We start from the raw sequence: 247,889 nt of genomic DNA, 5'->3' as shown, positions 1-247,889 counted from the left end.
AGAATTTTATAGCTTTTGTCTTTGTATGTTTCTATGCTCATAGTAGCTTTTAGTTTTTAAGAGATGCTAGACTTATAAAACTTTATAATAGGAAAAAAATCCACAACTGATACCTAACTTGTAATAAATGTATTTTGAAACTGAAGGACAAAGTAAAACTGATAGACACTTTGCAAGTCTAAATGCTAAGCAATCCTGATATGACTTTAATAAAGATAATGCTTTCTAATTTCTCTCTGCCTGCAGCGAACCTCAAGAACTTAAAGGGAAATGCTCTTTCCCTCCACTTTCCTGGCTCTCAGTGTCTATTGTAATAAAGCCATCTGAACAAGCACATGTCACCTCTGACTTGTTCTCCTGTTTTCACTTAGACTAGTGCAGGAAAGATTACACCCTTGAAATTATACGAATTACAATTTTTCCCAAATTAAAAGCTTATCTGATTTTTCCCCAACAAAAATTCAACATAAAGAAATACAGAAGGACACCCCCCCCGCTTACTTCCACATCACATTAGTGATTATAACACCAGTAGGCAGGCTCTTTCTTCTCTGCTCAGCAGTGGGACGGATGGAAGCGCTGCTAAAGAAATATTTCAGAGCTTGTCTTTGAACATGGTCTTCCCTGGTCATGTTTGAAATAGCGGACCACTCAAAAGTCTTAGTTTTATAACATTTTCAGATTAGTTTTACTTGAAAAGACTGTGTTTATTAATCTGAAATATCAAAGTCACACGCAAAGGTTTACTTTGTTCATGAATTGCAGCTTTAATATCCCCGTGAAGTTTTTTTTTTTTTTTAGAAAGGAGTGCTGTCCGGGGTGCTGAAGTTAGCATACTCTGGGACTCTGGGGTGCTTGTGCTAATAACCCAGCTAATAAAGACTCTTCAGAAAGGGTCTACGTTTCGGAGCTTCAGAGAGGTGAGCTCCCTAACACAGGAGTCCCCTTATGAGCCCCGTTGATAGCCCGGTGCTGGCGAGTTTGAGCAGGAATCTACTCTAGTATGCTTCACCCTCCCACGCAGAGCCTCAGGCTTCAGGGTCTCGGCCCCCACTCACCTCGTTCCGCGCCTCAGCTGTGGGTCTGTAGGGCGCCGCTCTGCGCTCACCTGCGCTTCCCGCAATCCCTCGAGTGCGCAGAGAGGACACTCTCAGGCTGCTCCTTAAGCAGGTGTCTGTGCCCAGCTTCCGCGTCCTGGATGCCAAGGAGCCTCTTCTTAAGCAGTGGGAGTGTTTCACTACGTCAAAGGACCTGCGAACTGCGCTGCCTCTCGCCCCCAAGTCCCGGTCTCAGTCTGAAGAACCCTTCTTGCTCCTCCCCCGCAGAGGTTTGAAGTTCTAAACCAGGGGGTTGACTGCAAGTCCCCTCCTTAACCCGGGCCCACGCCCACCTTTTTTTGTGTCCAGGCTCCCAGGAGCTACCTAACTGGTGAGTCAGTGTCGCAAAGTTGGGACTCATCTTGATTCCCATCTGGGAGATAGTGGAACCCTGCTTCTCACTATGCCTCGTCTGAATTTCGAGGGGTGTGAGGGGAGGACTACGTGAGATCTTGGGATCAGAAGACCCCAAGTGCAAATTCATGCTAGACTATGCATTTCTTCTGCCGCACTGAGGTCCCGAAGTGGGTGAATGGGAGGCTATTAACTTCTCATCTTTGATCCAAGCTAGAGAGTCCTTGTTGTTTTCAGTCTGGACTGCTAGGGGCGTCCTTATTTTTTCCCCTCTGATTTCTTTCCAGAATTCCTGCTCTCCAAAAAGATGAAGCAGCTTGAATGGATTTCCTTCTGCTTTGCCTTCAGCCAATCAGGACCTTAGTCCCAAGATTAAGCCCATCACTTCTCAAGGGCTTTGCTGGGCATTGGCACCCACCTTAACTGAAACATTTCCAGCTAAGGGCTCTCAAGCAGAAGGGTCTTCTTCCTTCCCTGTCTTTCCTAGAAGTTCCCTATCATTCTAAAAACAAAACAAAGCAAAAAAACTCTTGTACTGTCTATTAACTGAAGGCTTTTGTGCCAACTTGACAGTATCCGTGATTACCTAGGGGCCTTCTGGTGAGGCTTATTGAAGCCTCAGAAAACCAACCTCCTACAGTGGTAACACTAGGAAGGGCTCTGAACAAGTCCAAGGGAGCTCTGAGTTTTTCCTTCTTCTTTCAGTTGGACTGAGTTTGCTTCAGTTTCTGTCTTTAAACTGGGCAGATAAGACCTGTTTCTGTTTGCCCCCAAGTGGGTGTGGAGATGAAAGTGTGGTCTTATTTTCTGGATTTCAAGAAGCCCACTGCCTTTTACACATCCTTATCAAAAAAAAAAGTGATCATTTTAGCGTATCCGGTGAACATAGACACAGAGAGTTCCTATGGAACCTAGCAAAGGAATCAAACCCCTGCTATTTTTATTGTACTAGGCACAAGATGTTTTGATGGACTGGATAGAGAAAGCAAGTAAAAAACAGAGGTTAAAGTTAACACCAAACTGAGGACTAAATAATTGGGGGTTTGGAATTACCTTTGGCTTAGAGAAAGCAATTTGAAGAGCAGATTTGGGAAAGTGTGGAGTGGGGTTTTGCACATATTAAGGGAGAGATGAATGGCGTCCAATGGAGCTCCTGTGTAGACAGAGACTTGGCAACTACAGGAAAACATGTGAGAAGACTAAGAAGGATGGATTTTGGATTCCATCAAATAGAGGCCATCGTTTAAACCGTCAAAATTATGGAAAGTAGGTGAAAAACCTTGGGTAATGTCAATGGTTAAGTAAGTGAGGAACAAAGAGCTCAGAAGAAAGGGCAGTGTGTGGAACACTTGGGAGATGATGGAAGATTTTCACCAAGCAGGAAGAAGCCAATTGAATCGCACGGAACCAGTAAAGGATTCCAACAGAATGGAGGAAAAGAAGCTTGAATCTAAGAAAATAGAAGGTCAGTGATAAGAATATTAAGAGTGATTTAATCTCAGTGTTAGTGGAATTGTGGTGGGCAAAGACAGGACTGGAAAGTTAGAAAATGATGACAGTACCTGAGCCTTTCCCTATAGAATTTTGATACACAGAGAGAATGAGGGAATGGATCTTGGTCATATTGACAGCTGAGGCAGAGAACCCAATAGAGGAGAAGGGTTGAGCATCAGGAAAGGGTAGTTCAAAATGTCAGCAGTGAGAAACAGAAGAAAGAAGAGGAGACAACACCTATGAGAAAGGTAGACAGCGTGCCTTCTGAGGCAGGAAAGGAAGGGTGCCTATGGACAGGGGTGTCATGGGTAATATGAGGGACAGGGAAGAAGCAGCTGAGGGGAATGATAACTGACGGTCTCAATTTTCCTGATGAAGGTCAAAAGTAAAGGAGCAAAGTTTTGGAGCAACCGTTGTAGGCAGGAACAGAAGGGAGTGGGAAAAAAAGACAGATTAAAAATCAAAAGTAAAGACTCAGATAACATATGAGGCCATGAATTTAAAGCATGCTACATTGTATGCCTGAATAGTTTTATGAGGAGGAATAACATAATTATGGCAATTATTCTCTGGATTCCAATTGCCTGGGTTTCATCTGTGTGTCTTTCGCTTGTCATAGCTCACTGATTCTCAAAAAAAAACTTTTTGTACCCTTACCATGCCTGCAATCAGAATGTGTCTGTCAACTGACAGCCTCTGGCAGTGAGATTTGCAGCATTTTCTTTCACTTTTAAAAATAACAAGGTGTCTATAATTGATGGTATCTTTGAACGCCTTAAGAAATGGGATTCCCTATGAGACCATCTCTTACTTACAAAACGGACAAAAGTCTCCTTCACAGTTTCCAGAAGATAGAATGAAATTATATACAGAAAACAGTTGGGAAAATGTTACATGCGTTAAAACATGACAAATAGTAGAGTTTCTCTTGTGCTCCTGAGGTGTCTGACTGACTGGAACAAAAAAGAATGGTCACTATGCCATGAGAGTCTGAAAATTGCAGGTAAGACCCTGGTGAATATCAAAGACACAAGGTCTCAGGGCCAGAGGAAGGTTAGAAAAAAGAAGCAGTTTAAAGAGAAAAATGTGCGGAAATGAAGGAATCTGGGGGTTTTACTGAAGTGAGGCAAGAGGGTATCAAAAAAGTAGAGATGTTGATAATGAGGGACTTTGTGGTCAGGAACAGAGAGATTAGAGACTCCAGTTGAAAGATGGAATGACCATTTTGACTTTACTGAAATGAAGGCCAATGAGGGAGTGAAGGAAAGGCTGTTACTGTTGCATTCCACTTGTGTGTAAGTATGAAGACACTCAGAAGCCAATCCTGCTTCAACACACTAGAACATGAGACATTGCCCTCCCAGCAGCTGGCCCAAGCAGCTCTTGCTAATGGAAGTAAAGATTTTTGAAAGTAAAAATTTGAAGACCTAATGGTGATTGCTCAGATACTTTTTTTCCAATACTATTACTTCACACTAAAACTTTTGAGTCTCAGTAAAACTTTTATACATTTGTCCTAAAATAGAATCCCTAATTAAACATTTCTCATAAACACGACTAAACAATTTGTACTTAAGAAAAATCAAGCAATTATTGTTTGAATGTTTTTATTTAGACAAAGATCCTATCTATCACATACTCTATTATGATAAATACTTTTTGACTGTGTGGTTCTTTGTTTTTGTTTGTTTGTTTTGTTTTTAGAGATATGGCTTCTCTGTGTAGCCCTGGTTGTCCTGGAACTCACTCTGCAGACCAGGCTGGCCTCGAACTCAGAGCTCTGACTACCCCTGACTTCTAAGTACTGGGATTAAAGGTATAAGCCACCACCACCCAATCTATAATTAATATTTTTTATTTCCCAATTTATCAGAATAATTTGGAGAAATTTTTTTGGATGGGAAAGTATATGACTCTTTAATCCCAAATGTGTCTTTCATCATCATAATTGCAAGATAAAAATGGTATCTCAATTCATGTAGTTAGATGGGGGAAACTGTCACCAAACCATGTGAGTAAACACGTTATCCTCCATTGAACACATGAGTTGTCATTTCATGATATCTCATCACGGTAAACGTGGCTTCCTGTTTACATACTAGAATCTCTGTGCTCACACATAGTTGGCACTTACCGTCACAAAGTATCATTTTCTATATGTGGCCCCACATCATCCTAAGAAAAACATCATTTTGATCTTGCTTCTTTCCTCTCTTATTATGTTACAGTTTCTCTGGGGTTATTTACCTGGTAAATGTTAGGGTAAGGCTCTGCTTACCTTTATTCCCTGTGGTTTGCTGTCCTGACTAAGTGATGTGCACATACGGACACATGTCCTGCCACTCTCTCTTCTTCTTGTGGTCTTTATCCTTATTTCCTTGTTAGTTCCCCAGTGCCAACCAGGAGGGGACACAAAGAAGATCAATATACAGAGAAACATACATCTGAGTTCATCACCACAACACCACTGTGGATTGTTAGGAAATACTGAAGAGGGGCTAGAGAGATGGGTCTTCATTTAAAAACACTGGGTGCTCTTCCAGAAGACTTAGATTCAATTCCTAGAACCCTCATAGAGGCTCATGGTCTGTAACTCCAATTCTGGGAGTCATGATGCCCTCTTCTGGCTTCCATGAGTATCACACATGCAAGTGATATGTAATATATACATACAGGCAAAATACTCATACACATTTATTTAAAGAAGGAAATGCTGAAGAAATAAAGGGTCATTTGAAATCCTTTGCACTTAGGTGAATGACTGGTTTGTCTAGCTCTCGATACCCGGGGTTGTTTAAGTTTTATGAAGCTGCAGCATAGAGCTGAAGAATGACTAGTTGGGAAGCAAATTGCAATTAGCTGAATGTGCCCCATGGGTAGATTTTCTGATTTTTGCCACTTGAAGCAATTTTCAAAGACATTAAAAGGGACTTCCGATTAATTTTAATGAAATTCAAGAGCAGTTATGTGGACAGTTTGCATCTTCAGCAGTGCATTAAATTTGCAAATGATGGGGCAGCCTCTAAGAATGGGATGCTTCTTTAACACTTGGGATCAGATAGTAAAAAAAATTATTTCTCTCTCATTATCTTGTGCTTCTTCATCATTTGAAAATAGCAACAAACAGGAACAATTTCCTGGAAGGCCCGTTGGGTTAAGTGGATGAGTCAGGACCTTAAGTGCTATCCAATTCACAAGGACAAGGCGCAGTGCAGTTGACGGTGGACATCGATTCCAAAAGGTGTGAAAAAAAGAAGTTAGCCAGGGTAAAAGTTCATTCATGACTTCCTGACTGACTAGGGGAAGACGCCTCAGTGGTCCATGAAGCTCTGAAGCCACAAGGGTGGCAATGGGTGCTTTAGTGATTTCTTTTCTGTGTACTTCCACGAGAACTTAAATTTCTGTTCTTTCTTTCCAGAAGCTCACAAAGCCCACTGGACACTCTGGTAGCTTTGTCCAGCCTTGATTTTATCTGTTACAATAAGTTCAGCAATTCAAGAGTAGTTATGACAGGTATTGACTTTTGAATTGGTCCTGTCATTTGGCCTTCTCATTTTCAAAAAAGACAATAATTTAAGTGCTTTCATTGTTTAGACAAGGTCTCACTATGTAGCTCTGGATGGCCTGGAACTCTACGTGTAGAAGCTGTTGACCTTGAACTCACAAAGATCTACCTGTCTGCCTCCCGAATGCTGTGATTGAAGGGGTACACCTCCACATCTATCCCTTAAGTGGCTTTTCTCTTTTGGAATTTTGGGTTACATAACAGGACAACATGACAATGAACTAAGGTTTCATCAACAATATAATTCTTCTTCCCAACAGTAACTTAATACAAGACATAATATAAAATCTCTACCTCCACACCATGTAGGATTCACAGCCTCAAAAAAGTCAGGGACCAAGAATAATGAAAAGCACCTGTGGATGGACAAAAGAGGGCACATCTCTGGGATGCTGTAGGAGACATCTTAGGCTCAGCAGAGCCCCTAGGCTGAGGATCTCTTGCTTAATGAACTCCTGTGTCTACGGAACTTAGTTCTGCTCAGCTCAAGATTCTATGCAGTTTTATTCCTACCTGTTCTAGCTATGCAAGTATGTTTGCCACCCCAACCCCACCTTCCCATTCCTTCCAGAATGTGAAGGCCTTTGGATGGGGATCCTGCCTATTTGCTGTTAGTCTTGGTGCCAAACACTCAGATAATAATGGTATACATGTGTCCATGAGTATACACGTTTCTATACACGCATGTGCGTGTTGGGGGGAGTATGCTGAATGTGAGTGCGCATGTGTTTCTACATGTACACACACATGTGGAGTCCATGTACAGTATTTCCGTTAATCACTCCCCACCTTATTTTTTTTTTTTAGCAATATCTCTCATTGACTCTGGAGCTCACTGATTCAGCTAAACTGGCTTTCCAGCAAGCTTGGGTGATCCACCTGTGTCTACCTCTCCTGCACTGAGATTATGGGTAGGTACATCTGAACCAGCTTTTTATGTGGATGTTGGTTGAACCAAAGTCCTCAAGTTTACATGGTAAGTACTTCACCAACTGAGCCTTCCTCTCTCTGCACAGATAATTTTTAAAATAATGTTGATTGACTTCGGTTATGCAAATTGGCACGTTTTGAAACTGAGCCTGGAATAGGGAAAGTAGTGGGTTAGCTTTGATGAGTTTTCTTTCATGTGTCTTGACAAAGCAATCAAAGCGCCAGTCGCTTTTGTTTTGGTGTGTTTTTCTCTTCATTCAATACTCTATTTTAATTATCCTTTTTCTGAATGGGGATATTCCTTTGGTGTGGTTACAGGCATATGTTCTGAAATGGAGCAGAACTGAAATATCGCAGTGCTAAAAGTAGATGACAGATATGAACACACAAAATTATTTTCCCCATGCTAAAACCATTTTAAATCCAATAGCAAGATTTTAACGTTGCCACTGAAACCCAAGAAACAGTTTACATCTAGTTTAAGATAACTTTTGTGACAGACCATTGAGCCAAGAATGTCAGTCAGTCTGTCTGTCTGTCTGTCTGTCTGTCTCTCTTTCTCTCTTCTTTCCTTTCTTTCTTTATTTTTAAAAGAAATCTATCTTTTCCCATTTTACATACCAATCCCAGTTCCCATTCCCTCCCCTACTCCTGTTCCTTTCCCCTACTCCTCAGAGAGGATAAGGCTTCGGCTTCCCATGGAGAGTCAACAAAGCCTAGCAGATTGCTTTGAGACAGAACCAAGGCCAGGAATGTCTTAAATCGTGGAAAATCTGCACTTTGCTTCTCTTACTAAGCCCAGAAGCACGTGACTGCAGCTGTCCATACAGAGGCCCAAGGACGCCAGGCTCTGCATTTCTGTGACTCTCCTCACTTTCCTATCCCACTGAAAGCAGTTGAGTAAAAGCATTTTCGTAACTTCATCATTGGACTTAGGCTTCTAATCCATGTGCTACAGCTATATCACATGGCCATTTATAAACATAAGTATGTCAGGGGGAAACAAGATCCAAGTGGGGGGGAGGGGTAAAGCACAGTGTTGAGGGACTTGTGAATGACCGTTCTCAATCCACAAGGTTAACCTCATAAGACAGTGTGAGCTAACTAGGAATTATGCGACCAACAAGCTCAAGCTTAAATCAGTTAGGACAATTCTTCTGTTACTTATCCACTTCTCAGACCACAATTTCCCTGATCCTAAAGATGAAACTTTTCTTATTCTTGAAATCCTCCTGCCTTGACCCCATGAGTTTTAGGATTATAGGCACAGACCATCATTTAAATTTCAAGTAATAATAAGTAAATGAAGAGGAGGAGGAGAAAGGTAATACCATTACAGGAGGAGGAGAAAGGCAATACCATTCCAGAAGGTCCTTAGATCATGGTCTTTATTCCCCACATAAATAAGATCATGAAAAACTCACTCATTTGGAAATAGAATGTGTTATTTAGGACAGTCTCTATTAGAATATATAGCCATCTGACTAGTGTTAATAAAACAGGGTTGGGAACAGAAACGCATCACACAGTGCCCTGAAGGCCCCCTCCCCCTTGAGATAACAGAGGTCATGGCTGCCTCCTGGAGTGGTTAGGACAGTGAGTGATGTTGTCCACACGCCTTTGTAAGTAAGAGGCTATTGACGTGACTCAATACCCACTCACTGCTTCCAAATTTGTCCTCTGCTGAGCGTCAACAAACGGCATCCAGATAAGTCTTAAATTACTGCTAAATCCACAAGCTAGTGGAGAAGTCAGTTAAAAAAAAACACCAAAAAAACAAAGAACAAGGCCACAAAATGGAGTGATACATACACATACCAAAGTAATTTATTTGTTCAATATTTTCTCTGCATGCGCACAGACATAAGAGGATGCATCAATAGTGGAGAGAGGCAGAGTCTTTGTTCTTGTGGAGGAAGCTACCTTTACTTAAGTAAACAATCAATAAGAACATGTAAAAGGGAAAGAAAGAGAAATGAAGGCAGTAAAATCATGGCCAGCATTATGATGGAGATCAAGGAGGAAAATGTAGCTGTGAAAGCAAAACCAACTTTAGTCTTTCCAACTTTTTTAGATCTTCAAGCTTTGAAACTGCACCAAGATTCATTTGAACACAATCACAGGCCCTTGTTCTTAGCAAATTGACTGTGTCAGCCAGGTTTCAAGTGTCGTTAGACATACATATCTGAAACAACATAAATGTACCAATGTATGTAAAGAACATGGGTCTCTTTAGCATCTGCCTCTTTGCAGCCAAGCCCCTGCCACCTCCCCCCCCCCAAACATTCATGAAAAACTGGTGGAGCTCACATTATACAGTAAATGTACAGCTGACAGACCAATCCACATGGAATAACCCATTTTGCAGAGCTACGGGATCACTTGTCTTTTGAAAAAGTCGCTGTGATATCTGAAAAATCCTAGTGAGGCCAAGATTCTCCCTTCAAAATGGGATTCATTCCCAAAACACCTCAGCAGTGTAATTTCCCCTGCACTAGCAACGGAATGGCCTTTTCATTCTCCCACACCAGGAGGCCTTAAAGTGATAACATTCACTCTTTGTTCTAACAGTCAAATTTACATAGAGTCAGTCTCACAAAATTACATACTACAGACCACATAGAAATTTCTAAAGAAGACAGGCACTGAGCAGAAAGGTAGTGTGCCCCACCCTTACCAGACAGACAGGTCAGAGTGTGGGTGAGGTCCAGCCAGGTTCAGGGCTGTTCAGTAACTTTGCCTAACTTGGAATGTGAGGTATTTCCCCCTCGCTGGCTCAGGTTCCTGAGCACCGCTTTGTCAGGTTTTCCTGCCCCTTTTGTGATTTTGTCTTTTTTTTTTTTTTTTTTTTTTTTTTTTTTTTTTTTCGAGACAGGGTTTCTCTGTGGTTTTGGAGCCTGTCCTGGAACTAACTCTTGTAGACCAGGCTGGTCTCGAACTCACAGAGATCCGCCTGCCTCTGCCTCCCGAGTGCTGGGATTAAAGGCGTGCGCCACCACCGCCCGGCTAGATATGCACATTATCATTTTCTTTGCCTATGGAATTTTCCAACTACGTCTGTAAAACTAGAAACCTGAAGATCATGTCTTAGGCCTCTGCTTCTTCTTCTCCTTGCTGCTTCTTCGCGCAAAGGAATAGAGAACAACAGTGGTAACGTGCCCGGGTTGATTTATTCCATCTACCCTCAGATCCAGCTAGTCAGTTTTCACCTGCCATAGGAAATCTTTCTGGTGAGAGGTTTAATGGGCTTAACCCCAAAATAAACCTCAATAAAAAACTCAACTACACATCACGTGACCCACCTCACCTGAAAGCCAGACACTCCTAAGAAAGAGTTCATTTCTCCTTTTAGGCTCTTGCTTCTCCTATATCTGCACTTCGCGTATCTCTTAGTTTCTCTACATTGACAGAAGCAAGAAGGAAAGGGATTATTTTGGTTTACAGTTGAAGGTTACAGTCTCTCACAGTGGGGATCTCACAGCAGAAGGACCTTGATGGAGCTGATCACAATTTATCCATGATTAGGAGACGAAGGCAATGGCAAAAGCTTGCCTTACCCATATTACCCAGTATTCCCTGTTCAGAGTGAGTAGGACAATTAGCGTACAACTAATGAAAGACCCCCAGTGAGAGAAGACTCTCACTCAAGTCTCGGGATAACACGACCCCCCCCCACCCCCCGTAACTCACGAGAGACCATCCTTGCTGCAATCACACGAGGTTTATTCAACAAGACAGGAACCAGTACACTGGGGCCCGAGACTCATAACCCATGTAGGGGAGGAGTTCGACCCTGAGTAACTGGGAGAAGGGATTTTTAAGGGAAGAAACCACAGCCCAGTAATCCGAAGGGGGTAGGGAGGGCGGCATAGAAAATTCTGAAAATACCAGTGATGATCACAAGGGGGCAACTCCCTGTTTCTCAAGATTATTCTCAAGATTACAATCTAACTTTATAATCAGCTAGTTCCTAAAACAGAGTATTCCAAAAATACCAATGATAATCACAAGGTGGCAACTCCCTGTTTCTCAGGATTACTCTCAAGATTACAATCTAACTTTATCTTCAGCTAGTTCCTGAAACAGAGTCACTGAACAGGCTAATCCTAGATTTTTTAAAAAAATATTTATTCATTTATTATGCATACAATGTTCTGTTGGTGTGTATGCCTGAAGGCCAGAAGAGGGCACCAGACCTCACTACAGATGGTTGTGAGCCACCATATGGTTGCTGGGAATTGAACTCAGGACCTTTGGAAGAGCAGGCAATGCTCTTAACCACTGAGCCATCGCTCCAGCCCCCTAATCCTCGGTTTCTGATTCTTCCCTCCCTGCTTAGATTTTTGGCTCTATTTTTTCCCCCGCTAGGGGGGGTCTGGATTTATTCAGGTCTTTCACTAACATGGGTCTTTCCATGTCAAAATAACCCCCTACAGGCATGCCCAAAGACCATTTCCCATATGATTCTAGATTCTGTTAACACTAACCATCATGATAGCCTAAATCAAATTACTTACTCAAATTTATACATGATAAGTACAATATGATAAATAATACATTATTTATAAAACGCTAGTTCTTCTAGTCCACGAGGAGGTCTCATATTCAAACTAGGAGTCATGACTGGTTTAATATAGCTTCATTCACCCATGGCTTTGATTAAACAGCAATGCAAAAGGCTTCTAGACAAAGAGTTGTTACATCAGCCAACATGGCAATTAAATGTGAATGAAAATTTACTATTTCCTACATCGGAGGTGTGTGAGGTTTTGCTGTTCTTGTTTTTTGGTTTTTATAGTTTACAAACACGATCCAATGTTTTGAGAAAAAAAATTGATTCCCTCTGGGAACACTAGCTATATTACCAGCAAGGAGAAAACAAGTGGTTTTAGAATGCTTCTTATGTTTCTGACTTGATATCTGTTCCTCATTAGTTGACTGCCACAAGTGAAGAGTGTAGGGTGTTCTACTCTCTTATAGATCACTGCATTGACATTCTTCAGGATCAGAAAGACACCAGGCAAACACCCATCAAGACACATTCATGTTAGACATTTTATCAAATGCCCAGAAGGGTTAGATAAGTTAATGATTGGGAAATAATATAGAATTTCTTCCTTAACTTTCCCAATTGAAAGATCTTATGCCTGAAACTCTAGGAGAGCGAATCAGAAGAGCAGAAATAAAGTTAAAGGCATGTCCATCTGCTAGCAGACCCAAGCCCACTTGGCCTGGCTACCTTAAATTAAATGTTTATCTACTTGTTTGTTTATTTCTCCACTCATTCAGCCCTTGAACTCAGCTTTATAGCAGAGGATGACTTTGAACTTTTGATCCTCCTGCCTCTGCTTCCTGAATGCTGGGATTAAAGGTGTACACCAGACAGAGTTTTATGCAGTGCTAAGGGTGGAGCCCAGGTTTCAAACAAGCTAACCAAACATTGTTGGCCTTGAACATATTTTTGTTGTTGTTGTTGTTAAATCACAGTTCCAAGTCTGACTTACTTATAAATTTTCTAATGAACTGTGGTTCAAACACTGCATAGAACTTTCCAGACTTTGCAATTTCCTCTAACTCTAAAATGGTCCCAGGACAAGGAGTAGGCCATCAAAGGCTCTCTCCATCCAGCAGCCTCCCCCCTGCACACTGCATAGGGAGGAGCTAACAGCTAAGGAAAGGCTCAATTCCTGAGGCAAGAAGAGTCATGCAGGGATGGAATCCTACTACCTGGGGTTCTTCCAGGATTTCACTTTTTTCTGTGGCGGGGAAGGGATCACACTCCTTTCTTTTCTTTTCTTTTAAAATTTATTTAATATGCATTGGTGTGAAGGTTTCAGAGCCCCTAGAACTGGAGTAAGAGACAGTTGTGAGCTGCCATATAGGTGCTGGGAATTGAACTTGAGTCCTCTGGAAGAGCAGCTTAACTGCTAAGCCATCTCTCTAGCCCCACACCCACCTTTCAAAAGCAAAATCTCACTAATATTTTTAGCTGTCAGTCACTTTTTGCATGAGGAGTTCAGTCCTAGATGCTGTCAGGGTTTGAATATGAAGTGTTTTCCACAGCCTCATGTTGGAAACACTTGGTCCCCAGTTGGTGATGCTGTTTTGGAAGATTGAGGAAGTTTTTGTAGGTGACATCTCACCACAAGAAGTAAACTGGAGGGTGGGTCTTGAAGTTTGATAGTTTTATGGTTTAAGTAAAAATGCTCCAGGTCCCCGAGTGGCTGCGGCAGGCAGTGGGCCATGAGACCATGCTGAAGGTCCCTGAAGTGGCAGCAGGCAGCTGGCAGCAGGTCCCGAGATCAGCGGTCCCAGGCAGAGACAGTGCAGTTCCCCAAGTGGCTGCTATGGGCCACAAGTCCCAGGCAGGAAGCCAAAGCCCCCAGCGGGTGAGAGACAGAGATGGGTAGGCACTCCATGCAGAGTGAGGTTGAATATTTATTTAGTGGGTTATGGAGGGGGAAGGGGGAAGGGGAGAAGAGCAGAGGGGAGAAGAGAGAGACAGAGACAGAGAGACAGAGAGACTCAGGTTGCAAGCAGTAAAAAAAGATCTGCCTGCCTCAGTGTAGGGTGGGAGAGTGGATGAGGTTTGTCTCTCAAAGGGACAGGAGAGTGGATGAGGTTTGTCTCTCAAAGGGACAGGAGAGCCAAAGCTGGGGGCTTTGGCTTCCTGCCTGGGACTTGTGGCCCATAGCAGCCACTTGGGGAACTGCACCATCTCTGCCTGGGACTGCTGATCTCGGGACCTGCTGCCAGCTGCCTGCTGCCACTTCAGGGACCTTCATACTAGTCATACTCCTGCCTGAGCTCCCCTTTCTGACTGAGGAAGCAGTATGATTGGTTACTTCTCATTCCTGTTAACATGGTGGTCTGCAACCCTTCTTAAGTTGTGAACTAAAATAATCCTTCCTACCTTTAAGTTGCTTTGTATCAGGTAGTTGATTTCAGCATTGAGAAAATATAAGTAATACAATGAACATGCTTTCTAAAATGAATTAAACATATTTGTTTAAGTGAAAGACTGCAACAAAAATATATACATACACACATATGTATGTGTGTATGTATGTATGTTTGAATGTGTGTTAACCAAATTGTAAAGGCACTTGGTAAACTGTTTTCATACTGCAGGAGGACTGGACATGTAGTGCAAAGGTAGAGTACCTGCCTGACAAGGACAAAGCCTATTTTCTTTACCCAGCATTGGAAAAGAACATAATTTATTGCAGGGCAAGTCAGCCAGAAAGATAACCCACACTGCAAATATTTGTGATACTCCACTAATAAAAATTATGTGCAATTGATTGATGCACCAGTTGTTTGGTTTTCTGGGGAATGAAATTGTATAGACAAAGGAAGCCTAAGTACTTCCAGGGACATTTGTCCACAATTCATTCATCTGTAAAAAGCTGGAGGCTTTTTACTCTATATGGGTGCAGTCCACTCAGTAGAGACCCAGAGAACAAAGCCCAAATGAACTGAATTGATTATATGTCCTTCCTTTCATCTGAGTGTATGGTCTCATATATACAAGGCTTGCTCTTATTTTCCAACTTCAATGAACAAAAAAATAATTTCTTCATCTCTAACCAAGGCAAATTGAATATGGCTTATTTTATGGCTTGCCACAAAGCACTGAAGAGAAAGGCTGTGGAACTTTCTGAGAACTCAATGCCATTCAATCAGAGCCATGACCTTGTGTGAACTACTTTCTACATTTTCCTTTTCTTTCTTATTTTCAATTCACATCTCTCAAAATACTAAGTGCCCAAAGAGGTATCTCAAGCATCTCACCTCTTCTGTGAATGGTTCCAAGGATGCAGTTTGAAGACTTGAGCTTGATAACAACTATCTTTGCATCTTTTGCCCTCTTCTCCCTTCAGGTCATAGTGACCCAGAATAATATTTTTCTGCTAAGGGCCATTGTAATTTTATTGATAAACAACCAGACTGCTGATAGATCAAAATTGGTTTCTAATAAGCACTGGAGTGTCAGTGCATTGCATTTTAGAATGTCAAAATGCTGTCATTTCAGCTTTGGGCCCAAGAAAATTCAATTATAGGCATAGTAGTAGAAATAAATGCTTCTTTTAGAAAAATTTGTCTTGCTATGCTGAGATATTATCAAAAGTTCTTTCATTCTAAATTTTTCTTTTTTCATATATTCCATTTTCCTTGGTAACGGTTTTGTGTTGTCCTCTATAAAAACCCACTTTTCATTCTGTAGCATATTCAGAAGGAAGATCTAATTCATTCTCTCTGAATAAATTTTGTTCTCGTGAACAATAGCATCCAACTCTTTCAGCACACAGAAAGCACCTCCTCGAATTAATGACTTCTTGCTGTATATTGTTCCTTATTTTAACCCAGATACTTTAGACTCCTCTCTCCATTTCCATTTTGATGATATCCCTCCTTAGAAACTGCCTCATGCTTTTATGGCTTAAGTTGTATCTTGAATTGACTCAAATGCTAATGTCTATACATAGTTTTCAAGCAAGTACTTCCAACTGAATCTCACTGGAGAATACCATAACTCCATTGCAGCAGCCTGTAGATGTCTTTACCTAGATTCCTTCACCTGGATCCCCTCCACCTCAACAGTCCCCAACTGTAACAGATCTTTGTTTTCTGGGCCAAGTTCTCTCTCAGTCCGTCTCTGTCGTCCTAAACCCTTAGGTATCAAACCCAACCTTCATCTTTTACTCTTCTCCCCACTTGCTTCACACAATCAGAGGCTCAACTTGCTGATTCTGAAAGATTCTTCCCTGTCTCTCCATTTTGCAACAGCAGAACTCCATGTCAGTTGTCCAGGTCAGTGACTCCTCATCTTAGATCTCCTACTGTTGGTCCCGATAGCCTAACCGGTTTGTCCATGATCTGCATCTTCCTCCACAGTCCATCGGGGAGGTTATTTTCAACAGCGTCCATTACTCTAATCCATAGAGATCTGCTCACAATTGCTGTAAGAATCAATTCTACTTGGGACAGCTCAGGACATCTCTCACCTCCCCCCAAGCTAATATCACTCTTATTTGCTCCCTTTCCAAGGAGTTGGTTCAGTGATCATCCCAGATGAGACCTTTCAGAAACAGTCTCTGGGAGTGGCTTACAGATCAGAAGCGTTTTAGACATGAATTTTCCATAGCAGTAGAAAGGGAGGGGAGAAAATAGGATTGATTATACAGGGAGGAGGATGAGCTCCCCCTCAGAATAACTTTTTGAAACTGGGATGGCTTTTCAGAGCTGTCCTGAGCTATGGGAGAGAGAACAATCTGACTGGCCCCACTTTGATATATCATCAGATACAGTTACTTGAGGAGGGCAGTTTCCTTTAGCAGAGACAGCTATCAACATGGCCCTGCAACTGATTTCTATCTTCCCAGGACATTCCCGGAAGATGAATAAACAAACAAGCCCCAGAAGCAAATCGGGAGCAAAGTATTTCATGATGTCAGTTTACTGGTCACACTTCTACAGTTTTGTGGGGGCAGTATTTTTTTAAGTTCTGAAGCAGGCTGCTCCACAGCTTGAGTGTGGCCCCCAAAAGTCCACGTATTGGGAATTTTGGTTTTCAGCATGTTCTTGCTGGGAGGCGGGGACTAGTGAGGGTTTCCTTGGGCATGGAGAGTGTGTGCTCAGGCATGGATTTCTTTGGAGGGTGACCAGTACTGGATTAGTTGGCGACAGGGAGGATTGTGATGAAGCACGTCCCACCCTCATGTCTTCCCTGTGCCACACACACCTCCTTCCCCCACTCTCTGCTATGTGTGGCAGTACCATGAGCAGATGTGGTCACCTGACCTTTGACTTCCCAGCCTCCAAAACCACACAAAAAATAAACACCTCTTTATTACAATTTAGTTGTGCGTATTTTGTTACAGCCTTAGAAAATGGGCTAAGGCACATTGATGCCTCTCTCTTGGTGATCCTTTCTAACCTTTTGTAGGATTAGCTCCATATTGCATTTTTAGGCTTTCTTGGTGAGGAATTAAAAGTGACGTGTGTCACTGTCACGTTGGTATGCTAGAGGCCTGTCTTTCCCATCTGTGTCTTTCTCTCTTGCATCCTGGAAGACCATGAGTGGTAGGACCTTGGACATCTAGCTAGTTCATGACTGGTAGCTGGTGTTCATGACTGAACAGCAAGAAAATGGATGAACCAAAGGTCCCACTTCTAGACTACTAAACAAGAGAGGAAACATCTACTGTGCTTAGTCCCTGGTACCTTGGTAATGGTTGCTTCAGCTGGACTTAGGCATGTCTGAGCATCCAGATGGAGACGCAGCACCCTGAGTGTCTATCCCCAATCCTACATGTCCACGGTTCCACCAGTCGTTCAGATGCAGTTGAAATGCGCTCTTCTCATGACAGTGTGCTAATGAGCCCCCAGGTTTCCTCCAGCAGTAAGCTGCATGCTTCTCGGCTGAGTAGCACAGCCACTTATATGTATTTTCCTCACTGAGCAGAATATTTTCATTATGAATGAAATTCTTTCCACACTTCTTAACTTTTCTACCATACTATAATATCCTGCAGGGGTGAGTCTGAGTCTGAGCCTAGTTCTGACCCAGCATGTCTAGCTGGAATTCCTCTAGTGAGTAGAAAAATAACCTATATTTGCATTATAGGTTAGCTCAGTGACATTCCTAATGATAATTGGTGTTCTTATAATTTTCCTTCATAAGGTTTGCACCAGGAAACTGTTTAATCGTCACACACAATCAAAAAGTGCCATTTCTTCTCACCTCCTTTCTGAAAGCATCCATTCTTTTCAAGTGAGTCCTCCAGGAATCTGCCTGCAACCTTCCCTCAGAAAAGGCTTGCTAGCTGCCATGGCTCCACACCCGCTGGGTTCAGTCTTCTGAAAGGGTTGGAAGTCCTATCTGGAGAGTGAAGTATTTTAAAAGCAGATCCTCTCCATGTGGATGCTTTCCCCTTGTCCTCATGGCTGGCAATGGCACCAGCTGCACCCAGGAAAGCTGCAAGTGATTCTAACTGGGGTCTTCTATCTCAGAGGGCTCCTGCCACCCTGCATGTCCATGTCTTTGGGTCAAATGTGCTATGGTCTGTAGTCTCCTGTGCACAAGAAGGGACTTAGAATGGAGATCCCTATATCATGATTCTGGCCCCGGGGCTTGCTAGAACATTTATTTCAAGGAAGATGCTTCAAATCTGTGACTTTGAGCTTTATTTATGGCACAGAGCAATCTGAGTATGGACTCTGAGGCATGAAATGCCTGGGCTCTCATCCTAGACCTGCTACTGACTTAAGCCCCTGCATTCTCTGTGTATATAAGAAGTTCTGGAAGGATCAAGAGTGAGGTCATGATGTTTGATGAAGTGACTCAGGGTGTGTGACCCTTTGATGATGTGTCGGATAGTTGGAGTACAGGAAGGCTGTCTGCCCCCAAGATACTGATCTATCCTTTTCTGGATCTACTGGCATGTGGAACATGCACATAGAAGCAAGCACACACACACATACACACACACACACACACACACACACTCACACGCACACACACTCACACGCACACATGCACACACACACACGTGCATACAGATAGAATGTCAGCCCCTCTCCCAAGGGCATCTTTGTACAATGCTCCTGGGATTGGGGGAGAGGGGACAATGACAAGAAAATAAAAGATCCGAGGGAAACACTAAAGCGATTACAGATTGATTAGAGTACAGTGACCTTCACCTTCTTCTTTAAGATTTTATTTGTTTCTCAAATCTAAAAATCTCTACATGTAGGTTTTTATAATTAGTAAGGAAATAATTGCTTTACACAACTAACAGCTGTCCTTTCCTGCTGTGTTTGGAGATTTTGCATCTCTTAGGCTAAGAATCCTAATTTCACTGACACAGAAAACATGAGGATGCTGGGACTAACTCTATAGATAAACAGGCCTTGAAAATCAACAATAGAAAGAAAGGCCTTATAAAGGTGGATCCAGTAGGATACTGGAGGATGCTGCACAACAGACATTTGTAATCAACCACAGCACTCTCTGATAGTAGCTGTGACTCTGGGCTCACTGGGTAGCCTGTCACCCAGACTGGAAGCAAGGCCACATTTGCATTCTCATAGGGAAACTAACATATTTAATATGTCCTGTTAGTTTAAGCTTACTTGCTTTGGAAGGACCATCAGGCTATGAGAAGATTGTTTCCATTTCTACTGTCTTGATCCGTATAGACGTTTTTATGACATGAATGAGCTTTGATACTAGAGAAATGGATTATGTAAAAGGCAGTTTCTGACTGTTCTAGGCATATAAATGGAATGAGCACTGGCAGGCCCACTTTCCATCCAGAGACAATTGGCTGGATCTGAGCAGAAACTGCTTCCTTCAGGACAAGATGTGTGCTACCCAGCTCAGCTTGACCATCCTCAGCCTTTGGGCTCTCCTCTGTTCAGCTTGGTAACCAACTCTCCTGCAGAAATTTTGCTTTGTGATCCTTGCATTGTAACCATTTTGCCTACACAGGAAAAGTGCATGAAGCTGTCACGTGCGATGGCCACACTATTCACCGCCTCTTTGTGAGTTACAGTGATATTAGAAGAGTGTGGTCCCTAGGGAAACAGAGGCCTCTCCGCTGTAACCTACAATCCTTGTCACTTTTTTCTGTCTCGCTCCAAAGACCAGGAGCTGAAGGGGCAGCTCTGCTTCAGGCTCATTTACCCCCTACAGGCTAGCGGCTATTTAAAGCTCCAGAGAGCCCTGAAGGACTCTTGATGCACTTGTGACCATTTAAGATGCAGAAATTTTTGTTTTGTTTTGCCATTTTTGAAGGACTTCATTAACATGCCTATTGGGCTTTCAGTGATCACACTTAAGATATTCCTCTATGGAGTGGACTCTGGTGTCATGACCATCATAACAGCCACACCAGGGCACATATGTGCGCATGCAATCAGCTGGCAAAGGAATATCCCCAGATCCCGGGAGGACAGCTATTCCATATAACAAGGGCCATGGCATTTCCTTTGTGTGGCTACAGACTTGTTATAGGCAAGGAGCCAGACCTGCTAATGCATTTCTTACAAGGTTGAAGAAGAGAAATCTTCCCTCCAAGGTAAAACAGAGAGGCAAACCCTAATTTTGGTTGGCTGGGAAATATGGTTGCCCTTAAGAAATAATGCTGATGCTTCATTTATACAAAGACTCACTAAATGATGCTTTTCCCGTTTATGATTCTTCTCCATTCTCTCATTCCTGATTGAGCTTAGCCAGTATCTTAATGCTCAGAAAAAAACTACTACAAGGTTCACAGTTCAAGTGCAGAAATTCTTTGTCATTACTGATCATCCCAAGCATAGAAGACAGATTCATAATGAACACCTTAGTGAGAAAATATCCCAAAATATAAAGTTCTAACAGACATATTAACCTTGACACAAGCAAGATAACCCCAAATCTGGATTTGACAATTAGATCTGAACCTTACTAGATATTCTACCTCCAAGCATTTATGAGCAAACTTTGCCACCAATATAAGTTAGCTATTGCTGAATAGAACTTGGCATTAGATCCTTTGGCACAATCTTTTGCTTGAATACCTCCTCCTTTTTGAAATCATCCTAATCCCAAGTGTAGGAAAAGCCTCCCTCCTCTCCAGAACCTCTGGTGTGTATCGAGAGTGAATGATGTCATTTTTAAAGGGTGCACTTTGCTCACAACATTGAGATGGTATCACTGTGTTTAGGATATGGAAGAGGACTAGACTCATATTCAACCAGCGTTTGTCAAAGGTGAGAAGGCGGATGACGGCAGAATAGGAAATTCAAACTGGACACATGAGACACTTGGGTCTACTTACCTTAAAGGTCCGGCTCCTTCTACGAGGTCTGTGTGTACATTGCCTCTGTGACTTGAGTATGATTTTCATTTTATTAGTGAGGAAGTCTAAATATCTTTTCAAATGTATCAAAACTCACTTTTGTCAGGAAGCCCCTATACTTGTCTCTTCTTTTCCCTCTTATATATGCTCTCTAATAATTAATTTCTACTTAATGTTTGTCTCTCGGTGATTAACTGAGCAACTAGAAGGTGAGAGTTTTCTCGTGTTTTTTTCATCTTCTAAATTCTTCTCACAAAGCACAGACTTTGGGTGGATGAACGGATAAGAAATCTCTGGCCTTTCATGTTAATCTCAAGATACCTACCTTAAATTTTGAGTTATTCAGAAATTCTATCTTGAGCAAATAGATCATCTACTTAATTGAGCTCTTGTTTAGGAAGTTTTCCGAGTTCCATTTCTGGGTTACTTTTTTTTTTCAGTGCTGCTATCAAGGGAGAATGAACAACTCATTTCAATGTCAGCCCCCAAAACAGGATAACCTAAAGGGCAGTGTATCACAGATTCGGATCATTCCTTTAAAGTCTACTATACATGGCACCATGCGTACCTTCTTAAGCATGTCATCTGTGCTGTTTAACTGTTTCTGCATTTCCTTCATTACATGAAGTTACACAGAAACCAAAGAATAAGAGACAATGGACACAAAATCTTGAGACAATCATTCCGACTTGGTAGACGGGGAAACTTTAAGATGACTAAGGGGAAGAGGAGAGTCAGTTAGACTCAAAAAGCCAATGGGTGAGGTCATGAGGTCAGCAGCATGCAGGCTCACTACTGAGTCTATAAAGTATCCTTCAGAAATAAAGAAGGCTTCTAGACTCTGGTGAGGAAAGGAGGGAAACCAGCAGCTGTGTGTGCCTGTGCTATATCACACAGATAAACAAGGCACAGCTGGACACAGGGAAGAGCTATTGAAGATGTTCACCAGGAAGGATGTAAGTTGGTCGCTAATTTTATATGAGCTGTCAAGGTAACTTACTTTAAGTATGTCTGATAATGTAATGTACATAACCTTTTCCTCCTTCGTCCTCCTTTAATCTCCTCCCACCTCCTCCTCTCTCTCCTGCTCTCCCCCTCACCCCCGTGTGTGTGTACACATACGCACCTTCATTGTTAATTTGGTACCAAATCAAATTGTGGATGTTACTGTTAGCCATCAACTCTTTAAACTCAGATGACAAGACACTAAAAACACAAAATAAAATCAATAGTGGTATGAGTCTCACTATTTTCTTCTTGCTTTCTGATCATATGAGGCAAAAAACTTCTAGTGACCCCCCAAAAGTTCTAATCCATTAACCAGAGATTTTATTTTGCTCCATTGACTGCCTTGATTTTCATTGAGCCTTTGATTGAGACTGCTAAATCCCAGATGATATCAGGCAGGTGGCCACTTAGCCAATTATGCAAGAAAACACAAAGACAAGAGTTAAGAAAAACCAAACAAGGCACAAAACTACAACATTCTACATTAATAAAAGTTTTAATGTACACTCAACTAAAAGATGCATATAAGGATGACGGAATCTCCGTTCACAGGCAGCTAACAAGATTAGAATTTATCAAACAAAAGTCCAGGTTGTGCATTTAAAGATTACAAACTATTAAAATTGAAGGGGAAAAAAATAAAGTTAACAATGGAAGCATTAATGACCTTAAAATGGGATGGGATGATTAAAGAAAGAATTCAAGTATTGTTGTAAAGTTTTTCAGACATCATCTCTGAAAAGCTGTGCATTTCCCATCTTTGCATAGTGAAAACAAAAGACAGCACGTCACTTGGCAAAATGCCACAGCTCTATGGGATTCGTGTTTCAAACATGCACCTATGTGTACTGCTCACTTAGCCGGGAGGAGTAGCTCTAATTCAGTGGGCTCATGCACTACCCCAAGTGAGCAATGACGTTAGCGTACACCTCCTCGTCCAGGTGTCATTCATTACCGCAGCAAAAGAATAGCAAGTGAAATGGGAACTCGGTCTTCACTGAACAGTCTTGTTGGGTAACATTACACAGTGGCCAGCTTGTGGTCTGAATTCGAATGGATAAGAAGGAGTATTCACACCACGAGTAAATGGCATGGGCGAGAGAAAAGGTAGCGAAGGGTTTGAAACTTCATAACCTAACACCACTGAACATGACGCCAACCCACTGCGTACAGTATGACTGCACTCCCCTTCACGTCCGTGCACACGTAGCCTAACACTTGTGCAGTTTACACACACAAATAATTTAACATTGGAGCACAGGTTTGCCTACCTAGGAAACTGTCAGTGTGACCAAAAGGTACACTGACATTTGTCATATGTACATAATATTTGGGGACCACTGTGGTCTGATTTAAAACACAGTAACATCGCACATTTACAATGTTGTTTGTGAAGTGCTCAGAAGTTAGCAATAGAGCTCTGTTTTCTAACTGGCATGGTTTCGTGTCCAATAAAGTCACACGGTGCCTCGGAAATCGTGAAATGAGGAGTGTGCGTGTCAGCTGCTTGGAGTAAGTGGACCCCTTGACAATGCAACAACAGGGAGCGACGCCAAGTTACCTGAATTGTCTCCAACCTTCCTCCAAGCTGAGCCACTGCCTTTCCATAAAGGGGTACAACCTGTGTCTTATAAAACCAGGAATAAGGCCAATAAACCTTATAGATAGCCCTGTTGTTGCTTTATGAGCAAACAGCAAGTTCAAGCAAGAGACTGCATACCTGCATAGCACCTGATTCCCAGAAAGCCACCCGAGGGTTCAGATGTTAGGTTATGGTCTGGGGTAGTATACAGCAATCAAGATGTCTGCGCTGCGAGTGTGAAACTTCAATAACTAAAGATATCTGTGAGGGAGGAGGGGAAACTCCAGCTCTAAGCAGCCCGTTTTCAGGAAATCCTCCCTTCTAGTCAAGAAAAAAGTAAAACTCGCTGCATGAGTTTTGTTGGAAAGGGGTTTAGAGCTAAGTGCAGATCTTGGGGGTTTAAATTTTAGATGGGGTTCACTGAGGCCATCCTGTACAAGTCTGAAGATCTAAAACAAAGATGGCAGAGAATTTCGTCAGTAACTTGTTGCCCTAACACTTCAATGGAAGCTATCCTGGCTCTACGTTAAAGAAGGAATGGGTGAAGAAGGAAAGGTGAGGCAAATCCAGAGTCTCAGGATGCCAAGATTCTTTCTCCCAGCTACTGGAGGGAAAAAAGATTGTGGGTTCATATGTGCTGGAACCCCATTACAGTCCTCCAGAGTCCACAGGCCAGATAAACAGAGGGCCAAGCGAGCTCCTGAGATCACCAAGCCGAGTGACCAGAAGGCTACCCGCTACTCTGCCCCTTCGCACTGGCGTTCTGAGGCAGGAAGATGAAGCATAAATGAAATTTGACAAAAATATATAGGAACAGAATGGAAAGCTTAACTTTTCTCCAAGCTTTCAACATTTAAAAATTATTAATTTTTATTTAAGGCTTTAAGTTTCTCCTCCTTTCACATTTAAGACAGGGAAAGAGAACTGGCTAAACCAAAAACTAAAATCATGAGCTTGGCACTTTTGTGATTCATTTGAGAAGGGTCTCTGTTTTCTTACATTATATACATGTGCTTATGATGACATCAAAAATTTTAGACTAATCAGAACATATATACTCACATTTACATAATTTTTGTGTTCTGGATATGGGTTGTTTTGTGTCCTCTGCTTTTTTTTTCTTAATTTTGGTTTCAAGCATAATTGCTTTGTTTTGTGCCCAAACTCCCTGTATCTGGGGCTACGTCTGTTTTGTTAAGCAAGCCCAACAATCATTGGACATGTTATAAGAGAGGACAGAGAAAAATGAAGGAAAGAAAATGAGAGAAAAGAAAGAAAAAGAGGACGCGGAGCAAGCAACAACTCATGTAGGGAGAATCTTCGCAAGGAAAACATTCCAATATCGACAAGAGAAAATGGCATGTCAAAATCTCCTATTTCCATATTTACATTTACAAAAGAACTATACAACAGCATTGTTCAAATTCCAGATCCTATTTCCAGCGGATGCTTGGTCTAGCGGAGAAAATGATGGGGAAAGGGAATTCAGCAAGAGTGTAGTCTGGCTCAGTGCTGCCGTGGGTTGGTCTGGAGTAGGAGGAACATGGAGGTGAGGGGAAGGGATGGGGCGGGGGCGGGTGGAGAGGATATGGAAGGGGGATAGGGGGAGGAGGTGTTATCCAGGCCTAGGCAACTTGCGTGTGTTCATCTGTCATCTTCCCCTTAGGACTTCCACTGTAGGTTTTGCTGAAGATCGGCTTGCTAGCTTGGTGTGATAAATGCCATGCAGTTTTTTTATCCTTTCCAAAATTGGATCTTCATGCCACTGGAGTTTGTCTTGGATAGTAAAGGGGAAAATCATGCCAAATCACTTAGAAGATATTAAGTGTCAGCAGGCTAAAGGGGAAATCATTTGCTTTGTGTTCTTTATTGCACTTTGCTGTTCTTCCTTTCTCCTTTAGTTAGAAAGAAAAAAATAGAGGATTCTAAACAGTTTTTTTTAGTGACATGGTCTTTAGCCCCCTCCCCTTTATTGACAGGTGACAGGAGGGTTTACTTGAAGTTATTTCAAAAAGGGACAGTTGTCTTGTACCCCATCCCCATTTCCACATTTAAGTTCTGTAGTTATTACCACCCAATGGTCTTGTTTCCAGACTTCAGAGTTCCGGCAGCATGGCTGAAAACCCATCACACCCAGAACCCAACAGTACAAGGTGGCCTTCCTCCAGTGTGGCTGACTCAGATGGGGCCTTGCTGAGTAGGATCGAACCTCCTCTTCTTGACGTTTCTTCCAGAGTACATTAAAAGAAGATTCGGGAAAAGGGAAAGAAAGGCCACAATATTAATCAGATGAGGTTGAGGGGTAACGGATGGCAACAACAATGGTGCTAGTTCCAGCGCAGAGTAACCAGCTCACAAGGAGGCAGTCTCCAAAGTAACCCAGAACATGGAAGAGCTAATGTGCTGGAATGGTTTCCTGCTTCCCCACAAGATGACAAACTTCAGGGAGGAGTAAGAGAAACTTCAGATTATTCATTTTCAATCACAAATCGGACTGATTCCAGAAGTAAATGCCATTGCTAATTGATCAGAAGAAAAGCACTACAGGACAGCCCCTTCAGGGCTTCCTCCCGAGGGAACTAAGAACAACCCAGAAGGTCCTGGAGTTCTGTAGCAATGGAAGGCTCTTACATAGGCGGCAAAAACAAAAACAAAAGCCTTGCTGTGCCTGGTTATTTCTGCCTTGGGTGTGTGAGGTGGTACTCCACTATGGAACAAGCACTTTTAATGGCAGACAGAGTGCACGGGGAGGTGGTACACTCAGGAGAATGAACACAGGCTGGGTTAGCCAAGCAAATGCAGCAGCTAAGCTCTGCCGAGAGGAGCAAGTTCAAATGCCTTGCTCACAGTGTCCAGTCTCCTAGAAAGTAACTCCTGTGCAGAAAGAGAGAGAGAGAGAGAGAGAGAGAGAGAGAGAGAGAGAGAACCAGCAAGACACAACAAGGCAACAACATGAGTTGACTATAACCTCCCCATGGTCTGGCTTCATGTGGGGCATCAAGCAAGGGGCTCATGCATTAGTCTGCAGACTGGCGGGTGCGACACTGCCACCACCAAGGCACCATGCAAAACTGGAGACTGAGGAGCCCTCTGCTGCCTCATTCCCACGCCCACATACTCGGGGCCAGCTGGATGCCTTCACAGGCCCTAAGCACCAAAACAATGCAGCAGACTCCTCCTCACCCACGTCCTTCCAAACAAAACACAACCAAAGCTTGAAGCAGGCAGAAAAGTGCCTGCGAAGTTCCTGTCTTTCCCAGAAGATCCACCTGGCTGCTTCTCTTCCAAAATATCAAGCATTGCCATCTGCGACAAAAATATCCCTTTTCTTTTTTCTGAAACTGCCATTGAAAAGTTTTTCATGAAAGCTTGGGCATGTTGTACTCTGGCTTAAGGACTTAATTCACTGCTGTAAACACTGTTTGCATTAGGGTTGCTGACTTTTCTTACCACCCAGTCCTCTGTGAAGTCAACTATCTTGATTGAGCACAGGCATTGCTGACTGCACTGGAAGCATAGGTAAGAATGCAGGGGGCATCTCTAAAGTGTGTCTGCCACCAAAGGAACTCTGTGGAGCTCGGGACCTGCATCTGCCATCGAGGCTCGAGGCTCATGCTCTCTGAGAAGATGTTTAAGAGAGGTAATTCCTACTAAAGACTCAGGGAAGAGAAACACCAACTGCCTGACCTTGAGAAATTCCCCCAGAGGACCAGAGACCCTACCCAAGTCAGCTGTCCGTTGATGGAACTCAGAAGAACCATCAAATGTCAACCCAGAGGAGAGAACAAACCCAGCTAGCACTGAACAGGACGTGACCTCACTACCCAACTCAGAATTCTTTCATTCAAATGCAGCTACCGTTCAAGGTCAGAACAACTAGGCAGCCTGTTTTTAAGGAAAGATCTAAAATTCTCGTTCAGCCTATCACCCAGGAAACTTTAGTGTCCAAAAGTGTGTGTTCCTCTTAAATGTCAGTTTTTGAAGCTTAGATTGCACTCTTCCCATAGAACAACAGTCTACAGGGTTACCAGGATCTTGGGCCAGACTAAGGAGTCGTTACCCTATAGAGCCCTATGTTCCCACTGAGCAGTAATAACAGCAGACTGGAGAAGTCCCAACAGTGGAGAAAGCAAGCTGCAGCCCAGGGGAGCGGGAAACCAGAGATGAGGAGAGAAAGAACCCTGTAAGCCCTCTGTGAGGTTCCTTCACAGTTAAGCCATACATCCACTAGGGGCCACTGTACATTCAACACTGCCTGTCCTGGACTTTATACATGTTCAGAAGGCGCTTTCTGTTGAGCTTTAGTGTGAAAGTGAATACTATAATACATGGGTCCTTGCTGGCTCCCTTTCCAAATTGTTTTGTCTGAATGCCCTCTGCTCACTGAATTTCGAAGGTAATTTTGCTATTACAAGCAGAAAGGTATTTCTGGACCATCATAAAATATCAACACCATTCCTTAGGATTACCATAACAACATTTTTACCATTTTTTTGTACTTGTGGTAAATCTAAGTTTTTGCCTAAATGCATGTAATTATATACATCCACATGACATTAAAACCTCTAGGTAACAAAAGATGGGTCCTCTGACAAGAATGGAGAGTTATCTACTACTACAACCTTTAACAGAATGATGTGGGAATGTTGTGCCTGAACGCATGTAAGTGCGTTCATTCATACCCAATGCCCTGGGATTGAGGAAGCGAGCACCAGCTCTGCCGGAACTGGAGTTTTAGACAGTTGCAAGCTACCATGTGGGAACCAAACCCCAGTCCTCTGCAAGAACACCTAGTGTTCTTCACTGCCAACCCATCTCTAGCCACTTATTGTCACATTCTTTATCTGAGTCCCCATGCCCATCAACAAAGACCCACTAACACACACTTAACCTCTAGGCCACCTTGCATTGAGCTCATTTCCTTGGGAGTTTGAGTCAGGAAAGTCATGCATGTTCCTGGTTGGCCTGGCATCATGGTGACGGATGAAGAATAAAGGGTCTAATCCAAGGGCTTGGACAACAAAACAATGTGGCTATGCACTTGAGTATGACATGGAATTTAGAAATGAAAGCAACAATTTAGTTATTCTGCTCATAGGGAAACTGGATAAAATTTATTCCACTTCCTAACTTCAAGAAAATTAAAATAATTCCCTTCCCCATTGAGATTCAGTTATTTTTCTGGCTATAGCCTTTCAACTGTCATTTTAGAAGAGGACCAATTATGACAATCTTTTATTTGGATAAGAAATGAAATACAATGGAGCCCAGGCTAACAAAAAAAAAATGGTTTCGAGCTAAGAGAGAGTGCTAATGCAAATGCTTTCTCAGAGAGAGAGAGAGACAGAGAGACAGAGAGACAGAGAGCGAGAGAGAGAGGAGAGCCACCTGCAATAATCACAGGCTGATAAAGGAACATCTCAGCAAGAACTGCCCTAAGAGGGCATATAACTGCCCACACAGTCTCTGCTGGCAATGGCGGAAACCCGTTTGCCATTGGGACCTATGGAGATCAGGTGGGATAGTGGGGCAAGTGATACTTTTCCAATATGAAGACACTATAACATGGTGGAACAGCCCACTCTCACTCTGGCATCAACGCCAGCAAATTACTTCACTGTCAGCTTCATGTCCTTCTCTTGCCCTGCCAAGAACTTTGTTTTCCCCATAGCTATTACTTGAAATATTGGTAAATATTGTGCGCATGGGCTCACATCTACATCCTTGGGTTCAAACTTTGGGTGCCGTGCTGACTAGGCGACAACAGCCAACTCGACATAGCTCAAGTCACGGAGAGGGATGAGCTGCAACTGAGGCACGCCTGTAGGCCATCTTAATTAGTGCTCGATGGGGGAGGGGCCAGCCCATTGTAGGTGGGGCATCCCCTGGCTGGTGGACCTGGGTTCTATAAGAAGGCAGGCTGAGAAGCAAGCCAGTAAGCAGGACTCCTCCTCCATGGCCTCGGTATTAGCTCCTGCCTCCAGGTTCCTTCCCTGTTTTAATTCCTGTTCTGGCTTCCTTCGGTGATAGACTATAATACAGAAGTGTAAGACTAACAAACCCTCTCCTCCCCAAGTTATTTTCTGGTCATGGTGTTTCATTGCAGCAGTAGTAACCCTAACTAAAACAGGGGGGTTGCATAAGTAGTTTTCTTCAATGTAATAATAGCAGCACAGATTACTTTTTAATGCATGTGCAAAATCTAGTTCCATTTTCCCTAAGCTTTGGGGAAGATGATACTAAAACAATCTATCATCTATTTTATCTGTTCAAATGTCCAGTAGAAGCCAGTTACTCTAGTAGTTTGGGTATCATTATTATTCAGTATGAATTAGGGTCCAGGGGCCCGAGAGTCAACCAGGTCAGAGGTGGTGACTCCCTCACCACAGCTCACAACCTCATTCTGTAGACGAAGAGGAAAAGGATGGAGCCAGGAAAAAGAAGTGCAGATGCAGGAAGAAGCAGGCAGGTTGGTGTGTCAAAGCCTACATTTGTTTTCCACAAAATGCCTCAGAATTAACCACAAGATTCTCAACACCTGGAAACTTAGCCAGTCAGTCATGCCTTAGTACCCTCCAGACCTCAAAACGGAGTCTGAATTTACCCAACATTACCGCATGCCTATTTGACATTACAAATATATCTGAATTCATAAATGTCATAACAAGAACCCCAACAAAGAGTACTCTTTTCTTTTTTGGGGAATTCTACAACTTTGCATGTGGAAGGCCTGTGGACATTAACCAAAGGTTTCAGACTCTATGATCTAAAAAGAAGCAACCTAAATTTGTGCTAATTTCAGATCACAATACATCTGATATATTTGCATAACGTTAAGAACATAAAGTGCACCCCCTCATCCACATCCTCCCAAAGTCCTGTGGTTCTCCCAAAGTCTAACTCACAGGTGTGCTGTGAGGAAAGAATCAGTGAGACAATGGTGAGGGGAAGCGAAGTTGTGTCTCTTGCCTGTCTCCATATGCCTGTGCAGGTAAAGGGTGGTTGTGACTCTCCTCCACATCTAACCTACTCAGCAAATCACACCTAAGCGGAGGTGACAGCAGGGAAAAGTGCTATCTCCTGATCAATCACACCTGTTTACCCACCCTCAAAGGTTTCCGGCAGCTTTGCTCTCTCCTCTCCCAGGAATAATGCCCCCATTTCAGGAAGGATTTCCAACAGCGCTATCTAGAACAATCTTCTTTACCAGCCATTTCCAATTTCTGCTTCTAAAGGAAACTTTTTATTTACACTGAACTCAGTGACACTCTGAAAGGCTTCCAACTCAGTACTTCAAATTATCTCTAATCGTCTTCAAAACTGTCCAAGTGGTGGGAAAACTTGAGCATGATTGCTAAGCACAGACAGCCTTCCAATGTGAGGTAGGAATAACAACTCCCAGCTCGATACAAACTACCAGGCCTTGGTAAGATCTAAAGTAAACAGCGTGGCAACTCGTAGCACGGAGTACAAGAGCGTCTCCAAATTCCAGTTCCAGAAGTTAAACAAAGGAGAAGTTAAAGCTTTGAGAAACATTCTTGGCCTGCTGTCCCCAAGGCATCAAAGTATTTAGAGCACATTTTGTGCAGGATTGTGCCTTTCTACACTTTATCAGAAGTGACAGCAGAAATCAGAAGGGGCTTTAACGGGGCTCCCCCTGAAGTGTCCCTGTACCACAGTCCCCACACAAAGTTGGCCGAGCCGGGTTTGAGCCTTGCTTGGTTGACAGTGACAACCCCTCACCCTGTGTCCTGCTCTTCCAGTGACTGCACAGCTCTCTTAGACAGGAATCGTTCGCACAGAGCCCAACCCACAAATCCACACAGTGATAAAGGCTTCTCCCCAGGACATGCGGTTCAAGCTGAGAGCCAGCCAGGCTGCTGTTTGAGGTCCTGCTACAGAACAATGCGCTCTCCTCAAGAACAGAAACTGCATCTGGCAACGCATGGCTTTGGGTGGCCATGAAGCGCAGGAGACAGTTTCTTGGGCCTTTGAAATGAATGCTTCTTAAAGCCAAGGAGGTGCACACCACAGAATGAGCCGACTTTCTTTTCTGGAGGCGTATGTAATTTTTTAAAAGGAACCATTATAAATAGAATGCACAATTTCTATAATATATAGTGACGTTTTCCCAGTAGTGGGGCACTAAGAAAAGTTTTCCCCTGCAATGGGGAAAATCCAAAGAAAAACACACCACTTCTGAGATTCCCCTTATGTGATCCAGGATGGACAATGGTCTAAAATGAGAAGAAATCCAAATATGAGGGGCCTGTTCAGTTGGCGTGTTTCTGCCAGCATGCTGATGAGAAACGTGCTATTTCACTAAGTGCAACTTTCTAGACAGCTGTGTAGAAACCAAGCTCCATTCGATAAACATTCCAAGTAGAAGCCCCTCAAATGCTATGGACTTATTCATTAAATCTTAACACCATAACAAATTAGCAGAAAAGGTTCATTTATTTTGATTATATCTTGGTATCTTCTCTTTCATAATCAACTTCTAATAATAATATTTTAACTGTTTTAATTAGGCCACTACACGTTCCTTCCAAACAAAGCTTCTTCCATTGAGTGGTTGGATGGAAGCAAAATAGGGGCTTTGGTTTGACTGCAGGTTTTATTTCCCACTTAAACTCATCCCGAACAATCTGGATGAAACTTAATTTATGAAGGAGGCTATACGGCAGAGGAAGGCTTACCTACAAATAATAAAACCAAGTCACCAGAGATCAAAACGTATGCAAGTGATTCTCTGTTAAATCTGAGATTCAAAATATCCAGAATAGATAAATCATAAATAGGTTTAAAAACGTTAAACACAATAGGGTTTGTCTGTGATTATCCAGTATGGTCTACTTTAATAATCTTGCTTATCAATATGCAATCCAAATTAAAAGTTATTATGAAAGCATAGCAGGGCACTCAGCCATGTAAATGTTACAGTAAAGGCCACAAAGCCATTGCTTTCAAATTCTGTTGGTTAGAGAAATAATAAAAGTATTTTTCAAGTATTTGTAAGTAAATAATGAAGGTCTTCAAATTACAAAGTTGCATATGAGGTGATGGCCAAGGTTGTAGCTAACCCCCGTGGACTAGAATCAGTGTCCAGCAGAAACAATTAGGAATTTATGTGTATTTATGTCCAATATGTCTCCCTGGTTACCTAACTGTACCCAAAAGCACTCCCAGAGACTTGCTCCCACAAGCAAGAATGTCTCCTACTTAAGTGCTCTGGCTTCACATTCAAGTGACCACCGTCCATTGCCTATGCTTCCCTGTCTGCCTGCGGATGGCATTTGAAGCTCATGTCCTTCCTTTCCAACCCACTGCTGGGTAGAAGCACATTCTTTTTGTGGTTGTGCTCTTAACAACAAAGTCTCGTAGCAGGAACTCAAAACCAGGTTATGTAAGCAGAAAAGAGAGGTGCCCGAGCCACGGAGAAAAAGACATGCGGCATTGCTTACTTAAATCCCCAGCCTGTGCCCCCAAGGACAATAGCTGCTACCAGGATGGCACCAGCGATGGAGCCTATTATGAGATTGGTGGCACTAGGACCTGTGACAAAGGATCATGGGAAGAAAGTCATGTGAGCCAACTACTTTTATTACCACAAGGGAAAGGCAGGTGAGCAGCTTCAGGAACTAAAACCCTGCTGTGCAAGGCCCCTAAATGTGCTTGTTCATTGCTTTCTTGTGTTAGCTTTAGTCCCATGCCGGATGCCTCCATCAGTGATTGGTTGGCCTTTGAATCTACCCTTTCCTTGCCATTAATGGTAAATTCATGTTCCTGAAAACCTGAAACAGAGCAGCCCCATCTGCTTTCAGGGCACATGTGTTGTCTTTTCCTCCTCTTCCCCCATATCATAAATCAAACAGGTTTGTGCAAATAAAGAACACGGCTCCATTAGCACGGGCTCCAGCTGATTGTCAAATACAGGAGATAAATGATCCTGTGACCATGCTTCTCCAACCAAGAAGACAACCAACACAGCACATTCTTGATGTTTTTTTTTTTGTTGTTCTATACTAGGAGACAGGGAGAATTTAGTCAGAAAAGGTCAACCAATAAAGAATTGGCTTTGAAATTTTGTCCTCAGATATTTCTTTCTGGTTCTTCAGTGTTAAATCCCCCAAATAGGCTTGCGGTTACAGGAGACCTAAAATTTATAAAAGTAATCTCTAGGAAACAGAGGAGGGGAAAGACTTCGTTATATTCCATTTGAGAATATCTTTTAAATTTTCATTTCTCACTGAGAAATCTGAAATGTGGCAACATATTTAAAAAGTGGAGAAGATGTCAAAGACAACAACATAGTGAAGAGACCACCATTGATAGTTGGTAGAAATTACAGTAACTCCACTCTTCTCCTACATCCATCCCTTAAAGATCGAAACAAAGTTATACATAGTTTACATGTTTAAACTAAGAATGAAATTTCACATCCTCCAGGATCTACTATGCAAACACACAGCAGTGCCCCCAATATTCAAATACCTTCAAGTGCTAGCAACATATACCTGCCCGCAAGTCACAAACTAGCCAATTTTGCTGGTTTTCCTAAAACCCTTAGGTTTATTACAGACATTCATCGCCAGACAGAAGAATCTTTTTTTCTCCTCACAGTAGTGGACACCGTTGGTGACGTCATCACAGCTGTGATGGCTCTGCCCAGAAACCACGCAGAACTAGAGGTGGGATTGGCTGTGTAGAGGGTGGTACAACAGAGGTGCAAGATGAGGTCTTCTTTGGCTCCTGGGTTCTGACATGCTCTTAAATCACAGAGGGTCTATAAATCCTGAATCTCAGTGGCCTTTGGAAACAGACTGAGGATAATGAATAACAGCAATGAGAATGATAAATGCCTTTGAGAGACTGTATAGTGAGCACCAACTCCACTCATATTTGACATATCTCACTGATTCCTCACCAAGGAACATGTGAGGCAGGGATGCGGGACATCCTGACTTCAAGACTTGTGTTAGAAATCAAGGGTCAGCAGACCGGAGCCCGCAGATCAAATTTGTCCTCACTATCTGTTAGGGCAAAGACATTTTGCTGTAGCAAAGCCATGCTTTTTTTAAACCTATATACTGACTATGGCTGCTTTTAGCAGCAACGTTGAATGGTTGTGATGGATACCTTGCAGCTAGGAAGACAAAACTATGGACACCTGGCCCATCACAGAAAGCTGGTGAATTACAGCTCTGATGAAACTTCACTCTACTTCCCACATTTCCTTCCACTTCTCCACGGTGCAATCTGCAGAAATCGCTTTTTCAAAAGTTGTCATAGTACCATGGATGCACCTACACTTAAGTCAGCTTGCATTCTGTTGGCTCAGAAAACAGGTTGAAATCAAATTCAATACAGAATCCACGAGAAGTGATTCCTGGTGTACAGCTCTAAACTAAGGAGTAGAAATTTAGAAGTTAAATCTGCCCCTGGAAGCCTTATTGATTAAGTGAACATTGCACTATCAACTAATCCAGGAAGTATTAAAACTATGTTGTACTATATGGTTCTATTTCTTAAAAAAATATTACTTATCAATTACAAATAAATGGAACTTGAAGGGGGAAAGTCAGTAAGCCACTAGAGAAAACGTTCATGAAACAAGAACAACATAATTTGTTTTTATGGAAAACAGCGTACACTTACACACTTACCTGTCACAAGCATGAATAGCAACAAATTAGCCACACTGGAAAGGATGGATGGGAACAATGCTGGCCACAGGGCTGTTTACAACAGAGGTTTGTTTTTTGGTGTGTGTGTGGTCCGGGGTTCCTATCCATCTCTAAGGCTTGAAGCATGACCAGAATTTACTGCTTTGGCTGTATCGGAAGGCACTGAAACTGTAGCCATTAAGCATCAATTGAGAGGATCTTTTGAAAACTACCTTTCTTCTTAGAAGAATTTCACATAAATTTCCGTGCCTAGAATTTGGCCTTGGGATAGGAACATTTAGCCAACAGTCACAAGGTGCATCTTGCAGGAACAAGATCTTGTAGTCAAACATATTAGCACTGCCAAATGCTTCATTTTCTCACAGATAAAAGGAAGTACAAGCCCCTTTCAAGTGTTCCTACCTCTCTTCTGATCTAACTAGCTTCACAGACTATATTGATGGAACATGAGTTAAAGGGCATAGGGCTAAGCTGGGCATAAGGGATCATATCTGCAATCCCAGCACTTAGGAATTCTGAGGCAGAAGGATTGCTGCAAAGTCAAGGCTAGCCTTGGCTACACAGTAAGTTCCAGATGAGTAAAGCAGTTGAGACAAGACTCTGTCTCAATATCATTTTGGGAAGACCCAAGGCTGGCCATGCCTCCAACTACAGTAGAACAGCTTTGTGTGTAGCCTACACACCTGCTCCCCTCCTATTGCTATCTTGTGCCCAAATTGCCTGATGTAAGGAGAGCTGATGTGTCCCCAACTAGTGCAACTGAGGGCTGTGCTGACAGTGGCCATGCACACTCTTTGGGCTAAGTCAAGGATAGCCGGTGTCTCTTTGAGACTCTGATAATTCATTCTTTGGCCACTAGAAAGTCCTAGCAGAACCCCAGTACACAGAAACACAATGTTTGAAGGGTGACTCCTGCGGTGTGTGTGTAAATGTTCTCTGGGTAATGAAGAGAAACAGGCTTCCTGACAAGCTAGCCAGCACCTAGCAACCTCAGGCATCCGGAGGGTATGGATCAAGGGCAGCGAGAGAGCTAAACTCAAGCCTCAGGAGCATTTAATGGATAAGTGACACATGACACACTGGGTAGACACCGCGTATTTGAAAGACAAACCAAGCAGATGATTTGCAGCTGTTCCCTAAGGTTGTGTTGGTTTGAAATCAATATATTTTCCTTTTTCGTGTTCCTTGCTCCGGTGTTTATGAAAACTTCAAAGTTGAACTATGAACCAACGATATAACAACAAAAAAGAATAAGAAAGCAGTGTCTTTAATATCTTCTTTTGAAAACCTGAGTTGAAGCCCTTTCTATCATTCTAAACAAATAGAAAAGCAGCCAGTGGCTGTCGTTATCACCATCTTTAAAAACTGTGATAGCTGTTGGTATTTCTAACTGTGTGTGTGTATATATATATATATATATATATATTAATTTGAGTGGTAAAGTTAAATTTATTATAATGCTTCTATAAAACTCTCACAGAAAATCATTTTGCCAATTAATAGAAAAAAATAAGATCTGTACAAGTAAGAGAGCAAAGGAAGTTTTAGGCTCTTGCCTTAATTGTGAAAATTGTGAATAAGTACCCCAACATTGTTTTATGCCCCACATTGTTCCAGACAGGAGAAGGTTCTAAAGTGCATGAGAAAATCACAAGACACAAAGACATCCACATCACACCACAGATCACACCAGCACAGGAAATGACCAACAAGACAAAACATGGAAGGGCCAGGGTTCAAGCGTCACCTCATATACCAAGCACCAAAGAAAGACACACGGAAACTCACGAGGGTATGCTTACTCTATGCCCCACCCTGTGCCTCCAAAAATCACCCCCAGGGCCAGAATGGTGCCAGCCACAGCCCCTATGAGCCTGCTTGTGGCCATGTTCACTGTGTGGAGGGAAAACGGAAATTTTTTTTTTAACAGAGGAAATCACACACTGATTTCACTATCATACAAAATAATCTCTCCAGGAAATGCTATGGAAGTTAGCTAAATGTGGACATCTTTGCTTTTCAAGTTTGAAACGGAGACGGACATACACTGGAGAATATATGAAATAATTTTTATCTTCAAACTCTATATACCCTGCTTTAAAGCACAATCCCTTTGAATATTTTTAAGTTCATAAGTAGCCCAATTTGAGTTATAGTTCTTAGCAGTATGAAGTAAAAATTTAATTATATTACAGAAAATCTGTATTTTAATTATAAACTAAACATTAATGCATAATTTTTTCAAACTGCAAAATATGCTTAACATCATCTAAATGAAGAACACATTATCCAATTTTTTGAAAAGACATTTAAAAAAGTAGCTTTGAAATTCTGTGCAATTTTCCTGTGAAATTATTAAAAGGTATATTCAGAATAACAACAAAGTTTGGATTTCAGTCATAGGAAATGGACATTTGGTTCTTTGGCCATAGAGTCTAGCATCTATCTGTGTGCTGAGAGGAAGCCAGCATCTCTGAAAACTGTAGAGGCTGCTGTAGGACCAGCAGACAGTTATCGGTGCACAGCAGAAACACCGTGCACCACCACTTCTGTTCAAAGCTTTCAAGTGTTGGAAAACAGCCCTGGAACAGGTAAACACCCAACACTTTCTCTACAAGACTACTCACATGAAATCAGATAATTGAAATAGGAAGGAATATTATTTAAGGTTGGTTATGTCTGTAAGGGAACTGGTTCACAGACACTCAGCTTTTTGTTTCCACATAAATGAAAGGCAGTGAACGCCGATGACCTTACCAACGGCAACAGTTCCCGTCAACAGGACTGTATTACACAGACTGAATGAACACAGGGGAGCAGAACCAGGAGCGGAGAGTCACAGCCGCACTGTAATGGCTCCTAGTGCTCATGGACCTTTTGGTAAGATATTCTCAACGGAAGAGACCCCTGGATCTCCTCTAAGTTCCCTAAGCCTGTCTAGCATTTCACACTTTTATCACAAGGCAAATAATATAAATAAGAACCTAAGGGTTATTATCTAAACACAACCAGGTATCCTTTAAAAAGTAAAGAGATAGAAGGACAACGAAGAACAGAGAAAATCTAGTGAGAGCTAAGGGGAGGAGAAGGATGCATTAGGTGGTGATCCATGACATGACCACACGAGCCCAAACGAAATGATCCCACTATAGTTCAGAGTTCCAAACTGTGTAGACGGACTTGGAAGGAAAGGTGGTCCAGGTATAAAACTTGTATTTTTTTTTTAAAAAAAGAAAATCATTGATTTCAGAATAATAAATAAACCAATGTGTTAGTTTATAACTTTTTAGGGGAGGATGGTGTGTTTAAATTTTAAGTACTGGCTCTCAGAGCTGAAACACACCAGTCAATCCTGCTTCCCCTCAACTCTTCTATAAGGTAGCTACAATAAATGACAGAAAAAACATTTCCTTCCTCTCCCATAGAATGTGATGCTAAATTAGTACTTGTTAATTTTTAAAATTATAACTACCGCATGAAAGAGGAATAATAATTTTGCAAACTCTCCCATGTTTGCTGTGGTGTAATTCCTCCTTGGAGAAGGGAGAGGATTAGGTGATCCAGTGTGCACGTATTAGAAACCTTATCAGGGAAACAAAAAGAGAAAAAAATGCTGCAGATACTTCAAGCACGTATTCCAGGCCGGCAGATAATAGGCCTTAATCAGTGCTGAGGAAGAACAATTATCCTCAGATTCGTAACAGACAAGTACTCTTAACAAAAGCAAATGAGAAGAGGCCAGGGAAGAGGCTTTCTCGGAGCCCATCTCTTACGTGCTTTTGACGCTCTCAGCCCCTGCACACCGGAAAGATAGAAAGATGCACCAGGTCCCTTGTTATGCTCCCGAACGGGGTTTTACCTCTTTAAATTCAGACTCAATCTGTTTTAAGATCTGTGTGGCAGGGACTGATTGCGTGACCGTCAGGTGGGCAGCATTTCACAGGGTCAAGTTTGAGAACAAACTGCAGCTGTTGTTAACAGCTACAGCGGAAAATTGCAAATATTTTTCCTTGAGCCTTTGGAAGCTCACACGACGTCGCTTTTCTCCATACTCATTAGTTTATTGTGTTTTTGTTCATTATTCCGCTCATTCCTCTTCATCCATTATCCACAAATGCCTGTTTTCCTCCTAGGCTCTATGCTGTATGCACAAAGACACGCTTTTGTTTTCTCCTATGCTCTGACCATGGCACTCTCAAGGCTCACGGCTGATAACATGTTACTGGTTGAGGGAAGCTTGATTTTGTCCCCTCACTGTCTGACACACTTGCTTTTCTTTACAGCGTGCGGGTCGATCACGCTCATTACCTCAATATCTTTGCACGTGTGTGTGCCGTCTGTGGGTTTATTATTTTCAGTCCTGCTTCCTGTTCTCTAGGTTGACTGGTCCTTAAAAAATACAACTTTTAGTAACTGTGTAATATTAAAATGCAAACTATAAATTGTCTCCTTCTATTGAAAAAAAAAAGATTCTTTATTTTGCATGTAGAATTTTTGCACAGAGAAGCAGACTTCACATATTTAAAGGATGCTGCTCACTTAGAAGCTGCGTGTTCCTTTCTTAGAGTTTCCAAAGTAGGAAGGTGCGGAGTTTCACCTATGTGATTCCAGGGGCCAACAGGGGCTAAGAGCTTCCACCCCATGGCAGTACAAAGGCCGTCTGCAGCGAAGCCAGCGGCAGCGAAGCTTTCGGCAGCGAAGCCGGCGGCGGCAGCGAAGCCAGCCGCAGTGAAGCTGAAGCCGGCGGCAGCGAAGCCAACACTGCTGGTCTCTAGACCACAGTTCCTCCGCCAGGATTTACTTTGCTAAACTGAAGGTTAGAATTAAACACTAAATGCACCCTTTCATTTTGCAGCATAATATTGATATTATAAAAATATTTTATCTTGTTAAAAATTTCAGTTTGTTAGACATAAAATCATATCTCCTTCTCTTTTCCATGAAATACAAAATAAGTTCAATTTTAGTCTCCTGGAAGACATGTCTGGAGGGACAAGGAATAACTTATTTAATGACAAATATTATTTCAACTGACTATAAAGGCACATATTTATAATTCCAGCAGCAGGGGTCTGTGGGTTTTCGGGCAGCCAGAGAACTACATAGCAAAATACCATCTCAAAAGACAAAACAACAACAATAACACCTGAAACACTGCAATTTATGCTATCAACAAAAATACAGAGGCTTTTCTGTATCTATACATAGCCACTAAAATATTTAAAATACAGTAAATCCTTAAGCTTTGGTGAGTGTGTAGTTAATAAGAAAGTGCCTGACATATAATTATACATAATACATCATACTCACATGTGAGAATCGTTTAATGATGTGAGCTACAAAAATCAAAGGCTGGTCATTTGGAAGCCACCTAAAGGCTCCATGCTAAAGCTACAATAAATAATATCTGGTGAATTATAAACATTTAGAAGTCACTGTTTTCAAAATTCTAAACTCTAATAATAGACTGTTTCTTCGGAGCCATAATAAGCACTGCTGGCGAATAATGGATCCTCTAATGGGCTTAATTGCTGCTGGGCTATCGTCATGGCTTCTTCTATTGTGCACAAAGAACAAGCAGAAGGGCTTAGCGTTCTGCCTTAAATGAGGCAGAGGCAGAATAGGCACCAAGGTTAAGCTCATGTGATCACATTTTATTTAATTATCTGTTAACGCTGATAATTAGTTTTCTCATTTGTGATGCAGTGGGTCTGGATGAATTGCCTTTAAGGTCCTTTCTATCTCAATTTGATGACTATGGTCTTCATTAAAGAGTCTGGCCCAAGCTTCTTTCCTAGGAATCCTATCCAGGCCCACAGCAGTGAAAGTGACATAACCCACTTTCTCCTCTTTCTCTTATCACCGTGATGACAGCCATCAAGTGAGAAGAACGCATCATAGCCACAATATGCACTGAGCAAAGTGAACGCAAACTAATAAGAATGAATGGGTACGACTCACCTTCCAGAAGGTAAAATCTCTCTCTCTCTCTCTCTCTCTCTCTCTCTCTCTCTCTCTCTCTCTCTCTCTCTCTCTCTCTGTGTGTGTGTGTGTGTGTGTGTGTGTTTATGGGCACATGGAAATCTGGCTGCACGTTAAGAGTGAGGACATATGTGTGGAGGCCTGAAGTTTGTGTTAGGGGTCTTTCCTAGTCACGTCTCTACCTTAATTTTTGAGGCAGGGTCTCTCACTGAACCTGGAATTTACCATAAAGGTTCTGAACCAGGTCTTCAGGCCAACACTATTCTCAGAGAGCCATCTCCTCAGTCCCTAGAAAGTCCTTTAAACACAATTGTAGGGCATTCTATCCTTGCATAATAAAGGGCAATAATTCCTCTCAGTTATTTCAACACAAACAAGTTGATGTAAGAGTAACTCAAAGGCTTTCTCACATATAATCAATGGCAACATAGGTATGGATGATATGTAATAGTAAATAGTTTTCTGAAAATCCTTTCATAGTATAGATGATGTGTAATAGTAAATAGTTTTCTGAAAATCCTTTCCCAGAGGACTGGAAATATAGCTCAGTGGTAGAACTTGCCAAGTAAGCATGAGACCCTGAGTTCCACTGAAAAGAGAGAAAGGAGGCAGGAAAAAGGACAGCAGGGAGGGAGGAAGGAAATCCTCATCCATATGCCTTGTAGGTCTAGAGATCTTTCTCAACTGTCTGTGGTTTGGGGTCTGGCAGGAATAACCTAACCATGGCACTATGGGTCCTCTGCAGACAGCCTTGGCCAGTTCATGTTTAGATTCTACCCAGTTCGATATGATCTGACTGGAATTGAATTTCAAAATCTCCTATATAAGGAAGTCCATTTCCGACATTCTCAAGTCAGTGGAAAGGGAGCTGAAGAATTTGCCTATTCTAATGTGCTGCAGTTGGGTTCTGTTTATCTCTTATGCCAAGTTCATGATAAAAAGGCAATATTTTCATTATGCTTCTTAGATTTTTCTCCAGGGGAATACAATTACATAGAGATAGGTAGGTTTGTTTTATGCTCTTTGGGTTTAGAGATAATCTCACTAACTAGCCTGGCCTGGAATGCTTACGCATTCCAAGCTGACCTTAAAGTTAAGATCCTTCTGCTTCAGCCTCCCAAGTGTTGAGATTGCAGGCACACATGGTAACAATATTACAGGGAGATTACCCTATGTCTGCCTCTAACACATAGTATTCTGGTATGTTCTTGCTACATCTACCCAGGAGACTTAATTTGTAGATGTGAATGGCTAAGACCGTGTGGATGCTACTCACTATGTATGGCAAGCATCTAGAGAAGGCAGAACAAGTGCAGCCAAACCAATAGGGTGCTGGAAAAGATGACGCAGTAAGTCACCATCAAGGGAAGCCTGGCACCCATGCAGAACTGATAGTTGAATAAGTCTGGTTTATTGCACGGATACACTGACTTTGTACAAAGGAGCATGTGTAAACGAAAGATCAACACTAAATTCCACATTCCTTTTTGTTGTTGTTTTTGTGTTTTGTTTTGTTTTGTTGTTTCCTGGCTGCCCTGGAACTCACTATGTAGTAGAGCAGGACAGTTGCAAACTTGAGCCTCTGTGGCCTCGGCTTCCTGACTGTTGGGATTATGTGGCCATTCTACTTCTTCTGGGAGGGATGGAATATTTACTAAACACCCACTAGGTGCAGAGCACATGGGCCCCTAAAATACAAGAAAGACAAAATATATCTGCCAAACGGGTGAATACCACAGTCAAGGGTACAGCTATACTCTCTTTCAGTATGTTTTAACAGGGATTATAAACACTAAAATTATAAAAATTGACAACAACATTGTAGAATGTTTGATTTCTGTTGTTTCTCATTTTATTAGTGTATTCATTAGCCCCATATTCATATAGAATATGAAAAGATACAAATAGTTAATGGAGCTATTATTTAAATGTTTCTAGATTTATTTTATGTGTGTGTGTTTTGCTTATGTGCACATATGTATATCACATGCTGCCATGGGGTGTTGGGAACTGAACCCAGGTTTTCTGCAAGAACAACAAGTGTTCTTAACCACTGAACTATCTCTCCAGCCCCCAAATAGAGCTATTATTTAATTGTACTAAAATTGTTTGATTTACCTGGACATTTGTTTACAAAATAATTGATTTACATTTACGTTAAATAATGACATTTTTGTCTAATCAAAATTGTTAGAAATTCACACTGACTTCAACCGTTTTATAACCAACTTGCCCCTGTTACTTGCTGCCATCAGTAAAAGGAGAAAAAGGAAACCGTGTGACCAGAGAGTGATCAGTCTGAACGTGCATGCTAATTACCTCTGAGCTGTGGAGCTACAGATAATTTTTACTGTCTTTCATTCCTTTCTTGTATTTTCTAAAATAAATACTTATTTTCTATAATAAACATGCATGATTTGAATTACAAAAAAGGCAGAATATTTTCTTAAACATAGTAAAGATTGCCATCACACAGCGGCAAACATTCTCCCCTCTAGAGAGAGACGTTTGCCTTGTGGCTCCAAGTTTGGCTTTTCTTGGTGAACGAGCAGGTGAAGAGATGGCAAACAGAAACAGTTAATAAAGTCCCACTGCATCTAACACGTGGGCAGGGTCTACAAGAGCTCTGTCGGCACACAAATATGCCTACATGTCAGGGAAGGAAGGAGCACAGGGCGTCTCTGATAGTCACGGCCGCACTCCACAGAGGGGTTGGAGACAGAAGCTCGGTTCTCTATTCAGGGCCTAAGTCTCTGAGGCTAATTTCTGAAGGAGGAGCTAGGAATGCTTTGTTCTAGTTTTAAAGTAACAAAGGACTGCGAAAGTGGAGTAGCTTCGCTGTTAGAAACAGAGGGGAAACAGAAATAGACTGTGCGGGTGTGATAATTATTCTTATAGAATTTCCATATCCTGGGCATGTTAAGCCGAGGAAGGAAGGGTATTTGGATTTGAACACACTCACTGTTATGGGACTCACACACATCCAGCCCCAGCTACGTCTCTTCCGGAGCTTTTGTCTGCGTTGAGGGGCATGTTTTCCTACATGCAGAGTTTAAATGAGCTTTGACAAAAGGAAGGTGATCAACTCAGTGCTAGTCCTGTGTGCATTTTCCTGCTTGTAGGGAGAAAAAGGCATGGCAGATGATTTATAGGATACCATAAGCAGCCGCATCGAGAGAAGCTGCTGTACAACGCCGTGGTCAAATGTCAAAACTGCTACAAGCAATTGTTTGCTTTCTTGGGTACCAGAGGCTTAGATGCCACGTGAAACTTATCATAACTGGCAGCTTTTCAAGATCGAACTGAGGGGGGAAGGGGAAATAATGAGAAAATGACTGTCATATTCATTTTTACATAGGCAATACTATACAATAATGTAATCGAAGCAAGCACACTCCCAGGTTGGCCTCTGGTTGCCTGGGTAACGGGTATGTCACCTGACCTCAGGGCCTGAGCATTCTCATCTTCAGATCACGTGGTGACTATGAACTGCCACAGACTCATTATGCTAAATTCTAATCTCGCTCTTCTCCTAGTGCCTCCTTAGAACAAAGCTGCGGCCTTTTTTTTTACGTCTCCTTTGAAAAACCGAAGCTATCTGAAGAACTGATTCTTTTGCCGAATCAAAAGAATTTGTTAGAATGGGGCATAAAGGGCTACAACTTTCCTCGGCAGAGAATGCGATATTGAGGAAAGATAAAAAAAGTCTCATGTCAGCTCCCAAACTGCAGCTATTTGAAAATGGAACGGCTTGTAAAATGATTAGCCTTTGTGGAAGCAGGGGAAGTAGAAGCCTAAAGGACAGAGAAGAAACCAGCATTAAAGGACGTCAGTATATTTGTCTCTTCCTAATTCAGTTCTAGGTTAAGAGGTAATTTAAATATGCCCCAGAAAATAGGACACACAGAGAACTGTGCGTCTTTACGGCAAAGCGATGTGTTCTGCCGTGCCTCCTTCCACAGCCGCGGCAGCATGAACCTGGTGCAGTGGGGGAAGTGCAGGCGAACGCAGCCTGCAGTGAGATAAAAACCGAAATCACACAAACCCTTAGGTCCTTCGTCCTTCGGGGGGTTGGGGTTCCGAACCGGATCCCGGATGCTACAGTCTGTGCCTGCCCAAGTGAAGTCACAGATGCAGGTGGCTTCGTTACTACACACCTGGGGAGGAAAGAGAAGAGATGCAGTAGTGTGCATCACCGAAGCGGCAGGGTGCTAAAGGGATCTCTCAAAGTCATTTAGAAGGCTTTGAGGCCTGGGTTCATGGCTCAAATTACTTATTTTTTTCCTGATAATTATAGAAAAAAATAATGATTAAGATGAAGAAAGCTTTTTAAACTTGTATTAGTCGTGATGACTTACATACACAAATGTCTAATAAAGGAGACTTTTTCCCAAAGCAAACATTTCTAGAAACATCCGTGAAAAACATACATGTTTAATTCACTAAGTTAACAGTCCCGGGGTTCAAAAGACACTTCCAAGGGGCTATCCTTGAGATAAAAGGCCGAGAGGCACAGTGATAGCACACTGCGTGACCTCACCACGCCTAGCTCATTTGGTGGCACTTTGCTTGCTGGATAAGCACTGTCCCCCTCCATCTGTGGAGCCACTCTTTCCTAGCAGAAGCCTCCATCAAGCCGCAAATGGCATGGACTTCCAATTTACATGAATCAAATAAAACCCTCTGCAAACTAGAAAGAAAGGTGCTTAGACCCTTTTATCATTAGAAATGATCAAATCAAATGCCAAAGCTTTTAAATCTCAGGTACTGTGGTATATGATTATGATTATTAAGACTGAACTTTGCTTTTTAAAAGATGGCAAAAATGAGAGAGAAAAAAAAAGCAAAAAGGAGCTTTTATGTCTCATTTTTTTTAGAGCAATAACTAAAATGCTTAAAAAGTCTGCCTGGTGATTTTATTTTCCATAGCAATTTTGCTGAACACTCATTATGTGTCAGGTTCTTATGCTAAGAACTTTATAAAAAACTTCTCATTTCTCCTCACACCAGCACCTAAGGGTCGGGAAAGGGTAAGTACCACACCTACCCAGACCTCTAAGATGCCAAGAAGTAGAGCCAGGATTTAAATCCACAACCCTCCCTAACCCCTGAATCCATGTTCTTAAGTCACCAGATGAGATGGCTGACTTCAGTGTCATGACGGGCATGAGGAGGGCACACCTTTGGGGGCATCTCTGAGTGCGTGTCCAGAAGGATTAGCTGTAGGGTAAAGGCCCAGCCTGAGCGTGGGCCACTGTGTCACCCCATGGAATGGGGTCCTGGACTGAATAAAAATGGGGGACCTGTGTTCTCCGTTCTTGCTTTCTGACTTGACGAGAGTGCAGAATAAGCTTTGGGTGTCTGCCCTTCATATAACGCTGGACCGTGGCCTTTAAACCATGACCCAAGCCACCCTCTGCTCTCTGAAATCGTTTATGTCAGGTATTCAGTCACATCAGCCAGCTGCTACACGGCCTCCCTGTGAGCGTGCTCAGCCAAGCATCACCACAAGAGGGGCTTCGTGAGCCTGTCCACCTGACTCTGCCTCTGCTCAGCCTCACCTGCCTATCTCTCAACGTTGGGTTTTTCTGACCTTCATTCCAGACCCCCCCTTTTTTTATTATTGCTCTATTTCTTTGCCCCCATTTTTCTGATTTCTGAAGTCTATATAAATTTTGAAACGCTTTAATTTCACTAAGTCCAATATAAATCACTGTTATAATTTAAGTACTATTATTATCATTATTAAACTTCGGTTTTTCCAGGAAAGGCAACATTCTCAAACACTTTAGACACAGAATTAAAGCTATGCACAGGTTTCAATATGGACAGCGTCATTTTCCAGGGGTGGGGGTTGGGGGGGATGAGGACAGCCCAAGCATAACTGGACATCTTTAGAAGTCTGGAACCATCTGTGACAGGTTCTCCTGTCAGTGTGACCCGAGATGAAAGTCAATCACTAATATGACTTATCTTGTTTTGTGCTATTAAAAAATACGGACACAGAGCCTCCAGTCCCTTAGCAACCACATTGATTTTCTCCCAACTTCTAAGATGTCATGATGGCTAATTTCGTGTGCTAAGTTAACTGGGCTGTGGGGTGCCCAATTGAGCATCGTTTCTGGATGTGTCCATGAAAGCATTTCCAGACGAGAGCAACATCTGAATGGGTGAAATCCGCGGAGCTGATTGCACTACCAACAGGCACTGAGCAGAGCTCACAAAGAGGAGGAAATGGAGTTCAACCTCTTTCCTTCCTTCATCTTCTCCAGCCCTAAACCTCGGGTGTGCACCCTCGGCTCATGTCAGCAGACTCAGAATGAATCATACCAAGAATGGACAAGATCTCCATTTGATAAGCAGCAACAGTGGGACATCACAGCCTCCATAATCATGTGATAATATTCATAATAAATCTTCTTAGACAGATAGAGGATAGATACATAAATAGGTGAGCAGATAGAAGATTTATGGCATTTTTCTACAGACTATTGACTAACATAGATGTCCAGTTACATTTGGGGAACATGGTCAAAACAAATAATCAATAATGATATGAGAAATAACAAAATAAAATCAAATTAATTTATAAATAATGACTTTAGCAGATAAAGCTACTGAGAAAATGACGACAGTTGGGGAATAGAATTTGTCCACTGCCTCAGTAAGAAATGACTGTCCTGAGCCGGGCGATGGTGGCACACGCCTTTAATCCCAGCACTCGGGAGGCAGAGGCAGGCGGATCTCTGTGAGTTCGAGACCAGCCTGGTCTACAGAGCTAGTTCCAGGACCTGTCACTGTGAGCTGAGGAAGAGTCAAACTGTGACACGGATGTCTACTTACCCCATGGCCTGAACAGACTTTGCCCTTGGAGTCAAGTGGGCAGCTGCTCATATTCAGGGCTTGAATCTGTAGGCACTTCCGGTCTAAGCACATCATGGATGGACCACATGGAGTCCCATCTTCTACGTAGCCCACATCTGTATTGTCATCTAAAACCACATGAGCACCACTGGAAGCAGAGAGAGACCCACATGAACATAGACACCACACCCACAGTCCTGTGCCAGCGCCTACAAGACTCGCCATTCACGAAACAGAGGAGACTGTTACAACTCACAGCGTTGTTCAAGACTATCTCTGCTTCCCACCTAAGAAGAGCGCCAGAAAGAAGCTACCTTTTATCATCAATAAATAGCAGACATCCCCAGGAAAAACTATTATTGGCAGGAAGCCTTCTGACTCTTCCATTGTTTCCAATATTAAGGCTAAATGAAGGCATTCGTGTAAAAAGAGAAGAAGAAATGCTTGGTTCTCCAAGGCGTTGTAGGGAAAGGCAGGATGGGAGGGAAATAAGGGCAAGCAGAAACGGCAAAATAAGGCATTTGAAAATTGTTATTACCCCCAAGGGATTTAGCTATCACAATTAAAAAGATAAAGCTGGACAAAGTCTTCTTTACTAATGTATCCTTCTTATGTTTCAAAGTGAGGGGCAGTTAGAGTTTGAATGATAATTAATGGCACAATTACTACCAGAGAGTCTTGCTGAATAGTCTACAAATATGGCAGCTTGCAATATAACCATCTAATTTAAGAAGGTTATTAAAAAACATGTGAGAATGTATACATAGAAAGAGGGCTTGTGTACGTGGAGGGTACTAAATATAATACCACAGATTATTCCATGGACGAGCTTACTGTCTAAGGCCTCATTAGAATTACCTCAGAGTCATTTAGCAAGATGGAAAAATAGCAGTTATCTGATCAAGACATTATCCAATTGTGCATAATTACTCTTCGATAATTTCCAATAATCATTCACTCCTAGAAAAAAAAAATGGTTTCGGAGTCTCAGGAAAGTGAAGGGGTAGATGCTATGTAGGAGGTGTGGGGGGTATTTTTTCTAACATCAATAAACTATATTTTAATAACTATTTTCTTTATGTGATTTGGTGCCTGTTAGGTCGTCATCTAAACCAGACACACGCAACATAAAATACAGAGTAAAAAATAAAACACACAGTGTTCAAAGAGTGTTACACTCCTGTGCTCCAAAGATTTATCCAGAGGTAAAATGAGCCCAGGTTGAGTGTTCCTAACCCAAAACTCTCTGAAATGTTCCAAAATCTGAGTACTGGCAGGATGCCATGATTGGAAAAGTCCAGCTAAAACACAGCCGCACTTAAAATGCAGGGACAGCGAAGGTACTGGGTAAAAACCACTGCTCAAAATAAGAAATCTAAATGGCCAATAATTACAAGAAAGCCCAACATGATTCAGGGAAGTGCGATTCAAAGTGCAGTAAGATGCCATCTCAATTTACTTAATGCAGCCTCCATAAAAAAATTACAAACACCGGCTAGAGTAAAGAGAAAAAAGAAATTGATTATAGTAAGAGTGGGTGTACAGCCTTCAACAAAACAGAATGGGGGTTCTTTAAAATACTAGGTAGCTCGACCTTGTGTTTACCGCGGCATTATCACAAACGCCAGGCGGCAGAATCAACCAACCTATCAGCAGAAATGGACGTAGGAGATACGGTGCATACAGAGCAGACTCCCACTTAGCCATGGAGAAGAATGGCTGTCATTTTTAGAATGTATGGGAACTACATTGCACACTGAAAGACAGGTGCGACACGCCGTCTCACACATGGATGAACTTGTAAATGTTCTCTGAGCAGTGGAGCAGTGAAGAGTAGGGTCAGAGACTATGCAGTGTGGGGTAGACATAGTGGATCCATCCTGTAGCCCTGTGTGGAGGGATTCAGTAAGCTCTGTTAACATACACGGTTACTATGCTAATAAAACAGATGCAGAACCATAAAAATTTCCTTCAGTCTGTAGTGTAAGGTACAAATGAAACATAAGTAAACTCCATCCTTAGTCCTGGGTTTCATCCTTGGGATAAAACGTTAGATTGTTGATGTTTCCAAATTTTGCTTGTTTGAAACTGTGATCAGTTCGCCCGACATGTTACCTGCAGTCAATCACTCTGCCTTGATGGTAGAAGGACGTCGGGATGATCTCTCCTTGAAGCTGACCAATCCTCGGCGCTCGGGTAAGATTGGTGCAGAGTAAAAATCCACAGAACACGTCACTGCATGGGTTTCAGAAGGCAGAAGACAGGAAGAGTCTGGCTCAAAACCCACAGGCCTCACTGCATGTCCATTAGCCCTCTCATTGTGTGGCTCTGGGAAGCAAACCCCACAGCCTTGCAGATGCCAGGCAGGCAGTTACTGTTGAGCCCGATCATCTCCACTCCTGAAATCTCTCGGCACTCTCTCCACTGCGGAATAAAAGCCCTCGGGCCCTCTAACTTAGCTAGGACCCTCCTTGAGCAGGGGACAGCTTCACTCATGAAGTGCGCACCCTTGAAAAGAAAGGCCGAGGATGTTCTCAGCCAGAAGCAGCACTCCTGTCCCTACATCCACGGTCCTACACACCCCTCCTCTCCACTCCAAACTGACGACAGCACAGCCAGATCGGAGGGCTCGAAGGATGGCACTTGCAGACAACAGGAGACAGATGATCAACCTGTGAATGTGTGCTTTCTACATCTTGCAACCATGGGTTCACGAGTGCAAGAATTTAAAAGTCAACATAATAAAGATGGCACAGCGGAAGGGAAGACATCCTCCAGATCTTTGGTGGCGTTATTAAATGACTCACCTGCTGCTGTGAGGACACTTCCACCTCCAGCCTAAGCTGCTCATAAACAATGACTCATACAGGATGACGGCACGCAGTGAAGTGCCACATCACCAGAAAGGAAACCTGTGTGGAAATGAGCTACATTCCACTCATAACGCGAGAAAGGCAAACTAAAGCCGTGCCAAGATAGCTGTCCACAGACACAAGAACTGATACAGTTTAAAAAAAAATCTGATAAGATGAAGTATTGGCGAAAGCAGCATATATTCTGGAGGGGTTTCCTAGAGCACAAACGTTTTTAGGAAACAACTGATATCATCTGCTGACAATGAAAACATGCATCCGTGACCTAGCAACCGGCTCGCTAGGTACATGCCCTAGAGAGACGGACGTGATTTACACGGGGCTGTATGGACAAGAATGTCCACAGCTGTATAGTTCATGTTTTCCTCTTCTTTTCACATTTATCTACTTAAAAAATACGGGAGTGGTGGATGCAATGTATAATTCATCTTCTGTCAGTTTCATACAGGTACGTTGCAACCATTGCATCCACAGCTCCCTATTTTCTGTCCACTTTGTGCTTGCCTCAGCCTGGGAGTGCGGTTGCTATGCTCCAGCGGTTGCTATGCCCCAGGGTGCTCACTCACTGTTTGCTGCATTGGATCCACCGGTCTCCATCTTTGCCACAGTTGCCCTTCTCAGTGCCTTCCGTGTTCAGCTTCTCATAGCAGAACTTGTCTGACCCTGCAGCCTCTACCAGAGATGGGTGAGAGAAGAAAACACATTTTACTTCTCTGGGCTACTCACACTCAGTGGGCTGCCACAAAGTGTCCGTCAACTAACTGCCTCTCGGAAACAGGCAGAGAAGGGACTCTTGATTGCCAGCTCCTACGGTGAAAACATTCAAGGGCTGACTTCAAGCCGTGGATGTGCCGTTCCCTGGCTTATCAAAACCTCCAAAATTCAGCTGCTTTTGTGGGCTAGCGCAAAACTGCTCCAGCACGGCACTGTCTGGGGTATGAGAACTCTCTGGCCAGATCTCGCTGGCGAGTTTAAAGGTGACCAGTGAGGAAAATCACTAACAGCAACAAGAACACCACCACACACAGTAAACGAATATGTATTCTTAATCCTGTTTCATTTTAGCATGTGTGTGGGGGGGTGTCTATGGGTGTCATGCTTAAATGTACAGTTGTATACCATGTGCATACAGTGTCAGATGAGGCCAGAAGAGGGCATCAGATCCCCTGGAAATGGAGTTAGTGACAGCTGTTAGACACCATGTTAGTGCTGGGACATGTGGAAGAGCAACCAGTGCTCTTAACCACCGAGCCATCTCTCCAACCTTCTTAATCCTATTTTATGTTAATATTCGGAGATGCATTTAAAAGCCTCAGCCGCTGAGGTTGTTTAGGCTAACAGCCTCGCTCTTTAACCAAGCTGGCCTTGAGCTACTAGTCACTGTCCTGACTCAACATCCCAAACGCTAAGATTGCAGTGTGAGCCATTGTGCCTGGCTCTGCTGATTGATTTTTATATCAACTCTTGAATTTTGATATTTAAATTTTAGGAAGACGTTATGTCCTTATTATCTACGTGAAGCACCGAGTACAAACCTTACGTGTGAATGACACCTGCCAAACACTGAAATCACTCACAGGACCTCTTTTGTGCACTTTCTTCCAGATGGAAGATCCAGCCTCAGCCAGCTGGGGAGTCTCAGTTCTCGTCCTTCCAATCCTGATCAGTTTTTATCAACTTGACACAAACTAGAGGCAGCTCCAAAGAGGAGAGTTCAATTGAAAAACTGCCCCCATCAGACTGGCCTGTAAGCAAGTGGAGGGGCATTTTCTTGCTCAATGCTGGGCAGGTGCTTTTGGGTTTGTAAGGAAGCAGGCTGAGCCAGTCTTAAGGAGCAAGCCTGTAAGCAGCGCTCCTCTATGGTATCTGCTTTAGTTCCTTCCTCCAGCTTCCTGCCTTGAGTCCCAGATCAAACTTCACTCAGTATGACTGGGACACACAAGCCAAATAAATCTTTTCCTCCCCAAGATGATTCTTCTCAGTGTTTTTTTTTTTTTTATCAGAAAGCAAAGTAAGGCAATTCTTATACAGCTCTCCTGAACTGAACAGTTCTGAGTCACTGCCAATGTCAGCCAGAGACCTGTGTATTCACATTCAGGTAAGGTGTCAGAGATTTGTCACCATGGTCCTGTCTGCTCCTAGGGAAATTCCTGCATGTCATCACTTTAACCGGGACAGTGAATGACAACAAATCAACATCAACAAGAAACAAAACCAAGTCCGCTCCTCTCCCCAGGCAAACCAGCAGGGCACACAGTAAGCCATGCGATTGTGTGAGTGGTCAGATAACGGCTGGGTTACGCACTGTGGCATGCAGCCTTGCGGCCACAGGTAGCTGTAACATCCCATAACGGCCAAGGCCAACGAAAGACACTTTGGTTCGCATGGCAAGATCTCACTTGGGTATCTGTTTGCCATAGTTTTTGCTGTGTCATCATCATTCTTTGAGGTTGACTGGGAACTGAACCAAAAGCCTCTCATGAATTCTTCCACAGCACTCCGTGCTGGGAGTCTCTGTCCCAGGCTGGAAGACAGAGCTGTGAAGAGGACACTGTATGGCCACCAGGCAGGAGGATGCCACCTACTTGTTCCCCAGATGTACTGACACTGGTTGTCCCTTGTCTTGCACTCCCCATTGTAGCAGCGACCCTGAGAGAAAAAGCAGGTATGTTGTGAGTCACAGGTCACAGGGCCATTTCCCCCAAAACTCTGAGTACAAGGTCCCTCTCTGGGGGAGTCACACAAAGTTCTCTTCATTCCATCCTCAAGTATTTTCACAGTGGCCAATAAGAAACACAAACATTTTAAAGAAGTGTAAGATACACTATATTAATTTTTTTTGTTTTTCGAGACAGGGTTTCTCTGTGGTTTTGGAGCCTATCCTGGAACTATATTAAAATTTAAGAGCTCAGGGTACATTTAATAGAACAGCTCTTTAAATGTAAAATAATTCTTGTAACTTAAATTTTTATGGGGAACAAAAACTTGTACCATTCTGCAAATGATACCAAAATGACTTTTAGCCACTCTTCTATGTGAATGGTTGGGGATATAGTACTGACTTGAGAAAAGTCTCATAGAAGATTGTCGTCTTTTTGCTAAATAGGCTGAAATTATTTAAGGATGGTCACAACCCAGCAAATTGGAGCCCCAGTTTCTGCAGCCATGACATTTCTTTCTCTTTTCCTTCAAGCTGGACAATTTGTCACTGATCAAACATATGTGATATTTAGACGAAATAAAGCTAATATAAAGCAGCACCCCACTTCCCTCTAAAGTTACACTTATCAAAAAGGGGGAAGAAATAGCACTAATCCTTTTGAAATTACACTGAAATCTTACTTAGAGCCTAGCATACCTGATTTTGATTGCAGGCATAGCCATCTTGTTTATGGAGATTTGGTGGGCACTGAAAAAAATATTATCATTTTAGTTGATGTACAGCATATAAAATACTTTCAGAAAAATATGTTTAATATAATAATGAGAGGAAAAGTAAATATACAATTAGGAACATTTAGAAAAGCACATAAAACTCCATTAATGGGTTATTTAATTTAATTATATCATTACTAAAATGAATAAAGTCCATGCAGTTAATCATTTTTACGGTTCTCTATTTACCAGGAGATGGGCAGATAATAAATAACGTTCACTTGTCAAGGAGTTACAAGCAGAAGGGGCTAAAATGGGCGGCGAAGGGAATGAATCGGCTTGCTGCACAGGAGTGGACACATTAAGAACTAATTTGTAGGACCTTTTGCAGCTTCTTGTAAACGTCAAATCCGCATGTGAAATGGGACATGTGCCTATGGGACACTTTACAGAAACAGGAGAAACAGGCTCGAACCACGGTGCCACCAACATAAGTGCTGTACCGCTGCGGCAGCTCTGACCTCTCACACCGGACGTGGACTAGAATGATCTATGGGGAAGTAGGGGTATTTGGGTTGTGTTTTAGCCAAATTATCTATCACACCATTTTCAAGTGCACTTCATTTTCCCCAACAGGTATCCAGGATAAGTGATGTCACACTTTTACGGAAAGGCAGGTGCCACCGTGTTGAAAGAGTTTGGACAAGGACTTCAAAACATAGTGAGACACACTGAGGTCCTCTTGCTCCCCACTTTCGCAGAAAGGGGCTTTTTAACCTAACAGTGTCTCCGGCCTCAATCCAGAGCCTCCATCCTTCTTCATCTGTATCCCCCTACTTGTCTTTTTGTCTCTCACACAACATCCTCAGATTCACTTCAAAACATCAGCTCTTTTCCTCAACTTCTACCATTTAATCCCAGGTTAGGCTGCCACGATTAGAACCTGGACTGTAATCTCCAACGGATGCCTCCCTGCTTGCACCCGCTTCCCTGTACTGATCCCAGAGAGATCCCTTAAAACATAGACACTAAACCATGTTGGTAGCCTGCTCAAAAGTTTTCAATAGCTCTCAAGTTCCACGTGATCTGCTCCTTCCATCCATAGCCCATTATTTCCCTGACCCCATTCCCAACTATCTCAACAGTTGATGTGACTCTGTGTGCTAAGCCAGGCATGCTGCCAGCCCACTGCCCGATCACTGCAGGGCTCACTCCATCTCTTCCTTAGGGGGTTGGCTCAAATATCACCCTCCCCAAAAGCCTCCTCTAACCACGGTCTTTAAAGTGGCAGCGCCCTCCCAGGCTGGCATTCTCTGTTCCCCATTGCCTACATTTTCCTTCTCCACCACATCTGCCACCAACTGACCAACCATGCATTTCCCCTGTTTGCTCACTTTTGTTCCCATAGCTACATGGGCTCCATGCAGGCAGGATTTTCTGTTTGGTTTCCTGCTGCACAAAGCAACATCAGGATGTGGTGGGTGCTCAATTACTACTAGCTGACCAAGAAAATGAATGGATACCCCATAGTGGTAAAATGGAGTTCTTTAATGTAGCACACATGGGGCTGTGCACTGAGCTTGCCACAGAAAGATGAAGGACTCATGCAGCGTTCCCGGGGAGCTACCACACACTATAGGACATGTTGCAATAAAATGGCAATTTGATATCTTCCTAAAGGCTGGAGCCCCTTACGGTTTCATTCACCACAGCTTTTCCCTCGGCCTGGTGCTGAGTATCTCAGGGATGCATTGATTGACACTAGAGCAAACTTTACAAAAGCAGAGATTTCTGTGGCCTCTTCTATCTCTCTGAATTCTCTCAGAATACAATCATCATCTCATTAATCAGCTTTCATAAATTATTCACTTACCCTCAAACCAGTACACAACTGTAAATAGAAATGGGGGGGAGGCTTTTCTAGAATAGGCATGTCACTCTTATGATGTCTTGAAAGGAAAAGAAAGGAAAGGAAAGAAAAGGAAGGGAAGGGAAGGGAAGAGAAGGGAAAGGGAAGGGAAGAGGAGAGGAAGGAAGAGAGGAGAGGAGAGGAGAGGAGAGGAGAGGAGAGGAGAGGAGAGGAGAGGAGAGGAGAGGAGAGGAGGAAAAAGGAAGATTGTTTACTGGAAAAAATGTCCTCATTATAACTGTCACAGCTACAAGTGAGCCAATTTCTAATCCATCTGTTTTTAGTTGAGGCTAAGAAAAGACAGTTGTTAGACAGGTGTGGCAGGGCACACCTGCTGCGGTGGTCTGAATGAGAAGGGCACCATGGGTACATGTATTTGAATTCTTGGTCCCCATTGCTAAGTTTGGCTTTTATAAGTCAAGGCCCTGTCACAGTGATAGTAATTGAGACAGTCGGGAGGCAGCAATGGAATGCTCATGGCTAACCTGAACTGCAAAATAACATCTTACCTCGAACAAACAGACAAACAACACAAACAAAAAAAAAATCACTAAAGGCAGTTGCTCATCACTGAAATGTTTAACAGGGAACCCTGTTCTTCTCACATCCTCTAAGGGTGTTCAGAACATGAGCAAATCTGGACACTTTCTTCCCGGAGTAAATCTGGGGAATCTGACCACCACTGCACCCCTGGCCCACCTGGGACGCCATGCAGCAAGCTTCACCTGAAGCATTTCAACGGTGCTTATTTTAAATCGTGGAATACCCCCACTGATTACTGGTGCTTGCAAGGAGGGACCAAGTCCACAGCTTTCAAATATCTCTGCTATGCCACTGTATTGTTTGCCAAGAATTTCTTTCAGTTGCTCGAGTATTGATTATTCTGTCATAAACTGTGCAGTGAAAAATAAACAAGGGGTTCAACATAGCTCTAAATGAGGTGCTGCCATCAAATCCCTCCCCTCAGAGCTCAGGAAAATCAACAGAAAAGAAGGCAGGAGTTGGGGAGACAGGGGCTGGAGGACACCAGGAAAACAAGGCCCCCTAACAACTGAGCAAAGCTCACATGAACTCAGAGGCTGAAGCAGCAAGCACAGGGCCTACACGGGTCTGCACCAGGTCCTCTGTGTGTAGATTGCAGCTTTCAGCTTTGCGCTGCTGCAGGATGCCTACACAAGTGAGCAGGTGGCCTCCGATGTTGTGTCTCCTGGAGCTCTTTTAGTTTCTTCTTGGCTTGGATTGTTCAATATGATGGTTTTTGTTTCATCTTATTCTATTTTATTTTGTTATGTTTTAAAACAAAGAAAAAGGAATTCAGAGATACAAGTAAATGTGAATATAAAAATGAATTAAAAACATGGCATCAAAAAGATAAGGGTATATCATTGTTTCTCATGGTTCTCAGGGATTTGATGGAGGAGGGTCATCTGTCTATGTGTTACTTTCATTGGATAATAAAGAGACTGCCTTGGCCTTTTGATAGGGCAGAAAATTAGGTGAGCAGAGGAGACAGAACAGAAGGCTGGGAAGAAGGGAAGTGAGGTCAGATCTCATGGAGCCAGCCACCAGGTCAGACATACTGAATCTTTCCCGGTAAGCCACCAACCTTGTGGTGCTACACAGATTATTAGAAATGGGTTAATCAAGATGTGAGAATTAGCCAAATAAGAAGCTACAGATAACAGGCCAGGCAGTACTTAAATGAATACAATTTGCGTGTTGTTATTTTGGGTGTAAGGCTAGCCGTGAGGAAGCCAGGAGGGATGTAAAGCAGGCCTGCTCGCCCCATCACTACAGGGATTGGTTCTCAGGGATGCAAAGGTTCTATTTTCATAAAAACTCTGAGTATCAACAAATTTAAAATTCTTTGTCCCTTACAAAACAGAAAAAAATATTATGGCTTTTATGTCCTTCTACTTCATCTACCTACTTTGGGCTCATTCTGATGATCAGATTTTAAAATTACTAAAAAAATAGCATTCTATTCCAATGTGCCACTCACTGAAAGATTAATTTAGCAGTACAATTTTCACCACCAAAAATAAAAGAGATAAAAAGAAAAACAATTGCATTTCTTAGACAATAAAATAGGTTGAACAAAGAGGCCCTATTTTATTCTACTTGTGTGTAGAGGTGTGTGTATAGTGTATCAGTACAAGTGTAAATTGTGGTGTGTGTGTGTGTGTGCGTGCATGTATGCACACATGTGCTTACGTATGTGCACACTGGGCTCCATGTGTGCCTGTGAAAATCAGAGGTTGATATTGGGTATCTTCTTACCATACTTCACATGTATGTTTTGAGACAGGACCTCTCACTTCACCTGGAACTCACCATTACCTAAACTAGCTGCTAAGGTATTCTCCTGTGTCTGCCTCCCGTGCTGAGATTACAGGCATGTGCCACTCCTTCTGGCTTTCATGAAGATGCTGGAGATGCAAACCCATGCTCTCAGGCTTGCATGGGAAGCCCTTTATTGACTGAATCACTAGCCAGCCCCAATATCCTCATTGCAAAATCCTTATTTCCAGCACACTCTGTGGCAATTCAGGAATTAAAGATTGAAATTGAAACCTGTACCTCTAAAAAGACTGAAGGTGATAGCCAAGGGAATATATTGCAGTTGTAAAAAATGATAGTATTCTATAAAACTAACAACAAAGTCAAATTCTATGTCAGGATAGTTAGACTTGTGAAAGACAGAATCCACAGTTCTTGTACTCTGTCATTACACAAAGGAGTCTGCTAACACATCTATATATGAGAGATAGAGGTGTAAGAAGGACACACACATAAAAAGAGTCAGGACATATTTCCATTTGCTATATATAATTAACAGAGCCACAGGTAATAATATGAAGACCTTTTTAAAGGTTAGCTAGCATATTTTCTTTCTCTCTTCCCATGTTCCCTTTGAGCAAATAAAACTCAGTACAGTGTCAATTCTCTGCTCCCCCACCACTGGAATGATTGACTGATACGTTGGCAAATAATAATTAGACATTCTGAGCCAGAAAGTGTAATATGGTTAGGAAACAAGCATTGCCCACCGCCTTGCCAGGCTGTGGAAGGGCTGGCCTCTGCAGAAAGTCACCCTGGAGCCAACTGTGTCAGTAACCTGTTACTACAATCCGAACCAGGATCTATTAAGAGACACATGTGGTCCTTGTATTAAGGTATGGTTATCTCTAGCTGGTCATTTTCATTTTTTATAGTATGAACTTTTGACATCAAATTGTTCTATATTCGTTGTGATCCCAGTGGAAGCCACTGTATCTTACAGCGGTTAAGTCCAGTCCTCGGACTTAACCTAAAGAGATAACCCTACTTGAGAGATAGTCCTACAAATACATAGAGGTCTTCCATACTGACAAAACAATGAAAAAACAGAAAATCTAATTGGTTACCTCTGGATAACAATCAAATGATATATTTGCATCACGTGACAATAAAACAACACGATAGCACAGGAGAGCCTTGGGAAGACAAATCAGAAAGAAAATGAAGGTCAAACGAGACCTCAGGTCCTTTCTGGGGCGCACAGGCCCTGCTGGCCAGAACCCTGATATTCTTTTTTAAATTGTTTTTATTGGGCTATCTATTTTTCTCTGTTTCCCTCCCTTCCTCCCCCCCTCCCCCATCTACTCTTTCCCATGGTCCCCATGCTCAGGAGATCATGTCTTTTTCTATTTCCCATGTAGATTATGTATGTTTCTCTTAGGGTCCTCATTGTTGTCCAGGTTCTCTGGGGTTGTGAACTGTAGGCTGGATTTCTTTGCTTTCTATCTAAAATCCACTTATGAGTGAGTATATATGATATTTGTCTTTCTGGGTCTGGGCTACCTCACTCAATATGATGTTTTCTAAATTCATCCATTTGCCTGCCAATTTCTTGATGTCATTCTTTTTTTTCCTGCTGTGTGGTACTCCATTGTGTAAATGTACTATAATTTCTTTATCCATTCTTTGGTCGAAGGGCATTTAGGTTGTTTCCAGTTTCTAGCTATGACAAACAGTGCTGCTATGAACATAGTTGAGTACATGTCCTTGTGGTATGATTGAGCATCCTTTGGGTATATACCCAAAAGTGGTATTGCTGGGTATTGAGGTAGGTTGTTTCCTAATTTTCTGAAAATTCACCATACTGATTTCCAAAGTGGTTGTACCAGTTTGCACTTCCACCAGCCATAGAGGAGTGTTCCTTTTACCCCACATCCTCTCCAGCATAAGCAGTCATCAATGTTTTTGATCTTGGCCATTCTGACAGGTGTAAAATGGAATCTTGAAGTTGTTTTGATGTGCATTTCTCTATGGCTAAGGATGCTGAGCATTTTCATTGGTTTGCAATTTTCTTTCTTAGTAATGTCTTTGTGTGGTTTTGATATCAGGTAATTGTAGCCTCAAAAAAAGATTTTGGCAATGTACCTTCAATTTCTATTGTGTGGAATAATTTGAGGAGGTAACAGTTCTCTGAAAATCTTGTAGAATTCTGTGCTGAAATCATCTGGTCCTGGGCTTCTTTTGGTTGGGAGACTTTTGATGACTGTTTGATGTGGGACTCCCCTTTGTGTGCTGTGATGACCATTAATGAATAAAGAAAACTGCCTTGACTTGTTGATAGGGCAGAACTTAGATAGGTGGGGAAGACAGAACTGAATGCTGGGAGTAAGGAGGTGGAGTCAGAGAGGAGCCATGGAGCCCCACCAGAGACAGAACTTTAGCCAGTAAGCCACAGCCACATGGTGATACACAGATTAATAGAGATGGGTTAAATTAATATGCAAGAGTTAGCCGATAAGAAGCTAGAGCTAATGGGCAGAGCAGTAATTTAAATAATATAGTTTCTAGAATTTTGGAATTTGCTTACAATATACTTGCTGTTTACTTAGGTAATATTATATCCTTCTGGTGTCGTTGATAGAGTTGAAGAATTTATATTTATAGTTTTCCTTAGTTATGATAAAACATAAAGTAGATATAAATATTATAACTGTAATTCTTGCTTAGTAACTGTTTTGTTACATGTAATTTTTCTGTGTTAAAGCCAAAACCTTTCTTTTTATTTAAACAGAAAAGGGGAAATGTTGTGGGAGTCCCCTCTGTATGCTGCGGTGACCATTAATGAATAAAGAAAACTGATATGGCCTGTTGATAGGGCAGAACTTAGATAGGCAGGGAAAACTAAACTGAATGCTGGGAGTAAGGAGGTAGAGTTAGAGAGAAGCCATGTAGCCCCGCCAGAGACAGACACCAGAACTTTAGCTGGTAAGCCAGAGCGACACGGTGATACACAGATTAATGGAAATGGGTTAAATTAAGATGTAAGAGGTAGCCAATAATAAGCTAGAGCTAATGGGCCAAGCAATAACTTAAATAATGTAGTTTCTGTGTGATTATTTCAGGTTACAGGTCTATCTAATTTGCTTATCTGGTCTTGATTTAATTTTGGTAAGTAATATTTATCCAGAAAATTGTCCATTTCCTTTAAGTTTTCCAATTCTGTGAAGTATAAGTTTTTGAAGTATAACCTGATGATTTTCTGGATTTCCTCAGTGTCTTCGGTTTTGTCCCCCTTTTCATTTTGATTTTGTTAATTTGGATATTTTCTCTCTGCCTTTAGTTTGGATAAAGGTTTGTCTATTTTGTTGATTTTCTTGAAGAAACAACTTTTTGTCTCATTGATTCTTTGTATTATTTTCTTTGTCTCCATTGTGTTGATTTCAGCTTTCAATTTGATTATTACTTACCATCTAGTATTTCTGGGTGAGTTTGCTTTCTTTTTGTTCTAGAGCTTTCAGGTGCTTAGTTAACTCACTAGTGTGGGATTTCTTCAGCTTCTTTATGTAGGCATTTAGTGCTATAAACTTCCCTCTTAACACTGCTTTCACTGTGTCCCATAAATTTAGGTATGTTGTGTGATCATTTTTGCTGAATTTTAGGAAGTCTTTAATTTCTTTCTTTCTTTCTTCCTTGATCAATTGGTGATTTGGGCAGCATTGTTTAATTCCCATATGTTTGTGGGCTTTCTGAAATTAGTGTTACTGTTGAATTCTAATTTTAAGCCACTGTGATCCAATAAGATAATGAGGTTATTTCAATTTTTTTTATATATCTGTTGAGGTTTGCTTTGTTACCTAATATGGCTCAGTTTTTTAGAAGGTTCCATGAGGTGCTGAAAAGAAGGTATATTCTTTTATGTTTGGATGGAATATTTCATAGTGTCTGTTAAGTCATTTGATTCATAACATCTGTTAATTCCCTTATTTCTCTATTAATTTTCTGTCTGACAGACCTGTCCAGTGGTGAGAGTTGGGTGCTGAAGTTTCCCACTGTTAACGTGTGGGGTTTAATGTGTGATTTAAGCTTTAGCAGTGTTTCGTTTACATATGAAGGTGCCATTGTATTTGGGGCATAGATGTTCAGTGTTGAAGGATTTTTTTTCTGTGCCATATATGAAATGTTTTTCTTGGTCTCTTTTGATCGATTTTAGCTTGATGTCTATTTTGTTAGTTATTAAGATAGTTACACCAGCTTGTTTCTTAGGTCCATTTGATTAGAAAATTTTTTCCAACCTTTTACTCTGAGTTGATGCTTGTCTTTGATGTTGAGGTATGTTTCTTGTATGTAGTAGAAGTATGGATTCTGTTTTCATATCCAATCTGCTAGGCTGTGTCTTTTTATAGGTGAGTTGAGTCCATTTATATTAGGGGTTATTAATCACCAGTGATTGCTAGTTCCTGTTATTTAATTTTCACTGTTGGTGATGTTATTTTGTGTGTCTTCCCCTTCTTTGGGAATTGCCTCTGTGAGATCATCTATTGTCTGTGTTTTTGTGGATATAGCTAACCTCCTTGGGTTGGAGTTTTCCTTCTAGTACTTTGTTTAGGGTTGGGTTTGTTGCTAGGTATTGGTTAAATCTGTAGAACATTGAAATTCTTTTGAAACTTCTTCTACTATCCTCAAGCTTTGTCTGCTTTTATTCCACTTCCTGAAGAAGCCATGCCTCTGCAGTGACTGTCTGCACACTAATTCCTTCCACAGCAACTTCAGTACCATCTCCTCCAGGAAGGCTCATTTGATTGACCCAACATAATATCCTTCCACACTCTTCTTCACACAGAACCTTATTATATATGTATACATTTATACATATATATATGTATATATATTTAACTTGCTAATCTTTCTACACACAACAAAAACCAAATTTCACTAGAGCAAGGACTGGACAATCATGTTCCCTTCCCTGTTCTGGCATTTATAGCAGTTCTTGGCAAGTAACTCCACAGATGTTCATTTGAATGGCAAATAAGGACGTGGAATAGCATGTTATCAATAAAAAGCACAAAAATTATACAATGAAGGATTCAAGAAGTCACTATTAATTACAGAGCTATAATCATTTTAATGGGCCAAAATCGTGTCAAACACAGAGGTTCAGTAGCAGGACTATGCATGGGGACAGTGGGAGAGACAGTAAGTTAGAAGCTCTGCTTGCTCTTGGTCTCCTGTATCAGCTGCCTTCCAAAATTTGTTTTTAAAAAATGTGTTCAAAATACTTGACAACAGCATGTAAAATGCGGGAGCCTAGAGGAAAAGGGTTAAGAGTTGAGTCTAAATCATTTAAAGATATATATGAAGGGGACATTCAGGGAAAAAAAGGGAGATGAAAATCCCAAAACACTGTACCAAACTTCCTGAAGTAATAGGTGTAAAGAGCTAGAAATATCTGGAGAACAAAGCTAAATAAAGAAACCAAAACGAGTTCACGCATGTAGTCTTTATCAAAGGAATTAAAATGTGTGTTACACAATACAGGAGCTGAAAGTTTCCATACCTGGCCAGAGTCTCCAGTGCAGTATTCAGTGATATCACAGCTGTTTACGGCATCCCGACATTCATACCCTCGTGACTGAAACTAAAAATCAAAACCCAACATTAGGAGCTGGTGTTAACTGACTTTCCAAAAGGCTGCATTCTTATAACCACCAACAGTTCTACGCTTCATCATAATCATCACCCACCTGTCTCGCAACTTAGTAAAATCATTGCAGGTTAGAAAAGAGGCTCAGGCTGGGCAGTGGTGGCACACGCCTTTAATCCCAGCACTTGAGAGGCAGAGACAGATGGATCTATGTGAGTTCAAGGTTAGCCTGGTCTACAGAGCACGTGCCAGGATAGGCTCCAAAGCCACAGAGAAACCCTGTCTCAAAATACAAAACAAACATAAAAAGAAGAAAGAAATGAGGCTCAGATGCTTGCCCTACACTAAAGAGCATCAAACCACTGGGTAAAGACTATGAAACCCACTGTCTCCACGTGTTAAGAAAACAGTGCAATGAAAATTATATAGAGAAGAAACACTGGTTTAGCTTAACATGAAGGAACAAAATACCATCATTAAATATTTAAGATTTCCCTGAAGGACTGATATGTATATCAAACCATCACTAATCTGTCCACTAGCTTAGTATTAATCTTGTTTTACATAAATACACCCAACAAAATTACAATCCATATGAATCCGTATAAATCACCTTCAGTGGCGTCCATGACTGCCTATGATAAACAGAACATTTGTTTGTCTGCCAAAGGCTGGGCAAATATGAAGTCTTAATTAGCCTCAAGCAATATATCATTTGGCGGGTAATGTGAAGCAGCCACAAACTAAGCTGAAATCTTCTATAATATCATGATGTGAAACCTCCCCTGATATTGAAAAAATGTAATAAAATCTCATAAATTTTATACTTATCAGAAATGTCATGGATCTGCCATCTGAGAAAAAGAAGTATTAAAATGATTTTTCAAAAGTAACTAGCAAGTCAGTGTAGGTGAAAGACTCTGCACACACACACACACACACACACACACACACACACGCACGCTTGCAAACATAGGTAAATACTTTTTCATCTGGCTTTCTTGACTTTACAAAGAATTCAGAAAGTGAATGGGTGCTGTAGCACTGGTGTTTCTACTGTGGGTCTAGAACTAAGTAGCATCAGGTTTGGAGAACGAAAGGCAGAGGCAGATTTTACTATTTAAAAGACCTACTGAATTGTTCCCTTCTGTCTGACAATTTGATCTGCTCGCCTGGGCTACTAGGACAACTTATTTAGTTTGGAGGATGCACAAGTACACCCTCTAGAGGAAGCCTGGGAGGGGAGGGCGTGCAGACTAACAGATGAAACGCTGTGAGCCTCAGAAGTTGGGTAGAATTACTGATTCTACAGCGCCGCTGGACTAACACGCATAAATGTGTGTCAAGTCACTCAAAACCTCAGCAGACCTCTTGAGATGGTTGGGTAAATTGTCAATGAATGGGAAGAAAGATGAAACTTCCAGCGGACTCACAAGACATGAGGTGCCGTTGCAGCAGGGGCCGTCACTGCAGTGGGCCCCATTGGAGAGTGAGCATTTCTTACAGCAAACTCCGTAGCATTCCTAGAGAAAACACTTCTCTGAGTAAAAGCAGGACAAGGCCACTGCCCATCCAGCACCCCCTCCACGTGTAGCTTATGCACCACATAACAAGACTTCTACAGACAGTACACTAGCATTGAAAAGGAGGAAATCACTTTAAATGAAGACAGAGCCCAGCCACACGCCTCAGCTGACTGACCTCCCACAAGTATGATGACTCCTTACCAGACCCCGGCCCAACACCCACACCTCTGTAACTCTATCATATTCTTAATGCCCAGGTTTAGTTTTATGAAGGAAAAAAAAAACCACACAGCCTGGGAAAATGTTGATGATTCTGTAGAAGGTGCCTGAGATGAGTATGAGCCCTGAAGTAACTTTTTAAAGGTCAGGAATTTGATTAGAACAATCCATTAGGCTTTTCAGACAAGGCCGTACAACAACATAGCTCATCCTTATGTGTCTGAGCTAGGATGAAGCATTGATCAAAGTGGTGGGGAAAAAGGAAAGAAGAAGGCAAGGACCCCATGACGAATGATGGCTGCTCACTACTGTTCTTGTTAACTCAGAGGAAGGCCCGCACTGAGAGTAGAGATGGTCTCTTATACTTACCACATGGAAACCACAGTCGCATTCCTCCCCGGCCTCTACGTACCCATTCCCACATTCTGTGGGCTCAAACAGCTGAAAGAGATGGGAGAATGCAAAGAGAAACATTTGAATTTATCACAGAAAATCCACACACCAACCTGGCCACAGGCACAGCTATGTCACCCGTTGTATGATTCTTCTATGATTTATTATGATTCTATGTTTCTTTTTACTTATGAGTATGTGTGTAGTGATGTAAGTGTATGCATACAAGCACCTGGGTAGCCGCAGAGTCCGGAAAAGAGCTCTGGGTCCCCTGGAGCTGGAGTTAGAAAAGGGTTGTGAGCTGTGCAGCATTGAGCAGAGACCCAAACTCCAGGCCACTGTTATATATTGTGTCTGTGTGGGGAGTACTATCCACTTATTAGTAACACTCTTAAAACCATGTTAGAAAGGGGAGATCTCTAAAATTTCCTCAGTAGGGTCCCGGGAGATACCCTTCAGCGTTAGAGTGACTTCTGATGGAGATAAGCTGTCAAGAGAAATGGATCACTTTTCATGTTTCCTAATGGAGCAAAAATGTATTACTAATAAGACTCATAGATATCTAATTTGCTGACTTGACTGAAGACAGCTGAGAAGATATCAAAACTGTCAGAAAGACAAATACGTTTAGTAGAAGCCAAATGTGAGAATTACAATCAAGGAAATGCCAGTAAGCTTAGAACACTGTTGCCAGAGCTTCAAATCCATCACACTCACTGGAGAGAAATCTGCACTGTCTGGCACAAAGTGCCACCATTGCATTTCCTGAATTACCTATGAGCAGAAAGAAAATGAATCCAGTAACCCGGGAGTTTCATTCAATTAACTATGTGCAAATCCATCTCTTAATACCCAATTTAGTTTCATAAAGAAAAAAATTAAGTTGATGTATAGACACATGAATGAATACACAGAACTCTCTCAGTCATTGCCGTTGTCATAACAGAGGCAAGTTTCTAGAATATTCCCCCCTAGTGATGCCATGAACTTGTTTCTGGATAAAAACATAGCAGAGCAATTGTTAGGGAACTTGATTGCTTATGACAAATGTGTCTATTTCCTATTGGCACAGAATTTCTCTGGGTCTGAGCACCTCTTGTGCATGTGTGTTGTGGGTATCTGGAACAGCACATCCCAACACAAATGCTCAAAGCCATGAACAAGAGAGGAAGAGCCTGTCCCCAGCAGCCATACACACTGTGGGCGTCCGTTCCCTTCCACTGACATCCACTTTCCACTACCCAAGAAAGACCTGGCTCTACTAGTTCCAGGAAGGAACTGCTATACAAAGCAAGGAAACATTCCTACCACTCTGGATGGAGTCAATAGTATTGATCTCAGTGCTACTTAGATTTGCAGGCAGGAGAAAATAGAAAAGGTTGGAACAGCTAACAGATAACCAACACTTGGTTCCAGGCTTCCCAGCCTTTCTTTCTTGGACTCTTTCCCCTTCCTGAGATAGGCCACCATCTCAAACCAGATGGAAATCACCGCAATTGGGAAGATTCCTAAAGCACGGAAAACATGCATATAAACCAAACAGAACAGCAACACACGCCTGTGCATATAGCCACTGGCTGGGAACACAAAGAGAAAAGTAACTCTTGAACATACGCATTTAAACTAGTCACTGGAATCCATGGGGCCTTCTTTTTTTTAATCATTGTAACTTGTAGTTTAAAAAGAGAAAGTATCCTTCTGAAATTGAATATGTAAACATGGTTATTTTTTGATAATTGTCTTCCTGCGCACAGGTAACCTGAGAAATGCAATGATGGCTCTGCGTGTATATATCCTGGCAACCTTCACCTCCCCAGACAAGCGAATCTTGTTTCCTCAAGCAGCTTACAATTAGCTGGCAGCTGCAGGGCAAGGGAACACTAACCATGCGCTGTGTGATTCAGAACTGCCAGCAGTTCCTATTAGTTCTTCATTACAGATCCCACTCATTTCAAACGCCTTGGAGTCTTCTGGTTTCTGTGCCTGGCGGGCACTGCCAGGAAAGGCTGTTGGGCTATTTTATTAGTGCAAAGTAACTTTAAAAGTCTCAATTCTTTTTCTGGAATTTACAGAGCTTTTCTTTCCCTGAGATTTTACAGGGATGTCTGATCCCAGGCTTCCATTCCCTGACCCCAGCTGTATCGCTCAGCTGTGAGTATGGAATTAATTAGTCTATCCGTTGTTTGTCTTCCTCACCATTTTTTTTTAAAGAAAAGGTCGACATGATATTGCCACTCTTTACATTTGGAGAATATCGAACACTTTCCATGCAAATGAACTCCGCCTGACTCATGAGGTGTATTCTAAAGACAACACTGTCTTTTCAACTGCTGGTCTGCTTTATTTCCAAGCATGCTCCTATAAAAAACACAGGGCTTTATGCAAAGGCTTTAGCTTGTCAGTTTGAGAATTCTGGGTTTAATGTCAAATATCTTACAAACCAACAATTTCATGCTTCCACAGCAAGACATAAATATTTACATCATGAGGACTGAATGAAGATTTTCAAAATTAAGGAGATTTGCTGTCAAACGTGTTTCCTGAAAACTCCTAAAAACCTCTTCTGGAAATGTGTATTTTTTTTTTAAATTTGTGGCTAAGGAGTTGCAATATTGTTTATACATATACCTATGAAATGTCAGTGACAGCTTGTGTTCCCAAGGGAAGGGGACTATGTAACAGAAATACTTATAGTGTTTACGGAACCTGTAAATTTTAGATCATTTGGGTGGGGCTGGGGGGGGGGCTTGACTGACATCAGTAATGCTTCCTTCCTGGATCAGATCCCTCCAGAAGGTGGAGGAGTTGGGGTTGGAGGGCAGACAGACGAGGCTCTCATGAGGAGAGGGAAAATAAGTCTCCAGAAAGAATGCCAATGTTAAATGAGATTGCTGACAGAGAACAAACTCAAGTAAGCAAGGGCTTCTCATCCCCATTCCCCATCTCTCAGCGGGAAGGTGAAAACACTAACATAAAAATTTGGGGAAGTTTTTGCATTTGGGGGGGACTCAGGAGTGTGCAAGCAAACACTGAACACTGACGCCCCATGTGATCTTACTCCATCTTCAGCATGCAGAGGCTTTCTATAGCTGAACATCTTCCCACGGTGCTTATAGCAGTTCCTACCTTAATTCTAGCATCTGGAAGGCCGAGAAAAAGGTAGATAGCTTGTAACGATTTATTAATCCATGTGACAAGAGACCCGTTTTCTGAGAGAAATCGCTGATGTTTGGCACCTTTTTACTGTTAAGCATTGGGAAAAATAATTTCACTTCCCAAATGACTGACCTTTGTTGGCCTGTTGAAGAGGCAGGCCCCGCCTCCCCTCTGTAAAAAGTCTCGGTACTCTGAGATGCTGCACTTGGAGAACTTCCGAGAGTGGGACACCCTTAAGAAGCAAAGAATCAAGTGTGTAAGCAATTTCAGAAAAGCAATCGTAAGAGAAGAAAATGAAAAGCCACTGAATGTTCACTCTGGGTGTAGACGAATCTGTACGAATATGGACGTGTGGACCCAAGTGTCTACATATATGAGGTAGAGTATGTAAAAGAAAGAAAAAGAAAAACCATCACAGAATTGGAGGCTTTGTTACTCACCTTCCCCCAACCCTCGTAAAATCTCTGTCTTGAAAGACAACTTGAAAGGGTTGCGATAAAACCTTACATGTAAGCTAGGTTTTAAAGTTTGATTATTTTTATTTATTACGTCTCAATAAAGGCAATCTTTTTCTTCTACTCTGTTCTGAATAAAAGGGGTTCATCAGCCCACTAGACCTTGTTTGTTGGAAGAGGGAGTCAGGAGGGTCGATTTATTAAAGACAATGTTACTCAGGCTTCAATAATTCAAATTTTAAGTAAATGAATAAACCCTGAAGAATGTGCCGGATCACACATGCATATGCTATCAGTGTGTATGCCCACAGCAAAAAGGAATTAAGGCATGTTCCCATGAGCAATGGCTCTTTATTCTTCATTTCAAATACAATTATTGAGCAATATTCATGATTTAGCATGAATAAAAAATGAACCTCTCTCTGATTTATTCAATCAAATTAAGACCCCTATGTCAGTACACAAGGGAATAGCATACACACGTCAAGGTTAAGCTACATCATACACAATGGTTCCTTGGGAATGTCTGCAATAGTGCCTGATGTGAGAGGCCATTCTAGACTGTAATGCAATAGTTTATGTATTCTGATATATGAGGGTACATATAGGATTAAAACTCACCTCTATTGACAGTGATGTCTTATAAGAAGTATATCAAATATATATCACATACATTAACTTCAAGATAAAGTTTTCTTTATCTTTTGAGTAGTCAATCCAAAATTCATTTAGAAATCAACAGTTTAAAAGGCAATAATATTGCCATACAAAACCAACATTATAAATGGTACTGTCCTCTACGGTAGCTCTTAAACCTGTATCACCATACAGGACTCGACCATGTGGCACAGTAATGTGGCTGGGGAAGGCAAGCATGTCCAGACGAGACTGCACTTCTAGGAAGACGTTTTGAACTCACGGGGATAACGGTTAAGTGTACAAACCTTCTCCTCTCCAGGGTCTGGTAGAAGAAGAAGGAAGGGGCCCTGTAGAAGGAGGTGGCACCTTTGGTAGCCAGTGCAGAACAAAGGTAGGACTAGAAATTGCCAGCATGCAGGTGCCCAGCCTGAACAAAGAGAGAAAGAGAGACCTCTCCTCCTGCAGCTCCAGAGGCCTAGTGTCGGCCTGCACAGTCCTGTGTCTCGTGGAGACAGCAGTGGCCCCCGGGCTCAGCACACTGACGCTAGGGAACAGCTGGTCCAGTTACAGAAGTGCCCACCAAGGACGACAGGTGGATTGATGTGGATTGTCCACCACTGCCCACCACTTGACAACTCTCTTGTTTAACCAAATAACTGAATTTAAAAAGCTCTGTTGACTCCATAAACAATATAGTACAAATTTATTACCATAAACATACATTTATAAGTTCCCAATAATATAAATAGATGACTGAATTGATTCTCACTGACTGCTTCTGGTAGACCATCTGCTTTTATTCTAAGTTTATTAAAAGATTAATGCCTCCCCTAAATGCAGAAGTGTTTAGTCATGTGACTCCTGTAAGGGTTAATAAATAAAAGTAGCCAATCCATTTCACTTTCTCCCCAACCTTAAATTAAAAATATAAAGTGAATTAGCACTGTCAGTTTTAAAATATCAGACAATTAATTACTGAATTTATACGAAGTGCTTAGTCTAAAAGACCGGTGCCTGAGAGACTGTGTCTCTAATTATTATATATGCAGCAATTTTTGCAACAGGCATACAGCAAATGCAAGAGTGATGCAGACTCACCCTGTTTCCTCCATGATGCAGCCGCCCCAGGATTCTGTGCATTCACATTCTAGTCCGGTGAATAATAGAGCAACAAAGGGAGGGAGGAAAACAAAGACAGAGCTTCAGTTTGCTCCAGCTCCTGCAAAACCTCCTCAGAGCCACTCTACACCACAGCAGCGTCCTGCAAAGCCTCCTTTATTTTCTCTAAATCAATGGCTCCTTATGCCTGCAATATAGTTTGCTTCCTAAGAAAAAACTTGGGCCTCTCTTTGGTTTTTGTAACTCAGACGTGCCAATTAGAGTCATAAAACCCAATGCTTCGTTACAAGTATGATGGGCTAGAAACAAAAGGCTGGATTCTAATCTACAGCTAAGGAATAGGGAAGCCACTCAGCTCTTTTTGGGGGGGGGATGTCTGCTTCTAAAATGAAAGCCGTGTCTCTCTGCCTGTCTCCCGGAGTGGTTCCAGGGTTGACACAGATGGCATCCCTGGGTGATCTGAAAGAATACAGTACAATGTCACCAAAGTCCTTCAGACACCGAGCAGTTAAAGAAAGAAATTCAATTTGCTGGAGTCACTGCCAGAATCAGTCAGAGACTTGGAGAGCAATCTCATCCTGTGCTGCTACACCATTCAATCCATTAACACCTCTCAGGTGACCCCAGTACTGGCCTCCAGGATTTTCAATTAAGTTATTAAATCTGGTGACTCTCCGTACTGATTCTGTGCTATCTGGGCCAGGTTCTACAACTTTAATGTGGTGTAACCACTGCCAGGAGAAAGCAAATGCTCTGAGCAAGATATTAGTAAAGAAAGCTTATAGAGATCTGCAGAATGTTGCAGGTGTTGTCACGACTGTGTGCTTGGTCATTAATGTACTTACTCATAAAGGAAATCAAGCCTGTGGACACAAGATGCTGTTCCACTTCCCCACGGTGCTATATATTAACCACACAGAGGACAGCAAGCAAGATAATGCATTTTCCTTTCCTTCTCTGGGAAGGTCTCGGTGGGAAAAGAGATTCTTACTCCTGGCTCTCACGATTATAGGAAGAGGATGACGACTTCAGCTTATTTTCTCATTAAATGGACAATGGGCGAACATGCTGCTCTCTTTCTCCTCAAGGTCCTATTGTGATGGTTTGCCTTCTAACCACAAAAATTTGTCAAAATTATATTTGACTACTGCGCTAGCACAAAGAGGACTATAATTCAGGTAGGACTTTATCCTGCTTTTAAAAGAAATGAGGTGTGGACTTTAGCCTGATTTTAAAAAGAAATAAGGTATTTCCACAAGCTTCTAAATCTCTGATGGCTCTTACTACTCGGTCCACTGGAAAAGTTGGTTCTTTCCTTCCTTTTCTCATCTGGTCAACAAAAACATTGACCAAATGAAGTGATATCAATGACCACTTGTTTTACTTTGGTTGCTGCATGGGTCAGAGGCCATGGATGAACTCCCTCTTGGACCTACCTCTGAACCACAGGACTAGTCTGTCCCTCTCCACCCATCCCAACCTTCAAAGGCCAGTGGCAGGCTTTTCCAGGAAGGGGGAGCAAGGGGCTCACCTTTCTGGATGTGACTATGTGGGGAAGGGTTGTGAGCACTCAAATATAAGACCCTTGTCTGCTAGACCTCAGCTCCTTCCCAGTCCACTGTATCTTTGATAAACTTGCCAAGGAGCCGTTGCTGGTATGTGGTGTCTATGGTTAGGACTCAGAGAAGCGTATCAATCAACCACCACCCCACCTTGTCTCAACAGTCTCAATAAGAAAGAACTGAAGAAGTATGGATTTTGAAAGAGAAATATCTCCCACCTAGATAGTCTAATAATTATCTCAAGACGTTCAAGACTTTTTTTTTAAGGAATGACATAACACTATAATTAAACTACAATAACTTACGGCATAAAACATTCTCAATGACTGGGCATGCATTACACAGACAGAATTACACATGAACTCAAGTAAGAAAGTCAGGGTACATACTTGGCTTTCTACTAGAAGGTTCCCACTGGATTCCGAGGTTTTGAGCCAGGCTCTGAGACAATACTTGTGCCACTGCCATTGGAAGACCGTACTGGTTTTCCGAGTTGAAAGTGTGAGGGAGACATTTGAGAGAGTGCACAGGCACAGTTATTATTCCTTAGCGGTTGTCACTATAGTCCCTAAGTAGAGCTTTACAACATCTAAAGGTGGCATATGACTTGAATCATTTCCCCCTTGAGACGGTGCCACTAGAAGCATTGAGTACAGGAAGATTTTCACATGGAAACAGAAAATACAAGTCGTCAAGGCTGGGCTCCAACTGAACATGAGCTAATGATAAACTCAGTGCAGATATGGCAAGAAAGGTCGCCCACTGAGCAGCTTTGGGGTGCTTCTTTCAATTAAGAATTTTCATAATAAACTTACTCAAACAATAATTCCATGAAAGCATTTGTTATCATTCCTGCCAAACTTAAGCAGAAAACATAAAAATGAAAATTTGCATAGAGAGACAAACTTTAATTTGTAAACTTTTGATATTAAGGAGTTAATTTTAATATATGCAGGAAAGTACTAAAAATTAAAAAGCATCATAGGAAAAAGATTAATAGGTTTATAAAAACTTAACGTCTCAGCTATACAGGCCTAAAAAAAAAATCTCTGAGCCTATTTTCGGGTAATTTTTATACTTTGCAAAACTACCATGATGCTACCCAAAGCTATGATTATAAACTTGAAGGAGGGCTTTGGGCTCTGTTTTCTGATCTGTCATCCAGGTTACATTGTCAATGCCATCATTGAGAACATGCACTATTATACACTGGGTCTTAATGAATAAAGAGGAGCAGTGCAGAGACAACGCCAGTTAAAGAAAGTTACCTCATTTACACCGACCCCTCTCACACGAGAGCACACACCTCCGAAGTAACTCAGACTGCTTCTCTTGTAATGGAATGTCACACGCCTTAGGAAAACAAAGCACCATTAGAAAACACCACGTAAACACTCCCAACCCACGTGCATTCTCCCACACACCTAACAGCCTGAACACCACCCTCAACTGGAAATCAAAACTGATTTAAAAATATTTCAATACATGCTCTTAGAAACACACTGACTCTTTCTACTAGAGAATAGCTTATGCTAAATTATTATAAATTGATGGAGGCTGAGAAAGAAGTAAAAGGTAACGATGGCAAGGAAGGAAGGTGTTGCTTGGTTTGATTGCGGGACAGAACCATGCAGTCAGGTTGGAAACAGCTTTGAGAGGGGAAGAGGAAAAGGGTAAGAAGGATAGGCCTCTTCCTTAGCGGCAGAAACACAACTGTTTTCAATGGTTCATCTAAAAAGGCATTTCCTAGACTTCCTACAGCCAGGGATGGTCATGTGACTATGATCTAGCAAAGCCTTTCTCTAAGTCTGGCATTCCTGCTGCCTGCACTGAAGACAACAGTGTCAGTAGCGTCTTGGGTGGAGGATGGGAGCTCTGTGCTCAGACAGTCGAGTTAGTGGCCACAGAACCACAGCGTGCCAGCCCTGGAATTCCACCTCTCTGAACAGAGAAAGGGGCCAACAGCAACACTGTAGAAGTCACTGCTCCCTGATACGTAACCTAACTGACACCGTGCGGAGATAAAGATAAACCCGAGTGGAAACTGCAGTAACTGTGGGAAGGAACACATACGAGATGAGGTGGACCACATCAGCATGCTGCTTGATGCGCTGCCGGTACTTGGAGAACTCGTACAGCATCTGCACGGGGTTGATGGTGATGTCAATTTGATCCTTCTCAGTCCAGGTCTCTACAGCCACTAGGACAACCCTAGTGTTGAGTTGTTCCTTGTAAATCTGAGGGTATACAACAGGACAGGTGCAGGAGGAAAACACTGGGTCAAACAATCAGTGAGTCAGTCAGCGGAAGGGAAGAGGGGGAGGTGAGAGAACACGGGGTCAGAATTAGCTAATCACACAGAACCGGCTTTAATTTCTCTTTTCCAAGAGCCAAAACAAAGAAGAAAACTCATACAATTTAGTATTCTCTACTCTCCTAAAGATTATTCTTTCTCTCAGTTGCCTGGCATCTTATGAGACGGATGCAGGGATGATAAGATTCTCAAGTCAGGACCTGCTCTGACAACAGGGTTCAGCAAAATAACCTTTCCAAACCCCACAGGAGACGAGAAGCCCAAGCCTGACATAGTGACTCTATGTGCAATATAACCTGCAGCGTTAGAACAGTTCATCAGACGGTACAGCTGCCTTGCCACACAACGTAATAATCCTCAGAGTGAATCTCAGAGCTGAGGCCAAGAGAGGGGAACAAACAGATTTACATCACCAATCTCAGCCTCACTGCAGAGTGGAATCACTCACACACAGTTTGCTGTTCTTTTGTTCTCTCTACTTTGGGCCAAATAAATAACGCACATAGTTAAGCAGCTTCAGTGAGAGTTGCCATGTTGTCTTACTTTTAAACTATCTAAGAAAACAAATGAATGGTCTTTGAAGCCACTGAATAAAGATATTATCAAAAAGTTGATGCTATAGTGACTTTACGCAAGGATGAGTTAAGTGTAATATACTTTTGCAATCAGTGATTAGCTTCGGAACTTTACAAATATAACACAAACTAAAATTAAATTTTGTAAAGTATGAGTCTACTCAATCATGCAGAAATTCCTGATGCAGAGATGCTGCCTAATAAATAGATTTTGCATGGGAGAAGGTGTATTTAAGATTCTCTTTTCCATATCCATCTATGCCTTTCCTGTGAGCAGAATGACAAGAGCTGAAATTAAAGAAAAGTAATAAGGCAGATGTAAACTGGAGCTCAGGGGCTCAACCTTAATTTTATATTACATATTCTATGCGCATCAACTCATATTACAATTTTGTCAGCTGTGCCTATGAGGCACATAACATATGCTAGGTGCACAAAATATGTTATGAATATTTACATGACGGGTGGTTTGGGGCTGTTTAAAAGGCAGATCCTCAGAGTGAGTAGCATTGCATTGAGATGCTCGGCAATTTATAAAAAGGATTTTTTTTCAACAGTTAAGAGGGACCATACAAAAAAAATACAAGATAAAAATATATTTAACCTAACAAAGTAGCACTTCACAGAAGAATACATAAATTCATTTATGTGAGTCAAATTGAATTATTTATCGGAACATAATGGATGAAATCCAGCTCTGTGGGGTTACTACCTAAGGCAGGAAACAAGAAGAAAATCTAAATGATCATTCTTTGGAACTTAGGAGGGGACAGGAAAGGAAAGGCACGTCAACAGTGAAGATATGGAAGGTCAGATCCCCTTTGAAAGAAGTAGACATTTTATCATTTCAAATTATTTTATAAGGTGATGACACCCAATTCTATCACCTAGAATACTAGAAATTAAGTCTGAAATATTCCACCATGGGAGAATTAAGATAATAAATACATGGCCTTGAAATTTTTATCTATCTTAACCCTCCAAACACATGCTGCCTCAATCCATTAGGACTTCTCAACTTACGCAAAATGTTTAGGAAAAGCTCAAGTAGTTATTAATAAAGCCTCATTTGCGGAGGCTAATTTCCAGCTTTACAGGCTTCCTCCATTGCTCTTTATCCCCCACGGACTCCGGTACCAGCAGAGGCAATGCTATACAATTACTGTGGGTTAATAAAAATTTCTCACTGTTTAAGGAGGTGGCGATGCTACCTACTCTGATTTGCTCATTAGATACCGTACACATGTATCAAATTATTACACTGCACCCCACAGATACATAGAATTAAAATGAGAATTAATGAAAGTCAATAAGCTTAAAAGAAAGAAACAATGCTAAAGTATCTTGGGGATTCTGAGAATTCTAAAGCCCAGAATACTTTTCACAAAGCTTACCACCCGACAGTTTATTCACCAGGATATGAATATGTATAGATACGTATGTGAAGAAATTTTTTATTTCATCTAAGTAATAGCTAACATAATCAGTGAATAGAGAGAAGGAGGCATAACAAAGAGAAGTTTCAAGAAAACCAGGCTACTTACAGAATCTACCAGGTTGACCACAGACTTTGCGAAGTTGTTGGTATGCGCATGAGAAGAGCGGTGTTTCTTATACTGGAGAGCAAGAAGATAAACAGTCACTATCAAATCCTAATTGACCTCTGCGGGATACTAGAAATGTTCATCAAAAGGTCAGAAATTGGTTTGGGCCACACTGGAGACAGTGTTGCTTTTTTCTTCTTCTTTCCCTACAACCCAAACCAAGGCAGCAAAACTATAAAATACTCATGATATCCCAGGGCCTGAAGGAGCCTACAGAAGCCAACCTCCAATTCAGTCTTAAAAGCAACCTATTTGGCTCTTTTGTTTTTATAAAAATGAATCTTTACCATCTACAAAGGGCTTAGACCAAAACCCAGTCTCAACGGGATCACTTCCTCACTTTAAACTCAAGGCCATGCACTGGTCAAGACCATTTCTTTTCAGGTAGCACTCCAGATATTGTCCAAGACAGGGAAGAATTTGCCTTGCATTCAGTAAATCCTTCGTGAGGATGCCACTCTGAGAGCAAGCCTTAATTCTGGATGATCAAAGCCAAAGAAGAGCTAGAAAGTCAAAGAAGTATGCCAAACAATACTGACTCACTATAATTATTTAAGAAAACTTAGCAAAAGTGGTCTATATGTCAATATGTGGGCCTGGCATAGTGATGTGCACCTATAATCTCAGCACTTGGGGGACAGAGGTAGGAAGAGCCCTTGAGTCTAAGAGTGTAAGAACAAGGCCCTGTCTCAAGAACAGAGCAAAACATCTATGGGCATTGGTTTGGGTTTGGGGGAGGTTTGGTTCTGTTTGTAGTACAGGAGACACAGCCCAAGACTTCATATTCTACCACTGTGGAGCAAATGTTCTACCATTGTACTCTGCATCCCCACTAACGGGCTGCATTTTTATCAGGAAGTCGGATACTTTACTTAACATAAGTTGAAGAGGAGGACCTCTGAAAGCTCAAGTCTGCTTTAGGAGCACCATGACCGCAGCTGCTCCATGAGGCTATTGCTAGTTTTACAACCACAAGAAAAAAATAAAAACATGATTTAAACCAATGACTTTTTTGTACTATGCAAGTCTTTGAAATTTATCTTCAATTATAGTTATTAAATCAATTATATCTATCAGAAGGATTAAGTATATTTATAATAAAAATCACATTTTTCTCCTCATATAATCTTAGATACTTCCCAAAGACCTTACTTCTGAATACCACGACCATGTGAATTTGAAAACTGTTCTTAACCCATGAATTTCAAAAGACACGTTGGGACCAGTGCAGGAATTCTGAACTGTGATTCGGAGGTACCAAATGTGAATGGCCTGCTTAGTACCAAAGCAAAGATGCCGAGTTCACAGTTAGTTCCCTGAGTACGGAACTCAGAAGTCTAGAGCTCTGAAGGGCTGGAAGATCTCACGTCATAATCCTATTTAAAGACTTCAAGCTGGAAGCTGTCAGTCAGGAAGGGCCACAGAGTCCTGATTCAACTTAGAGGTTGGGGCTGGAGAGTAGGCAGACTCATAATCTTAGAGGTCAGCTATATAATAGTTAGAATAAATAGTAGAGAAAGGACTGCTGTCTTAGAAACCAGAAAAGAAGAAAGCTGTTCAAAAAAGAAAGAAAAAGAGAGAAGGAGGGAGGGAGGGAGGGAGGGAGGGAGGGAGGGAGGGAGGGAGGGAGGGAGAGAGGGAGGGAGGGAGGGAGGTCTGTATTCATTGATGCAGGGAGAGGAGGAAGCTCAGGGACAGTGACTTGCTGGGTTCCCAGCCTCACAGAGAAAACATTAGTTTTACTAACTTGAAATCCCATTTCCTGGGCACCTAGGATCTATGAACAACTGTCTCTCCTTCAACACAGCTTTATGGAAGTGAGATTTATTAATCCTCAAATAATTTATCTTGGATCATGGGACTGAAAACAAATTTGTCTTATTCTGAGCTGGAAGATGAGATTAATTTATTCAGTTAATAATTCTTATGAAAGAGTTATAAGCTACTGTTTATTAAATAGCCCCAACAAGTCAGGATTACTGATAAAAATTTGTAATTTGTTTGGTGCATAAAAAAAATACAGTGGTTTTTAAATAAGGAAAACCAAATGAGGTTTTAATTGAAAAAATATTTGAGTCATCATTGATTTTCACTTACTGGTTCATATTTAATAACGCAGCAGTAATGGAAGCAAAACACTGACTTTGCATGTGCTTTAAAATATCTCAACCAATTTTTTATTAGGCAGTTTTTTAATATTTATTTTTAGCTTAAGCAGTTCAAAGAAATGTTTGCAGACTGTTATCAAGCTATAATTGCTCACAAATTCGGTTCCGCCAGCTAGGTACCAAGATGCTGTCTCCAAATTTGAGAATTTTTTTTTCCTTTCTAATTGAAAGCCACTGATAATTGGGCTGCTTGTTCAAAATCCGATAGGTGCAATTTTTCAGGCAGCCAATATTAAAGAGAGGAGCTTTAATGCAAATGTAGGCAAAATGTTTCCATTTCCTGCATGAATGAAAACTAATTTGGCAAATAAAGAAAAATGTACAGGCTCCATTTGTGATAGAACTTACCTTCACATTTTCTGATCACTGAAAACCATTTCCATTTAAACCAGCAAATTGGCTTTCACTTCCTGAATAAATGAGCCCCTTAAAAAATGTGCCCTTTTGAAAACAATTAAAGCAGAACCTTATTTTCAACCCAAAGGTAAGAATTATAAAATCCCGCTGATTCGTACAGTACAAACACTGCAAGAAGGGGTTTCTGACGGGATGGTCACGCTAAAGTCTCCAGGCACAGGAAACTGAGAGATTCACTTAGCCTAGCTCACTCTGGCACCCAGAAGGGCGGCGCTCTGCTCCCTACCCAGTCACTGCGTTTCTGCAGCGATATTGTAAATCTTTGCTTGATAGAAAGATTTCCTCCAGAAGGGCTTTTCTCAACTCCTATGAGGGTTCTTAAAAATGAATATTCATTCGGGACGATGACAGAACAGAATGCAGAATGCAACCTGGTCTTGAGGCAAGGGGAACATTTAGCGCTATTAGTCCATAGCAATCATTTTTTAAATGCCAGAAACTCTCAGTCTGCTTCATTTTATCCTGGGAATTATCACCATCCAAAAATCAAGGCTGTTTGTTTGTTTTCATTTTGAAAATATATCTCCCCAATTTACCATTAAAATATCATGCCCAATTCTCATCCAATATAAATTTTTGTAATGCAATGAAAACCCAACCTTTGTTGATTTAAAGGCTTAAATTCTTTTTTAATTAAAAGATATGCACTGTTGAGAAGGCTCAGTGAGGAACGCTTGCCTCGTAATCCTAACAATAGTTTAGTCCTCTGAATCCACATTTAAAGAGAGGGGGAGAGAGAGAGAGAGAGAGAGAGAGAGAGAGAGAGAGCCAGAATTGATGTCAGGCATCTGTAATTCCAGCACCCTATGGTGAGGCAGGGAGTGGAGGCTGACTTGCCAGCTGGTCTGGAGCACAGCACAGCAGAAGCAACAAGGAAGAAGAAAAACACTGATGCCTGAAAGCTGATCTCTGACTTCCACACCATGAATGCCTACAACCATGACATCACACACACACACACACACACACACACACACACACACACACACACACATAAACAAATGTTTAAAATAAATTAAAAGATATTATACTCCAAATAAGATGGTGGTTTTTTTTTTACCACAAAACATGTGGCATAAGCAAATAAAGTTTTCTCTGTAGAAAATAATATTTTTTGAGGAAGGAGCTATTGCATTTTATGCACAATTGGGGACATTGTGGTACTCTTGTGAGCTCGCTCTCTCTCTCTCTCTCTCTCTCTCTCTCTCTCTCTCTCTCACACACACACACACACACACACACACACACACTAATAACAGTGAACAAAATAAACCTTTATAGAATTGATATTCTCAGCTACTCATGTGGGCAGAAAGCACATGCACTTTGCACCTTCAACAGTGTGGTACACAGCTTACTTATTGTATCCATACATTACAAGGTCTGTATAATGGATGTTAGGGAAAGCTCAAGCTTCTAAAGACATAATTTCACAGCATGCACAACCATCAGGTTTGAAAAGTAGTTGGGAAAACCTCAGCCTGCAAAAGGGGCTAAGAGGGAGATGCCCCCCACCCCCACCCCAACAACCTTCAGGAACTCCCACTTGAGTCTTTCCCAGAGCGAGTCACCACCTAACACTCGGTTCTCCTTACCAGGAATGACTTTCAGGTATATGTAATTCTAACAAATGTTCCTTCTTACTGGCGTATCTCAAGAAGTTTATTTAAAGACTGGCAGAAAATTAAGCCTGTCTACAAAAATAAAAAAAAATTCCATGGGGAAAATTATTTTCAACACAACTGAATTAATATTTAGTAATTAATGGTAATTAATTTGAATATCCTTTAAAGTAAAAGACTCAAATAAAAGTTTCAATGTACAGTAAGCCTTTGTCATGTACAGTCTCAAGGGTTTCTCTGAAGAGACTGTTGACTACAACTTCATGTGGTCAGCTTAGTACAAAGTACAATTTTATCATAAAGTTTAACTTGGGTTTTCATAAAACAAGGACTTACTACTGTTTAAATTTATATTTCAATATTTTATAAGATTTTACTCATAACTGATGTTTAAATATTTTTCCAAAGTTCTCATCTTCATAATCTTTCAAAAATATAACTCCATTTCTGTAAAATCAACTAAAGTCAATTAGCAATTTTTAGGATTAAACTGCATAACTATAGGAAAATAATCTCTGGCCTAAAGAGTTTGGAGATTGCAGAAGAAAAACTCAGTCACATCCTTACCTAGCTTCAAATCAAGAGTCTCACTTCAATGGCTTGAAATCACCCACCACGGGAACAGGTAAACACTGGAGAGGAGCCGATATTTTAAAAGAGAATCTAAAAATCTCAAAAATGACTAGGATGCTCAAATGGAGAGTGGTGATTTCTGCCCATAATTCCCTTCAGCGTTACCTCTAGTGCAACATGTTTCACTCTTACAGGTGGAACACAAAGTTATTTATATTGTCGATATTTTGTAAAATAAAACACTGATTTAAAATGGTCCCTTAGATAGACCTTTAATTGTTTGCTTATTTGTTTTTTCATTGCTAGGGATGGAACACACACACACACATACACACACTGTATATGTGTATATATATATATACACACACACACACACACACACACATAGTATGTATGTAACAGGAATGTTTTATATGACATTGTATAAGCATTTTATTGTATTATCTCTAAAGCTGTTGTGCACAGAACAAAGGCATGGAACAAAATAATGAATCAGTGACCAAACATCAAGATGTGAAAAGTAGACAGTAAGCATTTTAAATACAGACAAGTAATAAACATCATATTGGTAAATATCCCCATTGTAATCTCTATTAAAGAGATAAATTATAGCTGTAAAAATTAGTTACTATCTCTTTCTCATCTAGAACACAATGCTCTGTTAGAATCACCAAAAGATTGTGTCTAAATATAGGTACTTTATTGTTACAAGTAACAGCTAAAGTGAAATGCATTTTTTGTTTCACAAGCTATTGGGTATCTGTGGTTGCTTGAATGAGAATGTCCCATAGGCATATGTTGGTGGAACTGTTTGGGAAGGATTAGGAGGCGTGGCCTTGTTGGAGCAGGTGGGTCACTGGACGTGGGCTTTGATGCTTTAAAAGCCAATGCCAGTCCCACCACCCTTGCCTCCTGCTTATTGATCAAATGCAAGCTCTCAGCTACTGCTCAGCATCATGCCCACCTGATGATCATGGACTCGCCCTTTGAGGTTGTGTGCAAGGCCCCGATTCAATGCTTTCTTTCATAAGTTGCCTTGGTCATGATATCTCTTCACAGCAATAGAGCAGTGACTAGGACAGCATCAATTCTATAGTCTTACCGTCTTGTGATCATTAACGATCATAAGTTCCAAATACTTCATTTCTTCAAATACACCACGTGACGGCTAAAGAAAATAAGAGATGCATGGTCAGAATAGTGATTGCCATAAAGCATCTCTATTTTTCGGTCACATTACAGGGAAGCCTTGGATTTCAGGACTCTTCGTTGCCTGTAGTATAAACACCCAAAGCAGAAGCCTGGTGAGGCAACTGTGCATAGGTGACTAGAAAACATCAGTGAACAAACAAGAATTTAGAAAAGACAATTTCACTATCTCTGCTCACCGAAATTGGAAACAGATCATGTTGTTTCTGTCTGTGTAGTTTTCTCCTGTATGAAATTAGTCTAGAGGAAAAGATACTATGCATATCATAGTAGCCAAAAGTAAATAAACTTCCCTTTCTATGGTATTAAATGATAAAATATTCATATTTACTTAAAATGTCAAAGGGAATTTAAATTCATTTGATGAGAACATCATGCATCTCTGAAACAGGAATCTAAGTGGTAAACAAGAACTAGAAGAATGGAATAGAAGTCTAGTAACAATGTACCAGTTCCCAGCCACTAACAGGAATGGGGGCTGGCAGGTAACACTTTAGGACTAGAGGCTGTTGAGCTTCTCATTCACATGTATTTCTTTTTACAGTTGAGAAGTTAATATGATGGTTCTTTTCCTTAGTGTACACAGTAACAGGTCCATCTGGGGTAGGGGGTAGTAGAAGGGAAGCTGTATGAGGCAGCTGCTCTCTCAAGAGGAAGCAAAGATCACTTAAGTGAACATAAAAATGTTATTCATGGTTACCATAATACCAGTATACACTATGTAAGAAAATGATTCAAACTTGAACTAACTTTTAGATCGCTGGGGGGTCTAATTAATTTAACACAAAAAATACATTCAACTAAGTATTATCTAAAATGTGTAATTTGTGCTATAATTACTCATTAAGTTATCTAGAGAATTACCATGTAACCTATAAGCTGTAGAATTAATTCTTGGTTAGATGGCATTCACCATGTAATTACCGAACAGTCCCACTCATTACAGGCTTCTAATCTACTACAAAAGCCTGTGAACATATTTAGTTACAATGCCACCAGGCATTTATTAGTGCACAAAAACATACAACAGTAACTGGTTATATCACTTCCCGACTTTTATTTAGCCACTGTCTCATCACCAATAGAGAAATAACTTTCAGCCATTCTGTTCTGAAAAGCTCATCCAGCTCTCAAGTTTGGTGTAACAGAGTTCTTCATTTTTCATTTGCAAGGAAGACAAACTTGATTGGCCAATATTTCAAAACCCAACTTCTACTAATTTTTAACAGAAATGTTTTATATGACATTGTGCAATCAATATTATCTCTAAAGCTGTTGTGCACTCTCTTGTTTGTTTGCTTGTTTGTATCGGGAGGATGAGCACACATAGAAGTCACAGATTAACTACTGGAATCAATTCTCTCCTTTCACCTTCCATCCCAAGGAAGGAACCCTGGGTATTAAGCTTCACCTGTTCAGCCATCTCAGCAGTCCTACTGTGGTTTTCAATAGGAAAACATGTACTCCCATTTTTATAAGAAAAACAGAACTAAAACAACACATGTTTTTACATGACATCAGAGCTCACAGGACACTCTTATCAGTTTGAATCATTAGTAGGGAGAGAAGAGTAAACAGCATTGTGTGAGAGATGCTCTTGAGACGGAGGCTGTTCCGTGCAGTCTTTGTTCTGAAGGGGAAAGTCTAGACAGGGTGGAGAGACTCCCAAGGGGAAAGGGGAAGCCCGCGGCCCCTGCCACACTCACACTGGCTGCTCTCTTCCTTCTTCTCAACCACTGTAATTCAGGTAGCAAAGGCCACTGGTCACTGCCATCTGTGCCTGTGTAAAAGGAAAACGAGCATCAAATGGATTTTACTACATGAAAGAACAGCACCGTTAATAATCAATGTCACCACAAAGCCAAAACAGCCTGTAGTGAAACCGTGCATAGACGGTTCAACATTTCACGCTCACAAAGACAGCTCAAAATCTATTTTCCTCTAATCTTAAAAACCATGAGGTGTCCAAGGTTGATCAGGTGATAGTTGTTTGACCTACAGCCATTTAACAACATCATATGAACTCTACTACATAGTCCCAATTTATTTTAGAATTTAAAATGATATGTGGCATAAAGTTTTGTATAAATTATGAAAGACTCTGGGCATTAGTATACAGGCATAGGCTCTCATGCCCACAGGAAATCAAATGGAGCCTTTGCCCTGATTAAACAGCTACAGATGCTCTGAGGGCAGGGTGAACAGCGGAGGCGGCGCAGAGCGGCGGGGAAGCTAACTGCAAGCATGAACGTCCACCCCGTCAGAAAGCAATCATTAATTTAGATTTGGCCACACTCAGGTTCCCAGCCCAGCTTCATGCCAGAGATTCATTTGTCATCGCCACTGAAACATCTCTCGATGTCTCATCCCACGCAAGGCTCAGCTGGGACTCCACTCCCCACCCACGCTGCTGATCTCAGCTCTCAGACCAATTTCCCTTCCCAGCAAGGCTGCGCGACTCCAGCGGTCTGTCAAGTCACAGCCCGCAGCACCAGTATCATGACTGTTTTAATTAAAACTTACTGAGATTCTTCATCAGCTTAGAATATTGTCCTGCCAAGGTTTTCTGGATTATGTGTGGTCGGCCTGTGCTTTTCTGAAACAAAGACAATTGTAGGAAATGGAGAAGTGAGACATGAAGAGACTGGACATCAGTGTTAGCAGAATGCTTTCTCTAATAGCCTTCTACCGTGGGGGGCGTTGGCTATCAGAAGGAAAAGGATATGCTTGTTGATCTTTAATTTTAAATAAAACAGTGCCCTTCAACCGCCCCACTTTAGATCAAAGCACAGTTTTCTCAGTTGCTCTTATATCTCAGCTTCTTTCAAAGCCCCGAGTGGGAAACACATAAAGAAGGAGCAGAATGTCCAGCAGCATTAGGAAAGGTTGGTGCTTTAATATGCTTTTAAAACGCAAATTTCAGAAAGGTAGAACAGCAATTTTCCCACCAAGCTGTAAATGATTTAAAAATTACGACATCCATAGTTAATTACAGCTACAAGGCAGAACGTACTCACACATCACTGTAGCATCGTTTGAGAAAGGTTTTGAAAATATCCGTAAGCAGCCTTGAAGCTACTCATATCCCTCGCCTAGACATGACACTGACTCCTTATCATTAGCAGTGGAAGCAGCTCTGAAAGCGGAGTGCCGAGTGCCTGCCAACCAGCATCGATGTGTACGTTACCCAGTTTGTTCCCAACAGGAAGCCCATGGGGTCTGTATTCTATCCCTGCCCGTGTGCTTTCTGCTGCGGTGATAAAACACTGACCAAAACCCATCTGAGAAGGAGAGGGTTTATTCCAGCTTGAGGGTTACAGTCCATCATGGAAGAAACTGAGGGCAGGAGCTGAAGCCAGAACCTAGAGGCAGGAACTGAAGCAGAGACCATGGAGGAGTGCTGCTCACTGCCTGCCCTCCCCTGGCTGGCTCAGAAACCTTTTTATACAGCCCAGGATCCCTATTTAATTCCACCAGTCTAGGGATTGTCCCACCCACAGTGGGCGTGGCTATCCTACATGAGTCAGCAATCAAGAAAATGCTCCCTAGGCCATGCTGAAGGAGACAGTTCTTCAGCTGAGCTTCCCTCTTCTTAGTATACCAAGTTGACAGCCTAGATCAACCACCGCATTTCTGTTTAACGAATAAAAATACTGAGATTCAGAGAAGATACATGATTGGGTTAAGCTGTGCTATGAAACGATCCAATCAATGTATTTAAAATATATACAGAATTGTCTAATTGAAGGTTATAAGCCATTATCTTTGGGAATGGTATGGTGGATCATTACTATTTAGTTAAGTATTTTGCTTTTCAAATTGCCAAATATATTACTAGATTTGGGGGGCTTTTGTAATATTGATAATAGAACCCAGACTCTCATGAATACTAAGCAAGATCTGGGCCACTAAGCAATCCCTAGCCTGTTTTTTGTTTTGTTTTGTTTGGTGTTGTTTCCGATGTTCATTTTTGTTTGTTTGTTTGTTTGTTGTTTGAATTTATTTGAGACAAGGTCTCACTAAGCCTCCCAGGCTGGCCTTGATCTGACCTTCCTCTTGTTTCACCTTCCTGTGTAGCTGGGATGACAGACTTACACCACCACACTCAGCTAATACATTAGTTTATGATCATAAAAATATCTATTAAAAAGGCCCTTCTTATTACATTTGATTACATATTGAAAACAATAATTAAGGACATTGCTATTTACTTTCCATTTGCAACAGAATGTGAATTCTCACTGGAACTATCCTGTCCATACTTCTAACTTACTAGAAAGTATGCTAAAATTAATAGTAATAATAATGTGGCCATCCAAAAATCCAAATTCTCTTTCAGTCAGCTCTTTATTCTGGGAACATAAAAAGGCACCTAGCATAGGGAAGCTTACTTCTGAATTGCAATGCGATTTTTACAACTAATTTCAAGATTCAAGTTCTGCTCCTTTGCCCCCACCCACAGTGGAAACGAGAAGAAATCATTTGTGAACAAAGGGAGGCAGTAAGAGGCAGGCAGGGAACTGAGGATAATAAGCTCATAGCCATCAGCCTGAAGCAGAATAATGACAGCTACGGCGGTGAAGAACCAGTTCTTTAAACATTTTGATAATAAGAGTTTACATGTACATAAACCCTTTCAGCAGTTCAGCGGATACTGCAACACATTTATGAATTCACCAGTCTGCAAAAATTGTCCTATTACAGATGCGCTGGAAATTACCTCATTTACACATTTTTAAAATGAGAAAGCTCAGAGAACTATCTTGGACTTATTGTCGTTGCTTTCTTCGGGGGTTTCTTTGGTGAGGGAGGTAAGAGAGAAGTTGATCACAGCTGAAATCAGGTGTTCTGCTGAGTGTCTGACAGGTTTGCTGCAGAGTGGTTATCTGCCCGCACACAGGGTAGGGAGAGCGTCTGCTCGTCAGAACATATTAATCTAGGGTAAACTGTCATCCCTGCCTAGAAAGTTTTAAAATTATTCATCAAAACCCATATAGGCTTGTTCAAATATCAACTTGTACAATTTAATGGCTTTTCTGCCTCAAATTTGAAAGTTTGTTCCACAGTCATATGTGAGTACATGTGTAAAGGTATACACACACATACACATATACACACACATAAACACACACACATACACACACATACACCCGCACATACACACACATACACACACACATACACACACACACACACACACACACACAAGAAAACAAATGGTGCCCTTTTTTGTCAAAAGCTTAGATGTTTGCTTGGAGAGGCTGCTCAGTCGTTAAGAGCTCTTGTTGCCCTTACAGACACAGGCTCAGTTTCCATCACCCACAAGCTACCTATAATCCTTTGTAACTCCACTTCCCGGGGCTCTGATGTCCCTCTACCTACCTCCTCAAGCACTGCACACACGGAGAACAGTCATACATATTAAATAAATAGACAGACAAATAGGTAGACAGACAGATAGATAGATGGGTATGTGGATAGGTAGATGGATGGATTGATGATGGATAGATGGATGAATAGATAGAGACATATTATTAATTCCTCACTGACTACTATAGTCTTAAAAGAAAAAACTTTAATGTTCAATCTGAACATGGCGGCACACACAGAACATTCGGGAAGCCTGGACAGTATAATGACACCCTGTGCCCCACCAAAATGGTTTTCTGCTCTCCATCGAATGACGGCATTATTGTGACCATCACTCTCAAAATATACCTTTCCTCAGTATCAGTTGCCTCCCCTGCTGTGACCTCACCGTGTCTTCGCCTGCCAATTTCCACTTTATCTCAACAGTCAGGTTTCCTAAAGACGGCAGAACACAGCAAGCAGCGCCCATCCCAGGGCCTTCGTAACCTCACGGCTCTGGGAGTTTTGATTCCCTGAAGGCTTTTACTCAAGGTCCCCCACCCCCACTCACAGCGTGGTGGCCCATTGCTGTCCGCAGCGGGTGTCACCGTCTGAAATACATGTGTGACCTCTTACTCATTTTTTTGCACCCCTGTTCATGAGTCTCGGGACATCAGTTTTATCATGAATGTAAAATGTAGCAAGCTCTCCATATAATATTGGTGTCTACACATTAGACTTTAGAGCTGGTAACACTGTCAGTGAACAGCTTGGCTGGAACACGGGGTTTCTGGTGATGGCTGCTGGCCTAAACAGGATAAAGTACTGTTTCCTTCTCCGTCTCTATCTAACTGTGTGCTGCATCAAGTAATCATTGCTCAGACCACAGATTTCCCCACTAAATATTTCTAGGAACAGAAAGTAAGTATATTCTTTTTTTTATTTTTTTTAATTTATTTATTTATTAAGGATTTCTGCCTCCTCCCCGCAACCGCCTCCCATTTCCCTCCCCCTCCCCCGGTCAAGTCCCCCTCCCTCATCTGCTCGAAGAGCAATCGAGGAATACAGAAAGTAAGTATATTCTTAGACAATTATCTAAAGAAGGTACTGGAAATGAAAGCTTGTCTTATGGGGTCCAGTGCAAAGCAAAGGGCCTCCCTGCCCTCTCTAAAGACCAGAAAGAAGAAGCTTGCTTCAGAATGCCTCAGTAATATACCTCTGTTCTGCCGCCACTGGCACAAGGGTCTGGCATTGTGCTGTCTAAGTCTGAAATCATACAACATGGATAAATGCTCTGGGATGTGTTCCACCTTCACCTGATATAAGAAAATCGATGTCACAGACCCACCTCATCATGAATGAGCTCCAACGGCTCTATCATATACATGAAGGTGTTGTCCTCAAACATGCCGCTGCAACACAAGGCATCAGAAAGACAGTCAGCAAGGGGGCATCTCAGCGGTGCCTTCATACAGTCCCACATGAACTCCCAGGAGCTGCAGGGAGTCCTGCCAAGGTCTCAGCGCGCCAAGGACTCTGCTGGGCAGAACGCAAGCTACAAAAGCATGAAGCATCCCCCCCAGAGAGTGCAAACTCCACACGACATAAGTCATTTTTAAAAATAAACCAATGACAATGGTGATCTGGGATAAGATTTCCCACATCATGGGGAAGGCTCATTTATTTTAGAAGCATATGCAACTAGTATAATCTTCTTGTTATGCAAATTATGTATCACCTACAAGAAACCTGACTGCTCTGTCATCTAGGAATATTCTAAAGCCATCTCTGATTCTGAAGAGGCTGGTAAAAATATCCTTACACTTGTAAATTGTGAATGCCTATTACGTAATATGCCGTAAAAACCACATTTAACTTAGGGAGACATGAGATTTATTTTAAATAAAGTTTGAAAAGGGTTTTAAGACCCTTTTCCGTTTGATCACAAAGCTAACTCTTTATCTGAGGCACTATTTAATATGAATCTAAAATGTGTGTGTGTGCACGGTTTCAAAGAGTCTGCCTCTGGACAATGCCTCTTAGCATCCCGTCCTTCTCTGGTCGGTGCCTAATGAGACTCAGATAGAAGTCTACCCCTATGACCTTTGACACACATACCTGTAGGGGTTACATTGACTAGACCGAGTCACTCTGTTAGCTCCCTGCTAGAGTTTGGGTCTTACACGTTCCCACAGGTCCACTACTAAGGATTCACACCAGCAGCGTGATACTGAGAGGAGGTGGAACAGCCATGAGGTAAGCATCAAGAGCCATGTAAGAAGTCTTTAGTTCATGGCGGGGGTCAGGAGAAATGCCTTGCAGGGTACTATGGGACAAAGTCTTCCCACTCCTCTCTCTCCTAGCCACATGCTGAGCAGTTTTGTTGTCCTCCACACTTTCAATCCCCAGTGATGTGGTTCCTCAAAGTGGCTCACAGTAATGAGGGCAATCATCATGGATTCGAACCTCCAAAGCCTTTTCTTATTATAAGGTGATCTTCTCAGGCATTTTTTTCCAGTAACAGAGAGCTAATTAATACACCCCTTTCCATTCCCTCCACAGAATCAAACAAAATGGGAATTACTGACTTATGTAATCATTTGTTTAATTTCTGAGTTTCCTATACAGGTGTCATAGAAGTGTGGACTTAAGCTCCCTGGAACTACTTTTATCTAACCCCCAACACATCACTGACATAGAAAAGTCACTAAGATAAAACATATTAAAAATAAAAACTAGAAAGAATGAGTAGATATGAGCAGGCCTGGAGGTCAAGAAGACCCACGGAGATCCACATACTGGAGTCCATTACACGTCGACAGAGCCACCCTGGAGTCTTTGACGCCTCTGATGCTTCCATGGTAGTAACAGTGTTCTCCACCCTACAAAACAGAGAATGAATTACTGACTGTATCTCATATGTCGATAACTCTGCTTCTGATGGTTCTGCAGAGAAAGGCCATCAAGGACGAGAAGGCATCTGCCAGAGAAACTCAAAGCCAGAAATTTTCATACAATTAATGGAGGAGAAAGGGGCTTTCATGGGGAATAAAACCAAGCAAATGATAAAGTTCCCTTGCATTTCTTCAATATGCATCACAGAAGCAGATGTGGTTACACAGTAGTTTTCTCTCTCCTTTTCACACCACAACTCTCCCAGATGTTTCTTCTTGTGTTTATACACATTTTGAATACAATCTTTTTACTGCTATCATCTGATTCACCCCACTTTAGAAATTATCTTCCTAAGATCTCTCTACATTATCAAAATAGAAACATAAATACCAAACCAACCACAAACCCTTTATCTACAATGGTGTACCACCTCCAAGATAGGCCAGGACAATAATGGCACAAAACATGAGGAAGTAACCAACCAAAAACTGATTTTATTCAAGGCTCACTCCACAAGATGGAACCCATACCTGACACTGCTTGGGAGATTAAGAATCTGAGACCAGATATCCCAGGGACCTAGGATAAAACTAAGTAATACTGGTCTTAAAAAAAAAAAAAGAAAAAGAAAAATGGTAGTCATAAAATGACTCTTAATGATATTCTGCTGTACTCATAGATCAACACCTTGTTAAGCCATCATCAAAAAAGTTTCTTTCTGCAGTAGAGGGGAACAAAGATAGAGACACAGAGCCAGACATTATATAAAGAAAATACATATTCAAGAAAAATCTTGAAACACTTAGCCCTAAAGAGGGCATCTCTATCAAATTTCTTCCCTCAGAGCTCAGGACCCCCGAGGAAGAGGAAGAAATGTAAGTGCCAGAAAGGTTGGGGGACCTCTAAATGATGAGCAAAGCTTTTAGGAACTCAGACTGAAGCACCACACACAGGGGCCTGCCCCGTCTGCACCAGGACCACTGATCTCACAGCATGGCTTCCGGCTTAGCGTTTTTATTCCAGAGTGAGTGAAGGAGCGGGCCTCTGATTCTTGTGCCTTCTCTTGGGCTCTTTTCCTTGTGTTGATTTGTCTTTGTACAACTTTGAAGTGATAGTTTTTTTTATCTTATTATATCTTCTTTTGTTACAGTTTTTAAAAAGAACAAATGAATGAATGGATACCTAGCCACTAGGGTGAAGATAATTTATGCTTGCTGAGAGAGGGAAAACCATTTTTCCCCAGTGGAAGCACACTGGGTAGATCAGCTACTCCAGGGAAGGCCTCATGTTCAAGAGTAGTTGACAACATACAAGCCTCCACAGTTTCCATGTGCCTTTATTTGGTCACAGCTTGTTGTTTTCTTTGTGAGTGGTGCTCTGTTCTGTTTTCTTGGCTTGAGGGGGTTTTGTTGCTATGTTTCATTTTTGTTTGGTTTTGGGGAACTTAAAGTCGGGTGGGTATTGAGGGGCAGAGGACCTGAAAGGACTTGAGGAGGGAAAGAATATGATCAAATATATTTCAATTTAAAAATTGTTTTAAATAAGACCAAAAAAAAGAAATAAACCAAAAGTATTCAGTTGTATTTGTATTATATATCAATAACATTAAAATAAAAAAATAAACAAGAAAGTATTTCCCTAATACAGACTCAAGAAAGCCCCTCTCACCCCAATACATTTCAATATACACTGCCGGTCTTGGGCTGAGCTGCTAGTTGGTGTTCATATTGTGACTCTGGAAAAGTGTTCGGAGCTGTACAATGGTTCCATTACATTTTCTATTTTTCTACATTTTTAATTTGAGGAGTCATTTTGTTTCACTATTTGCATCTTTGTTTTATATGTAATTAACATCCTCTAGCCTCTAAGAGTAATCTAAAACTCCTCCTTCTGTGCTCAAGGTATCAGTCAACGCGGCATGCTCATTTTGTCCCTAGGGACACTCTATGCTTCATGCTTCAGTCCACCCCTTTGTTTTCTGGGCCCCACTAGGAGGCAGCAGGCAGGACTTCTCTGGAAACTTGTGGAATCTTTTTTTGCCTGCCTTCTGTGTTGGACCCTAAATTCCATGTCTTCCTCACTTATAGTCATCCCGCCATCCTCCTTAGAGTGGCACACATTGTCTGACACTTTATTGAAAAGTATTTATGATAAGTTCAGTGAGCAGTCACGAGCGTAAACCTTTCCGTGTCAGCCTTCACAGTAGAGCCGCAAGTTGGGTAGGAAATACTAAACTGACTATGACTTCCTCCTGGCACTTCAGAAACCTATAGTCTTCTTGTTTCTGATGTTGCTGATTCAGAGACGATTCCAGCATTAGGCATTTTCTATAAAGTCTATTGTTTCTTTTTTAAGAGGACTTCGGGGACTCCTATTCAGCTCCATGTCCACAGTCTTGGGATGAGCCTTCGTATGGATGTTTCGTCTCCATCAATCAAAGTCTCCAGAACACTCAGAACTGAAAACAGCTTGTGTGCTTCCCTCTGGGAAGAAGGCTTTTATTATTTCTTTGCCCGTTCCCTCTCCAAGCTCTTATATACTGGCTACTTCAACCAACCGGAGATGGGGTGGTCTCCTGGCTATGTGGTAAGGAGTGAATCGGGGTGGATAGTGTTAGTTATTCCCTAAGTACACCTTTCACCTCACCACCCCTTTCCCGATGCCACTGACTCCTGGGCCTTTCTGGATTTAATAATATGAGCCAGCTTGCCATTAGCAGCTTCCTCTCAAAATAATTCAACGGAGTAAGCAGTGTTCGCACATAAGAGAATAATTATTGACCTTCCTGCTGCCCCCCTCCTAAAACTGCATGAACATCTCCTACTGCCTTCTCCACTTGGCTTTGTCCTAGTAGGTTTATTTCCCTTTTGAATGGGTTATTGGGAAGACACATGATATCACACATTATAAGTCCTCTATATGTGGGTTGCTCCTCAGTTCTCAAATAGCAAAGTTGCTTATAAATATTGACTCATATATAGCATGCCAAGTTCTATTTGTGTATTTAACACTGAAACCAATAAGGACAAAGGGGTTCACACATATCAGCAACTTGAGAATCCAGGTCAGCATACAGCAATTACATTTCAAATTCTTCACATGGTTCTCAATTATATATATCATAATTTTATATATTCATAATACATATAACATATAAGATGTATTATACACATATATACATATATACAGTAACTATAAATTCTATCCAAGTTGTTCTTTAGCACTTTGTGTAACAAAAAGAGCTATCCTAAGCCAAGTGGTTAGAAAAAGTACACAGAAAACAGTCATATTCACTTGGCCTTCCCAAGGGTAACTGTTTTCAGATTTTTTTTAAGATATTCTTATTTTCCCCGTAAGCGATTGTATGCTGATATTACCAGCTCTTCTTAGACGTACATCCCATCCTTTTGCACTAATGAGTGGAAGTTGACTCTCTAATGGTTACCTAGTGGATTAAGGGGGAAACTATATTTGACCATGTGTTATCAAGTTCTCTGAGCCTCAAGCGAGACTGGAGATAACGTTCAATCCTTGTGCTAGCACCATACTCAGCCTTAACATCTAAAGTGCACAGCTAGTTATATTAAGCATTATGAGTAGTTTGGTGATTTTCGTTTTAATGTTACTATTGGAATATTTTCTGAGTTTCTTGTTAATTTTTTTTTAATTTATTTATTTAAAATTTATAGAAAGGTTTTTTTTTTAAAGTATGTTGAAAAAATATCACTTGGCAACTCTGCAGATCCATGTTGCTGCTGTATTTGACCGGGACAGAAAGGACAGAAATCCCATGTGAGGGATCTCACTTGCTGTGACACAGAACAATCCCTGAGAATCTGCTATCTTCACTGATCACTATTGGATTGTGACCACAATCTCCATGTACAAGTTAGGAGATGGGTTGTGTGCACTAAAGGCTCTCCAAGAGTAGCAAACAGACTGGCTGGTGTCACATCTTCAGGAGCTCCAGTTCACACACCTTCTTCCAGGTAAGAAAACCTCAGACTACTCCAGTGGTTGAGTCAGCATTGACCAAGAGTGGGCACAGAAGTCAGCACTGGCCAAGAGTGGGCACAGAAATCAGCACTGGCCAAGAGTGGGCACAGAAGTCAGCATTGACCAAGAGTGGGCACAGAAGTCAGCGCTGACCAAGAGTGGGCACAGAAGTCAGCACTGACCCAGAGTGGGCACAGAAGTCAGCACTGCCCAAGAGTGAGCACAGACTTGGGCGTAAGCAAGCAGTAGCAAGGGCTAAGTCAATGTGTGTCTCCACTGATGTTTACATTTTCAGATCCAAAGTGTTCATCTGTTAATTAGATCTGACAAAAAATGGATCCCTTAACAAGCAGAACTTGTTGGTAGTCAGAGGGAATGAGAATTCTTAGGAACTGCACTGTCAACTTTCTCAGTCATGTATTCCCAAGAGCTAAGTCATGTTCATGTTCACATAGGAACAGGCTCCTGCATTAGGGCAGCAAGCTCAGAATTCCTTGGCAAACCTCTGATGCATCCTCCACTGTTCTGTTGCTGTTCACTAGTTTAGGGGTGGTTGTTTGTTTTTAGTTTTGTTTGCTTGAGGGCTTGTCTGCCTGTTCTTCAGTGTGTGTGTGTGTGTGTGTGTGTGTGTGTGTGTGTGTGTGTGTGTTGCTAGGGACCGAAGCCAGGACCCTGAGCATACTGAGTAAGTACTCTATCACTAAGCTACACTCCCCAACCCATGTGATTCTCATCTTTTAAAACATTTTCTCACTGGGTGGTGGTGGCACATGCCTTTAATCCCAGCACTCCGGAGGTAGAGGCAGGCTGATCTCTGTGAGTTCAAGGCCAGTCTGGTCTACAAAGCCGTTCCAGGACAGCCAGGACAGTTACACAGAGAAACCCTGTATCGAAAATAAATAAACAAACAGATAAATAAATAATCAGGAATGAGTGGGAAAAGCAACTTAATAATTCATGCGATAATAACTGGAAAGTTTGGGGAGGTCTATTCTATGACTTCATTGCTGTATTAATAGGCATTATTTGATTCCACTCAGTGTAATAAAAGGGAACATTTCTACTCTCCCAGTAACCCACTCAAATAGCAGTGACATAAAAAGCCACATTAACCCACACGACAGAGGACAGAGAAAAGGAGCTGGAAGTGGACAGGGTGCCTCTGAAGGTGCGGGAGATGGCCAGCGGGTTGGTGGGAATGACCCTCTTAGATTTGAGGTTTGGGGTTGAAACCAAAAGGGAAGCAAAACCAACAATTAATTTTAAAAATTTTTCCAACCTTTTGTATCTGTTTGATTATCTCAACCGCTTCAGCAAAATTCAGTCTGTCAGTGTGTGTGTGAGAGCTTCGCAGCCCAAGAAACTCAGGCAGACCTAGTCATTCACAATGACTGAGAACTGGGGTCTCCTTGGCTACTCGAGGTCTTGAAAACATTTCTAAGCAGCTGACACCGCCCATCTTGAAGAGCGGTGCCGACGAGGAGCGTTCAACTTAGGACGTGCTGAAATGAAGATGCCACCGCAGTGATTATTTTAGGTCTGGGTTTTTGCCTTCGTTTTACAAATTTGCCTACTGACAAAGCAATACCAGCCTATTTTAAAAGTGAGTGGTCTGTAACTGATTATGTGTGCCGGATTTTCTGCAGAATGAGAAAATGAAAAACTACATTCAGGGAGTTGGGGAATTTGAAATTTCAGCACCATTTTAATAATTTATCTTCATTAAATTCAACAGGGAAAAGAACTCTTCCAGTAGTGTATTGATAAAAGTGTTAGACCATTTCAGCTCTGCCAATGCTTTAATACTTCATATTAATTGTATTGTTCAAACTTAAAATAGCTTTGCAAGGAACGAATGTTGTCTGCTAGCTGGATTTCATAGGGTGATTTTTAACCCCCATGTTTCTTTCATGTTCTTGAATGTCTTCAGAATATTGTCAAAAAAAAGGCAATATTTTGAATGATCAACAACAGCATGCTTAACTTTAAACTGGAAATTTTAATTAAAGACTTTAATTTATACTTAATATAAATGTTCTAGCATGTATAAGCTTTCCCTGTTACAACTTAAATTGCTTATTATCTACCTAATAGTAAACAACTTTTAAGCTAGCTACTAATTCAAAGACTACAAAAATATCACAATGAATATACAAGTAATAAACGACCCATTTAAATTTACTGTAAAAGTAGAAATCCAACTTTCTGGTTAGGAACAAAACATAAAAATGAGAACTTTTTATTCCAATGTAGCTTAGAAGTAAGAAATAGATGGAGAAAACAGTCTGAGAAAATTCATTGGATAACAATAAAGGAAGACATACCAGGCAAAGAGAAAAGGGAACATGGAGAAGAAGGGGGGGAAGAGAAACCAGAGAAGAAAACACAGGACTGAACTGTGCTATCCAGTGCAGGTGCCCTAGCTCAGCTCTAACAAATGGAGGCAGTGCCCTCCCCTCCCCTATCAGGACCGCTTAACCTACAGCACTCTCAGGGCCAGCATCTGCAGATTCAACCAATATCATGATGAAAAAACGTAGCCAAACAACTTTTCTATGAGGAATATGTATAAACCATCGTCCTTGAAAGATTTCTCTACACCAGTGGTTCTCAACCTTCCTAATGCTGTGACCCTGGAGTACTGTTCCTCATATTGTGGTGACCCCCAACCATAAAATTATTTTATTGCTACTTCATAATTGTAATTTTGCTACTGTTATGAATCCTAAAGTAAATGTCTGATATGCAGGATATCTGATATGCAACCCGTGAGAGGGTCATATAATCCCCCTAGAGGTTTAGAACCAGGGTATGGAGTCTAAACAGTCAGCTATTTTTACATGCATTCATATTGCACTTGGTATTGTAAGCTACAGATGACTTAAATGATTCAATAGGATGTGTGAGGTACACAAATCCAAGCAACTTTTATACAGGAAACTTGAGCATCTGTGGATTGGAATGTCCCCTGTGTCATCCTGGAACCAGTTCCTCCAGGAGAGCAAGGGATGACTAGAGACAGGGTGCTCGGGACATGGACTCTCCAAAGCCCTGGGCTCCGCTGAGCTCCACCTCCACCCAGGAGTCATGTCTATCAAGGACCCACTCACCCAGATGGCATCCCTGTCATCCTGCTCCTCAGCCCTCCCAGACACCGTGCGCTGCAGGCAAAGCAAGCGCGAGATGTGACTGAGGGAAAGAACAAGGTGAGGACAAAGCCTTCTCCCCACGGAGAAGGAGCATGCCTCTGGCTCCTGGTGCATGTGCTTGACCTAAAACAGAAACCACGTCAGAAAAGTTGAACGGATATTTTTGCTGAACGTGTTGTGTGCGTGTGCACATGTCTGTGTCAGTGTGGTATAGAACACGATGCTTTGTTTGTTATGGATAATGAAATGATTGTTGGTCAAGCACATTGGTGTGTCTCCTGTGAGTACCTAGGAAAGAATATTGGAAATCTATGGTCAGTAATTCCATCATGTGACTGTGTCACTGACAACAGTTCTCACCCTGAACACTAGATTCCACACGTATGTCCTACATCGTGGGTAATTTTGACATACATCTTTCCATTTTCAGTGGATACCTGGCCCTGACCCTTGACCCCTGACCTCTGGCCACCTGACCCTAGAAACCACTGTCCTGCTCTTTTCAATATTTTGGCTTCTTTAGAACCTATGTACTCTCCTCACTAATGGAGTCTTTTTCTTCCTGTCTACATTATCTCATTGTACATAAATGCAATGGACTGGTATTCAGTCTTTCAACGGAGATGCCGCCACTTGCAGCAACATGGGTGAACCTGGAGTACATATTTACCCACTGGCTACATTCATATTTAACATAGGACTCTTGTCCCCAGTGTGTGTGAATACACCACATTTTCTCTACTCATTCATCCACTGATGACCGCGACAGTTGCCTCCAGTTCTGGACTGTTATAAATAATGCTGCCATGAGCATCTGTGTGCCTGTTTCTATGTGGACATGTTCTTGTCTGGCTGTGTGTGTGTGTGGAGACAGAGACACAGAGACAGAGGCAGAGGCAGAGAGACACCTACTTCTACGTCTCTCTACCTTACTGCCTTGAGACAGGGTCTCTCACTGAAACAGAAGTTTGCTGATTTAGCTGGGCTGATTGATCAAGGAGGTCTCAGGATCCACCTGATTCCATTCCCAAGTGTTGGGGTTACAACTACACATAGACATGCTTGGCTTTTTACATGAGCACTGGGGATAAACACTCAGGTCTCTATATGTGTAGACAAGTGTTCTTGCCCCACCAAGTCATCTCCATGGTCCCAAGGACATATGTCTTAACTCACGGAAACACACCTAAGATCATCAGAGGCATGCAAAATTAAACTACAGGGAGCTATACCTCACACTTACTAGAATGACTATTGTAGAAAAAAAGAAAAAAGGCAAGGACTATATGTTGGAATGGTTTGTGGGGAAAAAAGAGACATTTGTAGATCTACAGATTGCCATGACCAATTGAAGAGTGCATATCCATCCAAAAATAGAAAGGAACTCTAAATCTCAAAGAGACAACTGCACTGTAGGCTCATCTCAGCTTCATTCACACTGCCACGCTGGAGAAACTAATGGACGCGTGAAGGAAGAAATCTATCCCCAGTGGAAGACCCAGCCATGGCAGGAGGGAAATCCTGCCCTTATGCAACATGGTGGGGCCCTGTGCTAAGTGGAAAAACCCAGCAGAGAAAGACAAATGCTGCACTGACCCTCAGAGGTAGCATGAGAGAGTCCAGCTAATGCAATCAGAGGGTAGAATAGTGGCTCTCAGGGGCAAGAGGAGATCGGGCAAATGAAGAGATGTTGGTCAAGGCATAAAAACCTCAAATAGTGTGAGTGAAACAGACTGTGGAGACAGAAAGTGACACACAGTGACTACAGACTTAAGAATCTGCCGTGAAGTGGATCTTAAGTGTTCTCACTAACAAAAATGAGTACAGGAAGTAAAGGATGTGCTCATCAGGGGATGCTGATCGTTCCCCAGCGAACCCATGCAAAGCATGACATTTGGCATAACACAACTATATAATATTCTTATGTATAAAATCCAAGTCGCACACCTTAAATATACAATTTGCATTTTTTTAATTATACTTCAATAAAGCTGGGAAAAAAAGAAAGCACTCACAAAGGACCACATATTATAGGGTTTCATTTATGTTCCAAATAGGCAATTTATAGAGACAGAAGAGCAGATTAGCAGTTACCTATGATGGGAAGGAGAGCCGCTAGGGAACGACCGCTAATAGATAAGGCGTTTCTTTGTGGGGGTGATGAAAAAGTCTGAAAATTAGATTATGTTAATGGATGCATGATTTTGCAAGTATAGTAAAAACAATTTAATTGTGCACTTTACAGCATATAAATTATGCCCCAATAAACCTGTTTAAAGCAGAGAAAACATAAATAAGTTGCTTTTTAAAATGAAACCAACAAAGTTGCTTTGTTGTATATTACATTGCACTTTGTGCAAGGGGCAACAGAAGGAACTGTAATAAAATCTGCTTGGCTGGGCACACGAAAGAGCACGCTCCACGTGCGCTAGCAAACACCCGCCTGGCTCCTCGCCCGTGAACTTGATGACTCTTTTCCTCTCTAGTTCCTGTATTTACTTCTCTTTTCAGTCCACTTTCACTCAGCAAAAGTAAAAGACCTTAACCTCATCTAGGAACGGGATTGAGGGACCGTTCAGTAGAGATAGAAAGGCTGTAACCGTGAGCTCAGAGTACCCAGGCATCAGGATTTTCATCCCAATGGGAATTTATGCAAAGAATACCAAGTCCCAGAGCATTTTAAGTATCTACATCTGTATTTTACCTCAAGGCCTTCATAGGCTGTTTATGATTACAGGCTTCTCTAGTCGGATAACAGCACACAAAGGGTGTGGAGAGTGTTTATGTATATACCTTCCTTTGTCTAAACAGTTAAGGCGTCTTTCATATTTTAATTAGGTGTATATGGGAAGCAGAGTGGAAACCTGCCTGTGAATGTATAATCCAGAACAGGGCTTTTGGATCCCCTGGAGGTAGAGCTACAAGCAGGAGCAGGGCGTACTCTTACCCACTAGGCCGCCTCTCAGGGCCACCTGAGATCAGCTTACGGGATGGGTAGAAACCCCGCCACTCCTCCGCATCAACTTCCCCTTTGGGTACTCCTTTCAAAAGCTTCCTCAGATAGCACAGCAGCCAATCTTTGTAAAACTCACTTTTAAAGTGCTCCTAAGTTTATGGGTGTAATGAGAACATGAATTTAGGCAAAATTATGCATAATTTCAGAAGCAAAAATTGTCATTATGACCAAAAGTCATAAAATATATACAACTCTTTGATCCAGAGAGTCTTATTCTTAAAATGAATCCTTCAGCACTTACAGTGTGTTTAGACTGCACCTGGGAAGTTTGTCCTTAGGACAGTTTTGAGGGAAGGCTGGAAGTAAGTTTGATGTCTATGGCTTAATATTTTTAAATGAATAACAACAAGTTAGAAGAACATTATTCAGTTTTTAATAATGAGCCAATAAAAACATAGGTTTCATGCATGCTAAAGCATTTAGACTATCATTAGATTTTATAAATCCTGCACAGAATGTGTATGTGTGACATCTTCTTGGGTCTTAAGGATATGTACGTGAATGTGTGTGTGTGTGTCTGTGTGTGTATACATATATATATATATATATATATATATATATATATATATATATATATATATATATCAGGATCTTGCCATTAGATTGCTATCATTAATCCGTTATCTGTGGACAAGTAAATTAGGGTATATGAGCTGTTAACAAGGAAATGTGTCATACATGAAACAAAGGGGATGGAGGTAAAGTCAAACTACAGTGAACATAGCTCCTTTGGCCAGAGCTGATATAGCTTTTGCTTTAAATATGTTGCAACCACGGGAGGTTTGGTATATCTTATTATTAAAAAGCCCTAATTTGCACTACTTCAAATGAACTCTGTACACCAATTAGCTATTGTACTTCTAACTTAAGTGTGAGCTCCTTAGAAGTTCACATCAGGTTCCTGAGGCTGCAAAGGTGTGCCATTTGCTGAGTCTGAAAAGTCCTTGTGCGATCTCCTCTGGTTCATTGAGTCAGCACGCACCCGGTTCACAGCGTGACTGTGGGCAGTGTTTCTAATTAGGCCACCCATAAGCATGTGCTGAGACATGGCCTGGGAATCCTGGTCTCCCTGCATCACAGCTTTGCAAGTCTGCACACTTGGTGCCGCCGCTATGCTGATGTTCATAAGCCGTCTGCAAAACACAAACTCTATGTTTCCCCCATTGCTTGTTTCTGGCTTGCTGCCCAATTGCTGTGGTTTACATGGGCACTACTGAGAGCCTCGGTGGCACCAGGACAGCCACTAAAAGTCATAATTTCTTTTCTGTACCAGCCATGGATTTTCTGGCTGACTCATGGAAATCACTGTTTGGTAGGCACTACCAGCGATATCTCTTTTGCTTGCGTTTAACCCAATTTGTTCCTTACTGGTTCTTCATGGTCAGAAGAAAAGATCGCCTCCACCTGAATAATTTCAGGTGCCCCACTACGTTTAGGTTACAGCCTGTGGTGGCCCTGAGCAAGTTTCTTGCCTTCTCTATGACTCTGTGTCTTTCGTTTTACTACAGGGACCTGTTGTGAAGGGCTGGGGTTACAGCGCAGTGGTACAGCATGCCCAAGGTCCTGAGTTTGGTCCCCAACAGGAAAAAGTAAATAAAATAAAATAATGAAATAAAGTTGGGTTTGAGAGTGCGTGCCTGTAAACTCAGCATTTGGAGCCAACCTGGGTTATACAGCCTCAAACGAGGGAAAAGAGAAGAATATCCCCCGAATCTCATTTCCCCACCTGCCTTCTACCCGTGCGCATGACACGCTCCGACTTAACTGTCACTGTAAGAGTTCACGCAGTCTTATGATTTTGATTCCATGGCCATGAAAGCCTGAAATCAAAAGTCTCCAAAGAGTGCCAGCATTACAGCTGGAGTGGAAAAATCCACATCACAAAACTGTTTCATAAACAAAATCATCTAAAATGTATAAAATTGCCTTCTAGCTGTGCATGTATGGGGTGGGTGAAATATAAATTAAAGAACTATATCTCCAATATCGCTTTGTATACAAAACTACTTAAAAAATTAAAGCCAAAAGACTTCCAGCTCCAAGTATTTTTAAAAAGGGTTACCCAAATGGTATTTGGTATATGGAACAGTGAAGTTCATCTGATCATTCAACAAGGTAATGGATGTAAAATCAAAACAATAAAACTCCCTTATTGTCCTGAGTATACAGAATCTAACGTGGCCTCAGCACTTTCAGTTCTTGTGAATTCTTTCTCAGTAAGTCAGTTCCTTGCATAGGAGGCTGGGCAATCTTACTGACCGACCTCAGGACGGATATACTTTATGTTGCAGGAGATCTGGCCCCTTTACTATACCTTAGAGTACATTGGTTTCCCATTCTCATAGTGAATCTCCACGTAGTCAGAAGACAGCAAACCACTGCAAAAGGAAAGAAAAAGAAAGAGTGAATTCTGCATCCAAATGCTAGAGGTTTAAAGATAGCTCGAGAATGGAGGAGAGGAGCACGGAAAGCGCAGACTACAGTCAGAGAAAAGCAGTCTGGGGTCAAGTCTCCAGACAACATCCAGGGAAGCAGGAAGAGAAAGAAAGACAGGGAGGGAGGGAGGGAGGGAGGGAGGGAGGGAGGGAGGGAGGGAGGAAGATCCTTCAGTCTACTGAGGAAGATAAAACATAGTCAATTTGAGGGAAACCCTTAGATTCAGCACTTGAGAGACCTGTCAGTCAAGGACCAAACTAAGCTGCATGTAGAAGACAAGCCCTATTAAACACACACGATTATGCTCTAATGGATCATTGGGGAGGAATACAGAAAAGATCTGGCAAACATTCCCCATAAAGGCCAAATAGTAAACCCTGTGGCTCTGCCAGCGCTGTGGTCCCTGCGGTAACAATTGAGTTCGCCATCCTATCAACAATACATAGACAAATGAGTGTGGCTGTGTCCCAGTAACGTTTTATTTGTGGAGAATCATATCTGGATCTCATAAAATTATAATGTACTATGAAATGACATTACTTTGAATTTTAAAATCCGCTTGGAAATGCATAGAGCCATCAAGAAAGTCCAATGGGAAAAAGCACTTGCCACACAAACCTAACAAGCTGAGGTCAATCCCCGGTCCACTGGGAGGAGAGAACTGGCTACTGTAAGCTGAGGTCAATCCCCGGTCCATTGGGAGGAGAGAACTGGCTACTGTAAGCTGAGGTCAATCCCCAGTCCACTGAGAGGAGAGAACTGGCTACTGTAAGCTGAGGTCAATCCCCGGTCCACTGGGAGGAGAGAACTGGCTACTGTAAGCTGAGGTCAATCCCCGGTCCATTGGGAGGAGAGAACTGGCTACTGTAAGCTGAGGTCAATCCCCAGTCCACTGAGAGGAGAGAACTGGCTACTGTAAGCTGAGGTCAATCCCCAGTCCACTGGGAGGAGAGAACTGGCTACTGTAAGCTGAGGTCAATCCCCGGTCCACTGGGAAGAGAGAACTGGCTACTGTAAGCTGAGGTCAATCCCCGGTCCACTGGGAGGAGAGAACTGGCTACTGTAAGCTGAGGTCAATCCCCGGTCCACTGGGAGGAGAGAACTGGCTACTGTAAGCTGAGGTCAATCCCCGGTCCATTGGGAGGAGAGAACTGGCTACTGTAAGCTGAGGTCAATCCCCGGTCCACTGGGAGGAGAGAACTGGCTACTGTAAGTTGTCCTCTGACCTCCACATGTGTGTCCTGGACACACACACATTCTACTTCATACCACAAAAAACAGTAAAAATAAATTCTACTTTAAAAAATTAACAACATAAACTTGGAAGTCAGAGCAGGTTTTAGATCTAGCACAGTCCAAGGATGAAGGTGTTGCCACAGGCAAGTTTCACTAACTTGTGTAAAATACAATTGTCAAAAATATGAAAGTCACAGGGCACTGTGAAGAAAAAATTGACTAAGTTAAACCACAAATATGCATCACTTAGCCTGGAAATCATCACTGCGTGCTCAGTGTTGGGCACTGTGGCTGTCGCTGCTGTCACTTAACTCAAGTGCATTCTCCTGGAATCAACCTAAATGTCCCTCCACTGAAGAATGGATAAGGAAAATGTGGTACATTAACACAATGGAGTACTACACAGCAGAAAAAAATGACATCTTGAAATTTGCAGGCAAATGGATGGATCTATAATACATCATATTGAGTGAAGTAACCCAGACCCAGAAAGACAAATATCACATGTACTCATTCATAAGAGGCTTTTAAAGATAAAGCAAAAAAAAAAAAACCCAGCCTACAAATCACAATCCCAGAGAATCTAGACAACAATGATAACCCTAAGAGAGACATATGTAAATCTAATCTACTTGGGAGGTATGAAAAGACAAGATCTCCTGAGTAAATTGGGAACATGGGGACCATGGGAGAGGGTTGAAGGGGAGGGGAAAGGAAGAGCAGAGAAAAATGTAGAGCTCAATAAAATCAATTTTTTAAAAAGAGCATTTTTTTTTTTAAAAAAAAAAGTGCATTCTCCCCAATGAAAGTGTGAAATAAGCACTTGGTCACAAGAGTGGAGGAAGACTTTTGAGTGGCCGTGCGCTGTTGATAAGGACAATGCCTCAGGTCCGTGGGAATGGGCAAAGCCCTTCTGTGTCGGCTTGAAAGTGTTGGTAGTGAGCACAGAAAGTGTTGGCAGTGTGCACAGGAAGTGCTGGTAGTGTGTACAGAAAGTGTTGGTATTGTGCACAGGAAGTGTTGATAGTGAGCACAGAAAGTGTTGGTAGTGTGCACAGGAAGTGTTGGTAGTGTGCACAGGAAGTGTTGGTAGTGTGCACAGAAAGTGTTGGTAGTGTGCACAGGAAGTGTTGGTAGTATGCACAGGAAGTGCTGGTAGTGTGCACAGAAAGTGCTGGTAGTGTGTACAGAAAGTGTTGGTAGTGTGCACAGGAATTGTTGGTAGTATGCACAGAAAGCGTTGGTAGTGTGCACAGGAAGCGTTGGTAGTGTGCACAGGAAGCGTTGGTAGTGTGCACAGGAAGCGTTGGTAGTGTGCACAGGAAGCGTTGGTAGTGTGCACAGGAAGCGTTGGTAGTGTGCACAGGAAGCGTTGGTAGTGTGCACAGGAAGCGTTGGTAGTGTGCACAGGAAGCGTTGGTAGTGTGCACAGGAAGCGTTGGTAGTGTGCACAGGAAGCGTTGGTAGTGTGCACAGGAAGCGTTGGTAGTGTGCACAGGAAGCGTTGGTAGTGTGCACAGGAAGCGTTGGTAGTGTGCACAGGAAGCGTTGGTAGTGTGCACAGGAAGCGCTGGTAGTGTGCACAGGAAGTGCTGGTAGTGTGCACAGGAAGTGTTGGTAGTGTGCACAGGAAGTGTTGGTAGTGTGCACAGGAAGTGTTGGTAGTGTGCACAGGAAGTGTTGGTAGTGTGCAGAGAAAGTGTTGGTAGTGTGCACAGAAAGTGTTGGTAGTGTGCACAGGAAGTGTTGGTAGTGTGCACAGGAAGTGTTGGTAGTGTGCACAGGAAGTGTTGGTAGTGTGCACAGAAAGCGTTCGTAGTGTGTACAGAAAGCGTTGGTAGTGTGTACAGAAAGCGTTGGTAGTGTGCACAGGAAGCGTTGGTAGTGTGCACAGGAAGCGTTGGTAGTGTGCACAGGAAGCGTTGGTAGTTTGCACAGAAAGCGTTGGTAGTGTGCACAGGAAGTGTTGGTAGTGTGCACAGGAAGCGTTGGTAGTGTGCACAGGAAGCGTTGGTAGTGTGCACAGGAAGTGTTGGTAGTGTGCACAGAAAGTGTTGGTAGTGTGCACAGGAAGTGTTGGTAGTATGCACAGGAAGTGCTGGTAGTGTGCACAGAAAGTGTTGGTAGTGTGTACAGAAAGTGTTGGTAGTGTGCACAGGAAGTGTTGGTAGTATGCACAGAAAGCGTTGGTAGTGTGCACAGGAAGCGTTGGTAGTGTGCACAGGAAGCGTTGGTAGTGTGCACAGGAAGCGTTGGTAGTGTGCACAGGAAGTGTTGGTAGTGTGCACAGGAAGCTTTGGTAGTGTGCACAGGAAGCGTTGGTAGTGTGCACAGGAAGCGTTGGTAGTGTGCACAGGAAGCGTTGGTAGTGTGCACAGGAAGCGTTGGTAGTGTGCACAGGAAGCGTTGGTAGTGTGCACAGGAAGCGTTGGTAGTGTGCACAGGAAGCGTTGGTAGTGTGCACAGGAAGCGTTGGTAGTGTGCACAGGAAGTGCTGGTAGTGTGCACAGGAAGTGCTGGTAGTGTGCACAGGAAGCGTTGGTAGTGTGCACAGGAAGTGTTGGTAGTGTGCACAGGAAGTGTTGGTAGTGTGCACAGAAAGTGTTGGTAGTGTGCACAGGAAGTGTTGGTAGTGTGCACAGGAAGTGTTGGTAGTGTGCACAGGAAGTGTTGGTAGTGTGCACAGGAAGTGTTGGTAGTGTGCACAGAAAGCGTTCGTAGTGTGTACAGAAGCGTTGGTAGTGTGCACAGGAAGCGTTGGTAGTGTGCACAGGAAGCGTTGGTAGTGTGCACAGGAAGCGTTGGTAGTGTGCACAGGAAGCGTTGGTAGTTTGCACAGGAAGCGTTGGTAGTGTGCACAGGAAGTGTTGGTAGTGTGCACAGGAAGTGTTGGTAGTGTGCACAGGAAGCGTTGGTAGTGTGCACAGGAAGTGTTGGTAGTGTGCACAGAAAGTGTTGGTAGTGTGCACAGGAAGTGTTGGTAGTATGCACAGGAAGTGCTGGTAGTGTGCACAGAAAGTGTTGGTAGTGTGTACAGAAAGTGTTGGTAGTGTGCACAGGAAGTGTTGGTAGTATGCACAGAAAGTGTTGGTAGTGTGCACAGGAAGTGTTGGTAGTGTGCACAGAAAGCGTTGGTAGTGTGTACAGAAAGCGTTGGTAGTGTGTACAGAAAGCGTTGGTAGTGTGCACAGGAAGCGTTGGTAGTGTGCACAGGAAGCGTTGGTAGTGTGCACAGGAAGTGTTGGTAGTGTGCACAGGAAGTGTTGGTAGTGTGCACAGGAAGTGTTGGTAGTGTGCACAGAAAGTGTTGGTAGTATGCACAGAAAGTGTTGGTAGTGTGCACAGGAAGTGTTGGTAGTGTGCACAGGAAGTGTCCAGCAGCTTCCTCCTTGAGGTGGTTCCCAAACAGAAGCCTCCTACTGAGACTAACTCCTTCCCCCAGTGCTGTACATAGCAAGCACAAGGAGGTTCCAGGTTGTTGAGTGGCTGGTGCCCCAACATCAGAGCAAACATGGCACCCTTATTCCAGCTTCTCCAGACACCTGTGTGTCTGTCCTTTCTTCATTCCTTCATCGCTCCAGTCAGATTGCAGCGCAGGGTGCTCTGTGCCCACCTAAGAGTGCTGGATTAGAACACCTGAATGGTGACAGCGACCCTGGAACAGTGGGGGCTTCCTCCCAGATCCCCAGATTAGGCACAAACCACACCCAAACACCTGTTTTCACAGAGAGATCCTTTATTAAGGGGAAGAAAACTTAAGTGGCTGGACTTTCTAACTTGAGCAGAAAAACAGCAGCAAATGACCTTGCAGGTGTCATTTTTAAGAAGAGAAAAGGGGAGGTCTGTTCTAGAATGGGCTAGGATGCGGTGGTAAGGAGATAAGCGACAAAGGAGAAGGGAAAGGGACAAGGGGAAGGGGAGAAGGGGCATCTGTCCTGGATTGGCAGAGGACTGCCTCTGGACAGAGGGAGCAGATGTGGCGCCTAAGCAAAAGGCGGTTTATAAAAGTAAATGGGGAAGGCCAGTGTTAGGATGAGGTGTTTAATAACTGGGCATGTTAATTAGGTGAACCAAGGGGTGCTTTCGATAGCTGGACTTTGGTATTCAGCCTCAGGAGGAGAAAGTCAAATAAGGGAACAGGCCTGGTGGTTAGCTTTAGGAACGCAATCTCATGGTTTTCAGAAAGGAAGCGGGAATGGGGGAGCAGGACACAGTCTGCCACAGCCACCCTCACCATGCTCAAGCTGGCCAGAGTCCTTCGAGTGTCTGTCCAGATCTGCCACCAGGAGTAATGACAGGAGTGACAGGTCACACTATGGGACACTTACTCCTTCATCTTCACGACACACACTTGTCCTAACCACGGGTCTGTTTCCTCTTCTACAAAACGGAAGCCTGCAACAGGTGACTCTGCAGGGCCCGCCCTGCTCAGACACGCTGACCTTCTAGAAGTCACTCATTTGTTTGTTTGTTGGTTTTTTAAGAAAGAGCTTCTCTGTAGCTTTAGAGCCTGTCCTAGAACTAGTTCTTGTAGACCAGGCTGGTTTTGAACTCACAGAGATCGGCCTGTTTCTGCCTCCCGAATGCTGAGATTAAAGGTGTGCGCCACCACCGCCCAGACCTCTAGAAGTCACTCTTAACAGTAGGTTTGTTTGAAAGGAAACTTCAAACGACTGGAAGAATTAGAGGACTCTGTGCTTCTGTGTATAGTTCAGATCAATACCTGATGTATCCTTATGTGACTCCGTAGGAGGCTTGGGAACGGATGCTCCGAGCCTGACAGCAATTAACTAGGAACCTGCCCTACATCTAGCATGCCCTGTGTGCACCCAAGGAGAGTTTTTACAACACAAATAAGATAGTGAATAACATAGTGACTGTGGTGGTTTGAATGGCCTCCATAGGCTCATAATGTTTGAATACTTGGTCCCCAATTGGTGAAACTGTTTGGGAAGGATTTGGAAGTGTGGCCTGGTTAGAGGAGATCACTGGGAGTGGGCTTTGAGGTTTTAAAAGATATATGTACCCACTCATTCCCAGTGAGCGCTCTCTCTCTCTCTCTCTCTCTCTCTCTCTCTCTCTCTCTCTCTCCCCTCTCTCCTCTCCTCTCTCTCCCCTCTCTCTCCCCTCTCTCTCTCTCTCTCTCTCTCTCTCTCTCTCTCTCTCTCTCTCTCTCTCTCTCCTCTCTCCTCCCTCTCTCTCTCCTCTCTCTCTCCTCTCTTTCTCTCTCTCCCCCCCTCTCCCCTCTCCTCTCTCTCCTCTCTCTCTCCTCTCTCTCTCCCCCCCCCTCTCTGTCAGATGTAAAGTCTTAGCTGTTTCTGTTGCCATAACTTTGCTCTGCCATCATGAATCCTCACCTCTGACACAGCAATCTGATCACAGGCTTTCTTTTCTAAGTGGCCCTGGTCATGGGGGTTGTCACAGAACCAGAAAGGGAACTAAGACAGTATCTATACTTAGACATGTTTCCATGTCCACCCGAATGACCCCTGACATTCCAAGAAATCACGTTCATATCATTCCCAGCGGCTCAGAGCTGTCAGTTCATTTAACTAACTAGTTCAGGCAGCTAATGCTGGGCACCACGCGAACTCAGTTTCTAACCAAGCCTGCCCCCTCCGTCCACCAGAAGCATCTCTCTTTTTCTCTTTTTTTTCTTACAACATGTGTGTGTTTGCGCGTGCGTGCGTGTGTGCGTGCATGTGTGTGCGTGCGTGTGTGTGTGCACGCATGCGTGCGTGTGTGTGCGTGTGTGTGCGTGTGTGTGCGTGCGTGTGTGTGTGCGTGTGTGTGTGCGCGTGTGTGCGTGCGTGTGTGTGTGTGTGTGTGTGTGTGTGTGTGTGTGTGTGTGTGTGTGTGACGTGAGAGAGAGTGCATATGTAAAATGGTCGACTTCATCCTTTCCTCGGGAGCTGTCCACCTTAGTTTTCGAGACAAGGTCTCTCATCGGGAGCTGAGGCTCAGTAGTATCTCAGCTAGGCTGGCGGCTAGCATGCCCCAGGAATCCTTCTGCCGCCACCTCCTCCTCTAGCGTGTGCTTCATTTGGAGCTTTTTGTACAGAGATGCTAGGGATTGAAGTCAGGTCCTCATGTTTGTGAGGCAAGGACTTTACCCGCTGAGATGCCTCCCACTCCCTGTTTATGATATTCTTAATTCATCAAATGATTACCTCCTTAAATAGAGAGGAATTTAGGTTAGTAGATTCACACAAGCGTAAGTTTATTACCTACAATGATGCTTCTGCCCTTAAATATATATATATTTTTAAAATATATATATTAAGCAATAGATTTAAAAGTAAAAAGGGCTTGTCAATTGCTGTTTTTCTCAAGTGTAGGGGCAAAGTGTTACTCCTTTGAGTATAAACAATAAAATAAGAGTTTAAACTGGGCTAAAAGGCCGGGATTTAAGAGTATAGCAATGAAACCCCTGGTGGGTGAGAATGATCACAGGTTGAATAGAGGCTTTCTGCTAAGTGAGACAAAGATGGCGTGCTAGGCGAAGGCACAGTGTGAGCACAGTTCAAGGGAGCTGAGCTGCACGCAGAGAAAAATCCCAGCAAGCGGGGTGGAAAGGAGCGAGGATTAAGGCACTGAAGGGCTACAAGAGGGATTTGATGACTTCCTCGATGACATGAGAGGTTATATCAGAAATCTCACAGTACAGGTGTTCCTTAGCTCTGCGGCGATGAGCCCACATGCCAGAATACGGTTTAGGAGAACAAGAAACACAGGGCTGTGACTTCAGAGTGGAGAGAGGAAAGGAAGAGGATTTAGGTGGAAAACATCATTCTGGCTTTAGGTGTATCAAAGAGTTTGATCAACCAGCATGACCCAACTCCCTTCTGAGGAGGCAGCTATAGAGCATGTGAAGCAGCTGAACCACTGTGTGGCTACCAGTGTGTCCACGCAAGTCAGCCTGCCGGGCAGCGTTCCATCCAGAAGAAACGGCTGCCCCCAGTCTAGTCCTTACCAGTCCTACTGAAAACAAACAGGAGCAGCAACAACGACAACAAACACCTGCACTTCATTCAGGACCAAAGTCCAGTTTTCCCAGGCATGGGAAAATGGCCCAAAGAATAAAAAGAAGCCAATAAGAAAAAAACTACCAGAAGTAGCGCTGGAGAGATAGAAAACTATCAGAAATGACACTCAGCAGTTAAAAGAACTGACTGCTCTTCCAGAGGAGCTGGGTTCGATTCCCAGCACCCACATGGCAGCTCACAACTGTCTGTGACTCCAGTTCCAGGGCACCCAACATCTCATACAGACATGCATGTAAGCAAAACACCAATGTACATAAATAAAAATATCAAACTATCAGAAATAGTAAGATAACTAGTTACAAGATAAATATGAAGCACACATGCCTATGTAAACCAGCAAAAACAATCTAGAGATGATATAGGTGGAGAGTTCCCAGAATAATAAACTTTACATAAACATAACAGCCACATACACGTTACTATTTAATGCCCTAAGAATAAATAAGTATAAATACACATGAAATTAACAGCAAATCCTTAGTTTTAAAAAAATAAAAATAAAGTAAGTCATCACTGAATGAAGCAGTCCTGATTCTCCATGACAACGATGTCCATCACTGCCCACCTTCTTGAACATTAGTGCAATTCCAAAAAAAATCTCAAGAGTTTTGCTGTTGTTGTTTTTTTTAACATAATAATTTTAAAATTATTCAAGTACATATTTAAGAAAAATGTGCATCATTTTTCAAATAAAATGAAGAAAACCAGGACTTTGGATCAGTATTACAGGAACTAAGATGAGCAGTGAGTGGCCCCATCATCAACCCAACAACACAGCAGAACATCCAGAAAACTCTCCAGTTCACAGAAAAAGCTTTGCGGTGGGAAGAGCGGCATTTACATCTACAAAGTAGAAAACTGGAAATCACCAGATGGCCATGACTAAATATTTGGGGAAAACAGACCCCTATCCCACGCCTTATGCAAAGCCAAGACTATGTTTTGAAGTTGTGTGCATTTAGTCAAGTCACAAGCTAACTACACAGGAGGTCTTTGAATAGATGACCTTGATCCAAAAGCAGAGATAAGACTGTAAAAATAAAATAAATGGAGATAAGTTGTTAAAACAACCAAAATTTCAAAACAGATTTTAAGAAAATATGTGCAAAACAAAGATTTCTAGTGGACAAAAGACACCCACAAGGCCACCTAGTCAAGGAGCAAGTCTTGTAAAATCCGACAAGAACTGCTAAGGGTGATCAATCCCACACAACACACAACTGCAACAGCCTTGAGAGACTTGGAAATTAAAAATAACAAAAGAGGACATTTACAAAATAAAAGGAGTGACAGTAGCAAGTGCTGGCAACGTAGCAAGAAAACTTCCACTCCAGAGGCCCGGTTGGCAAAGGGGGTCAAAGCCTGCAGTGTGTTCCCCTCCATCCAGTTTGATGAGGAAAGGTAACAAGTCAAAAACAACACGCTCTCTCGCACAGACACACATACGTTCACACACACTCACACAGTCACAGCCACGCTCGCTCATATATGCTCACACACTCACACACACTCACATGTATATACACACGTATGTCCACTTTCATCCAGACTCATACTTAGATTCACATATCCATACTCACACCTATACTCACACATATGCACACACATGCGCACACGCACACCCTTTCGTAGATGTGAGCAGGTTGATTTGTGCCTGGAGAAATGTTCACACGCTCAAGGAAAAGAAGCAGTGTGAAGATGCTGGACCCCTTCAGGACGTGTATCTGTGTCCATTGACAAGCAGGAGATTTCCTCCCCAGCTACTACTTCCTGTGGAAAGCCCCATCATTTTCCTTTCTTTTGTTTATCTAAATTTCCCTCAGTGATGATAAGGCCACTTTCTTTTTTATTTCTTCTTTTGAGACAAATTTCACTATGTAGCCCTCACAGAGAAACTCAGAGATCTGTCTCTGCCTCCTGAGCACTAGAATTAAAGGGGTGCACCACACGCCTGGCATAGAGCACCTATCTAATGAGACATCATTGCAAAAGCTTAATATTTTAGCCCACCAAAAATGATGCGCTCTATTTTGCTGTAAAGCATATAGAGTTCAATTTAATATGTTAAACTTATTAAAACTACAAGACAAAAAACAAAATATTTTGCAAAAATGTTACTTTGTATACATGTAGCTTAAACATTGGCAAATAAATCTTTTTAATTTAGTTTTTAAGTTTTGCATACAATGTATTTTGGTCATATTCATTTCTCCCAAACTAGATCCCCCCCACCTACCCAACATCACATTCTTTCTCACTCTTGAAAAACAAAAGCAAATCACACACACACACACACACATACACAAAACAAAACAACAACAACAACAACAAAAACCCTCTTGAGCATGTAGGAGGGGTGGGCTTAAAAAGTCAGGTTTATGACAGTATACAGGCTTAAGCAAGGGCTTGGTCCTTCCAAAGGAACGAATGAGGATTTGGATTTGGAAAGCTATATATAAATGCTGAAAGCAAACATTACATCCTCTGTCCAAAGAGAATCCAAGGTCTTTAGGACCAGGCACAGGCGGACACAGAGAGGCTCCTTTACTGGGTCAATTAGAGCCATCAGCAAAGTAATTAATGTTAGCAGCAGGACAGAGCTGCAAGAAACAAGCACACACACTAGGAAGTGCTCATCCACATATGAGACCCTGGAGTGTAACTCTCCTTCTCTCATTTGATTAATTGAGGAAGTCTGAATGAGACAGCGCAAAGATGAGAATTCAACAATTAAGAGAAACGAAAGATTAATTTATAACAAAATATTTCCATTCTTTAACGTTTATTAGAACATCCATTAGGCGAAGGCCAACTATTTTTTGTAGGTGTAGGAATGGATGTGTGTGTGTGTGTGTGTGTGTGTGTGGTGTGTATGTACATGTATATTTTGTATGTGTGTGGTATGTGTCTGGATCTCTAAATGTGTGTGGTGTGCATGTGTGTGTATGTGCATGTGTGTGTATACATGCATGTAAAGTCAATACTGAGTGTCTTCCTCAGTTGCTCCCCACCTTAGTTTTTGAGACAGGATCCATTATTGAACCTGGAGCTCACTGATTGGTTAGACTGACTGATCAGCAAGTCCAAGGGACCCTTCTGTTTCTGCCTCCCTGGAGCTAGAAATGCAGGCACACTCCTTCCCTTGGTCTTCATACAGGGGTGTTGGGAATCCAGCCCCAGGCTTACACAGCAAGCACTGTGCAATCTAAGCCATCTCTCCAGCCTCTACTTTGCAGCTTTGCACTAATAGTTAAGAAGTAAGGTTTCTGTAGAGCGTCCACAGTTGTCTTCCTAACTAGGGGACGTAGCCCTTGATTTCTGCTGGCTCCCAGCAACTTTATTCTCAGTTCCACAGCTGAACTGAGAATAAAATGTCCACAGACAAACTCTCAAGACACATGAACTAAGACTGAATTTGCACAGCCCAACACAGGAAAACATAATTTGAAGTCCATGTGCTAAACAGAAGACAGCATTCTGCCCAACCATGGAATCCTTGTGTATGCACCAGAGACATGTGGGCAGTATATCCAAAGTCCTCCCGAAATTAAGGAAGGAACTACCACAATGGTGCAGTCAGAGAGATGCTTTTTCCATAACAGCAAACCACTGTGACAAATAGCACAACATAGCAAAAAAAGAAGAGAAGAGGATATAAGGAAAAAAGAGTAATCTTCAACAGCTTCTTCATGAAACACAGAATTACTACCACACAAACAGCACACGGTTTTAAACTATCATTTAGGAAAATGGCCTTCAGGCAATTCTAACCTTGGAGCACAACCATAGCATCAAAAAAAATTATTAACTGACCTTGAACTGCTTTTTGAAAATTTATAATTTACCTAGGGTACGGCTAATTTCTCTAAAGGCAATCTTCATTCTCCCAGATGGGACATTTTAAAATATTAGCAAGGCCAACAGGCTTGGGAAGAAAATTAAGGAATTTTCTAGAAACATAACCATTCTTGTGTAACTTCTTTCAGAAGAACCCTCTCCTCTTGATGATGACTTTGAAACTTAGCATGATTTCTCAACTTGCTACCTGGGCATCTTTGGGTTTACTGTTTAGCCTTGGTACCTTGGTCCCAGAAGAAAGCCTTTACTAGACACTTCCTGGAGCTGTCTCTAAGATCTAGGAGAAGTCTCTCACACTGTGGAGCTACTTTATCCCTTGCAAAAAAAATAAAATAAAATAAATAAATAAAAAACAGGAACCCTGGATTACTGGATGCTTAAGAAACCTCCAACTCTTAAACAGCGCCTGTGCAATGTCTTCACCTCCGGCCTTGACAGGCGGACTCTGAGGGAGCTCGTCGGCTGCGGGCACTCTTCTTGGAGACTGTGGAACCCACAGAAGGTAGCACCCGCGGCAGAAGTAGACCTCACAGGGGAGGTGTGGTCTCCTGCTTCCTGTTTCCTCAGGATGTTAAGACCCTTTGGCACACACTCCCTCCACCATGAAGCCGCTCCACTGTGCCTTCTTCGTCAAGACAGGATTGAACCTTTTGAAACCATGAACCAAAACAAAACCTCCTTCCTTTAAGACATTTCTGTCAGTGACCCAGGAGTAGGTAACACACCCCCTAAAAGGAAAGGATGCTAATAACTGCGGCATACACAGTCCATCTAGAAGGTGCACTCTTTGTCAGGTAATCAGCTGTGGGAACACTGAGATGCCTGTAGGCCAATCTTCTCCACAAAATGCTGGGAAACAGCTCCATTCTTATTATCTCCACACTGGGGAAAACTGTGTACACTTTCCCTAACTCTACACATTTCTACACATCTCAACCAAAAGAGAATGCCTCCATTTTCAAGATATTCAAGATATTATCTGATATTGTTTCTACAGATCTGATTAATAATTAACAAAAAAAAAATCCTCTCTTACACAGAAACTAATCTGAAGGCCAAGGATCAAGAGCGGCCAAAGTTACATTTGTGTTAACCAATCTAAACAGTCTGCAAAACCATCACTTCACTGTGACAAAAATAAATCCAAAACTCCATGATCGCATTAACATGCTTTATCATAAAAATGCTAAAAACCAGGGCTAACAGGGAGAAATCGGTGCCCATCCTGCAACTATCTTATAATTAGCAAATTGGAGAGCAATTAATGTCACTTTGAGAGACGTGTATAAAATAGTGATTAGAGGTGAGTAATTTAATCTATTCCAGTCTAATTATAGAGTCTAGACATTTTGCATAATATTAAAACTGGATTTTTATCTCTTAAAAGCTATTTAGAGCATTGTTTGTGCATGACATTCTAAAAATGTATCCTAAGATCACTTTCAATACTTTAGAGGTAAACAAACATTCCTTCCATCCTGGTGTAGATGTGGTCTGTCAGCAACACAGTGAAGGCACTGGTGGCTTTAAAACGCAGAACAGATCTATAGGTCAGAGTCTGAAAACAATCTCTCTACATGGGCTTTTTCCCACCGCCAGACAACTCTCACTGTGTGCTCTTAAAATTTCAGTCTAGGTCAACAATCTTACATTCACAAAGTGACTCTCGATATTTGGATCAAAAGCAAAACCTTTGTAAGATTCCAGAAGCTGACAAATCCCAGAGAGACTGACATAGAAAAAAAAAAGTAAAAAAAAAAAAAAAACTTCTTCTATTTGGGCCTTCCAGGGGATATATTTATAGTTTAATTTTAAAACCAATGCTTTTAGTGCCCTGGTAGAAACTAGCATTAACTGTATATGATCTACAGTGATACATTTACTAAGCATTAATTCAGGTCTCAGACCCATAAGAGATGAGAACTAGAGACAACAAAGAAACAGATGAGCTCTAAGTTATCTGATTCACGTCTAGGAGGCCACATCAAAAGGACAACTCACGACAGAGCAGAAAGCAGCATGCGTGGTTTCATGGGGAAAAAATGAGAAGCAGTAGATTCAAAATTCTGGACCTAGACAATAGTCAAGACGTGCAACGTCTACAGAGGCCGAGAACATGGCAAGTGGTGCCCACGAGGAAAGCATGGAGGCTCCCTGAAAACATCGTCTCATGGCAAGTGCGCCTACCATAGTGCCTCTAGATAACGTCATGACCGTGGAGACCTCGTGTTGGGACTGATGCTCCCTCTTCAGGGGTCACCACCCAGCTCCCAAACACACACACACACACACACACACACACACACCCTTAGCTTGGCTTGTTTATAGCCCGCTTTTCTTAACTTAAATTAGCCTATCTACTTTTTGCCTCTAGGCTTTCACCTTTTTTTATTCTATATTCCTTTCTCTTTTTTCTTACTCTGTGGCTGGCAGTGTGGCTGGGTGGCTGGCCCTTGGCCTCCTCTCCTCTTTTTCTCACCTCTCTCTTTTCTTCTCTCTTCTCCCTTGAGTCTGTTTCTCTTCCTACTTATTTTCTCTGTCTAGCAACCCCCCATCCCTCTCTCCTGCCTAGCTATCAGCCATTCACCTCTTTATTAGGTGTTTTAGGCAGGCAAAGTTAAACAAATGCAGCACATCTTTGCATCATTAAACAAATATTTCGCAGCATAAATGTGTGTAACATATCTTAAACTAATACTCCACAACAGTCTTTTAAGCAGAAACGAGCACAGCATGGATCGTGAGTAAGGGCCCAAGTCTTCTGACCATCACAAAGAAGGAGAAAATGAAGCAGGAGGGGAGAAAGACACCAGAGAGTGTACTTGCTATTTTCTCAGTGCAATGTGAAGATCAGCAAGACATTCTTGAGCTAGCCAAGATGAGGGACTCGCCAGCAACTAAGCTTATCAGGTAGTTAAGTGCTCAGTTTATGCCATAGTATCAGCATGAACCTAAGTAGATAAAAACAACAGGTAAGCCTCTTCTTAATCCTAGACAAGATCTGTAATAGAATATTAAAAATAAACATAAACCTATTTTACCATTATTACTGAAAATTCTATTGTTATCACTTTAAAAAATTAGATATAGTTTATTTTATGTGTATGAGTGTTTTACCTGCATGTATATATGTGCACTATGTATATGCCTGGTGCCTAGAGAAGTCAGAAAAGGGGGGCCAGATCCCCTACAGCAGGAGTTAGGGATGACTGTGAGTCACTATGTGGATACTGGGAACTAAACCTGAGTCCCCTGCAACTCCTGCTGTTACCACATTTTGTAAGAAGGCTATTTGTTTGTTTTATGGGTTTTGTTTGTTTTGTGGGTTTTTTGCTTGTTTGTTTGGGGGTAAAAATCTCCAAATCTACTACCTAATCTTCAGGATGAGAAGTTATCACAGGAAGACGAGGGTGGTGGAGGACGCATGGCAATGGGGGACACAGGAGGATATCTAAGATACTGACCCTGCGTGTCTACCAGAGGGATGAATATGGAGGGATGTGCGTTTATCGTGCAGTGATTATTTTTTTAAGCAAAGTCTAGCATTTCAGGCTGGCTTCAAACTTGCTATGTATCCAAGGATGACCTTTAACTTCAGATCTTGGCTCTGCCTGCAGAGTGCTCTGGCTGCAGGTATTAGCCACCATGTCCATGTGATGCTGGCGGTCAAATCCTAGGCCTCGCGCCTGCCAAATAAGCTTTCTGTCCCCTGGTCAAGGGAAGAAATCCAAAATATCTACAGTTAACAGAAACAGAAAGGCTTAGTTTAATTCTGACATTAAAAATTTAGACTATGAAACAAGTTGAGCCAGAATGAGACCAGGGCAAAAACATCTGGCATAGAGAGCTGTCACTGTTAAGACCAGAGAGGGGACTAAGGAGCACAGGAGAGGAGAAGGGCAGAGAAGAATCAGGGGCTTGCTCCTTCTCTAGAAACAGCAGCCACCAAACCGCTTCTGGCCTCTAGTGTGTATGTAAGAATCCACTCCTGTTTGAAGAGGGAGGGAACGTCGGGAAGGGAAAGGAAGTTATTGCAGAAGAGTAAAGCACAGAAGAGAGGCGTTCAGAAAGGCCACCATGCAACAGAACTGACAGGATCTGAACGACATTCATGTATCGTCCAGAAAACTAACTCCTATACTAGGAGAGCTACAGGAACAGAAACCCAAAGTTTATCTAACTCCAAAGTCAGTCAACAATATTCTAAATACATGAAATAGTCCTCTAAGACCTCAAAAAGACTTGACAATCAAAACTTTGCTTTTCAAGGATAGAGAGCTGGCTCAGTGATTAAGAGCATGGGCTGTTCTACCAGAGGATGTAGATCAGGCTTCCAGCATCCAACAGAGCTCACAAACATCTATACCTCCAGTTCCAATAGATCCAATGAGCTCTTCTGGCATGTACCAAGTATATACATAGAGCACAGACATACATGTATGCAAAACACCCATGTACGTATAATTGAAACAATATTTAAGACATGTGACATTATACTTCACTTTTACTGGAAGAATCTATGAGCTTAACATTTGACATAAAAGGGAAAAAAGACATCTTATTTTTAATCACAAAAATTAACATGTCTAGAAAATATTGACCTCAGTCATTGTGCTAAACATTGAAAAACATACTTCTTGACCTGTATGACAAGAACTTTAAGTCTCTGAAGAAAGAAATTGAAGAAGACACCAGAAAGTGGAAAGATCCCCTATGCCCTTGGGTAGGTAGAATTAACATAGTAAAAACAGCAATCTTACCAAAAGCAATCTACAGTTTCAATGCAATGCCTATCAAAATTCCAGCAAAATTCTTAATAGATCTTGAAAGAAAAATACTCAACTTCACACGGAAAAGAAAAAAAAAACAGGGTAACCAAAATAACCTGTACAATAAAGAACCTTCTGGAGGCATCACAATTCCTGACTTCCAGGGAGGAGGCAGAAATCTTTAATAAATAATTAATACAAAAAACAAATAATCCAGTTTTTAAAAAAAATGGGATCCAGACCTAAACAGAGAACTCTCAACAGATGAATCTAAAATGGCTCAAAGACACTTAAGGAAATGCTCAACATCCTTAGCCATCAGAGAAATGAAAATCAAAACAACTCTGAGATTCTATCTTATGTCTATTAAGAATGGCCAGGATCAAAAACACTGATGACAACTTATGCTGGAGAGGATGTGGAGAAAAAGGGAACACTCTTCAACTGCTGGTGGGAGTGCAAACTGGTACAGCCCCTTTGGATATCAATATGGTGATTTTCAAAAAATTAGAAAACAACCTACCTCAAGACCTAGCAATACCACTTTTGGGTATATACCCAAAGGATGCTCAATCGTACCATAAGGACCTGTGCTCAACTATGTTCATAGCAGCATTGTTTGTCATATCCAGAAACTGGAAACAACCTAAATGTCCCTCTATCAAAGAATGAATAAAGAAAATGTAGTACATTTACATAATGGAGTACTACACAGCAGAAAAAAATAATGACAACTCAAAATTTGCAGGCAAATGAATGGATCTAGAAAACATCATATTGAGTGAAGTAATCCAGACCCAAAAAGACAAATATCATATGTACTCACTCATAAGTGGCTTTTAAACATAAAGCAAAGAAAACCAGGCTACAATTTACAACCCCAGAGAACCTAGACAACAATGAGGACCCTAAGAGAGACATATATGGATCTAATCTACATGGGAAGTAGAAAAAGACAAGATCTCCTGAATAAATTTGGAGCATGGGGACCTTGGGAGAGGGTAGAAGGGGAGGGGAGAGAAAGGGAGGTGAACAGAGAAAAATATATAGCTAAATAAAAAAATTAGAAATACTTCTGAATTCATAATAACAAGTGTCATCAACAGCTCTTTACTGTATTGACATGTGCTTATATAGAACAGCTGTTCCCCACCGATGGGCTGTGACTTTCTTGGGAAACCTCCTATCAGAGATCCAGCATATCAGATAAATATAAACGGTAGCAGAATTAGAGTCATGAAGTAGCAATGAAATAATTTTAAGTTCAGGGATCACTATAACACGAGGAGCTGTATTGAAGGCATTAGGAAGGTTGGGAACCACTAATCCAGAGGAAGGTGAATTGCCTGGGTGGCAACACCAAGGGAGTCGGGAAAAACAAGACCACAACACACCTCACTGACAGGTCCTCACTCACAGGGTCCTGTGTGTTTTGCTCAGGCTGAATTCTCTCTTTTTAATCAGACGATATGTCACAGTGTGAGGATGTGGAACACCAGTAATCTCGAAGAGGCTTATTCTAGGAGTGTTTTTAAATGCATAATCAGAGGGTCAGATCAGTGTTTTAAATTGCTCTACTTATATGCATAATTTTTTTAAATCCTACGTCCGTGTAATGGCACTTAACAGCCTTTCTGGTGATTAATAATATCTCAAACCAGAGACATTTCTGAAATGGGTAATAATTTAAACAACCACTCAAAATGGCAATCCAAAATCAGAAAGGACGAGTACAACGGCATAATGAGGCCTTCTGCCTCCTTTCTGCGCCTCACGCCTGATCATTTCTATAACTCTTAATTAGGAAGAAATTTCACGTTGCTCGTCTCTTTAAAGCAGAGTGTTTGGGAAGCTGAAAAGTAACTCTAAATTTTATGTTTTTTTTTCCTTTTAATTGACATAATTACGCTCTCTAAGAGGGACAATGTGCTAATCTTGCTAAAATGGGCAGCGATCAGAATCGGGAGAGCTGAATGTCCATCTCCTCTAGCCGATACCGCTCCTTTGTGGCAGGAGCCTCTGAGATCTGCTCTACTCTTTGTGAGACACATAATAAATTTCTCTGTGCTGGAGGCACTCTCTGTGCAGTCTCCTGGGGACCTGTATTTTTTGTGCCTGTTATCGAACCTGCCTTTGTCTTCCCCCTCCTCTCCTTCTTCCCTCCAGTGGCCACTACTGTCTTTCTTATTTCTTACAAATCGATGTTATCAGTTTCTACAAACACATCAGAAGACAGCGCCAGCATTTTAGTCCATGACCACAAGAAATAAAGCATCCAGATCCCAGTGGCTTATAGCTATCCCAGGCTTTCCCGTGAGCAACAGTGACCTGACTCTGTAAGCTCCCAAACTTCCACATCTCCACCTGATACTGGGTAGCCCTGGCAACCTGCATGGCTCCGAACTCCCTCCTCTACTCTGGAGTCCAATGTAACATACAGACAACAATGCCTTAGTGATAAAAAGATGTATTTCAAAGATCGGAAAATGCTTTCCTGCCAACTTTCTCAGACTGCAATTAATTTTTACACCATATACAACTAATTACCTCATAAACAATAACAGAATCTAAAAGAGGAACAAGAAAAACACAGTCATGACTGTAATCTCGAACTACCAAAAACCATGAAGCTGAGTATTGTGCAACTGAGCCAACATACAGCACTCAGAAGCTGAGCAGGTCAGGGCACCTTAAAGGTAAAGAGAAGAATAACGGGATTGCATCCCCAGGCTGTCCTCGGTTCCCTGGGCACTCTGCCCTAGGCTTCACTGATGCCTCTGGCCCCCACTGAGAGAGACCCCTCTCTGAGGAGGACAACACTCCAGTGAAAAGTGATCAAAGCACAAAGTCCAAAGTAGCTGAAGAGTGCTAGCTTGTCCCTCCCTTCCTGTGACTCCTCACACTCTTCCCCATGCCCTACTTCAGCAGATTGCTCCATGCACCAATTAATCATATATATATATATATATATATATATATATATATATATATAGTTACATATATGTGGGCCTAGGTCTAGGCATTGAAGAAGAAGCAAAGTGTCAAAGTCCAGGAGAGATGAAGGATGTGCATCAGAAGAAAACAAGAAATGCTTAAGCTCTATGGCCTTGAAGAAATTTTAGAAATAACCTCTTCTATAAAAGGAAGTCAAAGAAATATTAAAAAATAATATAAAAAGGAAGCTGGTAAAGTTCAGAATGCAAATGAAATAAAAATAATTGTTGCAAGGTATCAGTCAAATCACAAAGAGAAAAGGGATAAAGAATAAAAACACATTCAGGACTCAAATACGATACTGTGATACTGGACAAGTAAGAATCACATCACATCATTGGTGTCCCTGAAATAAATTACGAACATGGAAGGGAAATAAAATAAGAAAACGTCATGGAGTTGGAAAGTTGCTATGTGGTTAAGAGCACTTATAGCTCCTGCAGAGGACCTAAACGATGGCTTACAGTCATCTGTAACTCCAGTCCAGGCTGTCCAATGCCCTCTCTGACCTCCATGGGCACCATGCATGCACACAGTACCCATATATATCCAGACAAAATACCTACACTCATAAAATAACAAAATAAATAAATCTCAAAAGATATTTTTTAAATAAGAAGAAAAATACAATGAACTTGCAATTCCAAAAGGCAAGTCATATTCATAGTGAAATCAAAAAACAGTCTTATCGATGAGTGGTCAAGTTATCAATGAAGAATAATGATGATCAACTCTCTAAAAGAAAGACATTCTCTCTGACACTGGCATCTTACTCACACCCCAGGGCGGGCTGCATGCTTGACCGACACAAAGCAGACTCCATGTGTGTTTACCTTCTCTTTTCAGTGTGTGTATGTGTGTGCACACACCCCCACACACATACACACACTTTTTTATACTTCTCGTATTTTGGTTTGATTTTCGTTTTCTTTTAAAGAGAGAGAAAGATGTGAAAAGAGATAGGTATGAGGGTGAGTCTGGGTGAACTCGGGGAGCAAGAGAAAGAACAGGACCAAAGTATATGTATGAAAACAGTTATAAATCAATGCTTCTAATAAAATAAAGACACACTCTCTCGAAAAGGAATTACAACTGAGATTTGTTCATAGGAATTAGCAGGCCCACAGACAGCCATTCTTGAAACACTCCAGGGAAAGGGGCTGAAGGATCTCGTATTTTCCCGGATTGTTCCTCAACTGCAAAGACAGCAGGAAAGCATTTATTTAGAAATGAAGTCATGAGACAACACTCAAAGCTCAACCTTGAATAATCTGCTTTTCAGCTAATTCCAGTCAAGCAAGACACAAACAGCTAAGGAAAGAAGTAGAAAACACAGTAAAGGACTCATAGTGACCCTTAGAAACTATCTCAAAATTAATATTTACAGTCCATGGAAATTTTGGCTCATGATAAAAAGGCAAATCTTGCAAAATTTGACAATGTAAAAAAAGCATTATAACTCTCAAAGGGATTAAGTGAAAGAAGTTTTAGTATATTGGTTTTTCTTCAAACATACAATCTAGTTGATTATATAAAATTATGTCGTTTTTTAATTGATTCATAACGATGATTATCATAACTTTAATGGAATTCAATTGTTTTTGTTATGAAGAATCAGCCATTCTTTGATGATTATTTTTAATTTTTATTATTTCTGTTTTAAGAAATTGTAACATCAATTTTTATTCAATATAATCATTTACATTTAAATATCATAAAATAATTTCACATTTATAAATTGTTTACTAAGAGTGCTATTGATCTTGGTAGTGCTGTAAACTAAATAGATATAACAGTTACTTATGAAATAATATCATGAATTGTTTTTTGCTTTTTTCTGCATTATTTGAATTCTCTCTTGAAATTTTATGAATTGCAGTTTTTTTGCAGAAACAATACTCTATCTTTTCATAAATTTGGTTTTGTTCTCTCAGTCATTCTCCCATGTCTCAGAAGTACAGGGATCATGAACAATAAGTAACTAAATGTCCACCATTAGTGTGTTATTAAATGAAGATTTAATAACATGTCCATGACTTCAGTATGGAGGAGGAACAAGGAACTTGGGAGGGCCATTTTTCACAGAGCCAAGCTGCCACTTTAAGGAAGCTTTGTTTCCAAATGGAAATCACAACTTCAGGGAAGGGATGATTCATGGATTATCCATCATTATACTGAGGCATTTTTGTTTAAATCTTTGCTTTTGCTGACAAATAAGACAAAATCTTTATTACTCAAATAAAAAAAATGCCTACTTCAGCATCTAGGACTTAGTCGGTGTCCAATGCACGCGAGCTTTTAACTTACTAAATGTTATCCAAAAGACAGAGGGCTATGAAGAAAAACCCACTGGTAGGAGTAAATGAAAAATGAAACTGGGGGGGGGGATATTTATCTCTTCTTCGCCCATCCACAATACCCTTAGCTCTAATCAAGAACAGATCTAGAAATGAAGGAAGGCCCGCGTGGCTATGCAATTATCCCCGTTCTGTAGGTCCGTGTTCTAGACTTGCCATCTGCTCCCAGTTCATTATGACAAGGGCAGAAATAAGTCTATAGGGAAAAACAGAACACGCCTACAGAATATAAAGCATGGGTTTATGAAGCATGTTTGTGTGGAGACCCAAAATTGTGAGCCTATTCCACCTCGTCTGCTGAAGGTCAGAGAGTTCGAGCTTGTTCAGAGTTGTAGACAACAACTGTGGCTACCACCCTGACCTAGGCTGTGGTTACTTGGTGTTTTGGACATTAAGGTGGCCCAGAAAAATAGATCCGCTCCACCCTGACCGAAGGTCAGAGAATTCAAGCACACTTTTGCTTTTTCTTTTGAATTAGATGTTTTGAACTAGGGAGTGTCGTGCCTTCAGGACACTTGGTCTAGGGTGGGTCACTAGCTAAACAACAGAATGCTTTTCTCATGAATTAACAGCTTGACGTCTCAAGTGTTGAAGCAAGTAGCTGTTGTAGCTGTCCTGTGAAGCCTGTTGAAGCAGTCTTTTGGCTCCCCACACATACCCCGTTTTATATTGGGCTATAAAAGTGTATGGAAATTTAAACACAAGGTGAACTCAGAACTCAGGACTCAGAAGAATTCAGCATTCAGGGTCTGCTGAGTTGCCCTCCTATTTCTATCCTGTGTCTCTGTGGTTCTTTCTTATATCTGTTCCTCCGACACAGCATTTTTGATCCTCATACCCCTACTTGGAATGTCCAAACCCGCCGTAAACCGCCGTGGTTAGGACAGTGGAGAAGTCACCCCAAAAAGGCAGCTTACATGTTTACAACTTTTATATTCGTGAGACCAAACACAAACATCACATTACCCTGGACCATCAGACAAAACTTTCCTTTAAAAGAGTCCACTTGTGAATGAGGCAACGGGAAACCAACGGCAATGCCATAAGTCCTCCAGTCAGGCTTTGGCTTTGTCCTGTGTTACAAAATGCTGTGACTTTATCCACAGGCAACACTTTAAATTCACATTATTAGAGTCGGGAAAATAGCCTTTCATTTACTTCTTGGAGTGTGAATGTTGAAAGACAAGAGAACTAAAAATAGGTGCGAGCCGCCTCCTACCGCAAGATAAGATACAATCTGATCCCACCACGTCTTTCAGATCCTCTGATCACCTTTCCACAGTTTTTAAATGATCTCAAACTTTCTACTCCTTTGCATTTATACTTTTGAGTTTACACAACCATGAATTTCGACAAACACCTGCTGTTCAACGTCAAAACAAAAGAGTGGTTAACTGGAAAGCAGGATTTTTCTCATTCTAGTTACAAAAAGCTAAAGAACATGCTAACTTGACACCAGTTTAAGAATAAGGTTCTCTGGTGAACACAAACAAGGACTTCTTGAATTTTGCATACAAATGGATGGAAATAGAAAACACTATCCTGAGTGAGGTAAGCCAGACCCAAAAAGAGGAACATGGGCTGTACTCACTCATATTTGGTTTCTAGCCATAAATAAAGGACAATGAGTTTATAATGCATGTTCCTAGAGAAGCTAAGTAAGAAGGTGAACCCAAATACAAACACATAGTCATCCTCATGAATATTAACCTTCATCAGGCGATGAAAGGAGACAGAGACAGAGGAGCACGGGACAGATATCTCAAGGTCCAAATCAGGAGCAGAAGGAGACGGAGCACGAGCAAGGAACTCAGGACCGCGAGGGGCGCACCCACACACTGAGACAATGGGGATGTTCTATCGGGAACTCACCAAGGCCAGCTGGCCTGGGTCTGAAAAAGCATGGGATAAATCCGGACTAGCTGAACATAGAGGACAATGAGGAATACTGAGAACTCAAGAACAATCGCAGTGGGTTTTTGATCCTACTGCACGTACTGGCTTTGGGGGAGCCTAGGCAGTTTGGATGCTCACCTTACTAGATCTGGATGGAGGTGGGTGGTCCTAGGACTTCCCACAGGGCAGGGACCCTGATTGCTCTTTGAGCAGATGAGGGAGGGTGACTTGATCGGGGGAGGGGGAGGAAAATGGGAGGCGGTTGCGGGGAGGAGGCAGAAATCCTTAATAAATAAATAAATTTAAAAAAAAAAGAATTTCCTCGAATGGAAACAGAGCACAGGAGGCTTTATCCTCCACAAAGTGAGTCCCATGCACACAGTAGGACCACATTTGCAACCCATCAAGGGGAAAGCCAACTGAAGGTCACGTGTCAGCTTTCCCATGCAAATACAGACCAGCCTATAACTAAGGAATGCTTCCAGCAGCAAAGGCCAGAGTATGGGAGTTTAGGAGTATTGGCGTGCAAGGGGGTTTGTATTGTGGGTGGGTGGGGTAACCCTGGAGAACGACTCCTAAACTAGAAAAGCCGCAGGTGCTCAGCAATGCTTGAGACAGAGGCCAGCTAGCACACTTTCACTTCATATGCTACTCTGTGCACGCTCTTCCCACTTGGTTCCCCACCCTATCTCAAAGGCTAATGAGTTACTCTGCAGAACTTTCCCTTGTGACAAAGGGTGCCTCTGTTGAAGAAGCCTGCCTCTTGGTAAGAGAGATGTCAGTGAGGAGAGAAAACAAAGGCTTTGTCCAGAGTTTTGGTAAGAAATTTCATTGAGCCCAGTGGTGTGAAAGGCATATAGGAATTTAAGAGCAGAGAAATCACTCCATCTTGTATGGAGTCTTCTTTTGTTTGAGGTGGGGTAGAACAGGGTCTCACTGTGTAGTCTAGGCAGACCTGGAATGTGAATTCGTGCCTCTGCCTCCTGATTGCTGGGGTCACACAGACAAGCTACACTTTCCGCTCTAAACATGACTCTTCCTACTCTAAGAAGCATTTTATAAAGGAAAGCTGGACCTTTCAGCCTTCCATCAATGCTTCCCTTCGCCCCAGGCATGCTGCTATCCTGTGTACTCGAAGCTAGACGGAACTGCCTTTTCGGAGAGCCGAGAGAGCACTGGAGCTCCGAGGTAATTAAATTTCAAGGCTGCTAGACACATAAGCTTCACTGTGAGGCCTCAGTTCCTCCATGCCTCGGACCCATTGTTTGTAAACAGGACTAATAATAGTAACTCATCTTTGCATACTGTGAGGACCAAAGACTTACATCATACAAAGCACTTGGCCACTGCAGAGAGCACTGGACATGCTCAGTAGGTCACATCACTGCTGTTATTTTTATCAGAATTCCAAGTTCCAGCACGGCAGTCTACCTGAGTTGAGATTTACATCCTTTGCTGCTAATCCAAGAGATATAAATCAGATTAAAGTCTTATTGTTGCAAACTCTAGTTTGCAGTCATTAATCAGTAATTCTGATAGTCCCTTCTTTCTTCTCTGTGTATGAGTGTGTATGTGTGTGTTCATGTTTGTACAGGTGAGCTTGTGTGGGTTTATGTGGTCAGGTATCAGGATCGGGTATCTTCTCTGTGTATGAGTGTGTGTGTGTGTTCATGTTTGTACATGTGAGCTTGTGTGAGTGTCTGTGGTCAGGTATCAGGATCGGGTATCTTCTATTGCTTCCTGCTTTATCTTTGGAGACAGGGCCTCTTCCTTAGCTCAGCATTTCCCAGCTTGCTGGACTGGCTGGCCAGACTCTGGTTATCCACCCGTCTCCATCGTCCTCCACTCGGAAACACTAAGATCACAGATGTGTACAAATGGATAGCACGTAACGCGGGTATCGAACTCAGGTCCTCAAACTTGTATGACAGTCACTTTACTCCCCGAGTCATCTCCCCAGCTCCTGACAGTCCCCTCTTGTACTGCAAGCCACCTACCTCTACCACTCAGGAAAGGAGACTTTATGGGAATTTCAACCTTCCCATCTTAAATTCTCAGTCTCAGATTCCTCTTCAGAGTTCTTACACCACCTAGTCTTCTTTCTATTTAATCTCTATATCTAAATATTCTGACATATTTAGACATACACTACACAGCTTATTAATTCTATGTGAATAATTGGTAACTAACATACAGAAGGGCCATGCTAGAGACACTCTCCACATAACAAGAGGAGGTGAGAGCTCCTGTAAGCTGGAACTCCAGAGTCCTCGATTCCAGGCCTCAGCATATTTTAGGGAGATGACACTGAAAGAGACTGTCCATTACTACATTTCAGAGTGTGTTAGTTAACTTTTCTGTCCCTTTGATGAAATGCCTGAGATCAACGGCTTAAAGAAAGAAAGATACACATTCTGACTCAAGAATTTTAGTCCACAGAAGGCTGGCTCAACCGCTGTGGGTCTATGGTAAAGCAGAAATGGTGGCAGCAGGGTGTGAGAGGTAAACGGTGTGCGTCATGGCAACCAGGATGGAAAGAGGAGGACTGGGGATGCAGAGGGGGGAACTAAAGGTGGAAGGGCAGAGAGGGGGAGAAAATGAAGCAGAGACAAGAGAGAGAATGAGAAATGCAAAAAAGAAAGAGAGAGGCAAAAAGCAGAAGAAGGGGGAAAGAAGAAAGGAGGGGGAAGAAGAGAAGTACATAGAAGTAAATAAGGAAGGGGAGGGGGGAAGAGAAAGGAGGAAGGGGAGAAGGGGAGGAAGGGGAGGGAGGGGAGTGTAGGGGAGGAAGGAAAGATGAGGGGAAGGGAAAGGAAGAAGGAGAGGAGGGAGGGGAGTGCAGGAGATAGATGAAGGGAAAAAGAGAGAGGAAAGGAGAGGAGAAGGGAGAGGAGGTGAGGGGAAAGAAGAGGAGAGAGGAAGAACTCTTCAAAGACAACTTCCTCCAGCCAGTCCTTTCCCTGCACTGTTTGGCAATTTGGTGCCCTTGTGATCTACCTGCCACCCACAATGGCCTTGCCTGGGAACCAAGCCTTCGGTAAAGGAGCCTTCGCAGAGTCGCTTCCTAATTTAAGCCAGAACAATCTGTAAGTGATGGAATTGGTACAAGTTCCGTGATGCTACAAGTTGCTTGTCAAGTCAATAGCCACATTTTTAGGATAAAAGAAACCCCTTTATGTAGGCAGCCTTAGATTCCTCTTACTCTGAAGCATCCTGGAAAAATACCAGCATCCACAACACAACACATAAAGAATCAAGCTTCAAAGACTCCGTTAATGGTGCAGCATCTCCCTTTTTATAAAGATTTATTTATTTTTATTTTATGAGCGTGAGTGTCCTGCCTATATGGGGGGGGGTGCGGTGACACACATGTGTGTCTGGTGCCCCCAGGAGTGTCATATTCCTTGGAACTGAAGTTACAGCCCATTGTGAACCACCATGTTCGTTGCTAGGAGCTGAACCACGGTCATCTGGAAGAGATCTTGTCTGCTAACCATTTTCCCAGCTTCTAAAGGGAGAGAGCTTGCTTACCATCCGAACCAGAGACATCAAGTCTTTAACGCTGCTAACTCCTGACTTACATAAAATGTGAACAATTTTAGTTAGTTCTTATTGTAAAACACGTCAAGCAGAAGACAGATTATTAAGAACCTGGCTGAAATGGCACACAAACTGCCAGGCGTGGCAGCTGACAGCGAAACAGGAGCCACGAGCTCACTGCATGGCTGGTCAGACAGGGGCAGCAGCGGCCGCAGCCTCACAAGGGGACATCGTGGCTGCGCCAGTCCATCCAAGGCACAGAAGCTAACTGACAGATTTCGAAGAATTCTTTCTTATCAATAATGACTTTTCTAACATTTGGGGGCTGGAAAGGTGTCTCTGCATTAAAAGCACTTGCTGCTGTTACAGAAGACACAAGTTTGACTCCCAGTACCATGTAGCAGCTCACAACCACCTGTAACTCCAATCCCAAGGGATCTGATGCCCTTTTCTGACCTCCATGGGCACGCATGTGGTATAAAGACAAATGAGCAAAGAAAACTCTCAGGCACATGAAATAATAAAATACATAAATTTTTTAAAAAATTCAAAGTTTAACATATTAAGGGCTAGATATTGTTATTCGGAAACACTGTGTAATGTAGAGAACTCATTCCACGGCAATCCCGTGTGAATGAGGCTTCACAACAGGTGCTTAAAAGCGGTTCTTTATGTGTTTTAGGTGGTGGGGAAAATACAGGTCAAAATTTACATAGTCATGCCTACACAATTGTATAAGTGAAAGTGGTAATTTTTTGTTTGTTTGGTTGGTTGATTGGTTTTGGTTTTTCGAAACAATGTTCCTCTGTGGCTTTGGAGCCTGTCCTGGAACTAGCTCTTGTAGACCAGGCAGATCTCCTTAAACTCACGGAGATCTGCCTGCCTCTGAAGCTAGAAATTTTAAGAAGATTTTTTTTAAATAGACTATGACAATATAGTCAATTAAGTACTTCTATGAATAACAAATCTAAACAAAAAGAAGTGGCTGCCTTTTTTACAACAAAAAGCCAAGACTAGGCCCAGCCTGTGGAAGATAACTGCAGAATGACTCTGAGGCCCAACCAGGGCTTAACAGTGTACTTTGACAAAGGAACAGAGCCGTTGAGTGCTTAGTATAAGCACGGTCCCTGTCACACAATGCTCCCCAGCCAGCCCCCCAATCTCAGCTAACAGTTCAATGAACTGAGACTCAGACTGGTCCCATAGTTTATCCAAATGACAGAATCAGGAAATAGAGCACAATACTTTGCTACCAATCGAAAGCATACTTTCCGGTACAGCTCACGGTCAGCTTAGACATCACAGGCTCCGTCGCGGCTCCGCCTCACATGCGGTGGCCGATCCTTTCTTTCCTCCTTTTCCACTCACCTGATTTCCACACACTTTCCCAACTGTCAGCTGTAAACGTCGCTCCTTCAATCTTATGACCTTTGTTGTACACAAGGGCCCTCTTGACTGGTGGTGTGACACATGGCTTTGAATACACACAAATCCAGTGCTTAACACTGAATAAATATTCAAACTAACATGATGGTAACACTGGACAACATAGTTGCTGAAAGAGTACAACTCCATTCCCATGAGGACCACAGTGGCCTAAACAAATTAACACAGTCCTGTGAGAACTAATTTATACTAAAGATGGTGTTTCTCAGAAGGCTTAATCTTCCGTTCCTGAAAGTACTGCCCACTAAAAATAGTCAATGGAGTTCTCAACAAGAGTAGGGATTTCAATGCTCTGTGGAGCACGGTGCTCTGCTCAGGGACAGACAAGAGCAGGCTGTCTGGAGGACAGACCCACAATACTACAGCAAGGCTGGGGATACATTAGAGAGGCTCTCACACAGAACTGTGGGCTGTTTACACTGACTCACACAAACACATTAGAATAAGGCTTATGGATGCACAGAGCCAAAGGGAATCTAGATTCCTCTCCGTGGGTGAATGACTGGATATCAGATTCACTCCACCAGATCCACTGCTGCAAGTAGACACAGTTACAGACACTGATCTTCAAATACTGGGTCGAACAGATATCTACAGAGAACATCCTTTATGGGAAGACCTATGAAACTATAATTTACATTTTAGAAGAGCATACACAAATAAAAGATTGTATAAAACACATTCACAAATAAGATAGGAAAAAGAAGGAAGGTAGAAGGAAATAGATAAGAAAAAAATATTAAAGAAAAACAAAATACTCGGGTCTTGCTCCAACCAACGACATTGCATGCTATGAATGCTAACATTGACTGCAGCCTTCTGAACCTGGTGTTCATTGGAAATCCAGACTGACATAAGCTATTATCTCAAACATCCTTCTAGTAAGTGTTAGGTTTCCTTGTTCTTCAAAGTCAATGAGAAAAACTGATTTTTTTCTAACCTCCAATATTAGTGTCATACACTAAAGATTCAATAAACAGTATGTCAGAATCACAGAAAAAGCGGAAGACATAACTATTTAGGGGTAAAGGGGCAGTGCTTGTCATGACAAGCATACGAAGGTCACAGGACTGCTTTATGGAGCTGCTTTTCTCCTTCTACCTTAACGTCGCTTCTAGAGATGGAAACCAGGTCACCAGGCTTGCACGGCAAGTGCCTTTCCATGCTGAGCCATCTCACCAGCCTAGAAAATTCTTTTTAGTACCTAAACGGAGAGAAGTTTCTGTTGGCTGGCAGTTAACATGGGAGGAAATCACTGCAGTGATCTGTTAGGTTTCCCAGCTTCCCAGGTGAAGTTTGAAAGTCACCAAGGGGTAACTTGTTTTGAATTAGCTGCATGTTAGACATGCTAAAGAGAATTAGCAAATACTAAATATCAAAAAGTACAGGACTTCACACTAATGGCTTCTATACAGCTCCGTCATTTAAGACAAAGGAAAAGACACTATGCTTTGATCACTTTCTTTCCAATACGATCAGATCAGGTGCAGATTAATTTTTAGCAGCAAGCCTAATATTCTATCTGCAGAAGAAGTTAAAGCAGCATTTCAGCTGCCGTGCCTTAATCTTAAACAGAACATTAATATTCCTTCTTCAGGGTAGTGCGGCTGGTTCCGTGTACATTACTTTCAGCTGTGCCTCACTGCATGCCTCTGAATAGTCCTCTAGGATGGACCGCACCGAGTCTATCTCATCAGTAGAACACTGGGAAAGCACACTGGAGGAGACAACTTGAGATGGCTTTCACCTTTCGGAAAGTTCTTAAGGACTTCAAAATGCCCTTTTGTGCCCGACAAAAGTGCCTGCTGCTCGAGCCCACTGAGCACAGCAGGGAAGGACTATAAATAGGAACTTAGACTAGAGATGTGCGCTTCTCCTGTATTAGAAAAATTCTTTCTGAAACTTTCTCTTCTTCTTGGAAAAGGCCCTGTACTCTTTGTACCCTGGCTGAACATATGAACAAAATTTTGGCTATTTTCTTGGGGACAATAGCAATCTCAGAGACCATTTTCCAAAAGGTACTGGTAAGTGGTTAAAGTACACTAGTGTCCGGGAGTGGGTGGCCTTTTAGTACAAGAAAAGGGAATGAGATATATATGTTCAGGAAACAAGGACCTGCCTGCCTGGTCTAAGAATCAATCCTGTCAGGCCCAGGGTATCCTCAGCAGGGACAAGAAGGGACTACCACACATGGGGAATAAATCTGTGAGGCTTTTAAGAGTTCAATTCCCCCCCCCAAATGCAAGTTATCCTTAGAGACAGGAAGTGCACAAATGGGAACCATAATATTCTCATTTATGGATCTTAATGAAGGGTCTTTGCCTCATCCTGGGAGCCTTTGTAAACCCCTCCACCTTCGAAGCAGAGATTTCAAAGTGACACACTGGGCCAACTCCAACAAGCTCTAACAGCTCATGTGACAGCCTTCCTTCACTCAGAAACAAGGCCACTAAAAAGGAAACTATATAGACCAGTTTAAATTTAGAGAACCACCAGGTAGGGAATATGCTATGATTAAAATGCAACTCTCAAAAGACAAGCTAGACTCATGTTTTCTTCCATAGTATGGATACGCCATCTTCTACTTGAGGACGTGTGGGAGGGGCATACATTCAAAACAGGGGAAGTGCCAAGCAAGTATTTTGTTTACGGTGCTGGGTATAAAACAGTTTCTTGCCTTGAATCCACAGAGCTGCAAACCTTGCCTCAAACTGGCTTTATTACAAGGAATATCTAATCATTTCTTGTAGTTTGCTCTTATTACACGGTTAGCTAACTCAAAAGCACACAGAGAATCCAGGAGTGCTAAGCCAGAAGAGTGGAGAGGTTATTAACTCCGGAGAGTGCTGTTGTCTCTCAACATCCGCATTAGACAGCACTAATGACGTCACAGGAACAAAGCTGATGAGGCTTGGGTGTTTTCTAATTCCCACTGAAGTATCAGGACTTCTTTCTGCAGCGCATAAAACACCGCCGAAGATGCGTCTGGGAGAGACATCCGTCAAAAAAAGGATGTGAAACAGAGTAACAGCTCGTCGCTCCTGCAGCTAGTAAACACTGCAGGTTTGTGACTCATCTGGCAAAAACGCATGGGTGCTCAGAAAGAATTGCTTCCCTGCTTCATATCCAAAAGCACCGAGCAACCTAGTCATCCTTGAGTTACTCACCCTAAAACTTCAGTAACAGGCCCCTCCTTTCCCTGATCCTAAACTGTGGGCTCCTTAGAACTTAGTATCATTCTTGTCCTATAGGCAAACACTGTAGAAAATGGGCAGAAGGGAGGTGCGTAGGAAGAACAACCAAAGACCTCCTAAACCATTGTACCACTGTCTGAATATCTTTAAAGACTGGAGCATGTTCTTAATACAAGTTGGGTCAGCATGGTGGGAAAACGGCATCAATAGGCAGGAGCCCCTGATACTGTTAGATCTCTGCAAAATCCCTCCTCGCTGAAAGGGGAAGAAGAGAGGAAGGAAGGTCAGCTAATCAAGATGAAGAGTTTCTAGGAATATGATTAACAGCATGGTGGTGCTGTGCTGTGTGCTCGGGTTTGTGAGAGGGAGATTTTTGTACATTTTCACATCTAAAAAAAATGAGTGCAAGAAGAAAAGAAGAGGAGGAGGAGGGAGGAGGAGGAGATGGGAGAAGAAAGAGGAGAAGGAGGAAAGAAGGAACAGGAAAAGATAATCATGATGGAGCAATTCTTACGTCTGCTAGCTTGAGTACCGTGGCGACCTCACATATCAAAACAACACACTGTATGTATTTTTTTTTAAAGAATAGCTTTGTTAATTACATCTCAATAAAACTTGGAGGGATTAAAAAAACAGAACTCTCAAGGAATTGTAAGAGATATAGTTTGTTTTTCTGGAATCCTCTAGTCACAAGTCAGGTGGCAGTTCCTTGGAAGGCAGAGGCAGGCGGATCTCTGTAAGTCTGAGGCCAGCCTGGCCTACAGAGCAAGTTCCAGAACAGCTAAGAACAGCTGAGGTTACACAGCAAACCCTGTCTCTAAAAACCAAAAGAAGGTGGAGGAGGAGAAAGAAGAGGACAAGCTTGGTAAGAAGACAGACAGAAAGAAAGAAAGAAAGAAAGAAAGAAAGGAAGGAAGGAAGGAAGGAAGGAAGGAAGGAAGGAAGGAAGAAAGGAAGAAAGAAAGGAAATGTGTAGTGCAGGGTGTGTCAGGAATTTTTAGCCTCTTATTTGAAAGGCACTTCTTTCCAAAAAGGTAAATATAATTTTAATTAAATTAAACTTGAAAGTTTTTTGCTGAAAAAACATTAAGCCTTTATGAGTTGTTTTCTTTTAAAACAATTTGAATGCTGAAGCACAAGAATGTCAGCAGGGAAGAGGAATTAGGAGTGACATCTCCGAAAAGTACATTTTAATAAACACATCACAACAGGCTGTTGTTAGGATTCTAATATTGGCGCTTCTAATTTATAATTAATTGGAAAAGAGCAGAGAAATGACTTTCTGTGGTGAATATGGTCTGTGAATCACCGAAAAAAAATAGTTCTGAAAGTAACGCAAACTTCAGTGGCATCAAACAACCACCAAGGTTCTTAATGAGCCATTTTTTCTGATTATCAAGCTGTGACTTTATATAAATCCATACAGAATCAAGAGGAAAGTTTAATAAATCATTGTTTGGGGCAGATTTATTCATGAAATAGGGATTATAAAAACAAGCCGACATGAAAAGACAAGTTTCATATTGTTTCATTTCTCTACAGTTCATTTATAGGGCTTTTCAAACGTATCTGGCATGCGTCCTCAAACTGGACGTTAGCCTTCAGGTGATGTTGTGAAGAGGTGGGCACTGGGACAATGACAAGGCCATGAGGGATTAGTGCTCTTACAAGCCAGGCTTCAGAGAACTGCCTCAACCTCCCTCTCTTCCCAAGTTGTGAGGACACACTTTGTCCTCCTACCCTGAGTGGCTGCAGCGACATCCCGAAGCAGGTGTCCTTCACCAGAATCAAATCTTGCCCTTGGACTAGGACTTCTCCAACTCCAGAACCATAGGAATATATTTCCATTGTTCTGCAGTATGTTGCAGTATTTTGAAATAGCTTTATACGTGAACTTAGGTGATGTCTCAACTCTTCGAGGCTTTGATATCAGAAAGTCCCAGGTTTCTGCTAACAGCTCCCATTAGCAGTCTCTGTACGTTTGCTGATCTCCTTGACCTCCATTTTCTCTTACTCCAAACCTCCAGGTCTCCACTTTCAAATCTCTACCTGGACAACTCCTAAAAATAAGCTTCAGGTGTAATTTGAAACATTGATTTCCATGAATCCACTCCATATTTAATGTAACTCATGTCCTTCCTATGTCAGTAAAAGCATCCTGCATTCTTTACTAGAGCACTTGGAAAACTTTCATTAAGTTTCTGGGGACTTACCTTTTCCCTCCACCACCCCGTAAGCATCACGGGGAGAAGAGCCCTCTCTTGCAATCTTAACACCGTCTGGCTCTTAGCAGACACACCAGAAACATCATGAAATATAAGTACTTGGAATGGTTTATGAAAGGCTTCCTTCCATCAGTGCAAATTTATTGGACATTTCAATGAGGTTAGAAAGAGCATTGGGTACTTGGTTCATACAGAAGGTCAAAATGAGAAGCCCATTTAAGTATTATTGGTGTTCCTTTGCAAAATGATGGTTATCCCTATTAACCATAATGCTAAAAAATGTCTCACTGTGCCAGACCAAAGGGAAATATCTCCTTGGCAGAAAAATATTTTTATCTGTAAACAGACAGACAAACTACTCTGATCAGACAGTGAAAATCATACAGCCCAAGATATTGCTTTTCTCAACTAATTGCCAGAAAATTAAGATCTAGCTCCAGTCCCTTCTGCAATTAGCTCATCCCCAATGGCTACTCGCCCAGACCCTCTGGGCTCTTCACTGTTTTGTCATGACTAACTTCTGCTAGAATCTTTCTGTATGAAACCAGTATGTGCTCTGAAGGAAGGATAAAGTCCTGATTTATTTGGCCGTATTTCACACCAAGCTGGTTGCCTGCATGGGGTCTCTTTTTATCCAGCAATCAAGAAATAGCTTCCTGGTTCCCTGGGTTTGTATTTTATATCCTGTATTGAATAACAAGTGCCCAGAGATTACACTGGCAATTAGATCTTTTGATTCTGATATGAATTCTTGGCTGTCATGTTTCTTCTCTGCGGTAGCCACCGGGTTCTTGTTCAAGGCCACTCTAAAGCGAGCTCCTGTGGCAATTCTGGTCTTCCTGGCCTTGATCATTCATCCCTGACAAATGTTATCAACAGGCAGCAAGAACTGGGACCAAACGGCTTCTTACTTTAAGTAGAAGGCAAGCATTAGCTAATCTGTCTGTCTACTCTGCTGTGGAAATCAAGAGTCAATACACAGACCAGAGGAACAGCACCTGACTTACATGCACAAAGCCCTGGTTTAAGCCTGGGAATCCCAAGAAGAGAGGGTAGGGAGAGAAATATTTATATTTGGATTGTTGTTTTTTGGAGACAGGGTCTCTCTGTCATGTAACTCTGGCTGGCATGTATCTCTCTATATAGATCAGGCTGACCCCAAACTCACAGAGATCTGCTTCGTATGGCCTCTGCTGAGTGCAGGGAATAAAGACATGTCGCTGCTGTCATTGTGTTTAATTGTGAAAGCTACTCTCAGGCCATTTTTTTTGTTTGTTTGTTTGGTTGGTTTTTTGAGACAGGGTTTCTCTGTGGCTTTGGAGCCTGTCCTGGAACTAGCTCTGTAGACCAGGCTGGTCTCGAACTCACAGAGGTCCGCCTGCCTCTGCCTCCCGAGTGCTGGGATTAAAGGCGTGCGCCACCACCGCCCTCTCAGGCCATTTTTAAATAGATGGGATAAACACTGTAAATACCTAAAACAGGAGCCTGCTATAATTTGGGGAGTGCTTTTCTTAATTTAAAGGTTTTTTTCACAGTGACTGGACCTGATCCAACAACACAACGATGGCTCATCAGAAGCACATAATATTGAAACCATCCAACACCGGCTTAGCTCTCCAGACAGAAATGTCCAGGGTGAGACCTGCTAAGTTCTTTTTTTAAAAAAATGGTTATTATTTTACTTATTTTATTTTATTGATTTACTTATTTGATTTACTTATTTTTACTTTATGTGCATTGGTATTTTGTCTGCATGTACGCCGTGCAAGGGAGTCAGATCCCTGGAGGTAGATTTAGAGGCAATTGTAAGCTGCCATGTGGGTGCTGGGAATTGAACCCAGGTCCTCTGGAAGAACAGCCAATGCTCTTAACCGCTGAGCCATCTCTCCATCCCCAAGACCTGCTAAGTTCTTATCTGGTCAGAGAAAATATGGCAAACATCAGAGCTACCTGGACTCCTGGAATCAAAATGTTCAAAACTAAACAGGAGAAAAGGTCTAAAGAGGCGAAACCCCTTAGCAATCCCTTCCCCCTGCCAGGAGAAAGCTTTCCATAGCGATTCCAGGCAGTGAGCATACAATTAATCTGCATCATATTACAAGTAGCAGCGTCCAGTCAGGATTTATTTCCCTGGAAACTGCTTTTTAAGATTCCCTACTATTACAGAAACTCTTTTTTCTGAATTTACCAAAATAATTCAAGTTTTCCTAAAATATGTAACTGCAAAAGAGCCCAGTCTCACGCCAGTGTGTGGATATGCAGTCAGCTAAGCAGAGGTACAAGGCAGATTCCCTTGCTACCAACAGCACTGCCGCTGTATCCTGGGCTGAACTGAATCAGGATCGGTCTGTAGACTGAGGAACCACAGGTGACGTGCCAGGACGGTAGCTTACACAAACAAACCAAAGAACTTATTTCCCCAGTTTTGGGAACCTAAAAACAAGATGTTGGCAGGGTTGATGAAACTCTGCAGGCCTCTGCCTGCCTAGTCACCGTCTCCTGACCTTTGTGTACATTCATGGCCTTTCAGATTTCTTGTTCTTATGAGGAAACCTGTCACACTGAATTTGGAGCTCCCCAAAAGACTGTGTTTTGACTGATTACCTTCTAAAAGACCTTGTTCCAACCTACGTGGTGAGGCACTGAAGTTCACGAAGATTCTGCATTGCTTTTGCATTTTAATTTATAGGCGAGAGACAGAAGTCAGTTTCTGACAGATGGCCAAGCTCAATGCATGGGGCTGTTTTAAAAGCAGCTGGAGCCTTGTGCATGTACTTTATATTGTTAAAATCAAGATTGTTTTGTTCTTTTCTCCTCAGTCAACATGGACATCTGAAATCATGAGAGCCATGCCCGGCTCACTAGGAGATTAACAGCTCAGCGCTGGAATCACGGAACAGTCGCAGAAGAGCCTCCGTCAGACGTCAGGCTGTAATTCCAAACTGCAGGGACTCACTAGGTCTCAGACTGCCCAACAGCAGAAGAGATGAACATATCAACTATAAAGGGTGTGAAAGGCGTTTAAATGCAGTGCGGGTAAAGGGCCTAGGGGATAGTCTAACCCTTGTTAGTATAACGCAGAAGTCTCCTTCTGCCGATCCCTTGATCTTAGGAAAGAAAGCATTTGCCCTAAGTAGCAACATCTAAAGGCACAGCATCCTGACACGGATTCCGTACACTGTGAACACCAGCTACTCTAACTTCTACAGACGGAAGCCCTGAGAGTGTGTCCGCTGGTGACCTCAGCCGCAGGGCTCAGGTAGAAAGTCTAGATTCCAAACTTCCTGAGCTCTCTCTCTCAAAGGTGAGAGAGGAAGTCAGAAGTGAAACTAAGGCGCAGAGAGGAAGGAGAGGAAAGGGCACCGACACAAAGCGCCCCTCTTAGAGCAGGAGTCAGTAAGTCCAGAATTCAAGACCTGGACAACACTACAGCCTGGGGCTGGGAACCAGTCAGTCTCTTCGCTACCATCCCTAGTCCACGGCCAATCGTATCGGGTCCTATTCATTCACAGAAGCAAAACGAGGTAGGAAGCCTGTTTCTTCTTTACATGCTCCTTCTTCTAAACCAAAACAAAGTACAAGCCTCAGAATCTTCAGAATTAAAATCTACATTAATCAGAACAAACCCGAAAGCCCCCTTTAGAATGAAGAACGGCCCAGAAGGTCCACTGTTTAGTGGCTTCACATCTAAGGAAGGGGCTCACCAGCCTTAGCACTCCACCCGCAACCCCAGAAGTTAGTGTGTGGAAGGAAGGTACCCTTTGAAATCCTCAGCTGTTTGGGGGAGGAGCCTAGTGCGCCATGACTAGAGTCCCCACCACTCACCACACAGTTCACAGCAATGGCCTAAGAGCCTTTGCCCTACCTGGGAGGAAGAAGTGAAGAGCGACTTCCCCAGAAGCAGCCTGCAGCCAACAACTGCCTGGACAGTTGGTGATCTCCATTAGGTAACTGACAGGGGTATCTGAGAGTGCAGAAACCCCCGGGGTCCTCCAGGGGACTGCCTTCAGTTAATGGAGAAAGCAAGCTTCCTCGGGTTGGTAGACTTTTCTCCCCAGCCTCCCCTCACCAGTAGCAGGGATCCCTGCTCTAAGCAGCACCCTCTAGGAGTCAGTCAGCTCCACTCACCGAGGCCCTGCTCCCAGCACCGAGGTGTCAGTCAAGCTCCATCACGAGTTTAATCGAGATATATATATATACACACACATATATATAGTGTATACACACACACACTTCTTGAGTTTTTTTTTTACTTCTTGAGATTATGATTACATTGCTTCCCACTTTTCTTCCTCCAAACCTCTCATATATACCCACTCCCTTGCTCTCTTTCAAATTTATGACCTCTTTTTCTTTAACTGCTGTTATATGTGCGTGTGTGTTCCTAAATACAACCTGCTCGATCTGTACGATGTTACTTGCAATCACGCTCTCCGGGCTGACCATGTGGTATTGGATAACCATACAACCTGCTCGATCTGTACGATGTTACTTGCAATCACGCTCTCTGGACTGACCATGTGGTATTGGACAACCATACAACCTGCTCGATCTGTACGATGTCACTTGTAATCACGCTCTCTGGGCTGACCATGTGGTATTGGACAACCATACAACCTGCTCGATCTGTACGATGTTACTTGCAATCACGCTCTCTGGACTGACCATGTGGTATTGGACAACCATACAACCTGCTCGATCTGTACGATGTTACTTGTAATCACGCTCTCTGGGCTGACCATGTGGTATTGGATAACCATACAACCTGCTCGATCTGTACGATGTTACTTGCAATCACGCTCTCTGGGCTGACTATGTGGTATTGGACAACCAACTGGTGCGTCCTTCCCCGAGCCATATGTTTTCACGTCATCTGTGTACATATTAATTTCATTTCTCTGTCTTGGATTCTTTTCTTTTTCGTTTAACTGTGGGCTCTTGGAAAGGGAAAACCCCTCTGACTTGAATTCCCTATGCTGCTCAGCACAGCATCTCCACAAACTAGATGCTCGATGTGCTGACTAGCTGAAGGATGAATTAACTCTGTCAGTCAGCATGAAAGTCGGGTTCTTTATTTAACCTAACGCAAACTATTTTAGCATGGCTCTTTTCTTCTTTCAAGAGTACAGCATGAACTGCCTTTAATGAGCAAATTACTGTGTGCATATGTTTCTGTAAATCTGCATTTTCTAGACTTTCATCTTGAACAACCCTGAGTCCCAGAAAATTCAACCAAAGATCTCAACAAATCCAAAACCACTTTCCTAGATACAGCATAGTGACACTTTTTTTTTAAGTCCTGCCTTTTCCACTCACTCAACTCTTTGCTGGGGCCATCCCCATCCACACAGAGACCCTGAGCCTGCTGGAGTCATCGGCATGCTCATATTCACGCACCATTCCCCTGCATATCTCCTCACTGTGAACCCACACCGCACCCCCAGGAAAAGAGGAACATGACCGCCAGTCAGGGTGATGTCCTACACACCGGAGAATGCTGCCACAGGGTTTGTGTGCTACTCGGAAGCCCACACCACCTTTCCTCTCCCATGCCTGCTAGTCCACCACAGCTCTCAGCATTGCCTGCCTGGTCCAATCTGAGTCACTTCTTTCAGCTCACTGGGTTATTGATAAAGCAACCTTCTTACTCTCCAAGTTCCATACCTGTAGCTCCTCAGTTTTAGGTTACAGTCACCTTCTTTGAAGTTCCTATGGTGTCAAGCAGAGCTCTCCCTGAGCACTGTCAAGATCTCACCAGAATGTCCCTGCCTGGTTAACAACCTAGAATGTGTGCACACTGGTACACAGTGAGAATCCTTCTTTCTCTGTCCTATGGATAGGCCAGTAGTAGGCAGGCATTAATGTCATTACAGTGTCTTTCTATGTCGCCCGAGCTGGCCTAGAGCTTATCAGACTGGCTCTGAACATGCAGGGGATCCTCCTAGCTCTTCTACCCCAAGTGCTGGGATTACAGGTATGGGCCTTTAAATAAACAGTCAAGCATGCTGGGAGACTTGGAGCCAATTGCTTGACTTGGAAATACAAGCATCCAAAAATCCAATCATTTGCAAGTCCTGTTATTTTCTAAATCAGTGACTAGTGAGCAGCTGTAGGGCAACAGAAAGCATGCCACATGAATCACAGCACGTTTTCAATGCAATGGAGAATGATATCCAAGGATCCGCTCCATAGACTATCCCTTCTGTTAACCCCTCCCTCATCAGCTCCATCTTCCAGTTAATCAACTCATTCCATCATCACAGTTCTGACTCTTTCTCCCAGCCGATCGTCCAGTGGCCATTTGCTGTCTCCAAGTCATGTTCTCTCATTCATCCCTCACCCTGTGACCCCTCCCCACAACAACCCAAGCTTCACTCAAACTGCTGTCTTCCAACCACCAGTGACAAATCAGCCGGAAAATCCGAAGGATGCTCCTTGCTCCTTAACTCTCCAGAGCACTCAACTGCACATAACAATACCAATCATAGGCCTGTAAAGGTTAGTAGTTGGCGACTGTTAGCGGCGATTGTGCTTGGTCGCTGGCGCCAGCATCATGTCTCGTGTGTTGGTGCCCTGTCATGTGAAAAGCACCGTAGCCCTGCAAGGGGGAGACATGAGAACCTCCCAAGGTCGGCCTGGCGTGCTGGTCGTCGATGTCACCTTTCCCAACATCGCGCCTTTCGAGTTGCAGGAGATCATGTTTAAGAATTGCTACACAGCTTTCTTGAGCATCCAGGTTCATCAGCATACCCCACTGCACACACCATCCAAGTGGGTAACTTGTCTGCGGGACTACTGTTTGATGCCTGACCCACGCAGTGAGGAAGGAGCCCAGGAGTATGTATCACTGTTCAAACACCAGATGCTGTGTGACATGACCAGAGTACTGGAGCTGCGTCTGATTCTGCGGCAGCCGTCACCACTCTGGCTGTCTTTGACAGTGGAGGAAGTGCAAATCTACCAGCAGGGACCAAAGAGCCCCTCCTTGACTTTCCCCAAGTGGCTTTCCCACCCGGTGTCCAATGAGCAGCCTGTTCCCCGCCTTGAGGGTCTCCGAGATCCCAGAGTATCCTCTGAGGTGCAGCAGATGTGGGCACTGACAGAGATGATTCGGGCTAGTCACAGTTCCACAAGGATGGGCCGCTTTGATATGGATGGCTGCTATGATCTGAATTTGCTCTCCTACACATGAACGGCAGCTTCTACTTGGGACATTGGCCTTCTGTGCCCATCCAGGACTGGTTTAGCCACCAGAAACTGAAGTGTGTTCCCTGCGCATCCAAGTTCTATCTGCGCCAAAGAAATTCTTGACATTCACTTAGCTGTTTTAGCATGAATTCCCAGTGTGTGGGGGGTACTTTCTGTCTTTGTCTGACATGCGAATTCAGTCTCTTCCTCTTAACATTTACAGGTTCTACTTAGAACCCTTGAGTTCCTCCTGCCTATCCTGCCAGTGTGCACAGCCTGTCTTCTACCATTTTCCTTATTGAGATAAACCTGTTCCCTGTGGCCTAGGAAGGCCACTGCTGTTTTGACACTCATGACCTGAGAAACCTGAAGAAGAGATGTCCGCTATTCATTCCTCTGCTTCTGTTGGTAGCCTTTTTCCTTTTGTATTATATCCATAGAAAAGCAAATGTCCTACAGACCTGCATGGTGGCACACACCTTTAACATCAGCACTTGTGAGTTCAAGGCCAGCCTGGTTTACACAATGAATTCCAGACTAGTGAGGGCTACACAGTAAAACCTTGTCTTTGTGGCGCAGGGGATGAAAAGAAAAAAAAAAAACAAAAAAACAATGCCAATTATATCTTTCAGTTCTGAAACCGTCAACATCGTTATTCTGCGGATTCTCTTCCTATGTCCCAGTCACTTGTTTTCTCCTTCCCTGGTTCCTCTCCCCACCTCCAGCCTAAGCCCCTCTCCTCTTTCCTTTAAGGACATATTTGTCATTATATGGAAGTGACTCGCAAGGTGACTTCCGCCAGCTCCCATTTCTCAGCCGCAGCTTCCTTCAGCCACCCTCTAGACACAAACTGTCTAGTCAAGACACTTCTACGGCTTTTTTTCTGCTTTGTCATCCCCATCAAACAAATTCTAATGATTCTGACCAACTGGAGACATCTTAGAAAAGCACACCCCCCCCCAGCCTGCTTCTTAGCACCACCTGAGAACAAGACGTCTGTTTATGGCCCTTGACTTTTTACAGCCTTGGAAATGGTTCCTAATCACTTGAACATAAATACTGCATTGTCCATGAGTTTTTTTTATCAAAGGAAAATATTTAAACACTAAAGCTTCACTTGCTTTTGGTCAACATGGAGATCACTAATTTTGGATGTCAGACAGCTAGCTGGGTGACACATTATTAATCTCCACAGGTCTGCCATGAGTAACATCTCTGTTATGTGGACTATGATCGCAATGTTCTCTGGGTTACTTTTTAAGGGACTTTAAGGCTGCTAACTTTCCACTGGGACCTGTATATGCTTCCTGGGTGACTGGAAGTGACTAGAAAGGATTGGCATCTTTTTCTTCATAGTGTGCGACATTCATTAATTTGTTGTGGTTGCTCTCCTCCCGCTCCTCTTCCTCATGCCCCTCCTCCTCCTCCTGCCCCTCCTCCTGGTCCTCCTCCTCCTGCTGTTTCTCTGGCTCCTCTTCCTCCTGCTCCTCCTCCTGCTCTTCTTCCTGCTGCTCCTTCTACTGCTGTTCCTCCTAGTCCTCCTCCTGCTCCTCCTCCTGCTCCTCCTCCTGCTCTTCCTCCTCCTGTTCTTCCTCCTCCTGCTCTTTCTGTCTTAACCTTTGGAGCTGATGCTCAGCTCTGCAAACAGACAAGCTGACCATGAGAAATGATTTATCCAGAACTCTACCATTCTAATTTCATCTAGCCACCTAATCTCTCTCCTCCTCCTTCAGCTCCACATCAAGGAATATCAGACTTTGAAAGGAGTCCAAAGAGGTCAGGTCAGCCCTGAAAGCTCTTCACCTCTTCTCAGGTGGATTCCTGGTCAAAGAGCTCAGTCTCCCTTGGTATAGTACATCACAACTCTTCAACAGCTTGGAACTCAAAGACTAGTTTGTGAGCGAAGTTCCCTCTTTTCCATTCTTCCACCACTGAATATGCCTCTTACTGTCCTCAACACTCATATCCTAAATACTGGTTTTCGTCATGACACGAGCATCTGGACCTGGGTTCCAGACCCCAGCAAGCTGAGCAATCCTGGGCTTAGATCTTCAGGACTGTCTCCCTCTGTCTCACCCTTGTAACTTATGTAAAATTTAACAACTCTCCCTTCATGCACAACATTATGCGACCCTACCTTCTCAGCACACACTATTACAGATCTGTTAAACTGGGACTAGACCTCTTTCTCCATCTACCCTTTTATCTGCTGTAAAAGAAACGATGGACACCCTATGGTGCTGTCTGTGTGTCTGTAATCCTCACTTCCCCAAAGGAATTTTAGCAAGCACATTTAACAATCAGAGGTTAAGGTGATCTTCCTGTATGATAAACACAGGGTAACTAAAGAACTTAACCTTTCCCAATTCTCCTGTGACTCAGAAACCACCTGACTGCAAGCAAGCATTGACGGTAGGCTAGTCATCCACTTCATAGAGGACCTGTCCACATCTCAGAAACCTCTAAAAGGGGCCCTGTTAGCCTGGCGGGTCTTGACTCTCTTCGGAATCCACTACACCCACCTGTTTGTTTACAGTGTTCGTGCTTCCTCTAATAAATGTCTTATCCCAAAAGATAATCTACTCTGAACTGTTTTTGAACCCCCCAAATCTGAGACCTTCCGATGCCTGGATACCCTTCTCCATCTTTTCTGTCTCCCTCTTCCTCTCCATTCCCAATGCTCTCCTTGCTGATAATCTCCTGTCTAACAAGGTAGGTGTCCAATAGTGTCCCTTCTAGATAAATTTTCACATCCATTCAGCCTAAAGATCGGCCTCTCCTTGGTGAGATGGCTAGCTGCAAAACTGAACTTTTAGTTGCATGCAAAATAAGATGCTGTCCCTTTCAGTGGCTCCTGCCATCCTTTCCTATTGTGTGTAGTTATCGCAGGCAGATGCGGCACCAGTTGAAGCCAGTTGTCCAGAGTAAACTTTGTTCATTATAAAGCTAAACCCTCTGTGTGAGAAGTTATATTCTCTGGATGCTGCCAGGCACCATGTTTGCACATGTGGTTTATGAAGAAGTTTATTCACATGGTCAGGAGTGCTCAAGAGTCGACATGTGCTGACAACTCTTCCCAATATGAATACGCATGAGTCTTCAGAATGAAATCCCTAGCCTTCTGTGTGCAAAGAGACAGTGCTTTGGGGGAAGCCATCTTATTGGCTGCAAGTACTAACTCTTCCTTCTCTGGTCGTACTCCCTGGCCTTGCACTCACAGAGGAGTAAACCTCGTGGGTTTGGCCCCACTGCGCTCCATGTTAACCTTCAGCACAGTGCGCGTCTCAACTCTTCTAAAGTTATTTTATATCTCTATCAACCAACCGCCACCTAAACCCAACTCCTCAAACAAAGATATCCACAAAAGGTATTCAATCTGATTCCTTTCGTGTTAAGTGGTAATAAATATTTTCTGGTCTGGCTCTGTAACTCTAAGTGCTCTGGGATATCCCATACGACCATTTCTCAGGCATCGCTTCTTTGACTGGAAGGTTCCGCTGGGGTCATGATATGCTAATATTAAAAATCCATAGCAGTTGGGACAGCCCTGGTGGTGCAGTGGTAAGCAAACAGAGCTGCCCTCCAAAGAGCACTGCAGCCCCGATTTTAACCTCCACCTCAAAGAGCTGAAACAAACTAAAATTAGCCACATCCTGGTACTCAACATAGCCTAAGACTTGGCAAGACCATCCTTTATGCAGGCACACTGCTGACAGAGCATGGTGAACTGGAATTCAACCAAAGAAGAAAACCTGCAATATCTTTAACACAGAAATTCTGAGTTCTGCTGACTCATTCTGACTTAAAGCTGCAATAACATTTGAGTAAGGAGCATCCAAGCTTACTCTGCACTTTTTTTTTTTCTGCAGAGCTGACAGAATTTGGCACACAAGAAATCCGATAGCCTTCTGCAGTTCCACTGATCTTGACTGTGCTCACCCGCATTACGGTGTCTGGTAGCACGAATTAACAGTTTCTTATAAGATGTCGTCCTGTTTAAACTACTGAGGAGAGCTGAAAACCCTGTCTAGCATTTCTGCAACTGAAGAGAGTCACACAGAAAGCCACCTTCCCCAAGGGCTTGGTGTCGGTTCGATGTGATCTCTGTAGTCCTGGATAAGGCAAGAGCACCTGTATAAACTGTTCTGATTTGGGGAAAGGCATTTAAATACCAATATAATTAATAAACAAACAGATACAATGTGGTAAATTTTCATCAGTACAAAGTTTCAAAGAATCTACATTAGTGTGAAACCTGAAGCAAAGAGCCTTCTCAAAATAGACACTTGTGAGTCACTGCTTACTGCCGTCTTCCTACATAAGTCACGTGGTGCATTATAAAAAGTAAAATGGAAGAAATTTCTAGACTAAAGTCTAATTATGCTTCAGTCAGTAGTTTATTATGCTTCTTATATACTGATTACTACAGTTAGCATTTAATTAACTAGGAATAATTCAAATATTTATTTCATTTAAAACCATAATATGACAAGATTGGGGCCATCAACAGTTAATCAGAGAGGGGCACAGGGCCTACCTCTCCTTACTGAATTACTGTCTATTTTAATGGATTCTGGGGGAGGGGTAATAACTGTCTTTGGTTATATATCAACTGATAAGTCCACTAGACTCCAGTGGCTAGTTTCAAACCCCACAATAACATAGACAATTCTGCTTAAACTTAGTGGGCCTCAGAAAAAGAAAATAAGATATAAATGTGGAAAGAAAACTTGAAGAGCAAAGGGTGGGTATTTGAGGTGGGAAGGACACTACTGTATCAGGTGAGGTTACAGTAACTAGAAAGTTCTTTATATATGTATGGAAGGATCAAATTATCAACAGCTCAATAAAAGTTATTAAAATCCTAATGTAAGCCCAGCACTCAGGAGGCAGAGGCAGGCGGATCTCTGTGAGTTCAAGACCAGCCTGGTCTACAAGAGCTAGTTCCAGGACAGGCTCCAAAATCACAGAGAAACCCTGTCTCAAAAAACCAAAAATAAAATAATAATAAATAAATAAATAAATAAATAAATAAATAAAATCCTAATGTATAAATTCTCCATTTGGGACATGTAACATGTTAAATGTTTTTCTTCAGGAAAAGGAAATAAGGATACAGTTACTAATCAAACTTCTCCCTCTTCTTCAAGTTTTCTTTGCCACATAATCAAGTGGAAAACATCAGTTGCTTCAGCACAGACATTGTGGTGGTGAATCTTAGAAATGAAGGTTTACTATCCCTGCTTCCTCAGAGGCTTTGCTGTGTACTTACTTGTTCAGTATGAGATCAAGAATGAACTTGGAGCCAAAGGCTTCAATCTGGAAGCTCGCCTGGGCCAGATGGACAGCCTAAATGCAGAAAGAGAAGGAAACTTAAAAGGTGTTGACAGGACCAGCATTTTTATGTAGACTTTTTAGGCATCTTTATCTATCATAGAATTTCTTTAAAGGATTAGGTGCACCATCTCCGTCCTCCTGGAAGACCAACATATGGAAGCAGCAAAGAGCTAATACAAGATCCTCCAAAACAAACCCACTGAAGCAAGAATCAGCAGCGTGTCCTGCTGGACTTCCAAAGTGAACATGATAAACCGAGCAGAACTCTAATCCAGGTTTGACTCTGGACTATTCTGTGCTCCGAATGAAGCTCGCTGCACACCCAAATGAGAGTCCCTGCCAGCACTCTGCCCTTGTGCGGGAAGAGGAACTTCCTCTGTGATGCGCCGGCAGACTGTGACAATAAAACAAAACAGCCAGGCTTCTGAGCACTTGAACTACAGCCCCCGGGAAGATTGCATTTACATCCCCCTTTAAGAGTCACAGATCTACAAACAGTGCCTTAATCCAGAAACCAGCAACAATCCCAGCTAAGACAGAATCATATTTAGCAGGTGTTAAAAGATTAGCATAGGCCAAAGAAGTTTCCTGGATAATGTAAATTAACAAACCAATGAAGAGCTGTCAAAAAGTATTACCCAACATAAAGTTACACTTTGCTATCCTATCAAGTAAGAGAGAGAGAGAGGAGAGAGAGGGCTATATGTGATAACCACACCAATTAGACCTATTCCTAAGGTAGAGGGAGAACCAAAGGACAGGTGAAAAGCTGTGCCTGGTAACTGGAGGTCAACTTACACACACCAGACTTCCTTTCCAAGGACTGGATATTCCCAGCTCCCCCACTGCCAATGCAGGCTTCTCTCGGCTCTCTCTGACATTATTATTTATCAAATCCTTCCAAGCATGCCAATCACCCTCCATCATCCCCACTCTAGGTATAAACTCTGGTCCTCAGAGCTGTAGGGCACTTTGTTTTCCCCTCCGCTGTCTGGGTTTTTGCTTCCTTCCATCCCCTCCAAGGACAGTAAACACCACGACACATATCACAGGCATCTTGCAAATGCTTACATATTAATCACCCTTCCTCAAATACCATCCAAACCTTCCAATTCAAAACTCACCAAACATTTATTGTCAAGGCTACTATCTTGCTGCAGCCATAAAAAGACCATCAATAAAACCACGGTTTTTATTTCAGTCCGTCACAACCGCCAGCTACTCAATAAAAACAGTAAATATAATTTTAAAGGCAATTAACACATACTAAATTTTAAACAAGACCAATAAGTGGTCCGTGCTACCCTAACACCATCAGCCTCCATCCCAAAATCCAAACCGCACAGAGTAAGATCATCACACAAGTCCAAGGTTCCTGAATCAAAACATAAACATAGAAATTCCCTGTCTTGCCAAGTGAGGTCTCTGTCACCTGCAGTGGATCCTCTACACAGCCAGGACAAACTGCAGGGTCTTTACATGAATTCATTTTGTATCTTACACCATCAGTTTTTGCTTGAAGACATTTATAAAGATGAATAAACAAGATAAGATTTTTCAGCTATGGTTTCCAAAAGCCTGTCTAAAAATCTAACACTTATTTCCTGAAAATATAAGTACTTAAGCTTTATATTTTCCTCATAAAATATTACACAGCAGAGAAATGTTCACTGTGGCTTACCCAAGCTGATCTGTAAGCTCCTAAAACTTCTGATATCAGCCTGGTATCAACCCAGAAAAAAAAAAGAAGGGCAGCCTGGTAGCAAACCCAGCAAACCCGTTTTGTGCAACAGCTTGAACTTACACAACTTGATTTTTGCTAAGTTTATCCCAAGTCAGCACAACAGGCTTCAGTGTCACGGAATCCAATACAAGATGTAGCAAAGGACACTGGGTCAGCCTTTTGCCCTTCCAGGAGGTTCAGCACACAAGCGCCTGTGGATACCTCAGAGGCAGCCACCACTACCGCGGCTGAGCCACACCCCAAGCAGCCTTAGAACTGCAACTGTGGAGTGGCTTCCCTGACAAAGTGCTCCCTGGAAAAAATTTCCAAAGGTGAAATAAGAATCCAGCTATGAGGGGAACAAAGATGAACTTACAAAAATAGGATCCTAAACATGAATGTGGGAATAAAGAACCCTTTCTGCATTTTTTTTTTCGAGACAGGGTTTCTCTGTAGCTTTTTGGTTCCTGTCCTGGAACTAGCTCTCCTAGAACAGGCTGGCCTTGAACTCACAGAGATCCGCCTGCCTCTGCCTCCACCACCGCCCACCCTTTCTGCATTTTTAAAACAATATGTGTGCCCTGTAGGCAAATAACTTGCAGAGTAAATGTCAATGGATCGGAAAGGTGGAAGGCTTTGTGTGAGACGCTCAGTGATTTAGGATGACAACCGTGCACGCGGGGCCCCGGCAGCCACCTTTCCTTGCGTTCACTCAGCAGGTCACACGGCCACCATCGTTGTTCTCCAAATACATGAATCTGCTACTCCCCAGAAGGGCTGAGGTACTCAGCCACACCAGCAATAATGTGCCTGTTTTCCACAGGAGAAAAAACACGGCTCCTTATCTTTATCTACACAGGTGTTTTAACAATTTAACTTATTTCATTTCTAACAGGGAGGCAGCACATTTTTTATAAAAATATGTCTCTTCCACATATTGATCTCCCTGCTCATACTATCAAAAAAAACCTGTAAATTTACTTACTAGAGTCGTGTCCGTTTTGAAAAAGACATTTGTCTTCCACTCTGTTCTCCTCCCCACTGCTCCTCATACCGCCATGGCGCACACAGGACAGATGCTACGCCCCTGGCAGGGTTTCTTTCCCTACCCTTCTGCCATCCCCACATTATTCCTGACACCACACTTAAACAGATTTTCATTTCTGAACCCAGTTATTACATTCCAATTTATAAGATTTTATTAACAAAATTATACAGTTTTACAATTTTTAAATTTGTAAACTACGTTATAATCAGGCCAAGTGAGTCCTTCACTACTGCTTGTACATGTTATGTGTGCATATCTTTCTTACTTTTGAGACAAGTTCTTTGGGGGGGGTTCATTTTTTTGGTTTGGTTTGGGTTTTAGGGGGAGGGTTATTTCTTTGTTTGTTTTTCCAAAACAAGCTTTCTCTGTGGCTACCTTGGAACTCCTTCTGTATTCAAAGCTGGCCTTGAACTCAGAAATCTTCCTGCCTCTGCCTCCCCAAGCACTGGGATTAAAGGAACGGCCACCATGTGCAGCTTTGAGGCAGATTTTTTTTTTTTTGTTTTTCGAGACAGGGTTTCTCTGTAGCTTTTTGGTGCCTATCCAGGAACTAGCACTTGTAGACCAGGCTGGCCTCGAACTCCCAGAGACCCGCCTGCCTCTGCTTCCCGAGTGCTGGGATTAAAGACGTGTGCCACCACCGCCCTCTGAGGCCATTTTTAAATAGATGGGATAAACACAAACTCACCACGTACATGAGGGTGGCCTGAATTCCTTCCACTGCATCCCAATGCTAAGATTATGCAAGTAAAAACCTGCCTAGATCATACAATTTTTATTTACATACCTAAATACATACATGTGTGTATACACACATACACACACAAACAGAGCACACACACATGCCTTTCAAGTGGTAGGAAGTTAGACAAATAGCAGACATGAGTAGGGTTTTGTATAAGACCGCTTCTGATCGCTCTAACGTGTTTAGAATTGATAAGACGCTACACGTCGCTGAAAATACAAAATAAGGGATGACACTGTAAGGTTTATATAAAACTAGCTTCTCAGACTACTTCCGAGAGAACTGACCCCACACGAGGTCAGCTGTGTTGTCCTTCAAGATGTCTGTTAGACAGTCTTGTTTCTATAAGGACATCCTCCGTAATGGCACTGGGGAAGGCCACAGAGTTTTCGAGGCAAGAAGCATCATTTCACGAGAAGGAGCGCGTCCCTGGGCTCAGAACTGCCACCCTGAAGGACTGGACACAGCTGTTGTCTCAGCACTTCAGTACTTTGCTTGGGACTGAGAATCTGGTCCAGGGAAATTGCAGGAGCTTCATAAACAAGAACAACTAATGGTAATTATATACACACAAATCTCCTTCACTAGAGACAATTCGCAAGTCTTCAAAGTACTCTTCTGTTCTTCTGACTCCTTCCTTCCCTCCTTCTTTCTAGTAATGCTACCCCTATTAAGCAACGTTAGAAGCCCACTCTATCCGAGGGCAGCTGCCACAGTATGCTTTGCCGTCACACAATGCCGTTTATAATACAGGCAGCTTGTATCAGGCACACTGCATACCTGAAGAGACACGGTGAGCTGTTCTTGAGACAGTTAGTAAACATCTCCACCTATAAATTTTTTTATAAAAACTGGTCATTTGAACATGCGCACACTGTCATGAAACAACGTCTCCCGCTGCCTTTTGTGGGAGCTGGGCTCTCTAGGGTATACCCATCACTAGAACAAACACTGGGAAACAGAGACTCTGCACTTTCACACTTACAAAACCTAACTTCAGACTTCGGTAAAATGTTAAAAGGTTGCAGAAAGTCTGTGATGTCAGTCCCCACACCTCTTTACCTCTGTGTGTCTGCTCTTCTCCACTGAGCTCGGGAAGCAGAGGACAATCTGGAAGTGGTTTTCTCCTAACTATGATCTGTTCTTTATGAAGACTTTCACTCAGGTAATAGAGGAAACATTAAAAGCGACTTATAAAGGGTTAGAGAGATGACTTTGCAATTAAGAGCGCCGGCTGTTCTTACAGAGGACTTGAGTTCAGGTCCCAGCACCTTGTAATTCCAGGACATCCAACTCTGGCCTCCTCAGACACTCCACTCACATTCACACATATACAAGCATAATTTAAAAATAAAAATAAATTTAAGTGGCATATCCATCTCCTTCTCGGGTTTTAATCATTCCAGAGCACCGTCATATCTACCTAGAATGCCCAAGAAATTGCAGGACAGATGTTCTTACTGCTTATAAAAAGAAAAAAAGAAGGAAAAAATTTAAGGAATAGAAGGTTAAGTGAGATTCTTGTTCAAGGTTGTGCAAGATATTAGCTTCAGTTAAGCAAGAAGCGCCAAGGCCATTTCAGAAGTCCTTAAATCTTCAAGCCTCAATGGTTTCTAGCTATTAAAATATAAATAACAATAGTGTACCACAAAGATGTGTATGAGGATTAAATTAGGTCATAATGTAACAGAAACTTAATAGAAAAGGTTGATTACATTGAAACGCCTTAATCATTTAGAGAAGAGCAATGTGGACTGAAAAAGGAGAATATATTAACATTTTAGAAAGGGTAGACATGTCAGCTCGCCTCAGAATTCCCTCCCAATGTATCTGCTTACCTTCTAGCAAATTCCAATATGCATTTATATGCTGAAAAATTTGAATGTTATATTTTTATTACTCACTACCATTATAGATTATGCTTTGACCTTGTTCAAGTGCTGTGTCTTTGAAACAATATGAATCATTTTCCTACGAAGTGAAACAGCTGCAAACGTTTCACGAAGGCAGTTTTATAAATTAAAGTAATTTGCTGAACAATTCCTGCCAAGTCACATTTAAATAGGTAGTCCGTGGAAAAGAATATATTCATGTGTTCTTCACTGCGTTCTAATGCACAGCACTATGAGTTAACCCACTAACAAATTTGAATAGAAAACCTACTTTGTATGAGCTACTGTGGAAGACGTGAGGTTATAGAGAAATTGAGATTCACATTTAAGAACCCAACCATCTGGGACATGAAATGAAAAACAAGTGAGTAGAAAATACAATGCACTGATTAAACACTAACAAAAACTATTTATCATCGTGGGACATATAAGCATGATTAATCATCAAATGTGGGGGATGGACAAGTGTATTAGAATTTGAAGGGGGGATTTTGGAGACTGGAAATAAGTGACAATTGCTTATGCAGGAGTCTCAGCATGTAAAGATTAGCAGAACTCAGATAGCTCAGCGACTCAGTAGGATGAAATTATCAAGTGTTTCTAATGTTTGCTAATGAATAGACACATCAGAAACACCCTTTTAAAGCAAAACACAGACCGCCTTCCATTCTGGAACATTAAACTGCAGTTTAGATTGTGGTGATAGTCAAACTTGGCAATGCATCATAAGGCATTCCATGACATCAATAAATGTGATAAATGTACAAACCCCCCAAAAATGCTAATGCATTTTGCTAACCAATCTATCTTTGGCAGGAAATAGGAGACTGAAGCCATGTCCTTTGGAGGATTTTACTGAAATGGGACCAGTACATCAGCCAAGCACGGGTAGCACACAGGCCACAGATCAGCATCTCCCAATGAAGAAAGAGGGTCACTGCCTGACTTCCTTCTCTAAGCCATCCTCACGAAGAAAGAAGGAACATGGGGTCTGAAAGAAACCTAGCCAGCATTCAATTACTGAATCTGATGACAAAGAGAAAGGGAAGCGTGGGCTGATAGAGCCACGAGACCTCTGGCAAACCTCCTGCAAGAAGTCCATTTCAAATTAGCCATCTATTTAGAGACTCCGGTTTCATCTACTTCCTTTTCTCATCGTCCTTCACCCCGAGGTACCCTTAAAGTCTGATACAGAAAATAGGTGAACAAAAGAGGAAGAGAAGCCACAGTGGTGACTCCCACAGGCATTCCAGTAAATAAGCAGGGACTCATGTGTGCTGATTTTCTTTGTAGACTCTAAAGAAGAGTCAAAGAAAAGAAGCCATCTTTAATATTATGAGGAGAGATTAAAGGACCAAGGAAATTTTCTCCTGGTGATTATGTAGCAGCCCTGAAGGTTCTGTGAATATATCACTGACAAAGCACCTTTGGACATTTTCCTTAAATATTTTCTAAACTCTAACCTTTGATAATTACTCTCCTTCTGTATATTCAACTTACAATGCCAACAAAACAGACGAAATCACAGGCCTCCAGAGCGATTTATTCAAAAACGAGTAAAGCATTACCAGTATCACAACAGCTGCATTCTTTGGCTTTCCTGGAGTTTGTGAAAGACGAGTAAGAATCTAGCTATGACAACAGTTGCCATGGAAGCAGTCTCTTTCTGCCGCCTTCCTGAATGGTAACATTTAATGGGATGCATTAATCGAGTAGCTGAGGTGTGACTCACCGTCTTCTTTCTCCTCATCAATTCCTACATCACCAAACTGCACAACTCCAAATGGGTCTTCCTCTCCAACTCTTTTGTCCTAAAGTAAGAACAAATTCTGTCTCTCTGGACAAAATGACTAAAACACCCACTAAGTAATTTCAATGAAAGAGAAGAATAGTGAGGCTGGGGCCCGGCTCAACGATGGATTATTTGCCCAGAATCATGATGCCCTAGTCCCCAGTCCTGAAGGAGAGTAATGAGGGGGGAGAAGGAAGAAGAGGAGAAGAAGAAAAATGATGGGGGGTGGGGAAAAGGGTGGAGAGGGAGGATGAGATACAAGAAAATTTGGAAAGGAAATAAATCAAGCCTCATGCTTGTTGTCGGTGACTCACTGCCATTTTCCTCAGAACTGCTTACATAACAGTGGGACCATCCTGAAAACCAGCTTCCTGCAGAGAGCGCCTGATGACAACCCAGCCTGCTGCCTGCTCCTTGGATTGTTGGCTCTAACTCAGTCCACTTCTTTCCATTTCAATATCTCTCCGGTGATATTGACAGATGGTGCTTTAACTTGCGATAGCCATATAAGGCGTTGGTAAGACTTAATAAAATGAGAATTAGGGTCCAGTTATCACACACTTTGCCTGAGTATCTGGGAAACCATAAGTGATACAGTATAGAGCCAAATATTCATTTCAACTTCTCCCTCAGGAAAAAACAATAAAGACAAATAACTAAGGGGGGGGCTAAGCACATGGGTCTAACACAACAAGTTAGAAAACATGCTTTTTCTTTAAACGTGTTGCTGATGGTTCCCATGCCATTCTTCCCAGTTAGGCTGGAGGGATGGCTCAGGGGTTAAGAGCACTAGCTGCTCTTCCAGAGAACCTGGGTTCAATTCCCAGCACCCACATGGTGGCTCACAACTGTCTATACCCACTCTGTCCAGATCTCCACATCACAGCCTCTTGTTTCTTTCTGCATGGATTCCCCAGGCTCTGCTTAGGAGGCTGCTCAGCCTTCTCCCTAAATGTGCACTCCTTAACAACATTATTGCTAAGAGACCTTGGCTTTCCTTGACTACTTTCCACAAGACTCACGTCACAAGCTGCCTAACACTGGGGTACAGTCTCTGTTTTTTTGTCTATAGGAACTCATAGATTATGGAGTTCCCTGAACTTTCTGGGGTTCAGCTATTGTTGCTTCTGTCCTTTGCTATCAATTCTGACCTTGACTACAATCATTGATGGTATTTTTACTGCCCCTTTGGAGAGAAAGAGTAACTTTCAAACTAGAAGATGCCCCAAAGATGGACTTCTCCATTTTACAAAGCTGCAGGTAGGTGTCTTTAGACTTCCTTTTAAAACCAAAGGGGGGAGGGGCATTTATTATGTATACAGTCTTCTGCTTGCATGCATGACTATCCCAGAAGAGGGCACCAGATCTCATTACAGATGGTTGTGATGGTTGTTGGGAATTGAACTCAAGACCTCTGAAAGAACAGCCAGTGCTCTTAACCTCCGAGCCATCTCTCCAGCCCTAAACTTCTTTAACACTAATAACACTGGAGCCTGTTTTCTGCCAAAGAGGCTCAAAGTTACCTTGAGGCAGAAGAAACAGCTAGTTGTAAAAGCCCTAACGCAGGGCATGCTAGCTACGTCAGAGAAGAGCGGAGAGCTCGGTGTGGGCCATGTAGAGCAGACAAAGACAGCAGCTTAAGCAGCGAGTTAGAGACGTAATGAGGGTTAGTTGTGGGAGAGCTGATAAGCAAGGCTGAGATTCTGGCCTTGTGCTCCGAATGAAACAGGAGTCACCAAGTCACAACTGGGTCTCCAGTCTAACCTCTCACTCAAGGGTTCTTCCTAGCATTGGAGGAAAGATGTCGGGTGACAAAAGGAAGCAAAGGGTCCAAACTGAGGTTGCTGCAGTAATCCAGGTGGGAGTTGGACCTGGGTGAGCCGTGGAGATGCCAGGAAGTCACCGGGTTCTGGCAGAAGTCAAGGACACTGCTCACAGATTTTATGCACGTTATGGGCAATGCAACTGAAAGAGAAAGCGCATTGGCCTGAGTAATCAAAAGGAACAGGGAACTTCCTGAGTTAGGTAAGTTGGCCAGGGTTTTCGGGCCATTTTATATTTGTTACAGGCATAAAATGTCCTAGTGGAGAGTAAATACATGGCCCCTATCCTTGATGTTAGTGAATGTTTACCAATGGACTAAGAAAATTAAGAAGGAATGAAAAAATAAGTCACTGATCCAGCATATAAATTAATGAACACATCACTGAACTTTGGAGATACAAAACAGTTCCAGTAAAAGACCTTGGGGCGCAGGGAAGAGCACATTAATCAGCTTTCCAATACCAAGTACTCAATCCTAAAAACACACACATTCCAGCTTCATTATGTGGGCTAAGCAGGACATATTTATATATCTAATAATACACACACATACCAATAATTAAAGAAAAAAGGCCTATGAAATTTAAAGAGAGCAAGGTAGGGGTACATGGAGAGATTGGAGGGTGGAAAGAAAGGGGGAAATGATGTAGCTATATTATATTCTCAAAAATTATAATAAAAAATAATGGGGTGCTACTCTTGCAGAAGACTTGGGTTCCCAACATCCATATGGCAGCTCATAGGATCCCTAACTCCATTTCCAGGGGATCCATTGCCCTCTCCTGAAATCTGCAGACACCGGGCACATGTGCTTTACAGATGCCATACGTGAAGGCAAAACACTCATACACAAAAAACATAAATCTTAAAAAAAATTAAAGATCTGAAGGAGGAAGTAAATTCAACAGAACACATGCTCTGTGACAGAACTAAGGTTTGAGTAAAAAGCGAAGTTAAATGGGAAACTACAGAAGTCAACACAGCTCTACTTAGGAGGTCTAAAACAATAGTTTTAAGTATAATGATTAAGTGATATTTTTTTATCCCAAGAGACAGTGTATACTGTAAAACTCCTCCCCTCAAAAATAAAGTATTAAACACAAAAGTATTCACCTCAATGGTTAGTCCATGTTAGCTCTCTTCCACAGCACAGAGGTCATTTTGTGGCCGTGTATGTCAAGTATTCTTGAGGAACAATGCAAAGTTCACCTGTGCATTTTTGAAAGTGCATCTCCCTATTTTAGAAGCTACGCTATCGTCATTCTTAACACCAAATGTGTCATTGCTGTTTGTCCCAGTCCTTTGGGAATTCTGAGAGTCATTCTTACTGATTTTATCTTATTGCCTATAGCCTCCATCTCAAAGACCTGTTCTTAAATCGGGGAAATTAAGATATATCTCACATTCTACTAAGTAGTATCATTTTCTCAAGGTCTCTTCTAATTTAGTGACCAAGGTTTGGACTGTGGAGCTGGTAAGATAGCTCAGTAGGAAAGTCTGAGTTCAAAGCCACAGTGAAAGGGGAGAACCAAAAATTGTCCTCTTATCTCCAGTGTCTTTTTCTCTGTCTGCCTCCTTCCGGACTTTTCTCAATCTCTCCCTCCCCTCCTCTCTCTCTCTCTCTCTCTCTCTCTCTCTCTCTCTCTGACTGTCTCTCTGTCTCTCTCTTATACACATACACACACACAAACACACACACACTGCTACTTAAATCAACAAGTGAAAAGCAATTTTTGTGAATATTTCTTTTTAGACCACAGTGATCCAAGATATTTAATAGTGCCAATAAATAGGAAAGAAATTAGGTAATTTTTCAATTTTTTAAATTTTATTTATAGGTATGTCAAGTGGTTTTTATTACCTGACATAAGCAAATAACTATATTAGGGTAATATTTAGTTATTAATGATTACAGAGGAAACAATGCTATCAATATTTGATAAATAGCCAAAAACAAAAACTACTTAGAGAACATTAATTTTTCTAAAATAAAGCTTATAATAAATGTAATACTTTTCTCATGGAAAAAAGGAGATTATATTTAAATGAAGACAGTACATATTCTTTCTGCCTTCTATCTCAATGAACACTAAATTAGCCAGTTCCCTACAAAGTCAAAAATTTACAAAATACATAAGAAAGTTCCAGGACTTACATGAAGGTGGCCGAAGCCTACATTTGCTGGCTCAGAATGCAAACAGATATCCTATAGAAAGTAGTGTTGGTGGACCGTTCTGTTTCCTAGTCTACAGGTTTGCACTGTCTCTGGCAGGGTCTCTCGGCCTCCGCACACCTGGCAACTTGAACTCATTGTTTCTTTGACTGGGGATGGGAGACTATCTACACAACATGTTGGCAGCACCCCGGCCTCTACCCACAGATGATCCCAGCATCTGATCCTCAACTTGGGACAACTACAAAATATCTCTTGGCGTTGCCCAATGGTATATAAGAGCCAAAACTACCTTAGTTAAGAATCCCTGTTTTATAGATGCAGGAGCTATGTGGATTTAGATTTTTCTAGACACATTGCCTTTACACAAATTCGTTTAACCTTCTCTTCAAAGCCCCTTTGCAGCCATCAACAAAGTCCTTTAGATAAAACAGAAAGTAAACGGTAAAGGAAAAGACAAAGTTCAGTTCTTTCCGCAGGTAGAGTAAGCCACCTGAGGAGGAGGGAGTTTTAAATTTTTATACCCATAGAGACTCCTCAAAATTAAAGCCCTGGTTTAAATCCGTCACAAGGGCTCACACACATTCTTCAAAAATAATAAAGAAAGCAATAATGAAACTATGTACACGGTCCAAGATTTCAATCTCTTTTAGAGGATGTTTAAAATGACTTTCTTTCCTCCTGAAGTGACAGCTTCTTATTAGCCTTTGAAATGTCATTTGGTGACACAAAAGCAAATAAATGTACTGTAAGCAGCTGGAAATGAGAGGGAATGGAGTCATAACGGAGCCTGCATTCGGAGGCTACTCGGCTGTCTCTCCACAATTGAGGCAATATGCTCTCAGAGGATGAAACTCCCTGAGTTCTCAATGTCATTTGCTGGATGATGGCTCCGACATCTCCACCCCACTTTGCCCTGTCCCTGACACCACAACTAAGTCACTCATTGATCAGACACTCTCTGCAGCAAAGTGCAGAGAATGCTAGCTTCTAAGCTTCCTCCACAGGCTCCCTGGGAAAGGTTCAGCAGGCATTCCAGACTTCTGGGTTAGTTTCTTATGCCTGACATAGTGAATGTCTATAAATATCAGAGATACAAACAATACAAATTGTTATCTGACACTTCTGGAGGTCAAAAGTCCAAATCAAAGTCTAGAGACTAAAGTGAAGGTGTTGGTGAGCCTGATTCCATCTGTAGAGCCCCATCAAGAGTCTAGTTCCTTATTGTCTGATATCCCAAGAATGAACACAGTCCTTGACTCATGGGTCCCCCCCCAGCATGCATCTGCACCCACTGTCACCTCCTCTTCTCTCTGATTCATTTGGGCCACAGTGCTCACATGTGGTCTGTTGCGGGAGGTCCTGCCGTTCCTCCAGCCTATAGCTGCTGAGATACCAGCCCATTGGGGCGTGGTCTCTCTCTCTTTAAAAAAGCGGCCACTTCCCTCTCCTCTCTCTCTTCACTTCCTGCTCCACCGGCGACTAGACTCCCTTCCTGGTTGCGCAGAGGGCTGACGGTGATCTGTAAGTTTTTTCCCCTTTAAATAAATACCACCCTATTAATCATAATTCCAAACTGGTGTGGCATTGTTTATGACTTACGCCTTCAGTGGTCTTCAAACCTCATTTTACAATCCTTTAATTAATTATACCTACCAAATCTCTTTTGTCAGGGAATGTACCCTATTCACAGGTCCTGGAGATGCAGATGTGGACAGCTTAGGGGAAGAGAGATTCATCAACACATTACGGCCCCTCTCATGTTACAGCATAGTCACCAGAAAGCCAGAAGATTCATCTCTAAACATGTACCAAATCTAGCTATTTATCTGCCATGCATCTGCTACCACCCTAGACAGCTGTGCACATGCCCCAAAAGATCTCCTACATCCACTCTAGCCCTACAGCACTCCATCCTGAATAGGACTGCCAGATTGTCTCTTTAAAATATAAATCAGGTAATGTTTGCTCCCTTCCTTCCCTTTTAAAATATTTCCCCATCGCCGGGCAATGGTGGTGCACTCCTTTAATCCCAGCACTTGGGAGGCAGAGGCAGGCGGATCTCTGTGAGTTCGAGACCAGCCTGGTCTACAGAGCTAGTCCCAGGACAGGCTCCAAAGCCACAGAGAAACCCTGTCTCGAAAACCCAAAAAATAAAATGAAATAAAATATTTCCACATCATCTGAACATAACAAGAAAGCAATCCTAACAAGACCGTTGTCCTCTGGTCCTTTCTTAACTTGAACAAATAACACAGCAGGAAATATGCAATACTTTTTCATCCACAAAATGTCTCTCTGTCCTTCACCATCAACCTGCCAAGGCCTTACACACAGAGCACGCACTCCTGGGAACCCATCATAGGAGTATAATCTGTTCCAGCTGCTCTCCCTGGGTCTCCAAGTTCATCTCTCTCTCCAGAGGCCAAAGACGACAACTTGACACATAATTCTAAAAGTAAATCCCTTCAAGATTATTTTAAGTGTATAATGCCTGCTAAAAATCACACACACAAAGGGAAAGAAAATATGTCAGAAATAAAAGTCAGGAGTTGGGAAAGACAGAGGCACACAATAGTGAAGTATGCTCACCTTTCCTCTCAACAGAGAAAAGATAATATCTTAAGTTGATGGGAATCTAAAAATAGGACAGAAATAAATTATTAAATGTTATGAGAACTAAAAACAGAATTCAACAGCCTTGGAAGAGAGCTCAGAAAGAGACTTGCTATTCATCTTGTGCCACTGTAACTCTGAATTTTTAGACCACGTTGGGAAATGTAAGAGTAACTATGAATTTCACACAACACATTTATGCCAACATGGAAATGTGCATCTTTACATATATCTACCATCCGTTTTCCACCTATTATAACATTCCTTTGCCATGGAGTCCCAACATTGCCCTTAGGAATTCTACAACCCAGAAATTGTCTTGCTAAGGACTTCATGATAAGTCAGGGGTGCAACATAATCCAGCTGGCGGTGTTTCTATTTAAAACCACTCCTCAGCCACTCAGCTTTACTTCTCAAAACTCTTTTCTCATTGGGTCACTTTACACTCTTTGTTCCTGAAGCCTGTCACTCCCCCCACACACTTTCTTTGGTACTACAAGTTCCTGTGAGTCTTTGATAGGGACACTTGAGTTGTGTGGAGGTTAAAGGCATCAAATATCTTCCTCAATGTTCCCCTCCTTATTTTCTAAAACAGAGTCTCTCACTGAACCTGGAACTCATGAGTTCACCTAGTCTAGCTGGCCAGTGAGCCCTTGGGATCTATCTACCCATGTCCATGCCCCAAATATAAGTTACAGACATGAGTTGTCATGGTCAGCTTTTCTTTACATGGGTTGTTATAGACCCAAACACAAGTCTGCAAGTTTGCACAGCAGACACTTCTCTAAAATGAGCCTTCTTCCCACCATACCTATTTTTATTTTCAGATAAATATCCACAATTTATTATTCCTATTCTTTGTTTAATACCCCAGTTTCAGAAAGTAGCTATTGCACAAACAGAGCCAATCCTAGAAATAATGAGAGACCCTTCACTTGACAGCACCTATCTCTTTTTGAAGGACATTCCACAGATATACAACCTGTGAGTGTTGTATCAAATGAACTATCCCACATCAAAATTAATTGACACATAACAATTCTAATCACTGGTTCCCACACACCTTTTTGGCAACCTCCTAAGCGGATCCAAATCACATTAAAACATCCCAAAATATAATTCAATCTTCTTAGGTTTAAAATGACAAACTTTAAATACAGATAAATAACTTACGCAAAGTTGGAAGCCTATTAATCAATCATTCATCTCATAGCATGGTTTCCTTATTAAAGAAATGTGTGCAAAAATTAATAGAAGGAAATTATCTTTATATTTATTATTGTTGTTATTGAAACAAAAAAATCCTCTATATCTAAACTTATAGCTAACATGATGGTCAATAGTAAAGACTAAGTTCAGAAAGAAAATGAAGGTACTTATCTCTGCCGCTTCTGCTCAACACTATAATGGAAGCCTCAGCCAACGTAATTTGCTGTAGGATAACGCTCTTGTACACTGTAAAATTTGTCACTTGTGTTGGTTTTTTTAAAAAACGCTGGTTGGCAAGAAGTGACCAGACTAAGAGAATTCTGGGAAGAAAAAATGCAAAGAAGCAGCAACAGCATCAACAACAACAACAACAAAAAGCCAGACGCAGAGGGAGCAAGATGAGAATGCCTTACTGAGAAAAGGTACCAAGCAATGTGGCGGGTTAATTTAAGTTGTAAGAGAAAGTTAACAATAAGTGTGACCCAATAGGCCAAACAGTTTATAATTAATATAAGCTTCTGTGTTTCTTTGGGACTGAACAGCTGCAGGACTGGGCAAGACATCAACTTTTGTCTACAGTAATTAAGCAAGAAAAAGAAATAAAGGCGTCCAAATTGGAAAGACAAACAGAAATTCATCTGTCTGAGCATGACATAATTTCATATACAGAAAATCCTACATTCTACAAAAAGAAATCAAATAGTAATAAATAAATGAACTCAGAAAGTTTGCAGAGCACAAAAGCCACACTCAGAATTCAATTTGAAGGGCTGGGTGTGTAGCTCAGTGGTAAAGTGCTTAATAGAGTATGTGAGACCCTAAGAAGATCCTCAGAACTACAAAATAATGTCTGATATCCTCGTGCTAGCAATAAACAATCTGAAAATTAAATTAATCAAACAACCCTATTCACAATGAAATGATGAATAAATTAAATATGCAAAAGATATATTTCTAAAACCACAAAACTAGATGAAAGAAACCTACAGCCACAAATATATGGGTATCCATCAGGGTTCATGGATTTAAAACTCAAGAGAAAAAAGTGCAAACACTACTCTAAGCAATCGAGAGAGTGATCGAAGTCCAGAAATAGGAAAATATGTCCCAAAGTTTATAATGGAGTCTCAAAAGACCCCCCAAACAACCAAATTCACCTGAAGAACAGAGCCTACAGGTGCAGCTTAGTGGTAGAATATATGCTTATCATGCATGTGGCCCCTGGTTTCAGTCAGTGCAGGGGACAGAGATCTGACTGACACTCACTGACTTCAAAACTTACTGCAAAGCTATGATAATCAAAAGTATGCTAGTGGCCTAAAGAAAAACATGAAGGCCATCAGAGTACACTATAAAGCCTCACACAAATGTAGTCAGACGATACTCAACAGGATACTATGGCATTTTAAAGCAGAAAAATGGTCTTTTTAATACACGATAGGAGAAAACTGGATATGCACATGCAAAAAAAAATTGGAACCTGATCTTCCATGACATTTATTTAAAATTTAAATAAATGGTCATCAAGAACCTAAACTTAAGCCCTAAATAATAACTTTCAGGAAAAAATGGGAGCAGGAAAATTATGGGGGGAACCTCATAACACAGGAATTGGTAATGATTCCTTGGCTACTACACTAAAAGCATGGGCATCAAAAGAAAAACTAAATGAGGCATCACAAAAATGATAACTTTTGCACATCAAAAAACACTATCTGCCTAGTAGCACAGGCCCATAATTCTAGCTATTCTAGAGGCTAAGGCGGGAAGGTTGCAAGTTTGAGGCCAACCTGGGACACAGAGTGAGTTCAAGGGGAACTGGACCACTTAATGAGACCTTGTCTCAAAATAAAAGTAGAAAGATAGATGGTAGAACCCTTGCCTATCAATCAGAACCCGTGCCTGTCATGCCTTTGAGCCAATTCCCAATGTAGGGAGGGAAGGGATGTCAACAGGATAACAGAGTCCACACGAGATGAAAGAAAACACTTGTAGGTCAAGAGACTGAGGATTAAATCTCAGAATATGTGAAGAATTTCTATATATCAACAACAGATAAAAAACAAAAAGGGACACAAAATGAATAAGGAACTTCTCCAGAGGGGGAAATATATATATATATATCATCACTGACTATATCAGAAAGTATTCAACCTTAGTAACACTGAAGAAATAAAGACAAAGCCTTGTGGACTTACCACTTGACACCTAATAGGATAGTCAGTATCTAAAAACTGAAGATAAAAAGGTCAACAAGGATGTGAAACCCTTACACAGTACTAGTGAGATTGCAAAATAGGGCCACTGCTATTATATATATATAAACACATACAGGTTTGTCCTCTCTTCTCTGCCCAGGAAGCCCGAAGTATGCAGAATGGTGTATTTCCCTAAGAGCCCTCCCGCCAAAATTCTGTGAAGATGTCTGTCTGTTACCACTGTTGAGTCTCTACACTTGGCCCTAGATACCCAGAAGTAGGAAAGAGCTTCTTCCTGTGGAAATAAAAATAATAATTGGACCACAGAAACAGCCTCTCCCTTGGCCGAATCCAGAAACATTAACTTCTCAAGTCACTGACCCATAAAAGCATTCTGGGCAGAAAGATACCCTTTATTATATCACATCAGCAGATATGTTCAGATGATGCTCTTGTTTTCTATTGTTATAATTTAAAAATCCACTTTAATTCCAAGATTTAAAATTTTTAAATAAAACAAAAACTTTTTATTAAAATGTGAATTAATCAAAGTACATAAGTAATTTTGATATACAATTTTAATTTTTTAAACAATTACATTAAATTAAATTAATTCATGTTGTAAAGTGAATTCTGTAAAGTATAGCTTACTATATTTCAAATCACTGGAGAAACTGATATTTAAATATTATTCATTTCTCTAATTCATGTGCTCAAAGACATAAACATAAAGAGCATTAGCACGTCTATCTATCCAACTACAATAGCAACAGCTTAGCTTTCTTTAGTGACCACATCATTATCTGAGAAGATGGGAGGCTCCTGGGGTTGTTGAGCCGAGGTGACATAATCCAAACAGGATTTGACACCCTCGTTTTTGGCTGATGTGTGCAGAAATGACAAGAGTGGGAGGAGGGAGGTGGACAAGGACAGGAGAAGAGCTGACAAGACAGTGTAGGCAAGAGGTGATGGCACGCTGGACCAGCTTGGCAGAGTTTCTGAATGGCAGTGGAGTCAGTGGCTTGAAGCGATGCTTTAGGAGAAAGAGTAGGAGAAGGCTCTTAGCCTGAGCAACTGCCTGAAAGAACACAGGAAGAACATGGAGGTGTGGGCTGACACAGGAAATGTTAGCATGATCATGGTAAGCCTGGGTTGTCTCTTACATATCAACGTAGAACAAAAGGTGACAGTCACAGGGCTAGGGTGACCTTCCAGGGAAGGTCAGGGGCCCTCAGACTTTACACTGCGAACAAGTGCTTCATAACGGTGAGTCAGCCTAGCTCAGGAACTTCTAACATATTAGGGTGTAGAAACACCCAGGAGAATCCACAAGCAGGGGAAATCTGAATGAAAAGACAAACTTATGGTCTCATATAGGCAGACTTTTAGATTTCAGTTATGCATAAAGAATTTATTTTATAGAAAATAGGTTAGAGGTAATTATGAAGACAGTGTGGGGAGGGCTAGTTTATAAATACATTATTTGAGCAACAATATTAAATGCTTCAGTACTTTATCAAAATGATGGATACCGCCCAAATGAAAGAACAAGTAAAACAAAAAATAGGTATTAAATTAATTATAAGAGAAAGGAATAATGATTAACCATTTCTGAAAACAATTTTGCACACCATTACAAAGCCAAAAACAACAAAATGTCATTTGACCATCTCCTCTGAAGGGAGCAAGTGATGGTGTTCCCACAGCTCAACAGGGATGGTCGCTGCTAGCTTTTGTATGAACGTTCCGCAGAGATAAAAGGCCACTTTGTCACACAGGACAACGCACAGCAATTAGCAAAGCAATTAGTGAGCGCTCACTACAAAGCCATCATTCCTAAGCGGTGGAGAATCTGCGCCAGCTCCTCGGGCAAACAGGCACACAGATTTTACCTCCTGGCCGTGGCCTGTTCAACTGTATCCCACTGTGCAAATAAAAGCAAACTGTATATCTGTTATTTTCGTTCCTGTTTTGGTTTTATCTAGTTGGCAGACATAGGCACACTCTATTTGTCACGGTCTCATCCTTGCTATCTTTTATTTCCAAGCCAAGGAACTTTCAAAGGCAAATCTAAGTTGTTCTCAGGCTTGAGTTGGGAGAGTTGAAAGGAGGGGAGAAAGGTGAATGGCGTCTTACTGGGACCATTCTTGGGGGGGAAATTATCTTAATGGTTTTTTATGTAGAGCACAAGCAGAACAAAAAGATGCCCTGAGGCTGGGGGGCATAGCTCAGTAGCAGGGCACTGCCTGGCACTCCCAGGCCTTGGCCTCCACTCCTGCACTGCCAAGAATGAAGAAAAGGTGACGAGAGAAAGGTTTGCCTTTCAACTCACTAAGATGCCCCATTTCCAAGTCTCACATTTAGGGAAAGCTCCTCTAACGGCCACCGTGGTTTGGCAAGGGCCACAGCTAATTAATTCATCTTGCACATCCTCCCACAGTCTCTCCTTGTCAGAGTCCCACCCCGGCCTCCCAGGAGCTGAGGCAAGCCCTGCGCCCACCTCAGTCTTTACGCCCGCTTCCACCTGATATGGACCCAACTCCTTTGCAGCTCAAACCAAGACTCTGAAAACCCTGAATCCTTCTTCATCACTAGCCACAAGGGTAGCAGGAGGGGACGAAGAATATGTCCTGATACTCCAAGCAGCCCTCCTCACACAGCTGTGAGAAACACCTCGGGAAAATAACCTAAGGAAAGAAGGCCCCTTGGCTCCTGCTCTCAGAGGCTTCCGCCCTGCTCAGCGGGCTCAGCAGGGGCACAGGGCAAGCACTGCTCAGGTCACGGTGCCCAGGAAACAGCAGGGTGAAACACAGCCCCAAAATCTACTTCCCACAGCCTGGCCCCACCTCCTGATGTGTCCATCATCTCCTGAAATAGCAACACCAGCTGGGGATTAAGCCTTTTAACACACTGGGGGGGGGGGGGCATTTCATATTCAAACCACAACAATGGCCATATTTTTTAAAATCCTATTTGTCCCACAAATGAATGGATATACCGGGTCATTAAATGGCCATTTCCTTGCTTTGAGTTGAAATACCATCTTTGTATTGAATCGCGGGTTAGGCTGCATTCCACGTGCTGACAGAAAGGCTAAATTGGGAGTTCTGTCTTTTTTTCCTACTAAAAACTAAAGGGAGGCTGTACCAGCTTTACCAGTTCTTGTTAAATAAGCTTACTTCAGACGCCCACCTCCTTAAGCTGCAAGTTCCTATAAAGTATACAAGAATATTTTCCAAAAAAAGAAGTCACTTCTAAAATGAGTCAATGTCTGGCACAGCTTGGAAACACCAAACAAGTCCATCTCGCTTTTTAACATAAAGAAGGAAAACTTGATAGAAAAAAAAATTAAATTAAAGGCTAACAAGGAAGGTGCCAGGCCTGGTGGGAAACCCCTGCAATCCCAGTGTTCTGGAAGCTGAAACCACAGTTTCTTAAGCGTGGCTTGGGCTACATTGTGAGTTCAAGGCTAGCCTGGGTTGCTTAGTATAAACCTGTCTCAAAAATTAAAAAGCAAGAAAGAAGATAAGGAGGAAGAGAGGAGAGGAAAGAGGGACAAAGAGGGGAATGGAAAATATAAAGACCCAAAAAGCCACTGAATGCAGGGAAATCCTGAAGACAGTGTGTATGGGAATATACCCAGGTACACAGCTCACGTGTCATTAGCTCACCTCATTAGACTTTTGATCAAGAAGACGAGTGTCTGGGCAGAGAGATGGCTCAGTGGTTAAGAGCATGCACTGCTCCTCTGAGATGGGTTCACCTTGCCTGTAACTCCAGCTCTAGGGAATAGGACTCCCTCTCTTAGTCTCTGCAGTCCTGCATTCATAACCACACACACATACACACACACACTAATGTAAATATTTAACAAGTATTTTGAAAAAAATTTAAATAAAAACATTTTTATCTAAAAGAGAAGGCAAATTCTCTATGCCCCGTCCATGGAATTGTTACTAAAAAAAAAAAAAAAAAAAAAAAAAAAAAAGCAAGGGACTGGAAGTCTGGAGACACAAATTCCACATCCAGAACATAGAAATAATAATCATCTCAGTAGTTTCGCTATGAGGATCATGTGTGGTATTACGTATGACAACACTACCATAAAACTGTTCAAGTTTGCCGGGCGGTGGTGGCACACACCTTTAATCCCAGCACTCGGGAGGCAGAGGCAGGCAGATCTCTGGGAGTTCGAGGCCAGCCTGGTCTGCAAGAGCTAGTTCCAGGACAGGCACCAAAGCTAAAGAGAAACCCTGTCTCAAAAAACCAAAAATAAAAAAAAAACTGTTCAAGTTCAATTCAAAAGCTATTGGGTTATATTCGCTGTTACAAAGCATTGGAGAGTTGAGCGGCAAATTAATTTATTGTGTTCTATTTCACTAAAAAAATAAATAGTTGGGAGACACATGGGGGGAAAATTATCTATGCATTCGGTGATTTACAACTAGGTGGACTCCATTCACAGTGGCTTTTTTATATGTATTAGCAAGCCTCTGTATGCTTTGAATACTACTGGTTAATAAAGAAACTGCTTTGGACCTATAGCAGGGCAGAACTTAGGTAGGCAGGGAAAACTAAACTGAATGCTGGGAGAAAGGTGGCAGAGTCAGAAGAAGCAATGTAGACCCGGCGGACACAGACGCCAGAACTTTAGCCAGTAAGCCACAGCCACGTAGCGATACACAGATTAATAGAAATGGGTTAAATTAATATGTAATAACTATCTAATAAGAATATAGAGCTAATAGGACAAGTAGTGGTTTAAATAATATAGTTTCTGTGTGATTATTTCGGGGGTGAGTGGCAGGGAACCAACAAGTGGCCTCCTTACTACAGCCTGGCGACAAAGACAGCCCAAAACACCAACTAAGCAAGCCGGACAGCAACTTACCATGACAGTTTTTAAACATCCATACCGAGGGGAAGCAAGCTCCAGAGAGATCCTGGAATTCAGCAGGCACTCAAAATATCAAAATCGATGCCTTTTCGTTGGTTTATTTTTTCTCCTCAGTGGTGCAAGAGATCAGACCCAGTGCCGGGCGAGCACTAGGCGAGCACTAGGCAAGCACCCTACAGCTGAGCTCTACCTCCAGCCCTCTTGGAGGGCTTTGGTTTTTCCCTGTTGCTGTTTTATTTTTGTTTTAGGTTGTTTTGTTGCAGCTGTTGTTTTGATTTGCTTCTGCCCAGGCTCTAGCCAAAGAAGGAGTCAAGAAAACAAAATTTTGAGGATCTGGACTAAGTCACAGGTGCACCAAAGTGGGTTCCCAGGATGGAGACTTCTATCCCCGACCGCGCCATGAATGAGGATGGCTTTTCTCAGGATCATGACTCCAAATAAAAGATAATTTGATCTATCCTTCTTGTAATAGAATTTCTAGCATTAAACTCGATTAAAGTTGTACTAAATGTACATGAATTCTGAACACAAAGACTCCCCAGGATCGCTGCCGAACCCGACCCTCAGTGAGCTGTGGCGAAGGGGACCTGTGTCACCTGAGAACCGAATACTTTGTGTGAATAAAACTTTATGATTGTGTACTTCATGATTTGTGTGCTTTCTGGAAAGGAAAAGAATTGATTCTGAAAGCTCAAACCTTAGGAACAACTAACTTTTCAGGCCTTAAAGATAGATTTGGCGAGATCCTCCGAATTAAGCAGGAATTTAACAGAATTTTGCCTTCAAAGCCTCAAGCCACATTACTAACAGATCAGGGTCTTTCCAGGGACACACACATCTTCTGAGAGTACCCCCAGAGTTTGGACAGATACGAATAAAATCATGCACATAGACTTTTCCATAGGAAGACTGACCTTTGGACAATGAGACCCAGAAGAATGCTGGAAGAGGAAGAAGAGGGGCTCGTGGTCTAAGAGGAAAGCGGAGGAGCACACCCTGAGTGCTCTGCCCAAGGAAAAGTTATCCAGCTGAAAGGATGCTTGCTGGATGTGGATAAAGGGAGTCACGTGATCTGTCAGCAGTGGGACTGATGGATTGACAGAGGCAAGAGGCAATGACAAGAGCACAATGAGGAGAGGAGGGGTAGGCTCGGGGCTCAGCATCAAGACTTGATCAGTGACTATTTATAGACAGGAAGTGAAGGAGAGAAGAGGCAAAGATGCTCCCCAAGTTCACTCTTCCATGCAGAGAGACAACATCCCAGAGAGAATGGGGATGATGAGCAGCTCTCTCCTTGCCTGAACTACTTCACGCAGACTGAAGCCACCAAACCTGGGCAATCACACCAGGCAAAGAGTCCTGGGTTATCTTCTGACTGGCTGAAAAGAGGGACGGTGGACCACTAACCCTGAGAATTGAAGGCAGGATGGTAGCAGCAGTTATACAGTTGACAAGAAGGAATTCAGGGCCACACAATGAAGCTGGACTTTGAACAGCATGCGTCAGCTGTGAGCTGCTCAGATTGATTCTGGGGCGAGGGGGTAAACAAAAATGGTCTAGACTTGATAGAAGAAAAGTCTCAGAGACAAGGATCCAAATTCAAATATGCAAAGATTGATTCTGGGGCGAGGGGGTAAACAAAAATGGTCTAGACTTGATAGAAGAAAAGACTCAGAGACAAGGATCCAAATTCAAATATGCAAAGATTGATTCTGGGGCGAGGGGTAAACAAAAATGGTCTAGACTTGATAGAAGAAAAGACTCAGAGACAAGGATCCAAATTCAAATATGCAAAGACACCAAGAAAGCAAAAAAAATAAAGAAGGTTACAACCGAGGCAGGAGGAAGCCTAGTCTTTTGTCTGCTGCTATAACTGAATACGACAGACTAGATGACTTTGAGAGAACGTAGGTGCATTTGGCTCCTGATTCTAGAGGCTGGAAAGCCCCGGGCCACGGCATTGGCGTGTGCAAAAAGGCCTTCTTGCTGCATCCCGACAAGGCTGAGGGCATCACATGACACACAAAATGTTCTAGCTAGAGCGTCTCTATTGCTCTCCACATAAAACCATCAATGCCATCATGGGGCCCCTACCATCTTAACTTCCTCCAATCCTAACTACCTCTCAAGGTTCACCATCACATACCACTAAAGTATGAGTTTGAGAATAGCATTTCCAACACAAAATAGTGTAGAACACGTTCAAACCACAGTCTGTGGAGTAGAATTGGGACCCAGGCCAGTTCTTTCTTCTCTCTGACTTATTTGAGCAAAGGTTACTCCCTCCTCTGCATGTCTACCATGTTCCAGCAGCTAGTAATGACACAGACATGAACTACACACCGCAGCACCTTGGTTCTGACACTCCACCAAGAGAAAGAGAAGGCACCAAGTGTTGCTCTCTGCCTTTTCCTATCCTTATCTAAAGCATATGCCTACATTACCTCGATAGGACTCACTTCTTAACAGTTGGTGCCCTTGTCACACCCAGAGTCCTAGGCCCACTCTGCCCTGTATGGGAGATCACTGTGTCCACTATCCTTGTTATTTTATCATCTCCAGGTACCTGTTGGTGCTCAGAATGAATGGGCCAGAGTTGTTAACGTCCTGTAGGAAGGTGAGCTCTTCGCAGGTCACGGAATGGACTCTCGAGAGCATGCTCACTCCTTAAGCCCCCTCTCATGACTCGCCGTGTGATGTGGACTAAAGCAAAGCTCTCCATCTGTCTCCAGTCCTGACAGCCTCCCACTTCTCTCGGCTCTCTCAACTGCACAGTCTATCAACCTTGGTCTCCAGACTTCTAGAGAATTACAAGGACCTTTTTCTCACTAACCACACCCCATCCCTGGTCTCTCAAATGCCTTACTGTGCTGTACCACCCTCCTCCATGCCCACAGCTGAGCAGTAACTGAAATGCCTGAAAGAAACACTCTGACTGGAGGAGGGGCCACCATAGAGGGATTTTTGCTATCTTAAACAGGATAAACATATGTTTGCAACGTATACAACGCCAAAACTCAAGACTAAAATTACCTCTCCTGATGATCTAGCCCAGAACCAAAAATAACTAAAAAGAATCCGGAGGTTGTTTTCCAAGTTCAGTATGACTATAACATTAAATGCTATGGCAATCACTACATTCTTTCTGTATCTTTTCTTATATATTTTGTTTACACAAAAATTCCCTCAACAGATACACTAGTCCAAGTCCCACAAATGACACAATAATAAACAGAGTTTTACAAGTCACAAGCTTGCAATGATTGCCTAGAAACTCCTGGGAAACTTAGGAAGTTTGTTGAGGTCAATATCAAAGTCCATTTCTCATATAATCTTCTACCACAACAGAGGAAGGGCTCTGCACCATTCAGACCTGGCACCAGACTCGGAGTTTGCTGATGCAGAAGCAGGGGTGCGTCCACAGCGTAAGACTTTACAAACATAGCTTTGGCTAAAACTTGGACTTGTGAAAGGGACTTTCCGGCCAGATTCCTTTTTCCCAATTCCACAAGAGTGATACTTCCTCTTAATAGACAAGGATCATAAAAACATATATCCCTGACTTCTAAAGATTATTAAAGACATCCTGCAGGAGAAACACTTGGGATGTAAAGATTATTAAAAACATCCTGCAGGAGAAACACTTGGGACCTCCTGTCCCATACTGCTCTTCCTATTGCTGCATAACAAGAAGAACGGAGCTTCTGGCATCTAGAAAATCAAAAACTCAGAACTGGGAAATAGGATGATAGGGTGCATCATGTCAAATTCCCAAATAATCAATAAGAATATTGTTTGAAAAACTGAAGTAAACTCAAAAGCATAATTACTATGGTCCAAATTTACTTACAGCCAGGATGCGGCTGTGGTACATATGTGTTTACCACACATGATTCTCTGGATTCAGCCCCCAGGAAGGAAAAAATTGAATTCACTAAATCATCTCTTTTTCTCCTCAGTCTGCAACCGTAGGGAGTAAGGAGCAGACTGTTTACCTAAAAGTCAGTCCATGGCAAGAGGTCAATGTTTTGGTTACTCCATTGATATCTGGGTCACATTCCCCTGACCCTGAGCTGTGGCTCGTGTTTCTTAGGAACAGACTTCACAGAAGCACCTCAAAAAGGAGTGGATGAGTGAAGAATGCTCCTCACCTTTGTCCATTTTACTAGTGCCCTTCATCGATAATATATTACTGTGTGTAATAATCATATTATTAGAGCCCTGCATTGATATTAATACATTAGTGTGTGTAATAATCATATTATTAGTGCCCTGCATCGATATTAATACATTAGTGTGTGTAATGATCATATTATTAGTGCCCTGCATCTATATTAATACATTACTGTGTGTAATGATCAAATCATTCCTCCTAGATTCATAAAGCTGGGCAAGTCTTGATAACAAAGAGACATCAGAACATGCAAAGCTCAATCTTCCATCTCACACAGCACTGCTAACATGAGTTGTCTGGGGCTTCTTCCCTACACATCAAGCAACTGGCAGGTTCTTCACAATGAACAAGTCAGGCGCTCTCTAATTCAATTTTGTTCTGACACTATACATCTGGAGATAGTGTCAGATCTCATAGGTTGAAGGCTGAGTCCCACAAGACTTCAGATGTCAGTCACAAGTCCCAAGCCAGAGCCTGTGCTGATGGAAGCTGGCTATAACTCAGGGGCCTCAGCACTCCCTGCTCAGGGTTGATTAGCTTGCTCAGAGCAGCTCACTGAGCTCTGGGGAAACATGTACTAGTCGCTATGAAGGACATTATAGAAAAGTCAGATGAGCAGCCAGGTGGAAGAGATGCATAAGGCCAGGTATGGGAGTAAGGTGTTGAGCTTCCAGGCTCTGTTTGGGTACCACTCCATCTTGGAACCTCCACATGTTCAGTTACCCGAAAGCTCCCAGAATCCGATGCGTTTGCATCTTCAGGGAAGCTTTATTAGGTAAGTATGGTTGATTGTGTCACTAGGTACTGATGATCAACCAAATGTTAAGCCCCTTTCCTGATGGGCAAGGCTGAAAGCCCCAACCCTTCAATCACGCCTTCATCTTGGTAGAGGCTAGACCCCCAGACTAAAGCTTCCTGGAGGGACCCGGCCTCCAGTCACTGCAGTGCTATCCCACAAAAGAGCAGCGCAGGACCTGATGGTTTCAGGAAGACTGAACCTGTGCGACAGAAACTGGATGGACAACAGGTCTGTATTTTCCAGCATCACACGAAATGACTAATTTCTGTAGCAGGCCCGAAAACTGCTACATCATACTAAACTGACCTTATAATAAACTATCAGCCAATAAGACTGTCTATAAAGGAATCTTAATTTGGGAAAGCACCAAAAGCAAAAAAAAAAAAAAAAGTTTAGGTCTGAGGGGCTTATTTATTCTCTGCCTTCTCTGGCTGTCTTAGTCCATGTCTCATATCCTGGCATAGTTATAAGTGTACTCACTTCTCTCAAAAATGGAGCTGTTTGGACAACTGTTTCTACAACATTTCGACTATGTAGAAATTGAAATAATTCCTGTTATAGTTTGCTTTCTGCGGCTGTGATAAAACACCTTGACCAAAGCAACTTGGGGAGTAAAGAGTTTATTTGGCTCACACATTCCGAATTGCTGTCTATTACTGAAAGAGTCTGAGTAGGAACTCAAGCCAGGAGCCTGGAGGCAGGAACTTAAGTAGAGGCCTTGGAGGAGGGCTATTTACCAGCTGTCTTATAGAACCCAGGACCCCTGCCCAGGGGTGGCCCTGCTCACAGTAAGCAAGGACCTCCCACATCAATTACTAATCAAGAGGATGTCCCCAAGAGTTGCTGGCGGGCCATCTGATGGAGGCACTTTCTCAGTTGAGATTTCCTCCTCCCAAATGTTCTTAGTTTGTGTCAAATTGATAGACCAAAAAACTAACCTGCAAAACGCCTCAGCATTCCTTGACAAAAAGAAAGCTATGATTTTCAAACCCAATAACATATACCAAGGTGGACTACACACGCAGCTTTCAGACTCCCCAACTGTGAAAGAGTTAATCAGCATTTTAACTTTCCATGCATCCAAAGCAAGATTATGAAACTTCTTCAGACATAAATGTGGAGCTTGGCCTTGCGACCTAGATTTGGGAAAGCCCCATTTCAGTCCTCCCCCCAGTCACAGGGACTCAGAAGGGAGGCACAGTGACTCAGCATGTCTAGGGCGTTCATTAGAATGTGCCTCAGCGCAACAGAACCCGAGTGCAGGAAAAGTTCAAGTCCGCAGATATTAAAACCAAAAACTAGTTTTTAAAGCAATGAGGATGCAATTCTATGCTTTCTCCTTGTAACTTTTGGGAGGCAGCAAGCTGACAAGTCTCTCATCACTGATATGAAGCAAACCATCATAGAAGCCACTGGAAAACATACAATATTCCTCCATCCTAGTTAGCAGCAGAAACTCCATTGTGGCCCAGACTGCCAATCTGCCCTGAGCTACTACCCAAATTACCTAAAGCTAGGCTGCAGCCCCCCTAACCTTCACATAGCCACAGCATGCCCCCAACCCCGCACACAGCACCCCCAGTCTCTCACACAAGCATTCCACTCTTTTCTGATTGGTTGGCCCAGAGCTGGTCTGAGCCACCAAATCACAGAACTCCCTGACAGGCGGAAACTGTGTCACCATCAATGTCCCCAACTGCTTCTCCCAGTACTACACTCTGATTGGATGGGACTCTGGAGCAGGCTCTGAGGTCCCTGCCTCAGAGACACAGTTTAGAACCCGAACCCTGCCACCTCCCTGATATCAGGTTTCTCCTAAATGAATTTTTGGCTTGCTCGAACCCAGTCTTTTGTGGTGAATTATTTCCAGATTCTTGTATGTTAACAGTATTTCTTATCAACCAGTTCAAGAAAACCCTAAAGATACCAAAGAAAAGGAAACCATGGACCATAAAAGGAAATTTCACGTAGCACCAAATCAGATCGGCACTATTAAAATCTGACCCAGGCACATCTCAGAATCTTGCTTATGCCAAGCCTGTGTCTCCTGGAGAATAACTACGACTTTTTCATCCTTGCAACTCTTATCTCTTATCTGTGAACCCTTACCATACAGCTTTGCATATGAGAAATGTATAACAGATATTTACGGAATTAAACTAAAAAGAAAAAAAAGAGTTTTGAATATTATTCCTGCCTAAACATTCTTTTCAAAAGTCAAAAAGAAGTCCGTCTATGGGGGAGGGGCTGTCAAGAAGCTTAGTCACTTCAACATCAAACCAGGTTCCACAGGAAGACTCTGTGCCTCTATATAGTGACAGGTAAAAGTTCAACAGATATTACTATCATTAAGTCAGACATATGATGTAAAATCATACCCACAAGCAAAACAGCCATCTAAGGCTAGACCACCGGGCAAGCATCAGTCACAGAGTTCAACACCCAAGTTAAAAAGAAATTCCACCAAAGCTTCTTTCAGATCTTGGCTGAGGAGGGCTTTGACGTTCTTTAAAGTCAGCCTTGGAGCAACTTTGGCCTTCCTCCAGCGCCCTGTGCAAAGGCCCTGGAGTTTAAAAACTATAACCACAGAGCACAGCCCATCCCCCCTACTTGGCACAAGGATCATTTATAAGGGAAGCTATTTAGTCTTCAATGCTTGCTTGACCTTGGATGTCTCTTCCTAAAGACAACACCCACCCCCTCCACCCACAAGACGTGAAGTGTTAGTTGCTCCTCTGATACAGAAAACCTTCTGAGGGAAAGACTTGGCCAAAGAGAAGTTCATGATCTGAACCACAGTGGGCAAAAACCCCTTCAAAATCACATGAACAAGCCGAACAGGGTTAACGAAGTTATTCAGTAGGAAGAAAGCTTTGTTTCAGGACCTCACTTGTTCTAAAAATAGTAACAATTAACAGTTCAAATCCAAAAGCTACTTTACAACCTTCAGAAGAGTCATTGAAAGGCCTTGTATCCTTATCTACCCATTTATGAAATGGGGAAGGACACTGTACTTACCCCTATTTCAGTAAACTAACCACACACTGGTGCAAATCACAGAAGCTTGGCCTAAATTCTACATGCTTTAACTACTTCCTTCTCTTGCCAACTGAACAGGAACTGTTCAGAAGGAAATACATAACATAAGGAGTCTGTTTTCTTTTTCTGCACCTAATACAGAACAGAGGCTCCACCACATCACTGTGGAGACCTGCTTCGGGTCCAATGACACAGGAGAACGGATCCCATAAACTCTTGGGACATTAAATACTTCTGTCTTCAATCGAAAACAAGCGCAATACCACTTTCTAAACCAACCTAGAAGCTCATGTTCCCCATTGACGCAGAGAGTCCTCAAGGATGATGTCAACCCAAACTAGTTGTTATCTTAGGCAAGTCATGGTTTCCTCTTCTTCGGAGCCTCTTGAAATGCCAGATTGTTTACTGACAAAAAAATATCATGGCAATGCTGCCATGCCAACCCAATGCCCATCTAAAGAAATAAAGTAAACTCAAATGCAAGTTCTACACAGAAACACTGCTGGGGAAACGGCAGCCACACTGCCTATCGGCGAGGCCTTCTGCGGACAGACTGCCAGGAGTTTTTATCTCCAGAAAGGTAGATCCCTGCATCCTTACGTAAAGGTCCCCAGAACAAGTACGCTCTACTGTTTAGTACCAAAGCACCTGAGGGACATGGGAACCAAGTTCCTCACGGGACATCCGAAATTGTTCAGTTTCATTTAGTCAAAGAAACAAACAGTAAACCCTGCCCTGGTCGATCCCAAGTTAATTCTCTCTGGTTTCTCTTCTATCATCATATTAATTGCTTTCTTAATAAAATGCTGCGCTAAAATTTGTGAAATCAGATTCTGGCAGAAAGTCAAACCGAAGGAGAAGTCTTCATGGCAGCAACCCGGGCCTACTCAGCCCCTGCCTACCTTACTGTGTTTCTGCTGGTGTCTGGCCTTTGTGTCCAGCACATGATAAGGGCTTTCGGAGTCCTGGTTGATGTAATATACCAGTCTCGAAGGCAGTGTGATTTCCTTCTGCACTGCACTGCTGGAGCTGGTATTGCTGCTGCTGTTCTGTTGCGATGCATTGCCTTCATTTGCCAGGATTCCCAGGTTTTTCTCTGCAGTTTCATTCCAATGCAGAGCTGGGGGTGGGGTGGGGTGGGGGGAGAGCAAAAAGCACAAATATACACAAACATACACATAGACATCCAGTAAGTATGTACATTCTAAAATGCACCTTTCCGTTAATTGCATTAACAAAGTTTTCCTATTTATAAGGAGGTAGGAAGTGGAGACGCAGAAAAACAAGTGATTGTAACAGTGGGATACTCTGGGTAAGTTAGGAGCCAGGGAAGCTTATACAATCGTGGCTCTATATTATATATTATACTATAGCCATTGTAGACCTTCCCTAACTAGTCTTCGATCTGAATGTCCCAACTATGAGGGGGCAGGGACAGAAAAGGCTTAGAGAAGAGTCAGCAACTGGACATGCTCAAGGGTCCTGACCCTCATCCCCTCCCACTTTGGAGGTCAGAGCAATTCAACTGGACCAAGCTCAGCATCCTGTCTGGGAGCTAAGAACATTCCTGACATGTCTTGGGGCTGAATTCATGAACCTTGAATGTAAAGTGATTCTTTCAACAATATATATATATGATTTTCTTTTCTTTTTTAACTTTGAGATGAGGGAAAAAACTGTTTTGTCATAAAGGGCTACAGAAGTTGGCAACTTTCCAAATTCTTTTTCTTTTACTTCCAAGGTCAGCTTTCTGATTTCAGTGACTTCCAATCACCAGTGTGCTCAACACTGTATTATTCTGATTGCTCATTATGACAAGCATTTTGGGAAAACACAGTCAAAGGTCATGCGCAAAGTGTGTCTTGGAGACTTTCATTCTCTGGTCCCCAAAGTATGCCTCCCTCACCTTAATTCCAACAGCAGACACTAAACCTAGTGGGGAATTTGAAGAAACAAGCATTTGCCACTATTATTGCATGCTCCCCGCATTCATAGGAAGGTTCCCCAAAGCAAGAAGCAACTTGATTGCTCACTGCGTATCCCTGTCCCTGGAAGTTACATAGGGAGCGCTAAAGGACTCAGGAGCCACGAAATACCTCTGGGTGTAACCCACAGTCACTGGAATGGGTCTTTAGTGAATGCAACAGAAACGGACTTCCAAAAGTGAACTAGCATGAACCTGGGCTTGGGACTGAGAAGGGTGCACAGGTCGACAGAAAGGCGCTCAAAGGCCAGGCTGGGGACCCACACGTCCAGGGTACACGCACCTGCGTGCCCTTCTCTCTCCTCCCAAGGGCCCCATGGAAAAGGCAACGAAAAGGGCACCGGCCATACCCACCACTGGGCGCAGAGGCCCCCCAGGCGCGGGGCCGGGACGAGGCGGCGAGCGCTGGCAGCAGAAGGACGAGGAGCAGGCGGCAGGGTGGCGCGCGGGCCAGCACCGGGCCGGCGGGGCAGCGACAGGGGCCGCGGGAGGCGCCGGCCAGGCTACAGCCCGCCAGGGGTAGCCGCCGGGAGCTGCTGCCGGGCGGCTTCATGGCTCATCGCTCCCGGGCGCCGGTCCGAGTGACCCGCGAGAGCTCCGGGCTGGGCTGCGGGGCGGCTGCGGGCGGAGCCGGTCACGCCGGCTGGGCGCGCATGCTGCGGCCGCGGGCAGGGGTCAGGGGCCGGGGCTGGGGGACAGCGGCGCGCCCTCCTCGGCTATTTCCGCCTTTCGGGAAGCGGCCTGCAGAGAGGGTCCCCTCCGCTCAGCCAAATTAGACCCTCCCCAGTGGCTGCACCCTCCCAGTGGCGGGCGCGGCCGCTCCTGTGACTGCGGGGGTTGCTGCCGGGCCTGAGGATGCTGAGGAGGAGCACGGGAGCGAGCGGCGCGGGCACGCGCGGCGCGGGCACGAGACACGGGGACGCGCAGCGCGGTACTGCACCCCACCCTCCGGGAGCGCGCCCGAGCGGGCTTTCGGGTGCGGATGCTGATGCTCTTGCAGATGCTGATGCTGTGGCCCGCATGGACCACACTGCGCATGCTCTAATGTGGGAGCCCCGGGGAGGTGGGGGGGGGGGTGCAGAGTGATACAGCATCCCAGGCAGCATCAAAAGAGATGGTGGCACCTCCAAATATGGGGGTAGGGGAGAAACAAGCCTACAGTCAGGGTTGAACCCAAAGAGAAAAGTGCAGACGATTCCAGTCCTGCGGTGGGCCTGATCTACCAACAACTTGCCAAGGAAAACGACCCATCCTCAACACCCACTTCTATGCCAACCCTCTCCAGCGCAGGGAAAACTGAGTCCACGCATTTTCCTTCTAAAATCTTTATTTACTTCCTTCCCTCAAATAAATATAAAGGGCCGCTGCTGGGGAAGTAAAAATAGCTGTGCTCCTCATAACGAGTGGGATGACGGTGGGAAGCTCTGCGGAGCATCCGCAGGCTTGCCTATATGGGCATGGAGCCACTGGGATCCCTTTGCAGGGTCGTAGGTCCTTCCTGTTTGTGCCCATAGGTTTGAGGAAAGCTAAGTTCAAAAAGTATGAGGGGCCATGTCTGGAAAAGAATAAATACGGAGGAGTAGAAACCAATCGTGGCAGCTATCTTGGGAAATCTATCGTCTATCAACCTTCCTTGGCGGTGGACAGACATTTCTGAGAATACATTTCTATTTATGGGCTCCAGTCTTACCTTGTTCAGAGAAAGGGGATACTTTCTCTTACTTCTGTCAATTCCCTGGCTTGGGTGGGTTAGTAGCCGCTGCTAATTCTGGTAGTTCAAATTAGAATTCGAGACACATTTCTATACCACCAGACTCCAGTAATACCAGCATTGACATATACACTCTACCAAGGATGGCTAAGTAATAACAGTGGTATCTTATTCCACTATCTGTATTTAAAATAGAGGGTCGGGGAGGGTTCAAGAAGTTAACCCAAACACTAAGCATAACTCTAACCCTAACCCAAACCCAAACCCTAACCTGAACCCTAACCCGAACTCTAACCATAACCCTAAACCTGACCCTAATCCTAAAAAAGAAAAGAAGCTAAGCTTCCATCACCATCACACTGTCAAGACTGTTTGCTGCCTTCTCCACTCCAGCTTCACCACAAGAACTTCCGGAGAGAGATAGGACGGACAGACCTGCACACAGACCTCAGATTGTTGGGGTGTCAGATATTAATTTTAGCCTTTTCATTGCAAATTTTAGCAGGAGTATTTATGAGACACATCAACTTGTAATTAGTATTAACACTACATATACACACAGAGAGACTCCGTATGAGGCAGTCACAGTTTTCCTTTTCATTCACATTGTAGCCCCAAGTCCTAACATGATATTTACTGCCCAGGGAACTCTCTTGGATAATACGTGATCAGTGAGCCAGCTAGGAGGCTGTGTAGATTACCCAGTACCATGGTGTAGTCAAGCTGCTGAGTGTGTAGGTACCCTAAGGCCAGTATTCCTGCAAAGGACTTGCTCAAGAGGGCAAGGTGGCTAGGTTGTCCCAACTTGTATTTGTTATACTATGCATCCTGGAAATGAATTTGGGAGAATAAAACCAGAAAGAAGACAGCCAAGGACTTTGAAGGGAGAAGGAAATGAAGGAGAAAGTGTCTCGGCACAAGTTATTTCAAAGGCATGTCTCTTAACCGAGAGACACTCTCTCAGTCTGCTCACTAAGTAAACCTACCATCTGAGCTGGGCTGACGGATCACCACCATTACAACCCACCAGCCTACGCAGAATGTGGTTCCATTCGGTTTCTGATGAGGAGTGGGGATATTTACAAGGAAGGATGCTGATTTATGCTGTGTAATGAAAAACAACATTTATATGTAGCAGTGTAATGTTTACAGATGCACTTAGAGGCGAGGCAGTGTCCCCAGCAAGTGAGGCAGGAAATGAGTAAACCACAAGGAAAGTTTATTAATTAGCATTTGCTATTTAAATTCTACTTAAATAAAGGTCAACAGAATCACATATTCTTTAGTTGCCAATTTATTATATTTATCATTATTCTTATTATTAATTTAAAATGTTTCATTGTGATAGAGTTTACTTCTGAATAGTCCAATATTTACCATTGTGGTGTAGGTTGTTAACGACTTTCTTGATTCCTCTCCAATGCCTTGCTCTGCGTATGCAAATCGGCTTTTCCCTAACCAAACTTAGCAAAAACAGGTCCTAGGGGTGCAGGGCTGACCTAGCATGTGAGAGGCCTTGAGGGTTCCATTCCAGCATTTCACACACACACACACACACACACACACACACACACACACACATACATACACACACACACACATACACACACACACACAAATCTACCACGGCAGGTGACGATGTCAAAAGACAACTGAATTCAGGTAGCAACAGGAGAGATTCAGCAAGCTTGGCTGGAGTTAAGAAAATTAAAGATCAGGAGTTTGAGATCAGCCTGGCTCTGGAAACAAAGGTGCACTGGCTGTGGAGGTCTTCGGTGGACCACTGGTACGATCTGGTCAGAATGGCAGATGTGGGAACTGATTGCTATGGGGGCTCATGGGGCAAATCAGACCATACAGTATGGACACCAGGGACACCAGTGTCTCCAAGCAGCCTCCAGACTGGCTGAAATGGTTCAGCTGGCCTGGACAGGAACGCCACTTGACTGTAGCCTCCCTTTGCCAAAGTCTGCTTGCTGATTTTAAAACTCGTGAGACAATTAAAATGAAATAAAAACAAGAAAAAGTCAAGCCATGGAAATATTAGATTTAGAGGGCACGTGGCCCACAAGGGTGCCAGGAGGGGAGGGTGAAGGAGGTGGAAAAGGAGGGGGTGTGACAGAATAGGCTCAGGAGAACAATTAAAGTGATTTGGCCACGCTGGAAGCTGAGAAAAGGTCTAGGAGACAGTAAGAGCTCAAACAAGAGCAGAGGGGACTGCTCCACAGCTGAGGAGTAACAGAGCCGGCTGTGGGTGATGACGTCATATGCTTTTCACGGGTGACGTCCCTGTGTCTCATTCTGGTGACTGCGAACACTGAGTAAACAGGTGGAAAACCGTACTAAAGAGAAGAACAACACTCGTTTCTTAGTCGATGTGTAGAACGAGTGAGCTCTGTTGTTGGTATTTTCCACGTATCAGGGGCCAGCACGTTTTCTGGAAAGTATCACTTAGTCAGTATCGTGGGCTCTGTGGGATATGTGGTCTCTGTCACTTATTTGATTCTTAACAACAGTTTAAAAAATATATAAATCAGTGCCAGGAAGTCTTGGTAGGTAAAGGTGCTTGAGTTCAATCCCTGGGAACCACTTGAAGTCAAGAAATGATAGCTACAAGTTGCACTAGGGTCATGCACAAATATACTCCACAAACGAACATGCACACTGCACATTCTCCCTCCCTCCCTCCCTCCCTCCCTCCCTCCCTCCCTCCCTCCCTCCCTCCCTCCGTGTGTGTGTGTGAACTGAGTGTGTTGAATGGTGCATGCCTTAAATCTCAGTATTGCAGAAGCAGAGACAGATGATACCACAGCCTATCTGAACTACATCACAAGTTCCAGACCAGCAAAAATTACATGCAAGGCTCTATCTCAAACACATACGTAAGTGTAATAAAAAAAATAATCTTCAGGTAATAAAAATCTAGGCTGCAGGCTCTAACTCACCACCCCATCATTTTATACAGCAGAATATGTCTGCATGCACTCTACAGTCAAATACACTAAAGTGCTTAGTTATAAATTGTACTGTGGCCTGTGGCTTGTGAGTAGAAAAGTGAGGCAGGCAGGTACAACATTTAGGGCTCTGTTTTCAAAAGAACCTGGGGCTGGTGAGGAGACTCGGCAGGGAAATAATGTGCTTGCTGCCAAGCCTGACACCTGAGCTCACAGGGTGGAAGAAGAAAACCAACTCCCGAGGGTTGTCCCCTGACATCAACCCGTGTGCTATGAAGCGTGCGTGTGTGTTTGTGTGTATAATATATATGTATGTTTATATAATATAGCTCTGTGTGTATATGTAATATATATGTATGTGTATATGTGTGTGAATATGATCACCCTTGTTCAATTGTTTGCTTTCAACCAGTAGGTATCAGCAAGCTGTCACTAACTTCTTCAAAGATGTTCAATACATGAACGAGCTCCTAAGGAAAAAGCATCTCTCCTTTTGGTGCTAATTCCCAGAACTTAAATGGTGGAACAAGTGTCAGAATTTATTCACCAAAACAATACAGATGTCAAAACTTTCCTTTATTGTGCCAAACTGTATTTTCCAGAGAGCAAAGAGGTTTAAATAAACGTTACAGCCATGAGAAGTCAGAAGACAAGGTAACACACACCGTGACATCCCTTCTGTGAGCCCGTCACTATCGGTGATCTGCCTTTCCTCCTCACACTCAGTCCTGGAGAGCAGATGCAGGGTAGTGAGTCTGTGCTCCAGACACAATACAGCACATGGTGTGACTCGAAACATGCGTCTATGGAAAATAAGTCTGCCAGTCCACATAACACCTCTGTTTGAGGGCTGGGGTCTAGCTCAGCCTCTGGGTTTATTCCATAAACCAGCATAAAACCAGGAGCGGAGGTACACACCTGCAACCCCAGCAGGTGGATGGTAGAGGCAGAGGGGTCAATTCTCAAGGTCATTCTAAGCCACTTAGTAAGTTCAATACTAGCCTACTCTGCATAAGCGTCTACTGGAAAAGCTAACTGATTAGTTAAAAAAAACTTAAAAAATGTAAAGTATGCTACTGTTTATTCTAAAGGATGCCACAGTTTCAGAAGTCATAATGTAACTGACTCCTGCACTACTAGGAAAAAGAAAAGGAATTCCCTACTAAAGGACACTGGGGACCATTGCAGAGAGACCTGGGGACTGTGGGGGGCAGCACACCTGGCAGAAGGTACTCCCTGGAAAGAATCACGTTTGAAAGGTTGTTATACCAAATGCAGTTCAACTGGAGATTTCCGACAGAACACAACTGGAAAAGCAGTTCATCTTCCTCTCACTTGGCAAACCATAGTTCTAGTGTATTTACAAACCACAGCAAAAAGCACCAAACAAGTATGTGCTCTACAAACGTGCAAGAACGTGTTGATTGCCAGGAGCCACTGAGTTGCCAGTGATGCTCAAACTCACACTAGGTCCTTCTCACAGAGGAATTTCTGCAGCCAGGGACTGATATCAAGGACTAGGGTTGGGAAAGCACGGCCGCTCTTAGACAGAAGCTGAATGTTCTCTGAGAAAGTTTAAACTCAAGCCGAAAAATTAATATGCGAACTATAATCCTTCCTGGTACATAATAACAATTGCTGAAAGCCTTTAACACAACTTTACTAATGCAATGATTGAGAGAAGAATAAAATGAAATAATAAACAACAAAAACGCAACTTTACTAATTACTGTACGTTTATACAACACAGAGTGTTTTAAATCTGTGCCCATCTATGTGATGCTCAACCTCACAGCTTAAGAAGGGCATTACTAGTACTCATTTTAGGAGTTCCACCTTGGGGGAGGGGACACCAGGACTTCCATGTGTGACCGACAGTGATCCTCTACCTGTTTACTCACCTGAAAAGCTTTTCATCAAAAATTATAGAGCATAATGTCTTGATATACCTAGCAAAATTGCCAGCCAGTGACAGTTTCCCGCTGCAGCCTGGGGCAACCTCGGCAGCCCCTTTTGGAAACCAATGCTGGAATGAACCTGGGAGTCTAGATTTTGCTGTAGAAAAGAATTTCGTAAACTGTCAGTATGAAACAGTTGAAGTTTTTTAGAAAAACATTTTAACATAGATGTAAGCACATGGGTTACTAGGAAACGAGGCTGTCACACCATGTGACAGCCATGTGACAGCAGCTACAGTGCTTTAGGAGTTGACCTAACTGGAGCAACGAGGGAATGAAAAAAAATGACAGACACGCACACAGTGACGCGGGGATCATGTGGGCTGTGTGCGCTAATGAAGACGTACCAGCAGCTCAGACACTCGCCGCCATGTTTATTATATGCCGCTGATCCCGGAGGCAGCTTTAGCTAATCTCAGTAGGAAGTCTACAAGGGAGCAGTCTCAGGTTGCACTCATCTGGGTTGAGGAAGCTTTGGCTTCTCATACGCTGTCAACATCTGCACATAGATCAGAGGAAGGCTTTGCTGTTGACCCAGGTTTCTGTCCCACCCGGTCCTTCAGTCATTCAGTCCCATAGAAACACACAGAGGTCTACATTAATCATAAACTGATTGGCCTAGTAGCTCAGGCTTCTTAGTAACTCTTATAACTTATATTGGTCCATAATTCTTATCTGTGTTAGCCACATGGCTCGGTACCTTTTTCAGCGAGGCAGTCACACCTTGTGTCCTCTGTGTCTGGCTTCCTCTGTGTCTGGGTGACAACTGCAGACTAAAACTTCCCTCTTCCCAGAATTCTTGTTGTCCTGCCTCTACTTCTTCCCTGGTTGCCCCACTTACACTTCCTGCCTGGCTACTGGCCAATCAGCATTTATTTAAAATACAAGTGACAGGGTGTAGACTATTGTCCCACAGTACTTTGCCATTTCCCAAAGCCTGATCCAGGGAAGACTTTGCTATTCCCACAGGTCTGAAGCATTGGGGTCCTTGGCATGGCCATGCTCATGTCAACAGCACACATTCACTCTGGATTTCATCTGCTCCCACAACCATGACGAGAATTTCCAAGGAGAAAGTTTCACTTAAGTGTCTTTTATATATATGTATGTGTATGCAATTGTGTGTGTGTGTGTGTGTGTATGTGTGTACATATAAAAGAAAAATATGTTTATAGGTGGCTTCTGAAGTCATCCCTCAAACGGTTGCCAAGCTAGGTAGCTGGAAAGGTAAGGTGAAACCTTTTAACAGAAATGGTATATGGTACAGAGGAGAAACAAGGTGGTGGCGACCCATGCAAAAACATTAAAGAATCCCAACACTTAGGAGGGAGAGGCAGGAAGATATCTGCTCTTCAGAGTGAGTTCCAGGATAGATAGGGCTAAAAAGAAAAGCCCTGTCTCAACAAAGAAAGACAGGAATGAAGGTGGGAGTGATGGAAGGAAGAAGGAAAGACAGATAGGAAGAGTACAGAGGAAGTTAAAGTGTTTTTAATCAAAAAGTTAATAGTTTTCCTTGTTAAATTCCAGGAAAAGGAGGTCATATACTCCCAGGCCTCAGCATGGTTCACTGCTATTTTAACATTCTAATTCAAAAATATGTCTGCACAAAAATAATATAGTTCCTATAGTGGCAACCATCACAGCAAGTTCTATTAATTGTTCTATAATTCTTGGCTCTCAGCTGATAGAGACCTCAGTCAGACTTAAAGGAGAGGAGCCCCCATCTCTTCCCACGTCCTCTTAAATTTCACTGCCTTCCTAGCCTGTTTCAAATCATTGTTACAGTCAAGCAACTCAACCTACCCATCATCGCACATAATGAAACATATATTTTGTGTAATAGGAACACCTGAAGTCCACCCTTAGTAATTTTCCAGGATGCCCTGCTATGCTACTAACTCTAGTCCAGGCCACACATCAAACCTCTAGACTTATCTAGCCTACCTAAAGCAACTCTATACCTTGGGACCTAAATCTCCCCAGTCCTTCCTTTACCTCCTTCCCCTGATAACCACTGGACTCTGTTCATGGGAACAAAGTTGTTATTTCTTCTATTGTTCATGTCTCAAGTCCAAGGGACAAGTTTTGTATCCAATGATACTTGGTCCCCAGTATAGCCATGTTAAGAGGTCACAACCTTGAAGAGATGTGGCTTATGGCAGGCAAGTTTGGTGTCTTAGTGCCTGTGAGAAAACATCATGACCAAAAGCAACTTAGGGAGGAAATGGTTTGTTTAGCTTGTACTTCTTCTACATCATAGTCTGTGGTGGTTTGGATGAGAGTGGCCCCCTGGGCTTATGTGTGGTCCCCAGTTAGTGGTACTATTTGGGAAGGATTAAAAAGTGTCGTCTTGTTGGAGGTTTCCAAAGCCCTTGCCAAGCCCAGCAGTTCTCATGGGATCCTGAATAGTTACTGATAGTTATAAACCTTGCCCTCTGTGCTCTCCTCCATGTGTGATGTCATCCATCCTGGAGGTAATATAACCTGAAGCGTGCTTACCAGAATGTTGTCATATTGCTTAGATTTTTCAGCCTCCAAAACTGTGAGAAAATAAACATCTTTTCTCCATTGCTGGTGGGAATGCAAACTTGTGCAACCACTCTGGAAAGCAGTGTGGCAGTTTCTCAGGAAATTCGGGATCAACCTACCCCTGGACCCAGCAATACCACTCTTGGGAATATACCCAAGAGAGGCCCTATCATACAACAAAAGTATATGCTCAACTATGTTCATAGCACCATTGTTTGTAATAGCCAGAACCTGGAAACAACCTAGATGCCCTTCAATGGAAGAATGGATGAAGAAAGTATGGAATATATACATATTAGAGTATTACTCAGCAGTAAAAAACAAGGACTTCTTGAATTTTGCATACAAATGGATGGAAATAGAAAACACTATCCTGAGTGAGGTAAGCCAGACCCAAAAAGAGGAACATGGGATGTACTCACTCATATTTATTTTCTAGCCATAAATAAAGGACATTGAGCTTATAATTCGCGATCCTAGAGAAGCTAAATAAGAAGGTGAATCCAAAGACAAACATATAGTCATCCTCCTGAATATTAACCTTCATCAGACGATGAAAGGAGTCAGAGACAAAGACCCACATTGGAGCACCGGACAGAAATCTCAAGGTCCAAATCAGGAGCAGAAGGAGAGGGAGCACGAGCAAGGAACTCAGGACCGTGAGGGGTACACCCACACCCTGAGACAATGGGGATGTTCTACCGGGAATTCACCAAGGCCGGCTGGCCTGGGTCTGAAAAAGCATGGGATAAAACTGGACTAGCTGAACATAGCGGACAATGAGGACTACTGAGAACTCAAGAACAATGGCAATGGGCTTTTGATCCTACTGCACGTACTGGCTTTGGGGGAGCCTAGGCAGTTTGGATGCTCACCTTACTAAACCTGGATGGAGGTGGGCGGTCCTTGGACTTCCCATAGGTCAGGGAACCCTGATTGCTCTTCAAGCAGATGAGGGAGAGGGACTTGATCGGGGGAGGGGAGGGAAATGGGAGGCGGTGGCAGGGAGGAGGCAGAAATCCTTAATAAATAAATAAATTTTAAAAAAAAGAAAGATAAAAAATAGTCTATCTCAGATATTTCAATACAGTGATGGAATTTAATTCAGATGTTCCTTTATTTTTCGGCAATTCTTTTCTTCTTTTTTCTTGCATGTTTTTATTTATTTTACATACCAATCACAGTTTCCCCTCCCTCCTCTCTTTCTCTTCCTTCCCCCCACCTCCTATCCACCTACCCATCTACTCCTCCTCAAAAGGGTGTGCCTCCCATAGGAGTCGACAAAGCCTGAGCTCCTCCCCTGTGTGGGAATAGATTCCAAAAGCCAGCTCATGCGCCAGGGCCAGGTCCTGATCCCACTACTAGGGGCCCCACAAAAGACCAAACTACATGACTGCCACCCACATGCAGAGGCCCTAGATCAGTCCCAAGCAGACTCCAGAGTCTGAGCTCCCATTATCTCAGGCCAGCTGTGTCTATGGGTTCCCCTGTCATGACCACCCCAGCTCTTACAATCCCTCCTCCCTTTCTTCAGCAAGACTCCAGGAGCTCAGCGCAGTGTAGACTGTGGATCCCGGCATCTACTTCCATCAGTTACTGGATGAAGGCTCCCTGTTGACAACTAAGGTAGTCACCAATCTCATTAGAGGAGATGGCCAGTTCAGGCACACTCTCCACAATTGCTAGGAGTCTTAGCAAGGGTCATCCTTATGGGTTTCTGGGAGTTTCCCTGGCACCAGGGGAAAGCTGACTATTACAAACCCTGCTTTTACTGCTAAAGGAACTGAAGTTTGGAGAGATTTCATAACTGTCTGAGCTCTAAGAAGCAGACTGGGTTGGGAGCTCACAGTTGCCTAACTCAGAAGTATTAATTCTCAACCACATCGTAAGTCTCAAACAGTACCAATCTGTCAAGTGTCATCCTAGGAAGATTTCAAGTACTTGAAAAAAGAAAGCCAAGTTTGACTCTCTCTCTACTCCTTCTCTATTTGCAATTAATTGTGTTTAAAATTAGAGTTGAAAAAAAATTGATCTTGTATTGTCATTTTGACCACCCAAGACAATATCCTCAAAAGAACAATAGCATTTGAAATTGTGCACTTAGCTAGTAATGCAATCTACATTTTACTTTTAAGATTTTGTTGTTATTGCTGTGCTTGTGTGCACTAGTATGTGCTATGGGGCGTGTGTGGGGGCCAGAGGACAGCTTCGTGGAGTTGCTTCTCTTCTTCCACTTCCGTGGATCCTAGGGCTCAAACTCGGGTCGTCAGACTGTACGGCAAATGCGCTACCCTGCTGAGTCTTGCCAGCCCTTAAATTTTATTTTTGTCTATTTAAAACCGCCCACTTATTTATTCACACACTTCTGTTCTAAATTCTGTTCCTAATTTTATATTAAGGATTTTTGAAATCCAGTCATTATATGTAATTATTTGTAGAATTATGGAACAAAAACCTAATTGTGGCCCAGATGTTTCTTACAACAGAGTTCATCCTACAAGATCTTTAGTTACCAGTGAATTTTATCTTTTTTCTAAATTTTAAATTAACCAATATAAGCACCTATTATGTTTTGCTTAATATGATTAATTATAATTTGCAACATTTATTCACCCATCCCAGTAACATTAGCTTTTGGCATATTAAGATGTTTGGATTTCTAAGAAAATAATTATAAAAGCTCAAACCCTTGGCAGAATTCATTAGATGTTTTTATTCTCTTGTTCTAATACAAAAAGACAGACCAGCCCAGAGCACAGGGCATGCTCTTGCATAGTTCCTGCTACTTAGTGCCCTGAGCTGTGCAGACCGGTGCTGAGCTGCTGTGTTACTTCTTGGCGTTGTCATGGGAGTAGATTAGCCATGCCGTGAATACAGACATGCCTCAGAGACGGGAACTGAACAGCAGAAACCAGCAACTGCTTCTCCAGTAGAAGATGAATCCCTGGACTGCCCCGACGTTTCCCACTCCTAAGACTTCTTTGTTATTTTGATAAGTTATCAAAAAGAATGCATGATAAAATGTCCTTTCTTGTAGGAAACACTCTCTTCACATGGACTAAGTGTCTGGGTGAACTAAGATAAATTGTAAAAGGATTTTTCCGAGGCAGGATTACATGGCCAGAAATTAGGATAAGGGTTTTAATGTCAGAAATACATTCTGGAAAAAGTAAGTTAAGCTGTTTATATATAAACAGACACGCGTCCCACCTCCAAACATCACTGCACACATAAATTGATAGCCACACGACAGCTGGCAATAACACACACAGTCATATACACACAACATATACTTTCAACTTAGACTTGGGAAACAGACAATCCTGAAATGAAAGAACATCTTAAAATGCCAACAAAACAATGTTGTGTACCAAATAGAAAAGACATTCTAATTTGCACCCTGCCTTGGTATACAAGCCCTAGCGAAGGGCTGGGTGCTGGCCAAAAGAAAGAAAGCATTATAAATGGCTCACTGAGAGCAATCTGAAATGATAAGAACCAAACACCTGATACAATGCAGAATGGGAGAAGAAGTCCATTTTGAAGCCTTCGAAATCATGGCCTGTGTTAGTAAGGTGACGATAACCATTCTAAACCTGAACTATGTTAATGTGGAATTAGCATCTGAAATTTTAGAGAGTATTTTTGAGGGAATGTTAATAACAAGCAGATCCATAAATTAATATGTAGTGGGTCCTTCTCCTAACTTTCTTGGCCACATGACTTTTTCACTTTTGAACATACTTTAGGAAATAGGACCCCAAGCCCACATCTCTATCTCATCGTCTTTTTCCTCCTGAAACCCAGCCAGTGCTCGTCCTATTTGCTAGACTCAGTGCGGACAATAAACATCTTTAATTGTGAGTTTGTTTGTTTCTCTTAAGTTTCTGCTTTTTTAATCTTTAAAACTGGTACTACTAAGAAACAAGCGTGTCCTTCTCCTGGATGTGAAGGCCAGCAGCACTGTCTCTGTTTTCAGAAGGTGAGAATGACATCTTCGTAGTGAACATCACAAGGCTCCTACCTGGGAGACAGCATCCATTATTCCTAAAGCCAGACACTTTGGGAATGAGACAAACGCTACAAACATTGTCAGAACACGGGGCATAAACTAGGAATGCTTTGGGCAAACTGGGACACAGAACCCCTGTAGACCTTCCTAACCCAAAGACACTGTCTCTGATAGCAAATGTTCCCGTGTTTGCTTCTGGGCCCAGCGTTTGATATCTCGGGGTCTGATGCTAAGAAGAAAAATCTTCCCTTTCATGATAATACTAGGGTTAGTTCAACGCTGTCTTTAGTATTGCCAGTTGTTACATAGGGTTCCTTTAGAGTAGAGAGTCGCGCTGCCCAGGGACATGTCATCCCTAGCATGAAGGTCTTGAGTAACTGTACAAGCAAAAGCATGGAGTCCTGAACAGGCACAGTGGGTACAATGGACAGCCAATAAAAGTACCAAAAACCTAGGTCAATCAAGTCCCCGATAAACAGTGAATCGTGTTTTGGTTGTAAAGATGGCTCAACAGGCAAAAGTGCTTTGCTGAGCTTGATTCCTTAGATCCCACTGTGCAAGGAGAGAACCAACCCCAGAAAATCGTTTTCTGACTTTCACATGTGGTACGCACACATTCACACACAAATAAGTAAACAAATACAATCAAAAATGTATTTGGATCTAAAATTTAGGCTCGCTACGTTCCTATATTCTCATCAGGCTGTCCAACTTTCCAGGTAATACATTCTTGAACATAAGGCATTCAAAACCGGCCTCGGCTGCTTGGTGAGTTCAAGTCCAGCTTGGTTACATGGACTCTCCCTGAAACAAACAAACCAAAAGAAAAATTGATGAATGTATTTAGAGCAGTATCAGTAGTGATTTCATGTTAACAGAAATGGCCCAGAAATAAAATAAGGATTTTCTGAAAGAATGGAGCAGCGGAAGATGAGCGCCCTTCCACATGGCAAGCCGTTGCTTGTCTGTCTTATTAGAAGCCAGGGAAGGCTAGAGACATGACTCTGTAGCAATCACATTCAGCTCTTGCAGAAGACTGGAATTAGATTCTCAGCACTCAAATCTGGCAGCTCACCATAACCTATAACTCCAGCTCCTAGGGAATCCAGTATTTCTGTCCTCCTCTGGCCCCTGCCCTCACGTGTGGGTACTCACTCACACAGTTGCACACAAATGCCCCTACAAGCTTTAAAATTGAAAATATATACATTTTTAAAGCCATGGATTTGAGGGTTGGGTATGGTTCAGTGGTAGAATGCTTACCTAGGATATAGGTTCAATCCCCAGCATTGAAAAAAATTGATTAACGTTACATAAGCAGTATCTTTTAAAAATTATTTTTATGTGTTTGAGTGTTTTGTTTCTGTGTATATACACAGAATGCCATATGCATGCCTTGTACTCTTGAGGGTCAAAAGAAGGTGTCAGTTCCTCTAGGACTGTAGTTACATATAGTTGTGAGCTGCCAAGTTGGTTCTGGTAATTGAACCTGGATCCTATACAAGAGCAATAAGTAGTTTAAACTACTAAGCCAATGCTCCATTTCCCAGTAGTTAACTATTTTGAACAGCACAGCCAATGTAAAACCTGAAACTTCATCTTACATTAAAATCCATAGGTCTGTCTTACTTGAGACAGATGGTAATCTCAGCAAATTCCAGATATTTCCCCTCAGAAGGGTCATATTTATGATACACTAGTGCCAGAATTTCTCTGAATTTTCAATAAGCTTTATGGGGTAGTTGAACCCTTGTGTAATTCATACATAGATAGACTCATTTCCTTTTTATGGTACCTAATTTTGTTGCCTTTAAAGAAAATACTAGTAGTCAATCTTTTATTTATTTGATATATTTCATGTTCAAAGTCAAGAGGCAACCTTCAATTATAACATCACTCTGGTGGGAATTTGCAGTCCACTTTGTGATGATTTGCTTGAGTGAAGGGTTTACAGGAAATGCATTTTAGCAAGAGTCAAGAGCTGCTGAGAGCAGCCGGAAGGCAGTACCCGGCAGCAGCAGGAGCCAGCAATTCAAAATCAAAGGGTCAAAGGTCATATCTTCCCACAGCAATAAGAGGGCTTTAAAAGGCAGTGGCCTGGAAACGGAATCACTGTAGAACTGTCAGCTGCTGTATTTAATAAAATGTTTATTAGGTCAATATACATTATTAAAGGGAAATAGCTGACTTGGCATACATCTAATATTTGATATTGTCCTGGAATAAAACCTCGCTCTTTTTTATAACCTGTGCCTTCAAATGGATCATGGGTTATAATTTGTTGATAAGTAACAACATACACTCCATTCTTTTTTCTAGAACGTTTCCCAGAGATGGAGCAACATTTGTGGGAAATCCAGTCAGCCCACAAAGTGATCTTCGGCATATATAGCAACATGGCGCTGTTCTGTCTCTGTCAGCATCCATGTTCCCCATGAGGTAGAAGAGCAGAGAGGTCCTTTTGGCTGAACAGCACAGCTCGCCCGTTTCGTTGGTTTCTGTCAATTACTGCTATGTTCAATCAACAAGAAGAGACGAACACCAAGTGTTTCACCGCCAGCCTGGTATTAGGCTCTACTGAGAAGCAGCAACGGTGTTTGGACGCCTGGTCCACGGGTTTGCCCTGAGTGGCTCCACAGTGCCCGCCTTCTGTGTCGAAGCATTCCCTGCTTCTGCTCCAACCTTAACCCCCTGCCTCACCAGCTTCCTGGGGAATCCACGTTTCTGTCACTCCCTTTTCTACTACCAACAATGTTCTAGCAAATGTTTTGTGCTGGGAGTGGACCTACCTGCTCGTTTAATTCTTCCTTTTAGTGGTTTATTCCCCCTCCCTTATTCACTGCAGAAGCTGTTTAGGTTTCCAAACACAATTCAGTGTTCTGTTATTTGTAATGCCCAGTACTTTGTGGGAGCCCATGGATGTGGATTCATTTCACCTTGACCAAAGGTCAGAGAGTTCAGTCTAATTCTTTCTCCTTCAAGGTCAGGATGGTTACTAATGGGCAGTTTTGACCTAGGGTGTGGTTACTTCATGCTTTGGGAATTGCAAAGGTGATTACTTGTTCCTTGTGTGGTGGTAAAGAAGCCTTTGGTCGTCCCCCTCCTCTTTGGATAGGGGTGTACAAAGCCCATGAGAAATAAACACGGGCGATTCAGTATTCATTGGGTTGCCCTCCTGACTCCACCCTGTGTTTCCTCCTTTCTTTTGTATCTCTGTCTTTTCTACCTGCCATTTCTTAATCCTCATGCTTATTCCCTCCAAGCACAGATGAACAAGCCTGGCGAACCTGGCTGATGTTGCCCAAATGCAGGAAACAGCATACTTGAAGTTTCTGCTTTATTTTGAAGCACCGTTCCCTGCTTTATTGCTGCTTGGATTTATCAATCACTTCCTTGGGCTGACTTTGGGAAATATGTCCACCCTCCACAGCCTGGGGACTCAGCACTCATAGATGAAGCCGCATTAAGAGCTGTGACGGTGTTGTGAGGCAGTGTTGAGTGATGGCAGAGACGGCAAGCCTGGACAACACCCTGCCAGAGCAAGCAGCAAGGGAGCCTGGGCTCTAGGAAAGGAAGTGCTGAGAAGAATCTCTGGCTCCAGCAAATCTGGCCATCTGCCCACTTGGCCTATTATCAGGCCTAGCTATAGAGTATGTTGGCTATTTTTGTGTTTATGGTCAGATGAAAATGTCTCCTGATTTTGTCGTTTCTAGAACAATGAACAGGTATATATTAAAAATAACATATTACAAAGGAACCTGATCATATAAGGTGAAGACCAGCTAACGTGACCAACTTTGGGTTGTGAGAAAGTTGACTGTACCCTCACACATTTCAGCGCTGCTAAGCCTGAGTTCCTGCTTACATTGAAGCAAAACCCGTTCTGGCATAACGCCCATTTCCCACCATACACCTCTGGCCTAGCGGACAGCACAGGGGAGCTCCATTCCCTAAATTTCCTTTATTATTGTCAAAGTATTCTTCAATACAGATGATAAGAAGGGGGAAATAGTCAAACAGAGAAGGCAGACCAAGAGGGGATGGCAAATGGAAGGCATACAGGGCAGAAGAGGGGCAAATAACACCAAAGTCGTTGGAAAAAGCCTCAAGGGATCATATTATTTTATATTTACCTAAAATCATATACAACACTTGGAAGTATGTGTGTGTATGTATGTACATATGCATGTATGTTATATATTAAATAAAGTTATACCACTTGGGCTGACAGTGCTCCTCCACAAGAACCATATCCTAACAAAAACTCCAGTAGAGGCATAAGAAACTTCCTTTCTAGTTGTTAGTCAGGGCAGTCCAAGTGACTCCTAAAACAATATAAGCTATTACCATTGCCCTTGGTTGACTCTCAGCAATTTAAGGTTAAGTCTTTATTGCTGAAAACATCACACTCAAGACACAGGACGTAGACGGTTTGCTTGGGATCTAACCTGAAAGCTTTCCCTGCAGTATAGCTTCTATAGTACCAGAAATGGCTACCTAAGCTGCCAAGGGTGCTGCGTTATAACTGAAACCATACACACACAAAGTAGACACAGCGGGTTGTAGCTATATATTTGTGCATATGTATAAGGTGTAACAATAATCATTAAAGAAAAAGAGGCTATCAATTTGAGGAAAGGAAACATGGGAGAAGCTAGAAGGAGGAAGGGGATAAATAATGAAAATATATTTTAATTAAAAATGTACTGCAAAGGGCAAAGTAAAATAAAAGTGCTTTATAGTAAAAAGAGGAAGAAATACAAAAGTTATAAAAACATATATGAATTAAAGTAATTTCAGATCTGTCTTATGAGTTCTTAGAAAGGATAGAGATGGGGCTAGGTGATGGTGTGTGGTGTGGGAAAACTCCACAGACTTGTCATGGAGTTGGTGCCTAATTAAACTCCTTTACTTCCTACACCAAAGTTCTTTGTAGAAGGTTATTCATAGGCAAACATTTAATTAAACATAAGACACAAAAACAAGATTCAGTAATTTGAGCCGGGCAGTGGTGGTACATGCCTTTAATCCCAGCACTCGGGAGGCAGAGGCAGGCGGATCTCTGTGAGTTCGAGACCAGCCTGGTCTACAAGAGCTAGTTCCAGGACAGGCACCAAACCCACAGCGAAACTCTGTCTTGAAAAACAAAAACAAACAAACAAACAAAAAGATTCAGTAATTTTTGCTTTTATCCTAAATAACTGATGCTCGAAAGATAATTCATTTTATTTTTCATAAATCTAATTTTACACTTAAAAACAAATGATCCTTCAAAACAGTGTCCAACTAAGCCTTTGTTACTTCTTACCTTTTCCCATCCATCAATTCTCTCCACATTGCCTTTTTTAATTCACTGATTGCTGGGTGACGATTTTCTTTAAACTATTTTCACCTTGCTGTTTTTCCAGTGCCCACAGAACTCTCTATTGATTTTCATTTACAGTGTATCTGGGTCTAGCCTCCAGCTGCCCACTTAAATCTCCCTGCTTCTTCCCTCTGCTCTAATAACTTGTTAGCAGAAACGATCCTTCCATTCGTAGCTTTTTTTTTCCCAGGGGGAAAAATCTATTACATTCTACGTCAGGATTTTCTCTGTCCCTTTGCTTTTCACACTTCTGGGGTAGAGATGATTTATCTGGTGACTAAATTGGAGAAGTCTACACTGAGCATGCTCACATCAGTGTCCCTCTTTGCTCTTGTCTTCCTTTCTCTACTGCATTGAGCTCCCCACTGAGATCAGATGAAGCATAATCTCCAACCACAATAGGGTGGTGTTTGGGACACCATCTGTCTCTCATCTTGCACAGAATGTGGTCACAAAACTGGAGAGCTGTTTATTGAGTGCTCTGAAGGATGCAATTCACCTATTCCTCAACTCGGGGGATTCTGAAAACCACTGCCGGCCATTGTAACCAAAAGCACCCTCAGAGACTCCTTTTGTGTCAGAATGAATTGCGGATATCGAAGAGAGTACCAGAAATTTAAGCTGCTTGTCCTAAGCTACCTGTTAATAACAGATTTTAGACTGCATTTTTTAAAACTCTTTAAATATTACTAAATCACACTTTATCTCCAATTAAACTAATCATTAAAAGGTTTTCTTGATGAGAAACAAAATTCAAAACCTTCATCATGGATTCTAATCTTATCAATTGTATGTTTTTCTATAAAATTTATATACTCTTATTGCTTACCGAAAACTATCATTTAAAAAGAATTTATTCTTGGACTTCAGAAATGGTTCAGTTTACAAAATGCTAGCCTATGGACATGAAAACCTGGATTCCATTCCTATAAGCCATATTTTAAAAAAAAGTCTGTGTGAAGTGATACACATTGCCTGTAATCCTAGCACTGGGAAGACAGAGAAAGGGGGATCTCTGGGCTCACCAGTCTAGCCTACTTAAATTCAAAGCCAATTCGGGGTAGAGGCCAGAAGAGTCTGAAGCCGTGGGTGGCCACAAGAAAGCATTGTTTTCCAGGTCTGGCAAGGCGCATACGGACACACAGTCATGTGACAGCACTCACAAGACCTGTGTGAGCTCAAGCCAGACAAAACCCAGGCATAGAGGGGGGGAGGAACTGCTTGTGACTGAGCTGCAGGAAAGGGAGAGTCATTTCCTTAAGGGATTGGTCCCAGTGAGGTTGACTGGAATGCTCCACATTCAAGTGTGTAGGCAGCACAAATTGGGCTTGATAGTTAGGTGGGTAGGGAAGGGGTATATCTGAGAGAAGTTTGGGTAGGGGAGTAAAACTGATCTAAATGCGTTGTACAAAATTCCCCAAAACAGAAATGGATGGCACCTGAGGAACAGTACCCATAGTTGTCACCTGGCCTCCCCAAGCAGCACACACTTGTCTGCACTCTCACACACGTATGCACAAGCACATGAAAAGAGCCTAAACGCTAATTCATTTGTTTTATAAAAAGTGATCTCCTAGCCTAGCACTATGGCAGTTTTGTTACCAGTGTGTTTGGTTTGGTTTGGATTGGATTTTTGAAACTGGGTCTCATTGTGTCAGCCTGACTGGCCTGTAATCTGGGCTTCTCCTGCTTTGGCAGTTTTCATTCCTCAAAAAGAACTATAGTAGAATCAGGGTTCCTCGGAGAGAGAGAATCGATGCTATGGGGTTGTCTCACATGATTGTAAAGGTGGTATGTAGTTGGTAACCTGGAGACGCAACCTGTAGTTCCAGTGTATGCGGGGTCAGAAGAGCCAACAGCATCAGTACAATCTACAAAGCAGTATCCCCAAGTGATCACGCAGATGTCAGTCCTTATTCACAAGAGACGCCAGCCGTAGATGGAGTGATGTGCTCATAAGTGTGTGTGTGGGGGGGGGGGTACTGTGCAAGACCCAGTCTACGCTTCAAGTTAGCCTCATTCAGAAATATCATCACAGACACATCCAAAATAATGCTTGGCCAAAAATAACTAGCAACTCAACTCATGGCCTAGTCAAGTTGACTCATAAAATTAACTATCACAAACCCACCTCTTGTCAACTTGGTATCCACACAAATCTTTAAGTCATACTGATCTCCAAAGAAAGACCCAGCTCAATAAAACATGATACAACTATCTTGAATACAACTGACAAATGTTCTGTCCTTTTTTAGAAAAGAATATGAAGTCATGGAACGCTATCTACTGTTCTCACAGTGTAACATGAGGTTTCTGTCCTGCCCAGTTCCCACAGCCCGTAAGCCCTAAAGAAATTTACAGAGGCCTACAAAGTTATAAACTGATTGGCCATTAGCTCACACTTCTTATTAACTCTTGTGACTTATATAGCCCATTATTAGCCCATTAATATTATATGTGTTAGCCACAGGCTTGGTACCTTTTTCAGCAGGGCAGGTCACATCCTGCTTCTTCCATGTCTGGGCAGGACTCGGGAGGAATGGGCTTCCTTCTTCCCAGAATTCTCCTGTCCTCATTGTTCTGCCTCTACTTCCTGTCTGGTTGTCCCGCCTATACTTTCTGCCTGGCTACTGGCCAATCAATGTTTATTAAAACGTAATTGACAAAATACAGAATTGTCCCACACCATCACAGCTTGACTATTTTGATGTGTGTTGGGTTGTTTTTAATAATATTTTTATTCTCTGAAAGTTTCAGACATTTTTACATTATTTATTGGTTATATCCTTTCACTACCGCCTCTCTCACACATCTCTTAGTTCCTCCACCACATCTCACAACTTTATGTTCTCTTTTTTACTGTTATTTTGAATATAGTTTTAACTGAAATGAAATTGCATTACTTGTCTTTAGCTCCATCAAGCCCCTTCCATGTGCCCTCCCTCTAACACCTCCATGGCCCCAGTTCTCAAATTGAGTCTTATTTTCTTTTATTACTATTGTTACATATATATGCACAAATATATAAATGCAGCCTGCCGGGTGTTTTTGTTGATGTGTATGTGTGGTTTCAGGGCTGACAGCTCCATATTGGGTAACCACCTCATCTCTGGGAGAAGTCAGTTCTTCCTCTCCAAACATTCATTAGTTGCCTCCTGTTCTTTGTCTAGAGAGAGAACCCTGAGAAATTTTCCCACTTCTGAGTTAGCATGTCTATTGATATGTTCACTTTTTTTTGTTTTGGTTTCTGTTTTTTGGTTTTTCAAGACAGGGCTTCTCTGTATATTTGGCACCTGTCCTAGAACTTGCTCTGCAGACCAGGCTGGTCTCAAGCTCAAAGAGATCTGTCTGCCTGTCTCTGCCTCATGAGTGCTGGGATTAAAGGCATGAGCCATTACCATCCAGCATGATATTCTCACTTTTAGGTCTCCTTAATCTAAAGGCCAGGAAACTCAATCACTTAACATAGCCACATACCGATGCATACAAAATTGATATGCCTATTAACTCTGCCCCAAATTAAAGAGGAATAATTATTTATATTTATTTTCCAAGGTTCTAGTAGAGGGTTGTTATAAAAATGTTTGTTGAAAACTACTTGAAAAGAGCAGACCTCTGTCTGATGTGGGGTTACTGAAGATATTTTTCCATTCTCATTCTGTAGGCTGTCATTTTGTCTTGTTGACCATGTCCTTTGCTTTACAGAAGCTTTTCAGTTTCAGGAGGTTCCACTTATTAATTGTTTCTCTCGGTGTCTGTGCTGCTGGGGTTATATTTAGGAAGTGGTTCCCTGTGTCAATGCATTCAAGTGTACTTCCCACTTTCTCTTCTATAAGGTTCAGTATGGCTGGCTTTATGTTGAGGTCTTTGATCCATTTGAACTTGATTTTTGTGCATGGTGATAGATATGGGTCTATTTTCATTCTTCTACATGTTGATATCCAGTTATGCCAGCACTACTTGTAAAATATGCTTTTTCTTTTTTCCATTTGATATTTTTTGCTTCTTTATCAAATATCAGGTGTTCGAAGATGTGGGGATTGATATCTGGGTCTTTTATTTGGTTCCATTGGTCCTCCTGTCTGTTCTTATACCAGTACCAGGCTGTCTTCAGTACTGTAGCTCTGTAGTAGAGTTTGAAGTCAGAGATTGTGATGCCTCCAGAAGTTCTTTTATTACCTAGGATTGTTTTGGCTATCCTAGGTTTTTTCCTTTTCCAAATGAAGTTGAGTACCATTCTTTTGAGGTCTTTGAAGAATTTTGCTGGGATTTTGATGGGCATTGCATTGAATCTATAGATTGCTTTCAGTAATATTGCCATTTTTACTATATTAATTCTGCCTACCCAAGTGCATGGGAGGTCTTTTCACTTTCTGATATCTTCTTCAATTTCTTTCTTTAAAGATTTAAAGTTCTTGTCATACAAGTATTCCACTTGTTTGGCTAGAGTTACTCTGAGATATGTTATGCTATTTGTGGCTATTGTAAAAGGTGTTGTTTCTCTGATTTCTTCCTCAGACCTTTTATCATCTGTGTACAGAAGGGCTACTGATTTTTTTGAGTTAATCTTGTATCCTGCTACATTGCCGAAAGTGTTTATGAGTTGTAGAAGTTCCTTGGTAGAAATTTTGGAATCACTTATGTAGACTATCATATCATCAGCAAACAGTGAGAGTTTGACTTCTTCTTTTGCAATATGTATCCCCTTGATCTCCCTTTGGTATCTTATTGCTCTAGCTATGACCTCAAGAACTATATCGAATAGGTATGGAGAGAATGGACAACCTTGTCTTGTTCCTGATTTCAGTGGAATCACTGGGAGTTTCTCTCCATTTAGTTTGATGTTGGCTGTTGGCTTGCTGTACATTGCCTTAATTATGTTTAGGTATGTTACTCGTATCCCTGCTCTCTCCAAGACCTTTATCATGAAGGGATGTTGTATTTTGTCAAATGCTTTTTTGGCATCTAATGAGATGATCATGTGTTTTTTATTTTTTAGTTTGCTTATATGATGGATTACGTTGACAGATTTTCGTATGTTGAACCATCCCTGCATCTGTGGGATGAAGCTGACTTGGTCATGGTGGATGATGGCTCTGATGTGTTCTTGAATTCGATTTGCTAGTATTTTATTTAGTATTTTTTGCATCAGTGTTCATGAGTGAGATTGGTCTGTAGTTCTCTTTCTTAATATTGTCTTGCTGTGGTTTGGGTGTCAGGGTAATTGTAGCCTCATAAAAAGAGTTTGGCAATGTTCCCTCTGTTTCTATTGTGTGGAATAATTTGAGAAGTATTGGTATTAGTTTCTCTTTGAAAGTTTTGTAGAATTCTGAGCTGAAACCATCTGGTCTTGGGCTCTTTTTTGTTGAAAGACTTTTGATGACTGTTTCTGTTTCTTCAGAAGTTATAGGTCTGTTTCATTTGCTTATCTGGTCTTGATTTAATTTTGGTAAGTGATATTTATCCAGAAATTAGTCCATTTCCTTAAAGTTTTCCAATTTTGTGGAGTACAGGTTTTCAAAATATGACCTGATGATCCTCTGTATTTCTTCCATGTCTGTTGTTATGTCCCCCTTTTCATTTATGATTTTGTTAATTTGGTTAATCTCTCTCTGCCTTTAGGTCAGTTTGGATAAAGGTTTGTCTATTTTGTTGAAGAACCAACTCTTTGTCTCATTATTCTTTGTATTGTTTTCTTTGTTTCTATTTTGTTGATATCAGCTCTCAATTTGATTATTTCCTGCTATCTAGTTCTCTTAGGTGAGTTTGCTTCTTTTGGTTCTAAAGTTTTCAAGTGTTCTGTTAATTCACTAGTGTGGGATTTTTTTCCAGCTTCTTTAGGTAGGCATTTAGTGCTATGAACTTTCCTCTTAACACTGCTTTCACTGTGTCCCATAAATTTGGGTATGTTGTGTGGTCATTTTCATTGAATTTTAGGAAGTCTTTAATTTCCCCTTTTATTTTTTCCTTGACCCATTGATGATTCAGGTGAACATTGTTTAATTTCCATCTGTTTGTGAGTTTTCTGGAATTGGTATTGCTGTTTACTTCTAGTTTTAAAGCATGGTGATCTTATAAGGTACATTGGGTTATTCTATATTTTTTTGGCATTTGATGAGGTTTGTTTTGTTACCAAGTATGTGGTCAATTTTTGAGAAGGTTCCATGAGGTGCTGAGAAGAAGGTATATTCTTTTCTGTTTGGGTGAAATATTCTATCAATGTCTGTTAAGTCCATTTGAGTCATAACATCTGTTAGTTCTCTTATTTCTCTGTTCATTTTTTTCTGAATGACCTGTCCAGTGGTGAGAGAGGAGTATTGAAGTCTCTCAATATTAGTGTGTGGGGTTTAATATATAATTTAAGCTTTAGAAGCGTTTCTTCGACCTATGAAGGTGCCCTTGTATTTGGGGCATAGATGTTCAGTACTGAGATTTCCTCTTGATGGATTTTTCCTCTGACTAATATAAATTGTCATTGTTTGTCTCTTTTGACTGATTTTAGCTTGAAGTCTATTTTGTTAGATATTAGGATAGCTACGCCCTCTTGTTTCTTGGTCCATTTGATTGGTATATTTTTTTCTCAACCTTTTACTCTGATTCAATGTCTGTCTTTGAGGTTGAGATGCATTTCTTGTATGCAGAAGAGGGATGGATTCTGTTTTCGTATCGAATCTGTTAGCCTGTGCCTTTTTATGGGTGAGTTGAGTCCATTTACATTAAGGACATTAAGGACCAGTGGTTGCTATCTCCTATTAATTTAGTTTTCATTGTTGATTATGTTAATTTGTGCATATTTTCCTTTGGGATTTGCTGTAATGAGATTATCAATTGTCTGTTTTTTTGTTGGTGTAGCCAACTTCCTTGGGTTGGAGTTTTCCTTCTAGTATTTTGTGTAGGGCTGGGTTTGTGGATAAGTATTGGTGAAATATAGATTTGTCATGGAATATCTTGTTTTGTCCTTCTGATCAGCATTTTTGCTGGGTATAGTAGTCTGAGCTGGTATCCGTGGTCAGTTAATGTCTGCATAATGTTTGACCATGACCTTTTGGCTTTCATTGTCTCCACTGAGAAGTCAGGTGTAATTCTGATAGGTGTACCTTTATATGTTATTTGGCTTTTTTCCTTTGCAGCTCTTAATATTCTTTCTTTACCCTGTATGTTTAGGGTTTTGATTATTACGTGGCAAGAGGACTTTTTTTTGGATCCAATCTATTTGGTGTTCTGTAAGCTTCTTATATCTTCATAGGCATATCTTTCTTTAGGTAGGGAAAGTTTTCTTCTATAATTTTGTTAAATAAATTTTCTGTGCCTTTGAGTTGAACTTCTCCTTCTTCTATACCTATTATTCTAAGAGTTGGCCTTTTAATGGTGTCCCATATTTCCTGGATATTTTGGGTTAAGCTTTTGTTAGATTTGATGTTTTCTTTAACTGATGAGTCTATTTCCTCTATTGCATCACCACCTGGATTTATCACACCAATGCCAGGCCGATAGATCCAGAGATAGAGGACCCCACAGAATCATCCCAGAAAAAAAGGCCCTTCAGGATGGAGAGTCGAATGTCAAGATAATCTGCTCAAGCTCAAACTTAGCCGTTACCCTCCATCATGAAGGTGCTATACTTGCTGGCATTGTCCATCCTCTGGCACCCTACGTTTCCTGCTAATTCACACCAGCCTTCAGAACACACTTGGACTAACAGCGACACATCCTCTGGGGAAACCCTCAAACAAGAATCAGCTAATGCTCCTCCTAGGACCTGGGACCCTTCTCTAGAATTTGAGGTGCAAGATTTATTTCTGGCCAACTGAGACAGGCGCCAGCTGAGAGAGAGAGAGAGAGAGAGAGAGAGAGAGAGAGAGAGAGAGAGAGAGAGAGAGATGGCAATTTTTATGACTGGAAAGCCCTGGCGCCGGCAATGAGGGGGGAGCCGAATCTTACTTCTGTACATCTTGGAAATGTGAGCACTGGATCTATCTGGTGGACACCACCGCTAAGAGATGATCTGATCACTGTCCAATCAGGGATATATGATATGGGTTGTGAGTCCTATGGAAGGCAGAAATGCAACCCTCTCAGGATAGAATTTACTGATCAAGGACTCTGATTGAGGGATGAACTACTGGTAAAACCTGGGGCATTCAAATCTACGATGACCCTGGGCCTTATCTTGGGTCACTCTTCACTGTTAGATTAGAGGTTCAGACAAACCCCAGTGGCAATAGAACTTAATCCAGTCTTGGCATCTCAGGAGGCTCCAGTCACCAGACCCCCAGGAGGGGGCCGGAAGTCAGTAGTCCACTTGGAAACCATCCCTCAAAGGCCAAGATTCTCCATGTAGTTAACACCCTTTATGGGCCTTGGTTTCTAAACTCTTTCAGGTGTTAAATGCCTTTAAACCCGATTTGATTGAAAAATGCTGGCTTTGTCTAAATGCACAACCCCCTTTCTATGTGGGTATTGCAATAGCTGGTGATTACACCTCAGTCTCCCCAAAATCTTGCCCTTGGGGAAAACAAGGAAAAAATTCTCTACAACAGGTGGCAAGTATGGGGACCTATGTGGTACCCCCTGGAAGGCAAGCCCCAGAAGGTCTATGTAACCAGACATCACCATACAAAATAACACCTCTATTCAGTGTCTGCTGGCTTGCACTTGGGGACTCACTCCCTGCATCCATGGGACAGTCCTTGACATAGGACAAGGTTTTTATGAGATGGTCCCATTGCTCCCCAGCATGAAATACTGTACAGAGGCCCAAATGGAACTGACCTTATGCCATCTCCTGCCAAGGCAAAACTGGCAATAGGGGCAACAGCTGTCTTGCTCTCTTCCCTGATAGGACTGGGCATAGCTGGAACAATGGGTGTGGGCACCTCAGCCTTAATCCTCCAAAATAAAAACTGCCAGGCACTATAGTCAGCCATTAATTTAGATCTCAAAAACATAGAACAGCCTATACTCAAGTTAGAGACCTCTGTAGATTCCCTGGCTGAGGTTGCCTTGCAGAATCGAAGAGGTTTGGACCTCCTCTTCATGCAACAAGAAGGCCTATGTGCCTTGGAGGAAGAATGTTGTTTCTATGTCAATCACTCCAGTGTAGTTAGAGATTTAATGCCTTGGTAAGAAACTGGATTAATGACAGAGAACAGAATATATGTGCAGAAGCTGGATGGTGTGAAAACTTGCTCACCTGGTCTCCTTGGCTAACCACTTGACATTCAGCTCTAGCAGGTTCCAAATGTTCCTGCTCCTAATACTTACTCTTGGTCCCAGCCTCATCAACAGACTGATGGCTTTTTTAGAGAACAGGCCATTACTGTTTGACTGATGGTACTGAGGTATCACCCCCTTGAGCCCCTGGACAGACAGAACCCATGATTGAGTTGTCATCAGCACTTGTGAAGGGGAAAATGTAGGGCCAGGGCAGCCTGGCACACACCCATCAAGATGGAAGGCCAGAGTCTCAGTTTGCCCTAGGCAATATTAGCCCCTAAGCTCCCTCCTGTTCCCATTTCACCCTGAGACCTTTTCCTTGCCTTCTCAGCATTAACAGCTGGATACAAACTTGCTCCATTTTTACCCTCAGAACGAAGTTTATCTAATCAGATATACCTGGGCAGCCCTCATACTTCAGAGATCTGCAGTGATCCAAGGTCTCCAAAGAAGAATATGGACACCATGATGTCTCCACCTGGATTATGATGATGCTGATCACTGGGCAAGATGCCCCAGGGTGACACCTGCTGCCAGGACCTGGTCCAGACTGTGGACAAACAGCAGACATTGGAGAATTGATTGCATTACTTTTGCCTAGACAAAATAAGGTCAGTCTTTTTCATGTTCCTCTTCCACAGGAAAAAAATTCACCTTGTGGGCCTGGCTAAGATTGCTGTTCTGATACTTTTCTCTCCAGTGCTATGGAAACCTGGGTATGGCTAACTGTATATGGACTCTGGTCCCTGTCATTTTTAATAGATTGGAAACTAGTTGATCTGTACTCAGGTATACTTTATTTATCGTCCTGGGGTCTTTGTCAGCATTGATAGTTATACTACTCTAACTTTGTTAGCTTAGCTTAGCAGCAGCAGGTATTATATCCAGATCACGGAGTCCCCCCCAAAACCAGCTAGAAGACTGAGTCCTGTACATAAAAGCAAAGAGCCTTTATTCTTACACAAGTTTACACACTCGTACTCTCTGTGTCCAACATATTGGAGTGGTCAGATAGCCCTGAGCTCAGCTGGGGTTGAGTTTTGTAATAGCAAAAGTGGGGATGAGGGATTTCTAAGGTTCAGGACCCTTGATTGGCTGACGTTTGTCTAGAAGTGATGGGTGTGTGCTGACAGGTGATCCTATCTGGATGGTTTGTTTCTGGGTGGTGCCTGGGTAGTCTCAGTTAGTGGGCTTTGTTTGGTCAAAAGTGAGACCCTAGCCCTCTAACGCCCCTATATCCAGAGAGTCTGGAATGTAATATTGAGCTGGAAGCTCACTCCAGCCCCTGGCCTGGGTGTTGCCTTGATCCCGACTCCAACTCCCAGCCTGCCAAGTGCTGACCCCTTCCCAGGGAGGGTCAGAACCACTCCCACAGGCTATTTAGGCTCACACCAAAAAAAGGAACACTTGTTCTCCCGGGCTTGCATGGGGTTCCTCTCCTGCCATGCTGTCCCAATCTACCCGAGACTGTAGCATTTATTAAACATGGGCATTTTTTATTCAGTCTAATCTAATTGGAGCTATTTTGCATTGGCGGAGAGGCTCTTCTTAACATTATTTTTAACAGCCTTTCTTGGAACCAGGGTAAACTACTGAGACCAGGGCCTCTGTTGAGTTTATTATGGCTGGGTCTTACACAGGCATCCAGATCCTTCCTCAAGACTACAGCCAGCTTGTTAGCTCATTTTATAGATACAGAAATCAAGCTTTGCTTTTTCTAAAGCTACCAGGTCTCTTAATTAAAAAGCTATTTTAAAATATAAAAGCTCATAAGTTTTAAGGATCTAAAAATGATTTAAGATGTAAATACAGGTTAAGATATGAATTTTTTCTGATTTCTTTCCCCCTTCTATGGTATAGTTCTGATAAGCTGGTAGAGCAATGACTATTTACTGTTTGAGTCACAAGCTCAAGATTTTAGATTTATTCTGGTTGCTGTCTAAAGATGAACTTAAAGGTGATTTTCATCAGGTCAACGATATCTCTGTCCATTCCACACCTGGCTCTCTGGACAATGTAAAATGTACATGCTTCTAATCAAAATCTGTAGTTTTTGCTAGGGCTCAAAGGTATGACTCTATTCCTGCTGTTTTTTTCAGATACCTGTTATCTACTTTCTTTCTACAATGTGGATTTTAACACAGGCCTGGAAGTTTCAATTGTATTGTTTTCCTTTAAATACATAAATTTTAACTTCTGTTCCTACTTTAAACTTATCTCAGTAGGTTTCCACTTCTCTGGCAGATATATCTAAGCATCAGTTGCTGACTATACCCTGCTCCAAATGACTGTGAACCTTGGACTTGGTGAAAGCTGATGTGGATCAGTCCAGCAGCTGTGAATGTTCCTGGTCTCTTCAAGAGTCTGTGAAGCAGATATTTATGATGAGTGCCCCATTGCCTGAATTCCCAAGCCTTTCAGCCTTCTTGGGTCCTGAACACAACACCCCAATGTCAGCTCAAAGTAGTTACAGAAGAGAACATGTGGTCCCATACTCCCTGCCCGGAGTAGATTGAAAAGCTGAGACAAGGGGGAACTCCATGGCTACCTATAATGCCCATTGACATACCAAAAAAAAAAAAAAAAAAAAAGAGTAGGCCCAGAGTTGTCAATTAATGGATTTATTAAATAAAATGGTTCTTAGGTCCCAATAATATCCCTTTAAAACCATGGGCAAGCGGGACCCATGATTGGGTCCTGTCATTGGTACTTGTGGTGAAGGGGGAAGTGAAGGACCCAGCCATGACAAAGTCAATAGACTTTACCCTAAGGCAATGCCTGGTTCCAAGAAAGACCACAAACTGAGACCACCCAGGCACCACCCCAGGAACAGGCCATCCAAAGGAAATTCCTAACATTCCAAACATTGTAGATAGGATCACCTGCCAGCCACACCCATTGCTTTTCTTCAGGACACCCCTGGACAAACTCAGCCAATCAGGGGTCCTGGACCTTAGAAATCTCTAACCCCCACGTTTGCTACTATAAAAACCCAACTGTTATCATTTATAAAGATATGGTGGTGGGGGACTGGTCCCATAGGGGGTGGCAGCAGGTCAGTGGCCTTCATGGGAGACACACAGACAGATACTCCATGCAGAGAGAGCTGGGATATAGAGTCTATTTAGTGGGTTATGGAGGGGGAAGCGAAGGGGAGAAGTGGGGGAAGGGGAGAGGGAAGAAGGGACAGGTAAAAGCTGCCTCTCCTGAAGAAGGAGGAGAAAGAGAAAGAGGGAGAGAGAGAGAGAGAGAGAGAGAGAGAGAGAGAACTGGAGAGGAGGTAGGACTGCAGAAGAGGGAGGTTGGGAGTGAGTGTGACTTGTCTCTTAAAGGGACAGGGTACCCCAGGTGACAGACTAGGCCAGCAGATTACAACATTCCCATCGTTTTCTTATAATAAAAAGGTGAGGAGTTAGGCAAAGCACATTGAAGGAATTGGGACGGTGGATTCTCAAGACTGCATCTTGCTTATTTGTGGGCGTTGAAGTCTGTCTTGGGGGGCCTGAGATAGCTGGGTGCTGGTCACATCCTGCGGCAGCTGGTCACTTTATTCCTATCCAGGATTTGTGGTGTGGGATTGTCCAGTGTCTCTTGAACCTGGCAAAGTGTTGGTAGAGCAGAGAACAAAGTTAAGTTTAAATAGAAAACTTTTCAGGACCAGGGAATTGAGAGGGGTGTACCTGACCTGTTTAAGGTGGATCCTTCAAATTGACTCCTTGGAACTCACAGAATTCTTTGAGTTTGTGAAAACATAAGATTTAGACACATACGTTGTATAAACAGTAGCATATTTATGTCAGAATGACTGTGAGATGTTTTTGCATAATGAAAAGTATCTTTAAGACTATGAAAGGCAGCGTGAGAGAGAGATTTGATAACTTGTATTTGTCCTCACACCTTTATAACTTGCAAGTATACGTTTTAATAACTTGCATTTGTATATCTTAAAACACCTTTTATTTAGAACATATTAAGGAGTTATATTAAAATTTGTTCGGTGAGGTTGTCCATTTTAACTGACAAAAATCTCCTAGCTGTCAAACTGTATCAGAGATCTTTGAGAAGGATAAAATTTTACTTGAGGAGTTATTGTTTAAGAAATGACTGGGTTCAAGAACTTACTCGGTTGTCTACCTAGAGCCTCTCCTCAGGGTCCTCCATGGTCGTTGAGGGTCATATTTATGTTTTGCTATTTAGCGCAGGGCCTGCCAGGTTTTAGAAGATCCTGTGGATTAGAAAATCTGTAGGAAAGCAAACCTAACTCAGCTGAGCAGCTAGGCAGTCAATTCCATTTGATTCTTTCTCCATCTCTGGAAGGATTTTCCCTTTAGATGAAAGGCAGTGGCTAGTAGTTTCACTTGATAAAGCGAATTGTGGATGGACGTTGTTCTGTGCCCATTTGTCTTCTGTCTTCTTTGGAGGAAATAAAGTGCTGCTGCTAGGAGCCAACCTGTCTCTCTCTTATGAAAAGTCTTTTAATAATTAAACATTTAAATGCCATATATTCCAGATCTCTGAGCAGTTGAGGACTGTGTGTAGGGTGTAACTACAGCATAGGATCTGCCTGTGGAGCTGGCTCTGAGCCGACTGCACTGGCTCTCAACTCATCAGGTGAGATTTGTGTAGGACAATGAAGAAAAATTGTTCACGACAGAAGCTGACAATAGTGGGAAACCCTTAATATATTTTAGAGCAGGGCTGGATTGCATATACAGTATTTTTGTAAGAGTCTTAAGAGTACATAGCAATTTAAAATATGAGACATTGCTTCTTTAGTCTGGAATGAGATATAAGGAAAAGATTATTTAAACATTTTTTACAGTAAGTCCATGTACATTTAAACATAGTTGAATTTAAGTTTTATACACATGTACGGTGCTGTAGGAAGACTTGCAGCTTGTGATTACCCACCTACTGGGGCGTGGCCTCTCATACTATATACACAGATCAGAACCTGTGTCCTCCCCTTTTTTCCTTCCTCTCTCAAGAGTCACATGCACACACACATATATTAGACAGAAGTTGGATGAAGTGGATGTTTTGGTGGGCCCTACTGAAAGCATGCCACTGCACAAAACATGTAACAGAGTCAGTAAGAGGAATTTAGGGATGTAAGGAAACCATGAGACTAGGCCAGGAATACCTCAGTAAAGATGGTGACTTGACACCTAACCTGACCTTCGTCAAGATGGTGGTGAGGTCATCTGACCTGACGTTTGTCAAAATGGCAGCCGTCATGTGTTTCAGGGAGAAACCACATTTTCAGAGCTGTAGCTGGAATTTTAAACAGATACAAATAACAAAAGCAACATCGAGGCTGTATAGAAAGAACATACACTTAAAACAGAATTACATCTGTGTGGCTACAACATTCACACGTTCTTTCATACATGAAGTAGACAGGAAAATTACTGAGCTCTGCCAGCCACTTGGGTACCGGCCACCCGCCGAGGGATCGCAAGGGCTGGGAGTGGAACAGCCACCTTGGGTCTGGCCAGTTTTGCTGGTTACTGCGGGACCAGCAGCTGCTGTTATGGTTTTCTGTCTCTTTAAGAGACAAGCCATGCCCACTCCCTCCCCCATCCGCTGAGGCAGGCTGATCTCCAGCTTCCGGCCTGAGCTCGCTCTTTTTTCCATCTTCCTCTCAGAGAGGCAGCTTTGCTTCTGCCTCTCTCCCCACTTCTCTGCTTTCCCCCTTCTCTGTCTCTTTCTCCTCTCTCTCTCTTTCTCTCTCTCTCTCTCTCTCTCTCTCTCTCTCTCTCTCTCTCTCTCTCTCTCTCTCTCTCTCTCTCTCTCCCCCTCTCTGTCTCTCTCCACTTCTCTGTCTCCCCTTCACCCTTCCTCCTCCATAACCCCCTGAATAAACATTCAACCTCACCCTGCGTGTCATGTCTATCTATGTTTCTGTCTTCTGCCGCCTGCCATGTGTCTCCCTGCCTGGGACCAGCCACTGCTCAGGGACCAGCAGCCGTCTCTGGCTGCTCCCAGAGCCTGTTGCCTGCGCCGCATGGCCCGCCACCATGGCTAGGGCCACTGCTCTGGGACTGACAGCCATCTCTGCCTGGGACTGGCTTCTCCCAGGGCCCACTACCTGCCACCACATGGCCCACTACCACCATTTGGGACCTACAGCATTTCTGCTGCCTACTGCTGCGGGGATCGTCCATATTTTTTAAAAAAACAACAGCTGCAGCTATGGCAGAGACAGACAAGAGCATGTAAAAGAATAGGTACAGGCGGGTGGGGGTGGGGCTGCCCAGCGAAAGGAAAAGCGGACAGGCGTGACATGCCCGTGGGACACTGGCAGTGGATGAAAACTTTTTAACCTGCCTCTTTGCTGGTAGAAATCAGAAAGTTCTCGGTTTAGGTTGTTATTTAAGGGGTACATAGGCCATTTGCTAGTGCAAAGGCAGTAAGGTTAGGAATGCGTAAGGAAGGCAGAGGTTTTAGAGTCTGTAAAAGACAGCAGGGAGAGCTTGGACAGATAGTTTTAGATATATTTCCCAAGGCAAGAGTGTGACAAAAGCAAGGACCCAGAGGCTCTCAACCAGAACATCTTCCGAATAATGCGAAGGTCGAAGACTAAGTCAAGCCAATTTGAGACCCATCAGTACAGGAATTGGAGACCAGATAGGACCTCTCCAAGTGGCCTAAGAGAGGACGAAAGTCCAAGCACCGAGGAACCAAATCTCAGTCCTCAGCCGTGGGGAATAACCAGAGATGAATATCAGCAAAAGCTGACTTGGAGAAGGGAGCCTTACCATTTGAAGCAATGAAGCCGGCACAGGATGTTGGGAAGTGGTCGGAGTTCAAAGTTCCCACGTGTCCTCAGCCAGCCCACCTACTGTGGGCAGGAGGGAACGTGGAGAGAGCCTGGCCGAGACACGCACCAATTTTATCATTTATAAAGATACGGTGGTGGGGGATCTGTCCCATGAGGGGGGGCGGCAGGTCATCCGAGGTCTCGGCAGGTCCCCTGGTGGGTGACCTGAGGCCTCAGCAGCAGCAGACAGACAGATAGATAGGCCATGCAGAGAGAGCTGGGGTATAGAGCTTATTCAGTGGGTTATGGAGGGGGAAGGGGGAAGGGAAGGGGAGAGGGGCAGAAGCTGCTTCTTCAAAAAAAGGAGAGAGAGAGAGAGAGAGAGAGAGAGAGAGAGAGAGAGAGAGGGAACTGGAGAGGATGTGGGATGGTGGAAGGGTAGGCTGGGAGTGGGTGGGGCTTCACGTGATAAAATTTTAGGTTTTTAAAAGTTCATTTACAAGGAACCTTTTAAAAGCTTGTTTCTTACATGCATAGGTATTTTACTTGCATGCATGTCTGTCCCCCATGTGTATCCAGTGCCCATAGGGCCGGAAGAGGATGCACCCTGAATCTGGAGTTACAGATGTCTACAATCTATTATTTGGGTTCTAGGAATTGAACCCAGGTCCTCTAGGAAAGCAACCAATGCTCTAACCACTAAGCTATCTCTCCAGCCCTACTTACAAGGAGTTTTTATACAGTAGGAAAGTTCTATCATGGCATTATTAGGTGATAAAAACTGAATACATATTAGCATATGAGTTGCAAATTCGTCCGTTAAAAATTTACATTTATCCACACTCAAAAAAAAATGATTAAATGGCAACTGAATAATGAGATCCTAGGCTTCTAGTCTCCCCTTCCTTTATCTTTTTGTAGGTTCACAATTCTCTATAGAAATAGTGACTTTAAAGTCATAAAATATTATTTAAAATTATGTCTTTGGAATCTGTATGAGACTTAAAATAGTTTTATGTTCTTGGAAATGAAGTTCAGGGCTTTGTTGTGTAGCAATAAAAATGTTTTTTAGCAAAAACCATAATACATAATTATGTATAGTACAACTATAATTGTTTAACTTTGATTTATAAAAAATTGTATCTGTATTAAGAAAGGCAAACTCTGAAATGGTAATTGTGAATATCTATAGTAATACTGAATACTCTCATTTGCATTCCTATTTTTCAGCATTATACAGTTTTACACAATGAGAGTATGTTGACTTTATAATAACAGCTAAAATTCTGTAGCTTTTAATTCAGAGATCAACTTGGTAGCTAATCTTGGTGAAAAAATTTTAAGTGAAACATTAAGTAAGACTAAATTAGATTTGATCAAATTACCATGTTGGGAGAAACCTTTGACAGAAAATATTCTTTGGACTAAAACAGCCTCATTGTCAGCTTTAAAAGACCCCTTTCAAGTCCATTTCATAATCTACGTCTGCGATCACAGTTGGACTTAAGATCTCAGCTCCGCTCTGACCTTCTTTCCTGTGTTACCAGACAGCCACTGTCTTCTTCACCACGATAACTCAGTTAAGCCAATTATTAAACCCAAAGCTTTCCCAGAAACAAGACCCTGCCTGATAGACACAAAGTTTTATTAAACTCTCCTGGTCCTTTTCGTCCTCGTGTGTTATACTAAAATTCATTTATCAAACAGTGACAGATGGTAGAGTTCACTCTAATGGGGCATGGCCCCCACACATGGTCAGAGAGAGTCTTTCTGCCTGTCGAATCGATGACACGTTCTGCTAACACGGTGCTGTTTCCTCCCTGGAGATGAGTTTTGTCTTCTCCCTGCAATGCCTTTCTTCAGCTGCAGCAGTCTAACGATCTGAGAGTTGGGAAGCCATAATGCCATCCGAAACTACCCTGAGAGAGCTACAGGTTAAGCATTTGTGTTTTCTAATAACTAGCCACTTGAAAAAAAGCATTCAAATGACGGAATGTTTCTTCTCCCCTACAGACCAAAATATGCAGGTCAGTTTGTGTTTATACTGAGAAAGGAAAAGAAGAAGTTTCTAACAAACAGCATTTTATGCTGAGTTTTAAACTAAGTTTTGATCTTTTCTAATAAAGCATTGAGTACATGGGAAAAGGCATTTACCCAGAAGCCTCCTCTCCCCTCTTACCCTGAGGCCATCACCCTGAACCACATTATCACACACAAAGAGATTCCTTCAAGTTCATCCCAACACTTGACACTCTTTTTTACATTCACATATTTTATACTTAAAATCAAAACCAGAATGATATTTTTGTTTTTTTAAAAAAAAATTGAAAATACCTAGAATGGACACACAGATAGCAAAGACAGCAAAATATGATAAACAGAAAAGACATTGTGATAAAGAGGCTAATTATTCAAGAATATCCAACATCCCTCTTTTTTGTGATCACATAACAAAACCACATTTCCAGTTATGAAAAGATATTTGACTGAGCTCTAACCAATAAAATGCAGGCAGAAGAAACAAATATCACTTTTAAACCTGAACTACAAAAATGTCTTGTATACAATCCTGAAAATTTTACTTTGCTTTCCAATTGAATGGAGAAACACTCCAGGATTTTTTTAATTATAAAAAAGATATGTTGTTAGATATGGTGGTTTAGTCCAATAATCGCAACACTCTGTAAACTGAAGCAAGAGAAGTTTTATAAAATTGAGAACAATTTGGGCTACATAGTGAATTCTAAGCACACTTGGACTACAAAGTAAGACTCTTTCTTAAAAATAAATAAATATATTAGGAGAAGAGAGTAAAGAAGGGGGATGGAGGAGACAATAATAATAATTACTTATAATTAATAATAATAAATTTAGTGATAGTAAACAATGATAAAGGAAAGCTACCCAGTAACATTCATATCAAATGACTGCTTGAAGAAGTAGCATTTCAGTTTAGTCTTGAAAACTACCTAAGAGTAAAATAATGTGAGTATCCTGCTAGGAATAATCTTAAGAGGAGTCTCTCCTGCCGACCAAATAATTCCAATCAGACCACATTAGACCGAATAAAAGATGCCCAAGCTTAATGCAACGCTCCTGGGTGGCTGGTAAACATGGCAAGGAAAAGGGAGCAGGGGAGACCAAGTAAAACCTGAAGACCAGGCATTCCTTTTCTGGGCTGCACCCTGAATAGCCTGTGGGAGTGATCCACCTCTTGGCGGGCTTTTTGGCCCTCCCTGGGGAGGGGTCACTGCTTGGCGGGCTTTCCCGGAGGTGGAGTCTGGACCAAGGCAACTTCCAGGAGAGAGAGCTTCCAAAGATGGATACTGGGGGCTAGCATGATGCCCCTAACTTAATATTACATAACCTTCTAGGATTTTAAATAACAAAGAGCTCTTACAGATAAGAAACAAAAGCCAGAGGAAAGGGAACTTGTACAAAGTCACATAGCTAGACTATAGCCATGCTTGAGAGAGATGGGGAATCTAGTGTTTTCTGTATTTCTCAGATTCCCCGCTGTTGGGGACCAGCCTCAACAAAAGTACCTCTTGCCAGGGTAGAGGTGTGGGAATTTAGAAATATTGTAAAGAATATCAATATATAAATGAAAATAATAAAATGGAGAAACATATAGGATAGTATCGGGAGGGAATTCCAGTGAGTACTGGAATTTGCCTGCATTTGATTTCCAACTGTTTAAAATACTCTTGACCCCAAAAAGCAGGAGTAAGACAAAAAAACTATATTAACATGATACAAGGAAATTAACATATCAATTGAAGGTTGTGGGCTACATTCATAGTTAAACATTCTGTTGCTAGAACAAAACAAGTCACGCTCACACCCTAAACCAAAACATTCTGTAGGCAAACCACTCCCTGGGTGGAACCCCAAGTTATCTCTTTAATAGAACTGGAACTTAGTTGGATCCTTAGACTTTTGTTTGAGGTAGAAACACATCTACTTCTCTGTGTCTGAACTACTGCTAGCCACACCTGTTGATAATAACCTTGAGAGAGCAGAACTCTCTGGTCTAGGTGGGACCTTTACTTGAGATAGGGAAGCTGATGGGGGAGAGTCTTCTGCTTTGTGTTAATTTCATTGGTTAAATAAAGAGACTGCCTTGGCCCTTTAATAGGACATAAAATTAGGTAGGCGGAGTAAACAGAACAGAATGCTAGGAGAAAGAAGCTGAGTCAAGGAGTCGCCATGATTCTCCCACTCCAGACAGACGCAGGTTAAGATCTTTCCTGGTAAGCCAGCTCGTAGAGCTACACAGATTACTAGAAATGGGTTAGATCGAAATGTAAGAGCTATCCAATAAGAAACTGGAACTAATGGGCCAGGCAGTGTTAAAAAGAATACAGTGTCCTTGTAATTATTTTGGGGTATAAGCTAGCCATGTGGGACGCAGCCCCACCGCTCCTATTACAACAGGAAGCACAATAACCTTGTAGAAACTAGAGTTCCAACTCTCTGACCTTTGGCCAACTGGAAATAGGCTCACATTTTCGGGCCTCCACACCCCACATCACTGTACCTAGGAGAAGTCAAACAGTCTCTTAATTACCTGTCAGAAGACAATGACTCCACACATGTTCCGATTTTCAAACACTTACCCCCACACACACTTAGAAACAGTTTTACATAAACTCAGGGAGGTCCCTAGATGATAGAAACAGAGTTTCTGATGTAGATATTTCCATTTTTAGGGACAGTTAGAAATTACTATCCTATCCTTGCTGTCTCCAAATTGCCATTATCCTAAATAATAACTAAACCACAGGCTTCATGGCATCATGTCCTTGCATGCTTCCCTGCTCTCCTTGTAACCTTCCCAATAGGACTTTACCAGAGAAGAGAGCTTCAAGAGAGGTTTCTGTGCCCCTCCTTGTAGCTATTAGACTATTGAGACAATGAAAAATAATTAGAATTTCTACAAAAGTTTCATGTTTGGAAGGAAAAGGTTGGGAACAAGGCACCAATCAGAAAGGGTGATTGTCCCCCAGAAAAAGATATCACATGTGCAGACAACTTGTAGGACAGACAAAGAGCCAGAACTAGTGGCCATGCTATGTCAGTAATCAGTAGATGGTGGGTGGGACCATGGCCTGACCAGGGATATTTGATTATACATATATATTGTCATTGCTTCTTACACCTAAACTTCAGATGAGACCTCTGAATATGAGCAAAGGGTATGGGGGCCTTGAATGCCAGCCTCAAGACTCCCTTGGGGCTCAGAGTTATGGCAGGCAAGGGTCTGAGAATAAAAAAAAAAATAACTCAAGTACATTACCTCTGTGTGTTCTTTATTTTTTGTGCAAGGGGAAAAAGTGAAGTGAACGGGTGCAAAGAAGGAGGAAGAAAAAGAGGAAGAAGAGAAAGGGGAAGAAAGGAGAGTAAGGGGAAGTAGCAAGGAAAAGAAGAGTAAAGAGAAGAATAAAGGTCGATTTCCAAGAGACTTTCAGTTTTTTATAGACTAGTTAGAAAATTCCATAGGCAAGGACAATGATAATATGCCTATCAAAATCACAAAAAGGGCAGGTAGAACCTGTCAAAGCTGTACTCTGGAACCGGTGACCTGACCCAGGAAAGAGCCCAGACTTGTTTGTTAGCAAAGGTGGGGCAGGCTGCCTTCCTGCTCAGTGCCTGTCTTCTATAGTAATTTCTGTGTGGTCTGTTAGCAGGTAATTTTGTGGGATTGACTCGATGTAAATTTGACTGATAGAACAAAGAGTGAATGCCACCACTCTAAGGCGTCCTGGTGTGGGGGAATGGAGCAAGGTCACTCCATTACCTGTGTAGAAGTCACACTGCTGAGGTGTTTGGGAATGAATCCCATTTCAAAGGGAAGAATCAGGGCTTCACAAGGTTTCCACAGACATGACAATGACTTTTCCAAAAGACAAGTGTTCCCGCAGTTCTGCAAAACAGGTTACTCCATGTGGATGTGGACATATATGCTTACTGCCTACTGATCTGCCAGGTGTGCATTCACTGTAGAGTCTTGTGGGCTCCAACAGTAGGGGTCACAGGCCCTCTTTATTTGTTCCTTTCCCAAGGAGGCCATTCTGGGTCAATGCCTTCCATTGCTTCTCATTACTACTATTGTGCCTTCAACTGACCTGCTAAGTGAGTTTGCTTGTTATCAGATCTTCAGGGCCCACAAGCTTTGACAGCTTCAATGATTTTGAATTGCCAGTCAAATGCAGCCAAAATGACAGCAGTACAGATTTCAGACTCTAAAAGAACTGGCTGCCTCTGGTTCGTCTGTCTTGAAACATTCCATTTGGATATTCAGAGCCACCCAGTATGAGATGCAGGTGCCCAGCTAGAAAGACTACATAGAGGCAATGTCAACGGGAGAGGTCTGAGTCAACATGAAGATGAGGGAGAGGCCCAACTCTCCCAAGATCCCGCCACAGTAACCTGAAATCAGGTGGGAGGTGCAGTAGCTGCTCTTCAAATACGGGTCCTATCACTCCATAACCCTCAATACGTGTGTCCCGAAAGTCTCAATATGAATAGTGTCTTCTCTGCTCTTCAAATACGGGTCCTATCACTCCATAACCCTCAATACGTGTGTCCCGAAAGTCTCAATATGAATAGTGTCTTCTCTGCTCTTCAAATACGGGTCCTATCACTCCATAACCCTCAATACGTGTGTCCCAAGAGTCTCAATACGAATAGTGTCTCTCTAAAGGTCTATGAACTAAAGGTTTGGTCCCTCAGGTAAGGAGGCCATGGAAACTTTGGGAAGTAGAACCTGGGAGAGAAAAATGAATTAGCACGTGACTCTGGGTAGACCATCCTTTGGTGTATGTGTTAGCCAGCTTCCCATCACTCGCGGACACAAAAGGAACCCAAAGGAAGACAGATTTATTTGGGCCACTCTTGCAGAGATTTCAGCCTGTGTCTGGCAGGATCCATCGTTTTCAGGGCTGCAGCAAGACAGCAAAATCCCAGTGCACAGGCACAGTGAGGGAAAGCTGCCCCCCATCAGGGCAGCCAGGAAGACACAAGAGGAAGAGAGGCCAGCCATATCCTTTATTCATAGGTGTGCCTAATGTCCTCCGACATCACCAGACATGAAAACAGAACTCACACCAGCAGGCCCTGGGGTGCTGAGACTTTCAGACCTAAACTGAGCTACACACTGGAACCAGTACATATAACACAGAGTATATATGTACATATATACATGTATACAAAGAGGAGAGAGACTAGTAGATATATAGAAAGAAGATATACATATAGGTATTGATATATAAAGAGACACGTCTGTAGAGATGCTGTCTCCTTGAGGGAATCTGACAATGTCAGCTTTTAGGCCAGACTCTGGAAGGGAGCCTGCTGTAGTGAACCACAGTTAAAGCTTCATTAATGTTCACAAGTACAATCACTGGTTCTGAGCAAATGAGACTCAACATTAACCATCCTAACCCAACTGTATGACTATATATCAGAAGGTAGGAAGAGAAGACTGTTGAAAATGAATAAAAGGATTGGTAGGGAGAAGAGCAAGAGTAACGTGACCGTGAACCTCGACAACTCTACAGGCAGATATCCTCTTCCTTCTCTTCTCTTACTCCCATCCCAGGTACCAACAAGTCACAGAACCAAGTGAGTCCCGAATGTAGGTACAGGCTAGTGCCCTTGGATATACAAACCCAAGTTGGGCAGTAGAGACAGTGCCATCAACATAGACAAGTCAAGAGATAGTTCTGGTGATGGATGATGGGAGGCGGCAAAACAGAAGGGAGGCAGAGAGAGGCTGTTGACATAAATTATAAGTGGAGAAAAATACACATATTTGAAGATGCGGGAAAAAAAGAAAGGTTGGAATAAGGTGAGACAGGCTGTTAATCTACACATACAAATGGTTGAAATTATCTTATCTAAGAGCCACAAGCTTGTTGCAGACATTCGGGTTGCATATACAAATCTTCTTATAAGACTTATCACAGTGAGCAAAGACCATGTCTTAATCATCTTGGTATCTACAGTTCCCAGGAGCGCGTATGGTCATTAAGTGCTTGCTTAGAAATACGATGACAATCAGAAATAAATGAGTAAGTTATAATGGTTGCAGTTGGAGTCTGATGTGCAGTAAATAGATTTATGTGCTATTATTTAGACTAGCTCTTTATGTTTAAGTCACACTGAATTGCTGCATGCCAGAAGAAAACAGTCATTAATAAATACTAAGGATAAAAATATGCATCATCTGAGCTGAAATTAGATCCAATTCTGTGCAGAAAACTAGTCTTATTTTCATTAATTAAAGTTATTTCTCCAACCAGAGTGGGGAGGGTGCCCAGGAAAGCACTTCATCAATGACAGAGAACTGTGACAAAGGGTCCTGGGTGGTTACAAGAATCAATTCGTCTCTTCAATTACCTTCCATACGCAAAAACTAAGTGGAACACCATCACCTTATCCAAGTGACAGATCACGACGACGAACACAAACAAATCGAGAGCCAGTTTGCTAAGTTCAGAAAGGTCTTGTTAATTATGTGATATCTCCTGAGACCTTCTGTAATGAGCTCCCTGAGGTTGCAAGGATAACACGCCCAGCTTGACATGCAGAGGCCCATAAAACCTTATTGATCTCTCCGTACCCCACTCCAAGACTCAACTTTGATAAAGGCTAGAGGAAGTGCACCCCTGCCCACATCACAATATATTTTACAATTTCTGCTCAGATCAGATTCTCCTTTCAATTGGTTAACCCATTTAATGCCAAGTACTAATTAGGAGGACTGTTACCAGGGGAGATGATACAAGTGCCTTGTTCAGTTGGATTTGCAGGGTTTGAGGAGATAATATTCAGGAAATATACTTGTTTTTTCAGCATTTTGGGGGGCATACTTATGAAATACAAATTAAATATATTTAGAGTGCATTTGACGTTTTGATCATGTATATTTTATGAAATGATTATTGTAATCAAGCTGATTAGCATATCAATCATTCAGTTCTTTAGTAGTGAGGTCATTTCATTCTCTCAGTAAGTTCCTAGTGCTCCATACAGCAGCATTAATGATCACTTCCACATTCTGTATTCACTCTCCAGAACTAATTCTCCTTCCGCTTAATGTGTTTAGATTCTGGGCTTCTGTCTATTGTCCTCTCTCAAGGGCGCTCTGATACTGTCAACTCTATTCTTTCATGATGTGGCACTGAATTATGTTGTGTCTCAGATATCCCGTAAGTTCTAACTCTACCAGAAATCTTAGCATTACTATATACCAAAGTCTTTTGAATTATATGGAGAACCTTACTTTGCAATGCTAAAATCAATTTGTCTTCTGGTAAGCAAATTATTCTTCTAGAGCTGTCTTTTACCTACTTTAAATGCATGAGGTTCAAAGGAGTTGAGCCGTCTGCAACTTGGTTCAGGAGTGGGGTAACAGGATTAGCTAATAGGAATATCCCTATCAGCCATGTTTGGCCCAGAGGTGTGTTTATTGTCCAATTAAACAAGTTGAAGCTAACTCTGGATATTTTCTTTTTTTTTTATTTTTTATTTATTTATTAAGGATTTCTGCCTCCTCCCCTCAACCGCCTCCCATTTCCCTCCCCCTCCCCCGATCAAGTCACCCTCCCTCATCTGCTCGAAGAGCAATCAGGGTTCCCTGACCTGTGGGAAGCCCAAGGACCGCCCACCTCTATCCAGGTCTCCAAAGGTGAGCATCCAAACTGCCTAGGCTCCCCCAAAGCCAGTACGTGCAGTAGGATCAAAAACCCACTGCGATTGTTCCTGAGTTCTCAGTATTCTTCATTGTCCTCTATGTTCAGCTAGTCCGGATTTATCCCATGCTTTTTCAGACCCAGGCCAGCTGGCCTTGGTGAGGTCCCGATAGAACATCCCCATTGTCTCAGTGTGTGGGTGCACCCCTCGCGGTCCTGAGGTCCTTGCTCGTGCTCCGTCTAGATGCCCTTCAACGGAAGAATGGATGAAGAAAGTATGGAATATATACATATTAGAGTATTACTCAGCAGTAAAAAACAAGGACTTCTTGAATTTTGCATACAAATGGATGGAAATAGAAAACACTATCCTGAGTGAGGTAAGCCAGACCCAAAAAGAGGAACATGGGATGTACTCACTCATATTTGGTTTCTAGCCATAAATAAAGGACAATGAGTTTATAATGCATGTTCCTAGAGAAGCTAAGTAAGAAGGTGAACCCAAAGACAAACACATAGTCATCCTCATGAATATTAACCTTCATCAGGTGATGAAAGGAGACAGAGACAGAGGAGCACCGGACAGAAATCTCAAGGTCCAAATCAGGAGCAGAACTCTGGATATTTTCTAGAGCGAATAAGAAAAGAGCTCCCTGTCCATCTTCCAAACAAGAGAAGAGTGCTTATATGAGAAAGGAACAATTGAAGGGGAGAAAAACTGGAAGAGAAGGGAACATGGTGATAAATACCTACTTTAGGGGGCAATAGACTGTGTTCCACACTTGCAGCTTGGCTTTTATATAATTGTAATTAGGTTTTTCTGATATGAAGAGAATTTAAAACATTCTAAAAATTAAGGAAATGCAGTTGTCACTAAAGATTGGGCAAAGATTTCAAAAACCTCGGGGGTCCACTCAGAACCCCAGAATTGATGTAAGGGTTGCTTTCAGTTAAAATGGTTCCACAGGCTCTCAGAAATGGGCTCTCGGAATAACTGACTGAAAGTAGAAATTTCCGGCAATGGAGGCGCATCAGTTTCCTCTCTGGGGAGCTTTCTGAAAGGGGTCATTTTTTCTCACTGTGCAGCAGCTGTTTCCCCCCTCCTCTTTTCTTCTCTGGGTTCCATGTTCGAATCTCTCCTTCCACCCACTTGTCAGCTGCTTCTTTTGTTAACTCTGGGAGTACATGTGCAAACTTCTTCCTTGTCTTCATCTGTCTCATCTCAGCTGAATTTGCAAACTCCCACCTCAGAAGATACAAGGACTGAGAAAAAGTATTTTCCCCCCAAAGGAGGGCAAAGGGAAGAAGATGAAAGCTGAGGTACCTACTCGGGTTCCCAGAAGAGCCTCTCCCAAATCCATCTCTCTTTCCGTCTGCCTTTCATCTTACCAAATCAAAGGGGTAATAAGAAGACTAAGAAAATGTGCACCAAAACATGAATATAACTTTTTTGCTCTAAATTTTTAAAAGTAATTTCAAAGTAGCTATGGATATTTACTGCAACAATTTATTGCCTTGCCCCCGTGCCATTCTACAAACTCAAAGTAAAAGTTGTGTTTCTGAAAGCCCATGATGACATTTATTATTCCTCGGCAAATGGCCATCCTCTGATTGATGGCTGGTCTACTCACGCTTAGCTGACTCACTCCTCCATCAGGCTAAAGGCTGAGAAACCCATTAACATTTCAGCCTAACGTCTAAGCAGAGAATTGATCCTCCCCATTCCTTAACAACATTCAGGTTTCCGACACCCACATCCCACGGTAATCTCTGATAGGTAAATTTTCATTGTGTGAAGCATAAACTATCCCAGAAATGCTCAAGAATCTGGAAATAGTGCCTCACGCTTGTAATCCCAGCACTCGGGAGGAAGAGGCTACTGAGTCTCAGTGATTTTGAGGCCACCTGATACACAGAGAGAATTCCAGGCCAAAGGCTACATAAAAAAAAAAGGCCTTGTCTCAAAGAGAGTGAAGGGTAATGGGTGGAGAAAGAAAAAAGAGGAGAAAGAAAAGACTCGTGGGCATGGACCGTGCCGCTGAGGGAAGGGCAAAAGCGGCAATGGTCTTACATCACCGCGTTTTAGGGGGGTCTCACATCACCACGTTTTGGGGTAGCCCTGCTTTGCAAATTGTCTCTTGTAAATTAATCTTTGTTTTGTTTTAGGTTCCTTTGCCTGATGTACTAAATTCTAAAGTAATGCATCATGTCTGAGTGAGGGGTTGTTATTCTCTAATATTGCAGGGGGTGAGGGGGACTGTGAGGCAGAATACCAGTGTTCATATCGCCTGTCGCCACATCAATGAACAGTCAGACACTGACTCTTTAAGCTGGGTTTATTCAGAGAACCACCCGTCTGGAAGGAGGACAGAGGTCTGACATCCGCAAGTCTTTTCTCTTCTCTCATCTCCGGCGGGCACGTTGTCTAGAGAACGGGATAGCCCGCCATGCCTGGTGCCCATGGCCTTTGTAGTGTTTCTCCTCAAGGCCACTTAGCTTTATAATCCTCCCGAATCGCCACTTAGGTTAAAGGTTAACCCCAAACTAACCATTTGCAAATGTGCAACCGAAATACAGACACATTCTACCGATATAGAATATGGAGGCACCCTCTCTGCGTCTCTTGTTCCTCTTCCTTTCCAATGTCTATATTACTCTTATAACTATTAGATGTGTCACGTATGAAAAACGGCACCCTGTTGCTGTGCGTCCAGTCAATTGTTAGCATGCTGCCTGCTCAGTTGCTGTGATATAACACCATGACAAAAAGAAACTTGGGGAATAACAGGTTTGTTTTGCTTACAAGTTATAGTCCATCATAAAGGGAAGTGGAACTGGAACCTGGAAGTGGCGATTGAAGCAGAGACCGTGGGAAATGTCACTTACCCTCTTGTTCTACTGGCTTTTCCATATACCCTAGAACCATCTGCCCAGGAGCCGCACCATCTACAGTATTTGGGTTCTCCTGTATCAGTCATTCATCAAGAAAGCATCCCACAAACTTATCCACAGACCAGTCTGATGGAGGGATTCTCTCAGTTAAGTTTTCTTTTCCCCAGATGACCTAGCTTGTGTCTGACTCTGACAGAAAACAAACAAACAAACAAACTCTACCCAGCACACATGGCTACTTAGCAGTAAAGGAGCTTTCTGGGGGTAAAGTCATCCACATCAGAACACGCCATAGGCAACAGAAAACAGCTCTGTTGAGACTGGCTTTTACACAAAAGCAAGGAAGGCTTCTGTGGAGTCTGAAAAGCTCAGCAACCAGGAGTAAGAAAAGAGACTAAAACTGAAGAAATATTTTCTCTCTTTTATAGAATATGATTTTATTAATTTTTTAATGCACCCTGTGAAAACAACACAATTTTTCGAAGATGAAATGCTTGTATCATTGCCTCTTCCACTAGAGCGTGTTTCCAGGACCAGAGAAATACTGTCCCCTAGGACCCCTAATAGTCATCCTTTTTTTAAAAAAAAAAAAAAAAAGGCTTTCAGAGCCTGGGACATCGGTGATTTTTAGTTAACACCAAAGTATGGGCTAAACCCTTGCCAACCTTGTTCTTTAATTAAAAGTGGAATAATCTTTAATGTTCAGGAAAACAATGCGTTCTTTAAAGACTCATGAAAATTGGCTGAGGAGATGAAAGTTGATTGGTGTCTCAGGGATTTTCTGGCAACAGAAAAGAGAGAACACAGGCACTGGGTGACAAAGACCCTGCAAAGCACACAAGCTTTGTGTCTGCTCTCCTGGACACCGTCTCTTCTACCCACACCTGACTGACACCTTCAAGATGCTTTTGATAGTCTCGAGGACAGCTCTGAATAGTCCCTATTTCCTTCTTAGCAACTGAGACTCCCGAGTGCTAGCCTTCAAGCAGCAAACAGATTGTAGACTGGATTCCAGTGACTCTGCAAGCAGCTGAGCTAAAGCCATATTAATGAATATTTTGGTGCCTTCTGTTCTAAGCTGGGAAGGTAAATGCAACAGCCAGCCCTGGGCCTCTATAAGGGCTAGTATATACCTACTTCTTTGTAGATTTCTTTTAAATTTACTTATTGATTGGATTTTATTGTGGATTGTTTTTATTGTTCTTTTTTTTTTGTTTTTTGGGGTTTTTTTTTTTGTTTGTTTGTTTTTGAAACAGGGTTTCTCTGTGTAGCCCTGGCTGTCCTAGAACTCACTCTGTAGAACAGACTGGTCTCAAACTCAGAGATATGCCCACCTCTGCCTCCCAAGTGCTGGGATTAAGAATGTGAGCCACCACCTCTGGGGTAGTAGATTTATTTTTAAACATAGGGAAACAAAACAAAAACCAGACAATGTGGTACTTGCCCTTTATCCTAGCACGTGGGAGGCTGAGGCCAATGTTTGTGTTTGAGGTTAGTCTGGGTTCTATAGTGAGGCCCTATATTGAAAGAGAAGGAGAGAGACAGAGAGAAAGATAGAGGGGGGAGGAAGGAGAGAGGGAGGGAAGAAAGGAAGGGAGGGAGAGAGGTAGGAAAAGAGAGACAAAGACAGAGAGATATAGAGAGAGGGAAAGAAGGGAGGTAAGGAGGAAGAGAGGAAAGAAGGGAAGAAAGGCGAGAAAGTAAGTCCATGAATGGCTGCCAATTTTTTGTTGTTTTCTATGACTTGACAAAAAGGTTGAAGTGTAATTGTTACCACGAGTATTGAGATGTGGGTTCTTTAAGAGTTAATTAGGTCAGCCGGGGTGGTGGTGGCTCAGGCCTTTCTCTGTGAGTTTGAGGTCAGCCTGATCTACAAGAGTTAGTTCCAGGATAGGCTCCAAAACTACAGAAAAACCTTGTCTCGAAAAACAAACAAACAAAAAAGAGTTAATCAGGTCATAAGCACCCATCCTCGAGAATGGACTGATGTTGTTACCACAGAAATACAGTCATTATCTCTCTCCTTGTCCATCTTGCCCCCCCCCTTTCTTTCACCTCTCCTCGGTCTCACCATGCGGTGCCTTCTGCATTCTATCATGTAGCAAGAAAACTCTGATGATGCAGTCCCTCCATCTTGAACTCCTGGCCTCCAGTACTGTAAGCAAAATAAACTTCTGTGGTTTATAAATCACAGTCTTTGGTTTTTGTTTTTGTTTTTTTTTTGTTGTTTTTTTGTTTTTTTGTTTTTCGAGACAGGGTTTCTCTATAGCTTTGGAGCCCATCCTGGAACTCACTTTGTAGCCCAGGCTGGCCTCGAACTCCCAGAGATCCACCTACCTCTGCCTCCCGAGTGCTGGGATTAAAGGCGTGCGCCATCACCGCCCGGCAGTCACAGTCTTTGGTACCTTGTTACAGAAGCAAGAAAGATAGAATAAGGCAATGCTGTCTACAAATGTATAATGTTGGGGAGATTTGCCTCTCTGCCCCCAGTGCAGCTGTCTACAGCCCCTGAGGGTCCTCAAGGTTTCACTATAACCCTACTGAGGGCCAGCTCCTGGGATGCTCTTTAGGATCTACCTAGGGATTTTCTCCCTATCCCTCTCTGTTATTTACCTGCTCAGGATCCTGACCTAGGTAGATCCTGTACTTTGTTCTCTAAATTAGCATGTAGATGGGTTCTTAACTACATGGCTGTTTTAACTTCAACTTTGTCAAAAGATGTTGGAATCTAAATGAATGGCAGTTTCAGACAAAATGGAAATTGATGGTAAAACATCGATGACCCAAAGATGCCACAAGAATGACCCACTCTTGACACTATTCCAAAAGCACACGTGTTCCCGTCTCCCTTGCCTCTAGGATATAATGTTGATCAATGCTAGCAGGAGAGCAAAAAGCTTCAGGGCACAGAATCGTCCAGGCCACTTGTTGATGTGCCATATTCCCACCACAGATGTGAATGTGTTCTTTTTAAAATTCTCAGAGAAACTGTTATGGATTGTTTTGTGTTATTTTTTGGAGGCACATGGTCACTCTGTAGCCCTGGCTGACCTGGAACTTGCTACATAGATTAGGCTAATCTAGAACTCACAGAGATTGCCTGACTCTGACTCTTGAGTTCTGGCTTCAAAGGTGTGTGCCACCACACCTGGTTGGCAAGTTGGTTTTTGTAGGATGCAAATGGAGGCTCCTTCTTTACCAAAGACCAGGGGGGCTGGTCACAGTGGCCGCCTTCTTACTTCCTTACTTCTCACTGGCTTACTCCCTTTCTCTGCTCTGGCTTCTCCGCTTGCATCGTCCACTGTTAAGCCCGGTGTCCTACGGTTGTTCCCACATGGGTCTCTTCTTTCTATAACACCTCCTCCGAGTATGAGCTTGGGTAAAGTTCAGCTATGCCAGCCACATTTTAGGGCACTGCCTTGTGATTTTGTCTTGTCTAAAGAGCTCTAACAAGTCTAAAGAGCTGGAAATACAAGTGTGCATTAGTAAGCAACATACATACTTTTATCAAGTCAAAAATGATTCCAATGAACTTCCCTTCTCAACTGAAAAGCCAAAAAACATTCAAACCACACTCGTCAGGCAAATTAAGCACACCCTGCATGGTGAATGAAAACATGGAATTCATTCTTAAATGAAATGCTTTCCTTTAACTATGCATATAGTAACTTAAATTGAGCCTGAGGGCTTAGCAGATCTGGGTTCTCTAGACTGTTTTGATGAACAAGACACGCACTGCTCCTTCCACAGCTTGCCACTGTTTATCTTGTTTGTTTTATTTCTTCCTCCTCACCCACCGCTTTCAGAAACACTACAGTTTTACTATTTTTCTTAGTTGCTGTTTCCTGCTGCAAGTTCATGCGGCCCGAGAGTCTGTGCTGTTCACTGGTCTAGCCCACACAGTAGAGCAGTGTTTGGCACACTCAAGAGCAGAACTAGAATTTATTGAATGAACAAATGAAGCATATACAAAAGCCTGCACACTCTGATAGTAGCTTTTCATTTTTTGTGTGTATATGTAGAAGTCAGCAGTCACCCTTGGCCATAGCTCCTCAGGAGCTGTCCACCTCGGTGGTTTGAGACAGTCTCTGTCTTTCTCTCTGTGAACACCTAGGGCTCTCCAACTCATCTAGGTTGTCTGCCCAGCAAGTTCCAGGGTTCTTCTGTGTCTGTTCCCCAGTGCTGAGATTGCAAATGGAAGCCACTGCCAAGCTTTTTATGTAGGTGCTGGGGCCCCACTCAGACCTTCATGTGCTTGCACAGTAGGTGCTTTATCTCCTGGGCCATCTCTCCAGCCCTCTCTTGAGGTTTCTTTTTGGTTTTGTTTCTCCCCCCCCCCCCGAGACAGGGTTTCACTGTAGTTTTGGAGCCTGTCCTTGAACTAGCTCTTGTAGACCAGGCTTGCCTCAAACTCACAGAGATCCACCTGCCTCTGCCTCCCAAGTGCTGGGATTAAAGGCATGCACCACCACCGCCCGGTTTGCTCTTTTTTTAAAACTAAAAACCAATCACTTTTGTTGCCAAAACCCATACAACCAACTCTTATTCTCTCTAAAGACTGAAAATATAATTTAAAAGTCATCTAATACTTTTCCCATTATTTTATATTTCTTTAAAGTGGTTTGTCCCCTGATTAGTGTTTTTGTCCGCTGTCTTTTAGTGGTAGCTTTCCCATGATTGGTTGTCATGACTAGTTTGTCAACTTTAAAAGATTTGGCATTTTGAGATAGCTGCTCACGTAGCCCAGATTGGCATCACATTCAATAAGTAACCTTGAACCTCTGGCCCTCCTTCCTTTGGCTCGAGAGTTGAGGCTGAGGTGTCTACCTCCACACATGATTTCTGTAGTGCTGGAAATCAGCCACAGAACACTCTGCCAGGTGAGTCAGAGCCTCAGACCTCCCTGGTGGGGTTAAAATCACCTAGGAGACACACACACGTGTGTGTGTGTGTGTGTGTGTGTGTGTGTGTGTGTGTGTGTGTGTGTGAAAGCTTTAAGCGAGGTGGGAAGATTCCCCTTGAATTGTGAACTGCATCATGCCATGGTCTGGAGTGCCAGACTAAATAAAAAGGAGAAAGCAGATGGAGACCAGCATTTGTCCCTCTCAGCTTCTTGATGGTAAATGCATCATGACTATCGATCACCCTCATATGCTTGCTGACACAGGTTCATGTTCATCTAGCACCACTCCATCCCCCTCTACAATGGGCTATACCCTCAAACCATGAGCCAAAATAAACCCTCCCTCCCTTAAGTCACATTTGCCACATATTTTGTCAAGCCACCGGTACAGTCACTATGACAGTGGTCTTATGCTGGGCAGGAGGCTCACCTTGAGTGGGTATGGTTTGGGTTGCCAATTGTGTTTTCTCCTGCCTATAACTTTTACAGTTCCCTCCACTCCAGGGAAAACCACCACCAAGATTCAGAACCAGGTCTTTCTGTTTGTTACAGAAACAGGACTGAGCCAGCAACCTATGCTGGAGCAGGCCTGAGACAGCAAACTCTACAGGAGCAGGTATAGGGGAGCAACCGCTGAGGGAGTGGGCCAGAACCAGAGACCTCTGTAGGTTCAGGGATGAGTCTGGGACCTCCAAGGGAATAGGCAGGAACCAGAGACCTCTGTGGGTCTGGGCATGAGTCGGGTACCTCCAAGGGAGTAGACCTGAACCAGGATCTCTGTGGGTCTGGGCATGAGTCTGGGACCTCTGAAGGAGTAAGCAGGAACCAGAGACCTCTACAGGTCTGAGCATGAGTTTGGGACCTCTGAGGGAGGAGGCTTGAGCCAGAACCTCTGCAGGTCTGGGCTCACCAGAGTCTGGGACCTCTGAGGGAGTAGATTGGAGCCAGAGTCTTTGCAGGACCAACCCCAAGCCAGGGACCTCCTCAGGAACAGACACAGAACAGGAACACTTAAAGAAACAGGACCTATTCTGGAGCAGGCCTGAGACAGTGAACTCCACAGGAACAGAGCAAACCGCAGGAGCACTGAGCAACCTCCAGGAACCTGGGGTGACCAACAGGGTGACTGGAACCGTGGCACTGACTGTACCACAAGGAACAACCATCTGAGCCTTAGATTCACTGCCACCTGGAAGATTGATCAACAGAGTCACAGACAGCCCAAACTACACCAATCTGAGGAAAAGATGGGTAGACAAGGTAAGAACATAGACAGCACCACAAAGAGCAACACACCAGCAAAAACGCGTGGCCCTACAACAGCAAGACCTGAACAACCAAATACAGATGAAGCAGAAGAAAATGACCTAAAAATAACTTTAAGAGAAAGTTGGAGGCCATTAAAGAGGAAATGAAAATTTCCCTCAATGAAATGGAGGAAAAACAAACAAAAAATTGAAAGATATCAACAAATCCTTAAAGAAAACCTAGAAAAAGCAATCAAACATAGTTTGATTCAAAAATAGTTTCTTTCAAGAAACTATTCAAGACTTGAAAACAGAAACAGAGACAATAAAGAAAACACAAGCTGAGAGAATTATAGAAATAGAAATCATGAGAAAACGATCAGGAACCACAAATGCAAGCATAAACAGCAGAATATAAGAGATGGAAGAGAGAATCTCAAACACTGAAGATAAAATAGAGGAAACAAACTCAACAGTCAAAGAAAACATTAAATCTAACAAAAGTTTAACACAGAATCTCCAGGAAATATGGGACACCATGAAAAGGCCAAACCAAAGAATAATAGGTATAGAAGAAGGGGAAGTTCAACTCAAAAGCACAGAAAATATATCTAACAAAATTATAGAAGAAAACTTTCCCAAGCTAAAGAAAGATATGCCTATAATGATATAAGAAGCTTACAGAGCACCACATAGAGTGGATAAAAAAAAGCCCCATGTCACTTAATAATCAAAACACTAAACATACAGAATATGGAAAGAATATTAAGAGCTGCAAAGGAAAAGGGCCAAATAACATATAAAGGTGGACCTATCAGAATTACACCTTACTTCTCAATGGAAACAATGAAAGCCATAAGGTCCTGGTCAAGCATTATGCAGACATTAAGAGACCACGGATGCCAGCCCAGACTACTATACCCAGCAAAACTTTCAATCACCATAGAAGGAAAAAAACAAGATATTCCGTGACAGAACCAGATTTAACCAATACCTAGCCACAAACCCAGCCCTACACAAAATAAGAGAAGGAAAACTCCAACCTGAGGAAGTTGGATACACCAACAAAAATATAGACAATTGGCCCGGCGGTGGTGGCGCACGCCTTTAATCCCAGCACTCGGGAGGCAGAGGCAGGCGGCTCTCTGTGAGTTCCAGGCCAGCCTGGTCTACAAGAGCTAGTGCCAGGACAGGCTCCAAAGCTGCAGTGAAACCCTGTCTTGAAAAACTAATATATATATATATATATATATATATATATATATATATATATATATATATACACACACACACACACACACACACACACACACACACACACACAAAATTGATGGTCTCATAGCAGCAAATCTCAAAGAAGGGAAAAAACAAACAAAATAACATCACCAACAATGAACACTAAATTATCAGGAGATAGTAATCACTGGTCATTAATATCCTTTAATATAAATGGACTCAACTCACCTAAAAAAAAAGACACAGGCTAACAGATTGGATACAAAAACAGAATCCATCCTTCTGCTGCAAACAAAAAACACCTCAACCTCAAAGACAGACATCATCTCAGAGTAAAGGGTTGGGAAAAAAAAATCTTCCAAACAAATGGACTGAAGAAATAAGCTGGTGTAGCTATCCTAATATCTAACAAAAAAAAGACTTCAAACTAAAATAAATCAAAAGAGACGAAGGACATTTTATATTAGTCACAGGAAAAATCCATCAAGAGGAAATCTCAATACTGAACATCTATGCCCCGAATATGAGGGCACCCTCATATGTTAAAAAGAAAAAACACTTCCAAAGCTTAAATTATACATTAAACCCTACACACTAATAGTGGGAGACTTCAACACTCCACAATCACCACTGGACAGGTCAGTCAGACAAAAAAATTAATAGAGAAATATGTTGGCTGAGGTTTCTGTCCTGCCCAGTCCCACAGTCGTTCAGTCCCAAAGAAAAACATATAGGCATCCTCCTGAATATTAACCTTCATCAGGCGATGAAAGGAGACAGAGACAGAGACCCACATTGGAGCACCGGACTGAAATCTCAAGGTCCAAATCAGGAGCAGATGGAGAGGGAGCACGAGCAAGGAACTCAGGACCACGAGAAGTGCACCCACACACTGAGACAATGGGGATGTTCTATTGGGAACTCACCAAGGCCAGCTGGCCTGGGTCTGAAAAAGCCTGGGATAAACCCGGACTAGCTGAACATAGCGGACAATGAGGAATACTGAGAACTCAAGAACAATGGCAATGGGTTTTTGATCCTACTGCACGTACTGGCTTTGTGTGAGCCTAGGCAGTTTGGATGCTTACCTTACTAGACCTGGATGGAGGTGGGTGGTCCTTGGACTTCCCACAGGACAGGGAACCCTGATTGCTCTTTGGGCTGACGAGGGAGGGGGACTTGATAGGGGAGGGGAGGGAAATGAGAGGCAGTGGCAGGGAGGAGGCAGAAATCTTTAATAAATAAATAAATTTTAAAAAATTAAAATAAAAAAAAGAAACACACAGAGGTCTACTTTAATCATAAACTTGTTGGTCTATTAGCTTAGGCTTCTTATTAATTAATTCTTACATCTTATATTAGCCTATTATTCTTGTTGGTGTTAGTCACATGACTTGGTACCTTTCATCAGTGAGGCATTCTCATCTTGCTTCCTCTCTGTCTGGGTGATGACCGCAAACTGCATCTTTCCTTTTTCCAGAATTCTCCTGTTTTCTATGCCCCGCATCTACTTCCTGCCTGGTCATCTGCCTATACTTCCTGCATGACTACTAGCCAGTCAGCATTTTATTTAACAAGTACAAGAAACAAATCTTTACAGGGTAAAACCATTGTCCCACAGCAGAAATAAGGGAACTAACAAATGTTATAACTAAAATGTACTTAACAGACATCTATGGAACATTTCATCCAAACATAAAAGAATATACCTTCTTCTCATCACCTCATGGAACCTTCTAAAAAATTGACCACATACTTGGTAACAAACAAACACAAACAGATACAAAAATTTGGAATAACCCCATGTATCTTATCAGAACACCATAGCTTAAAATTAGAATTCAACAGCAATACTAATTCCAGAAATTCCACAAATACATGGAAATTAATCAATGCTCACATGAAGCATCAGTGGCCCAAGGAAAAAATAAAGGGAGAAATTAAAGACTTCCTAAAATTTAATGAAAATGACCACACAATATACCTAAATTTATGAGACACAATGAAAGCAATGTTAAGGGGAAAGCTCATAGCACTAAATGCCTACATAAAAAAAAAACTGGAAAAATTCCACACTAATGAATTAACAGAACATTTTAAAACTTTAGAACAAAAAGCAGCTAACACACCCAAGAGAACTAGAAGACAGGAAATAATCAAATTGAGAGCTGAAATCAACAAAATAGAAACAAAGAAAACAATACAAAGAATCAATGAGACAAAGAGTTGGTTCTTTGAGAAAGCCAAAAAAAAAAAAAAAAACAATAGACAAACTTTTCTCTAAACTAACCAAGAGGCAGAGAAAGAATATCCAAAATAGCAAAATCAGAAATGAAAAAGGGACATAACAGACTCAGAGGAAATCCAGAGAATCATCAGGTCATATTTTGAAAACCTGTACTCCACAACATTAAAAAACTTAAAGGAAATAAAGAACTTACAGGATAAATATCGCTTACTAAAATTAAATCAAGACTAGATAAGCAAATGTAATAGACCTATAACTGCTAAGGAAATGGAAACAGTCATCAAAAGTCTCCTAACCCCTCCCCCCAAAAAAAACCCTCAGGGCCAGATGGTTTCAGTGTAGAATTCTACAAGATTTTCAAGAAGAACTATTACCACATACTCCTCAAATTGTTCTACACAAAAGAAACAGAAGAAACATTGCCAAACTCTTTTTATGAGGCTACAATTACCGTGATACCCAAACCACAGAAAGACATTACTAAGAAAGAGAATTACAGACCAATATCACTCATGAGCACTGATGCAAAAATACTAAATTAATACTGGCAAATTGAATCTGAGAACACATCAGATCCATCATCCATCATGACCAAGTCGGCTTCATCCCACAGATGCAGGGATGGTTCAACATACGAAAATCTGTCAATATAATCCATCATATAAACAAACTGAAAAATAAAAACCACATGATCATCTCATTAGATGCTGAAAAAGCCTTCAACAAAATACAATATCCCTTCATGATAAAGGTCTCTGAGAGAGCAGGGATACAAGGAACATACCTAAACATAATAACGGCAATATACAGCAAGCCAACAGTCAACATCAAACTAAATGGAGAGAAACTCCCAGTGATTCCACTGAAATCAAGAACAAGACAAGGTTGTCCACTCTCTCCATATCTATTCAATATAGTTCTTGAGGTCCTAGCTAGAGCACTAAGACAACAAAAGGAGATCAAGGGGATACAAATCGGAAAAGAAGAATTTAAATTCTCAATCTTTGCTGATAATATGATAGTTTACGTAAGCAGCCCCCAAAACTCTACCAAGGAACTGCTACCAAAACACTTTCAGTAATGTAAGGATACAAGATTAACTCAAAAAAAGTAGCTTTTTTTTTTTTTTACATAGATGATAAATGGTCTGAGAAAGAAAACAGAGACATCACCCTTCATAATAGCCACAAATAGCATAAATATCTCGGAGTAACCTTAGCCAAACAAGTGGAAGACTTGTATGACAAGAACTTTAAACTTTTGAAGAAAGAAATTTAAGAAGACAACAGAAAGTGGAAAGATCTCCCATGCTCTTATGTAGGTAAAATTAACATAATAAAAGTGGCAGTCTTACCAAAAGCAATCTACAGATTCAAAGCAATGCCCATCAAAATCCCAGCAAAATTTTTCACAGACCTTGAAAAATGGTGCTCAACTTCATATGGAAAAGTACAAAACCCAGGATAGCCAAAACAATCCTGTACAATAAAAGAACTTCTGGAGGCATCACAATCTCTGACTTCAAACTCTATTACAAAGCTACAGTACTGAAAACAGCCTGGTATTGGCATAAGAGCAGACAGGAGGACCAATGGAAACTAATCCAAGACCCAGAAATTAATCCACACACTTATGAACACATAATTTTTGACAAAGAAGCAAAAAATATCAAATGGAAAAATGAAAGCATATTTAACAAAGGGTGCTGGCATAACTGGATATCAATATGTAGAAGAATGAAAATAGATCCATATCTGTTGCCAAGTACAAAAGTCAAGTCCAAATGGATCAAAGACCTCAGCATAAAGCCAGCCACACTGAACCTCATAGAAGAGAAAGTGGGAAGTACACTTGAACGCATTGGCACCGGAGATCACTTCCTAAATATAAACCCAGTAGCACAGACACTGAGAGAAACAATTAATAAATGGGACCTCCTGAAACTGAAAAGCTTCTGTAAAGCAAAGGATCTGGTTAACAAGACAAAATGGCAGCCTACCGAATGGGAAAAGATCTCCACCAATTCCACATCGGACAGAGGGCTGACATCCAAAATATACAAAGGACTCAAGAAATTTGTCATCAAAAGAACAAATAATCCAATAAAAAATGGGATACAGACATAAACAGAGAACTCTCCACAGAGGAATTTAAAATAGCCAAAAGACACTTAAGGAAATGTTCAATATCCCTTGTCATCAGAGAAATGCAAATCAAAACAATTCTGAGATTCTACCTGTAAGAATGGCGAAGATCAAAAAACTGATGACAACTTTTGCTGGAGAGGTTGTGGGGAAAGAGAACACTTCTGCATTGCTGGTGGAAGTGCAAGCTAGTCCAACCCCTCTGGATATCAGTATGGTGATTTCTCAGAAAATTAGGAAACAATCTACCTCACGACCCAGCAATACCACTTTTGGGCATATACTGTAAGGTTGCTCAATTGTACCACAAGGACATGTGCTCAACTATGTTTATAGCAGCATTTTTTTGTCATAGCCAGAACCTAGAAACAACCTAAATACTTCTTAATTAAAGAATGACTAAGGAAAATGTTGTACATTTACCCAATTGAATACTACACAGCAGAAAAAAAATAATGACATCTTGAAATTTGCAGGAAAATGGGTGGATCTAAAAAAAACATCATATTGAGAGAGGTAACCCAGACACAGAAAGATAATTATTATATGTACTCACTCATAAGTGGTTTTTAAACATAAAGCAAAGAAAACCAGCCTACAAATTACAATCCCAGAGAACCTAGGCAACAATGAGTACCCTAAGAGAGACATACATAGATCTAATGTACATGGGAAGTAGAAAAAGACAAGATCTTCTGAGTAAATTGGGAGCATGTGGACCTTGGGAGAGGATTGAAGGGGAGGGAAGCAGAGAAAAACTTACAGATCAATAAAATCAATTTTTAAAAAGCCACTAAAAAAAAAAGGAAGATGGATAGACGAAAAAATCTAGTACTTAAGCTAAGCCTTTCCCACTGTGTAGCTAACTCTGTGTTGCCCTGGCCCTTACAGGAGTTGACCTGTAGAAAACCACAGCTCCAAAGGTGGCCAGAGGTGTTATTCATAGTCATGAGAAGCCCGCCCAGCCTGTACACACAGCGTTACACAGAGAGGTCGTCATGTGGCCACTTTGGTTTTCACTGCCTTGCAGGAGCCACAGTCCTAGCATTGTCTGTTTCGGGACCTCCAGCCCAGAGGGCCTGCACTACAGTTCTCACATACTGACAGCTGTTTCCATTTTCTGGCCCAGGCAAATGCTCAGCTTAGCCCACCATCCCCAGCCCCCATCTCCTAACCCCTCTTGTAGACTAGGCTGGCTTCGAACTCACAGAGATCCGCCTGCCTCTGCTTCCTGAGTGCACAATATTCTTCCTTAAAGGAGATGTCTGGAAAGAAGAGAAAGAAATGTGTTGCTACAACAAAATCAGGGATCCAGAAGTTAAAAAAGCATTGCAGGCTTGCTTTAGGATAGCCTTGTTTCATAAGATAGAAACAAACCAGCCAAAGGAGCAGACTTTAGTTACCCACTCCCATGCCTAAAACTCAGGAGAAACATAACCCAGAGACTATGATCCTAAGATCAAAACTTCACCAAAACCCACCACTGCAGTAGGCAGAAGCCTCTTCTTGCACCATGCAGAGATTTACAGTGAGTGCCTCACTGGTCTTCTGGGTCTCTCAGATACTTGTGTTTCTGTTTGTGGTCACTCTACATGTTAATATGTCTTTATTTGCTCTCATTTGTGTCCATTCTTGAAGTGTCCAGATGAAGTGTCCAAACTGAGCTTCATACTCACTTGAGAATTCAGTCTGTGACCAACTCCTAAAAGGCATCTCCAAGAATTCGATATTTCTTGCCTTGTTTCCATGACTTCCTGTCCCCCCACCCACCCACCGCTCCCTCACCCTCCAGCTTCTTTCTGAAGACCAATGATGTCATTTATGCTAAGAACCCTGCCCTTTCAAACTTCGCAGAGTTTCCTTCACAACAACCAGGCTTCCTTTGTTCAATTTCCCTTCTGCCTCCTCATTTGTTCCAGGCTGAGAAGCCACCCATCAACACATTCTGAACTAGAGTAACTGTGGCTGACACTTCTCGAGTCTCAAGTGGTGCAAGAAAAGCAACATGCCATCCCGCACGTAGTTTCTAGTTGTCTCTCACACCGGCGAAAAGCATCGCTTTCCCGACCGTGTTCTGCAGCTGCACAGTCTAACTCCACCTTCTCCCTGAGAGATTCCACCTGCTTCTAATGCAGCTTCAGACCTCCTCCACAATATGCAGGCTTGCGCCATTTCTCTAGCTGGTGTGGTACTTCCCATTATGCTTCATCCTCTTTTATTTTATTTTATTTTATTATTATTATTACAAATTTTCACCTCCTCCCCTCCTCCCATTTCCCTCCCCCTCCCCCCACTCCCCCTTCCCTTTCCTCTCCAGTCCAAAGAGCAGTCAGTGTTCCCTGCACTGTAGGAAGTCCAAGGACCTCCCCACTCCATCCAGGTCTAGGAAGGTGAGTATCCAAATAGACTAGGCTCCCACAAAGCCAGTACATGGAATAGAATCAAAACCCGCTGCCATTGTCCTTGGCTTCTCAGTCAGCCCTCCTTGTCATCTACGTTCAGGGAGTCCGGTTTGATCACATGCTCCATCAGTCCCAGTCCAGCTGGCCTTGGTGAGCTCCCATTGGATCAGCTTCACTGTCACAGTGGGTGGGTGCACCCCTCGCGGTCCTGACTTCCTTGATCATGTTCTCCCTCCTTCTGCTCCTCATTTGGACCTTGGGAGCTCAGTCCGGTGCTCCAATGTGGGTCTCTGTCTCTATTTCCGTCCATTGCCAGATGAAGGTTCTATGGTGATATGCAAGATACTCATCAGAGTGGCTATAGGATAGGGCCAGTTCAGGTGCCCTCTCCTCAGCTGCTCAAGGAACAAGCTGGGGACATCTCCTTGGACACCTGGGAACCCCTCTAGAGTCCAGTCTCTTGCCGACCCTCAAATGGCTCCCTTAATTAAGATATATACTTCCCTGCTCTCATATCCACTCCTCCTAAATCCCAACTGTCTCATTCCCCCAAGCTCTCCCCATTCTCCCCTTCTCATTTCTCTCTCCCCATCTCCCCTTACCCCTGTCCCACCCCCAACCCCAAGCTCTCTGGAAATCTTGTATACTTCCAATATCCAGGAGGATAACTACATTTTTTTTCCCTTTGGGATCTCAAGAGAAAAAGTTTGTTTTTAAAGCTAATCTACAGCATTCCGGCGGTGGTGAAAATCTTTGTGTTTTCCAAGAAGATACATACTCGGGTCTTGAAGCTATCTGCACTGATGGATAGAAGGGAGCTGGGAAGGATGAAGGAAGGGATAGAAGATAACCACACACACACACACACACACATGTAATTTAACTTTATTTTTATGTGCATTGGTGTGAAAGTATCAGATCTCCTGGAACTGGAGTTACAGACAGTTGTGAGCTACCATGTGGGTGCTGGGAATTGAACCCAGGTCCTCTGGAAAAACAGCCAGTACTCTTAATCACTGAGCCATCTCTCTAGGCCCCTGGAAGAAAATTCTTATGACCATGAAGTAAAAAGATTTTTCTTAGATGTTAAAAGCAAAATGAAAAACACACCAACAAAAAGCAGGGAAAAGAAGACTGAAAAACACGGCACCGTAAACATTTAAGCCTGCGGCGCGACAATAGACTCCGGAAGAGCAGAGCCGAGCAGAGCCAGTGGGAAGAGAGAGTCCAGGCAGCACACCCACAGAGTCACAGGATGAGACAAGCAACGCAATGAACGTGCAAACACAGATTATAGAGGGACAGTTCCAGGAGGGGAAATGCGAGGGACTAATAGATATGGGAAGATCCTGTACTTCGAGGACAGAAAAATGTAAATTAAACCAACAACACAGTGTATCTCAATTAGATTGGAAACAAGGTTTTTTTTTCTGTTTTGTTTATATGACTTTTTGTTTTGTTTTTAAGGTATTAAGGAACTGGATCCTTTGATGCATGAACTGGTCCAGGTAATTGCTCACTCCCTAAAACCCAGCAGTTCATCCGCAGGGCTTTCTCCTCAAGAAAAATGCTAGAATAGACACATGAGAAGATGTGTATGTAAAACTTCTGTACAGGTCAGTGTACAATGAACAAAATTAGCAGCATTTTAATTGTCTATTGATAAAGAGGCTGATGTGGGATGTCCCTCTGCATATGTGTTGCTTTTATTGATTAATTAATAAATTGGTTTGGTCAATGACTTAGCAGAGTAAAGACGGGAGGGAAATCTAAATAGAGATAAACAGAAAGAGTAGACAAAGTCACAGAGACACCAAGTAGCTGTCAAAGGAGAAAGATGCCAGAACCTTACCAGTAAGCCACAGCCTCATGGTGATACATAGACTAATAGAAATGGGTTAATTTAAGATCTAAGAACTAGCTAGAAATATGCCTGAGCACTGGCCAAACATGTTATGCATGTACAATAATATATTGTGGAACATTTAGAAGGTTCATACTTCAACAGATATATTTGTGTCAGCATAGACAAGTCTCAAGACACTAATGCAAAGTAAGAAGGAAGCTATAATAGGAATAATACATTATGCTATTGTCAATTACACACACAAACACTAAAATGATATTGTGAAATCATAGGGTGATTACCTGTAGGGATTAGGAAAAGTGTGTCATAAGTAGAAATTAGAATAAAGCAATTATCATTGATAAAGTGCTTAGTAAGTGTCTTATGTTATTTATATACCTTAATTGTATTCCTAAATACACTCCTTAAAACAATCCAGGAGATAGATTGTAACATTCATTCACCAGAGAAGGAAACCTAGGGACATATGGTTTAAGTAACTTGACTAGTATTGCCCAGCCAGCTAATGGAGCAATAACGTCAAATTTGTTCCTAGACAATCTGGCTCCAGTTGCTTCCAAAACTAATCTCCTCTGTTGTCTAAGGTACCAAGCAGCAGATGGTGGTCTACAGGAGGATGGTTCAAGAATCACTCATATAAAGATTAATAGTTGATAGGG

General features: G+C 42.3%; 1 protein-coding gene and 1 pseudogene across 3 annotated transcripts; one reads left to right on the top strand and one right to left on the bottom strand.

Annotated features, from left to right (window-relative positions):
* Positions 1 to 22,775: 22,775 nt before the first annotated feature.
* Adam23 (ADAM metallopeptidase domain 23) lies at positions 22,776 to 184,774 on the bottom strand. 3 transcript variants are annotated; one of them, XM_075952037.1, is made up of 26 exons: positions 184,440 to 184,774; positions 183,004 to 183,221; positions 151,908 to 151,984; positions 104,765 to 104,828; positions 92,194 to 92,276; positions 90,743 to 90,806; positions 86,569 to 86,641; positions 85,752 to 85,825; positions 83,939 to 84,004; positions 77,997 to 78,068; positions 75,637 to 75,800; positions 74,832 to 74,916; positions 73,953 to 74,043; positions 71,981 to 72,029; positions 69,921 to 70,020; positions 66,609 to 66,680; positions 65,928 to 66,017; positions 64,408 to 64,488; positions 54,645 to 54,695; positions 53,872 to 53,935; positions 51,853 to 51,958; positions 50,529 to 50,648; positions 48,393 to 48,561; positions 45,595 to 45,706; positions 33,345 to 33,435; positions 22,776 to 26,107 (listed from the first exon to the last, which is right to left on the bottom strand). In XM_075952037.1, the coding sequence occupies exons 1-26, from the start codon at positions 184,636 to 184,638 to the stop codon at positions 26,059 to 26,061; spliced, it is 2,484 nt and encodes an 827-aa protein (XP_075808152.1). In that variant the 5' UTR covers positions 184,639 to 184,774; the 3' UTR covers positions 22,776 to 26,058. The 3 variants fall into 3 exon arrangements, with proteins under 3 accessions (XP_075808152.1, XP_075808153.1, XP_075808154.1); XM_075952038.1 differs by lacking the exon at positions 33,345 to 33,435; XM_075952039.1 differs by lacking the exons at positions 22,776 to 26,107; positions 33,345 to 33,435 and adding an exon at positions 37,321 to 37,460.
* Positions 145,942 to 147,229, top strand: LOC142836787 (nicolin-1 pseudogene; annotated as a pseudogene).
* Positions 184,775 to 247,889: the final 63,115 nt, after the last annotated feature.

This window comes from Microtus pennsylvanicus, chromosome 17 (genome assembly GCF_037038515.1).
Source record: "Microtus pennsylvanicus isolate mMicPen1 chromosome 17, mMicPen1.hap1, whole genome shotgun sequence".
Lineage (NCBI taxonomy): Eukaryota > Metazoa > Chordata > Mammalia > Rodentia > Cricetidae > Microtus > Microtus pennsylvanicus.
Note: the sequence above shows the minus strand (reverse complement) of the source record. Positions and strands in the feature narration are given on the sequence as shown.

Bases quoted from the DNA above. Each gene is read 5' to 3' on its own strand.
- Adam23 (XM_075952037.1), bottom strand. From the start codon at position 184,638: ATGAAGCCGCCCGGCAGCAGCTCCCGGCGGCTACCCCTGGCGGGCTGT. The intron at 53,936-54,644 runs GTATGCTAGGCT...TTTTTCTCTCAG, and splicing joins ATGCCTGCAATCAAAATCAG to GGTCGCTGCTACAATGGGGA. The intron at 50,649-51,852 runs GTGAGTGAGCAC...AAACCCATGCAG, and splicing joins TGGATCCAATGCAGCAAACA to TGACGTGTTCTGTGGATTTT.